General features: G+C 47.3%; 6 protein-coding genes across 17 annotated transcripts; 4 read left to right on the top strand and 2 right to left on the bottom strand.

Moving 5' to 3' along the window:
* The first annotated feature begins 128,273 nt into the window (after window positions 1-128,273).
* LOC308587772 (uncharacterized protein) lies at window positions 128,274-132,674 on the top strand. 5 transcript variants are annotated; one of them, XM_081195539.1, is made up of 2 exons: window positions 128,274-130,908; window positions 131,521-132,674. In XM_081195539.1, the coding sequence occupies exons 1-2, from the start codon at window positions 128,515-128,517 to the stop codon at window positions 132,391-132,393; spliced, it is 3,267 nt and encodes a 1,088-aa protein (XP_081051665.1). In that variant the 5' UTR covers window positions 128,274-128,514; the 3' UTR covers window positions 132,394-132,674. The 5 variants fall into 5 exon arrangements, with proteins under 5 accessions (XP_081051665.1, XP_081051664.1, XP_081051663.1 ...); XM_081195538.1 differs by having other exon boundaries at window positions 128,275-130,908; window positions 131,485-132,674; XM_081195537.1 differs by having other exon boundaries at window positions 128,275-130,908; window positions 131,416-132,674.
* A 28,799-nt stretch (window positions 132,675-161,473) lies between these two features.
* Window positions 161,474-181,235, top strand: MIS18BP1 (MIS18 binding protein 1). Of its 7 annotated transcripts, none has more exons than XM_081195495.1 (17): window positions 161,475-161,572; window positions 163,004-163,779; window positions 164,455-164,580; window positions 165,447-165,901; window positions 167,587-167,669; window positions 168,335-168,465; window positions 169,195-169,285; window positions 169,812-169,969; window positions 170,636-170,802; window positions 173,144-173,240; window positions 174,124-174,892; window positions 175,232-175,395; window positions 175,831-175,979; window positions 176,670-176,815; window positions 178,190-178,271; window positions 179,052-179,121; window positions 180,294-181,235. In XM_081195495.1, the coding sequence occupies exons 2-17, from the start codon at window positions 163,158-163,160 to the stop codon at window positions 180,383-180,385; spliced, it is 3,402 nt and encodes a 1,133-aa protein (XP_081051621.1). In that variant the 5' UTR covers window positions 161,475-161,572; window positions 163,004-163,157; the 3' UTR covers window positions 180,386-181,235. The 7 variants fall into 7 exon arrangements, 5 of the variants coding, with proteins under 5 accessions (XP_081051622.1, XP_081051621.1, XP_081051620.1 ...); XM_081195494.1 differs by having other exon boundaries at window positions 165,444-165,901; XM_081195493.1 differs by having other exon boundaries at window positions 164,455-164,601.
* Window positions 181,236-182,855: 1,620 nt separating this feature from the next.
* Window positions 182,856-242,463, bottom strand: FANCM (FA complementation group M). Its single transcript, XM_081195438.1, has 23 exons — window positions 242,016-242,463; window positions 238,241-238,413; window positions 236,943-237,020; window positions 235,603-235,761; window positions 211,723-211,851; window positions 210,059-210,191; window positions 208,495-208,599; window positions 207,288-207,386; window positions 206,554-206,738; window positions 205,245-205,451; window positions 203,613-203,850; window positions 202,451-202,608; window positions 201,778-201,930; window positions 193,588-195,553; window positions 191,422-191,504; window positions 191,259-191,327; window positions 190,495-190,596; window positions 189,541-189,697; window positions 188,832-188,935; window positions 186,676-187,125; window positions 184,483-184,804; window positions 183,410-183,701; window positions 182,856-183,062 (listed from the first exon to the last, which is right to left on the bottom strand). Exons 1-23 carry the CDS (start codon window positions 242,446-242,448, stop codon window positions 182,948-182,950), a joined length of 5,910 nt encoding a protein of 1,969 aa, XP_081051564.1. The 5' UTR covers window positions 242,449-242,463; the 3' UTR covers window positions 182,856-182,947.
* LOC308588159 (heme-binding protein 1-like) lies at window positions 221,648-233,377 on the top strand. Its single transcript, XM_081196507.1, has 5 exons — window positions 221,648-221,927; window positions 228,522-228,613; window positions 229,475-229,616; window positions 229,830-230,013; window positions 231,618-233,377. The coding sequence occupies exons 1-5, from the start codon at window positions 221,663-221,665 to the stop codon at window positions 231,787-231,789; spliced, it is 855 nt and encodes a 284-aa protein (XP_081052633.1). The 5' UTR covers window positions 221,648-221,662; the 3' UTR covers window positions 231,790-233,377.
* Window positions 242,464-247,382: 4,919 nt separating the features above from the next.
* On the top strand, window positions 247,383-260,770 carry FKBP3 (FKBP prolyl isomerase 3). Of its 2 annotated transcripts, XM_081196514.1 has the most exons (7): window positions 247,386-247,549; window positions 250,509-250,610; window positions 251,901-252,008; window positions 254,630-254,765; window positions 257,921-257,988; window positions 259,406-259,503; window positions 260,561-260,770. In XM_081196514.1, exons 1-7 carry the CDS (start codon window positions 247,448-247,450, stop codon window positions 260,613-260,615), a joined length of 669 nt encoding a protein of 222 aa, XP_081052640.1. In that variant the 5' UTR covers window positions 247,386-247,447; the 3' UTR covers window positions 260,616-260,770. The 2 variants fall into 2 exon arrangements, with proteins under 2 accessions (XP_081052641.1, XP_081052640.1); XM_081196515.1 differs by lacking the exon at window positions 257,921-257,988 and having other exon boundaries at window positions 247,383-247,549.
* A 407-nt stretch (window positions 260,771-261,177) lies between these two features.
* Window positions 261,178-285,576, bottom strand: PRPF39 (pre-mRNA processing factor 39). Its single transcript, XM_081196181.1, has 14 exons — window positions 285,438-285,576; window positions 280,896-281,263; window positions 279,724-279,849; window positions 278,945-279,063; window positions 276,651-276,818; window positions 275,625-275,790; window positions 273,802-273,909; window positions 268,810-268,974; window positions 268,361-268,487; window positions 266,481-266,749; window positions 265,260-265,444; window positions 264,849-264,923; window positions 262,120-262,240; window positions 261,178-261,888 (listed from the first exon to the last, which is right to left on the bottom strand). The coding sequence occupies exons 2-14, from the start codon at window positions 281,223-281,225 to the stop codon at window positions 261,832-261,834; spliced, it is 2,016 nt and encodes a 671-aa protein (XP_081052307.1). The 5' UTR covers window positions 281,226-281,263; window positions 285,438-285,576; the 3' UTR covers window positions 261,178-261,831.
* Between the last annotated feature and the right edge of the window lie 315 nt (window positions 285,577-285,891).

Genomic DNA, 285,891 nt, shown 5'->3' with positions numbered 1-285,891 from the left:
GGTCGCTGCCCACTGTGGAGAGGAGGGGTGCCAGGCGTGCAGTGCGGAGAGAGAGAGAGCGACTATCTGGGGGAGGGACAGTGCAGCGGCCGCCCAGCACAACGCTGAGCGCAGGAGAGAACCACACCAGACCAGACCAGGCAGCAGCAAGAAGAAGCTGGCAGCGGCGGCAGGTTAGGGGTTAGGGGGCGCAAATTACTTGCCTTGCCCCGGGTGCTGACAACCCACGCTACGCCACTGCACAGGAGACCGGTGATCGTCCAGAGCCAGCTGGGGACCTGCCTGAAGCCCCCGTCTCCCTGGAAGTATCCCAACAGGAGCAAGAAAGTCTTCACCTGCCGGAGGAAGCACAGCAAGAACGGAGGCAGTCTGGCTTCTCTAGGAAGGGAGTTCCAAAGTTGCCTGGGAGCAGCCACCACCAAGAAGGCCCTGTCTGGCATCCCCACCAAGTGTGCCTGGTGGTGGGACTGAGAGAAGAGCTTCCCTTGAAAAGCTCACAGCTGGGCAGGTTTGTATGAGGGGAAACGGCCTGCGCCTGAGCTGTTTTTTAAGAGGCATCACAAATTCTCACCCACCAGTGATGTATTCATGGGCAGAAAAGTAATTGAGCGAGGAAAAAATTGGGATAGCCAAGTCTGCATGCATGATACATACAGGGTGTAAAACCTGTCTGATAGCTCTCTAAAATGACGTGCGATATTTCTTTCATCCTGGGTGTTGTTGGGCCCTTCCCAGCAGTAAAGGCATGCAACAGTTTTTAAGAGTGTGTTTATGCTACATAAACTCCCACTGAACGACATTTCTCAAGCTGTCAGCCTTAGCGATAAGTCAGAGATGGATAACGGCATGACAAGAACACAGTGTCTTTGGCAGCTGAGAATCCCCTTCTCCCCGCACCCCTCCTCGCAGGACGCTCCTCCATTCCTCCTTTCCAAAGAATCTTCAGCTCATCATCTCTCGCTGTTATTTCGCTGCTCAGGAACAGAACGAAGTGCCCGTTCCTCTCCCCCAACACACAGAAGCATCTCATGAGTTAGATGTGTGACAGAAAGGTGTCACCACCTCCTCCTTCGAATGTCAGGTTTTGGAAGAGATTTCTAATCCGAAGGCAACTGCGAGGATTTTTCAGCAGCTAAGAAGCCACCCAGGAACTCTATAACAGATTAGCAAGTTGCTTTTATCCTGCAAATAGGAGGAAAGGCAAAGGGAACTGAGATGGCAATTCCACGTCAATGGGTAGAACTGGCACTGCTACAAGTGCCACAAAATACCCATTCCACGTTTGTAAGAACTCTGGAACTCCCTGCCTGTAGACTTGAAGTCAGCACCTTCACTGCCCCAGCTTAAAACATTTTTGTTTAGACAGGCCTGTCCAGACATGTAGAATGTTGCTGTATGTTTTAGTTTACAGTGGTACCTTGGTTCTCAAATGCCTTGGTACTCAAACAACTTAGAACCCAAACACTGCAAAGTAAGTGTTCTGGTTTGCAAACCTTTTTCGGAAGCCAAATGTGCTCTGTTTTGAGTGCCACACTTCTGTTTTGAGTGTTATGCTGAGGTCTGCCTGTTTTTCTATTTATTTTGCGTTTTTGTGGCTCTTTTTTTGTGACTGTGTGGAACCCAGTTCAACTACTGATTGATTGATTGATTGATTGATTGATTGATTGATTGATTGTGTGACTGCAGTACATTGTTTACTGCTTTCCTTTTATGGACCAATGGTCTCGTTAGATAGTAAAATTCATGTCAAGTTGCTGTTTTAGGGGTTGTTTTTAAAAGTCTGGAATGGATTAATCCTTTTTGCATTACTTTCTACGGAAAGCACTCCTTGGTTTTGGAAGGCTTTGGTTTTGGAACGGACTTCCAGAACGGATTAAGTTTGAGAACCAAAGTACCACTGCATTGCTGATTTTATCTTTTGATAGTTGCTTTTGCTGCTTTTACCAATAATTATATTGCTTTATTCTCTTTGCAAACTGCTTTGAGAGGCCTTTTTTTTACAATCAAGCAGTACATATATATATTATGAAATAAATGAATAAATAAATTTAGCAGAGTCAGAGCTGCGCACAATAGATGGCTGTTCCAGTTGGCTGCTTATTTCGTGCCGCAAGAAGGAGAGAGAACAGTGCCTATTGCTTGTCTATCTGTCAATCTGTGTTGGCGTTGTGCTGTTTCACTCATTCATAAATCACAGGGAGCCGTGGCATAACAAAGTTCATTGATGACATCTACTTATTTAGGATGGCCAAATCGCACGGAAGCTGCAAGGGTCTCTGAAGCGCTCCTTCCAAAATGGGTGAAGAAGCAACGTAAGCGCAATAAGATGGAACAAAACTTTTCTCCCTTCCCATATTCACTTAAATAACTCTCACTTCCATACATCACTAATGGGAAAGCCATAGCTTGAACTATACAGACCTTTGTTGGCAAGGCGATGTCTCGAACAAAGACAACAGGCATTTGTCCTAGTTGTATGCAATTTTATAGAAAGCAGTGTTCCCCGATGTAATGCATTTATTTCTATTTCATTCCCACCAATCTATGCATATTAATGCTCTACTTTATCCCAGCTGGCTTCAGGCCCATTGGCAGACAGTCTTTGTGTTGCAAATATGTCTTCAGACATGACATGAAGTCTGGCAACCTCAGCCCTGATGTGTGGGAATCCCTTGCAGACGACCACAGTGCCTGGAGGCAGACAGTCACGTTGGGCACCCACAGCAGTGACCAGAGGAGGAATGACCGCTGGGAGGAGCGCAGGGAAGAAATGCCCTGGTGCATCTATCTGCAGCAGCACAACAGGACTCCTCCTTCTGCCCCGCCTGCAACAAAACATGTCTCTCCCCTATCAGTCTCTACAGCCACAGCAGGCACCGCAACTCTACAGCAGTTGGACCTCATCTCTGAAGGCTCACTCCTCCACTGTCTCCCGAGGCGGGCAGATGCCAGCCAACCCTAGGATATGCATTTCTGTACAGATCACTGCCCTGGAGAACGGCATTGCAAAACCATGGCTGTGCTTCCGTGTGCTCATTATGGTGAAATGTGCAAATTAGGCAGGTTTGGCTTTTCATGCGAACGGAATCACATTTCTCCCTATCCCTAGATCTTCTTCATGCTCAAGGCTACCCATTTATATGTTTCAGTTACAGATGGGTAGCCGTGTTGGTCTGCCATAGTCCAAATAAAAAAAATAAAAAAAAATTTAAGGTGCTACAGGAAGGAATTTTTTCCATTTATATGTGTGTGTGTTTGTTTAATTCCTTTGCTACCCACAGCAGCTGCTGGAAGCCACAGCTGGAGTGAAGGCATGTGGTGGACGAGGAAGATATTCATTCATTCATTCATTCATTCATTCATTCATTCCAGGAGTTTATATCCTGCCTTGTAATCCCCACCCCACAATCATCTGAAAATCAAAATGAAGGAGTAATGAAACCCCCAAAGAAAGCATGTCCTTAAAGCAATTAAACATCGCTCAGTAAAACAAATAAAATGGCAGGAAATGCAGAAATGAAACAAATGGGACATTTCACAAAATACCGTATTTTTTGCTCTATAAGGCGCACTTTTCCCCTCCTAAAAAGTAAGGGGAAATGTGTGTGCGTCTTATGGAGCCAATGCAGGCTGCACAGCTTTCGCTGAAGCCAGGAGAGCAAGAGGAAAAGCAGATACATCATACCTACAACACAGAAAGGGCGATCTACAGCAGGAATCTGAGTGCTTTGTTTACCTCCTGTCTGCCAGGTTACCTGTTGAATGGTCACTTGTTTGGATTGCCTGGGGAGCCTGGCCAGTCTTTTGTAATGATAAATACTTAGTTCTTGAGCCAAGTCACGGGCTGACACCCTAGTCATATCTTAAATGTGCCCTTAAGGCAGGATTTGTGAAGGAAAAGACAATGGGGAGGCTTTTCTATTTTCCATTGACCTTGCAGAGAAAACATTTGGTCAGTTTGCAAACCAAAAATGGATTCATGTCGGTCTTCCTGTGCTGATCTATGTACGTGCTTGGTTGGTACACTTATGAACATTTAACATATATCTAAGACCTCAAAATTCCTATCACACTTTTCATGTCATCGTGGAAAACAACATCGTGGACCATTTTGGGCAGATCCTAGTTATGCCTTGAGACATTCACTTGACCCTGCTAAGCAGAAGATGAAGTCAAATGAAGTTCAGAAGAGCTCAGCAGATCCCTCAAATAACAAATGCCAGCAGTTTTTCCTCTCTCTCTTTCTGACAGATTCGCTCATTTTGTCAGCTGTAAAATCCACAATGAGACACCCGACTTCTGATGCTTTTTCTCAGTGTGGTATATCGTGAGTGATGGAACTGTCACCAGGCAGTGATGGGCTTGATCCGAGGGCATTCTCCTGTCACAGAAAGCCACCAAAGAGATATAGCCTGACAGCCACCTTCTCAGGTAGGTCCTTGAACTTCTCTCGCTATCCCTAAACTTTCCTGTTCCCTGGGAAATGGAGTTATGGCATCTTCAAATCATAGTATTATCAGTCCCCACCCCCACCCCACCTCCTTGGTGGACTCAGAGCAAACACAAGACATTTGGGTAAGTTGTGGGAGCCAGAACCAAGCTGTGATTTGGTATATTTTAATTGACCACTTCTAAATCCCATCAAAAAACTAAGATCATGGCCACTGGTCCCATCGCCTCCTGGCAAATGGAAGGGGAAGAAATGGAGGCAATGAAAGATTTTACTTTCTTGGGCTCTATGATCACTGCAGATGGTGACAGCAGCCACAAAATTAAAAGATGCCTGCTTCTTGGGAGAAAAACAATGACAAACCTAGACAGCATCTTAAAAAGCAGAGACATCACCTTGCCAACAAAGGTCCATATAGTTAAAGCTATGGTTTTCCCAGTAGTGATGTATGGAAGTGAGAGCTGGACCATCAAGAAGGCTGATCGCCAAAGAATTGATGCTTTTGAATTCTGGTGCTGGAGGAGACTCTTGAGAGTCCCATGGACTGCAAGAAGATCCAACCTCTCCATTCTGAGGGAAATCAGCCCTGAGTGCTCACTGGAAGGACAGATCGTGAAGCTGAGGCTCCAAGACTTTGGTCACCTCAAGAGAAGAGAAGACTCCCTGGAAAAGACCCTGATGTTGGGAAAGATGGAGGGCACAAGGAGAAGGGGATGACAGAGGACGAGATGGTGGGACAGTGTTCTCGAAGCTACCAGCATGAGTTTGACCAAACTGCGGGAGGCAGTGGAAGACAGGAGTGCCTGGCGTGCTCTGGTCCAGGGGGTCACGAAGAGGCGGACATGACTAAACGACTATACAACAACTCTGGCAGATTATTTCCTGGGGTAAAATCCCCCAAAATGCTCAACAACTTTGGGGTAAAATTGTAAAATCCTAAAAATAAGCTCTACAGCTTTGGTCGGTCCTCACGCATGTTCACTTCATCAAATCTGGCCCTCTTTGAAAAAAGGTTTGAAAAAAGTTTGGACACCCCTGCCCTAAACATTTTTTAGGGGGGGGAATGCATTAACAATCCTAGAATCCCAACTAAAGTTCTGCAGTTCAACTCTGGGCTGGGCAAAGAAGCCCTTTGTTTGGGCGAGGGGCAACTCCTCCTGCAGCCACAAAGGTTATGTCCAATTATCCAGCCATATTTCCAAGCGGATGTTAAACAGAATGTGAACGGCACCCCATCAATAAGTCCGGGCCGTTTATTTATTGGCTTGCTCCTGCTTATCAAAACGGGATCGTTAATATTCCTGAGCGGTAACCGAGAGAGGCTGCCAAGCTCGTGGTCCCTGCCGTGCGCCCGGCCACACATTCATCTTCCCGACTCCCCATTGATTTTCTTAAATGGTGGGGGCCTGCGGAAAATTACTGAGCTCTTTAAACAGCTGGCTGGCTTGAAAAGCGCATCCTTTTGGGACTCATCTTCTCCCCCCCCTTCTCCTTGAACCTTTGCAACCTGCTGATAAACAGTAGAGCCTCTACTTACGTCCCGCTCTACTTAAGCCCATTCCAAGTCGCAACCGCAGCAAAGTCGGAAGTAAACACCAGGTTTGCCGTGATTTGCGCACGCGCAGAAGCAGCTGCCGCCATCTGCAGATGCGCAGAAGAGGGCTGCTGCCGAATGCGCCTGCACATAACAGCGCTTCTACAAGTGACCTGTTTCGCCATAAGGACAGGCCTCCGGAACAGATTGTGGTCATGAGTAGAGGTTCCACTGTACCCATAGATTTGAAAATAAGGGACCAGCAGCCTCGAAAATAAGGGATCAGCAGCCAAAATAAGGGATTTTCAGAACACAGGTATGTTCAACTTCTGAGCCCCTCCGAGCCAAAGGCAGAAAGCCCAGCCAGCAGCCAAACGAAGCCTCAAGCGGTGGTTCCCACAGCACAGCAACCCGGCAAAGGGGATGCAGCAAGGAAAACCACCGTCACCTCTCCGCTGGGAAGCGCTGAGCAAAGGCGAGTCCCCAGGCAATGCGGCCGATTTGATTGGCACAAAGCATGCAAGCTCCACCCTCATTCTTAGACACCTTATTGGGTGAGCAACGCAGCCAAGCAACACAGTTGGAGCCTCCCTCCTCCCTGGCCGGCAGGGAGGGAGGGAGGGAGGGAGAGGAACTGCTTCCTTTGAAACCCGGGAAATTTAAGGGACATCATCAATAAGGGACAGCAGCAGGACACAGCGCTGGGATAACGGACTTTCCCGCCAAATAAGGGACCGTTGACAGCTATGCACTGTACCTGGCAAAGCAACCTGAGCGCATCTTTCCTTCCTCCCCCCAGTTGGTGCACTCGCACTCGGCTCCTTCTTGTGGGCTTCTTTCCTTTCAGGCATCTGATTGGCCCCTGAGAGAAGAATGTGCTGGGTTAGATCGACTTTCTGTTGACCCGATTCCTTGTGGGCTCATATCTGCCATATCTCAGTTAACTGTGCACAATCATTTGGTTGATGCAAATTATGGTAATGCTTTTTTAAAAAATGAAAAAATTCTAGACTAATGAAGTTCAGAGGCTATTTTAAATGTTGAACCTACTTATCTTTCACTTCTGACATTTTGCATGTTTTGGAGGAGGAAATAATCACACGGCAAGACTTAGAGTGCTGCCAAAGCAATTAATACATTTTTGCTGTCTTTCTCGACTAAACTCTATCATTAGCCTATTCCAAGACGGGTCATCAATTGAAAAACAAGAAATGAGGAGAAGAAAACATATTTAAGCATCTTTTATCAACTTTGTCTCCCCCTGCAAACTGGGGAATAAAACAATTTCTGTTCATTTCAAAACAGATTAGTGGAATGAAAGCTCTCCAAGTTAATAGTCTGGAGGGGGGGGATTTTTCCTTTGCCTTATTCCTATTTTTAATTATTTTGCTTTTATTGTCTAAATTGGATTGCAAGCCTCTTTGGTTAGGGTCTGTTTTGTTTTGTGTTCTGTACACAGTTCTATTAGCTTCTTACTAACAAAAAACAACAACAAACCATTGCTAGATATGTAGAGACACACAAAAGCCATGTGCAGAGTACAAGTCTTAATTACTGAGACCACCCATGCTCTCCATGGCTGCAGCTTTCACTCTATGGGGAGAATTGGGGATGGTCCAGGAGCTGAAATGGGGTGGGGTCATTCGGGTCGATCTCCTCCCAAAAAGCCCATTAACATCAGACAATCTCTCTGCCCCAGTTGCCAGTGGGGTTGCTATGCCGGTGCAACTGCTCCCCCAAATCATGTAAGTAAAAATACTTAACTAAAGCTCAGTTCTGCCCCCCCCCCATGAAAATCCTGGCTACACACCCATGCTTTGGACCACATCAGCAAGGCCAAAAGGGGGGGGGTCTTGTCAGCAGGGCAGCCCAGCACCTTCAGACACCTTGCCCAGGCTTGCACCCCAGAGAGGTCACTTTGGTGCCATTGTTATAAGAATTTAAGGTCTCAAATATATAAATTAAATGTTCATAAATTTACAAGGCAAACACATATGTAAGTATATAAGCCACATGTCTGAAATAGTGGGAGAACAATCCTGAAGCCATTTTGACTCTCCCAAATGGACCTCAAATATTTCTCTGCAAGGAGGAAGGAAATGGGAAAAGCTTTCTAATTGTCTTTGGACAGTAGGGGCATACCCCTCCCTGCAAATACAGTGTGGCAAGTATGGGTTAAGCTGAGCACACTCTCAATATGCCTAAGAGATTCAGGAACTAAGTATTTACCATCTCCAAGGAATGGCCAGGCCACCCAGAAAAGGCAATCAGATAATAAGGCATTATCAGGTATCCCGGCAGATAGGAGAGAAGCAACGCACTCAAATTTCTGCTGGGGACCACCTCTTTCTGTGATGTATGTATGGTGTTTTGTGGGGTGGTCTTGGGCTACAGGGTGGCAATTTCAAAAGTCTATATAAGGCCTTGCACACCAATGTTCTGGGTTCTTCCTCCTCTCCTGCGTGTGAGGGGAGCACCCTGTTGCAACAGATCAATAAAGATCAGGCTTACGAGCTGCTTTGCTTCTCAATATTCTCTGGTTGGCCTCTGTTATTTTCTCCTACCAATAGGGAACCTACATAAAGACTCCATAAGGGCTCTTGTGTCCCCCATAAGGGAATAAGGGCAGATTTTGTTTACATCACACCTAATTCAGGGGTTTGGCTTCACCCGCAGATACGCACTCCAGTATCTCTAGACAGATGCCAGGAACTACCAAAAAAAACCCCAGAGTCACAAGGAAGAAGGAGCGAACTTGTTTTCTGCTGCTCCAGAAGGAAGGACCCCAACCAATGGATTCAAATTCCAAAAAAGGGGATTCTGACATGGCTGCAGTGCATCTATCTGAGAAGAAGACTCTATCTTAAGTAGAGCAGCCTTGAAGAGTCAGCTTGAGTGATGGAGAACATGGAGGATGTAAGGCCACTTCTGCAAATTACAAAACAGATGGATTGGTCCAGCAAAGCTTTTTTTAGAGAGAAAAAAATCCCTTGCTTTGCATTGCGAGAATGGACTTCATCCTCCGAAGCATTTTAATGTTGCCCAGAGGCTCAAAGGAACTGATCATTCTATGCAAGCAGGCACAAAGGTTTCCGACCAGCTCATCACATAGCCCAGAAATGTGCCCCTGTTTCAGCTGACACAATTGCAGCCCCTATGACGAATGGCGTACGCTGTTCTGAAAATTCAGACGCAGCTCCGGAAGTCCTGGTATTAAAAAGTTGGCGGCTCCCCCCCCCCCGGGGCACCTCCAGGCCCTCTGTGAAATCTTCCCACCTTCTATTCCGCAAATGTCTTCATTTGCATAAAATTGCCTAGAAACAATTAAAGTTAATTAAGATCATTTATCACTCAAACGTAAAGCTGCCTTATCAGCAGGTATCAGTCTGCTAAGCAAACAAAGGATTAGTTGTAAGAAAATAGCCAGATCCCCGGTCCCATGTTAGACACGAGAGTGGCACGAAATCATTTCTTTATGAAGCCTTCTCTTTGGGCTGGGCATTGTGTTTTGCAGAGTAATTAATGGCAATTAGCAAATCGTGTTTCTATAGCGGCTTAATTGGTGACACCGCACTCACTATAGGTGCGATACGGTTTACTTCTTGGGTAGCCTTCCCGCATATAAATCGCGAGCGGAAACTTTGTGGGTCCTATCAGAACAACAACTTCAGAAACTATGCTTGCACCTTTGCATATATATGTAGACAAGCCTCCTCCGACTTGGCGCCCTCCAACAGATTCGAACTACAACTCCCAAGTCAAATGGCCATTACCGGCTTGGTCTGATAATGGGAGCTGTAGAGCGTTCAAATCCTCTGGAGGGCACCAGGTTGGGGAAGATGGAGGGACAGTTTATGGCAAGTGTCCTGCTGGTGCAAGAATTTGCTTGCCTGCTTGTTTGTTTATCGCCCCCCCCCCCTCTTCACCTCAAGTTCCGGGGCAGGTTAGAAAATTAAAACCAGTTTAAAACATACAATCACAAAATAAGGTGGGTCCTAAAAAGATACGCCTCAAGGGAAGAAGTGTGTCTTCAACATTCACCAGAAGCTGTACAATGAAGGAGCCAGATGTATCTCCATGGAGAGCGTGTTCCACAGCTTAGGGGTCACCACCGAAAAGACCCTGCGCTAGGCCATTACCCTCTGCTGGCCTTTGAGGGCAGAGGAGCTAGCTGTTAGCAATTTCACTCCTCCACTGCTCCAGATGAGATTGTTGTAAATCACATGCCTGTCTGGGAGAAGTCCAGGAAAGGAAAAATGTCTTATCCTTGGGTAGGCAAACTAAGGTCCGGGGGCTGGATCTGGCCCAATCACCTTCTAAATCTGGCCCACGGACAGTCTTGGAATCAGCGTGTTTTTACATGAGTAGAATGTGTCCTTTTATTTAAAATGCATCTCTGGGTTATTTGTGGGGCATAGGAATTCGTTCATTCCCCCCGCCCAAAAAAAATAATAGTCTGGCCCCCCAACAAGGTCTGAGGGACAGTGGACCGGCCCCCTGCTGAAAACGTTTGCTGGCCCCTGGTCTTATCTTTTCCGCTGCTGGTACTATTACACTGTACGCTTTTATTTATTTCTGTTTGTTCTCTTGGAGCTGGAGAGAACGGACGCCATTATGCCTTTGTCTGTACATAGTGTGTAAATAAATAGTAGATTAGATCTACGATGTCTCACTCTTCTTGCTGTGTTTTACCAGAAGATTAGTGTGCATATACCAGCTGGTATAGGGACGCGGGTGGCGCTGTGGGTTAAACCACAGAGCCTAGGACTTGCCGATCAGAAGGTCGGTGGTTCGAATCCCCGCGACGGGGTGAGCTCCCGTTGCTCGGTCCCTGCTCCTGCCCACCTAGCAGTTTGAAAGCACGTCAAAGTGCAAGTAGATAAATAGGTACCACTCTGGCGGGAAGGTAAACAGTGTTTCCGTGCGCTGCTCTGGTTCGCCAGAAGTGGCTTAGGCATGCTGGCCACACGACCCAGAAGCTGTAAGCCGGCTCGCTTGGCCAATAAAGCGAGATGAGCGCTGCAACCCCAGAGTCGTCCGCGACTGGACCTAATGGTCAGGCATCCCTTTACCTTTACCAGCTGGTATATGTCTCTGAGAAGAGGGGAAATACCTTTTCCAGGGCTGCACATACTAGAGGATGCTTGGAGATTCGGGGGCTTGCAGGCACCCCCTGGGCCTTTTCCCAACCCTACCAAGAGAGGCTCCTCTGCTCGGCGCCTGAAAGGTTCTGTAGGGAAGGATGAGGCCTTTCAGTCATTTGGCGCCTAAGTCATTTAAGGCTTTGACCACCTTCATAAAATAATTGTGAAGTTGGATGGGACCTGAGGGTCATCTAGTCCAACCCCCCACAATGCAGGAATTTCTAGAAAGCATCCATGGCTGATGGCTAGCCAAGCTCTGCTTAGAAACCTCCAAGGAAGGCGAGTCCACCACTTTCCACAAATGCCGCTTACCATCAGAAAGTTATTCTTGGTGTAAGCAATCTTCTCTGACATTGCGTGGGTCTGCGTGGCCTGCGGCCCCTGTTCATTTCGGGAATGGCGCCAAACTGGGATTTTCCTTGCAGATTTGCAGTTCTACCCATGGTGGAATCGAACCAGGTTTAAGCTCTTTGATGTGCTAATCATGAGCTCTTAGCAAGCAGCAACATCTGGGCTTTGAAGTTGAAAGTTAAACTCCTGCTAAATCAGGCTCCTGCTGCCGAAGCTAAGCTGGTAAATAGTTTAACTCTTTGAGGCACAGTAACGAAGGTTACTCCCTGATTATTTAACTTATATGCAGAATTCATCACGCGAAAGGCTGGGCTGGATGAATCCCTAGCCGGAATTAAGATCGCCGGAAGAAATATTGACAACCTCAGATATGCAGACGACACAACCTTGACGGCAGAAAGAGAGGAGGAATTAAAGAACCTTTTATTGAGGGTGAAAGAGGAGAGCGCAAAATATGGTCTGAAGCTCAACATCAAAAAAACGAAGATCATGGCCACTGGTCCCATCACCTCCTGGCAAATAGAAGGGGAAGAAATGGAGGCAGTGAGAGATTTTATTTTCTTGGGCTCCATGATCACTGCAGATGGTGACAGCAGCCACGAAATTAAAAGACACCTGCTTCTTGGGAGAAAAGCAATGACAAACCTAGACAGCATCTTAAAAAGGAGAGACATCACCTTGCCAACAAAGGTCCCTATAGTTAAAGCTATGGTTTTCCCAGTAGTGATGTATGGAAGTGAGAGCTAGACCATAAAGAAGGCTGATCGCCGAAGAATGGATGCTTTCGAATTCTGGTGCTGGAGGAGACTCTTGAGAGTCCCATGGACTGCAAGAAGATCAAACCTATCCATTCTGAAGGAAATCAGCCCTGTGTGCTCACTGGAAGGACAGGTCCTGAAGCTGAGGCTCCAAGACTTTGGCCACCTCATGAGAAGAGAAGACTCCATGGAAATGACCCTGATGTTGGGAAAGAGAAGGGGACGACAGAGGACGAGATGGTGGGACAGTGTTCTCGAAGCTACCAGCATGAGTTTGACCAAACTGCGGGAGGCAGTGGAAGACAGGAGTGCCTGGTGTGCTCTGGTCCATGGGGTCACGAAGAGTCGGACATGACTAAACGACTAAACAACAACAACAACAAACTAAGGTATGCTTTGTATGTTTTAGAAACTATGGAGAATTTCATGAAGAGGAAGCTGTCTCTTATAAGGTCTGGAAACGAAGCCTTATGATGGAGGATATGGGGCATTTGTGTAGACACCACCCTATTGCACAAAGGTAACATCTGGATTTGGGGCTCCACCTGACCTCGCCTCTGGCTCCACCCACAGCTGGCTAGTGGCCCCTGGAAGGTTACCCAGATGAGAATGTGGCCCTCAAGGGAGAAATGTCCCCCACCTTGCCATAAAAAGAAGGCTCTGGATCAAACCTCTCCTGGGGGTGGGCTGGAAAGGCCTAACAACATGACCTACCCATGCAGATCCAATGAATGAGCAGTTCACACGTACTGTAGCTGCTATGCTAAAAGTCCATCTCCCAAGCTACCTTCACCAACAGGTAGGCTGTCCAAGAAACAGCTGATCATCATCATAATTTATTATTTATACCCCGCCCATCTGGCTGGGCTTCCCCAGGCACTCTGCGCGGCTTCCAACAGAATATTAAAATACAATAGTCCATTAAACATTAAAAGCTTCCCTGAACAGGGCTGCCTTCAGATGTCTTCTAAAAGTCTGGTAGTTGTTGTGCTCTTTGACATCTGGTGGGAGTGCGTTCCACAGGGTGGGTGTCACTACCGAGAAGGCCCTCTGCAACTTGACTTCTCACAGTGAGGGAACCGCCAGAAGGCACTCGGAGCTGGACCTCAGGGTCTGGGCAGAACGATGGGGGTGGAGATGCTCCTTCAGATATACTGGACCGAGGCCATTTAGGGCTTTAAAGGTCAGCACCAACACTTTGAATTGTGCTCGAAAATGTACTGGGAGCCAATGTAGGTCTTTCAAAACTGGTGTTATATGGTCTCAGCAGCCACTCCTAGTCACCAGTCTAGCTGCCACATTCTGGATTAGTTGCAGTTTCCGGGTCACTTTCACAGATAGCCCCACATAAAGTGCATTGTAGTAGTTCATGCGAGAGATAACTAGAGCATGCACCACTCTGGCAAGACAGTCTGCAGGCAGGGAGGGTCTCATCCTGCATCCCAGATGGAGCTGGTAGACAGCTGCCCTGGACACAGAATTGACCTGCGCCTCCATGGACAGCTGTGAGTCCAAAATGACTCCCAGGCTGCACACCTGGTCCTTCAGGGGCACAGTTGCCCCATTCAGGACCAGGGAGTCCTCCACACCTGTGCCTCCTCTCCCCCCAAAACAGTACTTCTGTCTTGCCAGGATTCAACCTCAATCTGTTAGCCGCCATTCATCCTCCAACAGCCTCCAGGCACTCATACAGGACCTTCACCGACTTCAGAGAGTCCTTCTTCACAGGTTGGAGGCAGCAATGCTTCTGTATACCAGAGGGGCGAGTGCTGCTCTAGTGTTCGAATCCTGCTTGCAGGTTTGCCAGCCTCTTCTCATATCCTTAAGGGTTTCTCAAATCATCTGGTTGGCCGCTATGGGAACAGGATTCTGGGCTAGGTGAGCCACCGGTTGAATCCAGCAGACTCTTCTTCTGTTCTTATTTCCTGGTATTTCCAGGATCGTTCAAATGGCAGCGCTGATGATCCTCAAGGAAAGCAAAGAAAAAGAGTGGGGGGAGAGAGAGAGGGAGAGAGAGGAGTTTAATTTTGCATTTGTGTGATTAGTTACATATTAACATTCATAAAGGCATTAGCCCATCAGGGTAAACTGACTTAATGCTGTGCGAGGACCGCTAAAAGGCAGGGAGGAACAGTAATTTTAAAAATTAATTTAAAACAATTTCAGAGAGTGCCCTGGGAAAACAAAAAATCATTAAGTGGGCGAGATTAATATTCACAGCAGCTGCTAGACAATCACACATTGCCATGCCCCCCCCCTGCTTTGAGAGAGCCCGCCTGGCACGTGGCTGCCCAGAGATGGGAGGGCAATGGGGCAGCCGGCTCTGAGTTCACCGGGCTCCTGCCAGCCATGACCACGAGACCCTTTAGCATCTCCGAGTTCCCCTTGGCCTTCTTCCAGTTTTCAAACACGGCCCGTGAAGATTCAAGAAGCTTTGCATCCATGAAATCATCTCCTTTGCACCTGTGGGAGGGTTGTGGGGGAGAGTGTCCCTCTTCTTCCCGATTTCTTCCATCCATCAAAGATAATTGTGGCAAGAGCAAATGGGCGCCCCATGGTTTCTTCTTCCCACGGAAAGAATTGCATTGGCTCCATCAGCAGAAGTATGGCAGAAGAGAAGTCAAAGCAATGCTCTGTTCTGTCTTGGTCAGACCTCACCTGGAGTTCCGTGTCCAGTATCAACCAGCTGGAAGGTGTACAGAGGAGGGCAACCAAGAGGATCAAAGGTCTGGAAGCGACACGAGAGCCATTTTCAAATGTCTGAGCAGTTGTCCCATGGAAGATGGAGCAAGCTTGTTTTCTGCTGCTCCAGTGAGGGGTGTGATGGCCGGGACTCAGGCTCAGACTTGGAGCCAGAGGAGTCTCAGTCCGCACTGGATCCTTTGCCTCAGGCATCATCTGAACCAAGTCTGGGGCCTGATCCTGAAGAGTCCCAGTCTGCACAGGTTCTCCTGCAACAAGCACCAGCTGGGCTGAGTCAGGGGCCTGATCCTGCCCTGGCTCCAGATGCAGGGATGACCTCGTTGCCTTCAGCTGGGCCATCACTTACAGCTGCTCCACTACCAGTTTGGTCAGGAGAGGCTGAGATGGCCCCTGGGTCTAGTAACCCACCGACGTCTCCTGAGCTGCAGAGACTGAGGTCTGAGAGAAGGAGAGACCTGAGTACTCGCAGGAGGAGTGCTCGCCTTCGGGCAAAACAGGGAGGTGAGTCACCGGGGGCTCAGGACAGGCCGTTACCCCATCAGAGATAAAAGGCTGCTGGAACCCACCCCAGGTTGTGGGAGCAACATTGCTGTGTGCTAGATCCTGCCTGAGACCCTATACCTGTCCTTGCCTGGTTTTCTGCCTCGTGTCCTGCCTTGACCCTGTCGGACTGACTCCCAGCAGAACCTTCGGATTCTGGACTGGTCCTGGACCGCATTTCATGGGTTACCCCTGGGCCCAGCACAAGGAGGACCCAAATCAATGGATTCAATTTACAAGAAATGAGATTCCAACTCATCATCAGGACAGTGGAAGGTGGAGGACTCTCCTTCGTTGGAGGTTTTTAGCAGAGGTTGGAAGGCCATCTATCATGGATGCTTCACTTGAGATTCCTGCTTTGCAGGAGGGTGGACTAGATGAACCTTGAGGTTGCTTTCATCTTGACAATCCTACGATTCTGTGGTTCTATAAATGCAATAATGATGATGATGATGATTTCTATTTGTATAGTTGGTAAGTCATCTAACATATGCAGCACAGGCCCCCCTAACCAAACTAAGGTTGCTTCCAAGCACTTGCTATTTTGCACATGGGATTCAAATACCTAGCAGAAAACTGAAGTTATGCCCTGGTATGGAAAAAAACTGCACCTTTTTTCTTTATGTGGTACCCAAGAGCCCGAATAGAGTCCTTATGTAGGTTCTCTATCGGTAGGAGAAAATAACAGAGGCCAACCAGAGAATATTGAGAAGCAAAGCAGCTAGGAAGCCTGATCTTTATTAACCGTTGCAACAGGGTCCTCACTCACCACACGCAGGAGGAAGGGGGAACCCAGAACATTGGTATGCAAGCCCTTATATAGACTTTTGAAATTGCCTCCGCTGTAGCTCAAGACCACCTCATAGAAAGAGGTGTTCCCCACAGAAATACGTCACAAGGGGCAGTCTACAGTAAAAGAAACCTGTCTGCCAGGAAACCTGTTAATGGCTTTACCTGGGCAGCCTGGCCATTCTTTTGAGATGATAAATACTTAGTTCCTGAATCCAGGTCACAGGCTCACCCTATTCATACACCAATGTGCCCTAAAGACAGGATTTGTGAGCAAAGAGACAACAGGGAGGTTTTCCCATTTCCTTCCTCCTTGCAGAGAATATCCGAGGTCACTGGAAGAGTCAAAATGGCTTCAGGATTGCTCTCCTGTACTATTTCAGACACGTGGTTTATATACTTATGTATGTGTTTGCCTTGTAAATTTATGAGCATATGATTTAGATATATGAGATGTTAGAATTCCTGGGAATCACAGGTCAGGAGAGCACAGCTGTGGCACTCAGATCCTGCCTGTGGGCTTCACATGAATGCAGCTGGTTGCCCACTGTGAGAAGAGGGTGATAGACAAGATGGACCTCCAGTAACCTGATCCAGCAGCTCTTCTCATGTTCTTATGGATTCTTTTCTCTTTTTGCAGGAAGGAAAGTGATGGGGAGATGTTCTGGAGAGTGTCGGATAACAGTTGCTCAAGACTATGTTATATTATCTCCCCACAAACAAATCAGAATGAATGCTCAATAGAGCAACTAATGTCCTTTAACCCTCTCCCCAGCAACTACCACCACCTCCCCCCAAAATGTTTGCAAACAAATCAGGATCAATAAACACAACCCAGAAGTGATCAAGGACTAAACTAGTTGTTGGCGTTTAGTCATGTCCGACTCTTCGTGACTCCATGGACCAGAGCACACCAGACACTTCTATCTTCAGGACTAAACTAGCCATCGGCAATAAGGAAACATCACCAACTCTAATTCTTTGCTATCTCCTCCCCACCCAAGAAAAACAAAAAAGGGAAAAAATCTGCCTCCTCCTTCAGATTGTAGTGAAATGCAAATACAAATTAAAATGGTGGCTCCTCCCTTTCTATTTATGGGAAATCATCACAGTTTTGTTTGTTTGTTTGTTTGTTTGTTTGTTTGTTTGTTTCAAAAAGAGGGGGTTGCCACCTCCTTTGCTGTTGTTTCAAGGTTGACAATGATTTAGACTTGGTGGGGGTTTTTTACAACCGGCGCCTAATCCAGGGTATAAATCATTTTGAAGGACGCTTATTCCTGCCTGTCATTTTGCAGGAGGATGCTATTAAAATGACACTCAGTACAATGCGCAATTCAAAAACAAATTTGCGGCTGACGATTTTGACATGCGTTGCTTTTTCATCAGCTGCCGATAGAGTCAGAGGCTGGGGGGGGGGGAGGAAGGGAGAAAGGAAGGAACAGCAGCAAGTTTGTCTGGCGAAATGATAATTGCTTTCTCCTTCATTTAACAGCACATCAGGGGGGTGGGGTGGGGTTCTGCTTTAATAACCACGCTCGTTTCCAATTCCTTTCCGTCTCCAGTGCCATGTTCTGGAGATGGAGATCTCGGGAGCCACCCCATAGAGTGTCCAAGAGATGGGTTTTAAATCCTGCCCCCTGGACATCAAGACATGACGTGTTTCATCAGAACCAGCCTATCGCCAACATCCCATCTCAGACCCAGGAGCATCCTTCTCTCACCCTGGTGCCAGTCCCCTGTCTTTGGACTCCAATTCCCATCAACCCCAGCCAGCATGGTCACCAGTCAAGGAATGATGGGAGTTGTAGTCCAGCAATACCTAGAAGCCAAATATTCTCCAGCCTTGTTCTAGGCAGGCATAGAATATGAACTCTCCAATCTAATCCAGCTACAAAACTCAGGGCTGCCACTGAGTATTATGATCATTAATATATATATTTTCTGTTTATGTCATTTCTATTGGTTTTGCAAATACAAATGATCATTAATATTTTTTCCCATTTCAGTTCTATAATGCTTTAATTTTTTATGAAAAAAAACTCAGCCCACATTAAAATATCAAATGAAACAATCCAAAATAAAACATTACCATATATATATATATATATATATATATATATATATATATATATATATATATATCTCAAATATAAGATTGTTGGGAAAGATTGAGGGCACAAGGAGAAGGGGATGACAGAGGACGAGACGGTTGGACAGTGTTCGCAAAGCTACAAACATGAGTCTGACCAAACTGCGGGAGACAGTGGAAGACAGAAGTGCCTGGCGTGCTCTGGTCCAGGGGGTCACAAAGAGTCGGACACGACTAAACGACTAAACAACAACATCAAATATAAAGTATACATTCAAAGCCTCATAACTAACAAGAAACAAAAGGTTTGTCTTAAAGATTTCAAAATAAGACATAGCAAAGAAGGTTAAGTGTAGAATATGCATTTAAAACATCAAAGTGTTTTAAAATAAATAATGCATTTAAAACTTTAAATGTTTTAAAATAAAACATGACTAAAGGAAATCCACTATGAAACACACATTTAGTACAGCATAATTAGCGAAATAATAAAATATTACCTTAAACATAGAATATCCCTGGCTGTTAACATCATGGCATATCTCTAGCAGAAAGGGAAATTGATGCCCCCCAAGGTTCCATCAGCCTCAGCCAGTGGTCAATGGTCAGGGATGCTGGACTTACCCAGAGTCCATTATGTGCCTTAGGAAGAAGTCCTTCCTATTCTCCGTCCTGAATCCTCTACCATTCAGCTTCATTGGGTCACAGTTCAGGTCTTTCCAAAACCTTTGAAAATTTAGGGAACCACCTGATTCTTTCTTCAAATTCAGTGGTTTAGAGTAGACCACAGTGCCACCCGCATCCCTATACAGTCATACCTCATGTTACATTTGCTTCATGTTATGTTTTTTCAGGTTGCGTTCCGCGGTGACCCGGAAGTACTAGAAAGGGTTACTTCCGGGTTTCACCGCTCATGCATTTGCACAAGCACAAAATCGCACGGCGTACCTGCGCAGATACGGCGCTTCAGGTTGTGGACTTTTCATGTTGCGAACGGGCCTCCGGAGCGGATCCCGTTTGCAACCAGAGGTACCACTGTATATATATTTTTAGCTATAAGGAGAAGCAGGGAGCTCTGCTAGGTTTTGGAATGCGCACACAGGAAATAACAATAATAAAATGATGCTATTTAAGGCTGTACTGTAAGAGCATTTCTGTTTCCTGCCTCCATCGCAGCACTGCTGATGAGTTCTTTATGCATTCCATTTACCAAACATAATTATTTCAAGAGCTGATAGCGAGGTTATCCATCAAGCCATTAATGCTGCACTGTTCCCTAATGAATACTCAGAACTGGCAAGCTTCACTCCTGACGTGGCACCGAGTAACAATTTCCCACATTCCAAATCCTGATTTCCACTTCCGAAAGGCCTAGTGGTGGCAATGGCAAGTACGTAGGTTTCCCTGAGAGTTTTGGCCATTGTGCCTTGGCACGCTCTTTCCAGAGTGGGGGCCCCAGGCAGGCTTATGGCATTGTGTTTTGAGGGGGGCAGAAACGCTGAACTTTCAGAACTTAAGTCAGAACGTGCAGCACAATCTATCAGCTTCCAAACCATTCCAGAAGCATTATATATGTTGTTTAGTCGTTTTGTCGTGTCTGACTCTTCGTGACCCCCTGGACCAGAGCATGCCAGGCACTCCTGTCTTCCACTGCCTCCCGCAGTTTGGTCAAACTCATGCTGGTAGCTTCAAGAACACAGTCCAACCATCTCGTCCTCTGTTATCCTCTTCTCCTTGTGCCCTCCATCTTTCCCAGCATCAGGGTCTTTTCCAAGGAGTCTTCTCTTCTCATGAGGTGGCCAAAGTCTTGGAGCCTCAGCTTCACGATCTGTCCTTCCAGTGAGCACTCAGATGCTGATGAGGTTTGTCATTGCTTTTCTCCCAAGGAGCAGGAGTCTTTTAATTTCGTGACTGCTGTCACCATCTGCAGTGCTCATGGAGCCCAAGAAAGTAAAATCTCTCACTGCCTCCATTTCTTCCCCTTCTATTTGCCAGGAGGTGATGGGACCAGTGGCCATAATCTTCGGGGGTTTTTTGATGTTGAGCTTCAGACCATATTTTGCGCTCTCCTCTTTCACCCTCATTAATGGTGACAATGGCAAGCACATAGGTTTCCCTGAGTTTTGACACGCTCTTTCCAGAGTGGTGGCCCCAGGCAGGCTTATTGCGTTGCATTTTGAGGGGGGAAGAAACGCTGAGCTTTCAGAACTTCATTTGGAATGTGCAGCACATTCGGAACGTGCAGCTTCCAAACCTTTCCAGAAGCATTATATATGACGTGCACAGGCATGGTGTAACTATCAATAAAAATACATCTTCTTTGAAAAAATATGTATCAATATGTGTCACAGTGCATCAACTCTGAAGAAAAATGCTGTCCAGGCAAGTCACCGCAGTAGCCTATTTTATTTAGCAAAATGCGAGTGTAAATGTTAAGCCCAGATCTGCTCTGCTAAAGGAGGAAAATGGCTTGGAGGTACAAATGCAAGGAAAGGCTTGTGTTGTGTCATTATTTTCAGGAAGGAGGAAATGGCTGGGTTTGCCAAAAGCATGGAGTGATGTTGTTGCATTTGGTAACAGTCTAGCAGCTTCCTTCTGAAAGGCCCCCGCAGACCTTGCACACACACAAACCCATGATTGTGACACACAGTCTGTTTCCACACCGGTGCAGGCGGGGGACTGATTGGAGAGCCAGCCATCATCAGAGCGACAAAGGGGGGCTGTGCTGTGATGGTGCCCTCCCCTTTGCAAGCTCCCACTCTCCCCTGGCTGAGGCAGGCGGCAGGGGTTCATCTGCCATTGCCTGAAAACACCAGATGGCATCAATTTGATCACTTAAGTGTTTTGTTTGCACGAAAGCGTTGCTGGAGTCTCCTGCGAGTCAATGGTCAGGAGCGCTGCGTTGAATCCATTGACGGCAGCCAAGTTGCTTTTTGCAACACACCAAATAGGCTACTGGGAGAAGCTCTTGTACGAGGCAAGAGCTGTCGCTATAGAGCACCAGGGGCCTCAGCTGAGAGACCGACCTTGGAAGGCAATGGCCATTGTTTGGCAAACCATTTTACCAGTTTGGGGAAATTTGTAGAATCGTAGAATTGCAGAGCTGGAAGGTGCGCCCTAAAGTTCATCTAGTCCAACCCCTTGTGGTTCAGGAACCACAGCTAAAAAACCACAGACTCATCACAGAATGGTAGAACTGGAAGGGAACCCCATGGGTCATCTAGTCCAACCCCCTGAGATGCAGGAATCACAGCTGAAAAACCCCCGAGGGATGACCACCAGATCTCTGTTTAGAAAGAGAGTCCACTACTTGGCCCAGAAATGAACTGGCAAACTGTGCAGCTGTTTTAAAATGGGGTTATAATAATTATATAATAATAATAATTTATTATTTATACCCCGCCCATCTGGCTAGGTTTCCCCAGCCACTCTGGGCGGCTTCCAACAGAATATTAAAATACAATAACCTATTAAACATTAAAAACTTCCCTAAACAGGGCTGCCTTCAGATGTCTTCTAAAAGTCTGGTAGTTGTTCTCTTTGACATCTGGTAGGAGGGCGTTCCACAGGGCGGGTGCCACTACCGAGAAGGCCCTCTGCCTGGTTCCCTGTAACCTCACTTCTCGCAATGAGGGAACTGCCAGAAGACCCTCAGCACTGGACCTCAGTGTCTGGACAGAACGATGGGGGTGGAGATGCTCCTTCAGGTCCACTGGGCCGTTTAGGGCTTTCAAGGTCAGCACCAACACTTTGAATTGTGCTCAGAAATGTACTGGGAGCCAATGTAGGTCTTTCAAGACCGGTGTTATATGGTCTTGGCGGCTGTCCCCAGTCTAGCTGCCGCATTCTGGATTAGTTGCAGTTTCCAGGTCACCTTCAAAGGTAGCCACACATAGAGCGCATGGCAGTAGTCCAAGCGGGAGATAACCAGAGCATGCACCACTCTGGCAAGACAGTCCACGGGCAGGTAGGGTCTCAGCCTGCGTACCAGATGGAGCTGGTAAACAGCTGCCCTGGACACAGAACTGACCTGTGCCTCAATGGACAGCTGTGAGTCCAGAACAACTCCCAGGCTGCGCACCTGGTCCTTCCGGGGCACAGTTACCCCATTCAGGACCAGGGAGTCCAGGGAGTTATCTGTTATTTGAGATATAATGGGACCCCTGGCCAGGAATCCAGCTGCTGCATTTTGGGCCAGCTGATGTTCTGAGTCATGTGCTCATCTCCTAAACTCTGGCCCCTTCACATCCATGGGGATGTGGGTGAAAATAACATCCCCAAATTAGAACCGTCTTCAGCTGAAGACTTGCAAATATTTGAAAAACAAATTGGAACTCAGATGCATTTCAGAGAGGTCTCCTTATCTGCCCCAGTCTCGCTGCCTTGCTCCCTCTCTTTGTAACTTAATGGGGGAATGTTGCAAATCTTCCAAATTTGCTACAGGGCAGAAGTCAAGCGCCACCTGCCTCCTGATTTTTGTTAAGCTGTGGGGTTTGCAAGGGGGCGGCAGTCCTCCCCTTCCTTAAGACATTAAAAGGTTGATAGATTTTTTGACATAATTGGTCTTATTCCTATCTGTGCTACTTTTATGAATAATATTAATTTTCCGGCACTTGCAAGCAGATGGTAGCAAGGAAATTAAGATTAAGGGGGGGGGGGACTTGAGAAAATGAGCATCTACAATTCTCCAGGTGCCGCTGCAATATAAAATATACGTTTCAAGTTACACAGGGTGTGTTTTTTAAAAAATAAGAACATACCTTTCAATAAAAACAAATAGGAATTGGAAGGGGAGATGTGGGGAAGTTTCACTGGGCTGGCAGAGAAATAATTATGGCATTGTAGTACAAAATTCAATCAAGGAGGGCAGCGTATTTGCATTATTAACTTCAGATGAAATCCAAGGTAATTCAATTTATTTTTAACTCCTTCAATTAAGTCGTATGAACACCATTCTTTCTGCAAACAAGCACTGGTGCTTATGAGGCATGAGGACTGATGATGATCTGTCATTTGGCCCTGATTCAAAACGGAAACCTGGAATAAATGCGCACATTAGGGATTCTGCTGTTTCCTTGCTTCTTCGGAGCAAACACAAAAGTGTGTGTGCGTGTGTGTGTGTGTGTGTGTGTGTGTGTGTGTGTAGGTGTAGCTATCATAAATTGTATGCTGGAAGATTCAGGATGGATAAATGGATGTCCTGCTTCATGTCCTTCGTTAAAAGAGGATTGGACAAATTCGTGGAGGAGGAAAGGGCAAGGGCTCCTAACCAGGATTTCTCTGCTCTGCTTTCGCAGTTAGAGGTTAGCGATACTCCTGAACAACGGTTGTCGGAAACCACAGGAAGGTAAAGGGCTATTGCGCTCAAATGATGATTGTGGGCTTTATTTCCAGTCTCCTAAAACAAAAGGGTTCAACAGAAGGTGCCTTTGTTGTTGTTGTTTAGTCATTTAGTCGTGTCTGCCTCTTCGTGACCCCCTGGACCAGAGCACACCAGGCACTCCTGTCTTCCACTGCCTCCCGCAGTTTGGTCAAACTCATGCTGGTAACTTCGAGAACACTGTCCCACCATCTCATCCTCCGTTGTCCCCTTCTCCTTGTGCCCTCCATCTTTCCCAACACCAGAGTCTTTTCCAGGGAGTCTTCTCTTCTCATGAGGAGGCCAAAGTCTTGGAGCCTCAGCTTCAGGATCTGTCCTTCCAGTGAGCACTCAGGGCTGATTTCCTTCAGAATGGAGAGGTTGGATCTTCTTGCAGTCCATGGGACTCTCCAGAGTCTCCTCCAGCAGTATAATTCAAAAGCATCCATTCTTTGGTGATCAGCCTTCTTTAAGGTCCAGCTCTCACTTCCATACATCACTACTGGGAAAACCATAGCTTGAACTATAGGGACCTTTGTTGGCAAGGTGATGTCTCTACTAAGGTGCCTTAGTTTTCATTAGCCCATAATAATAGAAAAGGCCCACGCAAGATGATGGCCATGGCAATGGCCCATTTGGTCCACCATCCTATTATGACAGTGACCAATTAAAAAACCTCCAGAGAAGGAAAGTCCACCGCCTTCCAAGGTCATCCGTCCAGCAGTTACTCTCAGAAGGTTCTTCCTAACCTTTAGTCGGAATCTTCTTTCTTGTCATGTGAACCCACTGGACATAAAGAAGAACCTGCTGAGTCGGACGAATGGCCCATCTAGTCCAGCATCTTCTTCCCAAAGTGGCCAACCCAGCACATTTTTGGGGAAACCAAAGAGGAGGATCTGAACCCAAGAGCAACTCTCTCCTCCTGTGGTTTCCAGCAACTGGTATTCAGAAGCATGGCTGCCTCTGATTGTGGAAGCAGAGCAGAGCCATCATATCTAGAAGCCATTGATAGCCCTCTCCTTCATAAATTCACTTAGTTCTCTTTTAAAGCCATCTGGGTTTGTGGCCATCACTGCCTTCTCTAGGAGGGAGTTCCTTAGAGCCACTTCCGCCCTTCGGAGGAGGTGCAGTTGCGGGCTTCACGGCCCCAGCCCCCACGCAATTGGTGGGAATCCCTCGCTGCGTCACCCCCTGGCCAGCCAATCGGCTGGCTCTGGGGGCGTGGCCTGCCCTATTTAAACCAGGACACGGCTGGGGATCTCCCTCTTTTGCCGCCTTCCAGCTGTTCCTGCTTTTCCCACCCTCCCGCCCTTTAAGGTTTTTGTTCCTTGACCTTGCTATGGACCTCGGCTGGTCGCCATGTTAGTATCTTCGCTCACAGTCAGAGGTACCTGGCCTCCCCCGAGGCAATTGAGCGAGATACTGTGTTTACCATCCGTCTGCGACCCCCGGCAGGCTAGGTAAACAAACCCGGCGATTCTTCTCATTAGTCGTGAGAAAGAACACACCCTCTGCTTCTCTGCTTCTCTCTCTCCCTCCCTGCATTCTCCCAGGGAGGGGAAATGAGACAGACAGGAGTCCTATTTACATGTTTTATTCCTGTCACTCAGCAGTACATAGAAATGTGACTGCACCCTTCAGACTCCATCAGAAGAGACACGACTCCTCCCCTGTACTTCCAGTACAGGTCACATGACACTCTGAGCTAACATCCGGTGCTCAGTACAGAGAATAGGCTCCACCTTTTCTCCAACAGTACATCTGCAAAACATAACATCCTGTTTTGCATTCCAGCCATCTGGAGCTGGCTTTTGCCTTGGTGATTTTTCCTGACATCCTCCCCCAAAAGCATCAATAGGCAAAACATGATCCAGAGAAGAAAACAAACAGTTGTTATACATATAACAGTCCCCTGTTGTTTCAGTTCCACCCTTGGAACTCCCCACCACTGGTTTCACCAGTGTACCTCTCTGGTTGTCTGGCTTCCAAGGAATGAGTGCTTCTGCATTACCTTGGCTTGCTACTCTCCGTTGTGTCTTTGTCTCTGACTTAGACACTGCTTCAATCTGCTTTGAGTTGTTAACAATAGCAACACATGCAACAGCTAAGTTAGCAAACTCTTTTGAGTACCTCTTTGGTGGTACACCCTTTGTAACTCTCTCAGACCTGCGTATGAGGTTCTGATCCTCTGTGCTCACTGGTTCAACCTCTGAACTTTGTTGAGAACCAGTAGCAATGGCAAACTGTGGTTCTTCCTTCACCTGTGAAGGTCTATCCATTGTGTGAGATTTCCTCTCAATGACTGTTACAACTGAACTCTCTGAGCTATCACTGTCATCATCAGTACCACTGTAATCTGTGACATCAGAAAAATCATCATCATCATCATCTGAATTGCCACCGGTGGGAAAAGTTTGTTCTACAACCTGCTCTTGCTCGGGAGTACTCTCTAGAAACTTTGTGAGAATCACCTGACCAGATTCAGACAAAATTACTCTGTAGAGACCCTTTTCATAACCCACAAAAATGCCTTTGGCATTCTTTACTCCACCTGGAGCTTCTGTTCTCACATGAGACCCGAAAACCTTGAAATAGGCAACAGAAGGTTTTCTATTGAACAGCTTCTCAAAAGGAGAACATCCCAACTCTGTTGAGACCTTTCTCAACCACACATGAACATAGGACGCTAGCGATTCGGCCCAATATTCATGTGGCAAATGTGAACTCAGCAATTGCGTATGCATCCCCTTTTGCAATTCTTTGTTCACTCTCACACAGACCCCCTGTTCCACGCTTCGGTCGAAACAGCAACTTTGTGGTCTATCCCTTTTCCATCCAGGAACTTCTGAAACTTCTGTAACAGAAAAATTTGCTTCTCATCTGTGAAAAGACAATCAATGTTAGCATCATGCATATTTTTAACCTTGTCACAAAACTCCTGAAACTTTTCTAAAGCTTCTTGCGGTTTCTCCATCATAAAAACCCAAGAATAATTAGTGAAACAATCCACACACAAAAAGTAATATTTTGCACCGCCCCTAGATGGTTCTAGAGGACCAATCACATCAGCATACACCCACTGAAATGCTCTGTCGACCTTCTTAGTCACCTTCCTGGTGCTCGTGTTGGTCACACCTGCAAGAGAGATTCCGTTAGAATCAGAAGAGTCACATTTCATGTAATCACTTTGATCAAAAGTCATCAAATACAGTCCATCTTTCTCTCTGGCAGTAAGAAACAGTTCTCCATCTTTGTAGATCTTGCAGCTTTTAGCATCATAGGACAGTTTCAGTCCTTTCTTTGCAATCTGCGACACACTCAGCAGATTAAATCTCAGTTCTGGAACCAGGTAAACATCGCTTATAGTCAAGTTCAGACTTTCAAGATACACAGTCCCAATTCCGATTGCTTCCAACTCTTGACCGTTGGCCTGTTTCACAGTGAAGCTTTGCTTCTTCAACGTCGAAAACAGTTGTCTGTGCGGGCATAAATGTTTTGTACATCCAGTGTCGATTACGAATGCGTTCCCAACATCTGGCGTGGTTCCTTTCGCCATCATAGCCTTTGCAGGTTTCACCTGACACTTGGTGCGGCTTTTGCCTGACGCCTCAGGCTTCGTAGAGCTGCTCTTTGCTCCTCTTGACTGGCGCGGCTTCCTACAGTTTCGCTGTAGATGCCCAGACTGTCCACAATTGTAGCATCGGACAGCACTCAATGCTACTCCATGCTCTCCAGTAGCACTATCAGTGGGGAGATTTGAACTCTGTTCTTCCCTCCCCCTGTCCTTCACTTCCAGTGCAGCAAGTCTGTCATGTTCATTCAGGACCACAGCACACACTCTTTCCGCGATTAGCTGCGCCGCCGTAGGGAACCAAGCTGACTGGCAACAACCTTGTAGGTGCGATTAAGGCTGTTTATCATCATGAAGCAAAACACTTCCTCCTGAAGACGGAAATTGTGTTCCACCATCTGTTGACGCAGAAACTTCATCTCTGTCAGGTGCGCTTGAACATCACCATCAGGCGCAAGTCTCAGATTGGTTAGCTTCTCAAAATACAGCAACACTGAAGAACCAGCATCTCTCTGATGTGTTGTACGCAGCGTGTCCCAAACCTCTTTCGCATGTTCTAAACTCTGAACATGCACCAGCTGCTCATCTGAGACACACAGAATTATAGCAGTCCTGGCCCTCACGTTCCGTGATTCCCAACCTCTGGTTGGTGCTGCAGGGATGGGGTTTTCAATTACATCAAAAAGCCTCTGATTCTGCAGCAGGGCCTTCATCTTTACAGACCAAGATGAATAATTGTCATTGGTTAAGGGAGGTGGGCAAGGCAGAGCTCCCCCCCTTTCTTGGCATCCATCTTGAAGCCAAGCCTCCAGCTCACACTGTCAAACAAGCTGTAAAATCCAACAGTTGTTTTTTTTCTTTCTCAGGCAGGCAAACTGCAAGTTGTTTACGCTCTTTGCAGCTGGCAGCTAAACTCTGGCTGCTATGGAAAGTCCCTCCAAGAGCACGTAAACGTGTAGCCAAAACACTCTGTGGCTTTGTTTCGCTTTTGCCAGCCTCACAGTCCATCTGCGTAGCCAGTAACTTTCCAGGATCGTTACTTTGCAACAGTGCATAGAGGACTTCTTATCTTAACCACAGGAATTTGTGGAATGCAGGCTTCAGCCTCTGAGCTGCAGGCCTTTCCTTCCGGAGCTTTTGTTTTTCCAAAACGCAGCTCCCGTGAACCAGGGAATTAATCAACCTGCGTTCACACTTCTAGCCCGAAATGCAGCATACCTTGATCTCCGTTGCTTGGAAAACACTTTCCTCTGGGTCTGTTCAGCCTCTGGCTTCTCTCAGACGCTTGCCTTCTCCCTTGGAGCAGAGGAGGACATTCCACCAGCCTCTCATGCAGATGTCCGATGAATCGTAACCATCCGAAGGCTGCCATATGTTAGTATCTTCGCTCACAGTCAGAGGTACCTGGCCTCCCCCGAGGCAATTGAGCGAGATACTGTGTTTACCATCCGTCTGCGACCCCTGGCAGGCTAGGTAAACAAACCCGGCGATTCTTCTCATTAGTCGTGAGAAAGAACACACCCTCTGCTTCTCTGCTTCTCTCTCCCCCTCCCTGCATTCTCCCAGGGAGGGAAAATGAGACAGACAGGAGTCCTATTTACATGTTTTATTCCTGTCACTCAGCAGTACATAGAAATGTGACTGCACCCTTCAGACTCCATCAGAAGAGACACGACTCCTCCCCTGTACTTCCAGTACAGGTCACATGACACTCTGAGCTAACATCCGGTGCTCAGTACAAAGAATAGGCTCCACCTTTTCTCCAACAGTACATCTGCAAAAGATAACATCCTGTTTTGCATTCCAGCCATCTGGAGCTGGCTTTTGCCTTGGTGCTTTTTCCTGACACACCATTGAGAGCCAGTGTGGTGTAGTGGTTAAGAGTGGTAGTCTCGTAATCTGGGGAACCGGGTTCGCGTCTCTGCTCCTCCACATGCAGCTGCTGGGTGACCTTGGGCCAGTCACACTTCTCTGAAGTCTCTCAGCCCCACTCACCTCACAGAGTGTTTGTTGTGGGGGAGGAAGGGGAAGGAGAATGTTAGCCGCTTTGAGACTCCTTAAAGGGAGTGAAAGGCGGGATATCAAATCCAAACTCTTCTTCTTCTTCTTCTGGTAGGAATTTTTCCACTTGGCAAATTGGCATCAGCCACTTGGTTTCCACCTACCTCGTAGCAAATCGTCACAACTTTCTGTGTATTGGCGGTTAGGCATTGGTATTGTTCTGTAGATGGAAGAGGAGAGGAAGCGCCTTCACCTGCCCCACATATTGAAGGGTGGTCCAATAAAGGATTCTGGGGGCGTGTCCCTGTCCGAAGCCTGGGGAGGTGAGGGCCTAAGTCACGCCCCCTATCGGTGCATCAGCAGGACTCCCCCTACTGGTGGTTAACCTTTCCCGGACGGGCTGAGGCCGGATATAGTCGGTTAGGACCAATGCCTAAGCCAATACCGCCCATCACCTGTAACCAATAAAGTTGTGGCCTTATTTAGCCCATTAACCTTAATAATTGTGTCATGTGTCTTTATTTCCACGGGGGGGGGGGGGACTTGCCAGGCAACTTAACTGTGCACTGTGTGAAGAAGGACTTTCTTTTACCTGTTCTGAATCTCCCAACAGAATCTTCCATAGCTAGCTTTCTGGCATGTTTTGCTGCCAAAGTTTTCTTTCCCCCTGCTGTTTTACTGGGCCGGCTCTCTGGGTTCGCACTTTTCTCTTGATTGCCATGCTCCATTCTTGGTTCTGTCTCTCCCGGTTTTATGTTATCCTTTAGGTTTCCAAAAAGGTTGCTAGTCTCCTAGAGACACTTTGTGCAGCAAGCGTCTGATAAACCCAATCAATCACCGTCACCACCTTTGCAGAGGCAGAGTATACAAAAAGGCAGGCTGTGCGCACAGAGCGTGGGGCCTGGGCGTTCATGTGCCTCCATTCACACATGTGTGAGAGGTGACATGCATCTCAGGGACCCAAGTAATTTCTGGAGGTTGTGAGGGGGAGTGGAACCCTGAAGCCTGGCAAGGTTTAGCAGCTTGCCTCCGCGACGTTCAACCTCAAGAGACAAGAATGGACCAAGGTAAGAATTGCACCCTTCATGGATCACTGCCTTGTCGTGGTGAAGGGGCTTGAATAACTCAGAGAAGCTATGAGCTATGCCATGCAGGGGCACCCAAGATGGACAGGTCTTAGTGGAGAGTTTTGACCAAACATGATCCACCTGGAGGAGGAACCGGCAAGCACTCCAGTATCCCTGCCAAGAAAACTCCATGGACAAAGACAACAGGCATATAGCAAATATACTAAACAACAACAAATATACACAGAGTTTAGACTAAATGTGATCCACCTGGAGAAGGAACTGGCAAACCACTCCAGTATTCTGCCAAGAAAACTCCATGGACATAAAAAAGGAGATGCTTTGAGAAGAAAGTGAGTTTCTCCAAGGCATCCTCTGGTTCATGGGGTCACGGAGAGTTGAACACGACTAAGACGACTAAACAACAACAACAACAACAACAAGAATTGTACAGATCTTGATGCTTTCAACCCCAAGGCTGCCATGTGATGTGACCAAGTATAATAATAATTCCAACAGATTCCACACAAAAAACGTCTATGTCCCTGTGGAGATGGCAGTACCGAATCAGTGGCACATGCCCTTCTGGCTTGCCCTCTTTATAAAGACTTGAGGAATGAGACTTGAGGAATTATTGTCCATTCTGGGTCACCCAACCACTGCCACAGTGTCCTTTCTCTTGGCAGATCAAGATGAGCAGGCGACAGCAAAGGTGGCAAGGTTTTTAGCTGGGGCAATCAGAATAAGGTCCACTATTTGACTGCTGATTCAGGACCCTAAAGTGTGTTTTATATAATCAACTTTTTCTTTCTGTTCTTTGTATATCACATTGTTCTTTCGTTGCTATGGCTGATGGCTGATGCAAATAAAATTTCATTCATTCATTCATGGTCAAGGTAAGAATTGTGCAGATCTTCCTGCTTTCAGCGCCAAGGCTGCCATGTGATGTGACTTATAATCATCATCATCATCATCTATTATTTATATCCTGCCCATCTGGCTGAGTTTCCCCAGCCACTCTGGGTGTCTCCCAACAGAACATTAAAAACACAATAAAGCATCAAACATTAAAAATTTCCCTAAACAGGGCTGCCTTCAGATGTCTTCTAAAATTCATATAGTTGCTTAGAATCATAGAATCATAGAATCATAGAATCATAGAATCATAGAGTTGGAAGAGACCACAAGGGCCATCGAGTCCAACCCCCTGCCAAGCAGGAAACACCATCAGAGCACTCCTGGCATATGGTTGTCAAGCCTCTGCTTAAAGACCTCCAAAGGAGGAGACTCCACCACACTCCTTGGCAGCAAATTCCACTGTCGAACAGCTCTTACTGTCAGGAAGTTCTTCCTAATGTTTAGGTGGAATCTTCTTTCTTGTAGTTTGGATCCATTGCTCCGTGTCCGCTTCTCTGGAGCAGCAGAAAACAACCTTTCTCCCTCCTCTATGTGACATCCTTTTATATATTTGAACATGGCTATCATATCACCCATTAACCTCCTCTTCTCCAGGCTAAACATGCCCAGCTCCCTTAGCCGTTCCTCATAAGGCATCGTTTCCAGGCCTTTGACCATTTTGGTTGCCCTCCTCTGGACACATTCCAGTTTGTCAGTGTCCTTCTTGAACGGTGGTGCCCAGAACTGGACACAGTACTCCAGGTGAGGTCTGACCAGAGCAGAATACAGTGGCACTATTACTTCCCTTGATCTAGATGCTATACTCCTATTGATGAGGCCCAGAATTGCATTGGCTTTTTTAGCTGCCGCGTCACACTGTTGGCTCATGTCAAGTTTGTGGTCAACCAAGACTCCTAGATCCTTTTCACATGTACTGCTCTCAAGCCAGGTGTCACCCATCTTGTATTTGTGCCTCTCATTTTTTTTGCCCAAGTGCAATACTTTACATTTCTCCCTGTTAAAATTCATCTTGTTTATTTTGGCCCAGTTTTCTAATCTGTCAAGGTCGTTTTGAAGTGTGATCCTGTCCTCTGGGGTGTTAGCCACCCCTCCCAGTTTGGTGTCATCTGCAAATTTGATCAGGATGCCCTTGAGTCCATCATCCAAGTCGTTGATAAAGATGTTGAATAAGACCGGGCCCAAGACAGAACCCTGTGGCACCCCACTAGTCACTCTTCTCCAGGATGAAGAGGAACCATTGATGAGCACCCTTTGGGTTCGGTCAGTCAGCCAGTTACAAATCCACTGAGTGGTAGCATAGTCAAGACCGCATTTTACCAGCTTCTTTACAAGAATATCATGGGGCACCTTGTCAAATGCCTTACTGAAATCAAGGTAGGCTATATCCACTGAGTTCCCTTCATCTACCAGGCTTGTAATTCTGTCAAAAAACGAGATCAGGTTAGTCTGACATGACTTATTTTTCAGAAATCCATGCTGACTATTGGTGATCACAGCATTCCTTTCTAGGTGCTCACAGACTGTTTGCTTAATGATCTGCTCCAGAATCTTCCCTGCTATTGATGTCAGACTGACTGGGCGGTAATTATTTGGGTCCTCTCTTTTCCCCTTTTTGAAAATAGGGACAACATTTGCCCTCCTCCAGTCTGCCGGGACTTCGCCTGTTCTCCAGGAATTCTCAAAGATGACTGCCAGTGGTTCTGAGATCACATCTGCCAGTTCTTTTAATACTCTTGGATGCAGTTCATCTGGCCCTGGAGACTTGAATACATCTAAACTAGCCAAGTATTCTTGTACTATCTCCTTAGTTATTCTGGGCTGTGTTTCCTCTGCTGAATCATTTGCTCCAAATTCTTCAGGTTGGGCATTGTTTTCTTTATCGGAGAAGACTGAGGCAAAGAAGGCATTGAGGAGTTCAGCCCTTTCTGTGTCCCGTTTCCTTGACATCTGATGGGAGGGCGTTCCACAGGGCAGGCGCCACCACTGAGAAGGCCCTCTGCCTGGTTCCCTGTAACCTCGCAGGGAGGGAACCGCCAGAAGGCCCTCGGAGCTGGACCTCAGTGTCTTGGCTGAATGATGGTGGTGGAAATGCTCCTTCAGGTCTACTGGGCCGAGGCCATTTAGGGCTTTCAAGGTCAGCACCAACCCTTTGAATTGTGCTCGGAAATGTGCCCATATTAGAAAGCCAAATCCCCAAAGAATTGAAAAGTCTCACTTGTTCAATTGTTTGTCCATTTAGGAACCATTTATGCTTCACGGGCCATAAATGCATCAAGGTTAGAACCTTGAAATATGCCTTATACAGAGTCAGACCGTTGCTCCATCTGGGTCAGTACTGAACCTGGGACCTTTGGCATGCAAGGAAGACCCTCTGCTGCTGAGTTGTGCCCCTTACTCTGCGGCCAGCCAAGGAGCAATGAAAAGGGCCTGACCCAGTCCATAAAGGCAGGGGGCGTATTTGCCACCCTCTCTCATCTGTGCATCTTTTACACTCCTTGTCCCTCAGCGGCAGGAGAAAGCATCACTCCAAGACCTATTTTAAGCCGGCATCTGCGGAGGGAAGGGCTCTTGATGCGCAATAACCGTTTGTTAGGCTGTTTGCTGCTCCCTTTGTGGGCTTGGGGGAAATCTCCTCTGCTCATTGCCATCTACAGCCTCCCACTAATTGCCCACCGAAGAGCCTTTTTGGAAAATCAAACTGGGCACGTCTGGAGAACGCAGTTCTCTCTGCTTTCCCTTTAGCTGCATTAAGGAAGACTGATGTGGGCCTAGCGGGTCTCCAGCAGCCCCATTAAACCATTACCGCTCTCTGTAACTCTGCAATATTGGCTCGGCGAGCGCAGAGGAGGTTGCTTAACTGGGACAAAATGGGAATTCTTACATCGTTGCCAACGCTGGGTAGTTAGCAGGGAGATGTATTGTTGGCTTACCGGTTCTTCTCTCTCTCTCTCTCTCTCTCTCTCTCACACACACACACACACACACACACATTCTCTCTCTTGCCATTTTGTTCATTTTTACATATTTTTAATACTACCAAACTCACCAACCTCGTCATCTCCTCTGCTCCTTCAGCCGAGCTATGAATTAACAGAACGTAAGCATAAAGGTAAAGGGTAAAGGGACCCCTGACCATTAGGTCCAGTCGTGGCCGACTCTGGGGTTGCAGCACTCATCTCGCTTTCCTGGCCGAGGGAGCCGGCGTACAGCTTCCAGGTCATGTGGCCAGCATGACTAAGCCACTTCTGGCGAACCAGAGCAGCACATGGAAACACCGTTTACCTTCCCACCGGAGTGGTACCTATTTATCTACTTGCACTTGATGTGCTTTCGAACTGCTAGGTTGGCAGGAGCTGGGACCGAGCAACGGGAGCTCACCTCGTGGCGGGGATTTGAACCGCCAACCTTCTGATCGGCAAGTCCTAGGCACTGTGGTTTAACCCACAGCGCAAAGGAAGCACCTACTGAGGATTCCAATCTTCATTTTAAAATTACAGTCTGCATTTCGATATAATTTTTTTATTATTTTCAAAACTAAGAGAAATATTTTATTAAAAAACTTAAGGGTCAGAAGCAGAACTTTTGCATATTGTTTTCAAGTGTACAAAATGCTTCGCACGCAGAGTGTGTAGGAATCGTTACAACAACCCTGTAAGGTCGTTCGCTATGATTATCGCCGTATGACAGGTGGGGGCTGAGGCTGAGCCAAGCATGGCTTGTTGTACGGCTTCCGAGTGAGTTGATGGCAAGAGTCATAAAATCACAGAAAGGTGCGGTTGGAGGGGGACCTGAGGGTCATCTAGTCCAACCCCCAGCAATGCAGGAAATGCAGCTCAGAAATCCCTAGCAGGTGGTCCATCTGACCTCTGTTTAAAAACCTCAGATTATATCTTCCAGATCCGTACCTCAGTCTCTTAGCAGGGGCAAACTTGGGCAATGTAGCGCCTTGAGCAAGGACAACATTTTGTTTAAAAAAAACACACCATTATTTTCAAAATAATTCATTTTGGTACAGTTGCTTTTTATGGATCTTCTCAGTAGGTAGTCGTATAAATGTTGTTGTTGTTGTTGTTGTTGTGCACCCCCTCAGCTCAGAACCCTGTGCGGAAGAACTCCCACCACCACCTTAAATCTGGCACTGCTCTTAGCCCTGAATCTGTACCAACCCCCAAAACAAACAACGGAGTTTATTAAAACATAGTAGTCTATGCCTCTAAAAAGCAGAGACATCACCTTGCCAACAAAGGTCCGTATAGTTAAAGCTATGGTTTTCCCAGTAGTGATGTATGAAAGTGAGAGCTGGACCCTAAAGAAGGCTGATCACCGAAGAATGGATGCTGTCAGGGAACTGACATCAGAGCGAAAGGAGAAGGAGAGGCTCCCTGATTCTGCAGGAGAAGGTACCAGCACCAGGGGGAGACGCAGCTTGGTAGAGGGGGAAGGAAATCGGCGTAACACCAAGGATCCAGGAGGGCAAATGGGGGAAGCGGGGGAAGAGCTCCGGGATTCTTCCCTGGACATCAGTGAGGAGAGCACTGGTCCTCCACTACCCACGCCCTCCCTGCGCAGAAGACTCCCGCGCAGTGAGAGGCAGAGACGACTGGGAGTCAAACAGCTTTTATGCTGGAAAAGGTTTAAGAAACACCCACAGACAGATTCTGCTAGCGACTGAGGCAGCCACGCTGAGATGGGCTGTGCAGTCAGGACAGTTTAACCCAGGCAATTAAGCTCCCTAACGGGGACAGTTTACGCACGAGTAACTCAAACCCATTACAGATGCTTTTGAATTCTGGTGCTGGAGGAGACTCTTGAGAGTCCCATGGACTGCAAGAAGATCCAACCTCTCCATTCTGAAGGAAATCAGCCCTGAGTGCTCACTGGAAGGACAGATCCTGAAGCTGAGGCTCCAAGACTTTGGCCACCTCATGAGAAGAGAAGACTCCCTGGAAAAGACCCTGATGTTGGGAAAGATGGAGGGCCCAAGGAGAAGGGGACGACAGAGGACGTGATGGTGGGACAGTGTTCTCGAAGCTACCAGCATGAGTTTGACCAAACTGCGGGAGGCAGTAGAAGACAGGAGGGCCTGGCATGCTCTGGTCCAGGGGGTCACGAAGAGTTGGACACGACTAAACGACTAAACAACAACAAAGTAATAATGATGATGATGAATCCAATACAGTAGTCTATTTCACTGAGGAGTCAAAGGCCTTCTTAAAGATCCAAAGCTTGCTTTAAAGGCCACCCAGAGTGGCTGAGGTGACCTGGTTGGATGGGTGGGGTATAAGTAATAAACCATCATCATCAGAATGCTGCAGGGAGGCTCCTCACAGGGTCCCTGCCATGGGAGCCTATTCACCCAGTGCTTTACTAGTTGCACTGGCTCCCGGTCGAGTATCAGGTCAGGTTCAAGGTGCTGTTCTTGACCTTTAAAGCCCTTTGTGACTTAGGGCCCTCGTATTTACAGGACCGCCTCTCCTGGTCTGCCCCGCAGAGGACCTTAAGGTCCATGAATAACCATAGTTTAGAAGTCCCGGGCCCTACGGAAGTCAGACTATCCTCCACCAGGGCCAGGGCCTTCTCAGTGATGGCTCCGACCTGGTGGAGTGCTCAGTCCTATGAGACCAGGGCCCTGCAGGATTTAACCTCCTTCTGTCGGTCCTGTAAGACAGAGCTATTCCACCTGGCCTTTAATTTGAATTCAGCCTGATCTTTTATTCCCCTTCCTTCCCTCCCCTTCCCCCTTTATGACGATTACCCGCTCTGAGACCCCACAGCTAATTCTCCCCTGGCCTCCTCGCTGGGGATTATCTAATGCTTATTTCCCCTAAACTGATTTCTGAATTTTAGAATTTTATTGTTATTCATGTTTTTATACTGTACAGTGGTACCCCGCAAGACGAATGCCTCGCAAGACGGAAAACCCGCAAGACGAAAGGGTTTTCTGTTTTGGAGGCGCTTCGCAAGATGAAAGCCCATAGGGAAATCTCCGGGGACCTGTTTTAAATGCTGGTGGTGGGGAGCAAAGCCTTTCCCCCCCCTCCGGCCTTCAGAAGAGGTCCAGGAAGGCCGGCGGGGGCCAAAAGGCTTTGCTCCCCACCGCCAGCATTTTAAAAGCAGTCCGGCATAGCAGGGAAGCGCTTCCCGCTATCGCGGATGGCTTTTGAAGGCAGGCGGGGGGAGCAAAGACTTTCGCCCCCCGCCGGCCTTCAGAAGAGGTCCTGGACCTCTTCTGAAGGCCGGCGGGGGGCGAAAGTCTTTGCTCCCCCCTGCCTGCCTTCCCGGGAGAGCGGACCTCTTCTGAAGGCCGGCGGGGGGCGAAAGTCTTTGCTCCCCCCTGCCTGCCTTCCCGGGAGAGCGTCTGACCAAGGTGTGGTCTGACCAAGGCAGAAGAGAGTGGAACTATTCCTTCTCTTGGTCTGGACACTAGACTTCTGACTCATGTTGAATCAGCTAAATGGTTTCAAGTTCCAATAGAGGGGATTCCAACTAAACATACGGAAAAAAAACTTTCTGACTGGAAGAGCTGTTCAGCAGCGGAATGGACTCTCACGGACGGTGGTGGACTCTCCTTCCTTGGAGATTTTAAGGCAGAAATTGGATAGCCATCCATTGGGAATCCTTGAATGGAGATTCCTGCATTACAGGGAGTTGGGCTAAATGACCGTTGGGCTCCCTCCCAGCTGTATGGTTTTTGTGGTACACAAAGACCCCTTGATGCTGGATGGATCTGTGGCGTAGGGACGGGGCCCAGGGTCCTCCTGTGTGGGGCGGCAGCTGCATTTCTCTGGGGCTGACTGAACAGTCTGGATTCTCACTTGTCACAAAGGAGGGAGCAATTTGTGGCAGTGATCCCCTTCTGGAATCAGCCAGGTGAGCGGATTTGGGGCTGCCTGGCTCAGAAATGTTTAATTCACAAAACGCCTCTTGGCAAGAGTGCACTAAGCCCCGGAGTAAGTGATTTAAGAGTGGAACGGATCTCTTTGTTTGCCCGAGTCCCTCTTTGCTGCACATTCACCTCAGCCTGATCTGAATTTAATGTGTGCCACATAATAAATCGGACTTCCAATTCTAAGCATGTAGAATATTGGAATATAAGCAGCCGCGGGGATATGCAATGCCTGGGTGTGCAGAATTTGTGTGAGAAAAGTATCTGTTATTAAGGAGCGGAATATGGCCTGGATCAGGCATTGAGCCTCTAATCACAGAGAGCCAGATAGAATCAGGACCAGGGACAGCTCCTGGGAAAGCAGAGGTCCAGGAGACTTGTAGAATTGTAGGGTTGGAAGGGACGTCAAGGACCACCTAGTCAAACCCCCAGGCAGAAACATTTCAGGGTGTGTGTGGTCTGGCTAAGGGCTGGATCCTGAGGGAAGTCCTAAGGGCCAGATAAAGGAGTCCCTCTTTAATAATAAATAAAAATAATGTTTTATTTATATCCCGCCCTTCCCGGTTCAAAAACCGGGCTCAGGGCGGCTAACAACAAATTTAAAACACTTAATTGTAAAAGCAGAATAAAATACAGTGGTGCCTCGCAAGACGAAATTAATTCGTTCCGCAAGTCTCTTCGTCTTGCGAGTTTTTCATCTTGCGATGCACGGTTTCCCATAGGAATGCATTGAAAATCAATTAATGCGTTCCTAGGGAAACCGCCTTCAGACCAGGTCCGGGGACAGTCTGTCCCTGACCTCTTCTGAAGGCTGGGGGGGGATAAGGGCTTTTCTTCCCACCCCCAGCATTTTAAAAAACCCCGGGACAGCGGAGGACTTCTCCGCTGTCCGGGGCGATCTTAAAATGCTGGCGGGCGGCATGCATATTTCTGGGTTAGCGGAGTCTGTTACCTGAAGCATATGTAACCGGAAGTGTATGTAACCCGAGGTACCACTGTACACAGAAACATGAGGCCAATGAATATTCCTAGCATCACTCGTGAAGCACATTTTGCCCAGGATAATGTGTGCTAAAGATGGTGGCTCTGGGTGTTCCACATCTTGGAATCTGTTGCTCATTGCACCAAATTTTCAACAATTTCCTCCTTCAATTAAACGGCACATTTCAAAAAGTTGTTTTTCCAGGCAATCAAGGCACTGGGCTGGCAAAATAAAAACGCCATTCATGGGAGCCTCGGGGCGAGAAGGGAGGTCTCTGCTGAATTGCCAGGACACCCTTCTCTCTTCAAGGGAGAATTATGTTCACACTTTGGCTCACAGGTGTTTCCTGAACACCTGACAATTTGCACCCCGTGCCTGGCGACAGGAGGTGAGAGAGGGAGAGCCAGGCTCCATAGGTTCGTTCTCACTTGTCACAAATGACACTCAGAAGCTTTTGTAAATGCTAAAATGACAGGAAGGATTCGAAACCTGCGGGACCAGAGATTTACAGAAGATTGGAAGAAATCTACAAACTATTTGAAGAGCAACTGTAATCAACAAATTACGTGAGTAGGACTGCAAGAAGGAGAAATATAAGAAATATTGCAAAGAAGAGAAAGAAGAGAGACGTTAGTTATGATATTTAAATGTAATAGTGAAAGTAAGAAATGTAAATTAAGTGAAAAGATTGGGAAATTTTCAGATGTGATTGATGGACGTCAAAAAAATTGTATAAGATATAAAAGTATGTTTAATAATTGTTGGAAATGATGTGTTAAAAAACTAATTGTAAATGTTTTGGGGAAAGAGCACCCTTGAACATGAAAAAAAAGAAGCTTTTGTAAATGCAGTTTGATATCCCAATGCAAATCATTTCATGGTGTTCCCCCTCTCTTCCTCTCCCCCCTTTTTAATCACACCTACAAGTAGCTATGCTTCACTAAGCCAAAGCATAAACAGCAACTCCAGGGTTTGGTTTTTATATATATATATCAGAAAGCAAATTAATTTAAACTCGTATTCATCCATGTTTACCCCACTGACCCAAGGGGTGACTCCTGTTACAAAATGCTCAAGGTGGTGCAGGGAAGAGGAACGGTAGCTTTCTCTCTCAGCCTCAGTTCCCCCAATTGTGCAATAGGAATTGCGGTAATAACCTAATCCGCAGGGTGGCTGTGAGGATTCCTGTGTTGCGGGGTGAGAGGTGGAGGAAAGACCTGGAGGGACCCATCCAATTTCGGGGGTCAGCAAACTTTTTCAGCAGTCCACTGTCCCTCAGACCTTGTGGGGGGCCAGGCTATATTTTGGGGGGGCAGGAATTGAACGAATTCCTACGCCCCACAAATAACCCAGAGATGCATTTTAAATAATAGCACACATTCTACTCATGGAAAAGCATGCTGATTCCCGGACCGTCTGTGGGCCAGACTTGGAAGGTGATTGGACTGGATCCAGCCCCCCGGCGTTAGTTTGCCTACCCAAACTGGCTAATTCTTTGAGGGTGCTGATGAGGACACTTAAGTAGCCAGCTAAGGTCACTGTTGGGATGCGGGTGGTGCTGTGGTCTAAACCACAGAGCCTAGGACTTGCTGATTAGAAGGTCGGCGGTTCGAATCCCCGCGACGGGGTGAGCTCCCGTTGCTCGGTCCCTGCTCCTGCCAACCTAGCAGTTCAAAAGCACCTCAAAGTGCAAGTAGATCAATAGGTACCACTCCAGCAGGAAGGTAAAGGGTGTTTCTGTGCGCTGCTCTGGTTGGCCAGAAGCAGCTTAGTCATGCTGGCCACATGACCCGGAAGCTGTACGCCGGCTCCCCCGGCCAATAAAGCGAGATGAGCGCCGCAACCCCAGAGTCGGTCACGACTGGACCTAATGGTCAGGGGTCCCTTTACCTTTACCTTAAGGTCACTGTCTTGTCTGACCAGCTCAGCAATAGAATATTCTATTAGATTATAATGCTCATTGGGTACAGGACCCCAAGAATTGGTGGAGATTGAGGACAGCATCCAGACAGAAACCCCCTAACCTACAACATTATTATGATTATTATTATTCTACTATTGTTATTCCCATTTAGAATACATCATCAAATGCAATCATTACTGTCTCTTGGGCAATTCCAAGCTGAAGGGGAGACTCCTGTCCCCCTCTGCATTCCATTATTTTTCTCACCAAGACGTACCTACATGCAGGTAGACCCGGACACCCACTTTGCTGCACGCAGAGCCCAAGGAGTGGATTGGACCCCGAGAACATGAAGAGCACTCCAGAAGAACCAGATCAAAGCCCAGGACGAAGCACAGCATGTCCAGCCTATGATGATAAACATGCAATAACTGGAAATCTGTGTTGCAAGGGCTGGACACCCATGAGTCTGTGAGATAACTCTGCATTGCAAAATTCAGAGAACCATTGATTTAGCAGGATGGCTGTGCTTAGGTCCGTGTGCTGCTTAGAATCATAGAATCATAGAATCCTAGAGTTGGAAGAGACCACAAGGGCCATCGAGTCCAACCCCCTGCCAAGCAGGAAACACCATCAGAGCACTCCTGACATATGGTTGTCAAGCCTCTGCTTAAAGACCTCCAAAGTAGGAGACTCCACCACACTCCTTGGCAGCAAATTCCACTGTCGAACAGCTCTTACTGTCAGGAAGTTCTTCCTAATGTTTAGGTGGAATCTTCTTTCTTGTAGTTTGGATCCATTGCTCCGTGTCCGCTTCTCTGGAGCAGCAGAAAACAACTTTTCTCCCTCCTCTATATGACATCCTTTTATATATTTGAACATGGCTATCATATCACCCCTTAGGAAGGCGTGAGTCACTCAGGTTCACTTGCATTGAATTTCTACCCCATCCCTAAGTGGGGCTTATTCCCAGGGAAGCGGATTTAGGATTGCACCCTTCCTGCCGGAACTGAGGCTACAGCAGAACTGCTTCAAGGCTGCCTAATCTCTCACGCCTGGCAGGGCAAGTAGCATGCAAAGGACCAGGGGCTTAACTTGTCCCCCCCCCTCCACTCCTTACTAGCAAACGTTGCTTATTTATACGGAATGATCTCACCTTAAATCATCCCTCGCTTGAAACAGAAGCTGGCGTTTTGTTACACAGTGATAAAATAGCAGAGCTTTATCTCAAAATGCAGCCGACACAAATACCCTGATAAGAGCAAAGAACTTGTTTACTTCCAGTGGATTTCTTCTACTGGAAACAGGAATAAAGGCCCTTTCAGTACCATATATATATATATATATTTACACACACACCTATGATTCTATATTTATCACCTCAAGAGAAAACTGTCCAAATAAGAAGGCACAGGCTTTATTTAAACCCTTTACTATATACACAAGGAATGTATACACTATATACACAGGAGACTCTTGAGAGTCCCATGGACTGCAAGAAGATCCAACCGATCCATTCAGAAGGAAATTAGCCCTGAGTGCTCACTGGAAGGACAGATCCTGAAGCTGAGGCTCCAAGACTGGCCACCTCAGGAGAAGACTCCCTGGAAAAGACCCTGATGTTGGGAAAGATGGAGGGCCCAAGGAGAAGGGGACGACAGAGGACGAGATGGTGGGACAGTGTTCTCGAAGCTACGAACATGAGTCTGACCAAACTGCGGGAGGCAGTGGAAGACAGGAGTGCCTGGCCTGCTCTGGTCCAGGGGGTCACACAGAGTCAGACACGACTAAACAACATATATAACGCTTCTGGAAAGGTTTGGAAGCTGCACATTCTGACTGACATTCTGAAAGCTCAACGTTTCTGTCCCCCTCAAAACACAGTGCAATAAGCCTGCCTGGGGCCACCACTCTGGAAAGACACTGGCACAAGGGGCCAAAACTCTCAGGGAAACCTACGTACTTGCCATTGCCACCATTAGGCCTTTCGGAAGTGGAAATCAGGATTTGGAATGCGGGAAATTGTTACTCGGTGCCACGTCAGGAGTGAAGCTTGCCAGTTCTGAGTATTCATTAGGGAACAGTGCAGCATTAATGGCTTGATGGATAACCTCGCTATCAGCTCTTGAAATAATTATGTTTGGTAAATGGAATGCATAAAGAACTCATCTAAACAACAACAAATATACTTTGTTGTTGTTTAGTCATTTAGTCGTGTCCGACTCTTCGTGACTCCCTGGACCAGAGCACGCCAGGCCCTCCTGTCTTCCACTGCCTCCCGCAGTTTGGTCAAACTCATGCTGGTAACTTCAAGGACACTATCCAACCACCTCGTCCTCTGTCGTCCCCTTCTCCTTCATGGATCACTGCCTTGCTGTGGTGAAGGTGCTTGAATAACTCAGAGAAGCTATGAGCTATGGCGTGCAGGGCCACCCAAGATGAACAGGTCATAGTGGAGAGTTTTGACCAAACATGATCCACCTGGAGGAGGAACCGGCAAGCCACTCCAGTATCCCTGCCAAGAAAACTCCATGGACAAAGACAACAGGCATATAGCAAATATACTAAACAACAACAAATATACACAAGGATGCAAAATTACAGCACACTGGACACAAAGACTTTTTCCTTTGGATTTTTAAAGTAAATGTTCGTACTTATTGACTTGGGTGAGGGATAAGCCCTCTCTTTCAGAAAAAAATGCCTTCCCACTACAGCAACTGTAGCTGCATGCAGAAGTTCAGTTTAAAATATTCACAGACAAACTTCAGATTCCAGCTGAAGCAAGCAAAAATTCAAATTGAGGATGGATGGAACTCCAGATTCAAAATCAAGTCTTTTGTTCTGTGGCAGAGTACCTGGTTTGCATGTAAAAGGCCCCCGGTCCTTTCTGGACATCTCTAGGCAGAGCTGGAAGAGATGCTTGTCTCAAATCCTGGACAGCTGCTACCAGTCAGTGTAGACAATACTGAGCTATATGGACCATCGATCCAGCTCAGTATATGAGAGCTTCCTGTCTTCCGTGTCAGATTTTGAGGTGAGGGATTAAACGTTGAGTTTTACCAATTCAGAAGCAACAAACTACTTAACAGAACTAAAATTCTCAGTTGCAAAAACTCATCAGTGGTGGTTTCTTAGGAAGGAAGAAGTGCCCAGCTCCATGGTTCGGCAAGGACAGATTAAGAAGGTGTATCCTTGCATAAGAAAAGCCACCTGAACCAGATGGAGATTCCACCCATTGCTCTTTATTCTTTTGTTCTGTATTTAATTTTTGTCCCACCCTTCCTCCCAAAGAAGCCCAGGATGGCAAACACCAAAGTGGTAATACAAGACAACAAAAATCTCATCCAGCAGCCTGATTCCCATCGGTGGTTTCAATATGTCTTCAGCAGGCCAGGAGGACAATGGCCACCGACAGCCTCCTCAACCTGTGGTAGCAGCTGAGGAAAGCACTGCTGTTGCACTCAGGTCTGTTACTGACTCACATTTGAGTGCATGAAAGGGTTAACCAGAGCCCTGAGTTCAAGTCGCCAGTGGGTGTGGCTTAGCAGCAGTCTTTGCTTCCCACCTCTCCCCCCCCCCCCCGCATGTGGACAAGGCTCCCAGCTGCAAGAAAAACCAACTGAACTGAATCTCTGCAAAATGAGATTTCACAGCCTTCACCTTTGCTAACCCAAAGACTGCATGATTATTTTGTAAGAAAACCAAGTTATTCCTTTTTAAGTCTTTTGGAACCTTTTTCTTTTTCCTCATTTTTCAGCCAACAGATGGAAACGTATTTGCTGTAACAGATAGGTAGCCGTGTTGGTCTGCCATAGTCAAAATAAAAAAATTCCTTCCAGTAGCACCTTAAAGACCAACTAAGTTAGTTCTTGGTATGAGCTTTCGTGTGCATGCACACTTCTTCAGATACAGATACAGTATTTGCTGTAACTTCTGGAAACTTAATAAAAGCTTTACTTATTTGCAAACCTAAGTGTCTGTGATTTATTCTAGCCTAGGTATTTGTGCATGTGTCTCCCTGTCCAGTTTCTTCATGCCATGCATAATTTTATGCATCACTATCATGTATCTGCCCATCTCACTATTTTTACTGAACTACAAGTCCCTGAATGTTGTAACTCTTCCTCATAGAGGAGTTGCTCCAGCCCATTGATAATACTGAATGCCCTTTCCTGCACCATTTTTTAAGCTCTACATTTTGTTAAGGTGAAGGGTGACCAGAACTGTACACAATATTCCATATTAGCTTGCCCCCAAATTTATATAAAGCAATTTCTCAAGCTCGCAATTCTAATTCCTGTCCTACAGATCCATTTTTTGTTATTGTACATGCAAACCCCACCTTGTGCTTTTTATGAGGTTGTTTTTTCCACTTTGTCAGCCATTAATTTCACCTTTAAATGGTTCTTGACTGTTTTGTGGTCAGGTCGCACTCTTGCATACGTGACACCGGCCTCATTGATTACAGACCTGACAAAATTTCCACCCCACATCATAGCTGTCAAGTGTCCCTTATTTGAAGGGACAGTCCCTTATTCCAGCGCCATGTCCCGCTGCTGTCCCTTATTGATGGATGTCCCTTAAATGATGTCCCTTAAATTTCAAAGGAAGCAGCTCCTCTCCCTCCCTCCCTGCCTGCCGGCCAGGGAGGAGGGAGGCTCCAACTGTGTTGCTTGGCTGTGTTGCTCACCCAATAAGAAGTCTAAGAACGACTGGGGGGTGGAGCTTGCATGCCTTGTGTGTGGCTAGTTAATGCAAGCTGAGGGGTTTTTTGAATGCTGGACGCCATTTTGTTGCACGTGCTGTTGCAAACTTTGCAGTGCAAAGCCAGGCCGGGGAGCCATCTTAAGTTGAGGTTGCATAGGCCTTGTGGTGCATGTGATTCAGATTCTATTCAGTTGAACCTCTGGTTACAAAGTTGGTTGGACAGTGTTCTCGAAGCTACCAGCATGAGTTTGACCAGACTGCAGGAGGACAGGAAGACTGGAGTGCCTGGAACAGGTGAGGCTGCAGGTCCCTTATTTTGGCTGCTGGTCCCTTATTTTCAAGGCTGCTGGTCCCTTATTTTCAAATCTGTAAGTTGACAGCTATGCCCCACATAGGAAAGGGGGTTTACTGAGAGCTGAGAGGCCTTTGGGGGCCCAGCAGAAAGGGGCTTCTCTGGCTAAAGGCTGGAGGATGAACAAATGTACTGCTTCATTTTACACTTGCCCTAGTTTTTAAAATGCCGTTCTTGACAAATCTCTTCATCACTTAGGAACTGTGCAGCAAAGAAAATGTCCTGGTTTCCTCCAACTTTATTTTGCTTGCCGTTCATCTACCTAAATCCTTGCCAGCTTCAACAGAGTTATGGAAGGCTAATTGAAGCTTTGAGAATGTGAATGTTTTCCACCTGATTAGACAGAAGGAGCAATTAGGGAAGTGCTTGAATGTGCTGTTTTCTTCGGGTTCCCTCCTTGTAAAGATGCGGAGATGAAACTCTGGGGAACAGAGTCAGGCATTTGAAGGAACTTCCATCTCTTAACAGCCTATTTGAATTTCTGCTTCATGGGCTATTTTCCTCCAAAAGTGATTACAGAGGAAGGAAAAATTAAAGGGCAAAGTTCCCCTCTGATTTCAAATGACAAAAGAACAACACGGAGATGGGAGGTCGGCTATTTTAGAAACAAAAAGGAGGAGGAGACAGAGACGCAGGAGGGGAGCAGAATCGCTCCTTAAAACTGCACCGTTCACCATAAACCTCAAAGAAAGGTGTGGGTCACCCCTCCCCCCAATTCCACAGGAAATGGGACAAGAAAAGGAGTGCCAAGAAAAGCATCTTCTGGATTAGGCCTGTGACCCATTTTGTCCAGCATCCTGTTCTCACAGTCGCCAGCCAGAAGCCCTAAGGATCTTCTCGCCTCCTGTGGTTTCTAGCAAGTGGTATTCAGGAGTAGCATTGCTGCCTCCAACTACAGAAGCAGAGCAGAGCTATCATGACTAGTAGCCACTAGAGAGCCTGTGTGGTGTAGTGGTTAGGAGCAGTGGACTCGTAATCTGGTGATCCGGGTTCGCTTCCCTGCTCCTCCACCTGCAGCTGCTGGGTGACCTTGGGCCAGTCACACTTCTCTGAAGTCTCTCAGCCCCACTCACCTCACAGAATGTTTGTTGTGGGGAAGGAAGGGAAAGGAGAATGTTAGCTGCTTTGAGACTCCTTAAAGGGAGTGAAAGGCGGGATATCAAATCCAAACTCTTCTTCTTCTCTTCTACTGATAGTCTTCTCCTCCATGAATTTGCGTGGCAAGACCCTCAAGCCGACCCCCCATTAGAGTCATTCACACAGACACAGATATTTTGTTTAAGGTTTTTGGGCAAAAATTTGGCCGCAACTTTATTGATTACAGGAATGAGAGCGGTATTGGCTTAGGCATTGGCAAGACTATATCTGACTCCTGCCTCCTTTGCAGGAAGTCTGTAAGGGTCAACCACCCAAAGGGAAATTGCTTCAGGGGAACCTGCCTGCATCTCCCCTGGTGTTCCCAGAGGCCTGGCATGGCCCTCACCCTCAAGCGGACTTTGGACAGGATCCAGGCCCCGGATTCCTTTAATGGAATACCCTTGAAACTGGAGGGGCAGGCGATGGCTGACCTCCCCTCCCCCATAAGCCAATGCCTAACCACCTTACAAAGTTGGGACGATTGCTAAGAGGTAGGCAAAAACCAAGTGGCCCGTGCCAATTTGCCAAATGGAAAAATTCCCACCCCATCCCCGACTCAAGACAGGCAACCAACCAAAGTCCAAAGCAAGGCCAAAGGATCTAAGTTAAGGGGAGGGAGGGTGGGTATTCGGCAGAGTGAAGCAGCAGCCTGGCACACATCACACTGCCGCTTTTATACTTTCCCCCACTACCACCCTTTGACATGATTGGGCAATAGCCCTGGGTGATTGTGGTGCCACCCTGGCGTGAGGGCGATAGCTCCACCCACGCCAGGGTGGGGGGAACCAGATTGAGAGCCTGCCCACAACCAGGACCATCTATTGAGATGATCCCATTTGCCCAATTGTCTTCTGAAACCCTCTAGGTTGCTGGCCACCCCATCTCCTGTGGGTGCAAGTGCCATAGCATATGCGCTACTTAGTTCTGGTCCATTTGATCTGCATAGTTTCTTGCACAACCTCATCATTAAAAGCCGACGTTATTCATCCCTTAAATGTGTAGGTGGCACAAATTTCTCTTTTGGTACTCCAGCTAGTTTCTATGCTAAACAGCTTGTTAGCTTTATCATACCCAGGGCCGGATTTAGGTTTTATGCGGCCCTCAGCTACTGAAGGGAATGGGGTCCTTTATATGTCCAGCTGTCAACAACAAATTGCCGCTGTGTTTTTTGTGTTGAATATATGCTATATGCTCAACTAGAGCCAGGGCCTTCTCGGCTGCAGCTCCAACCTGGTGGAATGCTCTGACACAAGAGACCAGGGCCCTGCGGGACTTGACATCTTTCCGCAGGGCCTGCAAGACAGAGTTGTTCCGCCAGGCCTTTAGTCAGGGCGCAGCCTGACCCCCTCCTCTGGCAACCTGCACAGAATTTTGTTTAATCGGTTGCCACCAATGTGATTTTAACTAATTTTTATAATGAAATTTTTTTAGAATGTGTCATTATTTGATTGTTTATTTGATTGTTGTTAGCCGCCCTGAGCCCGGCTCAGCTGGGGAGGGCGGGATATAAATAAAATTTATTATTATTATTATTATTATTATTATTATTTATGGACCTCATAGGTATCTCAAGCCATTTGCACATAACAAAATATGTATTTTATCAAAGGAATTGTTGAACTGAAATACAATTACGAAGAAGTGTATTAATAGTGAAATGCCATTAAGAAGAAATAATTATTAAGCTTGGTTTTGGAACGCTTTGGTTTTGGAACAGGTTTCCGGAACGGACTAAGTTTGAGAACCAAGGTGTATATAGAAAGGAGCAAACCAGTGATATTTTAGGGAGCAGGCTAACGGGCGGGGCCCATGACTTACATCATAGCAGCCTACACAACACAACACACTATGGCTGTAGGTAGGTTTTATTTTATTTGTTTTTTATCTTATATTTTGGAAATGTACATCCAGGGTTTTTTCCCCCTTTAATTTTTTTGGGGGCCCCCAAGAGAGTGGGGTCCTAAGCTAGAGCTTGTTTCGCTTATACGTAAATCCGGCCGTGGTCATACCCCTCCAGACGTATCCAGGCCGTATCTGCAGACTTGCTCTCAAACTGTTTTGTGAATGACAACCTCTCCCTGCTTCCAGTTGTTCTCCCCCCCTCCTCTGGCTTCAACACCCCCTGCTTTTGGTTCTCCAGCTGAGCAGAAATAGCTCCTAAGGCAGACTGAGGAGCCGCTGCCACAACGATTCTCCTTTGAGGAAATGCGAGTGGAGAAAGAGGCCCTGCGAGGTGCCTTGGCAGTCTTACGGAAGCAGGTACCTTATGAAGCCTCGCTGAAAATCAAATCAACAAAATCATCTCACTCTCACTCCTGACACCCATTCAATTAAATTCCACTTTTTTTTAATGTGGAAAGATTCAGTCCCTTCAACAAATTTGCATTTTTAATTTTTGAGTAATGAACAATGTTCTAAACAAATCCTGAATTAAGAACTGCCCCCACCCCACCCCCCCGAATTGGGCACTTTGGAATCAAGTTATTGCAGGAGCATATTTTGTTATCGATATTTAAGTGTTTTTAATTGTTCTCCCCTCCCCCAGCACCACTCTCAGTTGATCAGCACTGCGCATGCAAGAGTAATAAAGGGGTCACTTTGCAAGCCGAGAGATGCAGGTCTCTGGCTGCCTCCAGCAGTCACCTCTTGCCTTTGAACCCCATCTAATCTGGCATCCTATTCTCACAATGGCCAACCAGAAGCCCCCATGGAAAGGTCACAAGCAGCCCATGTGCACAACCGCACCCTCCCCTCCTGTTGGGATTCTTCTGCTACCTGCAGCTTCACATGAAGTCAATTAAGAGTTGGCCAAAGGCCAAGATGACTGAGCAGAAAGGAGTAATTCTGCCTGGAGATATGAGACCTTGGATACAGCTCTACCATTGGTTGAGGTCTCACACAGGCATGATGCCTTATGACCTTACTGACTGGATAGTTTGTTGGTCAGTGTGGTGTTCTGAGAGTCATTTGGAGTCTGTTAAGAGAGAGCTAGTTAAGATCCATTTTCTGTTCTTGTATATAGTGATTTGTAGAGTCTGCTGAATTCTGGTGCTGGAGGAGACTCTTGAGAGTCCCATGGACTGCAAGAAGATCAAACCTCTCCATTCTGAAGGAAATCAGCCCTGAGTGCTCACTGGAAGGACAGATCCTGAAGCTGAGTTAGGATCCAATACTTTAGCCACCTCATGAGAAGAGAAGACTCCCTGGAAAAGACAACAGAGGACGAGATGGTTGGACACTGTTCTCGAAGCTGCAAACATGAGTCTGACCAAACTGCGGGAGGCAGTGGAAGACAGGAGGGCCTGGCGTGCTCTGGTCCAGGGGGTCACGAAGAGTCGGATACGACTAAACGACTAAACAACAACAACATTGTAGAGCTGGAAGGGACCCTGAGGATCATCTAGTCCAACCCCCTGCAGCGCAGGGAGACGCAGCTGTCCCATTATGGGCATCAAACATGCAACCCTGACATTATCAGCACCATTGAGGCTTTGGTCCTCATGGAAAGGGGATCCCAGCGAAATAGGTCGGATGCCTTTTCACAGCCCTTTGTCACACAGCTGGAGCAGATCTTTCAGGAAAGAAAATTTCCTGGGCTAGAATGACAACCCCAAAAGGTAAACTGCAGGGGGGCTTTTGAAGCAATCGCCTGAACAAGCTGAAAGCAAGGTGGTATGACAGCTCTCGAGGGCTCTTGTCGCTGGCAAACTCTGCCTGGGTCTTTTGGATTAAGTCTTAACTTCATCAAGGTGCGTCTTCCCTGCCAGCTATCGAAGATGTTCAAGTGCTCTCCAGGAAGATGGAGAGAGTGAATGTGACTAATAGTTAATCACAAAACCATGAGGTGCAGAGACCTTAATTAGTGATAGGGATGAATGGATCCATATTTTCATTGATCCCTACCTTGTTAGTCTGACTTCTAACCCTTGTCAAATATGTGTGTGTGAGTGAGTGTAGTCCCACCCTGTTCTTCTAATTTTAAATTGATTTTAATATTGCATTTTTACGTTTTTTCAACCTGCTCTGGGGCCTTACGGTGAATCCCCAGCCAATAAAAATTCAGCAGAGACCTTCTGTTTTAAACTTTAAAATGAAAACTTTTCTATTCTGCCCGGCCTATGCAGGCTATTAAGAATACATATTTCCACAATGGTTAATTTATGTCTGGTTTGCAGGAGCTGGGACAGAGCAATGGGAGCTCACCCCGCCGGAGGGATTTGAACCGCCGACCTTCTGATTGGCAAGCCCAAGAGGCTCAATGGTTTAGACCACACCACCACGTTTAGTCCTGCTAAACATGACCCGGAAAGCTGTCTGTGGACAAACGCCGGCTCCCTCAGCTTGAAAGCGTGATGAGCGCCACAACCCCATAGTCGTCTTTGACTGGACTTAACCGTCCAGGGGTCCTTTACCTTTACCTTTACCTTTTTAATTTATGTCTGCTTTTAACTATATGGATTTACTGTATAATTGTAGGAAAACCACTTTGGTATTTTTTATGGAATAGCAGTCCATAAATATTTCTATGAGTAAAACAGATAAATAAAAACCATCTGCGTCACATGTCCATTTATCAGTCCATTCCATCCCATTTCCATATTAAACTGCATTAAAAAAACAACTCTATGAAAATTTGTACAGTCATACAGGTTTTTTTGTTTTAAGGTCTTATTTTGTTCTTAAGGGGAGGGGTCAGGGCTGCCAGGGAGTGGGTCCCAGCCAACAAAATGGCTGGGGCATGTTCCACAGGGGGGGATGCACTGGGACAACCGATCTCAGTGATCACAGGTAGGAGGAGGAGTTACGCTAAGACCAGACCATGTCATTACAGAGGAGGCAGGTTTAGTCGTTGTCTGAGGACTATCTCTGCCTCCGGGTCTGGTCCTGACCAGACGGATACTAGAATCAGCAAGGGATACCCACATGACCTGAAGGTGCTGCTGTGCAATGCCAGGTCAATGATTCATAAGACCACTGCCATCCATGACTTGATCATGGATGGAGGATTTGACCTGGCATGTGTAACAGAGACTTGGTTGGATGAAGCAGATGGGCCTGTCCTTGCCGCTGCTTGTCCACCAGGTTTCTCTTACGCACAGCAACCCAGGTCATGTGGGCGGGGAGGGGGGGTTGCAGTGATTTTTAGGAAGTCATTAGTTTGCACCAGGCGTCCTATTGGGAAGACCCAGTTCTCTGAGTGCATGTTCTGGAAGTTGGGCAATGGGGCAGTACAGGATTCCTTTTGGTGTACCGACCTCCCCGCTGCACCAAGGATTCCCTGCCCGAGCTGCTTCAGGTCGTGGCGGATGTTCTCCTGGAGACACCTAGTTTGTGTTGGGATACTGCCAGGGAGACAAAGTCCATTATGGCCCCCAAGCCGGCTGCCGGATGATCCATCGATCTCCCGTAGATACAGTATCAGCAATTAGCGACACGAGTTTCCAGAAATAGCTTGCCACATTCCAGAGCTCGTGCACACTCTATCAGCAGATAATGCACAGCAAAAGTCGCACTCAGGAGAGCATTATTTACAAGTTTTATTCAGCGTTGATCAGAACAAAAAAAAAAAAACATGACTGCCTGCTTCAGTGTCTCCAGACACACAGAGAGCGAAAACAAAAGACACAACAGAAACATCCTGTGAAACAGGAAATACGCAGACTCTGACTCACAAAGCCTGCTCCCTTTTAAGGTGGAACGGAAATATCCTAACAGCTTGGTCGTCCTAGGGGATTTTAATATCCATGCCGACACGACCTTACAAGGGGCCGCTCGGGACTTCGTGGAAAGCATGGCCTCCATGGGGCTGTCCCTGTATAAGTTTGGCCCAACTCATAGCTGCGGACATGCCTTGGACCTGGTGTTTACCTCTATGGATGTTGGTGACCTGACACTAAGTAAAAGCGAAACGAAAGAAGTGCCATGGTCAGACCACTTCCTGGTGCAACTTGACTTCTCCGCGACCCTTCCCCTCTGCAGGGAGGTGGGACCGATTCGGATGGTCCGCCCCCGCCACTTAATTGATCCAAATGGTTTCCAGAGAGTGGTAGGGGATGCTTTATCCCATGTTGATGGCCTTTCAGCTGATTCCCTGGTGGCCTGCTGGAATGTGGAGTTAACCAGGGCTATTGACTGTTTGGCTCTGAAGCGCCCTCTCCGATTGCATGGAGCCCGGACAGCCCCATGGTTTTCCACGGATCTGAGGGCAATGAAACAATCGTTGAGACGGCTAGAGCGCCGGTGGCGGATGACCCATTCTGAAGCTGACCGGACGCAGGTTAGAGCTCAATGTCGAGCCTACCAAGTGGCGGTAGCGACGGCGAAGAAGACTTTCTTCACCGCCTCTATTGCATCTGCAGAAAACAGCAGCAGGAGACTTTTTCAGGTGGTCCACAATTTAGCGGAACCACATGATCTCCTGCAATGATTTTGCAAAGTTTTTTGCAGATAAAGTCGCTCAGATTCGGGAAGAGGTAGACGCCACCGTGGGAGCAGGGCCAGGGCGGGAGAGTGCTAGAGTCCTGTCTAGTCAAATTGCGTGGGATCAATTCCAATCTGTTACCTCCGAGGATGTGGACAGGCTGCTTGGACGAGTGAAACCAACCACCTTGATCCTTGCCCATCCTGGCTTATAAAAGCTGGCCGGGAAGGGCTGGGCAATGGGCTTCGTGGGGTGGTGAATGCTTCCCTCTGTGAGGGAGCCTTCCCAGACCCGCTGAAAGAGGCGGTTAGTAAACCGCTTCTTAAAAAACCATCTTTAGATGCGGCCACGATGGCCAATTATCGCCCAGTCTCAAATCTTCCATTCTTGGGCAAGGTGATTGAGCGAGTGGTTGCTGAACAACTCCAGGCACGCCTGGAAGAAGCGGACCATTTGGATCCCTTCCAGTCGGGATTCAGGCCTCATCATGGGACTGAAACTGCCTTGGTCGCACTGGTTGATGATTAGGTATCCCTAATCAGGGAGCTCTGATTGGCTCCTGAAGTTGGCCTGAGTAAACGTGTGCAACTAAGTGCGCATAAATTAAACAGCAGCAGCTGAAGCACATAAAATACAAGTCACTTTGATGGAAGGAAATTGGGAGACGGGGCTTTGAGCAGTGATGAGGTTACTCCAATTGGACTTAAATCTTCATTACAAATCTCTCATAAAGGGAAAGGGGAAGAGCTCTTTCTTTCTTTCTTTCTTTCTTTCTTTCTTTCTTTCTTTCTTTCTTTCTTTCTTTCTTTCTTTGCCTCTCTCCCTCCTCCCCCTCCCCACCAGTAAATCTCAGGTGCCTCATCTCAGCTCCCGATTAAACGGTGCCTCCAACTCTCTCACAGAACTTCCCAGTCGATCTTGAACTTTGGGTGCTTAGCAGAGCACATCGCACATTATTAACGTGGCAAATTGAAATTACCCTTTTCCCTTTTGCCCTTTCATTAAGCAGCTGTCCGGACGAAAACCTTCAGAGTCTGATCAGGAGCAAGATGGGCGAAAGCATCTGACGTGGCTCTCCCTCCCCTCTCCCACATTCTTTCTTAATATTCAGCTGTGAAGTAAGTGAGAACGGGATGGGGTGATGGTCCCAGGAGACACCTTCTGAACCTCCAGGCTGAAGGAACACCAGGCAATGGGCCATCTAGTTCAGCAGCCTCTTCAGCATCCTCTTCAGCATCCAAGATGGGGGACACCTGGCTTGAGAGCAGTACATATGAAAAGGATCTAGGAGTCTTGGTTGACCACAAACTTGACATGAGCCAACAGTGTGACGCAGCAGCTAAAAAAGCCAATGCAATTCTGGGCTGCATCAATAGGAGTATAGCATCTAGATCAAGGGAAGTAATAGTGCCAATGTATTCTGCTCTGGTCAGACCTCACCTGGAGTACTGTGTCCAGTTCTGGGCACCACAGTTCAAGAAGGACACTGACAAACTGGAACGTGTCCAGAGGAGGGCAACCAAAATGGTCAAAGGCCTGGAAACGATGCCTTATGAGGAATGGCTAAGGGAGCTGGGCATGTTTAGCCTGGAGAAGAGGAGGTTCAGGGGTGATATGATAGCCATGTTCAAATATATAAAAGGATGACACATAGAGGAGGGAGAAAGGTTGTTTTCTGCTGCTCCAGAGAAGCGGACACGGAGCAATGGATCCAAACTACAAGAAAGAAGATTCCACCTAAACATTAGGAAGAACTTCCTGACAGTAAGAGCTGTTTGACAGTGGAATTTGCTGCCAAGGAGTGTGGTGGAGTCTCCTACTTTGGAGGTCTTTAAGCAGAGGCTTGACAACCATATGTCAGGAGTGCTCTGATGGTGTTTCCTGCTTGGCAGGGGGTTGGACTCGATGGCCCTTGGGGTCTCTTCCAACTCTAGGATTCTAGGATTCTCAAAGTGGCCACCCAGATGCCTGGCTGAAACCACAAGCAGGATCTGAGCACAACCTTCCCCTCCTGTGGTTTCCAGCAACTGGGATTCAGAAGCATGGCTGCCTGCGATTGTGGAAGCATTGGCAGCCCTCTCCTTCCTGAATTTGTTTAATCACAGGAAGGGTTGTACCAAAATTTATTTCATTCTTGCCAAGCACCAGTGCCACCAAAAAAATTCACTATTCATATACTTCTTCTTAATTGTATTTCAGTTCAACAAGCTCTAGCTTAGGGCCCCACTCTCTCAGGGGGCCCCAAAAAAATTAAAGGAAAAAAAACCTGGATGTACATTTCCAAAATATAAGATAAAAAACAAATGAAATAAAACCTACATCAAGCAACAGTGTTTTGTGTTGTGTAGGCTCCTATGATGCTAGCCTGCTCCCTCAAATATCACTGGTTTGCTCATTTCTATATACACCTTGGTTCCCAAACTTAATCCGTTCCGGAGTTCTGTTCCAAAACCAAAGCATTCCAAAACCAAGCTTAATAATTATTTCACTATTAATATAAAGGTAAAGGTAAAGAGCCCCCTCACCATTAGGTCCAGTCGTGGCTGACTCTGGAGTTGCGGCGCTCATCTCGTTTTATTGACCGAGGGAGTCTGTGTACAGCTTCCAGGTCATGTGGTCAGCATAACTAAGCTGCTTCTGGCGAACCAGAGCAGCGCATGGAAACGCCATTTACCTTCCCGCCAGAGCAGTAACTATTTATCTACTTGCACTTTGATGTGCTTTCGAACTGCTAGGTGGGCAGGAGCAGGGACCAAGCAATGGGAGCTCACCCCATCGCGGGGATTCGAACCGCCGACCTGATCAGCAAGTCCTAGGCTCTGTGGTTTAACCCACAGCGCCACCCACATCCCTCTTCTTAATTGCATTTCAGTTCAACAATTCCTTTGATAAAATACATATTTTGTTATGTGCAAATGGCTTGAGATACCTATGAGGTCCATAAATGACCATATAGCATATATTCAACACAAAATAACAGTGACAATTTGTTGTTGACAAAGGACAGCTGGACATAGAAAGGGCCCCATTACCTTCAGGAGCTGAGGGCTTCATCAAATCTAAATCCGGCCCTGCCAAGCACACAGTTGCAAATGGTCCTTACATATTTAAGGAGAGGCAGAGTGGCCAGCTAGTGGCATGTTAGTCTACAAGAGCAACAAAATGTGTTGGTTAATAAATTAAATACATTTAATAACAAAGTGCTTAGTGGCCATAAGCCTTTTCGTTCTAGCAGAATGGTCAGTCTTAAATGTAGAGCTGAGAGATATGCAACACAGAAGTCCTTCTTGCGCCAACATCTGTGAAATGACTCCTCCCCACATGTGAGCTCTTTGAAGTCAAAGGGGAAATGGTCAGGAATTGACCATCAGTAATATTTCCCGTTCCACTGTTTTGGTTTCTGGTTTTTTATGGTTCCATCAGCAATTCGCCTGTGAAAGATGTCTTTTCTGACAGCTCTTGCTCAGAAGATGATGGATTCCACGAATTATCATCAAGTGGTTTTGTTGGCTGATGATGGGAGACACGACACTTCCACAACCTCCGAGCATCTTGTCGGAGAGGAACAGGCGGTGTGCTGGGACTGCGGTTGTGGATGCCGGGAACAGCTGATCTGTTTCCCCATCAGAGGCAAGGTAGAAAAAGCCCTGCTGCTGTTTCAAAGCTTCCATCTGTTGTCCTGGAGGCAGTGTCCAATTTGACCTTTTCAAACTTCTCCACTGCCTGAGCCAAAACTTTGCTGGAGGTCATCTCAGAAACATACTGGGCTTTCTGCGCACCGAACATCTGCCTTGCGGTGCAGGGAAAGAGGAGTTGTCAGAACCGAAGGAAGCTGTTCCAAATGTCATTTTTCATGCAAGTTGTGGGTGTAATTAATCACATTCCCATTTTAAACTGTTTGAGCTATAAAACTCTGAGAGCAGGACCTGGGCTACCGTGCATTTCTGGCAGACACAGAAACCTCCTGTTTCTAGGAAGTAATTTTACGACGCTTATCAGATACAAAGGTCCAGCTGAAGGTAACAGCTGCTTGCTATATCAATTGCACTTTGAAGTTTGAAGTACTCTAATGGACTGTGAGGTGGGCACTGAGATTGGGACCTGTACACCGACGCCAGGAAGGGGTTGCCAGGGAGCCAGAAGCATCAGTTGTGTTCTGCAACTACATCTGAAGAGCCGTGGGTGTGATGCAGCAGCAAAAAGGGCTAATGCTATTCTAAGCTGCATGAACAGAAGTCTAGTGCCCAGATCAAAAGTCCCGCTCTGTTCTGACCACACCAGGAATACTGTGTCCAGTTCTGGGCACCACAGTTTAAAAGCAATTGCGACAACCTATAATGTGTGCAGAGGAAGATGACCAGGATGATAAAATCTCTGAAAGCCAAGCCTTAAGAGGAATAGCTGAGGAAATTGTTTATCCTGGAGAAATGAAGACGAGAGTGTTAGAATTCCTGCTCCATGACTGCAGTCATGGGGTTTTTGTCTATTACATGACGGTGTATGTTTTCACTCCACAGAGTGGGAAGTGACGGAGACAGGATGTTTGTGTTCTGTGTTCCATGAAGTGGGACTATTGTCCTTTGTTCTTTTTCTCTTTGTTGTCTGATGCTAGAGAGAGAGGGAGCCATGTTGCAGTGATCCGTGTGTGTTTATATGTAAATAAAGTAGATTAGCCAAAATGCTGAGTTGCTGGGGTCTGTTACGCAAGCTGCGCAAACTCTGTGGATCCCTAAGTGTGCCAGTGTCTGTTGGCATCAGTCGCTGTGATGTTCAGGCAGAAGAAAGCTTTTGAAGCTCCTGAACGAAAGACCAGGAGGGAGAGAACATGCCAGTCGGGCATGTGTCTCTGCCAGGGTCCTACTCGAGTGTAGACTGAACTCCTGACAGACAGATTATCTGAGAACCATCTTCAAATATTGGAAGAGCTGTCACATGGAAGATGGAGCAAGCTTGCTTTCTCCTGTAGGACCCAAACCAATGACTTCAAGTTACAAGAAAGGAGATTATGACTAAACATCAGGAATAACTTTCTAGCAGTAAGAGTCATTAGGCAACATTGGAGCGGACTCCTCCAGGAGGCTGTAGAATCTCCTTCATCGGAGGCTAATAACAAAGGTTGCATAGCCATCTGAGATGCCTGAATTTCAGGGGGCTGGACTAGATGACCTGTGAGGTCCCCTTCCAACTCTACAATTCTACGATTCTATGAGCCATGGACCCAAAGAAACCTCAATGGCCAACACTGAACCTGGACCACTAAAGGTGCAGCCTCTCTACTGCTAATTGTGAAGGAACTTCGCACCGTAAAGGCACCAACAAATTTCTCAGAAAATGTCTGAAGCAAAACCAGAAATCCCAGTCCCCAGGCTGTGCAACAAACAGATCCAAAGCAGTGAGACAGATGTATTTCCTTTCATAAAATCCTAAAATGTTCTACCCCATGCAAAGATTTTTTCCCCCACATGTACTATTTGCAATTAAGCTTGTCTTTTTGTTTTGGAGCAAGAACTATTTATATTCAAGAAATAGGTCCCCCCCCCCCCCTCTTTAAATAGACAAGATTTATTCTTCTCCTGGAATCTTTGTGGGAGCTCCTATGGAATCATGGGGGTAAATCTTCTCATTTCTTAGATTTATGGGACTGCAAATATTTTCTGCCGTAATTGTGCAAACCTTTTTGGATCCAGACTGGAAACCAAGTTATTTCACGAGGAGCTTTTCTTGAAACATTGCACATGCACAACCCATAATGCATTATGTGGAAACCAGTGTTAAATGAGGAGAATTAATCACCAGGGAAATAAATCGGAGGCAGTAACCTTTCTTCCTCTTCTTCTTTTTTTTTGGGGGGGGGGTGAAAGTAGGAGAAGGATCTTAGAAAACGCGCCAAAGCACACAGAGAAATACGAAGACTCCCCCCCCCCCCAGCCTTAAATGCAACCCATTATCTCTCAAGCACAGCTCACATTCCTCTGTGGGGGACAAAAGGATTTGATTTATACCAGGCAAACACCGTCCAATATAGTAGTTTCTGCTCAAACCCCAGCAAGAAGATGCTGTAGAACATAGATTGGAAATGGACACAGAAAACACAGCGCCAGGAGATGAATATTTCTTGGCTGCGTTTTTTTAAAAAAAGAAACCTTTTTTAAAAAAAAGAAGGCAGAAGCTGAAAGAGATCATTTCCGGGGTGCGCACTATCCTGCGCTATCTCTGCAGCTTTCTCATGGCACCTGGAAGCATAGATTTGATCCAAGGTGGGAAGAGTGCACCCAGTTATTCTCTCCGCCGTCTTTACAACCCTGGACAGCATTGTTTTCCCCCTGACCGTGCAACTCCCAAACCACACACAGAGACCATAAGTTAATACACTCTCAACAGTACAATGGTAAAATGCCCTCGACAGGTCCTTTGAGAGATTGTTTTTCCAGAGGATTCTCAGAAAATATAACCTCTGCTGTACTCTCTTCCTCAGGTCTTTGCTGTTTTCTCCCCAGGTTAGGTCATCTCTCAACTCCGTTCCCAGAAATCGAAACACCGAGACCTGTTCCACGCACTTCCCCTCAATAATAAGTGGCTGAATAGTCAATTTACATTTCCTAAAGTCCACAATAACCTGTTTTGTTTTCTTTAAGTTAAGGAGTACAAGAAAGGAGATTCCAGCTAAACATTAGGAAGAACTTTGTGAGTAAGTCCTGTTTGACGGTGGAATGGTCTCCCTCAGAAGGTGGTGGACTTTTTGATTTTGGAGGTTTTGAAGCAGCGATTGGATGGCCATCTGTCAGGGATTGATATTTCTGCATTGCAGGGGGTTGGCTAAATGGCCATTGGGTCCCCTTCCTATTCTTATGTTCTTACAGAAACAGATAACTGTGAACAGACCCTTCTGTTTCCCCCCTGTCAAAAGCTAATAAAACGTTAATAACAACAGCCCAGCTATGTCTTGCCAAAGGCCCAAATAGTTCAGCTCCTGATGCCAACCTTGCGGGAAGAACATCTCTCCTCTGCACAAGGAGGTTTCTGGACTGATCCAGAGCCCAAGTATTCTGGAGACTGCCAAATATCTCCCCAATGCAGACTGGTCTCCCTGCTTTTCAACCAGTTTGCATGGAGCAAGGAAAGGATTGAGAAGTAGGGCATAGTTTTATCATAAACATGTTCATGAAACTCACACACTACTTGACTGTAAAAAAACAAACCTCAAAGCGGTTTAAAAAGGTAAAGGGAACCCTGAAAGTTAGGTCCAGTCGTGAACGACTCTGGGGTTGTGGCGCTCATCTCGCTTTACTGGCCAAGGGAGCCGGCATACAGCTTCCGGGTCATGTGGCCAGCAGGACTAAGCCGCTTCTGGCACCGAAATCAGAGCAACGCACGGAAACGCCGTTTACCTTCCCTCCGGAGCAGTACCTATTTATCTACTTGCACTTTGACGTGCTTTCAAACTGCTAGGTTGGCAGGAGCAGGGACAGAGCAACGGGAGCTCACCCTGCCGTGGGGATTTGAATCGCCGACCTTCTGATTGGCAAGCCCTAGGCTCAGTGATTTAACCCACAGCGCCACCTGCGTCCCTTCAAAGCAGTTTACAAAAAGATAAAACAAGGAAACGGGGGGAAATTCACAGCCGTGCTTTAAAACATACAAAAGTTAAAACACTTTTCCTCTTACTCTTGCAGTTTTCAAAGCCTAATCCCCCTGCCCTCCGGTTTGCTGAGGGATTTTTTAGCTGTGATTCTTCCATCAATCAATCAAACTTTACAGGCATACAGAAAAGACAGGAATATATGAATCAAAATATAAAATTGGCATCTATTCACAGCTATGATCCTTACATTGAAGGGGGTTGGTCTAAATGGCCTTTGGGGTCCCTTCCAACTCTACAATTCCATGATTCCATACAGGAGGAGAGAGAGGAAGAGAAAATCCATTGTGGACAGACCGCTCCAGGGTGCCGATTTCTTTGTTTCCGGGACAGACGGACTGCCATCTTCCAGTCATTGAGGGTGGCCTTCCAAGAAGCCATGAACATGTTGCCGTGATCTCCATTGCACATGGAGTCTTATCCGTTTGTGGCTTTGTCGCGATTACTACTGGAAACTTGCAGGAAGCCAGCCCAGATGCTGGAGTTGGGAGGTGAGGGGCCCCCCGGGGATGGCACAGGAGGCCAGATGACATCGCTGGCATGTGTTGAGTTATCACTAAGAGACGCAACTTGCTTGTCACGCCTTGCTTCGGCCTCCTCTGGCAGGCAGGAGCACACAATCCATCAGCAGAAGGCCGCCGGCTGCCTGAATGCTAACAGCTTTCCTGGGGGAACGATGACCCCGCCTCTTCTGTCGCTGGCATATGCCGCTGGGCTGGAAGCCATCCCTTCACTCATATTATCTGTCACCCCGGTGCTCTCGCTGCTTCAGAAGCCGGCAGTGCATTTGCCTGCCCAAGCAGATGTCTGCTTTCCCCAACGCTGACACCGGACAGGGGCACGATGCCCAGGCCTCCTCCCCAGAGCCTGAAATGATTTTCTGAGACTTTGCCAAGGCTTGTGACCACCCAGAAAGGCAGCCCTTGGAAGCACAGAGTCTGTTCGCAGCTCTTCAGGGAGTGGTTTTTTAAATATGCTCGGAGTCGAGAGTGGATTTCATGCTCTTTATTCAGCTCATAGTGGTGAGGAGGAATGGAAGTTCCCCCAGAATATCCGCTTTATATACATTATTTACACAATGGGCCTCATGTGATTGGCTAATTTCGGGATTCTCCTGTAGGCCAATCAGGTTGCGGATTCACTTCCACCTGGAGCTGGATTGGGTGGCTCCTGTGGACCAATCAGACTGCTGCATTCTGGATCTTATTGTTCTAGGACCAATCAGACTGCTGCATTCTGGATCCAATTGTTCTAGGACCAATCAGACTGCTGCATTCTGGATCCTATTGTTCTAGGACCAATCAGACTGCTGCATTCTGGATCCTATTGTTCTAGGGCCAATCAGACTGCTGCATTCTGGATCCTATTGTTCTAGGACCAATCAGACTGCTGCATTCTGAATACTATTGTTCTAGGGCCAATCAGACTGCTGCATTCTGAATCCTATTGTTCTAGGACCAATCAGACTGCTGCGTTTTGGATCCTATTGTTCTAGGACCAATCAGACTGCTGCATTCTGAATACTATTGTTCTAGGGCCAATCAGACTGCGGCATTCTGAATCCTATTGTTCTAGGACCAATCAGACTGCTGCGTTTTGGATCCTATTGTTCTAGGACCAATCAGACTGCTGCGTTTTGGATCCTATTCAACTCAGTACATAACACCTTTGCTGCTTTTGCTTCCCTCTCCCTCACAGTTTTCTAGCCAGGTGGAGAATGAGGACAAGGAAGTAAGAAGAACGTAAGAAGAGCCTTGCTGGATCAGGCCAGAGACCCATCAAGTCTCATGAGGCCAGAGACCCAACAGGATCCTGTTCCCAACAAGCAGGATCTGAGCATGTGCAGAGGAGAGTGACCCAGAGTCTGGAAACTAAGCCATATGAGGAACAGTTGAAGGAGCTGGGGTGCTTAGCTTGGAAAAGGAGGAGACTGAGAGGAGATAGGATAACCATCTTCAAGTATCTCAAGGGCTGTCATGTGGAACAGGAAACAAGCTTGTTTTCCCCTCCTCTGGAAGGTAGGACTCGAGCGAAGGGCTTCAAGTTACAAGAAAGGAGATTCTGACTCAACATCAGGAAGAACTTTCTGGCAGTAAGAGCTGTTCAACAGTGGAACAGACTCCCTCAGGAGATGGCGGACTCTCCTTCCTTAGAGATTTTTAAGAAGAGTTTGGATGGCTGTCGGTCAGAGATCCTCTAGTTGCTATTCCTTCATTAGAGCTGCCAGGGAAAGATTCCCCCTCTGCGGACAGCCATGGAGATCAAGTCTCAGTCACTGTTGGGTCAGACTTGGCCTGTTGCAACTTCCTTTGTTGCACGGGAATTTCTGTAGCGAAAGAAGCAAGTTGCTGTGTTCAGCAGAGGATTTGGGTACATGCAAGGCTCAGCGCCTGTGATTGTGGAGGCCTCAGAGACCCTGATGATGATGATGATGATGATGATGATGATGATGATGATGATGAAATAAATAAATAAATAAATAAATAAATATACCCCACCCATCTATTAAAATACAATAGTCTATTAAACAGTAAAAGCTTCCCTAAACAGGCCTGCCTTCAGATGTCTTCTAAAAGTCTGGTGGTTGTTTTTATCTTTGACATCTGGTGGGAGGGCGTTCCACAGGGCGGGTGCCACTACCGAGAAGGCCCTCTGCCTGGTTCCCTGTAACTTGGCTTCTCGCAATGAGGGAACCGCCAGAAGGCCCTCGGAGATGGATCTCAGTGTCTGAGCAGAATGATGGAGGTGGAGACGCTCCTTCAGGTATACTGAAGGTATACTGATGTGGAGAGGAAGCTGTTGTTTGGAGATTAAGGTTTACAAGCACATGGACAACTCAAGGCGAGAACGTTACAGAAAACGACATGTCTGTCTTACAGCCCAGAAATACCGTTGCTCTTTTTATTAGACGACCGCGACACGGTTCGCCCTCTCCCCTTGCATCAACAGCAACAAGATGAAGTTCCTGCTTTTTACGTCTGGCGTTTCCATCCTGCCTCCTCTATAGAAAGGACAAAGCCGAAACCATAATAATAATAATAAGCAGCAGCTTCTTAAAGAACAAAGGAATGGAAGAAGATAAAGAACTTCAAAGCAAACGCCATTACATGCTATCTAGAGAGAAACAAGACATTACCAAGACGGATCAGGGCTTCCCAGCTCCAAATCCACTCAGATTTGCGGGGGGGGGGGAGAGGCACAGTTATGTCGCTAGCGCCGCACCCAGCAATTTCCCGCTTGATGCCAGCACAAGACCAGGAGAGAGAAAAGGCAAGGGCTTTAGCCGTTCGTCCCGCGTTGCTTGGTATTTTCAGATCTTGGCATGGGCTTGAAGGGAGGGGAGAAAGAGGAGATTTATTGTCAATGCATAAAAGGGAAAGTTTCATCTCACTCAGAGGCAACTTTTTCAAAATGCTCGCTGTGCGTCTGTGTGAGATTTCAAAGGAAAGTTAGAATCTTAGGCCTGTAAACACGACCTCCTGCTTCCTGCTTGGGCAAGTGAGGAAAGAGACAGCACATTCCCGCAGTGCAGGAGGTTGGAGTCGATGGCCTTTGGGGGTCCCTTCCAACTCTGCCGTTCTAGGATTCTGTGATTCAGACAAGGTGACCTGCTTGTTGAGCTCCAGCACCAGGGGACTCTGAACATGTGAGCCAAGCCAAACTCTGTAGGGAAACGCGAGCACAAAGGACATTGTGAGGTGAAGAAGACACAGGGTGGTTGGGTGGTCCGTGGGCGGTCCTGTATTGCTGTGCCCAGTTCTGGGCACCTCTATGTGGGGATGTTCAGGGATGCAGGAGAGGATATATTGTTTGTTTATAGCCTTTCCAACTTGTGTTAACAAGTTCACAATTTAGCAGAGTAACATTCCCCCTTTTTATACTTGCACAACAGATGCGTTTGCTCAGGCTCGCTAAAGCCTCTATAATAACTGTTCTGGTATTTTCCCCTTATTCCCTCATAAAATATGATACGACACAGTCTTCTATAAAAGTATAAAAAAGTTTACTCACTCACATTCTGTTCACAATCGGATCCCAGAAGGCAGACTTAGCTTAGAAAAGTAACATACACCTGGAAACTATCTCATAAGGAGACAGTCCCTCTGTCCTCTCTTGGCTGGAAGCATCTTTGGCTAAGCAGATGTTGCTTCTTCAATGCATGTAGTCGAAGAGAGAGAGATGGCTGCCCTGCCCTGTGCTTTTGTTGTTACCTGCACAGGTGAGGCCACGCCCACCTCTAGTCACATGTAGAGGAAGTCTGTCCCAGCCCAGAAGGAAACAGGAAGTTGACCTGCTGGCTGGACAAACATTCCTCCCCATGTGTAAACATGTCTACTCTAGGAATGTTGTACTTGACTGCTCTTGTGCTTCACATCCCACACTCTGTTTAAGGTGAAGGTTGATAAGCTGGAAGGTGTGCAGAGGACGGCGACCAGAGTGATGAAAGGTCTGGAAACCAAGCCTGATGAGGAACGGTTGAAGTAGTTGGGGATGTTTAGCCTGGATAAGAGGAGACTGATGGGAGCTCTGATAGCCAGATTCTGATTAAACTTTAGACTGCCAGGGTGGGGAAAGGTCCCTTACGCAGCAAAGGACACACACATGTTTGCAGAATTCAATCTATGTTCACAACTAGTATGTCCATTGTTATATTTTGACCCTTGCTGGAAGAATCACCGGAACAGCAGAAGCATTAGGGTTGTTATGAGTTCGGGGGGTCAGAAAACTGTTCTTTACCTGTCCCCTTCACCCCTAAGGTCCCAGGACAGGTTGCAGCAATTTAAAATGCAATACTTTAAACAGATTAAAGTCAGGTGAAATGGGCTGAGTCCTACAACTATGCATCTCGGGGCAAAACTGTATCCCATATCTTTCAGTAAGATGCCCAACAGGCCTGAGGGACTCATTGCCACAGGAAAACAAAAGGAGCCTGCTTCAACATGCTTAGCCAAGACTATGCATTCAGCCAAATTGAAGCAGTACGGTTTGTGAAATGATTGACCTGTGAAACACTCAGGGGAATCTCACCAGCCTTCTCCTGCCTGTCAGCACATCTGCACATGAAATTCTTTGTTTTATTTCATATATTAAGGCCAGGTTTGGGGAAGGCAAGAGCGAGCCACAGATGAAAGAGAAAAATTAAACTATTAATGAAACATTCATCAAAAGGCTGGTTGCGGTGCTGCAGGAGGAGCACTTGTGCGCTCATAACACAGGCTTTCCGTCCTGAACCAGAGGCTTTTCAGAGATTCTTTCGAACGGAGCTTGGCAGCGTCTCAGCACCACGCAGGTATGAGGCCCACAATTTGCTTTTTTGCGTGTGACTATCAAGAAAGTGGCTGATTTGGGGCTTTAAGTCATCATGAAGTTTTAAGTTCCTTTTAAGCTCAAATGGGATTTGAGGGCATGAAATATACTCGAGTTGAGAGTGGATTTCATGCTCTTTATTCAGCTCATAGTGGTGAGGAGGAATGGAAGTTCCCCCAGAATGCAGTGGCGTAGCGTGGCTTGTCAGCACCCGGGGCAAGGCAAGTAATTTGCGCCCCCTAACCCGTGGATTTGCGCCCCCTAACCCTAACCCCCGGCCCCCCCTGCACCCCCCACGCTACACCACTGTTTCCTGGCAGTTTTATTCTCTTGGCAAACCGCTTTTGTAGCTGTCAAGCGGTTTATAAATTTTAGGATTTTTTTTTTTTAAAGGGCATTTTCAGAAAAAGCTGCTCGTGGCTCTCAGCTGTTCCCTCTCAGCTGCTCGCTCCTAGTTTGTGGGAGGGTGGATTTAAGGCGTGACGGGGGGGGGCGTGCGAAAAAGGGCAACCTCTCCCCACTCCGCCGCTTTGCTCCACCCTGGCAGGCAGGCTGGCAGGCTGGCTACACGCGACGCGCTCGGAGAGGGCCTCCGGATCGTCCCCCGGGCTGGGCAAGGGCTCGTTCTCACGCAGCGGCTGTTGCGCAGCCTCGCCGCCGCCGCCGCCCTTGCTCCTTCGCGTGCGGGGAAAGGCCGCCGGCAGCCCTGGGAGCGCCTCCCTCCGCGCCTTCACACGCAGCTGTGCCAGCCCAGCAGGCGGCTCCCATCCTCCCCGAGCCCCGGCCGGGCTAGCGGGGGTTGTGAGCCACCTGCAGGGAGCCGGGGGTCCTAGCAGGCTCCCTCGGAAGGTGGAGCGGGGCCCTCCTTCGCTGGAGGTTGGATGGCCAGCTGCGAGGAATTCTTAGCAGGCTCGCTCCACCTCCTCCTCCTCCCGACTTTGCTGCTGCTGCTGCTGCTGCTCGGCTTTTTTCCTCTACCGACGGCACGCTGTGCCTTGGAGAGGTTCCCGCTTCCTTGAGGGGGGCCGGCCAAACGCGCCCCCCAAAATGTTGCGCCCGGTGCGGCTGGCACCCCTGGCACCCCCCACGCTACGCCACTGCCAGAATGTCTGCTTTATATCCATTATTTACACAATGGGCCCCACGTGATTGGCTGATTCCGGGATTCTCCTGTAGGCCAATCAGGTTGCGGATTCACTTCCACCTGGAGCTGGATTGGGTGGCTCCTGTGGACCAATCAGACTGCTGCATTTTGGATCCTATTGTTCTGGGACCAATCAGACGGCTGTATTTTGGATCCTATTCCACTCAGTACATAACAGTGCAGCAGTGTGCTTCTTCCATGCATACCAACACTTTGTTTCAAGCTCTTTTTTAAAACAGCTGAACCTACAAATGGATAAGAACGTAAAGTGAGCCTACCGGATCTTCTCCAGCATCCTGTTGCATGGCAAGTTCCTGCCCCCCCCCCCACAGAAATAAAGACGCGAGACACCAGAATTTGAGGTCAATGGGTCAAATTAGGCCACAATTTTATTGATTTCAGGAATGAGAGGTATTGGCTTAGGCATTGGTCCTATCGACTAGCCGGCTCCAGCCCGACTGCATGAAGACCGACAAGGGTTAACACTATAAGGGGGAGCCCTGCTGAGGCACATCAACTAGGAGCTCCCCCGGGTCACAGCTCAGGGGCGTGCCTTAGGCCCACGCCTCCATAGGCTTCGGACCGGGCCACGCCCCCCCCCCCCCCCGGAATCCTTTATTGGGCCACCCTTAGCTTTGGGGGGAGGTGATGGCGTTTCCTCCCCCCCACACACACATCCTCTTAACCCCTCCTTACCAATGCCTAACCGGCATTGCCAAGGAGTTGTGACGAGTTGCTACGAGGTAGGCGAAAAACCGATTGGCTGAAATTGCCAATTGGGAAAAATTCCCACCAGGCCCCTTGCGGCCACCGACCGGAGTCCGTAGCAAAGTCAGGAGCCTGCCTAAGGGGAGGAAGGGTGGGGAAAATGGGATGGCTGGCGCGGCGAAGAGAGGGCGAGCCCCTATGGCATCCTATGACCCCTCCAGAGCTAGTAGGAGGTTGAGCCACTGGCAGAGGAAGAAGAGTGGGGGAGAGCGCACCGCCCCCAGCAACGCGATCCCGGTGGGGTGCCCTTGTGGCTGCGCACCCCCCACGCTGGGCGCCACGCCCCTGCCGGCAGCATTCCACACCCCCAGGGCGCACGCCAGCCCCACCCTGCCTGCTCTCTGCCCCCCCCCCCGTGCCACCACTGGGTTGAGCACAGCCATGCCCTAAATCTTCAGGAAGAAGCATCTTTCAGGTGAGCTGGAAGAAGAAGAGGAGGAGGAGTTTGGATTTGATATCCCACTTTATCACTACCCGAAGGAGTCTCAAAGTGGCTAACATTCTCCTTTCCCTTCCTCCCCCACAACAAACACTCTGTGAGGTGTGTGGGGCTGAGAGACTTCAGAGAAGTGTGACTAGCCCAAGGTCACCCAGCAGCTGCAGATGGAGGAGCAGAGACGTGAACCCGGTTCCCCAGATTACGAGTCCACCCCTCTTAACCACTACACCACACTGGCTCTCCTCTCGCACTGGAAGAAGTTGCTGTACCCATTGCCTCAACTTTAGACTGCCATGACATGACCAGGATTTCAACGACGGAAGTGACGTCTGCTTTGCAGGGAATTTCCGGGAGGCGGCAGTTTGTCTTGGATCTTCAGCAAGTTAAAAAGCTGAACAACTTTGGAGTGTCCTGGTTTTTACTCTTTGACATACGGCAACCCTAGACCTGGCTCTGCATGGCTCCCTTTCATCACTATGGAGCTTGTGCAGGAACCTTTCTCTGGCTGTGGGTTGTGTCTGCCTCACCCCCCCCCCCCCGTTCTTCCTCCCAAGGTATATCACCAAGGAACACAATTCTGCCACAGGTTGGATCTTAGCAAATGAAAGGCTGTAATTTTTCAAGATTGGAATTAATTGTTGTGGCGAAATGAGTATCTTTAACAGCTTGAAGTACTAATTTTCTGATCAAAAATGTCTCCCGCTGAAAACTCTTTCCCCCTCACCCAGATTTACATTTGACTATTTTCTCGTATTTATCACCGAATTGTCCTTACTTACATAAGAACTTAAGAAGGCAACATCTGAAGGCAACCCTGTTTAGGGAACTTTTCGCTGTTTGATGTTTTATCGTGTTTTTATTATTATGTGGGGAGCTGCCCAGAGTGGCTGGGGAAGCCGGGTATAAATGCTTTCAAAGTGGCCAACCGGATGAATTCAGAGTCTGGTCAACAAGTTTCTGAGCTGATGAGGACATTCAACCAGGGCTTCTCCAAATATTATTTTCCAGTTAATTTTGAAGGCACATACACACTAATCGGTTGCCATGAGTCCTAGACAGACAGTGAGGTGGTCTGGCAACCAGCCCAGGCCAGCTGGTTTGAATGAGCCTCAGGTGGACCAGCTGAGCTCCAGGGGTGGAAAGCAGAATCACCACAGAAGCTGGGTGGGTGTTGTTTGTGCCTCTGATTTATTAGCAGCAGGGAATTCAAAGGAGAAAAGAGGAGGACTTCACAACAGGAGGGAGGGAGGCAACTTCAAAGCAGCGGTGATAGAAAAGGAGGAAGACTCAAAAATGGGAAAGCAGGTGGTCTGCAGAAGGAGGGAGGAACAGAAAACCCTCCCGTCCGATGAGTAAGCGGTGACAGGTGCATGAAATACTTTGTGGATTAAAAAGGCACCATATTTTTCCATCTATAAGACGCCCCCATGCATAAGACGCCCCTATTTTGGGGGACTCCGGTTTAAGAAAATGGTGGGAGATCTATCCGTGTATCAGACGCCCCCAAATTTTGGACATTAATTTTTAGGGGGGGGAATAGTCTTATACACGGTAAAATACGGTATTTCTCCTGGTTCACAACACTACAACTCGTCTGAGGAAGCTGAACGTTGCAAGATTCAGAACACCTAAACTGTCAAGTACGGAAGTTCCCCTCTCCCTTCTGGTGGCTCACCGATAAGAATTCACAAGCGCTTGGTAGATTTATAGTCCTTTTATTACAGCATTAATCAGGCCAATCAGGTTGCAGATTCCCTTCCACCTGGAGCTGGATTGGGTGGCTCCTGTGGACCAATCAGACTGCTGCATTCTGGATCCTATTGTTCTAGGACCAATCAGACTGCTGCATTCTGGATCCTATTCAACTCAGTACATAACAGTTTGGTTTCCAGGAAGCATTTCTGTCCCTTTAAAAGCTGGAAAGGAGAAGAAGCAAACCCACCCACCCCCATCTCCTGATGTGGCGGCTGTTATTGTTTTACTCCCCTAGGAGAGAGCTCACACCGTTAAGAGGCCGCAAGATGAGACAGGCTCCACGTTTGATTGAAATGGCAAAGCAATTTCAGGTCCAGATTTTAACAGCTTATCATGTGTTGGGAAGGCTGCTAATGAAACAGGGGCTGTGATGTGGCCCGTGTTTTGCCAAGTGCGTCTGCAGCTCTGCAAGCCCACAGGGCACCCTCACTGGCAGCTCTGGCTTCCACAGGCAGGAAGCATTGGGGGCACATAAGGTAAAGGTAAAGGTAAAGGACCCCTGGACGGTTAAGTCCAGTCAAAGGTAACTATAGGGATGCGGCGTTCATCTCGCTTTCAGGCCGAGGGAGCCGGTGTTTGTCCACAGACAGCTTTCCAGGTCATGTGGCCAGCAGGACTAAACCGCTTCTGGTGCAATGGGACACTGTGACGAAAACCAGAGCGCATGTGTCAGAGCTGCTTGAAGATCCTAGCTCACAGAGGATCACGCTAGCCAGCGATCATTAAGTAAAAGTCTTTATTGAATTGCAGTTTCCATTCTCACGCTGCTGTGCGCAACTCTACGTCTAGTAGCTAGATCGGCGAAGCTCCGTCTGAGTCTCCGCCCCTTGTGCACCAACTTAATATCCTAGCCCTGCTCCACCTTTTCCGCCTGACTGTCCTCCTCTGGGTCCCTCTACCCCCCGGGGTTTCTTCCTTCCTGGATTCTTCTGACGCTGACCCGGACCCTCCTGCCTCCTTGCGCCGGGCTTTAGGACCTGGTTCCCTTTCCGGGCTGCTTACTGCGCCGCCTTCCTCTGCATTTGAACTTGGCGCGCGCGCCCAACCTTCCACTTTCCTCTTAACCGTTTCTTCGCTCCCCGATGGAGGTGTGGCCACTCCTGACTCATGCCCTCCCTCCTGTGGTGAGCTGCCAGCGCTTGCCCCCTGGCTCCCTTCTTCTTCCCTGCTCCCTGGCGGTGACGCTGGTCCCGATTTCCAACTGCTCTCCCCTGAGTCCCCTCTGGCTCTATCTTCCTGGGGTGCCCCCCTAGACTCCCCCCTTGCCCTGGCCACTGGTGCTCCTTTCTGTGAATCCTCTGATTCACTGGAAAGACTAGGAGATCTCGGGTCGTCGTCATCACTCATCTTTTCTTCTGCCTCCTCCCCTTCGCTCTCTGTTTCCTCCCTTGGCCTTGCCTCTGCTCCTAAACCCCTGACAGCATGGAAATGCCGTTTCTCTTCCCACCGCAGTGGTACCTATTTATCTACTTGCCCTGGTGTGCTTTTGAACGGCTAGGTTGGCAGGAGCTGGGACAGAGCAATGGGAGCTCACTCTGTTGCGGGGATTTGAACCGCCGATCTTCCGATTGGCAAGCCCAAGAGGCTCAGTGGTTTAGACCACAGTGCCACGGCTTGTGCTGCAGGCATACAGTGTGGGAGTCGGTGTTGTGCCCGTTGGTAGAACAGCTGCTTGGCATGCAGAAAGTGCCAGCTCAATCCCTGTTTGGCAATTCAGGAAGGGCTGTGAGAGACTCCCACTCTGAGACCCTCCAGCAAAAAAGGACCTGAGCTTAGCAGCGCTCTGATTGCAGACCCTCCCAGTGTCCCTATTTTCCAGGGACAGCCCCAGATTTACATAAGCCATTCCAGTTTCTGATTTGATCCCGGAATGTCCTGTTTTTCCTTAGGACGTCCCTATTGCCATCAGAGAAATGTTGGAGGGTATGGAGTTATCTGACACCCCCAAGCCCCGTCTGAGTGCACCCCTGTCCAGGGAAGGTTTTTTATTATTATTATTATTATTATTATTATTATTATTATTATTATTATTATATATGTTGGAAGCTGCCCAGAGTGGCTGGTGCAACCCAGTCAGATCAGATGGGCAGGGTATAAATAGCAAAATTATCATGATGGAATAGGATGTCTGTATTTTCATCGGAGAAATGTTGGAGGGTATGTCATATTGATTGATTGATTGATTGATTGATTGATTGAGTTTACTTATATGCTGCTTTTCCAAGCAAGCTTCTGCCCGGAGCGGTTTCCAGCAGACATTCAGAACATCAAAACAGAGAACAATGGAAAGGCAAACATACAAAACACAGAGCATGTCAGCAAATTCAAAAGAACAAAACCCAAGAATTCAGCAAACACAGAATAAATTCAATACTACCAAAAAAACATAAGAAATAAATCTAGGCTTATGTATATAAACACCAAGCAAAAACGTGGACCAATATGAAAGCTTTTGGTGCTGGTCTTGTTGAAGTCCAAAAAGCCTGGCTTAAACGCAGTCCAGAGGGGACGATGGCATACAACTTCTGCCCACCTGTGATTCACAGCACCCCGCATTCAGAGGCACCCCGGCTCTGGACAGTGGAGACAGAACAGAGCCCTTGTGGCAGCCTTTCCCTCCATGGCTCCAGGCAGGAGGCAAGAGGTCTCTGTGCACCAGCTTCTGGGGGGTCCTGAGCAGGAGGGCAGCTGGCCTCCGAGAGAAATGGAAGGAAGAAACTCCAGCGCATGGAGATATCTGATTCAGGTGCAAAACAACGCAAATGGAATTCAGATCGTTCCTTTCAGATCCATCATGCGACAAGGGAGTTTATGGCTAGGTGAGTTTCTTGGGGGTGTCTCCTCCCTCCCAGCCTCCTTCTTCTCATGTCCCCCAGCCCAGTGTGGGGTGGAGATGCCTTGCCTGAGGGTTCAAATGCATAATTCACACCCCCTGCCCACCCACCCAACTCACATCTAATAGATTTTCGGAAGTTATTAGCAAAGAAAACACACACATGTCGATCTCAGGAAGCTAGACTAATTACAGTATGAATTTTTTACTTCTTAATTCTTTGCCATTATTATTTACCCACCAGGTCCTGAAATATAATAAATTTCCCTTTACCTCCTCTAATAGATTTCTGTATTATCATATATATTAAATTTTCACTTACTTCATTCCCCCCTTCTTTTAAACATGATTGCTTTCCCCACGCTGACTGTACGTACTTCATTAAAAACATGTAATCTGGTAGTTGATGTCAAGCCATTGTTGGCTTAATTTTGATGGGGATTATAAGAAAGGGCTTGTTCTTCATCCTTTATTAGTGAACTCCCTGCGTCTGGGCTAACCTTTCAAGCGGCAGCTGGATTAGGAACGAGAGGAATCTTCTGGGCAGCTAATGGAAATGTTAGGGCAGAGACAGAAGGGGCTGATTTGCAAAGGCTTATTTCCAGAAGCACACATGTGGTGCTCATCCTGTTTCTCAAATGTGCAGGAACATGCAAACACACACTAGACGCTGCACATGTTGTTTAGGTCCAGACTTAGGTCAAGGCAGCAAGGATAGACCCCCTATAGCTAGACTCATTCAGTGACACACAGATCCTGGCCAACATTGGTGCCAAAATCCAGCATCGCCTGAGCTCTGCCAGTGCAGCTTTCTCCCATTGAAGTGCAGAGTGTTTGAGGGAAACCAAAATGTTTGTTTACAAAGCTATTGTCCTTACCAACCTTACTGTATGCTTGTGAAACATGGACCACTTATAAACTCCATCTCCAACACCTCGAAAGATTCCATCAACGGTGTCTCCAAAAAAATTTACGCATCACCTGGGAAGACAGGCAAACTAATATCAGTGTACTGGAAGAAGCAAAGATCACCCGTGTCGAAGCAATGATTCTTCAACATCAACTTCATTGGACTGGTCATGTTGTGCGGATGCCTGATGATCGTCTTCCAAAGCAACTCTATTCCAAACTAAAAAATGGAAAACGTAATGCTGGTGGTCAACAAAAGAGGCTCAGACTGGAAGAGGTTCAAAGACTCTCTCAAGGCAAATCTAAAAAAAAATGTAGTATAAACACCGACAACTGGGAAACACTGGCCTGTGAGCGCTCCAATTGGAGAACAGCCTTTACCAAAGATGTCATGGGCTTTGAAGACACCCAAACTCAGGACGCAAGGGAGAAACATGCTAAGAGGAAGGCACGCTTGGCAAATCCACACCGTGATCAACTCCCATCTGGAAACCAATGTCCCCACTGTGGAAGGACGTGTGGATCCAGAATTGGCCTCCACAGTCACTTACAGATTCATTGTTAAAACCGTGTTTATGGAAGACAATCTTACTTGGCTATGAGGGATAGAAGAAGAAGAAGAAGAAGAAGAAGAAGAAGAAGAAGAAGAAGAAGAAGAAGAAGAAGAAGAAGAAGAAGAAGAAGATGATCCTGGTGCAATTGCACTGGTTGCCCAATTCAAAGTCCTGGTTTTCCCCTGGGGTGGATCTACCATGGTAATCTCCTGCCCTCCATAGCTGTCAACGTTTCCCTTTTTTAAAGGGAAATTCCCTTAGTCCGAATAGGATTCCTCACAAGAAAAGGGAAAAGTTGACAGCTATGCCTCCCCTCCCCAGCTGAGCCTCCTGCCTGGTTGATGGTTTCCATTGATGGGCTCATGACTTGCTTCCAGCACCTTTTGTCATCCCTAGCAACACCTGTCTCAGGTGAGGCCCTGGCCTGCCTTTTTCCACCGGCCTGGCCTCTTCCCTTCAATACTCCAAATATTATCTAAATTCTACCATTTATTCATTTCTAACATCCACTACCTCTAGCAGTTCTAGGTGCCCTTGACTCCGCAAACTCTGTCACTCAAATTCTGTAACAGTTTGAAGCATGCCAAGCCCCCTATGATGCGCCAGACCTGATGGACAGGAACAGGGCAAGGCCGCCTTGGGTAGGAAGAAAGGGAATCGGATCGGAGGAAAAGGAGTCTTGGTTTTTTAAATAAAATACTTTGCGCGTCCGTGGCTAATCTCGCTCCTTTCTAAAATGTATTTACTGGGGTGTGTGTGTGTGTGTGTGTGTGTTTCTTTTTGCAAATCCATCAAATAATAAAATAAAATTGAGATTAAAGGGGTTTTCTGAGGACGCTGGAGGGCGTCTGTGCTGTGTCCCATTGGGCGGCACTCACCCTTCCTCTGATAGGAAATGCTCTTCAAGGAGATGGACAAAAATGGGGTGGGGGTCAAGGAGGGTCAGTTGCAGGGAGGGAGTATTATCCCTATTTTCATCTGAGGAATGTTGGAGGGTATGTCTTTGGGCAGCAGAGGTTTCCCAGGAGCACTTCACCACCAGAGCAGCTCCTCCCAGGATTTCCCCCGCAGATCCTTGTAAAGAAAATACAAAACAAGCTAGCTAACTAACTAATGCTCCTTTCCAGTTTGTGAGCGTGCAATCATCTAATTATTCCAAGTAATCACATTACAGTTTCTAGCATCCTCCACGGATTGTCCCAGAGCAGCTGGGCCAAATTAACAGCCCCCCTGGGCTGGCTGGCTGCAATCAGATTGGTTCCTATTAGCTATTTAGGAAGCAAGTCCAGATTGGAACGAGATGGATTACATCCAGGTTTATATATAAAACACACACATAAACACACATACATACACTAGGAGGTCAACTGGGCTTTATAGTGCCTTCCTTGCAGACTTACAGGTTAGTGAAAGGTTGATTCACACATGCATCAGGACTAGCCGCCTGAGAAACAGTTTTTATCCAAATGCGATTTTGGTTTTAAATGCAGTGTAAGGTAGTCTCTCTATTGTATTTAATTATGAGGTATCAGAGCTCTTTTGGGGTTACCCAGGCTGGGATAGCTGGCTTGTTAGTTTTTAAATGTCTGGTGTATATTTTTTTCAATTTCATTGTTCCGTATGGGACAATGACAATAAAGATTATTGTATCGTATCATATCCAACACTTTAGTGCAATCCCAGCTGGTATGTTATATTTGGGAACGAGTCATTTGCAGATCCATCCTAACTTCCATTTCACCTTTATTTATTTCTTGCATTTATGGCCCACCTTTTTTTCCTCCTCCAAACAGCTCAGGCGGTTCTCCCCCTCCTCATTTAATCCCCACAACAACCCGTGAGGTAGGTTAGGTGGAGAGGGAGCATCTGGCCCCAGCTCACACCCCATGAGCTCCGTGGCAAGGGGGGGATTCAAACCCTTGTCTCTCCCAGGTCCTCATCTTGCCACTCTAAGCACCACGCCACACCGGCCTACAAACACAAACCTCCAACACAAATGTTGTTTTTATTATTATTTAAAAATTTTATTGAATGTTTACACATAACAAATTATTCCAACGAATCATCTTCATTCTATTTCCCCCCATTTTTCCCTCCCCCTACGACTTCCCTCAGTTCCTCTCTCTGATTTTTTAACACATATTATTCTCTGCATGTCATAAATATGTAAAGATCCTCCAAATAGCTATCTATTATTTTAACAACAATAAATTTGTGTATGTTTATTCAAAACCTGCCAAGGAATCAAATTCATTTGGGGGTTTATTTAAAGTAGTTTGTAAAAGGTTCTCATTCTTCTTTAAAGTCGCAGTTGTCCTTGTCACGCAATTTGTATGTCAATTTTGCCAGTTCTGCATAATCCATCAATTTCCCTTGCCACTGATGAACACAAATGTTGTTTTTCCCCAAGTTGAGTCCACTACCCCACCCAGCAGCAAGTGCCCAAACACTGGATAACCAGGAGATATGCCTGCATGTGTGAAAGATCTCAAGCACAAGAAAGTTTATATTGCAAATGTCAGGGTGTGTGCAGAGTCCCCACTCAGTACACCGGCAGAATGTGCCAATGGAACAGAAAAGCACCAGATGTTTGGGGAAAGGTCACTCCACAGCTTAGCAGTTACATACAGTTGTGGTATAAAGTCTTTTCAGCAGCATGAGGTTTCCTTGCAGAGTTCCAACCCAGGCTAGGCCAGAGCTTTCCAAACTGTGTGTCACGACACATTCGTTTGCTCCCCGCGCTCCTCCTGGGGCCGGAAAGGGGCTAGTTTAACCTCTGGTTTGCTAGTAAAACTTGTGGGAATGTTCAGGGAGGCAGGAGAGGATATATTGTTTATTAATATCCTTCCTAACTTGCACTTGCAAGTTCTATAACTTAGCAGAGTTTTAAACACACCGTGGATAGCTGGTTGCAAGCTTGTTTAAGCTTCTCAATATAGATTCCTGGTAAGATCCCTTATTTCCCTCTTAAAAGAATGAACACACGATAATCTTATTTAAAGCCATAAAAGAAGTTTACTTACATCTTCATCAGTTCACAGTTGGATCCCTGAAGGCAGACTTAGTTACAGAGTACATACATGTGGTCTATCCCATAGTCTCTTTGTCCTCTGAAAGCCAACAGAGCATCTCTGGCTAAAAAGCTGCTCCAACAAAAAGAGAGGAAGTCAGAAAGGGGGGAGAGGGTGCTGTGTGCCTTCTCCTTTTGTTACCTGGACAGGTAAGGTCACGCCCACCTCTGGTCACATGCAAGAGGAAGGATGCTCCAGGCCAGGAGGAAACAGGAAGTTTTCGACTGGCTGGAACAAACATCCTCTTTGCATGTCCACTCTAGGCAAACAAGCAATGTTGTACTTGACTGCTACTTATGTATCACATCCCACAAAACTGAATTACTGTGTCACAAAATGATGCATCTCTAACAAGTGCATCACGAACGGGAAAAGTTTGGAAAGCTCCAGACTAGGCTCTGGCCAAGGGGACAAGAGCAAAGTCGCTTCAGGCACAAGGGTATTTCTGCTTGAGATTGTGCGGAGTCACTCTCATGTGCTTGCTGACTCACACTGAACTAGTTGCAGGTGCAGGAAAAGCACACCTAAAATTAACCAGCACACCTAAGTCAACCCTTCCTTGTCATTTCTCTCTCTCTCTCTCTCTCTCTCTCTTTATAAATCATTTTATTAATGTTCCAATAAGATCATCCAATTAACAAATCCATCAAATCATAATCCAATTAAAAATAATAAAATAAAATAAAAAACAGCCAAATTACAATCCAAATTATTAATTATTAATTTTTCCAGGCTTCCCATAGTCTGGACCTCTGAAGTATATCTCCAATATTTTCATTTTTGCCTTCTTCTTCTTGTTCTCGTATTTTCCACATTCCAATCTTAACACTTTAAAGTTCCCCGTCCCTGGCTGTGCGATTCTCAATCATGTTAGAAATCATATATCCCTTCATCCATCGGGTACAGCTTTATTTGTGTATATATATATGTTTTCAGCACACCGAAGTCAACCCTTCCTTGTCGTTTTGCTCTGCATGCATAAATTGTTATACGTTAACAGTAAAGTATCATGATCTTCGAATGAAAGGCAGTATATAATAATAATAATAATAATCCCAATTTTGCTCTGAATTTTTTTAAGCTTGGAAGCCACAAAGAGCCACCATTTAGCCAGAGGGTGGTTAGCTCTGCCCCCTCCCCTCCCTCTGTTTCCAACCACATGCTTATTTCGCCAGAGCACCTCTGTCTCTGACCACGGTTTTTCAATGCAACTCTCTGACCAGGTGGCATCTTCCGTTTCTGATGCTTTGCTGGAACTCGGAGCTTTTAGGACAGGTTGTTTGTTCTGCAGAAGGAAGGGAAGCGTGAAAAATCTGAGCCATTTGACTTGGCAGGAGCAGCGCCAGCCCTTCTGCTCTCGGAGGCACCCTCAGCAAACCCTGGGAGGAGATGGCACCTTTGTGGGCAAACTTGGAGCAGAACATCTTGACTTCCTACCAAATGCAACAGGAGCCGCTGAGCAGGACCAGAAACCCCACCTGAACGAGGTGGCCTGGACCTTCTTGAAATATTCATTGGCTAAAAAGCTGCTTTGCAACAGCATCTCATTAGCTCAGCGCAGAGAAGAGGCCAAAAGAGGTAAATGCATTTTGAAGGAAGAAACCAGGTCAGCCGAAAGCGACAAGGGAGAAGGCGCCTGCTTTCTGCACTTCTCCAATGGCAGAGGACATTTTGGAGACACCAGTATTGCTCTGCAACGCAGAACGATTTATAGAATCAGAATTGTAGAGTTGGAAGGGACCTTGAGGGTCATGTAGTCCAGCCTCCTGCAATGCAGGAATCTCAACTCAAGCATCCCTGACAGGTGGCCACCCAACCTCTGCTTAAAAACCTCCAAGGAAGGACAGTCCACCACTTCTAGTGGGAGACCGTTCCACTGTCCAACAGCTCTTTCCACCAGAAAGTTCTTCCTACGGTTGAGCTGGAATCTCCTTGCTTCGAAAGGTCTCTGCCTTCACAGAGTCAGGGGTCCAGGGTGATGGTGATCCCAGTTTTACAAATTGTGGAAGAACGAATGCTTCTTGGAACGCATTTGAAATTTAGAGTTTGCCATTAATCTTGGGATGGTGTGGTTTAAATTGCTGGTGTCTGGCTTCATTGGGGTCTGATGGGGTGGAAGGCAGGGAGATTGACAGTAGGTGGCGCCAGAGCCAAGGCAGGCAGAGCCAAGGCTGTCTAAGTTTGTCCCCATCCTCCTCCCTGCTGATCCATTTGCTGCTGTTTTATGCAATGCTGCACAGAAGGGTAGGAATGTTCAGGGAGGCAGGAGAGGGTATATTGTTTGATTATAGCCTTTCCAACTTGTGTTAACAAGTTCACAATTTAGCAGAGTAACATTCCCCTTTTTAAACTCACAGCGGATGCATTTGCTCAGGCTCGCTAAAGCCTCTGTAATAACTGTTCTGGTATTTCCCCCTTATTCCCTCATAAAAGATAAGACACAACACAGTCTTCTATAAAAGTATAAAAAGAGTTTACTCACATTCTGTTCACAATCTGATCCCAGAAGGCAGACTTAGCTTAGAAAAGTAACATACACCTGGAAACTATCTCATAAGGAGACAGTCCCTTTGGCTAAGCAGATGTTGCTTCTTCGATGCATGTGGTGAAAGAGAGAGAGATGACTGCCCTGCCCTGTGCTTTTGTGGTTACCTGCACAGGTGAGGCCACGCCCACCTCTAGTCACATGCAGAGGAAGTCTGTCCCAGCCCAGAAGGAAACAGGAAGTTGACCTGCTGGCTGGACAAACATTCCTCCCCACATGTAAACATGTTCACTCTAGTAATGTTGCACTTGACTGCTCTTGCCGAGGCAAGGAGGGGATTTTCAGAAAGGCTCATTGTGCTCCGCATCTGTCTTTCACACAGCCGCTTTCAACCCTTTGTTACCGAAAGAGCGTTTCCTGCAGAGGTTCCCATTGCTTTTGCACTCCAGCACATTGCATGAGAAACAGAACCACAGGGAGTCCAGAATACCAGGGGAGGAGGAAGCGAGAGGCAGCTCAGAGGACTTTGTGGAGAACAGCTTATCACCAAAGGAAGAAAAGCAAACCGGAACAAGGAACCTGCAGCCCATGTTGCCTGGGCTTCCAGCTCAACCCTAAGCAAGCAAGGGAACCGTTGGAGAATTGGGTCCTCTGTCCTACGAGCGTGAGCCTTTTTAGTTTCGAGAAAAGGTGAGAAAGAGTCAGAGTTGCAGTCGCCTCACCTCAAAAAGGATATTGCAGAGTTGGAGAAGGTTCAAAAAAGGGCAGCTAGGCTGATTGAGGGGATGGAGCAATTCCCCTACTGGGGTGCAATTAGTGCCAGCACCGTCCGTTAAGAGTTTGGTTGTAATCTTCGACACCTCCCTTTCCGTGGAGACGCAGATTGCAGCTATAACAAAGGCGGCATTTTTCCATCTCCGCCAAGCTAAGCAGTTGGCCCCTTACCTCTCTCGCCCTGATCTCGCCACTGTGATCCACGCGACGGTCACCTCCAGACTGGATTATTGTAACTCGCTCTATGTGGGGCTGCCCTTGAGACTGACCCAGAAACTCCAGCGGGTGCAGAATGCCCTATACGGCCTAGGACCCTCATTCCTACGGGACCGCCTCTCCTGGTATGTCCCACAGAGGAACTTACGGTCCTCAAACAAAAACATCCTGAAGGTCCCAGGCCACAGAGAGGTTAGGCTGGTCTCAACCAGAGCCAGGGCTTTTTCGGCTGTGGCCCCGATCTGGTGGAACACTCCATCACAAGAGACTAGGGCCCTGTGGGACTGGACATCTTTCCGCAGAGCCTGGAAGACAGAGCTGTTCCACTAGGCCTTTGGCCAGGGCACAGCCTGACTCTCTCCTTTGGCAATCTTCACAGAACTCTAGCCCAATGGTTGCCATCAATTTGATTTGAATTAATTTTATAATGAAATGATTTTAGAATGTTGCATTATTTTATTGTTGTTAGCCGCCCTGAGCCCGGCTTCTGCTGGGGAGGGCGGGATATAAATAAAATTTATTTTTATTATTATTATTAAGAGAGGTTGCAGCATTTGGGACTTTTAGAGAAAAGGCGAGGAAGAAGGAACATTCTAGAAGTTGATTTAATGATGCACGACAAGGAGGAAGTGGAGAGTGGGAAGTTTTTCTCCCTCTCATAACACCGGAAATCGTGGACATCCAAGGAAGCTGGATGTCAAGAGATGCAGGACAGATAGAAGGAAAGACTTCATCATGCAGCACAGGGTTAAACTGAGGAACTCGCTGCCCCAGGAGGCAGGGACGGCCAGCAACCTGGAAGGAGTTAAAAGAGGACTGGACAAATTCAAGGAGTCAGAGGCAGCAAGGCTTCTGAATACCTTGATGGTAAACCAAGCCCTATATCCTAATCCAGGCATAGGCATACTCGGCCCTCCAGATATTTTTGGACTACATATCCCATGATCCCTAGCTAACAGGACTAGTGGTCAGGGATGATGGGAATTGTAGTCCCAAAACATCTGGAGGGGCGAGTTTGCCTATGCCTGTCCTAAAGACACCACGGTCTCCACTGATCTTCATTCCAAAGAAGCCAAAGCCTGAGAAAGCACCTGGAACCCGCAGAGTCTCTCACCACTAGGCAATCAGGGAGGCATGTGACAGGATGGTGTGGATGTGACCTAAGGGTTCATCTAGTTTTCCCTTTTCCCGGCTCATTTCCCAGGGAAACCGGCTCTTTAGTTCTAAATCGGAACAAACAGCAATCCACAGAAAACCCGATTGCTGTTTGCTCCAAATGAGCACTAAAGAGCGGTTTTCCTCATGGAAAAGCAGCAGGAGAAGAGGATGTGTGGGTAAGCCCTAAGAGGTCTGATCCTGCCTGCCAGACGCGGGGAGCAATGTTGCAATGCCATATCATCCTTTGCGCTTAAATGGGGATCCACAGCTTGATGACTCCTCAGCCCCCCAAGCTGCCTGAGGGAGCTAGATCTCTGCCCCAATCTCTGCCTTGAAGAGCTTCAAGCGGTTTGGTCTGGAGGGTCTCTCTGCTTGGAGGCAAATGGAGCAGAGCGGAGTCATCCCAACCCCCCTCGACTAGCAGGCTCCAATCTAAGGCAACGCTGTGCCCCATTGATCTGCCTTAATTGCTCCGAGGAAAGGCTCAATAAAGGCTGTCCCTCCACTTTACCTGAATTATACCAACTGCTGTAATTAGCCAGCACTGCGAGAGCTCTGCTGTTTATTTAGCCACACACTGCTCATGACTTGGGAGTGAGCGCTGGGGAAGCAACGAGCCTTATATTTCTTGGCTTGAGATAGCTTCCAGTCTAAGGGTAAGAGGAGCTGGGCTGCCATGGATAGATGCAGGCCTCTGGGCGTTGCCTGTTTTTAGTGGGAGAAGCCATTCCAACCCACACCTGTGGGACTGAGCAGCAGCCTTGAAATAGCCTTACGATCTGCTGCTGAGCTACAACAAAGAGTGGGGAGTTCGAGTTAGGCCCTCCCGTACAATCCAGAGTCCTTTGACAAGGTCAGTGGCACATCCCTCCCGAGACTCTCTCTGGCACCCGAGTAGCAAATGACCGGGACAAATACACACCACGGGGTGAGCTCCTGTTGCTCTGTCCCAGCTCCTGCCAACCTAGCAGTTCGAAAGCACACCAGCGCAAGTAGCTAAATAGGTACCGCTGCGGCGGGAAGGTAAGCGGCATTTCCATGAGCTCTGGTTTCTGTCACAGTGTCCCATTGCGCCAGAAGTGGTTTAGTCCTGTTGGCCACATGACCTGGAAAGTTGTCTATGGACAAACACCGGCTCACTCAGCCTGAAAGCAAGATGAGTGCCACAACCCCATAGTCGTCTTTGACTGGACTTAACCGCCCAGGGGTCCTTTACGTTTACCTTTATTACAGAATTCAGTAATGCACTACAGGACTTAGTTGAAAGAGTCTACAAGAGCATTTTCATTAGGAAACACACGATGTAGAGTAGATCTTAGCTGTTTCATCCTCTACCCATCTACCTTCTCTCTCATCTTTCACCCAACGAAAGTCGGTGAACTACAACTTACTCAACCCATATTTTTTTACTCTGTATACAGACCCTCCTTGTACCTTATAGAGAGTTATTTTTCACTTTAACATTCAGCTGTTAATTTCCCCTGTAACTGGTTCTTACTGGTTTTGTGGTCAGGTCACTTTTTTGCATTCACGACACTGGCCTCACTTAAATACAAAAACCCCACCTCAATATCCAGGTGTCAGAGCAAGGGACCAAGGCTGGATTCCCGCAAAGCAGAAAGGAGGTTAGAACAATCCTACTTCCGAAGGGCGCTGGGAAAATATTACTCCAAACACATACCTTTTTCTCCCAGCCTAATAGGCATATCAGACTCTTGCACGCTCCCATCAGAGGCAGTAATGAAAAAGAAAATGTCATGAGATTAATCACGGCTCCTGACAAAGAGCATAATAGGAACAGGGGCGTATTGCAGCCCTAAATCACTCTCATTACATTCTTAGCACCCGGTGCCTGTCAGGCCTTGTTAAATGGGTTCCCCGCTGGGGATCCTTTTTGCAGGATCTGAGGCTTAACGTTGCGGGACCCTCCCCTGGTGGCTTCCTCCCCTGTTCCAGTCGGAGGCCACCAAGAGTTTCAGAGCCCTGAGTCACAAAGAAAAGGCCCTTGAGTTGGGCAGCTTCAGGCAAACACACCTGGAATATGAGGAAGCAGAATGGGATGCGTGAACAACTGTGGTGAAGGGTCCCCAAGCTATTTCAAGTTAACTTTACAACCCCTTTTTCATGCAGCGCAGAGTTAAACTATAGAACTCCCTCCTGCAGGGATGGCCACCAACTCTGATGACTCCGGAAGAGGATTGGACAAACTCATGGAGGAGGAGGAGGCTATCAAAGACTGCTAGCCAGGACAGCTCAGCTCTGCCTCCACGGTTGGCAGATACCACTTTCTGGAAACCACAGGAGGGGAGAGTTGCTCTTGTGTGCAAATCCTGCTTGCTGGTTTCTCACAGGCACCTGGATGCTGGACTGAGTGGGCCATTGGCCTGATCCAACTGGGTTCTTCTGATGTTATGGTGTTCTTCATTCATGCCCTCTTCTACACCAGCTCCACCACAAACTCTGTCGTTGGCCAGAAGGGCAGCCGTAGAGAGTTGCTGGCTCTGTGCAGAGGTGACCTTGAAAACCTGCTCATTCTGGATGAGCGCAGGGGCAACCATGCAGGCTTAACATCTCTGTCAGAGGATGTAGAATCTAGCTAACATGTTTGGTAGCCTCCTAGAGCCCGATGCTGAGTTGTGAAATGTCACATAGTATGTAAGTAAAGGACCCCTGGACGGTTAAGTCCAGTCAAAGGCGACTATGGGGTTGTGGCGCTCATCTCGCCGGTGTTTGTCCACAGACAGCTTTCTGGGTCATGTGGCCAGCAGGACTAAACCACTTCTGGCCCAACTGGACACCGTGACAGAAACCAGAGCGCACGGAAATGCCGTTTACCTTCCCGTCACAGTGGTACCTATTTATCTACTTGCACTGGCGTGCTTTGAAACTGCTACGTTGGCAGGAGCTGGGATAGAGCAACGGGAGCTCCTTCTGTAGCGCGGAATTGAACCGCCGACCTTTCAATCAGCAAGCCCAAGAGGCTCAGTGGTTTAGACCACAGCGCCACCCGCATCCCTCACACAGTATGATACGCTGGTACTAAGCATGTAGTGGTTAGACTAGAGAGTTCTCATCCAAAGGGTCGGATAAGCAGAGTGTGGATGGCCACCTGTCATGGTTGCTTGAGTTGAGATTCCTGCATTGCAGGGGGTTGGACGAGATGAGACTTGTGGGTCCCTTCCAACTCTACAATTCTATGATTCTATGAAAGCTCTCCACCCTTAGTCCTAGATGTTACTTGCACAAGTGTATCCTGAGCCTTGAGCCCCATCAGTACGCACAGTGGTGAGAACCCTGGTGAGATGGGAAAGCACGGAGCACCTTGTAGAAACAACGGAGGACGGCACAGGAGTTGAATACGTGTGAGCTGTGCAGGAGCAAGCAAGCTAGCAAGATCCAAGCAGCTGCCGGCTAGCTCTGTAGAGGCTCCTTTTATTAGCAGAAGTCAACAATTGGAAACAGTAGTGAAACCACCCTCAGCTTAACCTATTTCCAGCAAGGCCCATTTCCAGCGTTAGCAATACACGTGTCAGACAGGTGTTTCCCACCCCCAAATGTTCCCCTGATACTCAAAAGTCTGCTTCATTCGTCACGTTCCAGCCAAGTGGAACCTTAAGCAAAGCTCCAGCAAAGGAGGCAAAAGGACAGAGAGTGGGCATGGCGGCTAGACATGCTGTGGCGTGTCTTATGCTGAGGTGGGGGTGTGCCCCAACGCTGCAACCGTATCCCCACACACCTTAATAGAGGAAGAGGCGTCCTTTATTGGCAAGACACTGCACCCACCATTGGCCAGCCCAGGATCTTAAGATCTGTCTGGATCTTAAGCAGAGCAGGGACTGGGAGAGATCATCGGGGGTTTGGGCTGGGTGTTCATCAGTATGCGGATGATATCCAGCTCTACCTCTCTTTCAAATCAGAACCAGTGAAGGCAGTGAAGGTCCTGTGTGAGTGCCTGGAGGCGGTTGGAGGATGGATGGCAGCTAACAGATTGAGGTTGAATCCTGACAAGACAGAAGTACTGTTTTTGGTCCTCAATAGGGTAACTGTGCCCCTGAAGGACCAGGTGCACAGCCTGGTCAATTCTATGTCCAGGGCAGCTGTTTATCAGCTCCACCTGGTATGCAGGCTGAGACCCTCCCTACCCACAGACTGTCTCGCCAGAGTGGTGCATGCTCTAGTTATCTCTTGCTTGGACTACTGCAATGCTCTCTACGTGGGGCTACCTTTGAAGGTGACCCGGAAACTGCAATTAATCCAGAATGCGGCAGCTAGACTGGTGACTGGGAGCAGCCACCGAGACCACATAACACCGGTCTTGAAATACCTACATTGGCTCCCAGTATGTTTCTGAGCACAATTCAAAGTGTTGGTGCTGACCTTTAAAGCCCTAAATGGCCTCGGCCCAGTAGACCTGAACAAGCGTCTCCACCTCCATCGTTCAGCCCGGACACTGAGGTCCAGCACTGAGGGTCTTCTGGCGGTTCCCTCACCGCGAGAAGTGAGGTTACAGGGAACTAGACAGAGGGCCTTCTCGGTAGTGGCACCCGCCCTGTGGAACGCCCTCCCAGCAGATGTCAAAGAGAAAAATAACTACCAAACTTTTAGAAGACATCTGAAGGCACCCCTGTTTAGGGAAGCTTTTAATGATTAATAGGTTATTGTATTTTAGCGTTTTGTTGGAAGCCGCCCGGAGTGGCTGGGGAAACCCAGCCAGATGGGCGGGAGATAAATAATAAATTATTATTATTGTTGTTGTTATTATTACTGTCAGGACTCTTTACCTGTGATTCCTGCATTGCAGGGGTTTGGATTAGATGACCCTTGGGACCCCTTCCAGGATCCTGATGTCCCATAATGTTGGGCATTGCGAGACATCCTGAAATGTCAAAACCAGCCCAAGCACCGTGCCAAGTGCAGGGGGGTGCAGGGGGGGAGCCATTAGCAAACCTTTCAAATCCAGATAGCCTCCCGCGAGATTAGTTTTATACATTATGCACAGAAATAACTTTGACGGCTTCGAGGATTTGTCGAGCATTTCAATTGCCCAGAGATAATTAAGAATTTGCTCAGCGAACAAAACGGCAAACCTGGAACGTGCAGGGGCTGAACAAATTATTCCCCGCCACCACCGAGAGGGAGGAAAAAATGCTGCGTTTATTAGATGCCTGGTAGAAAAATTAACATAAGATGCAGCTCTGGCTGCCTGAAAAATCCATGAAGCTGGAGCAATAATGGTAATAAAAGCAAAATAAAAAATAGGACGGACAGATTTAAAGACTCCTTTTCCTCTGTAAAGGGCCAGACTACACTCACTGCTTGAAAAACGTGGGAAACATAATCCACTCCTGAGTGAAGTTCGGCAGTTCTGGTCCTCCCTTTCTCAAAGTTATCCTTATTGGATTTGCTATGAATGATTGAATCGCCGCTGAATGCCCTAGCAAATTAGAAAGCGATTGTACGAGTCTATATGGGCAAAGTGTAGCTATCCTTCCCTTTCGCGGGTTTCAGTATAACTTTCTTGAAAGGCCACGTGGATAAAGATGAGGCTGTGAATACTGAAAAAGATTCCCCCCCCCTTTTTTTTTTTCAAAAGCGCAGCCACTGATAGCACAACGTGAATAATGGCTTCCCTGGGATTTCGGCTCCCGCACATTAGCATGCCTGACTTGCGTTAGCCCTGATCCAAACGGCCCAGCAGGGATGACTGAGAGGAATCAGGCTTTCATCCCAAGAGTAAAAAAAAAGTGGAACATCAAACACAAGCAGATTATACCCCAGTACAAAGGATCGGTTCTGAAGCGGAAAGTTAGTTTGCAAAAAAATAAAATAAAATGGAATTTCTAATGAGGAAGCAAGCACTTTGGTCAAAAGGCAATGAGATCACAGGAGTAAATGTGCAAAAAAATATATAAAAAATCTGCTTAATGCAGACCACTCTCTTAATCCCACTGGCTACCTGGGATTCTTATGGAAAGAGGAAAGGCTGAAATGTTTTGGGGATTGACACACACACACGCACACACACACACGCACCACGGACACAGTTCCAAACCTTGCATTGACCTCACATCTTCACATCTCTGGTCAACAATTTGGGTGTTCTCCTTGCAGAGATCATAATGCCATCATACAAATCTATGGTGTGACTGCATTTGGAACGCCATGCGCAGTTCTGGTTTCCTCTTCTCCAAAAGGATGTTGTGGACTTGGAAAAGGCCTTCTCGGTAGTGGCACCCTCCCTGTGGAACGCCCCTCCCCCTTCAGATGTCAAGGAGATAAAGAATTACACAACTTTTAGAAGACATCTGAAGGCAGCCTTGTATTGGGAGGTTTGATGTTTTTATTATGTTTTTAGATATGCCGTAAGCTACCCAGAGCGGCTGGGAGAACCCAGTCAGAGGGGTAGTGTACAAATCATAACATCACTGCCATCTTAGTCATTAATTAATTAATTAATTTTTATAATGAATGATTTTAGAATGTTGTTTATGTTGTACTTTTGTACTGTTTTATTGTTGTTAGCCGCCCTGAGCCCGGCTTCGGCTGGGGAGGGCGGGATATAAATAAAATTTATTATTATTATTATTATTATTATTATTATTATTATTATTATTATTATTATTGCAGCATTGAGATGTTTCATAGAATCATAGAGTTGGAAGAGACCACAAGGGCCATCGAGTCCAACCCCCTGCCAAGCAGGAAACACCATCAGAGCACTCCTGACATATGGTTGTCAAGCCTCTGCTTAAAGACCTCCAAAGAAGGAGACTCCACCACACTCCTTGGCAGCAAATTCCACTGTCAAACAGCTCTTACTGTCAGGAAGTTCTTCCTAATCATAGAATCATAGAGTTGGAAGAAACCACAAGGGCCATCGAGTCCAACCCCCTGCCAAGCAGGAAACAATGTTTAGGTGGAATCTTCTTTCTTGTAGTTTGGATCCATTGCTCCATGTCCGCTTCTCTGGAGCAGCAGAAAACAACCTTTCTCCCTCCTCTATATGTTTTGCAAACAAAGGGGGGAGTAAAAGGTGTCTTATAGCAGCTTATAAAATTATGCAATGCAAGGAGAAAGTTGATACAGGAGAGTTTTTCTCCACCTCTCATAATACTAGAAGTCGTGGACGTCCGAAGAAGCTGAATGGCAAATGAAGTCCTTCTCGCAGTGAATGGCCACCACCATAGACAGCTTTAAAAGAGGACCGGGCAAATTCATGGGGGAGGGGAAGGTTATCAATGACCACTAGGCATGATGGCTGTGCTTTGCATCCATGACTAAAGCTGAAAAAAATATTTTTTTAAAAAAAAAATATTATTATTATTTATTTGATTTTCAAATTAGAGTTTTACAATCACATATCCAACAAACAACATAAAAACAAGATTCCAGGGAATCTCCTAGACTTTCTTCCTCCCCTTTGTGGGTCCTATTGTTAAATCATTTCCTCCTGCATCTTTTATAATAATCCAGATTTCTGATTCCTCCAGTCATTTTTGCTATTTCGGCATAATCCATCAACTTGATCTGCCATTCTTCTCTGGTCGGGACTTTATCTTCTTTCCATCTCTGGGCCTTTAATTAATATCCGTACAGCCATGTGGGCTATTGCACTGTCTCCACCATTTGAGGCAGTGATGATTCTGAACACAGCAGTAGCTCGGTTCTCAAATGCTGAAAACCCAGAAGTAAGTATTCCTGTTTTTGAATGTTTTTCGGAAGCTGGATGTCCGATGTGGCTGTCAGCTCTTGTTTCTGGGGCGCCTGCACCAATCAGAAGCTGTGTCTTGGTTTTTGAACATTTTGGAAGTCAAACGGACTTCAGGAACAGATTAAGTTTGGCGATTTTGGTTTTGCTATTTATTTTGTGGTTTTGTTTCTGAGGCTTTTTCAGTTAATTTGTTTTTTGTGACTGTGTTCAGCTACTGATTGATTGTGTGATTGCAGAAATGGATAAAAGCCCCCCATCCAAACAATGACTATCATCATTGTAAGCAAGTAAGATTTTTTTTTAATCGTCCACAATACTGTCTTTTTATAGTACAGTACAGTGATTTTTGCTTTCATTTATGGATCAATGGTCTCATTAGTTAGTAAAATCCATGTTTCGGGGGTTGTTTTTAAAAGTCTGGAACAGATTACAGTGGACGCTCGGGTTGCAAACGTGATCCGTGCAGGAAGCACGTTCAAAACCCGCAGCACCGTGTCTGCACATGAGCAGGTTGCGATTCAGCGCTTCTGCGCATGCACGACCACCGAAACCCGGAAGTAACCCATTCCGGTACTTCTGGGTTTCTGCGGGTCCATAACCCAAAGAAACGCAACCTGAAGCTTCTGTAACCCGAGGTATGACTGTAATCCATTTTGTATTGCTTTCTATGGGAAAGCACGCCTTGGATAGGGAACACTTTTGGTTTTGGAACGGACTTCCGGAACGGATTAAGCTTGAGAACCAAGGGACCACTGTACCAGTTACCTATCACGGGCATCAGGTTGGCCAATGTGAGAACAGGATAGGCCACTGGCCTGATCCTGAGACCCATTTTGTGTTCTTAAACAAAGTGGGTCGCCCACATCCATCTCTCTCAATGGTGGATGGCTACCTTTTCTCTCTCTCTCTCTCTCTTTGCTATTCTTCTCCAGCTAGCAAAGATTCCCACAGCCTCATTATCTGGTGTCACTTGCCATCACACCCACCTGGTGCCCGCAAACCCCCCCCCCCCGAAGCACTTCATTAAGTGCATTAAGTGTGAGGGGGAGGCTTAAGAGGACCACCAGCCGGACTTCCCTCCCACCCCAGCCACAGCTTGGAGGGTGTCAGCCTTTTCCACAGCTGTTAATATCGCCGCCGGGCTGACCTTTGCCACTCCTGCCATTTTGCAATGTACAGATCAGCAGGCGCCGGTAAATCTTGTCAGAATTAATGCAAATGAGAGACACAACTCATTACCACCCTCCCTCGGCTTGTGGCAGTGGCGTCGCCGAGACACGATTTATCTGGAATGCGGGAGAGATCAGAAGCCAGAAGCAGGGGCAAGGAGCCTGGCAAGATGGCCTCTGTTCAGTGGGTCCTGCCCCCACAGAGACCCTGAGTTTGCATGGCTTCAGAGGGCGGAGGGACTGCAGACAGAGAGCACTGCAAGAGGGACACTTGTCTTGGACTTCGATTGATTGATTGATTGATTGATTGATTGATTGATTGATTATTGAATTTCTATACCGCCCTATACCTGGTGGTCTCAGGGCAGTTCACAGAATAAAATCAAAATATAAAACCACAAAATACATAATCAAAATAAAAAAACAACCTAATAACACACACACGCCCCCAAAAAACCCCACATTTAAAAAGGTTATAGGATTTCAATCAGATCAACCAAAGGCCTGGTTAAAAAGGAACATTTTTGCCTGGCGCCTAAAGGTGTATAGTGATGGCGCCTGGTGAACTTCCCTGTGGAGAGGATTCCACAGACGGGGAGCCACTGCAGAGAAGGCCCTGTTCTTGTGTTGCCACCCTCTGGACCTCTCGAGGAAGAGGCACGTGAAGGAGGGCCTCAGAAGATGATCTTTGGTTCTGCTCTAAGCTTGGCCACATGGATGCACAAAACTGCTCTCAGATTTTGCAGGATCAGCTCAGGGTTTGTCCAGCATGGAAAACTCAAAGAATCATAGAATTGTAAGGGACCCCCAAGGGCCATCTAGTCCAGTCCCCAGCAATGCAGGAATCACAGCATCATGATCCTTGACATTCAACCATCCAATCTGTTTAAAAACCTCCAAGGATGGAGAGTCCACCACCTCCTGAGGGAGTCCGTTCTAATGTCAAACAACTCCTACTGTCATAAAAGTTCTTCCTGCTGTCGAGTCGGAATCTTCTCTCTTGTAACTTGAAGCCCTGGGTTCGAGTCCTCCCCTCCAGAGCAAGAGAAAGCAAGCTTGCTCCATCTTCCATGTGACAGCCCTTTGGATATTGGAAGATGGCTCTCACATCAACCCTCGGTCTTCTTTTCTATGGGCTGAACACCCCAATTCCCTCAACTGTGCCTTACAAAGCTTGGTTTCCAGACCCTGGATCATCTTGGTCGCCCTCCTCTGCACACCTCCCAGCTTGTCAATATCCCTTTTAAACTGAAATGCCCAGAACTGGACACAGGACTCCAGGTGTGGTCTGACCTGTGATGGCCTGGGACTCGGACTTGGAACCAGAGGAGACTCAGTCTGCACCGGATCCTCTGCCTCAGGCATCATCTGAACCAAGTTTGGGGCCTGATCCTGAAGAGTCCCAGTCTGCACAGGTTCTCCTGCAACAAGCACCAGCTGGGCCGAGTCAGGGGCCTGAGCCTGCCCTGGCTCCAGATACGGGGATGACCTCGTTGCCTCCAGCTGGGCCATCACTTACAGCTGCTCCACTACCGGTTGGGTCAGGAGAGGCTGAGGCGGCCTCTGGGTCTAGTCACCCACCGACGTCTCCCAAGCTGCAGAGACTGAGGTCTGAGAGAAGGAGAGACCTGAGTACTCGCAGGAGGAGTGCTCGCTTTCAGGTGAAACAGGGAGGTGAGTTAGGGGGGATCAGGACCAGCCGTTACCCTGACAAAGATAAAAGGCTGTCGGACCCCACCCCAGGTTGCGGGAGCAATATTGCTGTATGCTAGATCCTGCCTGAGACCCTGTACCTGTCCTTGCCTGGTTTCCTGCCTCGTGTCCTGCCTTGACGCTGTCGGACTGACTCCTAGCAGAACCTTCGGATTCTGGACCAGTCCTGGACCACGTTTCGTGGGTTACCCCCGGGCCCAGCACAAGGAGGACCCAAATCAATGGATTCAGCTTACAAGAAATGAGATCCCAACTCAACATCAGGAAAGACTTGGCCCTGTCGTACTGACTCCCAGCGGAACCTTCAGATTCCGGTCAGGTCCTGGACTGCGTTTCACGGGTTACCCCCGGGCCCATCACATGACCAAGGCAGAAGAGAGTGGGATTATGACTTCCCTTGATCCAGACACTAGACTTCTGTTCATCCTGCCTAGAATAATGTTAAGGTTTTTTGCTGCTGCATCACACGGACACATGCTAAGCTTGAGGTCTACTAAGACCCCCTAGACTCCTGTCCTGCTGTCAAGCCATCTGTCCAGTCACCCACAGCCCAAGCATCGGGAGTTGACCATGCCTCTGCTCTTTGTTGTTGTAGATGGTCGTCAACAGAGGAAGTGCCGCCATCTTGGAAAGGATAAGTCAAGGCTGCTGCCTTCATGTTCTGCTTGTTGAAAGGAATTGCTCTTTTCCTCTCCTTCTTCTGAAGATTCCCTCCACTGGGAGAAGGGGCTCCCCAGTCCCTGGACCCCGTCCTTCACAGGAGTCAGTGTGTTGCATGAGAAGAATGGCTTATGGGAAAGCTCCTTAGTACTGGCACAGTAGTCCGAGGGAGGCAGCAAGCCAAGGTAGGAAAAGGGTGGGAAAAGTTATATCTCTGTCTCCAGAGCTGGGTGAAACACATACATTTCAGTAATGCAAATAGGAAATATAAATGCTGTAACTGGGAAGAATTTCAAATAAGAAATACTAATGCCATTTGCATAAATCCATAATGCATTTCTGGAATGCAAAACACATTAATTCAATAATTTCTCCGAGTACTAATGTAATAACTTGGCATGTGTGTGATTGTTCCTGGATTTATATGTTTTATTTCTTGTTTTCCAAGGACAGAAAAGGAAATAAATTGTCAGGGAAGGAAGTTAGTTCAACTCTCTAATACAGATGTTTCCAAACTTTTCGTGTCGGTGACACACTTTTTAGACATGCATTATTTTGCGACACAGTAATTCAGTTTTACTAGCAAACCGGGAGTTAAACTAACCCCTTTCCAGCCCCAGGAGGAGCGCAGGGAGCGTTTGTATGACACACCTACTCACTGCAGCTGACACACAAATGTGTTGCGACACACAGTTTGGAAAGCTCTGCTCTGATACAAAGTAGTTCTGGTTTCCTATCATCATCATCATCATCATCATCATCATCATCATCATCCTACCTTTTTCTCCAAGGAGCTCAAGGTGGCCAAGTGAAAATTTGCGTCCTCGTCTCCAAGGTCCCAGTCCAACATTCTGACCAGGCAGGTGACCAGTAATGCAGGTGCTGGATTTGGGTGTGCGAGGCTGTGCATATGTGTTGGAGCACCAGCAGTCTCTGCCCCAGATCTCTGAACATCACTCTGGTAATACCCTCAACTGCCTGCATATAAACTATGGAACTCACTTCCCCAGAAGGTAGTGATGGTCATCAAGTTGGGTGGCTTTAAAAGGGAATTTGGCAAATTCATGGAGGAGTAGAGGGCGATTGAAGGCTTCTAGCCAGGATGGCTTTGTTCTTCTTCCACAGTTGGAGGCAGCAATGCTGAAGAAGAAGAAGAAGAAGAAGAAGAGGAGGAGGAGGAGGAGGAGGAGGAGGAGGAGGAGGAGGAGGAAGAGGAGGAGGAGGAGGAGAATGCTATCATTTATGTGCCATCCAACAAAAAATAGTAAAAACACAAAACAACATCAAACATTAAACTTTTCCCTGAACATGACTGCCTTCAGAGTTCAAAGGGCTCTTGTGTTCATTTTCTGCTTGCAGATTTCCCACAGGCAACTGGTTGGCCACTGCGAGATCAGGATGGAGGATAAAATGGGCCATCAGGCTCTTATGTTTCCGTGTGTGCAAATAAATCTCATATCACAGAAGTCTCCAGTGACTTCATTCAAAACCTCTCCTTCCTTGGAGGTTTTTAAACAGAGGTTGCATGGCCATCTGTCAGGGATGACCATGGGGGTCCTTTCCACCTCTACAATTAATAGTGATGATGATGATGATGATGATGATTCATTATTTATACCCCGCCCAGGGGCGCCGACTTATAAAAAATATTGGGGGGGCCCATACCGGGGTCCTGCCGCTGGTTCGCTCCGGTAGCCGGGAGAACGCAGTTCGAGGTGGCGGTGTTGGGGAGAGACCCTCGCTCAGGGCACCACGAGACTTGGCGGCCGGCGGCCTATCTGGGGGGTTTTGGAGCGTATTTCGGCGGAGCGATTGGGGAGGAGAGGGCTTGTTGCCGGATTCTTCAGCTGGGCCGGAGATCCGCTGCTGGGGGGTCCCTGGGCCGAGTTGTGAGCACGGCCTGCTGAAGGGAGATCCAGCCGATTGCGCGACGGGGACGGCCGGGGCTCTCCGGCTAGGGTGCGCGGCTGGCTGGCTGGCTGGCTGGCGAGGGAGCAGGTGGGGAGGAGGCGGGGGTAGCGTAGCGTGGGTTGTCAGCACCCAGGGCAAGGCAAGTAATTTGCGCCCCCTAACCCGTGGATTTGCGGCCCCTAACCAGTGGATTTGCGCCCCCTAACCCTAACCCCCAGATGTTGCGCCCGGTGCGGCCGCCCCCCCTGCACCCCCCACGCTACGCCACTGCTGGAAAGTAGACCCAGGCACAAGATTGCAACGGAAAGCTCCTCCGTACTGGGGCTTTAAAAAATGTTTCCATTTCTGCTGGATCGTGGCCCACTCCTGTTCAAAAGATAGCTAGGATTCTCTGTCTGGCAAATATGATTTGGGGTAGTTCGGAGCTGGGCAGTTGCAGGATTTTTTTTTCCCGAGCGGGCAAAGTAAAACCTTGAAATTGAGGAGCAGTCTACGTTTTCAGTGGGAAGACCCGTACCGTTTGCCTCCTGTCTCCTGCGAGAAACTTAATAATTTTTCAGAGTAAAAGCTAGGAAATGGGGGGTTGAGGGGTATGGTTTAAGGTGAGGGGCAGCAGGATTGTAGCCCAACCCCACGATTTCTGCCCGTTCCAAGATTGTGTGCATGCATTGTTTGAAATCTATATTCCACATATTGGCTGGAGTTCTGTTAGTTTGGGGTGGGATGAATACGCATAACGCTCTGAAAGCAATCCCAGTGCCTTGCCCAGCCCCCCAGCCCTTCCCTCAGTCTCTCCCCCCACCCTCCTTCTGCCCAGCCCCCTTGGAGAGGAGAGGCGCCTCAGCGCGCGCTCTCGCTTCGCCTTCCTACATCTCGCCTAGCCTAGAAGCGGCTCCGCTGCCAGAGATTCCAGTGTCATCTCCAATTAACAGCCAACAATTAAAACAATTAAAACTCGGCTTCCTCCTCTTCTAGCTCCCCCCCCCCCTCCGCATCAGAGGACACGAAATTGCCTCGTTCTTCCTTGCCAAAGGTGGGGGGGGCGAGGAAAGAAGGAGAGGCTTCGTGCCTCCAGCTAGCACGGGAGAGTGAAATCCCCGCCGAGGCTTGCGCTCCCCTTTACGCATCCGACAGGCAGTCGTCTCGGTTTCGAATTGAGGCCAATATATCCTGAAACCTGGAAGGACTCTAGGCTCCGGCGGCGGCGCTCTGCTGGAGGGGCGCCCGAGATTATTGGGGGGGCAGAGCCCCCCCAAACGAATTTTTGAGGGGACTCGGGCCCCCTCAGGCCCCATGGAGTCGGCGCCTATGACCCCGCCCAACTGGCTGGGTTTCCCCAGCCACTCTGGGCGGCTTCCAACCAAATATTAAAAACAATACAGCGTCAAACATTAAAAACTTCCCTAAACAGGGCTGCCTTCAGTTGTCTTTTAAAAGTAAAATAGTTGTTTATTGCCCTGACATCTGATGGGAGGGCGTTCCACAGGGCGGGTGCCACCACCGAGAAGGCCCTCTGCCTGGTTCCCTGTAACCTCACTTCTCTCAGTGAGGGAACTGCCAGAAGGCCCTCGGTGCTGGACCTCAGTGTCCGGGCTGGACAATGGGGGTGGAGATTCTCTGAATCCAGCCAGGGTGTGTGCTGGGACCCATGAAGCCACTTGCAGATCAGAGATATATAACACATAGCGTATAACAATACATTTGCTGGTCTTTATGGTGTTGTGTAACTTCTTGGCGTCCTTTCAGGAAGACTATCCTACTTCTGGAGCGTGCCCCAATTTGAAATTGATTTTTTTTCAATGCAATACAGCAGGACACAAGTGTCACTGGAGAGATTAAGCAGTTCTCCTGATGGTCCCAAGTAAAGACAACCTCATCTCAGCTGGCAATCCGCAATGTCTTGGAACTCCACCTACGGTGTTCAGAAGCACCCCGGACAACGACACGGTCACCTCTGAAACAGGAAGGTCAGGCATGCTCACATATTGAGAGCTGGGATCCAAAATACTTTTGCTTCATCATAAAAGGTGAGAGTCCAGCTGGCCATCAGCAGCAAGAACCGGAAAGATGAAAGGCGCTAAAGGCACCCTGCAACCTCAGCTCTGGGTGAAGCCGGGTGAGACAAAGGCAGGGAGAAAAACACCTTGAAGTGAGATGAAAGTTCTCAGATTCCGTTAGCTATGCCTTTTAAAAAGAAAGGAAGAAAAGTGAAATGAAAGAAGAGCTGGTTTTACAAGCTTTGTCCAACTTAAGGTAGAATTGTCTTTTCAATTGGTTTTTTTAGCACTGATTCTAATGTGGAGGTGTAAGCTACAGTTCCCCACGTTCTTTAGAGGTTCTCTAGTTATCTCCCACTTGGGCTATTGCAATGCGTTCTACGTGGGGCTACCTGCGAAGGTGACCCGGAAACTACAACTGATCCAGAATGCAGCAGCCAGACTGGTGACTGGGAGCGGCTGCTGGGACCATATAACACCGGTCTTGAAATACCTACATTGACTCCCAGTACATTTCTGAGCACAATTCAAAGGGTTGGTGCTGACCTTTAAAGCCCTAAACAGCCTTGGTCCAGTATACCTGAAGGAGTGTCTCCACCCCCATCGTCCAGCCTGGACGCTGAGGTCCATCTCCGAGGGCCTTCTGGCGGTTCCCTCACTGTGAGAAGCAAAGCTACAGCGAACCAGGCAGAGGGCCTTCTCGGAAGTGGCACCCGCCCTGTGGAACTCCCTCCCACCAGATGTCAAAGAGAAAAGTAACTACCAAACTTTTAGAAGACATCTGAAGGCAGCCCTGTTTAGGGAAGCTTTTAATGTTTAATAGGTTATTGTATTTTAGTGCTTTGTTGGAAGCCGCCCAGAGTGGCTGGGGGGACCCAGCCAGATGGGCGAGGTATAAATAATAATTTTTTTATTATTATTATTATTATTATTATTATTATTATTATTATTATTATTATTAGCAATTGTGCTTCCAATGTTCTTTCAGTATATGCTGTGTAGGCAGCCATAGTTAAACTAGATGCAGCGACAGCTACTTGGATGGCTTTAAAAGGGAGCCAAGCAGATCCAAGATGGTTGTTTAGGAAAATTGTTGGCATCCGTCTGTCTCGGGAGACAATGGAGGAGTGAGCCTTCAGAGATGAGGTCCAACTGCTGTAGAGTTACAGCGCCTGCTGTGGCTGTAGAGACTGATATGGGAGAGAAATGTTTTGTTGCAGGCGGGGCAGGTAAAGGCGTCCAGTTGTGCTGCTGCAGATGCACCAGGGTGTTTCTTCTCTCTGTGCTCCTCCCAGTGGTCATTCCTCCTCTGGTCACTGCTGTGGATCATAGAATCATAGAGTTGGAAGAGACCACAAGGGCCATCGAGTCCAACCCCCTGCCAAGCAGGAAACACCATCAGAGCACTCCTGACATATGGTTGTCAAGCCTCTGCTTAAAGACCTCCAAAGTAGGAGACTCCACCACACTCCTTGGCAGCAAATTCCACTGTCAAACAGCTCTTACTGTCAGGAAGTTCTTCCTAATGTTTAGGTGGAATCTTCTTTCTTGTAGTTTGGATCCATTGCTCCGTGTCCGCTTCTCTGGAGCAGCAGAAAACAACCTTTCTCCCTCCTCTATGTGACATCCTTTTATATATTTGAACATGGCTATCATATCACCCCTTAACCTCCTCTTCTCCAGGCTAAACATGCCCAGCTCCCTTAGCCGTTCCTCATAAGGCATCGTTTCCAGGCCTTTGACCATTTTGGTTGCCCTCCTCTGGACACGTTCCAGTTTGTCAGTGTCCTTCTTGAACTGTGGTGCCCAGAACTGGACACAGTACTCCAGGTGAGGTCTGACCAGAGCAGAATACAGTGGCACTATTACTTCCCTTGATCTAGATGCTATACTCCTATTGATGAGGCCCAGAATTGCATTGGCTTTTTTAGCTGCCGCGTCACACTGTTGGCTCATGTCAAGTTTGTGGTCAACCAAGACTCCTAGATCCTTTTCACATGTACTGCTCTCAAGCCAGGTGTCACCCATCTTGTATTTGTGCCTCTCATTTTTTTTGCCCAAGTGCAATACTTTACATTTCTCCCTGTATGCATGACCTGTCTGTCTCCAGGAACTGCGGTCGTCTGCAAGGGATTCCCACACGGTGGGGTTGATCTTGCCAGCTTTCATGTCATGTTTGCAGGAAGCTGCATTACGCAGAGTTAGACCATTGTGGTCCCTCTAGCTCTTTGTTGTCTACAGTGACTGTCAATGTCTCTCCAGGATTTCGGACAGGGACTTTCTACCATCCGAAGATACTCTTCCGCTGAGCGACGGCCCTTCCTGAACTCCCCTGCTGCCTGAATTCGCCAAGAGCAAGTGTAACATGATGGCTGAAATGGAAAAGACCTCTGTTCAAATGGCTGCAGTTAGGCAGTGTAGCATAGTGGTTAGAGTGCAGGACTAGGACCCGGGAAGGACCAGGGTTCAAATCCCCACTTGACTATTAAGCTGTCGCTGGGTGTGACTTTGGGCCAGTCACTGCCTCTCTCAACCTAACCTACCTCACAGGGCTGTTGTGGAGATATAATAATAATAATAATAATAATAATAATAATAATAATAATAGTAATAATAATAGTAATAATAATAATAATTTATTTATACCCCGCCCATCTGGCTGGGCTTCCCCAGCCACTCTGGGCAGCTTCCAACCAAATATTAAAATATAGTAATTCAATCTGGAGGCAGGGGAACCATGTACACCCCCGTGATCTCCTGGGGGCAAAGGAGAGGGGCTGAAAGAGGAATAAACAAATAATAAATAATGATCTTCCCCACGGAGCCATGAGAACCTATAGTGTCCTTGGGCTCCTCACCATCTCTCAGCCAAACCTGCCCTGCCAGGATGTTGTGAGGATAAAACAGGAATTGGGGAAGAAGCCCTTGCCCTGAATTTTAAGAGAGAAACCTAAATAAATGCAGTGGTACCTCAGGTTAAGTACTTAATTCGTTCCGGAGGTCCGTTCTTAACCTGAAACTGTTCTTAACCTGAAGCACCACTTTAGCTGATGGGGCCTCCTGCTGCCGCCGCACGATTTCTGTTCTCATCCTGAAGCAAAGTTCTTAACCCGAGGTAATATTTCTGGGTTAGTGGAGTCTGTAACCTGAAGCGTTTGTAACCTGAAGCATCTGTAACTCAAGGTACCACTGTACATAGTCTCGTTTTCATTTCTGCATCCAAGGTGCTGCAGAGATTTCTCCAGCTTTGGATTTTGTGAACAGCACACCTGTGTGGGGGGGTTTTTGTTTTGGCTGCTGAGCTCACAAGAAGGAAGAGGCAACCAAGCCCCCCCCCCCCCCAGATGGGCAGCCAGCCCCCCGGGGAGCCTGATCTGTTCAAAGGAGGAACAAGTAACAATTGGTAAGAGTCAAAATAAAAAAAATCCTTCCAGTAGCACCTTTAAGACCAACTAAGTTAGTTCTTGGTATGAGCTTTTGTGTGCATGCACACTTCTTCAGATACACTGAAACAGAAGTTGCCAGATCCTTCTATATAGTGAGAAGGTGGGGAGGGGTATTACTCAGAAGGGTGGTGGGAATGGGAGATTGGCAGGTAGCTGAGATGAGCCTGTTGACGACTCTTAACGACTGTAATAGGTCTTACAGGAAAAGGCAAGGGGTGAGAAGGTGAAAAATGGCTTAGTCATGTATAATGAGATAAGAATCCAATGTCTTTGTTCAGACCAGGTCTCTCCATGGTTTTAAGTTTGGTAATGAGTTGCAATTCAGCAGCTTCTCTTTCCAGTCTATTTCTGAAATTCCTTTGTAGTAAAACAGCTACTTTGAGATCTTGTATAGAATGTCCTGGGAGATTGAAGTGTTCTCCTACTGGTTTCTCTGTTTTGTGATTCTTGATGTCAGATTTATGTCCGTTTATTCTTTGGCGTAAGGTTTGGCCTGTTTGTCCAATATAGAGAGCTGAAGGACACTGTTGGCATTTGATGGCATACACAATGTTAGACGATGAGCAATTAAATAGTCCCGAGATGGTATGTGTGATGTTGTTGGGGCCAGTAATGGTGTTGTCCGGGTATATGTGGCAGCAAAGTTGGCATCTGGGTTTATTGCAGGCTCTGGTGCCAGTGTCTGTGTTAAGTCTGGTTGTAGTATTATTGTGGGTTAGGAGTTGTTTAAGATTGGGTGGCTGTCTGTAGGCAATGAAAGGTCTTCCTCCCAGAGCTTGAGAAAGAGAACTGTCATTGTCCAGGAGAGGTTGTAGATCTCTGATGATGCGTTGTACTGTTTTAACTTGGGAGCTGTATGTGATGACTAGAGGTGTTCTGTTGTTTTCTTTTTTGGGTCTGTCTTGCAGCAAGTTCTCTCTGGGTATCAGTCTGGCAAGAGTAAGTGTGTGTGTGTGTGTGTGTGTGTGTGTGTGTGTGTGTGTGTGTTTCTAAAACTTCCAAGGAAAACAAATGGCTTTCCTCTGATGATGTGTCTTCACACGCATTCCTCAAGAAGGGTGGTCTCCAAAGGAGGGGCTGATCCTGCTCAGGGGATCTGTCATGCTTAGGCAAGTGGCTACTCGGTACCAGAAAATGCTTAGTTTCCACTCGTCCAGCGGCTGGGAGAGGGGAGCCAGGGCAGCCTAAATGACAGGGAGGCATAAACGCCTCTCCATCTGAGTGGCAATATTGCCACCTTCAGGACAAGCCTTGAGCTGCCAGTTCCAAAAATCTGCAAAGAGGTTGTGATTGTGGGACTCTGAAGAGACAGGTGAAACCACCACCACCCCCTCTCTTTCCCCACCAGCCATTTCCTGTGTGCCTGCACTCCAAACATCTCTATTTCCCTAAAGAATAATAGAGTTGGAAGGGACCTCCAAGGATCATCTAGTCCAACCCTCTGCAATTCAGCAATCTCAGCTAAGGCATCCAGGACAGATGGCCATCCAACAGCCACATAAAATCCTCCAAGGAAGGAGAGTTCACCATTTCCCGAGGGAGAATGTTCCACTGGCAAACAGCTCTTGCCATCCGAAAGTTCTTCGTAAAGTTTAGTTAGAATCTCTTTTCTTGCAATTTGAATTCAGTGGTTCGGGTCCATCTTCCATGTGGCAGCCCTTGAGATATTTGAAGATGGCTCTCCTATCTCCTCTCAGTCTCCTCTTCTCCAGGCTAAACACACCCAGCTCCTTCAACCGTTCCTCATCTGGCTTAGTTTCCAGACCCTGGATCCTCTTCTCCGCCCTCCTCTGCCCACCTTCCAGCTTGTCAACACCCTTCTAAAAAGCAGAGCGGCTTAAGTCTTGGGCAGCGGAGCTTTAAGCAAGATAGGTCACGGCAGCTTTATTAGTTCCCATCAAAGCAAAGGTAAAGGTAAAGGGACCCCTGACCATTAGGTCCAGTCGTGGCCAACTCTGGGGTTGCGGCGCTCATCTCGCTTTATGGGCCGAGGGAGCCGGCATACAGCTTCTGGGTCATGTGGCCAGCATGACTAAGCCGCTTCCGGAGAACCAGAGCAGCGCACGGAAATGCCGTTTACCTTCCCGCTGGAGCGGGACCTATTTATCTACTTGCACTTTGACGTGCTTTCGAACTGCTAGGTTGGCATGAGCAGGGACAGAGCAACAGGAGCTCACCCCATTGCGGGGATTCGAACCACCAACCTTCTGATTGGCAAGTCCTAGGCTCTGTGGTTTAACCCACAGCGCCACCCGCGTCCCCTTCAAAGGAAAGGCCTGTGTCAAACACACAGAGCCATGCAAGAGAAAAGTTTGTGGCAGAAATGCTCAGCAGGAGCCGCTGATCCTCTCTGTTTTTTGTCATTAGTGAAGGCCGGAGGAATCTGCAACGAAGTGTTGCAGCCTGATGTTTTCCTCTTCAGGTTTCCAGCTGCTCTACTCCATTCCTCCTGAATCCCTGGGCTTTCTCTTTCTCCTCCTTCCCCTACGCCACCCAGCATTTTGTGGCCACTGAGCACTTCCTCAGTCCTTATTAAGCTGATTTGGTATGGCTCTCTCGCTCTCTCGCCCTTCCTTCCTTCCTTCCTTCCTTCCTTCCTTCCTTCCTTCCTTCCTTCCTTCCTTCCTTCCTTCCTTCCTTCTCCAGTTTGTTTGGGCCCTGGGTGAGAGCCAGGAGGCTGAGAAGGGAATTGCATCAGAAGGAACTGATATTGGTTTATGTGCATTAGCATTTTTAAAAATTAATGTAAAGTTTTCATATTTAGCTGTGTATTTTTGTAAAAAAAAGTCTGTTGTTCCTTTAGTTTTCTCTACGGTGCTTAGAGTTTTTTGGGAGGCAGCAATGCTTCTGAATGCCAGTTGCTGGAGACCACAGGAGGGGAGGTGCCCTTGTGTGCGAATTCTGCTTGCGGGTTTCCCAGAAGAGGCATCTACTTGGTCACCTGTGAGAACAGGATGCTGGACTGATCCAGAAGCCTCATCTTATGTCCCTAAGGTCACTTCCAGATGACCTGCTTCTTGAGCATCAGTTCTGATTTGTTTGTGGGAAGGTCCAATGACACTGTCCCAGAGGAACTGCTATCCCAGTACACCCATTGCTTTCCTTCTTGCAAAAACTCTGATTTGGCGAGTCAGCTTGGGGGAGAAGTGGCTTTGCTGTGCCAGAGCACTGAACCCACACAAATTCCCCCTAAGCATCAACTCCTTTGTAATTCAATTTGCTGGGTGTGTGACTGAATCCCCTCTGCCGAACGCTGACAGTCTGGTAACAAGCCAAAGCCTGTGACATTATTATCTTAACTTTTGGCTTTTGTTGGAAGGCACAAACAGCAGCTGGACATTTTTAAAGGGGAGCCACAGCACAGCTCGCGAGCCATCTGCTTTGTCTTCTTCAGCATCTGCGATCCCCTGGTTGGGAACGAAACACTGATATTGCCTCCTCCCCTTTGCCCTTCATGGCTTCTTGTCCTCCTCCCTCTCCTTCAAAAGCCTCTCCTCCTCCTGATACGGCCAATATCGACAGAATCCTGGAGCCCGGCCAACAAAGTTGCTTCGCCCCCTTTTCTTCCAGCCCGTCAAGGTCAAGCCTGTCTTAGCAGAGACCTGAACTTCCCAGGCTTGATAGATGGGCCCTCCCTGCTGCCATTGGACTATCAAGGCCCACTTTGCTGGCTGGATGGTTCCCAAGGTTAGGGTGCAGTCAGCAGGAAACAATGTCGGGGAGTTTAAAAGCATGCAGTCAGTGTGGCCGCAAGTAGCTGAAGCCGGCTGCTTCTTGGGTTGGGAGTGATGGATGGCTCCTCCCAGAAGCACCTCGCTGGGAATTTGTTTCATAATGCCGAGGTTCCGAAAGGCTACGGAGCAAACCTAGCCTTAAATGCTCGGAAGCAGGAGCGCCGAGTGTATTTATGGCGCCGACACGGATAGTGCAAAATGTTCTGTGTTTCCAGAAGAGCTCAGCTGTCACAAAGGATGAAACCAGGAATATTCTCCAGTGAGCCTCTCTGCAGAGTTCATCCAGAGATGAAAGGGGAATAAAATATTCTGGAGCAGATCCAAGGGTCTCCTCCCTCGTCGTTTGGAAGATAGACGCTGGAAGCAAGAATGATTTCAGGAGTGGTGGTAGGGTAGACCCCGCTGTCGCTTAAAGATGTTGTTGTTGTATTATTTAGTCATTTAGTGGTGTCCGACTCTTCGTGACCCCCTGGACCAGAGCACGCAAGGCACTCCTGTCTTCCACTGCCTCCCACAGTTTGGTCAAACTCATGCTGGTCGCTTCGAGAACCCTGTCCAACCATCTTGTCCTCTGTCGTCCCCTTCTCCTTGTGCCCTCCATCTTTCCCAACATCAGGGTCTTTTCCAGGGAGTCTTCTCTTCTCATGAGGTGGCCAAAGTACTGGAGCTGCAGCTTCAGGATCTGTCCTTCCAGTGAGCACTCAGGGCTGATTTCCTTCAGGATGGAGAGGTTGGATCTTCTTGCAGTCCATGGGACTCTCCAGAGTCTCCTCCAGCACCATAATTCAAAAGCACCAATTCTTTGGCGATCAGCCTTCTTTATGGTCCAGCTCTCACTTCCATACATCACTACTGGGAAAACCATAGCTTGAACTATACGGACCTTTGCTTAACCAGAGGCAGAACAAGGCTTGATTTCACCCGGGTCAAAGGCCCAGTTTGGCACGCACACCCCACGCGCATTTGCCTGCACACATAGAGGCTGAGAGCCTCCAGGGCACTGCTATGGAGGCTTCACCCCGGGGCAGAAATACCCGGCTAGCTCCCCTGAAGTTATGGCCCTGGCTTAACATAAGGAGAGTCTGCTGGATCAGGCCAAAGGGGGCCCATCTGGCCCAGCACCCTCTCCTCACAGTGGCCGACCAGATACCCAAAGGAAAACCCGCAAGCAGGATTCAATCACAAGAACCTCTCTCCCCTCCTCTGGTGTTCAGAAGAAGCACTGCTTCCTCCAGCTGTGGAGACAGCGTAGAGCCATCCTGGCCAGTAGCCTTGTTTCTTTGGCTCCACTGACCCCTTGGGTCAAGCCAGCGATGCCGAGTTTTGAAGAAGTGCAAACCCCTGCAGGATCTGCTTTTCCGTTGTAGCTCCCTGGCCAGGAAAAATCTAGTCTCCAGCAGGGAAGTCCCACCCACAGCTGTGCTGGTCAGCTCTTTTAACAACCCCAAAAGAGGGAAGGTTGGAGTCCCCACTGCTGCTTTTAGGCAGATACCTCTCTGATCCATTCCACTGCCTTGGGAAGATGTTATGTACTGAGTTGAATAGGATCCAAACTGCAGCAGTCTGATTGGTCCTAGAACAATAGGATCCAAAATGCAGCAGTCTGATTGGTCCTAGAACAATAGGATTCAGAATGCAGCAGTCTGATTGGTCCTAGAACAATGCAGCAGTATGATTGGTTGGCAGGAACCACCCAATCCTGCTCCAGATAGAAGTGAATCCACAACCTGATTGGCTTACAGTAGAATTCCGGAATTAGCCAATCATGTGCAGCCCATTGTGTAAATAATGTATATAAAGCAGATACTGTGAGGGGACTTTCATTCATTCCTCCTCACCACTATGAGCTGAATAAAGAGCATGAAATCACTTTGCGACTCTGAGTATATTTCAGAAGAGGAACACACGAAGCTCCCGTATACTGAGTCCGACCACTGGTCCACCCAGAATTTCATGTCTGACATGGGAAAAGCAGGGTAGAAATCACCCTGATGGATGGATGAATGAATGAATAAACAAACAAACAAATAAATAATATACTCTTTTCTGCATAAATGATCTTGATTCTTCCTAATTCATAACAAATCATCCTTGATTCAAACAATTCATCCCCGCCCCCGCAGCCTGCAAGAGATCTCATTCTGCCAAGCAGCTTAATTTGAACTGAGAAGACAAGGATAATGAGTACATTAAGGTAACCGCTTTTGGCCGGTTAACCAGTCGGGGGTCCCCTTGCGGTGGAAGACGTAATCAGCTTTGCATTTTGGCCAGCGACTGCTAATTAGCTGCAGATCATTTAAGCATATTTCACCTCGGTGCTCTGAAACAATGGAGCAGGTAGACGTATGAGAGGGAGTTGTTTTCATTTTCTTCCCCGGGGCAGGAGAGAGAATGGGCAGATCGTGGTGGTATCCTGGAAACTGCTGGTGTATGAAAGGGTCCCACTTAGCCAAGGAGTTTGAGGAGCTGAGCAAACTGTCAGCAGCCTCCTGTCCAGACGAGGAAGTTCTGCCCAAGAACTTCGCTACCTGAAGTGGAAAGGGCTCCCTCGGAAGATGGCGGACTCTCCTTCGTTGGAGGCTTTTTAGCAGAGATTGGGTGGCCATCAGTCAGGGATCATAGAGTTGCAAGGGACCCCAAGAGTCATCTAGTCCAACCCTCTGCAATGCAAGGCTCTCAACTAAATACTACTACTAATAATTTATTATTTATACCCCGCCCATCTGGCTGGGCTTCCCCAGCCACTCTGGGCAGCTTCCAACAAAATATTAAAATACTGTAATGCATCAAACATTAAAAGCTTCCCTGAACAGGGCTGTCTTCAGATGTCTTCTAAAAGTATGGTAGTTGTTGTTCTCTTTGACATCTGGTGGGAGGGCGTTCCATAGGGCGGGCGCCACTACCGAGAAGGCCCTCTGCCTGGTTCCCTGTAACTTTGCTTCTCACAGTGAGGCAACCGCCAGAAGGCCCTCGGCGCTGGACCTCAGCATCCGGGCAGAACAATGGGGTGGAGATGCTCCTTCAGATGTAGTGGGCCAAGGCCATTTAGGGCTTTCAAGGTCAGCACCAAAACTTTGAACTGTGCTTGAAAACGTACTGGGAGCCAATGTAGGTCTTTCAAGACCGGTGTTATGCGGTCTCGGCGGCTGCTCCCAGTCACCAGTCTAGCTGCCGTATTCTGGATTAATTGCAGTTTCCAAGTTACCTTCAAAGGTAGCCCCACGGAGAGCGCATGGCAGTAGTCCAAGCGGGAGATAACCGGAGCATGCACCACTCTGGCGAGACAGTCTGCAGGCAGGGAGGGTCTCAGCCTGCGCACCAGATGGAGCTGGTAAACAGCTGCCCTGGACACAGAACTGACCTGCGCCTCCATGGACAACTGTGAGTCCAAAATGACTCCCAAGCTGTGCACCTGGTCCTTCAGGGTCACAGTTACCCCAATCAGGACCAGGGAGTCCCCCACCCCTGCCTGCCTCCACGGCAGAGGACCACCCAACCCCTGTTTTACAACTTCCAAGGAAGGAGGTCCTTCAGCTGTGATTCCTGCTTTGCAGGAGATTGGGCCGGGTGACCTTTGGGCCCCTTCTGACTCTACAACCCTACAGTTGTAGAGTTGCTCTTTATCCAGGACTAACTTCTTAACACAGATCACAAAGTGTCCACATCAAGTGCTGCTGGGCCACACGGAGGTGACACAGTTATAATAGCATTCCAGCCGCGATGATTAATGACTGGTAATAAACCGACTCTGTTAATGCCTGGTGATAAGGGTTCACGACAAGCTGCTAAGCAGATGAGAAGGAGGCCCAAGATCCTGCCCAAAGCAGAGGCCTTTGCCTCCATTGACTTGCGCATCCAATTTCACAGATGGAAGTGCCTACAATAAGCACACACTCCGTGGTCCCAGAAAACGCACCACATTTGAGGGGTAGAACCCATCAGACGTGGCGGCTGTTGCTGCTGCCTTTCAGCAGAAGATAAGCTATACCTGCACCCAGCTGAAGTAATGCAAAATGTGTGTGTGTGTCTTCAGAGCAGAGAGAAAGAGAGACAAAGTTGTTGTTCATATAAGCAATCTAGAAATAGGGGTGAGCAGTGAGGTGGCCAGGTTCTCTGATGGTACAAAATTGTCCGGGATTGTTACATTCCTATCCTTAATCTCCTTCTCCAACTGATTCAGAGCATGTTCAGAGATCCCAGAACTGACATTCCAAGCAGCAGGCCTGGAGCCAGTTTCCAAACGAGGAATCAGGATGGACGAAAACACACACACAACCCCTTCTGCATTCTGCATCTCTTTTCCTCTCTTGGCTTCTTCTTCCTGCATTTCCAATTTACTAATAAATTGCACAAACAATAGTGTAGGGAGCCTGCCATCTGGACAAACCCCAAGGATTTTCCGTGTAGGAAGACAAGTCTGATCTTGCACGGCTTGCAGGAGAGTCTCCTGAGCCCATTTCTTCCTGTGGCGCTCAACTGCTGGAGCATTTTAGCCACAGGGCGAATCCCATGATGTGGATTTGGGAACATTGCTAATGTGCCAAAACATCTGGGGCTGTTTTGTTTAGGAAAAAAGTGAACAAGGGTTTATGAAATTATTCACAATGCGGAAAAGCAGACAGAGAGATGTTTCCCCTCTTCTGTCTCTTATAAACACTAGAATTCAAGCTCATCCAATGAAACCATGGGGTCCTAGAATGGTGAGGTTGGAAGAGATCCAAGTTCTGCAGGAGATTTAGGATAGATAAAAGGAAGTACCAATGTTAAACGAAATAATTAACTTCTGGAACTCAGTGCCACAAGACCTAGTGATGACTGCTTGTATCAATGGCTTAGGAACACAGGAAGTTGCCTTCCACTATCTACAAAAGATGATCTACAGATGGTACGTCACCCTGACTAAATTGGTCAAAGTGCATAAAAGGGGGTCTAAGATAAGTTGGAAATGCGAAGAAACAGAGGGGACATTTATACATTCATGTGGCCCTGACCATGATCCTGTTCAGTTTCTGTTTCAGTTTCTGTTAATTGGTTCTCGTGGGAAACTTGCAGATTCTAGCTTCACCAATTAACTCAAGCTGGAGTCAATTTACTCTTGGCAGAAAGCCCAGGTCTGCTTGACCTAGAAACTACTCACTCTGATTGGTTAACGAGCAGCACTCAACTCTGTTATCTAGGGATTGCTAGCACAGTTTGATGTGAGGTGTGTTAGGAGTTAGAAGTGCTGTGTATGGTTAAGAGAGAGAGAGAAAGATAGGATTTATTTTGCTTTTATTTGTATGCAGAAACTCTGCTGGTTTTATTTTCTCCTTTTTAATAAATCCTGTAAATAGTTATTCTGAGTCTAGCTGACTAGTCATTACTGCCGCAACTAGCTTCCTCGCTGTGCAGGAAAACTCTGCTACGTTTGGGCTAAAGCCAGTAGGGCTATGCCTGACACTCCAAAGTTCCATGAGGTTATGGGCATTGTGCTGCCAGCCTGAGTTGCGGTGGTGTCAGCATCAACGGCGTTGGTTCCAGTAGTTCCAGAAGTTGTTGTTCTCTGGCTGGTTCCTGACTGTGGTGAGCTGGTGACGCAGCAGACACAAGGACAACAGCTGCAGCGTGTGAGTGCTGGGTGCTGTGGTTCCTGTTTTCTCTCTCGGTGGTCGTGAGTAGCTGGTTCCGGGTTCCAGGGACATCGCTCTCAAGATGGCCTCACAACCAGTTCAGATGGCTTTTGAGCGTCTGAATGACTCCAATTACTTGCTGTGGTCGGAACGCATGCAGGCAGTGCTGCAGAGGGATCGTCTCTGGCAAGTGGTGAGTAAGTTTCCTACGAAGCCTGATGATGAAGACCTCGATAAAGACCAAAGAGCAAGGGCCACAATTGTCTTGGGGCTGGAAGATTCCCAGTTGCCGTATGTGAGGGGAATCAAGACAGCTAGAGGTGTGTGGCAAGCACTTAAAGAACTCCATGTGCGTGAGACAGCGGTTTCCAAGCTGTTCATTCGCAAGGCATTGTACAAGGCAATGTTACAGCCTGGGGTTACAATGCAGGAACACCTACACAGTTTACAGTTAAAGTTTGCTGCGCTTCAGGAAAGAGACTGTGCATTAGACCAGCAGGAGAAGGTGGCTATTATTTTGAGTTCTCTCCCGGAAAGCTGGGATAATTTAGTTTTGTCTCTAGAAGGCATACAGGAACGTGATTTATCAGTCAGTTACGTTACTGGGCGTTTGATTGAAGAATGGCAGAAGAGGCAAGAAAGGTCGGTGGCTGCAGAGGCTTCTACAGGTGGGCGGTTTGGAAGGAGTTCTCATGCCGTGCCAGAGGTGAAGCAAGAGCAGCGTACCAGTGAGGAGTCAGCGTTTGCTGTTAGGCGTTGTTTCCGATGTGGGTCTTCAGCGCATCTAAAACGACAATGTCCGGAGTTGGTCAAGTCTCAGTTGCCGGTGCAGGAGCAGAGACGAGATCAGCAGCAGCAGCAGCAGCGTAAAAAGAACTTCTTCAAACGAAAACAGTCGGCTCAGCTGGTGACCGGCGAGGTCAAGATTGCTGATGAGAAACAAGCGGTCTGGGTGGTCGATTCGGGAGCGTCTCGCCACATCGTGAATTCAGATGAATTGTTTGTTTCCAAGAACTCAGCACAGCGCAGCCAGGTGGCTCTAGCAGACGGAAGTACTTCCGAAGTGATTTCGGGGGGTGCAGTTTTTGTTCCTTGTCTTCGTGAATGCCTGCAAAATGTACTTTGTGTGCCGTCATTAAGGAGCAATCTGATGTCTGTAGATTGTTTGCTAAAAGCTGGGTTTAAAGTGTATTTTGAAGGAGACAGTTGCATTATTAAGAAGGCTGGTGAGATTTTAGGCACTGCTAAGTCAGAGGGAGGCTTGTTTTGGCTTAAAGCAGGATCTCAAGTTGCAGCAGTAGTCAGTAAATCTCAGCCTGCTAACAAAGCTATACATGACAACTGTGTACACTTATTGCATAGGAAAATGGGGCATGCTTGCTGGAAAAGTGTACTAAAAATGTCTGAATTGGCTGATGGGGGTAATTTAAAGAGTTGTAACAAGTACCTTGATTGTAATGTTTGTAAAAAGGTTAAAACCCACAGAGTCTCTTACCCCAGAAGTGACAGAGTTAGTGAGTCACCGCTACAGCTGGTTCACATGGACGTAGTTGGTCCATTTGCTGTAAGCAGGGGTGGATCGCGTTTTTCACTAACAATTGTGGATGACGCCACACGTTATTCTTGGGTTTTTCCCATGAAGAATAAGGGTGACGTGTTCACTAAGTTTAAAGGCTGGGTGGCATCTGTGGAAAGATTTCTGTCCATTAAACTCAAAAGGATTCAGACAGACAGAGGTGGCGAATTTATGTCAAATGCCTTTAAAGATTGGTTACAAAAGCGTGGCATTGGGCATAGAAAAACGAACGTTTTTTCCCCAGAGGAGAATGGCGTTGCAGAGCGAAAAAACAGATCTTTACAAGATATGATGTTTGCCATGCTTGATGATGCTGATTTGCCCATGTCTTATTGGGGGGAGAGCATGCTCACCGCGTGTTATCTCCAAAATAGGCTCTTTCATCAAACAATAGGTACAACCCCGTACTTTAAATTGTTTCAGAAAAAACCTAAAATTGACCATTTGCATGTGTTTGGATCGAAAGCCTGGGTATTAATTCCGAAACAAATGAGGAAAAAGGGAGATCCTAAGACCAAACAGCTAGTGTTTGTGGGTTACCAGGAGCTGGGAAAAGGTTTCCGTTTTGCTGAAGGGACAAATGGCATTGTGATCTCCAGGAATGCCAGTTTTTGTGAACATAGTGGCTGGGAGAGACTACATGCCAATACTGAGGTTTGGTTTGAACCTTCCCAGGAGCTTCATGACTCTGAAGGTAGACACAGAGGGTCAGAGTCTGAGGGGGAGGAAAGTTCAGATAAGAGCTCTCAGGAAAGTGAAGTTAGCCAGAGACCAGTTGCTAAGCAACAAAAGAGAGGTCATAGTTCTGAGGAGGAAAGTGGGTCAGAAGAAAAATTTTCTCCCAGAAGATCTAAAAGACAAAACAAAGGAGTGCCTCCCGTGCGTTTTTCCCCAGATACTGCAAATGTGTTTAGTGTAAGTGCAGAACCCAAGAGTTTTCAGGAGGTGTTAAAGTTACCAAAAGAGGAGGCAGAGCGCTGGAAACAGGCAATGGAGGAAGAGATGTCCTCTCTGAATGAGCACAAGGTTTTTACACCAGTAGCAGCGCCTGAGGGGGCAAAGATTGTAGGCTGCAGGTGGGTGTATGAAAGACTTAGGCCCGGTTAGGACATATCTAGGGTTGGAAGTGTGCTGGGCCCAAGATGGCAGCTGCCTAATTAGTCAGCAGAACAAAGTTAAACAACTACTGACTACGTACAGGATGCAGGATTGCAAAGGGGCAGTGGTGCCTATGGATCCAGGTTTCATAAAAACACTTCACATAGATGAGAGTCCTGAATTTGAACACCCTGATGTATATCACTCTGTAATTGGAAGTTTATTGTATATAGCACAGTGGTCCAGACCTGATATTAGCTATGCAGTAGGCATATTAAGTAGATTGGTCTCAAAACCCACACTAAATGCCTGGAAAGGGGTAAAACAAGTTCTGAGATATCTCAAACAGACAATTGGCTATATGTTACAATTAAATTCTTCCGAGGACGAAATGTTGAGTTGCTACTGTGATAGTGACTGGGGAAATTTGCCAGATAGAAAATCTGTCACAGGACTAGTCATAATGGTCGGTGGAGCTTTAATCAGCTGGCGGTCACGCAAGCAAGACATTGTAAGTGTGTCATCAACGGAATCAGAGTATGCCGCATTGAGTGAATTGTGCAACGAGGTGATTTATTTCAAGCATTTGTTGGCAGATTTAAATGTAAACTGTGGAGAACCAGTACAAGTTTACATTGATAATCAAGCTTGTATAACCTTAAGTAAAACAGAGGGTTTCAAATCACGTTCAAAACATATCTCTGTAAAATACCAAAATGTACGTTGCTGTGTACAAGACAATGTAATCACCTGTACTTATGTGTCAAGTGAAGAAAATGTAGCAGATGTGTTAACTAAACCATTGGCAAAGATAAAGAACAAGCGAATGTGCAAGGGTTTAGGTTTGCTGGAAAAATGATCTCCTACATAGGTGTATTTGGTGTTAATTGTTCAGCAGAATCTGTGAGGGGGTGTTCAGTTTCTGTTTCAGTTTCTGTTAATTGGTTCTCGTGGGAAACTTGCAGATTCTAGCTTCACCAATTAACTCAAGCTGGAGTCAATTTACTCTTGGCAGAAAGCCCAGGTCTGCTTGACCTAGAAACTACTCACTCTGATTGGTTAACGAGCAGCACTCAACTCTGTTATCTAGGGATTGCTAGCACAGTTTGATGTGAGGTGTGTTAGGAGTTAGAAGTGCTGTGTATGGTTAAGAGAGAGAGAGAAAGATAGGATTTATTTTGCTTTTATTTGTATGCAGAAACTCTGCTGGTTTTATTTTCTCCTTTTTAATAAATCCTGTAAATAGTTATTCTGAGTCTAGCTGACTAGTCATTACTGCCGCAACTAGCTTCCTCGCTGTGCAGGAAAACTCTGCTACGTTTGGGCTAAAGCCAGTAGGGCTATGCCTGACACTCCAAAGTTCCATGAGATCCAGCAGGATCTTCTGTTCTTAGTCAAGGTTTAGGCAAATCCCACTGCTGGAAACAGGACATAGGACTGGACTGGCCCTTGGTGTGATCCAGTAGGACCTTCCTTGCACTTTGATGGACTTAAAAGGGAGGAAAGTTCTCATTCCCCACACCTTCTTAGAATAGCGCTGCTGTAGAAATCAGAGACTCGATTTATCCCAGCACGGCAGTCTAGCGTAGAAATTTCCTTCCTGCAAGGCCTTTCACAACCAGTCACTTTCTCGGTGCAGAATGTCACCCAGACACTTCATCTTCAAGGTTAGAGACACTTTCATGATTAATCGCTCTGTCTTCTAAGACCTTTGCCATCACTGGCTTGGTCAAGTGCTAATTAACCCAAGTCTACAGTTCTGGAAGATGCTTCTGACCTTGATAATGACTCTCCCTCACAGCCAGCTGTGTCGTGGCAGCGAGTGAATGTCTTGTGTGTCCTCTGGGTGCCAAGGGCAGTGAGCAGAAGGTCACCCGGGGTCTCTGACTGTAGGAACATGAACAGCGATAATAACTTTGGACTGAGCGCTGGTGGTTTGTGGGTAGCAGTGGATCTTCTGGTTTCTTCCTTCAGATTTTGTAGCGGCAAAACCCAACAGAAGACTCTTACTTGAGGAGCTGCAAGCCTACACTTGGTACACCATGCAGATAATGGGTGACAACATGCCCAAACCGAGTACAATGGATTTCTTATATGTCACGTGATTTTGCTTATAGCTTTGCCAGTTCCAGAACATAAAGGGGTGAAATCATTTTGTAAGATAAAATTAGCACAAAAGAGGACTCTGCTCTCTTGTGGTTTCCAACAACTGCTATTCAGAAGCATTGCTGTCCCTAACTGTGAAACCATTGTGGCTAGTAGCCATTCAGATCCATCTCTATGAATTTGCCTAATCCTCTTTTAAAGCCACCTAGGTTGGTGGCTATCACTGCTTCCGGTGGCAGAGAGTTCCATCGCTTAACTATGTGCATGGCAGGAGTCTGTGCATGCCAACGTGGACTTCACTACGAACTGGGAAACAAATGCTACTGAGGCAATAGTGCTCAGATGTTCAAAGGCACGGAAACACCTGGAGTTTAAGAATCTTTGAGTCACTGCAGGCATTAATGGAGTTATTGGAAATACTCCGAAAAGCGTGTTTCATCTCTGCATCAAAAGACAGATTCCTGATGGGCAGGTGAAGGTCTCCCTGCTCCCCCCCCCCTTGCAAAATGCTATTATCAGCATGAATGCAGCTGATGGGATGGCCTGACCGCCAGTTGGTGGGAAATTATCACAACTGTGGGAGAAGAAGAGGAACTGCCTTGGATCAATGCATCAAGTTTCCTTTGCATACCCGCAGGCTAGTCTGTCTGTGGGCAGCAGGTTACAAGGCACTGGGGTGGTGGGGGACATATAAGGACACAAGAAGCGCCTGCTGGAACAGGCCAATGGCTCATCGAGTTCAGCATCCTGGTCTCGTGGGAACCAGGGAGCAGAACATGGGCGCAAGAGCAATCTCCATTTCTGGGGTTTCAGTCTGTGGAATCCAACAAACCATGCCAGATTCTCCCTCAGTCACACTGAGCAATGGGATCCTTTCACTGCCAAGGGACAAGATGCAGGCAAAACCTTACCTGGGCAAGGACCACCCATGTTGAGCATGGGCAAATTTGCTTGTGAATCGGCCCCCGGTGAGCTCACAGTTGATCAGAGGTTTAATAATAATAATAAAATAATAATAAAATTTTATTTATATCCCGCCCTCCCCAGGCCCGGGATCTCCAAGATGGTTTTGTTTGAAGATCATAGGTTCCTCTGTGGGACATACCACGAGAGGTGGTCCTGTAGGTACGAGGGTCCTAGGCCATATAGGGCTTTAAATGTTAAAACCAGCACCTTAAACCTGATCCTGTACCCCACCGGGAGCCAGTGCAGCTGGTAAAGCACCGGGTGAATGTGATCTCGCAGCGAAGACCCCGTAAGGGGTCTCACCGCGGCATTCTGCACCCGCTGGAGTTTCTGGGTCAGTCTCAAGGGCAGCTCCACGTAGAGCGAGTTACAATAATCCAGTCTGGAGGTGACCGTCGCTTGGATCACAGTGGTTAGGTCAGGGCGAGAGAGATAAGGGGCCAACTGCTTAGCTTGGCGGAGATGAAAAAATGCCGCCTTTGTTATAGCTGTAATCTGCGCCTCCATAGAGAGGGAGGTATCGAAGATTACACCCAAACTCTTAACGGCCGGTGCTGGCACTAATTGCACCCCCGCAAGAGATGGGAGTTGCCCCCTCGATCCCATATCGTCCCGCCCCAGCCAGAGGACCTCTGTCTTCGAAGGATTTAACTTCAACCGGCTCCCACGTAACCATCCAGCCACAGCTTCCAGACATCTGGTCAGTGTGTCTGGGGCCGAGTCAGGATGGCCATCCATCAACAGATAGAGTTGGGTGTCATCAGCATCAGTTGGGTGAAGACAGAGGCAAAGCAAGTGTTGAGCAGTTCCGCCTTTTCTCTGCCACCCAGTAGTATTTCTCTGTGCTCCCCACCACTTGCTTGCTTGTCATTCTTGTTCTTCTTGTTCCTGATGTTCCAATAAATCCTTTTTTTAGCTGAATCTTGGTCTCAGGTCATGCCTGAACCCACCTACACTTCACCGGCCGAGTTAAGGAGGGCTTGCTTTGTGAAACACCCCTCCAGCCCCTACCTCTGCCGTACGGTTCTGTGTAATAACATGAATTAAGTCCTGGGAATTAGCTCCCTTTGTGTGCACTTTGAGGTGCCTCAATGGAGCCCGCATTAAAATGATAGGCATATCGTGACTTTGGCTTAATGGCTCTGGCCATTCAAATGACACAGGCGAGCCGCAGCCAGAAAGCTCTTTTCACCTCCCCGTCTTTCTTCTCCTCTGCCTAGTATTTCCCCATTTTTTCCTAAACATGATAATTTGACAAGTCCTTCACATGGCTGGGAGCCCGAGCACAATAACCTTAGCTGCATCCAGGAGAATGTGATAAGCGAGAGCCGGTCTGTGGGGGCGGATAATGCCGTTAAAATAGCTCCCGTTTAATGTTAACAACTTTGACGTACTTGTCCAATAAGGCAGGAGTAGCTGCAGGCTTCTATTTTTTTGAAGAAAAGGAGGCTCTCTGCAAAAGCATTAAAATTAAATTACCCTCTTTTAACAAAGTGCCGGTTGAAGTTTATTACCCTGATTCACTTCACCTGCGTGCGAAACGCAACCCAGGCTGTAATGTATGCTGGCAGGGGAGGGGACTTCACTATTGCACCCTTCTGACTCCCACAGCACGGGGGCTCGGCTGAAAGGGCAGCTTCCAAATGCACTGACGGATTTAGGGAAGGCCAACCCTTTCTCTCTGAACGGGAGAGAAACAACAGTGACTTTCTTGTGGGCGTCTGCTACAGACCTCCAAGCCAGACTGAGGACTTGGATGGTGCTTCCCATAGCATATTACCAAACATTCAAAAAGGAGAGATATAGCAGTCATGGGTCCTTCATGGATCACTGCCTTGTCGTGGTGAAGGGGCTTGAATAACTCAGAGAAGCTATGAGCTATGCCGTGCAGGGTCACCCAAGATGGACAGGTCATAGTGGAGAGTTTTGACCAAACGTGATCCACCTGGAGCAGGAACCGGCAAGCCACTCCAGTATCCCTGCCAAGAAAACTCCATGGATAAAGAAGATCAAACCTATCCATTCTAAGAAGATCAAACCTATCCCTTCTGAAGGAAATCTACGCTGAGTGCTCACTGGAAGGACAGATCCTGAAGCTGAGGCTCCAAGACTTTGGCCACCTCATGAGAAGACAAGACTCCCTAGAAAAGACCCTGATGTTGGGAAAGATGGAGGGCACAAGGAGAAGAAGACAACAGAGGACGAGATGGTGGGACAGTGTTCTCGAAGCTACGAGCATGAGTCTGACCAAACTGCGGGAGGCAGTGGAAGACAGGAGTGCCTGGTGTGCTCTGGTCCAGGGGGTCACGAAGAGTCGGACAACACTAAACGACTAAACGACAACAAGCAGTCATGGGAGACTTCAAGTACCCCGATATCTGTTGGAAGTCAAACTCTGCCAAGAATGTAAGGTCCGACAAATTCCTCCATTACATCGCTGGCAGGGCTGTCTTAAACATATCTGGCACCGTGGTGCAAAGCTTCCTCCGGCAGTGGTGGCGCAAGCCCCCCCCCCCCCGTTTCCCAGAGTTGTTGACCCTTTTTTAGGGAGGACGGCGCTGCCGGCGGGGCTGCAGGAGGCGGGCAGTGGATGCAGGGCAGCTCCTCCTGCAGGGAAGAAGCAGAGACTGGACGCGGCACCTCCCGGCACAGCTGGCCGCTTCGTGCCACGGTGGCCACAGCAGACGGAGCCTCCAGGCATGGTGCTGCTTCGGTGTGGCATGGCTGAGGCGGGCGAGGGCGGTGAGCTGATGCCGGGAGGTGCCACGTCCAGCCTCCACCTCTTCCCTGGCGCCCTCCAGAACTTGGCACTCTGGGGCCCCGCACCACTAGCCTCTATGGGTAAGATGCCCCTGCTCGCTGGCCCTGTCTCAGCAGGGACGAGCAGCCAGCCAGCTACCAGCAAATGTCATTGGAGGGTTTTAGAATCCTCTCTGTCTTTTGTTATGCACATGAAGCTCCCGAACTCCAGGGCCTGAAGGCTTGGAGTGCATTGCATGCCTACAGCTTGGCTTCAGCCTATGGAACATTTTTTGCCAGGCAATTTAAGCTCCCAGTTCATTATTACATTCTTATGGGTTTTTAGCTTGTGCTCCACAAAAGGCTTTGATTTTTTAAAATGTAGCGCTGCTTCCGTTTGACAAAATGATATCGACGTCAGAAGAGTCCTGCTGGCATCCTGTTCTCACTGTGACTAACCAGATTCCTAGGGGAACCTCACGAGCAGGATTCAAGCACACTGGATTAGATCTTCTTTATAGAGTATTTCCACAGCAGTAATTGTTACTACTCTGGGGAGATTTTGCTTCTCCTTTACCAGGAACTGTTCCTGGTGATTTTTGCACGGAGCAAGCTTTTTCTGTGTTGGATATTAAACAGTTACACAGTGTTACACAAAGACCTTTTCAGGTTATGACACCAGTGCTCAGTGGTTGACAATTTGCTCCTGGGCCGGGTTCAAAGTGTTAATATACAAAGCCCTTAACAACTTGGGAGCAGTCGACCTGAGAGATCACCTCACCCCATACGCGCCCATTCGACTGCTTCAATCTGCGGAACTAACATGGTTATTGATGTCACGCAATACCCGTTTTGGATTTGGAAGGAATCAATCTTCTACCTTCAAAACTCCCTCCCTTTTGACAACAGGCAGGCGCCTTCACTGTACTCTTTTGGGGCGTCTGCTAAAAACATTTTTGTTTAGGCAAGCCTACCCAAATATTTAGAAGGCTGGTGTGTTTTTTATTTATTGCTGGTTTTAATTTTTTTAATTTGTTTTTATTAAGGAGCTTATTGTTTTATTTGTTTTGTCAATCACTTTGAGGTTTTCCACAATCAAGCAACATATAGAATTTATGAAATACGGTCATACCTCGAGTTGAAGTAGCTTCAGGTTGAGCATTTTCGGGTTGCGCTCCGCAGCAACCCGGAAGTAACAGAACACATTACTTTCGGGTTTCGCCGCTTGCACATGCACAGATGCTCAAAATGATGTCACTTGCATGCGCAGAAGCAGTGAATCGCAACCCGTGCATGCGCAGATGCAGGTTGCGCTCGCTTCAGGATGAGAACAGGGTTCCGGAACGGATCCCGTTCGCATCCAGAGGTACCACTGTACACAGATATATGCGATGCTCTCTCTAGAGAAGTGCAAGTCCCACAGTTCCTTGCGACCTGCAGGCATTCCTGTGCGCAGGCAGGAGGCAGTGCAAAAGCAAGAACAGCCAGGGCCATTGAGGTCCCAGGGAGAGTAGGAGAAAACCGGTGCTGCTGATAGGATTTATGGGCCCTAGAATACATAGGGACAACAGAGATTCAGGCCTCTCATTGGCCACTCAGAAAAAGAGGGGACAATTGTCTCACCTCCTTGCTAAATGAGACAGGAAGAAGGAACTCTGGTGCCACCTAGTGACTAAACTGTATAATGACACTATCCACATAGGGCTCCTGTTCTCCAGAATGTAGCAATATGGGATTCTGGCGACAGCAGACGGGGCCTGAAGGACATTTGTCACTTGTGAATAATTGCCGTACATGCATGCTGTGCTGTGCTATGCTGTCCTGTCAGGTCTGGCTATAAATACAAATCAATCAACCAGAAACATAAGTTGCTTAAACGAAGGGAAGTAAAGGATAACAATCAATTCTCCATTCCCACAAAACGAACATAAGGACCAGGGGCTGTGAGGGAAGGCCTGTTCTACAAGTTTGTAATTCACCCAGATAAATGGAGGGCCGCTGGAATGAGTCATCACCTGGAAGGACCATAGCTCAGGCACTGAGCATCTGCTTTGCAGACAAAAGGTCACAGGTTTGATCCCCGATGGCATCTGCAGGTAGGGATGGGAATCTCACCTGCCTGTAACCCTCGAGATCGGCTGTGTAGGCAGTCCTAAACTAGGTGGACCAATGGCCTGACTCAGATTTAAGGCAGTTCCAGTGTTATCCTGTGTGTGCTGGAAATTGTCTATCTTGGAGTAGTCTAATCCACAGCTTGCGGGTTATAGGCCTCGGCAACATTCAAGAAAAAAAATCTTAAAGCTTTAAAGCTTTATTTTTTGTGTCATGTGTTTCTAATGAATGTGTATAGATCTGTTTGTGTATTAAATCTGCTTAATAATTGAATATATTAAATCTATTGTGTATTTAATTATAATTGGAGAACAGCCTTTACCAAAGGTGTCATGGGCTTTGAAGACACTCGAACTCTGGACACAAGAGGAAGGCACGCTAGGCAAATCCACACCGTGATCAACTCTCACCCGGAAACCAATGTCCCCACTGTGGAAGGACGTGTGGATCCAGAATTGGCCTCCACAGTCATTTATGGACTCATTGCTAAAACCGTGGTTATGGAAGACAATTTTACTCAGCTATGAGGGATCACCAAAGAAGACTCTACAAGGATGCTGTAGGGCAGAGCTGGAGAGCCCATCTTCTAAAGGGAGTTGCGCTCCAGCTCCTATTAGCCCCAGCTGGCATGGCTGCAGGTTCCTGCTCCCTGCTGCATTCTCTCTCTTTCTTTTTTTTTAATAAAATATTTATTAAAGGTTTTAAACAATACAACCAACTTACAATCAATGAAAAAGAAAAAACCAAAAAAAGACAAGAAAACCATACAAAGCGTACAAAGAAGCAAAAACAAAGAAAAAACAAAGCATAAAATAGACATGCAAAAAAGTTCAGTTTCTCAGATGCTATTTCCATAACCCTCTTTCTTGACTCCCTCACATCTCCCTTTTCTGTGTTCCCATTTAGAAAATCTTATTCAGCAATATTTCACCTTCTTTCAAATCTTATTTTATATTATATATTTCAACTATTATGCCTCCAATTTTTCCCCTTTTTTATCAGTTATTTGAGCTTGACATAATATTGTTCAAGTTTTAACTTTGTTCTTATAACCCAATTTTACTTATTCTTTTCAAATATGTCACTAATGCCACCTTATCTTTCTATCCTGCATCATTCTAACATTCATACAGTTTACAATACTTTTGCAAATAATCCTTAAATTTCTTCCAGTCCTCTTCCACAATCTCTTCTCCCAGGTCTCGGATTCTGCCAGTCATTTCTGCCAATTCCATGTAGTCTATCAGTTGCGTCTGCCATTCTTCCAGAGTGGGCAAATCTTCTGTCTTCCAGTACTTTGCGATGAGTATTCTTGCTGCAGTTGTTGCGTACATAAAGAAAGTTCTATCCTTCTTTAGCACCATTTGGCCGACAATGGCCAAAAGGAAAGCCTCTGGTTTCTTAAGGAAGGTATATTTAAATACCTTTTTTAGTTCATTTCCCAGAAGACCTTAACCGTTGGGCACGTCCACCAAAGGTGAAAGAATGTTCCTTCAGTCTCTTTACATTTCCAACACTTATTGTCTGGCAAATGGTATATTTTTGCAAGCTTGACTGGGGTCATGTACCACCTGTATATCATTTTCATAATATTTTCTTTCAAGGCATTACATGCCGTGAATTTCACACCGGTGGTCCATAACCGTTCCCAGTCAGCAAACATAATATTGTAACCAATGTCTTGTGCCCATTTTATCATAGCTGATTTAACCGTTTCATCCTGAGTGTTCCATTTTAACAGCAAGTTATACATTCTTGAAAGTACCTTAGTTTTTGGTTCTAACAATTCTGTTTCTAGTTTCGATTTTTCCACCTGGAAACCTGTTTTTTTATCCTTATTAAAAACCTCCCTAATCTGACCATAGTGTAACCAATCTCGCACTTTGTCCTTCAATTTCTCAAAACTCTGCAGTTTCCATGTGTCTCCATCTTTTTCTACTATCTCCCAATATTTTGGCCAATTGGCCTCCATATTGAGTCTTTTCTGAGCCTTAGCTTCCATTGGTGACACCCACCTTGGGGTCTTACTTTCTAATAGATCTTTATATCTTATCCAGACATTGAACACTGCCTTCCTGCTCCCTGCTGCATTCTCATCCCTTGTGCATGTGCAAACAGCCATGCCACTCTGAATTGCCCAAATCACCTGGCTTCCGCACGGCTTGTGGCCACTTCTTTCCCTGCGACAAACCCCTCAACTTTGCAGGCTCTGCTGGGGAGAGTTTAAGGCGTGCCAGAGTCCCGGAGCAAGAGGCACCAAAAAGACAGCCTTGTTTTAATGGAACTTTGCTCTCGCCCGGACATTTTTCATCTGCAGATCTTTTCTTTTTCTAATTAAATCTAAAAAGAAAGCAATTGCCCACTTCAGTTGTTCGGGCTCTCTGAGGGACACTTGCAATATAATAACTATCATTATGGAGTATCAGGTCAGCCTCTGACACCCTCTGTGATTTATCCACCCATTAAGAATCAGAAACAAAGGAGAAGAAACCGTTGCCTTGCCAATGCGACGACGCCTGGCTTTTTATCGCTCCCTAGAGTGGTTGGGGTCTAGATTCCCTACGCAGGCAATGCCTTCCTCTGTGGGGAGAGCTGAAGCAGCCTATGGACCTTTTTAAAAGAAAGAGAAGCAGGCAGAGGGCCTTCTCGGTGGTGGCGCCCTCCCTGTGGAACGCCCTCCCATCAGATGTCAAAGAAATAAACAACTATCTGACGTTCAGAAGACATCTGAAGGCAGCCCTGTTCAGGGAAGTTTTTCATAGAATCATAGAATCATAGAGTTGGAAGAGACCACAAGGGCCATCAAGTCCAACCCCCTGCCAAGCAGGAAACACCATCAGAGCACTCCTGACATATGGTTGTCAAGCCTCTGCTTAAAGACCTCCAAAGTAGGAGACTCCACCCCACTCCTTGGCAGCAAATTCCACTGTCGAACAGCTCTTACTGTCAGGAAGTTCTTCCTAATGTTTAGGTGGAATCTTCTTTCTTGTAGTTTGGAGCCATTGCTCCGTGTCCGCTTCTCTGGAGCAGCAGAAAACAACCTTTCTCCCTCCTGTATGTGACATCCTTTTATATATTTGAACATGGCTATCATATCACCCCTTGAACATGGCTATCATATCAGCCTCTTCTCCAGGCTAAACATGCCCAGCTCCCTTAGCCGTTCCTCATAAGGCATCGTTTCCAGGCCTTGGACCATTTTGGTTGCCCTCCTCTGGACACGTTCCAGTTTGTCAGTGTCCTTCTTGAACTGTGGTGCCCAGAACTGGACACAGTACTCCAGGTGAGGTCTGACCAGAGCAGAATACAGTGGCACTATTACTTCCCTTGATCTAGATGCTATACTCCACAGATTGCAGATTACTGCACATCCCTAAGTGAGGAAGGAGACCCTGGGCAAGTGGAAATCTCACAAAATTGGATAGGGAGGGCTATGGTGCGATGGCGTTGATGGATTACTCTAGAGGAGGATCTGACCAACAGATCAGTTCAGGAGACCATGGAGGGAATTCAGCATATTAACTCATTGAAAAAAACAGGATCACGTCTGGATTGGGATTGACGTTGTGTCTACAATGCTAAAACAACCCAGCACACAGTATGCCAGGAATGTACACTAAACTGTAGTGTGTAAGTAGCCTGATAAGATCCTCGCTCGTGTGCAGCTTCCCATTCCATTTCAGAGGACAGGGGCAGACTTTGGTCTTTAAATTTCGGTGGCCAAAATTACCATGCCAAAATTTGCCCCCCCCCCTCTTGCCTTCCATTCTGCTCATTTCCCTATGTCATAGTTGTGACACGTTACAGCCCCCCTAGGGTCAGCATCCAGCGCAGCGGGACCAGTCATGCTGCCCTAAATCCCCCTCTGCAGAGGTTTTTAATGACTGATGTTTTAAAATAATTTTTATCTTTTGTTGGAAGCTGCCCAGTGTGGCTGGGGAAAACCAGCCAGAGGGGTGGGGTATAAATATTATTATTATTATTATTATTATTATTATTATTATTATTATTATTGATTTCTGTGGCCTCTGTTGATGTCAGGCCGCCATAACTGTGACCGCCTGAGGCCTTGTGCCGGGGAGAGACAGGCGCTTTTAATACTCAGGGGGCGGCGCCTGCATTGAGGTAAGATACGTTCTGATTGGCTCTGGGGAAAGAGCAGGCTTTGATTGGCCAAAGGGGTGAAGAAAGGCAGCTAACGGTCAGGCGGGAAAGTCAGTTGCTGAGGGAAAGGCTGCCTGAGGCAAAAAACCAGGGTAAGCTGAGGGGAAAATGGGTGGCTGAGGGGGAAATAGTCAGCTCTTCATCCCTCAGCGCATTAAGGATTTTGGGGGGTGAAGGCCTTGCCAGAAGAAAGTCTCATACGTGTGTGTGTGTGTTTCATAAAATTTAGTCACCGCTTGATTGCGGGTTTTAAGAAAAACCTGTGCTGGTCCCGGGGGGGAAAGGTACTAATACTGTATCCGAAGTTCAGTCCAGAGTCACTAGCAGGGTAGACGATCACTAGATGAGACGCGAGGTCCGAAACAGGGAGCCGGGCGGGGGAGCAGGAACGCTGGTGGGTCAGGAGCAGGAAGCCGGGCGAGGAACAGGCACAGTGCAGATCTAGGTCTGGGTAAAGCAGGTACTCCACAACGACGTTGCTCCCGCAACCTGGGACCGGGCTGCCTGACCTTTATCTTCTTCTAAGGCCGGGGGCGGTCCCGGCCCCCAGGAGCCCCGCCTCTCCTGGCCTTAAGGCGAGCACTCCTCCTGGGAGAGACCAGTTCCCTTCGCGTCTCTGCCCTAAGCCTCTGCAGATCAGGAGAGGCCGAAGGGTTACTGGGCCCCGGGGGAGGCTCACCTGTAGACACTGAGTCCTCCAGCACCTCTGGGGCCAGAATGGTCTCACCTGGTGCCTGCCCCTGAGGATCTGGCCCAGGTGCAGGCTCCTCAGCATCTAGGCCTTGCCCCAGTTCAGCCGGCCCTGGAGGCGGGGACTCCTGTGCCAGCTGGGATTCCTCCCGTTCACTCTCAGACTCGGAATCCCAGGCCATCACAAAACCCCAGAGAAGTAGGGGTTAAAATTACCTCAGCTTTCTAATGTTTACTCATTTATCTGCTAAACAGATTAAAATGACCTCAACTTTCTAATAATTATTCATTTATCCGCTAAACTCTTCAAGCACAATCCTGAGGAGATTTGGGGGGTTGGAGGCAGATTGTACCCAGTAGTTGAGTGAAATTTAGCCGAGGTGAAGGATTAGGGGAGCTGGTCGATGGCTGGCATCAGTGAGTCATTGCTATTAATTTATTTACTACATTTATATGCCACCTTTTGTGCCAAGGAGCTCCAGGTGGCATCAAGGATTTCCAGGGGTACACGTTGTCACATTTATTGTGGCCCTTTGGGCCACCACCACATAAGGAAGTGTCTAGTGATGGACACTGGGGCAAGAGAAATCCTAACGTCTTGCCCATGTTAATGGGTTGGCACTCTGCAGGTGACAGACTCCTGCAGATTTATCAGGAGCTCTGTGCCCCACAGTGTAGTAATCGGCCATCTAGTGTCACGACCCCTACCCTTTGGAACTCCTCCCCTTGAATATTGGGCAGGCGCCATCTTTATTTTCTTTGGCACCCGTCCTCTTAACATAAGAATGTAAGAAGAGCCTTCTGGATCAGGCCCATGGCCCGACTGTTGGAATGTTAAAGACAGTAGGGAAGGATATGCAGTGGTACCTCTGGTTGCGAACAGGATCCATTCCAGAGCCGTGTTTCTCAACATGAGCAGAACGCAACCCGCGTCTGCATGTCTGCACATGCGCGTGTCGTGATCCGTCGCTTCTGCACATGCGCGTGACGTCATTTTGAGCGACTGCGCATGCACAGGCGGCGAAACCCAGAAGTAACCCTTTCCGGTACTTCCAGGTCGCCGCGGGATGCAACCAGAAAAGATTTAACCGGAAGCAAATGTAACAAGAGGTATGATTTTATTGAATAAGTATTATCCTTCCTTCACTCACACTAGTAAGTGATGTTGTGGTAGTGGGCCAAAGGGCCACAATAAATATGATAATGTGTACCCCTGGAATTCCTTGAGTGCGCTTCTGATAGAGAAGCTATGGTAACCTGTTGCTTTATGAAACTGAAGATTTTGCAAGTTGCAGGGCCCCCCTGCCCCCGCCACATCAAGGCAGAAATATAGCTAATATGTGAATCACAAAGATTCAGCTCAAAGCTAGAACATAAGTTGCTACATGGTGCAAATGGCTATACAGTGGAACCTCTACCTACGGACGTAATCAGTTCCAGATGTCCGTCCATAAGTCAATCTGGGTTGCTGGTAGAAGTGCCATTGTGCGCAGGCGCGTTCGGCAGCAGCACGCTTCTGCGCATGTGCAGACGGTGGCAGCCACTTCTGTGCGTGTGTAAATCATAGCAAACCCTGTATTTACTTCCGGGTTTGCTGCGGTCGCAACTTGGATCAGGCCCAAGTAGAGGCAGTCGTAAGCAGAGGTTCTACTGTACGTAGCACAGGTTCCCAACATGCATACTACCACAATGTAACAGAATATGGTGGGAATCAGCAGAAATTGCTAGTGATTATTGCGCATGTGTATTAATCATGAAATGAGGTAATGATATAGAACAACTCCAAGTGATTTAGTAATTTTAAAAATCACATATAAAAACAATTCAAACAACAATGATAAACTACTATTCCCATTTTTACAGATGAGAAAACTGACCACGATCTAAGGATCTAGAAGCTTAGGTCTTCGGGATTAAAATAAAAGAGCTTTCTCATTAAATTGCACTTGTTGTCACCTCAGGATGATGGCTCCAATGCCATTTACAAACTTTCCAAGTGTATGGTCCTATCTGAAGCCCTCTTCGGGTCCTGCTTGTTGTTAAATAAAAGGACAGATGGAGCAGAATAATAACTGATGTCATAGATATATGGAAACCAAGTTCTGAAGCTTCTAGAACAACATGGTAGTTATTAGCAACGGAAAGGAAGGAACACATTGGAGGAAGGCAGCCACACTCAGAATAAAGCACTAAGTCGCAGGGCTTTTAAATATAAGAGCCATGAATCCATCTGGGCCTCAGGATCGTTTTTGTAAAGAGCAGCCCTGAATAAAGAACAGAAGTAGGAAGGAAAAGAGCATACTACTGGAGTAGTTAACAGACACCTTGGGAAACTCCAGAAGGTCCTGCTCTGGAGACTGAACAACATAGCATAGCCATATGCAGATGGAAAAAGAATGGATGAGCTTGAGGAAACTCTTGAGAGCAGTGACGCAAATGAAGGTGGGCTAGATACTGAAGAACAGGGAGATAATGATGGAATCAAGGAGGAAATCAAGGAGGAAATTGTTGAAATTAATGAAGATGATGCACATGAAATTAATGAGGAAAAGAAACAAAGTGATGAAATCAAAGATAGTGAGGAGGAGAAACATAATGATGAAATCGAAGAGTTGACACCACACCAGGAAAGTGGAGATAATGGCCTAGCAATGGACCAAGATGTCCCAAAGACAACAAGTTCTGATAAAGGTGAGGTAGAGCGACCTGAAAGCAAAATCAGCATTATTCAGCATAAGGAACTGATAGAGGAAAACCAGCAGCCTGACTTGCCTCCTGGCAGCGCAAGCGCTAGCATGTCATCTCTCAAAAAGGAACTTGGTCATGACTCCCGTCGTGGCAGCCAGCATAGCCAGCACCTCCCGGGCCATGAATCCCGCCGAGGCAGTCAGAGTCAACCTTTAATAGGCCAGGAATCCAGGCATAGCCAGCAGCAACCAGGACATGAACCTCGCCGAGGCAGTCAACCACCTGGAGGCCAGGAATCCCAGCATAGCCAGAAGCTCCCAGGACATGAATCCCACCGCGGAAGTCAACAGCTCACAGGCCAGGAATCCCAGCATAGCCAGAAGCTCCCAGGGCATGAATCCCACCGCGGAAGTCAACAGCTCACAGGCCAGGAATCCCAGCATAGCCAGAAGCTCCCAGGGCATGAATCCCACCGCGGAAGTCAACAGCTCACAGGCCAGGAATCCTGGCATAGCCAGAAGCTCCCAGGACATGAATCTCGCCGAGGCAGTCATCAATCCATTAGCCACCAGGTCCTACAAAGCCATAGACCTTCCACAACACAACCTATAAATGAAGTTGAAGCCAAGGAGGACATGACATGGATTAGCCAAAGGACAGGAAAAGTTATGAAATGTGAAAGCCAGCAGACCAGTAGAATTTGGGAACACAAGCCACTCTCTGAAATTCTGCAACCTCTTGGTTACCCGAAAAGTGTAGAGAAAGCAGCAGGAAAACCACCTGCAGTAGCTCGTGTCAGCAGCCAAGAGTCAAAGCAGCAGCAACCGACAGAGGATGGGTCTTGGATCAGCAAAAAAACAGGGAAGTTATTGAAATGCACAGGTCAGCAGACAAGTAAAATCTGGGAGCGAAAGCCTCTGGCAGAAGTTCTTCGTCTTTCTCGCCAACCAGATGCCGATAGTGATGCTGGAGAAAAAGTGAAAACTGCCGAAGAAGTGATTGCTGCTCCCAAAGATTCAGAAGCTAAACCAGTAGCTAAACCAGTAGAAGTGGCAGAGGTTCAGGAATCCCAGCAAGGTGACCAAGAGGTGGAAGGAAAGGAATCACAGGTGGAAGGAAAGAGAAAAGCTTCTAATAAAATGTCCGTAGACAAAACACTGCAGACTGATAGCAAAATAAGCGTTTTTAGACATAAAGAACTGGTGCATAAAAATGAACAGACAGACTTTCCTCCTGACACTTTACCCAGCAGTAGAACCTCTCTCAAAAACCAGCATGAATCCTGGCATAGTAATCAACAAGCAGAAGGACAGGGATCCAGACGTGGTAGTCAACAGGTAGAAGGCAAGAAGTCACAGCAGGAGAGTCAACAACCAGAAGGGCAGGAATTGATGGATGAAAGCCAGCAACCAGATGCTCAAGGATCTCAACATGGAAGCCAACAGCTAACTGGACAGGAATCTCGGAGAGGCAGCCAACAGCCACAACAGCCAGATGAGAACAAGCCATCACAACTTGAAAAGGAGCAAGTGCAGCCAGAGGACCATCAGAAACTTCCTGAAGAGGAAACATTCTACCTGGACAGAAAAACTGGTGTAGAAGTCAGATCTGCAAGTCAACAGACCAGCGAGAGTTTGTTCATAGACTACCTAACAAAAATATATGGCCCTCGATATGGCGAAGCTCCTCTTCCAGTAGGTGATCAACCAAAGGCTAAAGAGGATCAGCCCCCAGAGAGTGATGAAATCCAGGGTGAAGCTAAGGTAGAGGAGGAAGAAAAACAAGAACCAGCCCCTGCTGGGGGTGAGGAAGCAGAAGTACAGCAGCCTCCCCAACCAGAGGCCCAAGAGCCCCAAGATACAGAGTTGCAAACAGGTGGGCAACAACCAGAGGGTCCCGGGTCCAGGAGAGAGAGCCAACAGGCAGAGGGTCCCTGGTCCCGGAGAGAGAGCCAACAGGCAGAGGGTCCAGGGTCCCGGAGAGAGAGCCAACAAGAAGAGATGACAGTGTTCCCGAAAGAGAGTCAACAGGAGGAGATGCCAGGGTCCCGCAAAGACAGCCAACAGGTGGAGATGCCAGGGTCCCGCAAAGAGAGCCAACAGGTGGAGATGCCAGTGTCTCGGAAAGGCAGCCAACAGGTGGAGATGCCAGTGTCTCGGAAAGGCAGCCAACAGGTGGAGATGCCAGTGTCTCGGAAAGACAGCCAACAGGTGGAGATGCCAGGGTCCCGGAGAGAGAGCCAACAGGCAGAGAGTCCCGGGTCCCGGAGAGAGAGCCAACAGGCAGAGGGCCCAGGGTCCAGGAGAGAGAGCCAACAGGCAGAGGGTCCAGGGTCCAGGAGAGAGAGCCAACAGGCAGAGGGTCCAGGGTCCAGGAGAGAGAGCCAACAGGCAGAGGGTCCCGGGTCCTGGAGAGAGAGCCAACAGGCAGAGGGTCCCGGGTCCTGGAGAGAGAGCCAACAGGCAGAGGGTCCAGGGTCCAGGAGAGAGAGCCAACAGGCAGAGGGTCCCGGGTCCAGGAGAGAGAGCCAACAGGCAGAGGGTCCAGGGTCCAGGAGAGAGAGCCAACAAGAAGACATGCCAGTGTTCCCAAAAGAGAGTCAACAGGAGGAGGTGCCAGGGTCCCCAAAAGATAACCAAGTTGAGGAGGTGCCAGGGTTCCCAAAAGAGAGTCAACAGGTGGAGATGCCAGGGTCCCGTAAAGACAGCCAACAGGTGGAGATGCCAGGGTCCCGCAAAGAGAGCCAGCTATTTGCACAGCATGAATCTCCACCACATACCCACCTATCTGTGGGTGAAATAACTGAACAACCAGGTCCCTCTGAAAGCCAAGGAACGCTAGGGAGCATTGTGTCATTTACCGAAGGGGAGGATGTAGCTCTGCAGACGTACAGCATAGTTTCTCTCCCAGACAGAATTTGGCTGAACAGGAAGACAGGCAAGTTTTTGGTAAGCCATGGTCAACAGACAACAGTCACTTCACTTTCAGCCCTGAATCAAACAGCATTGGAAGAGGCCGCAATTGCTTCAAAGCCATCTGGACTTTTCGCTGGCGGCGAGGGAGTGGTGGCCAAGGCCTTGGAAGTGCATCAGGACAGTGCTACAGCTGAAGCAAAGCATGAAGAAGACCAGCCGCCACCTTTAAGCCAGGAATCCCACCGTGCTAGTCAGCAGTCGAGGCACAGCCAAGGATCCCGCCGTGGCAGCCAGATTCCTTTGGAGCAAGAACCCAGTCCTGTCAACCAGCCAGCTTCTGATGACCAGAAGGAAGAGGGGGAAGTGGAGGATGCTGAGGGAGAGCTGAGCCATCGCTTGAGTGAAGCAGCCCTGGAGAGCATAGCAGCAGCCGCTGCAGATGGAGAAGACAACGTATCTCAGCGGACTTACAGTTCCATTTCTCTAGCGAAAGGATCCTTTGTCAACAAAAGAACAGGCAGGTCGCTGGTATCTCAGCAACTGCAGACTGAAGAGTCTTCATTTCATAACGCTGGAGAAGCAGTGGAAGCACCCCAGAACGGTGATCAAGTACCTGAAGAAGACCAGGTTGAAAATCCTGAACCAAGCGAACCTGAGAACCCAGGGGAATAGAAGTGCAACAGCGGGAAAGAGAAGACGGTCCTTATATGAGCAGACAGTTAGTCGATGGCTAAGGCCTAGCTTACCCTGTGAGTAATGAGCTGTTCCTGGAATTGTAGAGACACCTGTATCCCCAAGAGATATCCCCAGGAGTCACCATGTCCTGTTTTCTGAACAGAAGGCACAGTGGCTAGCAAGGGGAAGCGAAGTTCCTGGGAGCATGGTGGGCCTCTTTCGTCAGAAAAGCAAAGCCTTAGGCTGAAAGAAGCAGAATAAAAAACAAAAATGGAAAATGTGTCCCTTCCTTTGTCTTTCAACGTATGCAAAATTGTTGTCCTTCCAGTTAATTTTTCAACATACCCAGGAAGCTCTTAAGAGGCAGGGGGTTTTAGCTGAGGAAGAAATGCAACACCACCACATCATGGGCACATTTAACTCATGCAGTTTTGACCTTATGTGGTTGAACGGCGGCTGGTTGAAATCTTGCAAGTTTTCCTGGTCGGCCAGGGAGGAGGGAGGCTCCAACTGTGTTGCTTGGCTGCGTTGCTCACCCAATAAGGAGTCTAAGAACGACTGGGGGGTGGAGCTTGCATGCCTTGTACCGATCAAATCGTTGCCTGGGGACTCACCCTTGCTCAGCGCTTCCCAGCAGAGAGGTGACGGTGGTTTTCCTTGCTGCATCCCCTTTGCCGGGTTGCTGCGCTGTGGGAACCACGAAGCTTGAGGCTTCGTTTGGCTGCTGGCTGGGCTTTCTGCCTTTGGCTTGGAGGGGCTCAGAAGTTGAACATACCTGTGCTCGGAAAATCCCTTATTTTGGCTGCTGATCCCTTATTTTCAAGGCTGCTGGTCCCTTATTTTCAAATCTGTAAGTTGACAGCTATGCCTAGGACCCTCATACCTACGGGACCGCCTCTCCTGGTATGCCCCGCGGAGGACCTTAATGTCCACAAATAACAACACTTTAGAGGTCCCAAGTCACAAGATTAGTCTCAACTAGGGCCAAGGCATTTTCAATACTGGCTCCGACTTGGTGGAATGCTCTGTTGCAAGAGACCAGGGCCCTGCGGGACTTGACATCTTTCCACAGGGCCTGCAAGACAGAGCTGTTCCACCAGGCCTTTGGTTTGGAGACAGTCTCATCCTTATGTTTCCCTTCCCTTATGGTCTTGATCTATGGACTACTTTTAAAATGAGGCTGCATTTTAAATTGCATTTTAACCTGTATTTAAAATTGGTTCTCCCCCCCCCCCATTGTGTTTTTACTATGATTTTATTGGTGTTAGTCACCCTGAGCCCGGCTCTGGCCGAGGAGGGTGGGGTATAAATAAAAATTATTATTATTATTATTACAATAGGCCCTCCAAGTTTTCCTGTTTTGCAAGAACAGTCCCAGATTTATAGAAGCCATCCCGGTTTCTGATTTGATCCCGAAATGTCCCGTTTTTCCTTAGGATATCTCTATTTTCATCGGGCCAACCCAGTTATGTGGGCAGGGTATAAACAATAAATTTACTACTACTACTGCTACTACTACTACTACTACTATAGAACAGGATGTCCCTATTTTCATCAGAGAAATGTTGGAGGGTGTGTTAGAATACTGCATCCGAAATAAGCTTTGGCCCACCCTGTGCCATACATCTCCATAGGCCAAGGGATTCTCTCTTTTGAGAACCACCAAAAACACCCACAATGGAAATGGTTGGCTTTGTGCAGCAATCCATGTTCGATGACCACAGGTGACAATGACAAATCTGGAACTGAGGCCGGGCACACCGCCCTTTGGGTCCCTTCCAGCCCTATTAGTCTATTATTCTGTGAAATAGATACAGTATGCACAAGAAAAGAAATAGCTTAGTTTTGGCACTTTTAGTTCGGCTTTGTTGTTGTTGTTTAGCCGTTTAGTCATGTCCGACTCTTCGTGACCCCCTGGACCAGAGTACACCAGGCCCTCCTGTCTTCCACTGCCTCCCGCAGTTTGGTCAAACTCATGCTGGTAGCTTCGAGAACACTGTCCCACCATCTCGTCCTCTGTCGTCCCCTTCTCCTTGTGCCCTCCATCTTTCCCAACATCAGGGTCTTTTCCAGGGAGTCTTCTCTTCTCATTAGGTGGCCAAAGTACTGGAGCCTCAGCTTCAGGATCTGTCCTTCCAGTGAGCACTCAGGGCTGATTTCCTTCAGAATGGATAGGTTTGATCTTCTTGCAGTCCATGGGACTCTCAAGAGTCTCCTCCAGCACCATAATTCAAAAGCATCCATTCTTTGGCAATCAGCCTTCTTTATGGTCCAGCTCTCACTTCCGTTCGGCTTTAGAACGTGTCTACTGGGGACCAAATAATGGGCGAAATTTTCGGATGGGGGAACCGATTAACAGTAAATTATTTGGAAATCTTAGGATGGTATTCAGTTACCTCATCCTGTCAGCGCAAGGATTTCTGCTTATGTAATGGGACTTTAGCCCCTCTGCTCCCATACCCCACCTTCCCCAAATCTGCTCCAAGGGGATTATTATTGTTGTTGTTGTTATTATTACTACTTGGAAGGCACAGAGGAGACCATTCCATTGCGCAACCAGAAATCCTTCCACTGACAGAATGTCCACTCAACGCTACGTTGGATCCTGCCCTTGGCATCAGACGACCTTCTTTTGCTGACTTTGAACAGGAGAAAGATGATAAATTCTTAATGGATATTATGAGGAGCAAAGCATTAAATATAAATGGAACAAGATGGTTTTGCAAACGGACAGTGACTAATTCAGAAAAAGGTGCTAGGGAATTTGTGGCAGAGGCTGAGACTTCATAAGCAGGGTAAATGCAGCTGTTCTATAACGACTGAGAAAATAAGCCCTAGTTAAACATGTGATTGTTTATTTTTTCAGTTGACTAATAAATCTGGAACTTGATTGTGGCCTGGTAAATTATTGAGGTCTTAACTCAGGAACGAAGAGAAAAAGAGAAAATGGGGCTTTTGTTTAGAGAAAAATAGGTTAGTCCCTGAGCAAGTGTAGATCTTTTTACTTCACAGCTCCAGAAATGTTTCAAAAACATGACACGATGTGAGATTTTGGCCAGAATAATATCTGACTACACAGCCTTGAAACCTGCAGTTTACATGGTAGAGAAGATGGGGAACACACAGATCGGAAGTGGTTCAGGATTTATTTGTGAATTAACTTAAAAGAGAAATAAAACAATTTTCGTACTGAATTTTACCCCGGGGATGCATACATTTATAATTTGGGAAGCTGGTAAAGCTTACACGAAGGATTTATTAATAAGAGAAATGATCTATTGTAAGTGAAAGCAGGAGGGTGCGTGGGAGGAAATCATTTTTAAAATTAAGAATCTGGAACTGAAGGATAAGTTTAGTGGAAGGGAGGGAAATTGGAAGAAAGGCTGGAACCATCAGGAATAAATGAGCACAATTGGGGGAGGCGGAGGATCTGGCGCATATAATTCCTTCAGCATTTTCAAAATTAAGCTAGTTCTTAGATTGACCGTAGCAGTGGCGTAGGAAGGGGGGCGGAAGGGGCGGTTCGCCCTGGGTCCCACTCTGGGAGGGGTGACAAGATGGCCGTCCATGCGTGCACCGTCCGTATGGGCTGCCTCTCGCACGGTGACCGTATGGCCTGCCGCACATGCGCAGTCCATACGGGATGCCGCTCATGCGGTGTTAGTTTCTGTTTGCCACTGAGCAGCTGCTTGGAGTCACAAGACTCTGTTTACATTGCAGAGACCTTCCAGGCTGTTGGAAGTCTCACGGGAAAGGAGACGGGATGTGACGTTAGTGGTTTCCTGTTCCTTTGTTCGGTTGCTCACTGCTTTCATAGAGAGAGGATGTATTTTCTGTCTGCGTAGCTTAGAAATAAAGCATAGCAATGTAGCCCATACCTCTCGTGTCTTTCCTGTGCTGGATACTTTGCTTAATGGATGGGAACGTGCCTTGGAGCCTCATCAAAGGCTCAGGTCGTTAATTATTCGTCGGGAGGCGATTCCGAAGGCTCGGCTGGAAGATGAGGCTTTATCAGCCTGGTTGAGCAGAGATCCCAACATGCGGCAGCCTGTACAGTCGCTGTGCAAGAGGCATCCCGTATGGACTGCGCATGTGCAGCATCCCGTATGGACTGTGCATGTGCGGCATCCCGTACGGTCACCGCACATGCACAGTCCGTACAGGATGCCACTCGCAAGTGGCAGCCCGTACAGACTGCGCATGTGTGACATTCCGTATGGGCTGCGCCGCCCCAAGTGCTGGAGAGGGTTCCTCCGCCACTGGACTGTGTAATAAATAGTACGGTAAATGATAAGTACCTACCGGAATCCTGGTCACTGGCAGAAATCGTTTTGATGTTGAAAGAAAGGAAAGAACTCACTAATGTGAAATCAGACTATCCAACAACAATTCTTAACCAGGATTACAAGGCTGTGGCAGCAACAACAATTGCAAAGAGGATCAATTTAATTATTGGCTAATAGATTAAGGAGGATCAAGACTGTTTTGTGAAAGCGATTTTGTAAAATCATATAAGGAGTACAATAAAGTTAATTTGTAAGAGTAATAAGCTTAAAGGGTCTGCTATTTTTATATTTTTGCGTATGCAAAAGGCTCATAATAGGGCTGAAAGAGAACTTCCAAAGGTAAATTTGGGGTGGAAAAAAGTGGGAGCAGGATAGTACAAAACCTTAAATTTTCTAAAATGGAATATTGTCATTTAGGAAGGGGCTCTGCATCAAGGGCCCCCCTTTAATCTGCATTATTTCTTATTTCTACTCAAGTGTTTGGCCTTGGCCATTTTAAATAATCAGAAAATTAAAGAGTAAGATTCCATTCCACAGAAAGTAAGATCATGCTGTGGATCACATCGTATTTTTTGTGTTGGTCTGATCCTATAGGAGGTGAAATAATTGGACCTAAAAATGAATTTATTGGGGTGGGTGCTTAGAAGACAATGCTAAGAATACAAGTCAAATGGAAGTCTATAGCTGTGCAATATCTGGGTTTATGTGTTTAGCACCTAGATAGATCATGTGGTTTCAGACTATTTTGATTTCCCTGTTAACATGATTCAGAGACTGCAGAATAGAGAGATTTAAACATTTCTGCTCTCCAGGATTTGGGGCAGGGAGTCTTTCCCAAAGGTAAGGTAAAGGTAAAGGGACCCCTGACCATTAGGTCCAGTCGTGGCCGACTCTGGGGTTGCGGCGCTCATCTCGCTTTATTGGCCAAGGGAGACGGCGTACAGCTTCCGGGTCATGTGGCCAGCATGACTAAGCCACTTCTGGCGAACCAGAGCAGCGCACGGAACTGCCGTTTACCTTCCCGCTGGAGCGATACCTATTTATCTACTTGAACTTTGACGTGCTTTCGAACTGCTAGGTTGGCAGGAGCAGGGACCAAGCAACGGGAGCTCACCCCTTCGCGGGGATTCGAACCGCCGACCTTCTGATCGGCAAGTCCTAGGCTCTGTGGTTTAGACCACAGCACCACCCGCGCTAAACTTGAGACCTTCTGCATGCAAAACAAGTGCTCTGTCACTCACTTATGGCTCTGATAGGAACATTTCTGAACTTTACACCCACACCCCACTCCCTTCTTAATGAGTTTTGCAAACTGTAGATGCAGCTAATTACATCACAGGGCTGTCAATCATTTGAGGGCAGCTGGATTCGCTTGCTGAAAGGAAAAAAAAGCAAAAGCCCATTCTAAGGAGACAAACTCGACAGCTACTTAATCTTTATTCTGAGCCACTACAGCTGGCTTTCATTAACTGCTTTTTAAAAAAACCCAAGCACCCACGTATTAGAGTAACCAGGTAATTAATGTTTGAAAAGTATTAGTTGCAGTAATGCAGAGTGATCTATTAGGGGTGATGAGGTATTAGCTCAACCCCAGCAGTCGAAATAAATATTCCTGGACCTTTGGCTCATTGGCACATTGACAAGTGCAGTGGCTGGCGCTGAATTTGGTGGGCATATGCATCATTCTTCAGCCTTAAACTGGTTTAGAAGAAACTCAGATGACTCTGGGAACTGTAGTCCTGGAAGCATCACTGAATTGTATTTCTTCCACATTGGGCTCAAAGGAACCTCTACAACCTGTAGCACTCTGTTCCATGTTTGCTTCATGCACGCGCATCCCACACAGGTCATGATTCTCGATAGATGTTGTGTTAAATCCTGAAAGAACCTCGAAACGCCATATTTTGTAGCCTTTCAGACCTTTCCCATTGGTTGGGTGCGCATTGCTCCCGGGAGGGAGGAAGGAGCCAATAGACACCGAGGGTTGGTTCAGAGAAAGAGTTTATTTCTGCTCTCCGGATAGCAGAAAGGCACTGCGTGATCAGTCACAGCAAGCACACTTAAAGAGCAGTTACATACAGCTTATATCCCCTTCAGGTCCCCTTTCCCCCTCCCCAGGAATCCAGCCCCATGAGTTTATACACATGAGTTTACATCCTTGAGCATGAACAGAAATTCCTGTTTCTGTACTCTTATCTTGGGGTAAAAAAGTCACCCAACTATAGGAGTACTCCTGGCACCATCCCCGGGCACGGGGCCTGACAGGCCTGTCTTGCAAGGTCTGTGCGTCAGTGTGGACAGGATAGTTACAACCAATAAGATAAGACCCAGATTTGCCATCCCATCCCCACTCGGAACTGACAAGGTCATCCATTAAGCCTTCATGGACTGATAAAGGAGAAGGCTTTCTTTATACAGCTGAGTTTGTGTTATACAGCTCAAGCTGATGGATTTTAGCCAATGGATCCTTGGGGAAAGAATTAGGGAATTTTGGGGCCCGGTTCGGGTGACTGCACAGTCAGGTTTGGGTAACCTGTCCCTTCATTTTCAGATTTGTAATTCAATTACTGTGGAAGCAGCTGGTGACTTCCTGTGTGCACTGGTCTCAAATTATTGTTTGTTTTTGTTATTGGTAGTTTTATTTTTCTTTAACCACTTTGAGGGCTCTCTCTCTCTTTTAACAATCAAGCGGTGTCTCAGTTTTATGAAATAAAACAAATAAATAAGCAAGGGCTTCTTTTAAAAGTTTGTTCTCTTCTCCAGATGCCCCTCCCTTCAGAGGCCAAGCAAGGGAGAACCAGAGAAAGGGTCTTCTCGTTGGTGGCACCAGAAACCTACCTGTTCTGCCCAGAAATGTTTCCCAGCCCCAGGAATGCTTCCGCACAAGTCATTCATTGTAGAAATGCCACAGGTCTTCATGACTCGGTCATCTAAGCCTTGTTTTCCCCAGGTTCCTTCCATCGCTTCTCAGGCTGCAGAGAATCCAACTTTTTAAAATTAAAAGCATGGAACATTTGTGCAATCCCCACAAAGGCATGTAGTTGTAAGCAGTACTCTTCTGCTTTACGGTGAGCCTTGGTGCTTACTTCTGAGCAGGCATGTGAGGGAGAAATTCTGAGAAACTAGTGAGGCCAGTTTCAGGTACACGAGGGTCTGGCCCAACCACAAAACTGGTAAGAACCAGATTTAGGAGGAGCCTCATGCTCAATGCAGGGATGCGGGTGGCGCTGTGGGTTAAACCACAGAGCCTAGGACTTGCCGATCAGAAGGTCGGTGATGGAATCCCCATGACGGGGTGAGCTCCCATTGCTCCGTCCCTGCTCCTGCCAACCTAGCAGTTCGAAAGCACGTCAAAGTGCAAGTAGATAAATAGGTCCCGCTCCGGCAGGAAGGTAAACAGCGTTTCCGTGTGCTGCTCTGGTTCGCCAGAAGTAGCTTAGTCATGCTGGCCACATGACCTGGAAGCTGTACACTGGCTCCCTCGGCCAGTAAAGTGAGATGAGTGCCACAACCCCAGAGTCGGTCATGACTGGACCTAATGGTCAGGGGTCCATTTACCTTTACCTTTACATGGTCAATGCTAGAATGGAGAACAACTGACAGATAAGGCGCAACTTGGGTTGAGTGTTTTCAAGGACTGTGTTTGGGTGGCAGATGATGACCAGAGGTGGCTGCCAAAATGACGTTTTGTTTTGTTTTGTTTTGTTTTGTTGTTGCTTTTTATAGGTGGTATGCTAATAGATATGGTCTCACAGACACTTTTGTCCTGCAATGCAAAACTGATGTAAAAGTCTGACTAATTGGGAATCTGGCTTGAGTCTCCATACTTAAACCCGGAAAGGGAATTTTCTTGCTGGATTCCACCTGAAGAGTTGAAAACTGGCCGGGTGTAAACTCCCTTCTTCCTTCCTTCCTCCCCAAGCCTGCCCTCATGTGACATCCACCCCAGACCTTCTGCCCTCCTCTTGCCCCTTCCCAAATCTGCTCCTGCCCTCCTCCGTTCCTGCTGCGTCTAACTCAGCTGCGCTGCTGAGATAGGCCCCCGGCAACTGACGTGCTTCCCTGCGATCGGCATTCACATTTCAAAACTGAGCTGACGCAGCCTTTCATATCGCTGCCTGCTGAGCATAATCTGCCCAAGCAATGCAGCGAAGCTGTTGTATCAACCGGCCACGGGATAGAGATGCATCAACAATAAATGTGCTATTCTTTTCCGTATTAATTTGTCATATAGTCTTCATCCCCAAGGACTTTCGATCTGTAAACGTTCCCTGTCGCCCTGCCTGGCAGCGGAGGGATCATGGTTGCGATGGGTGACAAAACCTTTGTGTTTCTCATTTCTCAAATTCCAACTGCTTCCTTATTATCTGGTTCTTCATAAGAATGACAGGAATACAAGAGCTCGGTTGGTTAGAGCGCGGTGCAGATAACAGCAAGGTTGCAGGTTTGATCCCTGTGTGTGACAGCTGCATATTCCTGCATTGCAGGGTGGGTTGGACTAGATGATCCCTAGGGGACCCTTGCAGCTCTACCATTCTATGATTCTCCCAGCCAATATATGTAGACAATATAAGGATATGTTCAGCTGTTAAATATGGACCAGGCCTTTTTGGATACCCATAGGGAAATGTGCTTTGTGCACTATTAAGAGACCAGTGCATGTGCAACCGATCGCTGTTATTACAACTACGCAGAATAATTCTATCCCTTCCGTTGTGGAAACAGTGCTCAGAGCGGGTGGTGACTAAGGTTGGCATACATTCGCAATTTCCTGGACATATCTGCTGGAATACTGGAGTCGGAAGCAGTGTCCGGGGGAAAAATTGCTTAGAAGGTCCAGGAAATTGCTGGTCTCCCTTAAAATCCGACCCCAAACTTCATTGCTGCTAATCTGCCAAAAAAGCTTAGCAACTTTTCAGCCTGGGTTTTCCCTGTTTGAAATAATGGCAATCCTAGCGGTGACATACTAAAAACAACCCAAAAGCCGTCTTTTGCTATCTCTATTTGGTGTCCTTTGGTTTCACAGAATATGTAACGGTGGCATCTAGCAGACCAAATCAACCAGAGGGCCTTATATAGGGAGTAATCATTAAGATCAGTTTCAATAATAAATATAATTAGGCTCAGTTCTTTAGGTGCTCAGCAACAGAATCTGCATACAGCTGCTCTACGCAGTGGCTTTCCAATTACTTTCTCCCCCTGCGCACACTTCTTCTCTCTGTGTTCCATATCCATGCCTCCATGGCTCTGCTCTGCCTCTGTGGTCAGTGGCAGCCATGCTTCTGAATACCTGTTGCTGGAAGCCACAGGTGGAGACAGTGCTCTTGGGCTCAGATCCTGCTTGCAGGTTTCCCACAATGCGCATCTGGTCAGCCACTGTGAGAACAGAATGCTGGACTAGATGGCCCACTGGCCTGAGTCAGAAGACTCATCTTAGGGTGTTACGTTCAATTACTGGTACATGTGTCTCTTTGAAAACAAAACAAAACTCTCAAATGCTGCCACAATTATTCTCTGCATCCTTCTGAAGAGATGCACCTAAATCTTTATTTCTGGACCTTTTGCACATGATGGGATGTGAGAAATTGGGTCCTCCCTTAAAGAGGGCACGTACTGCAGTGAAACCTGGAAACCAACACCCTGTGTTGTGGGTGGGTATGATCAGTCAGCCACAACACCCGATTAGTAGGGCCCTAGTAGCTGGAAGGGACTCGGGTGGCACTATGGGTTAAATTACAGAGCCTAGGACTTGCCGATCAGAAGGTTGGCGGTTCGAATCCCCGCGACGGGGTGAGAGCCAGTGTGGTGTAGTGGTTAAGAGCGGTAGACTCGTAATCTGGGGAACCGGGTTCGCGTCTCCGCTCCTCCACATGCAACTGCTGGGTGACCTTGGGCCAGTCACACTTCTCTGAAGTCTCTCAGCCCCACTCACCTCACAGAGTGTTTGTTGTGGGGGAGGAAGGGAAAGGAGAATGTGAGCCGCTTTGAGACTCCTTAAAGGGAGTGAAAGGCGGGATATCAAATCCAAAACTCTTCTTCTTCTCTTCTTCTCCTATTGCTCCGTCCCTGCTCCTGCCAACCTAGCAGTTCGAAAGCACGTCAAAGTGCAAGTAGATCAATAGGTACCGCTCCGGCAGGAAGGTAAACGGTGTTTCCGTGCGCTGCTCTGGTTCGCCAGAAGCGGCTTAATCATGCTGGCCACATGACCCGGAAGCTGTACGCCAGCTCCTTCGGCCAGTAAAGCGAGATGAGCACCGCAACCCCAGAGTCGGCCATGACTGGATCTAATGGTCAGGGGTCCTTTTACCTTTACCTTAGTAGCTGGAAGCAATCTGGCCAATGGGACACAGTCCAAACGGATCAAGGGACCTATTTATGCCCAGAGCTTCCTCTTTCGGTGCGTGCATTCGGAACACTTGCCCACCTCTCCCTACTTTTAGGGCTTTGCGCTTGACCTTGCTATGCCGTCGTGTGTTGTCTGTCATTGGGACAGGGGCATGGCAGGAATTTTCCCCACTTGGCTGATTGGCTGGTGTCATTTGGGTTTCACCTGCCGCACAGCAAATTGTCACAACTTGTAAGGTTGCGGATAGGCTCTGGTTCAGGTGATAGGGATGGGGGAAAGCTCACGCCATCCCTATGTGAAGGGTATTCCGTTAAAGGAATTCAGGGACTCAATGGTATGGTCAACCCCTGAGAGGGGATTGTGCCCGTGCCTGAGTCCAGGGGGACATTTGGGTGGCAGAGATAGCCCATTCCTGGCTTTCCGTTCATCCAGGTGTTCAGCCCTGGCTGACCTATGCTGCTGCCCCGGGCATGGCAGGGAGCTAGTCGAACCAGAGCCTATGCAACCAGTCACTTGCTGTAATCCATAAAGTTGTGGCCTAAATTCTGCCAAAAGCCAAAACCAAAATTTGAGTCAAGTGTGAATTTATTTAGGGGGTCTGGACACGCAAGGGCCATAGTCCAATGACAGAACATCTGCCTTACATGAAAAGGGTTACAAGTTCAGTCCTCGGTGGCATCTCCAGACAGATGAGAACCTTCTCTTCCACATCTCATCTCTGCCTTGGCTTCTTTATTGGCCTGTAGAACTGAAGACTGCTATCGCTGAAAGGCCAGAGTGAAGCCCACCTCAGTGAAGCTTACTTCTTCACAGGGAGCATAGTTAAACTATGCAGAGGCAGATGGCCACCAACTTGGATGGCTTTAAATAAGAGTTGGACAAATTCATGGAGGAGGAGCAGGCTTTTGACGGCTGCTGGCCAAGATGCCAATGTTCTGCCTCCATGGTCAGAGGGAGAGATGCTTCTCAATTCCACAGTTGCTGCTGTGCTCGAATCCTGCTTGCTGGTTTCCCACAGGCATCCAGTCGGCCACTGTGAGAACTAGAGGACTACATGGGCCATTGGCTTGATCTAGCAAGCTCTTATGGTTTTCTTATACCTATAGTCATACCTCGGGTTACAGACGCTTTCGGTTGCTCGATTTCAGGTTGCGCACTGTGGCGAACCCAGAAGTACTGGAACGGGTTACTTCCATGTTTTGGCACTTGCGCAGAAGCGCTGAATCACGCTTTGCACATGCGCAGAAGCACCGAATCGCAACCCGCGCGTGTGCAGACACGACACTGCGGGTTGCAGACACTGCGGGTTGCAAATGTTCGTCCCGCACAGATCACGTTCACAACCCGAGCATCCACTGTACTTTAAAGTCAAGTAAAGGTAAAGGAAAAGACCCTGGTGTTGGGAAAGATGGAGGGCACAAGGAGAAGGGGACGACAGAGGAAGTAATGGTTGGATAGTGTTCTCAAAGCTACCAGCATGAATTTGACCAAACTGCGGGAGGCAGTGGAAGACAGGAGTGCCTGGCGTGCTCTGGTCCATGGGGTCACGAAGAGTCAGACATGACTAAATGACTAAACAACAACAACAACAAAGGTAAAGGCTTTTAGGTCCAGTCATGACCGACTCTGGGGTTGCGGCGCTCATCTCACTTTATTGGCCAAGGGAGCCGGCATACAGCTTCCGGGTCATGTGGCCAGCATGACTTAGCCGCTTCTGGTGAACCAGAGCAGCGCACGGAAACGCCGTTTACCTTCCCACCAGAGCAGGACCTATTTATCTACTTGCACTTTGACGTGCTTTCGAACTGCTAGGTTGGCAGGAGCAGGGACTGAGCAACGGGAGCTCACCCCGTCATGGGGATTCGAACCTCTGACCTTCTGAACGGCAAGTCCTAGGCTCTGTGGTTTAACCCACAGCTCCGCACCCAAAACCTTGATCCCCATCCATGAGAATTTCACTGAAATTTTGCCAAAGTTTCAGTTGCAGTTTCCTTTCACATTGATTGATGGAGAATTGATGCAGACTCTTCTTATGAGATGGGAGTGGGAAATGGCATCAGAGGAAGACCGAAGATTTACCCACCAGGGAAGAATGGCAGATGAAGTTGATGGACTACATGGAATTGGCGGAAATGACTGGCAGAATCCGAGACCAGGGGGAAGAGTCGGTGGAAGAAGACTGGAAAAAGTTTAAAGACTATTTACAGAAATACTGTAAAATTAATGAATGTTAGAAAAATGTTGGAATGAAGTTATATGGCTTTAGTAGAAATGTTATAAGGAATTAAGTATAAATAAATTAATAGAGCATTAAAGGGAAAAATAAGGTTAGAATGTGTTAAGACAATTATAGGATAGAAAACAGAGGAAGATGGAAAGGAATTGCTGAAACAATTAACAGAAGTGGAATACAAAAAGAGAGGTGTGAGGAGGTCGAGGAAATAAGGGAAAGAAAGATAAGATGTTGAAATTGGATTGTGTTTTAAATGGTTTTTGTTTTGTTTTGTTTTGTTTCTTTTATTTTGTATTGTATTGTATGTTTTTTCTTTTTTGGTTTTTTGTAGTGTTGTGTTTAATTTGTTGGAAATCTAATAAATATTAATTATTAATTTTTTTTTAAAAAAAGGAAATGGCTTCAGAGATCAGACACGTGTGTTGGGGCACCAGCGAAGGAACGGCCCTCTTCTCTCGTTTCTCCACCTTCCCTGCAAATGCTCCCAATCACCTTTCGGCAGCGGCGGCTGCAGCGGGAATCTTTTTGCTCCCCAAATGAAGATGGATGAAGGTCTGAGGCATTAAGCTCCTTCTCCTTAGTTAACCTCCCGCCTGAGTGGCCAGTGGCATCTCCTTGACAACTCAGCTATCAGTGTCGGTCACAACAGCTGAGCGGGACGGAGGCGAGGCATCATTTAAGGCTGACACTGTCATAAAAGCTGACCTTGAGCTGCTTTGGAAGAAAATGAATTAGCTTATGGGAGTAGCCAAGTGGAAAGCTGGAACTAGCATTTTCTAAAGATGTTCAAGGTAAAATGCCCGAGGGACAATCTTTTGTCAGTTTCTTGGGGGTTGATTAACTGTCTTAATTTAGCCGTGATTAATAGTTTTCAAATCTCGGGGGGGGGGGGCTCCAAGTTTTCTTACATGCTACGGTGAACTCCTGTTCCAAAGAAAGCCAGAAGAAGCCCACAGGTGGACAGCAGGCAGCCTCTGTTTCACAAGCAGGAATCCAGAAAATTATTGCTGTCGTTGTTTATTACGTTTATATACTGCCCTTCATCCAAAGATCAGAGGGTGGCTTACAACATAAAAACACAAAATCCATAATCCCAAGAAAAGGACGGAAAGCCAAGTTAGACCCTTTGAGTACCTGCAGAGGAGGCAGGAGTCACGGGGTCTCATCATAAGAAGATAAGAAGTGCGTTGCTGAATCAGGCCAATGGCTCATCATGGAAGTGAGAGCTGGACCATAAAGAAGGCTGATCGCTGAAGAATGGATGCTTTTGAATTCTGGTCTGGAGGAGACTCTTGAGAGTCTCATGGACTGCAAGAAGATCCAACCTATCCATTCTGAAGGAAATCAGCCCTGAGTGCTCACTGGAAGGACAGATCCTGAAGCTGAGGCTCCAAGACTTTGGCCACCTCATGAGAAGAGAAGACTCCCTGGAAAAGACCCTGATGTTGGGAAAGATGGAGGGCACAAGGAGAAGGGGATGACAGAGGACGAGATGGTTGGACAGTGTTCTTGAAGCCACCAATATAAGGGAGGCAGTGGAAAACAGGAGTGCCTGGAGTGCTCTGGTCCAGGGGGTCACGAAGAGTTGGACACGACTAAACAACTAAACAACAACAATTTCTCAATGCACACTGGTCTGAGACTAAGAAGAACGGCCAGGGCTCAGTGGCAGAGAATCTGTTATGCATGCAAAAAGTCCCATGTTCAATCCCCAGGTATAGCTGGGAGAGACCCCCTGCCTGAGACCCTGGAGAGCTCTTGCTGCCAGTCAGTGTCCAGAGTACAGAGCTAGGTGGACCAATGGCTTGACTCTGTATAAGGCAACTTCCTGTGTAAGGGGTTAAGTAGTGAATAATTGTTGAAATAAAATATAATGAAATACATAATGATAAACCAATGTGGTGGTGTCTGTGGGGGAGCAAACTACTGCGGATATTAATATTGTGAAGCTTGAAGTGGCTGGATGCATAAAAACTGCATTCCTCTTGGAATGAAAAATGAGCTTTTATGCAAAACTTTATTTGCTGCGCTTTCTTCAAAACAGAACCAAAATATCAAAGATACATCCAAATAATTCCATGCAATATCTTGTGCACGTCCAGCACAGCTTCAACATCTTGAAAATATACGATGACTGCAAACTGACCTATAAGCACAGATCTCTCTCTGCAGCAATTCTGGGCTGCATCAATAGGAGTATAGCATCTAGATCAAGGGAAGTAATAGTGCCACTGTATTCTGCTCTGGTCAGACCACACCTGGAGTACTGTGTCCAGTTCTGGGCACCACAATTCAAGAAGGACACTGACAAACTGGAACGTGTCCAGAGGAGGGCAACCAAAATGGTCAAAGGCCTGGAAACGATGCCTTATGAGGAACGGCTAAGGGAGCTGGGCATGTTTAGCCTGGAGAAGAGGAGGTTAAGGGGTGATATGATAGCCATGTTCAAATATATAAAAGGATGTCACATAGAGGAGGGAGAAAGGTTGTTTTCTGCTGCTCCAGAGAAGCGGACACGGAGCAATGGATCCAAACTACAAGAAAGAAGATTCCACCTAAACATTAGGAAGAACTTCCTGACAGTAAGAGCTGTTCGACAGTGGAATTTGCTGCCAAGGAGTGTGGTGGAGTCTCCTACTTTGGAGGTCTTTAAGCAGAGGCTTGACAACCATATGTCAGGAGTGCTCTGATGGTGTTTCCTGCTTGGCAGGGGGTTGGACTCGATGGCCCTTGTGGTCTCTTCCAACTCTATGATTCTATGATTCTATGATTCTATGATTCTCTCTCTCTCTCTCTCTCTCTCTCTCTCTCTCTCCTTACAGCCTCTATTTTTCTCCTGCTTCAGGAGAGGCTCATTTGCACATCCTTACTTCTGCAGAGCCTGGGAACAAAGACCAAAGGCAACTCCCTTTCAAAATGGAGATTTGCAACCAAGTACCTTTGCCGCCTGATCTAAGGTTAAACACTCACGTGTTGGCTAGCAGAGAAATAACAACACTTAATAATCAACCCATACAGCTGCTTAGAGAGCTTAATATAGCCACATGGAAAAATCCCCATGTGAAAACCTTCAGTAATACACATTCAGACATTCTCCATTTCAGTGTCAATTAAACAAGTACACTGAACACTAACAACCCCTAGTCACTGAATATCAGCTCAGGATTACTCTCCTTATTTCATGTGCTCAAGGTCTGCATCCCAGAGAATTTAGATCCTGGGGTGGCTATATAAGTTCTGTAAATAAATAAATAATATTCCCCCAAGCTCAGCATGTTTTTATATTTCTTTCTTTCTTTCTTTGCAATTTGCTGCCTTGGCTTCTGGGCCTCAAGTACAAAGGGAAAGGGTGCCTTTGATATACCATGTTTGCACGAGATGCTGTTTTCACTCCTCACCTTTTATTAACCGGGGCATCAACACCACAAGATTTTCATCCATCACAAAACCCGTGCTGCATAAAACACCATGACTTTTAACTGGTGTGTGTGTGCACGCACACACACACACACACCCCATTTTAACCTCCGACAGGTGATTAATGGCCCAGAATTCAGGGTTTCATGAAAGCATTTGTAGGGAGTCTGTTTGCGGCTCCTTTGTATTCTCTCAGTGTATTTAAAGGTTTGCAAAGAGAGAGAGAAAGAGAGAGGGGAATATCAAAACAGTTATCCCATTAGAAGAAAATTCACTAATGCTGAAATTAGGACCAATCAATATCCATAATGTGGTGTGCCAGCTTTTAAATTACATAGAAAACTTGAGGCAGGGTGTTTTTTTAAAAAATATATATATATAAATGAAAAAAATGAAAGGAGGAATGTTTCTGGCAGAGGGCCTGTGATCTGCATCTTATTTCAGTAGTAAGATGATGTTGTTGGATCTGTTCTGCAGGCAGAAGGCAACAGGTGCAGCCCCTGAGATCACCTATTAACAGAGTTTCAGGTAGTTGGTAACGGGGAAATGCTTCTGTCTGCCAGAGAGCTTAGAGAGCAACTGCAAGACAGACTGAACCAGCTTCCCTCAACCAGGAGCCCCCCTGACAGACGTTGGATTGTGGCTTCCATCATCCTTTGTCACTGGCCAAGTTGGCTGGGGCTGACGGGAAATGTGATGCAATCACAGCAAGAGGGTGTCAGGTTGGGGAGGCGAGAGTGGACAATCCTAGGTGGGGTGAACCAAAAGCGTGAGCTGCTATAAGCCACTAAGCTTCCATCGTGATCCTGTTGTTGTTGTTTAGTCGTTTAGTCGTGCCCAACTCTTCGTGACCCCATGGACCATGAACCCCATGGACCAGAGCATGCCAGGCCCTCCTGTCTTCCACTGCCTCCCGCAGTTTGGTCAAACTCATGCTGGTAGCTTCGAGAACACTGTCCCACCATCTCGTCCTCTGTCGTCCCCTTCTCCTTGTGCCCTCCATCTTCCCCAACATCAGGGTCTTTTCCAGGGAGTCTTCTCTTCTCATGAGGTGGCCAAAGTCTTGGAGCCTCAGCTTCAGGATCTGTCCTTCCAGTGAGCACTCAGGGCTGATTTCCTTCAGAATGGAGAGGTTGGATCTTCTTGCAGTCCATGGGACTCTCAAGAGTCTCCTCCAGCACCAGAATTCAAAAGCATCCATTCTTCAGCGATCAGCCTTCTTTATGGTCCAGCTCTCACTTCCATACATCACTACTGGGAAAACCATAGCTTTAACTATAGGGACCTTTGTTGGCAAAGTGATGTCTCTGCTTTTTAAGATGCTGTCTAGGTTGGCATTGAGAATTAAAGAGAGACAATAAAAATAAAACCAGTTAAAGCGAATCAGAAGATCAGCTGGATCCACTCTGCGTCCACAGTCAGAGTCAGCAATGTCACAGGAGGGGAGAAGGTTCCTGTGCTTTAATCCTGCTTTCCAGTTCCTCACAGACATCTATGAGAACAGGATGCTGGACTAGATGAGCAAATGGCCTGACCCACTGATTGGTTCTTAGGGCAGCAGACTTTGGGTTCCCAGGTGTGCTCGCATCCAGGTGGAGGACAGAGCCAGCCCTGCTTCAGTGCAGTTGGTTTTATGCCTACAGACCAGCAACATGTGGGGTGGGGGAGAAGGGACTTCATTAAAACAGCAGTAATGAAGCAGAAGGGCCATAAGGAAGCTTGCAATATAAGTTGCCAACATTCTGCAAATAAAAGTTATGTCTCTCCACACACTCCCTCTTTCGTATATGCAATAAAAAGGGAGCGACCCAAATATCCCAGAATCTCATTTCTGCAAGGTAAACAAGAAAGCCATAAAGAGATGAATTCGTATCAATCCAAATCACGTGGGGCAGAATCTCTCTGCAACTGCGCAGCTTTCCTAATCCTCCCCCTGCAAATTTATAAAACCTACAATTTTTTTTCCCCAGCAGAATGCCCCCCTCCCCTATTTTTATGGAGTGTGGGCTTTTCTCTTCTTGCAAACACCTTGAGGTTTGTTTGAGTGAGTAATAGCCCGGGCTAATGCAAAGAGATATACCACCAAGTCGTTATTCTTGTCATCATTAAGCTGGCAAGTTGGCAATGCAGTCTAACCTGGAGTGCCAGAAATAATGAGGGTGCCAACCGGCTCCCGATGAATAATTCACAAGGTCCGATTCCCCCAGTTCCCAACAGACCCCTTCAAGCCCACCCCCCACCCCCCCACCCCGGTAATAATGTGAAGCGAGTACAAATCCGTATTGTTCGGCTGAGAGTCTTATCTCTTTAGCTCGCTCATTTGTTTCCTGATAATCACCACTGTGCAGCCGGTTTGTATTCCAAGAGGAAACCCCCAAACAACAGTGTGCAACTCTAATCTGCACAATACTTGAAGCTGGAGAGAACAGAGGAAGAGGCTGCTGGATGAGGCCCATGCCCCATCTAGTCCACATCCTTCTCTCACAATGGCCGACCAGATGCCCGAAGGGGAAACCAGCAAGCAGGATTTGACCGCAAGAGCAACTCTCCCCTCCTATGGTTTCCCCAGGAGCCATCGAAAGCCCTTTCCTCCTCTAATCCTCTTCTAAAGCCATGCACGTTGGGGGCTGTTATGTACTGAGTTTAATAGGATCCAAAAGGCAGCAGTCTGATTGCTCCACAGGAGCCACCCAGTCCAGCTCCAGGTGGAAGGGAATCCGCAGCCTGATTGGCCTACAGGAGAATCCCGGAATCAGCCAATCACGTGGGGCCTATTGTGTAAATAATGTATATACAGTAAAGCAGACATTCTGGGGGAACTTCCATTCCTCCTCACCACTATGAGCTGAATAAAGAGCATGGAATCACTTTGCGACTCTGAGTATATTTCACTGGCGACGAAGGTGGGATCCCGCTGAGCTGACTGTCACACACAGCACCACAGCACCGCCACCTGCCGCCGTGTATCCAGGCTTCAGCTCCGGGACCCAAGGAACTCAGAATGGCAACTGACAGCAGCTTCTCGCCGTTCAACCCAGCATCCGGAGACTGGGAAGCGTACGCCTCCCATTTCACCTTCCTCCTAGTAGCCAAAGGGGTCACCAATGATGCCAAGAAGAGGGCGATATTCTTCAGCGTCTGTGGAGAGGAGACGTTTGAAATTGCCCGGGCTCTCCTTGCGCCTGAAGATGTCGCTACTGTTCCTTACAATACAATAACAGAATGGCTGAAGGGGCACTTCTCGCCACAGCCCTCGGTGGTGGCTCGTCGAAATGCCTTCTACGCAAAGCAGCAAGCCCCTGGGGAAACCATAACAGGGGCCATCCCTGCCTCCTGGGGGATGCCTTCATCAAGCCTGCAAGCTGGACATGAGCTCAACAGCATCCTGCCCACCAGAAGATCCCAGCAATGGGATTCAGGAGGAGAACGGCTGACAGCAGAGGCAGAACACAGCCTTCTCCTCCTCCATGAATTTGTCTAACTCTCTTTCAGACCATCCAAGTTGGTGGCCGTCACTCCCTCCTGTGGAACTATGTGCTGCGCCACAGTTTGGCCATGCGCAATCACCCCACCACCCTGTTTAGCACCCGAAGATGGTCACAGAGACAGTGTGGTGGTTAAGAGCTGTAGACTCGTAATCTGGGGAACCGGGTTTGCTTCCCTGCTCCTCCACATGCAGCTGCTGGGTGACCTTGGGCCAGTCACACTTCTCTGAAGTCTCTCAGCCCCACTCACCTCACAGAGTGTTGTGGGGGAGGAAGGGAAAGGAGAATGTGAGCCGCTTTGAGACTCCTGAAGGGGAGTGATAAAGCGGGATATCAAATCCAAACTCCTCCTCTTCTTCTTCTTCTTCTTCTTCTTCTTCTTCTTCTTCTTCTTCTTCTTCACTGCCGAACATGTGTGAACCTTGGGGGATATTGTTGGATCATTTCCTTTTCTTTGCTCATATTTTGTCAGTTCTTGCTTACTATTTTTTCAAAAACTATTTTTTTTTAAAGAAAGTCTTCTCCTCCCTAGGGAATCCTGGGGTCTTCTATGTCTATGAATGGAAGTGGGGGTCTGGAAGAAGCAAAGATCAGCCGTGTCGAAGCAATGATTCTTCAATATCAACTTTGTTGGACTGGTCATGTTGTGCAGATGCCCGATAATCGTCTTCCAAAGCAACTACTCTGTTCTGAACTTAAAAATGGAAAGCGTAATGCTGGTGGTCAACAAAATAGATTTAAAGACTGTCTCAAGGCAAATCTAAAAAAAAAAATGTAGTATAAAGACCAACAATTGGGAAACACTTGCCTGTGAGTGCTCCAGTTGGAGAACAGCCTTGACCAAAGGTGTCACGGGCTTTGAAGGCACTTGAACTGAGGACGCAAGGGAGAAACATGCTAAGAGGAAGGCACGCTTGGCAAATCCACACCGTGATCAATTCCCACCCGGAAACCAATGTCCCTGCTGTGGAAGGACGTGTGTATCCATAATTGGCCTCCACAGTCACTTATGGACTCACTGTTAAGACCGTGTACATGGAAGACAGTCTTACTCGGCTGCGAGGGATCGCCAAAGAAGAAGAAAGAAGAAGATGTCTATGAATGGAAGTGGGGGTCTGCAGTGTGTAATTACGGACCCTCCAAGTATCCCTATTTTCCAGGGACAGTCCTAGATTTACAGAAGCCGTCCTCGTTTCTGATCTGAACCCGGAATGTCTTGCTTTTTCTTAGGACGTCCCTATTTTATGTTGGAAGAGAAAGTAATTCTCACTTCCCTCGACAAACTCCCAGGATTCCTTGTGGGAAGCCGTGGTAGTTGAAAGGAAGATGGAAGTTTGCAGTGGAGACCTGCCCACTCTGCGCAACGTCCGCCTCTCTCCTTCCCCAGCTCACCTGCTGCCTTTGCAGCCATCTCCCTTCTCCGTGGCCATGAAGCAGTGTTATTTGCATGACTTAACATTTCCGCAGAGTCTGGCTGGGGAACAGAGGCACAGCCCAGCAAAGGCAAAATCCTGATGCGGAAGGAATTCAAGCGGACGGACGCTGCAGAACAGATGTGCCAAGGTAGCTATGGCAACCCACACCACGGTCATCTGAGTCCCCTCCCTACTTGCCAACCTCCTGTTTTTCAACGGCTGCCCTTCTCGTCACAAAAGCATCACCACCGAGATGCTAATAAGGCCCGAGGAATAATTTCACTACCGGATCTCCATCTTGTCCTCTGAAAAAGCCTTGAAATTGTATTATTCTGTTTGTTGCAGACCATTCAGAAAGCAGCAGCTCTTGCAATTGTGGCACATGAGGTGGGGCAATGCCACTGCCCTGCTGTCTTGGCTGGAGGCAGGATATTGCTGGGCAGGGGAAGCACTGGGCTGATGGCAAGCACAGATGGGCACACACTTGCACCCGTCTCCACTGCCGCCTGACGTGGGATTTTTCTTAGGCCCCTTATCGATGAGGTCAGTGCTTGACCACGAAACTGGTAAGAACAGTTTAGGTACAGCCTTTCTCAACCTGTGGGTCCCCAGATGTTGTTGAACTACAACTCCCATCACCCCTAGCTAGCAAGGCCAGAGCTCAGGGATGATGGGAGTTGTAGTCCAACAACATCTGGGGACCCACAGGTTGAGAACCACTGGTTTAGGAGGAACCTAGGTAAAGGTAAAGGACCCCTGGATGGCTAGGTCCAGTCAAAGGTGACTATGGGGTTGTGGCGCTCATCTTGCTTTCAGGCCGAGGGAGCTGGGGTTTGTCCACAGACAGCTTTCCAGGTCATGTGGCCAGCAGGACTAAACCACTACTGGCGCATGGAGGACCGTGATGAGTGCCAGAGCGCAGGGAAATGCCGTTTACCTTCCTGCCACAGCGGTACCTAGTTATCTACTTGCACTGGCGTGCTTTCGAACTGCTAGGTTGGCAGGAGCTGGGAGAGAGCAACGGGAGCTCACCCCATTGGGCAGATTTGAACCGCCGACCTTCCGATCGGCAAGCCCAAGAGGCTCAGTGGTTTAGGCCACAGCGCCACCCGCGTCCCTAGGAGGAACCTAATGGCTAAATGCCAGAATATAAAACAACTCTTGATAAGGTGCAAGGCGGGTTCTAATACACACAGTAAAAAAAATAGGTTGAGCGCTTTCAAGGACGTGGCTGAATGACAAGTGGTGGGGGTGCTGGGGAAGCAGAAGGCGACTGGGTAGAGAATAAACAGCTAATCTGCTTTATATTTACTCTGTAGCGTAAATATAACGGAACTCACTTCACAGCTGGAGGCAGCCATGCTTTTGAATCTCAGTTGCTGGAAAACACAGGAGGGGAGACTTGCTCTTCTGCTCAATCCTGCCTGCTGGCTTCTCATGGTCACCTGGTTATCAGAGCAAGGTGGTAGACATTGGCCTGATCCAGCAAGCTGTTCTTATGTGTCTTGCATTGCAAACAATGGGGACAAACAGCATTAGGCCAAAGACAAACCAAATGCGATGCTGAGAGCTACCTGTTTCTTTTCAAGTCCCTCCAAACTGAGCCGAACGCTCGAATGAAATTTGCACTTTCCACCAGAAATAAAAAATTTTATTCGCTGTCTTTTTACCTGCCACATTCCTCTGCTGTTATCGGAACGAGAGGACTGTTGTTGCTTCTACCCCTGGACATCACAAGTATTGAAATTAGTTATAAAAATAACCACCATTCCAGAACGTGGGAGTCGTGGGCGACGGTGCTGAGACGTATTTGTAGTTCTGAGAGATGAATGAGCAGAGGAGGCCAATAGGAAAGGAGAAGATCCCCACCTAGTGGAACAAGGAGGCTCCTTCCTGCCTCCGCTGAGCCAGCCAGCTTGCAGCTAAGAAAATGCATTTTGCAGCCCCTGACATTTTGCAATTTCTCTTTGCAGAGCCCTTTTCTGCACTGCAACTATTTGCATGGAACTGTTGCCCTCCAGCAGATTAAAGTTATTCAGAGCTTAGTATATTAACACAAGAGCCTTGCACCTGGTCCAGGAGCAGATGGGCAGCCAGTATAGATGGTTTAACTGGAATGTCAAGTTCTGTCAACCGTTTGCTCCCATCAGCAGTGTAAATGCCTCCTTCTGCACCACCTGGAGCTTCTGGGGCAACCCAAGACCACATACCTTCCAACATTTCTCCGATGAAAATAGGGGTGGCCTATTCCATCATCATCATCATTTTACCCCGCCCATCTGACTGGGTTGCCCCAGCCACTCTGGGAAGCTTCCAACCTACGGTATATAAAAATATAATAAAACATTAAACCTTAAGGAACTTCCCTCTACAGGGCTGCCTTCAGATGTTTTCTAAAGGTTGTATTTCCTAGGCCTGGGGGTCCCATAACAGCTTTCCAATGAAAAGAGGGACATGCTACCATACCCTCCAACAGTTCTCTGATGAAAAGAGGGACGTCCTAAGGAGAAGCGGGACATTCCAGGATCAAATCAGAAACCGAGATAGCTTCAGGACTGTCTTCAGAAAATAGGGACACTTGGAGGGTCTGAGATGAGCTCGACGTACAGCACACTTCAGTGATCCAGTTTTGAGGTCACCAATGCACAGTGGTGTAGAGTGGGGGGTGATGGCCCCAGGCACAGAATTGAAATTGAAATACTTTATGGTCACTTGTACAACTTGTATACAGTGAGGTTACACCAGCACCCGCCCCCCACTCAGCTCTCTTAGTCTTCATTCCCCTCGTTTACTGACGCACACCCACCAAACCCCAAAGTCAGTTGCCCTGTTGTTCTCTTTTCACTCAGCAGCCTAACAGCCCAGGGATAGAAGCCGTTCTTTACCCTGTTGGTGCGACTAATCAGGCTTCTATATCTTCTGCCCAAGGGCAGGAGATCAAGAAAGTGCCGGCCAGGGTGTGAATCATCCCTGAGAATTTTCCTCACTCTCCTGAGGCAACGTTCTTCCGCTATTTCATCCAGCAGATTCACGGGACAGCCCATAATATCTTGTGCTGTACTCACCACCCTCTGTAGGCACTTCCTATCAGTTGATGTCAAACCAGCGTCCCACACCGTGATGCAGTAGGAATGGACACTTTCTATTGTGAACCGGTAGAAGGGTTGTACTGATTTTCCAAGTAAGGTCTTCACTGAGATAAACTCCTGGGAATTTAAAGGAAGAGACTCTCTCCACACAGCCCTCCCCGATGTACAGCGGGGCTAGTTCTCCTCTCTTCCTCCAAAAGTCCAACACCATCTCCTTTGTCTCACTGATATTAAGGTGCAAGTTGTTCCCTAGGCACCATGTAGATATTTTCTGTGGGGGCGCAACCCTGTGTCCCCAGGACAGGCTCTCTTGCCAAGGCTATGGGGCTACTGCCTTTTGGAGCTATGGGGCTATCCTTCAGGGCTGGGGTGATGCCTCCTTCTCCTTGCAGCCAGTGAAGGGACACCTGCCCCATTGGGGGAACTGCATCTGGTTGGAGCCTGGACTTTTCCACTGCCTCCCCCCATGGGGCTCGGCAGACCCTCCCAGTGTCCCTATTTTCCAGGGACAGTCCCGGATTACAGAAGCTGTCCTGGTTTCTAATTTGATCCCAGAACGTCCCACTTTTCCTAAAGATGCCCCTATTTTCATCAGAGAAATGTTGGAAGGGGTGGAGTTATGAGACCCCCGGAGCCAAGGAGATAAGTAACTGTTTAGAAGACATCTGAAGGCAGCCCTGTAGAGGGAAGTTTTTTTAAGGTTTAATGTTTTAATAATGTGTATCTGAAGAAGTGTGCATGCACACGAAAGCTCATACCAAGAACTAACTTAGTTGGTCTTTAAGGTGCTACTGGAAGGAATTTTTTTATTTTTAATAATAAGCCGTTGTTAAGAGTCGTCAACAGGTTTACCATACCCATTGAGTCAATCACCCATCTCCTACTACCCTCTGAGAAATACCCCATCCCAGGCATAGGCAACCTCAGCCGGCCAAGGTTACCTATAATAAGTAATAAAATAATAAAATTTTGTTTATATCCCGCCCTCCCCAGCCAAAGCCTGCCCCACCCCACCCTCCCACTGTATATAAGGGTCTGGTGATTTCTCTTTCAGAGTATCTGAAGAAGTGTGCATGCACACAAAAGATCGTACCTAGAACAAACTCAGTTGGTCTCTAAGGTGCTACTAGACAATTTTTTATTTTTATTTATTTATTTCAACTGCGTCAGACCAACACGGCTACCTACCTGAATCTAGAATGTTTTAACATGGTCGGCCAATTGGGCATGGTGGGCCAACTGGTGCCAAAGAAGGATAGAATTTTCTTTATGTATGCCACAACAGCAGCAAGAATACTCATCGCAAAGTACTGGAAGACACAAGATCTACCCACCCTGGAAGAATGGCAGATGAAGGTGATGGACTATATGGAACTGGCAGAAATGACTGGCAGAATCCGAGACCAGGGAGAAGAGTCGGTGGAAGAAGATTGGAAAAAGTTCAAAGATTATTTACAGAAACACTGTAAAATTAATGAATGTTAGAATGATGTTGGATAGAAACTAAGTGGTCTTTTGCTGTAATGCTATAAGGGAATATGAGAAAATGGTTATTAATAGGTAAAAAAATAATAATGTTATAATATTTAAAAATTGAAGATTAAGATGAATGAAGAAGGGAGGGATTTGCTGAATTAACAATTGGAACTGGAATACAGAAAAGGAAGGCGTGAGGAGGTCCGGGAAATAAGCAAATGAAAAATATGTGATAGAAAGATTGAACTGTTTTTTAACTGTTTTTATTTTGTTTTTTTGTTTTTTTTCTTTTTATTTTGTAATTTTTTGAAAATCTTAATAAATATCTTATAACAAAAGAATGTTTTAATATGTTTTAATATGTGTTGAAAGCCACCTAGAGTTTCTGTGGCAACCCGTTCAGATTGGCAGGGTACAAATAATAAAATTATTGTTGCTGCTATTATGGTTGTTATTATTGCAGGGTCCAGGGTGGGCTTCTTAAGGTGAGGCCACACCACTCCCTCCCCAAGGGTGATGTCACCTCTGCTTCCCTCCATGAAGGAACCCCCCTGGCCGTAGCGTAGACAGAAGTGAGGCCAATTTTGGGGGCACCCCCCAGGAGCACCCTCCCCACACGCAGGTTGGAGCAAAAAAATTATTAATTTCATGTAGATGCTCATTGGGTCTGAACTGGAGGGGACAGACCATGAGCAAGACCTTGAGGACATATTAGATAGCTCAGTGAAGATGTTGACCCAGCATGTGGCAGCCATGAAGAATAAAGCAGCAGGTGTTGTGACGCTGTTATACAAATCTATGGTGCCACTGCAGTTAGGACACTGCGTACGGTTCTGGTCACCTTACCTCAAAATGGATGTCGCAAAGCTAAAGGTTCAAAAAAGTTTGCCTGGCATCTTCATTATACCAGGCCTTTGGTTCATTTGATTGACATCCTATGCCCTTTTAAAATGTGGGGTATTTTATGGGGGGGCTATTGGGTTGTTGTTTTTTATTTTGATTATGTGTTTTGTGGTTTTATATTTTTATTTTATTCTGTAAACTGCCAGTAGACCTCTGGGTATAGGGCAGTATAGAAATTCAAATTCAAAATACATTGGTACCTTGGTTTATGAATTTAATCCATTCCGGAAGTCCCTTCTTAAACCAAAGCGTTCTTAAACCAAGGCGTGCTTTCCCATAGCAGTGGGGGACTCAATTTACAAATGGAACCCACTCAACAGAAAGTGAAACATGTTCTTATTCCAAGGCAAAGTTCACAAACCAAAACACCTGCTTCTGGGTTTGTAGCGTTCTTAATCCAAGCTGTTCATAAACTAAGCAGTTCTTAAACCAAGGTACCACTGTAAAAGGAAGTCCTTCTCCATGCACTGCAGAGTTACAGAATTGCTTGCTTCAGAAGAGGCTTGGGCTAAAATAATGTGACTACTTGGAAGTCGCGAAAATGACAGAGTCAATAAGAAATAAATCAACAAAGTTAAAAAAAAGAATGGGAATGTTTTAACAAGTATTTGATGAAACAAGGTTCCAGTATTAAGACTTGGGTGTGCTTTGAATAACTCCGCAAATAGGGAAATATCTTTTCTTCATTCCAAGATGAGGATAAATAATTAAACACAGGGTAAAAAAGGGATGCTGGTGGCGCTGTGGGTTAAACCACAGAGCCTAGGACTTGCCGATCAGAAGGTCGGCGGTTTGAATCCCCGCGACGGGGTGAGCTCCCGTTGCTCGATCCCTGCTGTGCCAGCCTAGCAGTTTGAAAGCACATCAAAGTGCAAGTAGATAAATAGGTACCCCTCTGGCGGGAAGGTAAGCAGCATTTCCATGCGGTGCTCTGGTTCGCCAGAAGCGGCTTAGTCCTGCTGGCCACATGACCTGGAAGCTGTACGCCGGCTCCCTTGGCCAATAAAGCGAGATGAGCGCCGCAACCCCAGAGTCGGCCACGACTGGACCTAATGGTCAGCGGTCCCTTTACCTTTACCTATATATATGTGTGTGTGTGTGTGTGTGTGTGTGTGTGTATAGAAGAGGCTTGGGCGAATTTATTAGGAGATAGGTATTCTTATTGTTTAAGTTGTCATTTTGATATACCATATTTTTTGCACCATAACACTCACTGTCTGTGAGTGTTATGGAGGGAATGCCTACGGGTGGCATGCCTACGGATTTTCCTCCTCTAAAAACTACGTGCGTGTTATGCTCGGGTGCGTGTTATAGAGCGAAAAATACGGTAGTTATCCCCCCCCCCCCGATTTTTGTTCTTTCTTTTTCCCCCTTCTGTTTTATGTATGTTTTTACATTGGTTATGTACGTATGTTTTTGCCAATAAAAAAAATGTAAATATATATAAATATATAGAAGAGGCTTGGGTGACTTCGGGGAGGAGGAGAGGGCTACAGTGGGTTCTGCTCTGGTCAGACCTCACCTGGAGTACTGTGTCCAGTTCTGGGCACCCCAGTTCAAGAAGGACACTGACAAACTGGAACGTGTCCAGAGGAGGGCAACCAAAATGGTCTGGCAACCAAAATGGCCTGGAAACGATGCCTTATGAGGAACGGCTAAGGGAGCTGGGCATGTTTAGCCTGGAGAAGAGGAGGTTAAGGGGTGATATGATAGCCATGTTCAAATATATAAAAGGATGTCACATAGAGGAGGGAGAAAGGTTGTTTTCTGCTGCTCCAGAGAAGCGGACACGGAGCAGTGGATCCAAACTACAAGAAAGAAGATTCCACCTAAAGATTAGGAAGAACTTCCTGACAGTAAGAGCTGTTTGACAGTGGAATTTGCTGCCAAGGAGTGTGGTGGAGTCTCCTACTTTGGAGGTCTTTAAGCAGAGGCTTGACAACCATATGTCAGGAGTGCTCTGATGGGGTTTCCTGCTTGGCAGGGGGTTGGACTCGATGGCCCTTGGGGTCTCTTCCAACTCTATGATTCTATGATTCTATGACCTGCTGGCTCTGCTCTGCCGCCCTGGCAGCGCCCCCCCCCCGCCCCGATCCACCTGTCTCTCCTTCGGCCTCCAAGGCGAGCGGGCGAGGCGCTCCTTGCAAGGCCCACGCGGCGCCTCCTCCGGGCGAGACCATCGCCCAGCAACGCGCGGGGGGGGGACCAGCGGCGCTCCCAGGCCGCCTCTCCGCCTGAACCATCCCAACGTTCCACGGGGGGGGGGGGAGAGCCAGAGAGCGAATGCCAAGGCACCCGCTTCAGCCCCGCCCAGAAAGGCAATATACGCATGCGCGCCCGGTCCCGCGCCTCCCCTCGGCGTCCGGAGCGCCAGGTTCCAACATGGCCGCCCAGGGGCTTCCGCTTCCGCCGCCTCGCGCCAGGGGAGCCAATCGGCGTCGTGGGCGCCGGATTCGAAGCTGGCGGCGGGCAACGGTCGTCGGCTGAGGGGAGACGCGGCGGGAGTCGGGGCCGCTCGGTCGGGGGGTGAGTTGGGGCCTCCAGGCGCCTCCTCAGGGGCGGGAGGGCAAAGGCGGCCTGAGGGAAGCGGCGGCGGCCCAGCTCCTCCTCAGAGTAGACCCCTCGAGTCCCGCCGAGCTCGGGGCCGAGATGGGAAGAGGGGGTCGGGGGAGGAAAGGAAGGAAGGAAGGGCCGCCCGCCTGCCTACCTCGCCGGGCTGTTGTGCGGAGCGGACGGGAGGGGGGAATGAAAGAAAACTGACAGGCCTCTTGGTCCCCCAGAAGTCAGGCGGGGTATAAATAATAACATCATTATTATTATTATTATTATTATTATTATTATTATTGTTATTATTGTTATTATTGTTATTATCATTATCATTATTACATTATTATTATTATTATTATTATTATTATTATTATTTGTTATTATTATTATTATTATCATTATTATTATTGGTTTCTTCCTTGTGGAACCAACTGCCATCCTTAGCAGTCATCAACAGTTATAATAATAAATACAGTGGTACCTCGGGTTACAGACACTTCAGGTTACAGACTCTGCTAACCCAGAAAATATTACCTCGGTTTAAGAACTTTGCTTCAGGATGAGAACAGAAATCACGCGGCGGCAGCAGGAGGCCCCATTAGCTACAGTGGTCCCTCAGGATAAGAACGGACCTCCGGAACAAATTCAGTACTTAACCCGAGGTACCACTGTAATAATAAATTTTTATTTATACCCCGCCTTTCCCGGTTTAAAAACCGGGCTCAGGGCTGCTAACAGCAAATATAAAACATTGATTGAGATGCGACTTAAAAACAGCATAAAATGCAGCATCGATATCAATCAAATTCAGAAATTCAGGGGTCATTTTGGGGAGAGGGGAAAAACAAAAACCCAGTCAGTAGACATCAATTGATCACCAGGGCCAAGTGGCCAAGTTGGTCCTACTAGGGCCAGCAAGGTTGCAGCTACCTCTGCTTCAGAGTATCTGAAGAAGTGTGTATACACACGGAAGCTCATACCTAGAAAGCTTATACGTACTTAGTTGGTCTTTAATTAGTATTTTAAAAAATGGGGGGAAGATTATTTTAAAGACTGTCTTAAGACAAAAAGACTTGATTCTCTTGGTACTGCATTCAGAAGCACTTTGATAGTGGACATACTGGGGGGGAAACAGCCTGTTATGATGGGACAGTCATTTTCATTAGGACCAAAACAAGTGTGCAATGTTCGGTGTAGCCTACAAATTTTGATACAATTTCTTTGCGCTGAATGTGAGGGACTTTAAAACAATTGCATGATATATTGAAATATAACTGACAGTTGTTGTTAGCCATTGGTTTTTCATTGTCACCAAGCTCATGTTGCCTGATAGCTATGATAGAAACAATGTTACTCTTTCTTGTGTGACCATCAATAAAAACAAAAACAACAATTATGCTTCTTTTGCAGGTAGGATGCGAAGAAAAAGTAGACACACTCAAATCCTATTTTTTACGTATTTAAAAAAGACACCTACATAAACAGGCCTTAATGAATTTACTTTTGACGCAATACCTGTTTTATTGAGATGATTGGAATCCCTTGATCTTTTAAAGGTACAGCCATGTCCCCACTTCCTTCTCCTAGAAGAAGAGAAATGTCTTTGAAAGGTGTTCTCCTAAGCAACATCCCTGGAGGTACGCCGTTAAAGGATTTGGGGAAATTTCAAGTGGATTGCGTTCCTGCTTCAGCAATGAAGAAAGCTACTTGGCCTTCAGGGGTTCCTGCCGGCCAAATCCTTGGCTTGGAAAAAGGTGGCAAAAGAGGAAACGTTTTCCAGTCCACTTTAATAGCTGGTGGTACTCATGCTAAAGAATTGCTTGACCTCAGCGAGATAAAGCCGGTTTCTGAAGGAGAACTGAATCCGCTTGCCTCTTGTCCGAAACCAGAAGCTGTGCCACCGACAGGGAATGCGGCCCTGAAACGTAAAGCTTGCGGGCAATTATCCCTGGAGTCTCCAGCAAAAGTCTTCGCAAGAATGAAGACCAGGGCAGCTCTTGCTAAACAGCAGAAGTTGTCACAAGAAAAGAAATTGTTGAACGTAGACATTACCACAGATTATATCCTCACTCCTGAAAGGCATCTTGCCCCTTTGGGAAGACAAGGCAAGAAATCCCAGGCTGAAGATGATAAGCCAAAGGAGAGGCTGGCTGAGGAGCCCCTTGGAAAGGCCAGGGAAGAACAAGGTTTGCTTTAGCATTTCTTCTTAGAAAATGCTGCTTAACAGAAGCTTCATGTTTAGATGTTTGGGGTGTAGTTGCAAACATGGCCCTTCACCTCTTACCAATGGGCTCCTAGCAAACCTCCTGTTTCCATTTTGTTGGTTACCTTTAACCTTTGGCTCCTTTCCCCCTACTGTGCTATACTTCTTGCTCATTATGTTCTTCACTCCAGTCACAGTCCTGTTGTGCATGCAATCATCTGCTGTAACACAGGCTTGAATAATTTTATCTCCCACCACCGACTCTGCAGAAAGGTCTGCCCTTGAGGAAGGGCTGTAGCTCAGTGGCAGAAAGCCTGACTTCGTTTAAGGCACCTATGGAGGCTGTGGGCAAGCAAAGACAGCTTGCCAACAGTACAACTGACTATTCTCTGTGGGTGCTGGGGGGAGTAGCATGGTCAGCTAACTCAAAATAAATAGAAGTTGTAAACCAGTGTTTTTCAGCTAGGTTCTAAGTAGCTCTGAGATCCCTCAGAAACGTATCTGAGTTTCCTCAGAGAGTAGTTTCCCACTGCTTGAGGTTATATGTTGTGCAAATTTAAATAGAGAGCCTTATGGAATGCACATTATTTCTAACACATAATCCAGAGGCTACTGATATACCTTTGTTAAAATCCTTCTCTTGTCTTTCCCATTTCAGTGCCCAGCCATATTGCAAAGAACAAAAATGTTTGTTCTGCGGTAATGAGCCCTCCAGTTTTGGAATCCCCTCACAAATTTTTCTCACGTGTAAAGCAGAAGCTGCAGCAGAAACCATTGGAAAAAGGTACTTCTCCACAGAAATCACGTCAGGCTGTATGTTTGTCCCGGGAATGCTTACTCTTTCAGTCTGCAACAGAAACATCTGGGGTACACTGAAGGAAGGAAGCACTTTGCAGTTGCATGAAAACTACTGACCAGAGTCATTCTTTGATGCCTTTAAGATTCAGTTTGTGAAGCATTACAGTGAAAGATTGCTCTAGTTATCCTCCCATCAAACTTCAAAAGGTACCATGTAGTCAGCACTCGAATATGATTTGGCAGTTGTTTAAGGTCTCTGATACTTAAAATGGCAATAATCAAAGCTTCTTAGCGTGATTGCATGACTCACTGGTGGAGCAAAAGGGTTGACAGTTATCAAAGCCAGCTGACATCACAAATAACGAAATGCCAAGTGGTTGGGGTTGTGCTTTAATTCCATCACTGCTTCCATTCACCTGTCTTGACACCTCCACAGCCCCTAATTCTGATGGAATAGAGGAGCGTTTTCTAGTTTTACGTTGGGAAGATAATGCTACCATTTTTATTGTGTACTTTTTATAAAAGGTATAAAAGTATATTGGAAGCTGCTGGAGCTCTGAATGCCAAGAGGTTGGATTTTTTAAAAGTTTAAGTAGGAAATTCCTTGAGGTGCTGGGGATTGAATCTGGAATTTGTAAAGTGTGTCCTCTACCATCGGGTTTTAACCCTTTTATGATGAGATGTTCAAGAGAAGCCTGTAAATGCCTATAGTGCGGTCCATTTGGAGAGAGACTTGTACTGATTAAAGCAAATAGCATAACGATAGCAGACAAAATTGTGGCTGTGTGAATGTGCTAATGAACACTGAAATGTCAGATAACAATTGAGTTGTTCTTGTGTTCTGTGTAGTAGATGCTTCATCTTACCAAACCAAGCAAAATGTCCCTCCTTCACCAGCAGTGAAGCAACCTTTAACTGTATCCAGTTCACCCAAAAAACTAAATAATCTTAATGAAGATTGTCTAAACACTCCTGCCAGTGAGGATGATGAATTTATTGTGGAACCGGTTGAATTGGACAATGAAACTTTTAGCATGGGAGTGAATGTTATAGACATGAGCTTTGATCTTGTTAAGCCTGGGGAAACCTTGGAAGAAATGGAACCTGGAAGACTTCCTGAAGAAGGAAGAACATCACATCAGTCCAATCAGAAACCTGCCCCAAGAGGGCAGCAGGAGTTGAAGGCTGGGCCTCAGACGCTTCCCCAACATTTGTGCGATATTATTTTTGCTACTCCAAAAGTCCAAATACCAAGGAAGCAAAAACAAGTGGGGGCAAATTCAAGCAGTGATGACACAAACGAGGAGGTAGGAGGTTGTCTCTTATTCACAATCAAAAGCATTTTTGGTGGTGGTTTCAGTTCAGGTGCTCTTAATGAGAAGGGGGAGGTCTGAATGGCTCAGTAGGCACCCTGCTTAATTTAGATTATGTGCATGGTTAATCACTGATGACAGCAAAGCTGCCAAATTGAGTGTACATGAAATGCATAATGTTTTCTATAAAACGAAACTATAGCTCTGTAGACACTTTCACATTTAAATGTTGTGAAATTGATAAACAACAAGTAGCATAATTTTATTATTATTATTATTATTTATTCAATAATACACCGCCCTATACCCGGAGGTCTCAGGGCGGTTCACAATCAAGACCACAATATATAAAATCAAACCAAAAACAATAACCCAACTCAAAAAAACCCCCCAAAGAGCCACATTCTAAAAGGGCGTTGGTGAATCTCTGGGAAATTTATTTTGAATAGATCTGTTATTCTGTGAATGACTTGTTCAGTGATGGTTTATAAATTTCTGTAATACAGGAAGCCCACAACCTACGTGTATTAAACTTGTGCACATTCAGCTTTGTGTGTGTGGCAGTAAAAAAAACTCATTAAAAGGGATGGGAAGGGGGTGGGTTTCCAGGAAAAATGACTCTGGCAGTCTCACCCTCCAATAAACCCAGTGGGTTTAGACTACATGCAATTTTGACTTTAGCAGTGGCCCCTGGGATGTAACCTCTGCGTATTTTGCACAGTAATAGATTCCCTGTTCATTTCAGTGCTACTTTTATCAAGGGAGCTCACGGGTGAAGGCTGCTGCTCCCAAGTTCATTCTAGTACCAGAAGCCAGACACTTTTGCATGCACATGAGATGTAGGGTGTTGCAGGTGCTCATGCACTCTGGCCTCTAAATGTGATGTGCTGGCCCAGACTGGGGGGTCTTGACGCTACAAAGCCAGAGGGTTATAATCAATGAAGTCATCCCATTAAGGTAATAACTTTTGCTTGTGCGGTGGAACTTTCCCTCCCTCGCCTCTTCCTGTGCCCCTCTTTTTGCTCTGGAGGGCTGGGGCAACCCCTGAACAAGGAAGACAGAAGAAGTTCCCTTGCGCAAGTGGAGGTCTTTGAGCTAACATGGGATGATGATGATGATGATGATGATGATAATAACAACAACAACAACAACAACAACAACAACAACAACAACAACAACAACAACAACAACAATAAAATGTTATTTATACCCCGCCCATCTGGCTGGGTTTCCCCAGCCACTCTGGGCGGCTTCCAACTGAATATTAAAAACAGTACAGCATCAGACATTAAAAACCTCAAAACCTCCCTAAAGTGGGCTGCCTTCAGTTGTCTTTTAAAAGTAAAATAGTTGTTTATTTCCTTCACATCTGAAGGGAGGGTGTTCCACAGGGTGGGCGCCACTACCGAGAAGGCCCTCTGCCTGGTTCCCTGTAACCTTACTTATCGCAATGAGGGAACCGCCAGAAGGCCCTCGGCGCTGAATACAGTCCTTTGCATCTGAGGCCAAGCCTTGTTGGCACTGAAATGCCAATGTCGTATTTAAATACCAGGGCATGAAGGGAGCATGTGACTAGGCCGCTACTGTTTTCCCAATGGTGTGCTTAAATTCCAGCTTTCGGTTTATCGATCTCTGTAGAAATAATTGTGGCCCTTAACGGTTTCCCTAACTTTGTAAAGGAGCAACAGATGGTCTGCCTCAGTGGATGGAGAATCAAGGTGATCAATAACAATACCGCTGTGTGCCTGGAAGGAAAACGGAGGTAAGCAACTTCAGTTCTCAGCTATGTTCAGATGTATTTTGTTTGTGTAGCGCTAGCATCTGCTTCTCGATTGCATTGGGTGGCCCCAAGGACTAGTAACAGGAAGAAGGTAGAGGGTGTGAGTGGCTGCTGCTTTTGTCTGTAATGTCACGACCAGCAGCTGAGTCCTGGCTGCAGATGGGAAGGGGGGTCCTGCTAGATGCAGTATTGGCTCTGAAGGCTCGGGGGCTGGGAGTACCTCTTTCTAGTTCTGGATGGTTTGACAACTAGGGGTCCCCTTTTGGAGAGAGGTGTCTTGGCCACCGTCCTCAAAAACGGAATAAACCATATGAGCTCAGCAACCTTGAAGCAAAGGAAAAATAATCCAGACTGAATTATTGCAGCATTGCAGACTGGCTATGGATACAAGCTGAATTCCCTTCTAAGAGAATATGGTTATATACGTATCTCTCTCCTGTTCACTAGAATTTACCAACTCTGGCTTCCCAGTCTATCTACCCTGAATTCTGCCTACAGTCTTGCATGCCAATTAGATAAAAAGCCCAGTAGCTAATGAAGGCCTTGATTCACTTTTGTGACTTGGGGTGCTTTTCATTTTCCCCTTAGGTTCTCCGTTAGCTAACCACGGAGCACTTGTTTGTTATGTCCTCTCCCTTTGGTTTCAGGGATATGAACGGCATTTACTGGCATAGCAATGCCATTGTGGAACGAATGGCACCCAACAAAGTTAGAACTTCATCTGGAAACGTCTACAAGTTAGAAGGGTGCGTTGACGCAAGCACCATGAAGAAAGAAGGTATGATAACTTGACTGAGAAAGAAGAGGACAGGCTGGGATTCATATAGGCTTCCTCAGTGGGGGGGGGGGGACTTCACCCTCTGCTCTCTCCAGGGATGCTGAGCTTTCTTCAGCATGTGGACTGGACCTCCAATCTCTGCTGCCACAGGTTCAGCTGGCCTATTTCGATGCCAAATCTGCCAGATTGCTGCAGTCTGCCAGGCTTTCAGGTCTTGGGTGACGCACAATGTGACTTTACCTTCCTCCCTTGAGGGTGGTAGGAGCTGGGCTGTTACACTCGGGGGAAGCCAGCAGAATGCCAATTCCCCTCTTGTCCCGGGCCACAGGGGGTCTCATGTGGTGTGCGTAAGCCAATTACATTGAAAGGTACACACCTCTAATGGTGCTGTACCACAAAATACTAATCGTGAGTTTCACAACAGCTTAAACTTATTCCACTCTCAAAACTTGGGTGTGTGGAAAATTAAGAATTCTTATAAATTCTAGTTTATAAGAATCTGCCCAGACCTTCATGCTCATCACATTTAACTTGTGTCCTTTGCTGACCTTTACGTGTTTCCTGCGCATGTGCATCTACAGAACTGGATGCTTTAAATTTTAAGGATTTTCTTGAGGCACTTTAGAAAATGGAACGCCATTTGTGTTTGGGTCTGCCAAATGTTTCTGACAACTGACACATAAGGTTTCCTTTTTACTCTAATACATTGTAATACCTTGCCTCAAACAGGAATGCCAGCTAAATTCATAAAGAGGTTTGAATCTGGAATTCCACAAAACTGGAAAATGTGTGTTGAGGATCTTCTTCGTTTTCTGAGGAGGTAAATGCCACTGAAAATAATATTTGTGCCATAGAAAGCTGCTTTGTTCCAAGTCAGACCCCTGGTGTCTGTAGCTCAGTGTTGTGTCTGCTGGCTGGCCGTGCCTCTCCTGGGTTTCAAGAAAGGGCCCTGCCAGGGGATGTCATTGGCACAGCAGATGCTCTGCCAATACTTATTTTGCATGAGGCTTCCGACAACCTATTCAATCCCTTTTCCTTGATCCAGTTTCTTTACAGAGTGATTCTGCTGCCAGTTGCCTAGGACTCTTCCATGGCTTTGGGGTAGGGTGGGGGTTGTGTCTTTGCTCTGTGCAAAAGGGGAACAACAAGCTCTGGGTGTTTTGTGGGCAGCCAAGTCTGCTGCTTTAAGGCCTGAGGTCAACGGCTTCAGAAAGTAGCTGCTGCAGGTTAATTGACGACGCCAGTGGTTTTTTAAATGTTTCATAGAGGTTTTGTATCCATGAAAGGTCCTTCTTAAGAGATTCCGTGAATTAATCCTTCTTTTCAACAAAACCTCTCAATGCTAGGAAAGAACAGAGAGCCTTCGCTGCAAGCATGGATAGCAATGAAAGGGAGGACCCTGTGGAGATGGAGGGCTTAGAAGACATGCCCAGAAAAGTTGGGAGAAAATCTAGAACGAAAAACACCACTTACGTGACAACACTGCAAAGTAATAACAAGCTCGGTAGGTGTTATTCTTTTGTTAGGCCTCAGATGACATTAAAAGCCCAATAGTTTTATTGATTGATGGATCAATAATAGTATTCACTTGTTTTCCTGCATGTATTATCATAGCCGGGTCCCATTCCCCCCCCCCCCCACCCAATACTTGGTTATCTAAAAACGGAGGCCTCCGCCTGTGGCTTGGATCAGGGATGGCCTTCCTTCAGTCTCTGCCTTCTTTCTTGCTGGATTGTTGTCCCAGGGCCCACCAAGGGATAGGAGACATGCAACCATTTGACTGTTCCATAGGGCATCTTTGCCTATTGACATAACTGGCTATGGAGTTGTTATTTGAAGGAGGTTGCCCCTGGTCAGGCGTGTACATTCCATGGGTCTTTGAAGGAGAGAGAAATGCCCGGGAGAGCACTTCTTAAGCCAAGCAGAACGCACAGATTGTTCAGATGGTGGTTGCTAAAAGCGCAGAAAACCCTCTTTTTATATTACCCTTTCTAAATAAGCCCAGGGTAGCTTCTTTGCTTTCCCCACGGGTGCTGACTGAGTCAGCTGCTTGACACAGAAGCTGCCTTAAGTAAACGGGGGTTGATTTGGAGCTGGATCCAGTTCTGCAGCTCCACCGACTCAAGGGAAGAAAGCTGTTGTTGAAGGGAGCCTTTTTGTGTCTTGACAGGTGTGCAGCCACAAACATCTCTGCAGAACGGCAGAACTGACAGAAGTTGCACCCGCAGCGGCCGGCAGGTTAAGCCACCTATGCAGTTCTGGTGTGGGGAACGGATGCTTGTCGATCAGGCGCTGAATGTCACTGTGACCAAGACAGGCACCAACTATTTGACTCCTGTAAGATTCCACTCTCCTCACAGTTAACCCTGTTCTGGAATGACTGGAGACTAACAGTTTTCATGCAGTAGGGTAATTCTGTGGCTTCTGGACTCTCGGCAGATGGAGAGCGATAAGATTTGGATTATTATTAATTACATTTGTGTACCACCCTTTGTGCAGGGACGTGGCTGGCGCTGTGGGTTAAACCACAGAGCCTAGGACTTGCTGATCAGAAGGTTGGCGGTTCGAATCCCCGCAATGATGGGGTGAGCTCCCATTGCTTGGTCCCTGCTCCTGCCAACCTAGCAGTTCGAAAGCACGTCAAAGTGCAAGTAGATCAATAGGTACCGCTCCAGCGGGAAGGTAAACGGTGTTTCTGTGTGCTGCTCTGGTTCGTCAGAAGCCGCTTAGTCCTGCTGGCCACATGACCCGGAAGCTGTACGCCGGCTCCCTCAGCCAATAAAGCGAGATGAGCGCTGCAACCCCAGAGTCAGTCACGACTGGACCTAATGGTCAGGGGTCCCTTTACCTTTTACCACCCTTTGTCCGAATAGTGCAGGGTGGGTCACAGCGTGAAAATACACACGAGAACACAAAATACAGTGGTACCTCGGGTTAAGAACTTAATTTGTTCCGGAGGTCTGTTCTTAACCTGAAACTGTTCTTAACCTGAGGTACCACACTTTAGCTAATGGGGCCTCCCACTGCCACCGCGTGATTTCTGTTCTCATCCTGAAGCAAAGTTCTTAACCTGAAGCACTATTTCTGGGTTAGCAGAGTCTGTAACCTGAAGCATCTGTAACCTGAAGCGTATGCAACCCGAGGTACCACTGAACATAATAAAAAGAAACCAATAAGCCCCCTCCCACAAACACATTTAAAAGACCATAGAATGGAATTTCCTAGCTTGTCTTTCTTTTATTATTATTTCATAAACTTCATACACTGCTTGTTTTTAAAAATAATAATTTTTGTTTGATTTTACAAATGTTAAAGTTATAACAATACCAAATATATATCCATGCTTAGAGATTTCTCTGAATCTCTCCAATCTTCCCACCATCCCTTCCGTGGGTCCTATTGTCAACATTTTCAACTGCATATTATTTCATCCATATTTTATATCTCTCCATATTGTCCATAATATTTGTTACATTACAAGGGTTATTAGAATCCTACTTGTGTTTTCGTCTGCTTACAGCGGTCTCCTAAATAAATTATAATTTCCCCCCAATCTTTCTTGAAGTTTTTTTCTTCTTGGTTCCTGAGCCTTCCGGTCAGTTTTGCCATCTCGGCAGAGTCCAACAGCTTAGTTTGCCATTCTTCTCTGGTAGGGACTTAGTCTTCTTCCCATCTCTGGGCTAGTAACATCTGTGCCGCAGTCATTGCATACACTGCTTGGTTTTAAAAAGTCTCAGAGTGGTTTACAAAAGATAAAACAGCAAAATCAAGAAAAAATTACAACCCTGCTTTAAAACATACAAAAGTTCAGATATTAAAACAGATTAAAATTACCTCTCTATGCTCAACTTTTCTACTACTTCTAATGCTTTTTAGTATTTTAACCTGATAGTTTATGATCCAGAAAGACTTTCACAAATAAAATGCTGGGAAGTTGACAGTGTCTGGGTTTGGTGGTGGGTGCAAGGGCCCTTTAGTGCAGGACACAAATCCACTGGGAGAGCAGATCTGCCTGATCTTGCATTCTCCCAAAGGCTTGTCAGGATTCCTCCCTGACCTCAGACAGGGTTTCAGAGATCTCTGAAGCTCAGGGTAATGGATGAGATGCTGCTTTTGGCAGCTTATTATGTTTATATAAATTGTATTGTCACATTTTGTATTGTACTTTGCAATGTGGGGCCTGGGTTATGTTTGTCTCTGTAAAGGAGATAGTTTTTGGTAGTTTATTTATAATTATTATTATTTGTATTCCACCCTATAGCCGTAGGTCTCAGGGTGGTAGTAACACCTTCTGATATTCTTATGTATGTATTTCTCTTTTGTAACATGAAGAACTATATTAAAAATGAGATAAGATCCTCTTGCTTCAAAATAAGTTTGGTAATGACCACAAACTTTGACTGGCTCCCAAGGTCAGTTTGAGATCCTACAGCTCTATGGGCACCCGCAAGGAATATATATTCGTAGTGGGATTCTGGCTGTATATGTAACATCTTGTTCAGTCTTGCACATGTGTCTTCCCCTGATTAAAACGTTTGTAATTGTGTAACTAGCTGTTCATGAAAGGCAGCCTTAATGCCTCCCTAACCTAACCCAGATAAAGCATCTGTTGCATGTGGAGTCTTTGTCTGAAGATTCGTGTCGCCCTTTGCTTATGTTCATTGCCTTGTTTCTCAAGACAGTGAGCAGTGCACGACGTCAGGGCAGGCACAACATCACATCCCACGTGGAAAACAGAGAGGATTGTGAAGAAGTACCTCCAAGCCAAGCAAAAGGTAAAAAGAGTGCACCCTGTCCTTGAATCATAGAACTGTACAGTTGGAAGGGACCCTGAGAGTATCAAACCTCTGCTTACAAACCTCCAGCTTTGTCAACATCCTTCTTAAATTGTGGCTCCCACAACTGGACACAGAATCGCAGGTGTGGCCTGAGCAAGGCAAAATAGAGCTATGACTTCCCTTGATCAGGACATTAGACGTCTGAAGATGAAGCTTAGAATAGCCTTTTTTGCTGCTGCATCACAGCATTGACTCATGCTATGCTTGGGGTCTACTAAGACCTTGAGGCACAGAAGGTCAACAGTGAGTTGCTTCAAGCCTGGCAAAATGTCGCTGGAGGATGAATTCTGCTCATGCTCAGGGCCAAATTTAGGAAGGTTTTTTGCTCAGGTCAGATTGGCTAGTGCTTGGGGTGGGAAATGTGTGTGTGTTTGTGTTTGTCTTCCTTGTAAAATCTGGATTGCCTCAAGCTGTTTGTAGGAGGCTGAGCTCTTGTGCTCTCCTGTGTGACATCTCCGCAATCTGCCTTTAATTGCAGTGTTGATATGGGTAGGCTGGACCTGAAAGCATTTTGTTTATCTCCCAACGCAGGGCATGTGCCAAGGCATTCTGCTCTTGATCTGTTCTTCGCTGATGGGAAGACAGTTGGACTGCCAGTTTTATTTACAAAATGATTTCCATCCATCCTGTTTCTGTTTCAGCTTTATCAGTGTTGCCTCCATTGCACTTCTGTCTTGCTCGTGGAGAGAAAGTCTGTTGCATGATGGGTGTCTCATTTAGCTTCACTGTGCAAGAGTTTGGATTAAGATTTGAGGACCATTTCCAAATCAGAGATTCTATGAGTCTATTGAGAATCTTTGTTTTGTTTTGCTTTCCCTAGGAAGAACAAGACCTGAAACCACCAGACAAACTGAGCCTGCCAAGAAGCAAAATGCCTGGCGCTTTATTTCTGACTCTGAAGAAAGCGACTATGAAGCCACGATCGCTGATGCTCGCAAGAAGAAGGCTGTTGTTACCCTGACGCCACTGAACTATAAAAAGATGCATGAAAAGGCCTCCAGAAAAAGCAGCCAGCCCAGGAGGAAACAAAATGTGGCAGCGCAGGGAGCGAAAGCAAATTGCTACCAAAGATGTTTAGCCGAAAGCTCCATGCCAAGCGAAGATGAATCTAGCGAAGAAATGCAGTGTATCCAGAGGAAGGTCCAGCCCACTGTCAAAAGAGGGCCATCCAACAGACAGCAAAGTGAGACGAGGAAGCATCTGCTGGAGCCAAGAGGGTCAGAGTCTCCTCCAGCCCATTCTCAAAGCAGAAAGTTGAGGGTTGCTCAGCCCTCTGGGAAGCAAAACAAGTTGGAAGAGCCAGCTTCTCCAGACTTGGCTAGCAGTGCTCAGGGGTCACTCAGAAGGATTGCAAAGTTCAGGAAGTACAGCCCTGAATCCGAGTCCGAAAGTGAAACGAGTGTTAAAGAGTTTCAAGTGAAAAGGGAAAACTTAAAGGCCCAAAGAGCCAACAGTGAAATTTCTAATACTGCCAAGTCCTTGGCTTTCCCCAGAAAGACACCTGGGAAGAAGCTGTTAGGGAAGGGTGGGGATTCTTTCCCAGATGTTAACGAAGATTGGACTGAAAAGGAATTGCAGAAACTACACAGGTAAGTGGTGGTGTTTGATAAGAATTAAGCTCCCCCACCCCCAGAGCTATGAGATGAAAGCTCCTCCCAGTTCCGGTTTCAGCTGCTCCTCCAGTGCAACAATAGTGAAGCCTGCAGATCCCTAATTTCCAAACCTTCCTGCACTCATCCTCTCGGTGCTCATCATGTGCTGTGCTCCCTTCACTCCCGCTGCCCCTCCATCCTCACCTCTCCCTGGAAATTCCTACATTTTCTCCTTTCTTGTCTGATGTCGGCTTGCAAGGCCTCCTTTAGGAATTGAAACAGGAGTCAAAGAGCAACGGTGGGCTTGAGCTTCACTGGGTCTTCTGTGTTTTGCAGGGCTTTGGCTTCTTTGCCCAAACACAAGAGCGACTTCTGGCTGCTTGTGTCGACGGCTGTGGGAACACGATCTGTTGAAGAATGCCAGCAAAGGTACATGGAAGAGCAGGAAAGCCACAAGCGGGCCCCAAAGAGGACCACCAAGCGGAGAAAGGAAGAAAGAGGTAGAGGAAGGGCCTTGTGCCTGTCTTCCGGGCTCCGGGAGCAGACGCAGAGGCCAGCAGAAGCTCCCTGCAAGAGCCAGCAATTGTCTGCTCCCCTCTCCCGCTTGCTTGTTCTTGTGGGGATGTAGGAGGGGTACCTGAAGTGGCTTAATAGGAGAAAGGACTAATGTTTGAGTCTGACCTTGAGAGAACGGAGGTGCGCTCCAAACACATCAGGAAGGGGCAGGGGTAAGGAGAAGAAAAGAGCCAGGGTGACGACAGTAGGTCAGAGTGTTTGCCTGTATATACCTGTTGAGAAAGAGAGAGTTCTATCTGTCTGTGAATTCTGCCTTTAAAGTGGTATGTAAAACCCACATTCTGGGCCAAGGGGCAGAACTTCAGCTCAGTACATCAGCCCAGCTGATGGCTCTGTTTGTGTGTCGCCTTTGTTGGCAGAGGAGGGGGCGAAGCAGCCAGTGGCCGTTGTTGCAAAAGTGGGAACGCTGAAAAGAAAGCAGCAGATGCGGGACTTCCTGGAACAGATGCCGAAGGACAACCACGACGACATCTTCGCTACAACCCCTTTTCAGAACAGGAACACCAAGGTAACTTTTGCACCTTTTATCCCAAGCAATAAAAAGTGCTCCTGGGTGCAATCTGTTATGCAGGTCCATAAATTTACTGCCCACCCCCTCATCATGTTGAAGGCTCCCTGCTCTCTTTCCATGCTCAGGAGCTGGGAAAGGGTCCATCCCTGGGCTCCTGCTGGGCTTCAGAGATGCTCCAGAGCTCAGTGTGATGTCTGGATAGACCTTGTCTCTCCAGGCCAGCTTTGATTATGACTACAAATTTTGGTTGGCTTCTGAAATCAATCCAAGTTTTGTGGAGTCCTGCAAAGGCTATAGATTCTCCCAAGGTATCTTCTGGGTATCAAAGGAAGCACACTTACATGTTCCTCTTTTCCTCGGGCCTTTTGAGCCCTTCCTCTCCTTTCCCCTCACTCCACGGTGTACCTGCTTTGTCCCCTTGGGGTTTTAGCATCAGTCTGGACTCTCTTTCCGTAGTTCTCTGGTCATCAGTCTGCCCGTGCCACTATTGCTGTCGGCATGGCTTGTGTGAGGATGTAACTCCAGCCTCCTCTCCCAGAGCTGAACTGTCAGCCACCGTCAAAACATTTGTTGTTGGTAGAGAGAACAGTAGGTGACAAATGCGGAGCTGAGTTGGGTTAGGAAGAGTCTTCCAGCGCCCGCCAGGCCTTGTCTTATGGGGGGCCGTAACAAAGATGTGATCTGTAGTTACCACAGTTTCGTACCGTCCCAGAGGAAGATGTCTTCCAGTTGAAAGACAGCCACCCCATCACACCCTCTTCGGCCATCTTTCCGTTGGTGAAGACCCCTCAGTGTGAGCACATCAGCCCTGGCATGCTGGAATCCCTGGACAGGTGTGTACTACAAGTGGCTTCTCATAAGATAAGGGCGTGAAGCTTGGAAGAGCACCCCCGCCCAACTCCAAGATTCCAGTTTCCTCAAGATTCCTAGCCAGGGGTCTAACATCCAAGCATGCATGTGCCGCTCGTATAGCAGAGTTTGACCAGATGGACCTATAAATTGGAATTGAACTGGGCGTGTGGCAGGGGGTGGGGGAAAGGCAGGCAGCAAGAGATTTCCACTGTGCTGGAAAGTGCTGTTGGCAGTGAGTGAGGGGCTTATGGGATGGTGAGCCAGGGGTTTGAAGAAGTGGCTGCTAGGCGGGAGCATAGTAAACCCACAACTTACACACGGTTTACTTACGCAATTGCAGCTTTGGGGAGGGGGAACAATAGGAAGGGCTCCCTGAGGTCTCACACAACCTTCCCACAGCCCATCAAGCAAGGCAGGGGGCTCTGAAATCTTTCTGCGCTGGGTTTTCCTGCTGCAGAAAGAGCTTTTAGGTCCTCTGCCATGCAAGGAAAGATGAGAGAGGGGCTCTTGTGAGATCTCCCAGACACCTTACACAAATTTCCAGAGCCCGGTAAGGCATTTGGCAGTTACTGGGGTCTTCCATTCTGTGATTTTGCCTTTGCCTGTGAAACCCCAGAACCTAACCCTGGCATAGTTTTAAACCCAAAGCCAGGTTTGGGATGGGGAGTGTCTTAAGGCAGCAAGAGAGCACTGCTGCCCCCATGGCCCTGCCTTCTCTTTCTAGCCAGGCTTCCTCTTAAGTAGCAAAAATGAACACTTGCTGTCCTGCAGCTGCTTCTTAGGCTTGCTTCCCCTTCTGGAAGGAGACTAGGGCAGGTTTGGGCTGCCTAAGCACTCTAGGATTCTAAAAGGCTTTTTACATTGCCTGCCTATATGCTTTGGAGCTGAAATCAGGGTGCTGGTGTTGACCTATAAAGGCTTATAAGACTTGGGACCCAAATAACTGAAGGAGCAACTCCCTTCATCAGGCTGCCCATGTCTTGAGGTGGTGGTGATGGGGCTCCTCGCTGTTCCACCACTGGGAGGTGTTTGTTAGGCAGTGATGTGGGAAAGGGCGTTCTTTGTGTTGGTGGAGTCCCGTCTTGGAGACAGCTGTCCTTCTGGAAGCACTGGTTCTTTTCTCCTTTGGGTGCTGGGTAAAAACCCATTTGCTTGTTCGGTCCTTTGCAGGGCATTGTTGAAGCAATCCGCCTTTTAAGGATTCGCACTGTATTTTGGATTTCCGCCCCCCACTACTTTCTTTTGTAAACTGATTTATGTTGCTATAGTTTCAGGGTTTATTTTGCATCCTGCCCTGAGATCTTGTGGCGAAGGGCAGATTAGAAACTCACTGGACAAATTGTTTTGTGTTGTAGGAACTACGAAAAGCGCGTGTTCCATCTGCAAAGGAACATCAAAGGCAAGGAGCGCACATGGCACAACGTGAAGAAGAAACAGGTGTGATTCCACTTGAGCAGGACACGCCAAGCTCCATTAAGAGCGAAAGGAAAAGGCAATGTTCCCCAAACTCACCAGAGCAAGCCCCTCGCCCTTGCTGTCTTATTTTATGTATCGAATACGTGGATATACCACCCGTCATCCTGATATGATGTCAACACTTCCCTTATTACAATAATGGGATAAAGAGAAGGAACTCCATGGAAGTGCTCCTTCGCCCTGTTCACTGGGCACTATTGTGGTTTTGCTTGACAGATCTGGTGAACTCCTGGTGTGGGGAGAGCTCACCACTGCCTGTTTTTAAGCTCCATCAATTTTTTGCCAATAACAAGCACAGAAAAAGAGTGAACATGTCAAAGGCTGCTCAGCTCTCTGAAAATGCCCTGCTCTGTCCTAGTGCTGGCTTTATGGTCACTTAATCCAAACCTCGTTTGGGCCCCTTGCTTGCTCTGAGCCACGGGTAGGCAAACTAAGGCCCGGGGGCTGGATCCGGCCCACTCGCCCTCTAAATCCGGCCTGCGGATGGTTTGGGAATCAGCGTGTTTTTACATGAGTAGAATGTGTCCTTTTATTTAAAATGCATCTCTGGGCTATTTGTGGGGCATAGGAATTGGTTCATTCCCCCTCCCAATATAGTCTGGCCCCCACAACGCCTGAGGGACAGTGGACCAGCCCCCTGCTGACAAAGTTTGCTGGCCCCTGCTCTGAGCACTCTGGTGTTTCTGAGCCTCTCTGTGAAGCCTCAGTCTACAGGAAGTAATGCTTCCTCTGTTTCCACAGGCTGGGACCGTGTTCACCACTCCCAATTCTCGAAGAACGACCGTCTTTGCCTTTGATGAGCATATCAAAGGTGAGCATTAACTGTTGCTTGCTCTGGACTGTTTGGGGCAGGTCTCTAGAAAGAGGAGCCTGGCGTTTGGGGGTCCCTTGGCTATCTGTGTGCTGGCACTAAGGGAGCAACCAGAGAAGCCCATGGCGGACAGGTGGGGGAAGTGGATTATGCTGCTCTGTGGATCGCAAGGCCCTTCTCCCGTTTTCATTATTAGCTGTAGGAAGGGAGTTGCACTGGCTTTGTGTGGAAAGGTTTTCCCATTTGAGAGGTACCAATAGGGAAGTGGAGAGAAGAAGGGGCTGGAAGCAGGGCCTATGAGCCTCTCGCTGAACCTGCTAGTGCCTAAATACTGTCCTGCTGCGGTCCTATTTCTGAGTGCATTGCCTTAGACCAAGCAAATTCCCAATTTTAAACAAAGAACACATTTAATAATAATAATAATTGTTATTTATATCCTGCCCTCCCCAGCCGAAGCCGGGCTCAGGACGGCTAACAACTATAAAATAATACAATAATAATTCAAATCAAATTAATGGCAACCATTGGGCAAGAGTTCTGTGAAGATTGCCAAAGGAGGGAGTCAGGCTGTGCCTTGGCCAAAGGCCTGGTGGAACAGCTCTGTCTTGCAGGCCCTGCAGAAAGATGTCAAGTCCTGCAGGGCCCTAGTCTCTTGGGATAGAGCGTTCCACCAGATCGGGGCCACGGCTGAAAAAGCCCTGGCTCTGGCTGAGGCCAGCCTAACCTCTCTGTGGCCTGGGACCTTCAGGATGTTTTTGTCTGAAGACCGTAAGGTCCTCTGTGGGAGGTGGTCCCGTAGGTACGAGGGTCCTAGGCCAAATAGGGCGTATTTAGATGCTGAAGTCTGTAACTTGCCCTTGGATACATTTATATGAATATTGCCTGCAGCAAAATTAGAGGCTCCTATTTTTGTGGATTCACAACCTTGAAAAGGCACCTTCCATGTCAGTTGATTTGGAGTAGTCTCTCCTTTCACTGCCTGCTTTCACCTTGAAACAGAATTTCGCTGGAGCCCATCCTGCCTCTAACACAGGCATAGCTAACCTTGGATCTTCCAGATGTTTTAGACTACGATCTGTCATCAGGGGCAGCTGGGGAGGGATACTATAGATTAGCCACTCCTGCTCTAATGGGATCCTTCTGGTAACTCAGGTTTTCTCCTCCTGCTCTAGACACCTTGGCTCCAGCTGGGGTGGGGCAGCTCTTCCAAGAGGATGAAGAGATGCTATCCGATGAAGAAGAGGACTCCTATTTTTCCACGTAGGCAGCCGCCTGCCTGCATCTGCAAAGGGCAGTTTGCTAACAGGTCTCAAGTCATCTTCACAAAGCCAAAAGTGTTTCTCAAGCCTTTATTTCTATGACTTACAAAAAGGCTTTAGTTTTGCATTCCATCTTTCTGGAGCTGTGTTAAGGTGCTGCTCAGGTGTTCAGAATACAAAGATGTCTCCTGCTGCTGTTTGTGGTTGCTCTGTTTTCCTGGTGGAGGGGTCTCATGCAGAGAGGCATCAGCTGCAGGGAACTATTTGGCTTTAAGAAGCAAAATAATGTTTTTAAAAGTTACTGTACAATAAACTTCCAAACGTGGCATTTAATATCAAAAGGATGCTTACGTTTCCTTCACAGAGCAAAGAATAGCGCTTATATATATTTGTACTAAACCTGTTTCCTCTGTGGCTTTTAAGTGTTTTGGAAATGTTGAGTGTACCCTTTGTACTGTCTGTGTGTATGCAGCGTGTCTGTTGCAGATCTTAATTGGCAGCTTAAAGTTTAAGAATGAAATACGCAAGCAGCCTTTGCTGGGAAGTAAAAAGACATTGTCTTCTCTAAGGGTGGGTGGGTGGAGACCCAATGGTGATGGGAAGTGTCTGCCTTTCATAAAAATCATGAGCCGCATCCTAACTCTCCAAGTTTAGCCCAATTGAGAGATGTGAAGTCATTGTGAGGAGTGAAGATTTTTGAAAGAATTGGAAAAAAAAGGGAGTGGGAAATGGCATTCTACATATGCAAAGTTGCTGTGTGTAACTTGGTTTAATGTAGAATCATGTCTGGTATATTAAAAGTACTGTTTACTCAATTGAATTATTTTTAAAATTACAAATGGAGCTGCAAGCTTTTACCATCTCATGGGTCAGTTTATTTATTTGGTGTATTTCCACAGGTGGCACTGTGGTCTAAACCACTGAGCCTCTTGGGCTTGCGGAAGGTCAGCGGTTTGAATCCCCGCAATGGAGTGAGCTCCTGCCACTTTCCCAGCTCCTGCCAACCTAGCAGTTTGAAAGCACGACAGTGCAAGTAGATAAATAGGGACCGCTGCAGCAGGAAGGTAAACAGCGTTTTCGTGCGCTCTAGTTTCCGTCACGGTGTTCCGTTGCACCAGAAGTGGTTTAGTCCTGCTGGCCACATGACCTGGAAAGCTGTCTGTGGACAAATGCTGGCTCTCTGAAAGCGAGATGAGTGCCGCAATCCCATAGTCGCCTTTGACTGGACTTAACTGTCCAGGGGTCCTTTACCTTTATTTCTGGACCAGATTCTTTCTATCTGTAGGCTTTTTAATATTCAGTTGGAAGCCACCCAGAGTGGCTGGGGAAACCCAGCCAGATGGGCGGGGTGTTAATAATAAAATATTATTATTATTATTATTATTATTATTATTATTATTAGATGGGAAGCAAACTTTTACTGTTGGTGTCAATAGTCAGCTTTCAGTGATTCCACCTCCACGCTTAGACAAGATTTCTCCTAAGCTTGCCACAAGCAAGGCCCAGGCAAATTTTTCAAAAGCGCCAAAGTATAGGATGCCACAAGATGGCAGCAAATCATCACCCGAGTTACACAAATCAGAAGGCTGAACTACGGAGAAAAGTTTTTACAACCTGTGTAAAATTTGACTATTTATGCATGCATAATCCCAACTTTTGTTCCTTTTTCTTTGAGGCAACAACTTGCATGCTCCTAATCGCCTTGTTCACAATTCCTTTTCTTATTCCACTATTCCCCTACAGGAGCCTCATGTTCAGTTAGTCCTAGAAACTTACCTGCTTTCCACCTGCCTGTCAGCACCAAACAGAATTGCTGAAGCCCCTGCCCCTTATACCGCACGCAGGGAACCTTTGAGCGCTCCAGATGGTGCTGAATTACAGCTCCCAGAATCCCTAGCTCTACCTCTGGGGCTGATGTAATTCCCCAGGTGGCAGAGGGCAAAGGTTTTCCCCACCTGCCGTATACCAGGATCGAGCAAAGAAGAGACCACTTTTTTTGCATAGGATAGATTTCCGACAAAGGCAGACACTGGACAGTCCATACACTTAGCAAATTCTTGTAACCCCTTTTTTCCAGCCCTCCCCCCAAATCCCTACAAGTGTCTAGTTTGATCAGTGATGAACGCACAGCCCTCCACATGTTGATGGACTTCAACTTCCCTCAGCCTCACCCAAGTGGATGGTCTCAGGCTCCCCACTCCCTGAGCTGGTTTAAGAAAGTTCATTTTTAGCTGTTATGTAGAAAGCACAAAGCTTTACTCTTAAAACTTTCTCCAGGGAAGGGAGAGCAAAGCCCTTCTGGCTTTGTAAGGAAGTAGGAAGAAGAACTCAAGCAACACTCTGTTCTTGAGATGGAGAAGGGTGTTTTTTTCAACAGATGCATAAACTCTACCCATTTCAGAATAAGCCCCTGTGGTAAGGCTGCATTTGCAGTTGCCTGGTTTCTCCAGAGGAAAATGGTGGCCTGAAACTCACTGAGTTCGGAAGTTTATTTACATATCTTACAAGGAGATGTAACAATAAAGTGCGTCTTTTAAAAAGGGGTGCCTGTTGTGATCTGCAGTTGGTCACGTGATCTTCTCGGGCAGCATCTGAGCGTCAAAGGCGTAGTGCGTGTAATGGTAAACCTTCTCTGCCTTCTGCTGGCTCATCCGGGTGCGGGCTGCCATCTCGCCCGGGGAACTGGAAAAGAGCAAAAGGGAAGGGAGGCTGAGCTCCATCGCAAGCCAACAGGCAGGAGAAACACTGCGCGCATTTGGGCCGCAGGACGCTTCTTCCAATGTGCCTGAAGGGAGAAGGAAGAGCCAAGGGACCGGCTGCCTGCTCAGGACAGCGCAGTGGATGGCTTTGGTTTCACGCAACACCAAGTTGCATTGAGGAATTTGCTACCAAAGAATGTGGCAGGGGCTGCTGAGATCCGAGTCCCTGAACAGATATCAGCCATCACAAGTTGAGGAGGGAGCATGCAGCCCACTCTAGTGTGGGTTTTCAGGTTTGGGAAACGGGAAGAGGCCCTGCCCAAGCCCTACCTGTTGGCTGCCTCCTTCACCGAGCCAAAGCAGTGGCACAAGGCCAGGGCCTCTGGGTAGCTGACGCAGGGAATGCTCAGGAAGAAGCGGAGGGCATCTTGCCTGTGCCCCTGCACCTCCGTGGGCACTTGGATGGCCGCGTTCTTCCGCTGCTCCAGCGAAGCCAGCTCCTTCAGCAAGTCAGCCGTCTCCTCTTGGCAGGAGCTGAAGAGCACCCGGATTCCTGCCTGGACGAAGGCCAACAGGAGGCTGTCGTAGTGCCGGCTTCTGTGGAACACTCTCCGTGCCTCTCCTGGAAGTTTACAGAACAAGAGTTTGGTGTCAGCATTTCTCCTGTGCTGCCAACCTGGGAGAGGCTTCCAGATTTCTCGCTATCAGTGGCTTTTTATTCCCTGATGCCCCAAGTGGCAAGAGATCAGCTTCAACGTGCTAAGCACAGAGATGTGGGGAAGTTGTGGCGCTCTGCGTGTTCTTGGGCTCCCTCAACCTCACCCCTGATCTTGACCTGGGGCTGTGGGGAGTCCAGCAAAGCCTGGGGGTGAGCACAGGCTCTCCATTCCGTCTCTAGCAGAAGGGCCAGTTGTGTTCTCAACTGCTGCAAGTTGTCAGCTGTTACAGCATTTCACAGCCCAGGGGGGCAGAGGAAGACCCTTAAAATCAGGACCCGTCTTTCTCTTCTCTTTCACCCAGAGAGAGAGTTGAGTGGAAACCAAGTAGGCAGATACAAGTTCCTGATCATTCCTGCACTACCGAAAAAGGTGCAGTTCCTAGTTGCCTCTTCATTCTTCAAAGTGGAATGAAGAACCTTATCGTCTTTCAGTGCATGATCAGAAGCAGCTGGGATAGATTGTATTCAGCACTTGGTGGGACAACACAGTTGACCAGCTTCCTCAAAAGGTCCCATGCGCACCATGTTACATTTCTACCTCCTAAATGGCCATCTCTGCTCACCTGTATTTGCAGTGCTGTAGCTGCTGCATTTTCTGTTTAATGCTAAACAGCACAACCAGCAGAGCTGGAAGCTGAAATGTTTAATGCCCAAGGAGAAAACCCGCCAAAGCCCGGAGACCCACCTGCTTTGACTCTCTCCTCCACGATCACACAGATCCTGTCAAACTTGCTCTTCAGCTGCTGCACTCGCTGGACCACTCTGCTCCTGTGTGCCGCGTTCAGCAGCTCCGCCTGGCATCTCCTCTCCACGGCCAGCCGGCTGCTGACCACGTAATCGCAGCTGCCCAGTGAGCAAACGTGGACCTTGACCCCATGAACAGCTTTCAGGGTGGAAATGACGTCCGGCCCAGAGGAGATCTCACGGCTGTCAACCAGAACGCAGAGAGGCAGCGGCGGGTTCTTCCGGGGACAGAGCGCCGCAAGGTGCCCCAAAGAGTTTTCTGGCTGAAAACATTGCAAGAGAAATCATCACTCATCATCCTCAAAGCAGCCAGAGCAGGAGAAAGCGAAGGCTAAGCTTTTGTTATCATCACCCTTCATAGTGCGTTACCAGTGCACCCCAGAGCCTTGCAGGGCTTCCCAGGTGACACAAGACCACAGTCCCTGCCTCCAAAGTGCTTCCAGACTCTCTTGGAAGGGGTAGGTTTAATACTACTACTACGATTATGTATTTATACCCAGCCTTTTCCCCTTAGCAGCTAAAAACAGGGAGGTGGAGAGTGGAACGTTCATTTAGGCAGAGGTTGGATGTTGACTATTTGTCAGGGATTCTTCAGCTGTGACTCCAGCATCGCAGGGGTTGGACTGGATGACGCTTGGACTCTACACTTCTATGATTCTACCATCTGAGGGCCCCTTCCAGACATCCTTTTCATCGAGCATTAATGATGATTTGTTCTCAGGAAGCTATTGGGGCAGTTACACACAATCCCGCTTTCAACACTGCTTGCGCCTGTGAAGGTTTTGGGGGGCAGTCATGCTGCTTCATTTGCAACCAGGGCACGCCTTGTTACGTCCTGCAGAAATCCTGCACCTCAAAAGTTCCAGGTTGTGTCTGGGGGGGGGGGGCTTTTGTTGCACTGCAGTGCATGAGTGTCCCTGCAGGTGGCACTGAGGAAGCATCACAGAAAAACTTCTAAAGTGAAATGATGTGTGGATGGCTCAGTATAAAGAGACCACTAAGGCACTATCAGCGCATCAATGACCTGTTTAGGGCCCTAAAATAGACCACCAGGAAAAACAACAGGGAAATATAAGTAAGGGCTGGTAGTTTGCCCGGCAGTCCAAATATTGCATAGAAAATGGCAGTATTTGACAACTGGTAAAGGTAAAGGCACCCCTGACCGTTAGGTCCAGTAGTGGACGACTCGGGTTGCAGCGCTCATCTCAATCTATAGGCCAAGGGAGCCGGCATTTGTCCGCAGACAGCTTCCGGGTCATGTGGCCAGCATGACTAAGCCGCTTCTGGCGAACCAGAGCAGCGCATGGAAATGCTGTTTACCTTTCCGCCGGAGTGGTACCTATTTATCTACTTGCACTTTTTGACGTGCTTTTGAACGGCTAGGTGGGCAAGTGGTACAGAACCTAAATCCCACTTTTGTTTAGACATGCTTCTAGCCTCATAGTAGAACAACTGCACACGCACACAGAGGAGTCACCTGCAAATTATTCCAACAGGGGACACCTTCTGGGGACAAGGAGGTGGTGCCCTCCCCACAATCTTTCATTGACCTCAAGTCCTCTGTAGTCCTCTAGGCGCAAGATGAGACGTAAATGCCATTGCAAAAATAGCTCATGCACATTTATTCAATTTACATGCAGAAGGTGATTTGTGCAACCCCCAACATCTCTGGTCTGAAGGCCGTTAGGCAAAAAGGCTATAAAAGGCCTCTGAGCATGACCAAGGGGAACCGGGGTGCTGCCAGCCAAAAGTGCGCAGAAATGAGGCTGCATTTTAATGTCGTATTTTAATCTTGTTGTTAAGTTGTATTTTAATCAATTGTTTTTATACTTGGTGTTAGCTGCCCTGAGCCCGGTCTTGGCTGAGGAGGGAGGGGTATAAATAAAATTTATTATTATTATTATTATTATTTTATTACTACATTTTCACAGTGGAGGAGGCAACCAAGGGGGTGGGTGGCACCTTTTGCGGAAGGTTCTCAAGGAAAGCCTGAAGAAGCATCCCTGGCGCTGTGGGATATCTTGCCTCCTGGCGAGAGCTTTGACCAGATCGCCTTCAGGGCTTTGGTCTGTTATTCTAACCCTGGCCACAGATAAACCAGCAAAGGAAGGAACAGCTTAAACACAGCCCATACCTTTGACGTTGCCTGGAAGTCCAGTTCTTCTGACAAGGAAGATTTCAGTCCCACGAGCCCTTGGGTCCTGCTCTCTGGGGGCGGACGGATCTCAGCCTTTGGAGCAGATGTTCTGCAGTCCAGACGGTGGTCTAAAGCCAGCGATGAGGACGCATGTGAGCCCTGGTCCGCTTTCGCGAAGGGAGGAGGTTCCCTTCTGACCCCTCCTTCATCTTCACTAGAGCTGCTGAGAATCTGGATCCGGGAGCGTTTCTTGAGCGGCGGGGGAGCAGCCTCTTTCAACTTCCTCCTGCGTCGGGTGCAATACTGCTTTCTCCCCTGCCCAAAGCTCTCCTGCAGCAGGTTGAAGTCAACACACACTTCCTCATCTTCACTGGAGCAGCTTTGGGGGTCCTCCACCTCCTCCACACAGAAACTGTCCGCCAAATAACTTTCATCCTGCTCTGGAACCTGGAAGGCAATGAAACCGCTGAGGAGAACCCACACCATGATTTGCGTATCCCCAAGGCAGGGCCACAGAACACCTTGAGCCTCACGTGGGCTGTAACTGCAGGCCTGGCCAGCTCCAGCAGATGAAATGCAGGTGACCTTTCCAGTCAAGTCTGGAGGAGTTTTCAGCACATGAGGCTGGCACAGTTTCTAATGACAAAATGACGTTGATGTGTCACTTTGTTCTCAGGTTTACAGGTATGAATGGAATATGGCAGAAATCCAGAAGGCAAATGCCTTAATTTGCATGAGCCAGTTTATTTTGGCACGTCTACCCCGCCCTTCCTATTGAAAAATACAGTAAGAACCAGAACAGATGACGTTTGTAGGGTTGCAAGAAGTTTTGTGAGGAGTATTATTGTAAAAATGGACAAGGGGGAGGATGATTTGTTAAGAGATGTAAAGGCAATATGAAGTTAAGAAATGCATAAGAAGTGGTTAAAACGGTGGATCATCAGAGGTGCTGATGGAAGTCCAAAAAGATTGTATGAGTGATAAGTTTTGTGGTACATTTTATAATTTATATGTTAAATACAGTAAGAACCTGGGACAAAGTGGCGTCGATATGCTGAGGAACCAAGCTATTTCATGTTAACACCTGAGCCAGGTTTCCCCAGGCCCCTGCACCCTGCAAAAACACTCCCCCACCCAAATTCCTGGACTGTTCACATCTCTCCCTGAGCTGCTGCCTGGACTCACATCAAAGGCTGAAGAAGTGTTAGAAAGCAGCAGTTCTGTGCCTGGAGGCTGCCTGGGCTTAGGGAGAAGGTCAATGTGTTCTAGATGCGCTTGTGCTCCCCTGAAGGATCTGTTCCTTTGGTTTGGAGGGAGGATCCAGTCTTGTCCCTGGACTCCCAAGAGTTCTCAGTGGCACAAGGGGAGTTCCCTCTCCCAGCCAATGCTGGCACATGAACTCTGGCTTCACTGAGAGAGAGGCAGGCTGGCCAAGGGCAGCCATGTTCTGGGGACCTTTGGGCAATGTGGAGCTGCCCTGGAAGCTGCAGCTAGCAGACTTTGAATAGTGGCAAGATTTGTTCACAGCAACTTGGCCCAGTCAAAGGACCTTCACTGGCGGCTACCAGTCTTTTTCCGAGCCCAATTCATGGTGGCATTACTGTCCTTTGAGGCCAAACTTGCTTGACTCCCCAGTGCCGAAAGGAAGGCCAAGGTCATTCTGCTCATGGCTATGAGGGAGGGAGGACTTCTCAAGGTCAGCATCCCAACTAGGGACCACATTCCTCAGAGAAGTCTGCCTGGCACAGACTTTTTCCCAGATCATTCAGGTGGAATCGGAATCCTGCTCTTAGGTTGTCGCCCCGCCCCCCCCCCCAATCATGCTGCCTTTTCTTTCTTGTGCCGTACAATAGCTCTGATTTGTGATATTTGTATTTTACATTGTTTTAATATTTTGATTCATGTGAACCGCATGAATTTTTATCAAAGGGTGGTATTAAACAAATCCCGACTGTTGAGGCAGCAGGTTCTGCCTTGCTAAGAAGTCAGCCCACCTTGAAACAATCCTTTCGGCCTTGTCCTTTAAGACGACACCCGTGAAAAGCGACCATTTGCTCCGATAAGGCTGTGAGAAACCAACAAGCAGCATTTGTGGATCAAGACCACCCCCAGTTTGTGCTTTGGACACAACCCTCCCTTGTCTGCCTTCCTACCTGTGAGAAAACAGCCACCGAGTCGCATCCTTTCTGCATCTTATACCTGTTGCCAACAGCTGGGCTTCGTACAGATTTCAGGTAGACTGCATGCATCTCAGATTCTAAGCAGAGAGAGAAAAGAGCAGCCGTCAGGCAGGCAGAAGAGGAACTGAAGCCGCAGTCAGCACCCGTTTGGGCAGGCTTCGCAGGCGGAAAGAGTCTCTGTAGGGTGGGGGAAAGATGTGTTGTGCAGGGAAGCTTGTTTTGCGGATCCCGTTACAATTCCCACCACACAAACAGACTCCGCGCAAATCAGGGGCCTGTTAGTGGCAGAGAAACCCTTCCCACAATGGCGCTGGGGGACAGGTTCCAACATGTGGCAATTGCTACCACACAGAAGCAGTTCAGTGGCCTCCAAGCATCCATCTCAACATGCCATTCATTCTCTATCCGTTTCCAGGCCTCGGTCCAAGCGCTGGCTATTCAAGCGCTCCTGCAGTTTGTGCCTCACCTTTCCACTTGGTTGATGATACTGCAGCATGGGCCGAAGGGTTAAGCAATGCAGTCCTGATTTACTGCTGCTAACTGATTTCCAAAACCTGACATGCTGGCTGCAATCACGGCCTTGTAGGAACGCTACTGGGAGGACTGGTGCCAGTGGGAAAGGACAATTAGAGCCAAGGAAGTGCCAGCTAATAGGAAAAGGGCAGGGTTTTCCTTCACTTACCATTGAGATCTTGCATAATCTGTGTCTCGTCATTTAAAAACTCGATGAGGGAAGAACTCTGCACATTTTCCGAGCTGATGCTCTCGTCGGATGAAACCTCCATGGCTCCTTCCTCAGAAAGTTCCGCCTCTTGGTCCAGGAAGTATTTGGCTGCGTTCTACACAAAGCAAAAGCAAGAGAGTTCCTGCCCAGCAGCATCCCATTTCGCAGACTCCAGCCATGCCAGGTGGCCATGGACTGGCCAACCCCCACCCCATAGCGGATCAGAACTGGGCTTCTTTTAGGAACTGGCCACGGGCAAGGACACGATCCCATGTTGGCAGCCAGCCCACGAAGCCCCACCACCACCAGCCATGCAGATCAAGTGATCTGAGGCCACAGCCTCACATGGAAAGAAGAAGCTCCCCATTACCGGGGGCCAAAGCCTCTAAGTGCAGAAACTGTTTGTCCATCCTCAACTACAAAACACAAGGCCAAAAGTACCTCTCCCCGAATTCCTTGGTTTGGTATTAGTTTCCTGACAGCATCTCCAAGTAGGCCTGGGAATGACTCCAGCCTAAAACCCCGGAGAGCCATTGCTGCCAGTCTGTGGACAATATTGCGCTAGATGGATCAAAGCCCGTATAAGGCAGCTTCCAGTTTTATAATGACTTCTCAGGCAGAGAGAGGCCTCTCCTCCTTACCTGAAACCAGATCCTCTTCTTTAACTGGGGATGGGAGGGGCTGAATGACACACCACGTGTGTGTCGTCCTGCTCAGCTGAGCTGCATGGCTGCTCCAAAACAGAAATTTGGCCTAACAGAGGAGACTCCGTTTCCAAGCATGTTCCCCTCACGCGCACTGCCCCGTATTTCCTTCCTGTTTAAGGTTCCAGAGGGGGAAACGAAAAGCACAGTACCCCGCGCCCCACACCCATCAGAAACAAAGAAGCATCGCTGAGTGTCATATGTGCACCTTCCTGGCAGCAGCGTCTCCCCTTTTCCGCCTCTTCACACCTGGCTTCTTGCTCCAGCTCTTCTCAGAGCAACCTGGGCTTGCGTCGCTAGACAAATCTGACTGAAACAGAGCACAGACCGTGGTCAAGAGTGGCATGAGAGCCAGATTCCTCTGGCCTTAACTGCTGCTCAATGCTACCCTGGCAGGAACTTTATGGGTCTGGCTTAACCAAAACGTGCAGCCTTTGGCTTCAAAGCTGGGATGCTATAGGCAGCCTGGTTCATGTTCCTTATGATTAATGTTGATGGTGAAATTACACTTAAGGGGGGTTAAAGAATTCTGGAGGAAGAGTGGAGGAGAGGAGGGGGTGGCCTGTTCTGCCACTTCTCGTGGAGAACCCCTGGAGGGGCAGCATTTGGGCAGGTGGCCAAGAGGACGACTCAGGGTAAGGCAGCAGCCTACTGGTTTTCTGAGTACGTTCGACTGAGAATGCTGCCCAAATATCTCTCCATCTGAAGAATAAACTTTACCACATTTTACAGGAACTGCTTTGAGCCCAGGTGTCATTGTGGGAAACATAGTACATAAATGAATTGACTGTAAAAAAAACCTACTTCTGCTAGATATCTCAAAACTAATCAGCTCCTGTCCTTTTGCAGGTTAAAGCCATTTTAGAAAAAATGGTAATAATCATTCCCTAACAGTAAAGAGGAATGTTTAAGCCAACCGGAGCAAAATGTGTTTTATGTGTTTTTCCTGCCCTGACTGGGGTATTTACTCACTGTGACGAGCGGACGTCTCCGTTTCTTGTCAGCACATACTGGCGATTCCAAGTCACAGTCATCATCAATCTTGGGAGAAGGAAGGAAGACGTCAAAACACATTTAGAAACCGCACAGAGAGTTTGGAGCTTGGTGGCCTTTAATTTTAACTGAGCTGACTCACGTTTTGAGATGTGAAAACGTTCACTTTCTTCTTATTTTTTCTGAGAAAAACAATTTCTTCTTCGCTTTCACTGCCGGCCCCAACTGCGAAGGAGTATGTAGGTGACAATAATAAGAAAGTGTGTGTGTGTGTTTTTCACCATACAATATATTTGTAAATCCGAGAGGAAAACGCTTTCTCCCTTTTTTCTTTAAATAAGGCAATTCTGGCTTGGGAGGTTGCTATTGTCTGCCTGTGACTCCCCATCCATCCAGGGTCCAGTTGGGGCAACGTAAACAGTATTTCCCAGCAGAGGAAAACAGCCGGCTGCACTGCCTTGCTGAGCTGGAAATTAAGAGTGCTACCGAGGGATAGGGATGAGGGGAAAGAGAAGGGGAAAACACTAAACCAACTTCACTTATCTGTTCTTGGACATGTTGTCAACCCACGTACAAGAGCTGTTGCTCCTCCTACAGGTAGCCAGAGAGGCACCTCTGGAACAAGGTATCTCCAGCTGACTCCATTTCTCCCCTCCCCGCCACTTTTGCCCCATTTTCTAACTCTTCCCTGCACCTATTCCTCAAGGTTGTGTTGGTTGGTTTTTAATAGGAATCCAGCAATCCCCCACATGCTTTTACACAGAATGAGGAAGGAGTAGGACTGTTGCATTTAAGCTAAGAATGTAAAAAGGTAAAAGATGGAAGCTAAGGATGTAGAAACTTAGGCTGATCCTGCAGCTGGATGAAGCCTGGGGCTCCTCTGAGCCAGCTCCCTGTTCTCACGGTGGCCAACTAGGCGCCCACGAGGGGCACCTGTGCGCACAGCCGTGCTCTCCCCTCCCATGCTTCACAGCAACTGCCATTCAGAAGCCCAGGCCTCTGGTGGGGAAACCGCCAGGGCAGGAGTAAGCAAAGGCATTGCATCCACAGAAGCAGAGCCTCCAGATGCAACGGTGCTGCTTTATTCTACCTTGGCCAAACCTCATCTGGCTTACTGTGTCCAGTTCCAAGCTCCAGTTTATTTACATTTCAATTTTTTTAATTGATTTTGTAATAAATTGCAGTATCGCTCTGGCTAAATCACATTGCATCTTATATAATACCACTCTTACTGCAAAACTGCTTACATCTGATTGGAAAAAAGCTTACTGGATGAGGAACAGAAAAAGTTGAGGTTTATTCAGACATATTATCCCAAATTAATAAAGTTATCTTCCTTTTTTAAAACAAACAAGTAAACAACTGTGGCCTTGCCTGCGCTCTTATTCAATGAACCTAAAAGTGTGCTATTTTAGCCACTAACCTCCCAGAGTTTAACCCTTTCTTTAAAGGTTGGTACAGCCACCGGTCTCCACTTCCCAAGAGAGTTCTAGCTGCTGCCTCTAACCGTTTAAAAAGGATACTGACAAAGTAAACTGCATATAAAGGAGTGTGACCTAGATGGAGGGGGACCGGGAGGCCCCTCACTAGGAGGAGAGGCTGCAGGGAAGCAGGCTTAGATTGGAGAAGAGACAATGAGGAGGCAAGAGGGGGGCCAGGATCTCCACTGGCGTTGAGGATGGGCCGAGTAGGACAGGACATAAATGAACCCATTTCAGCAGGCCTTTAGGGGCATCAGTGCCACAGCAGCGTTTTGGTCCTGTTTATTGTCACTACTGACTCTGCCATGGTTTTATCTGTTCCTGTTTTTATCTGACTGATGATCTGTAACTGAGGGAGAGGGGGTTGCTTTTAATTTATTCCACTGTACCCCACTTTAGTACCATCTTGTGTGGAGAGGAAGGCTAAAGAATATTTTAAATGCATCGCAAGAAAAATGATTTAAACATTCCCAACAGCACAAACCATTCAAGAGAGAATGTCGGACTGACTCTCTTTCCACTTGAGGTTCTTAAGCAGAGGCAAGATGGCCTCACCTACTGGGGATCCAGGGGGTGGGGGGTTTCCTGCATCAGCTGGGGGGGCAGAGGGTGGGGCCGATTCCCCATGAGGCCCTTTCCAACTCTAGGATGTTGCCTTCTGCAACCTGATGCTTAGCCTTGCCATAAACCGAGCGAGAGAACATCCCTTCATTGCTTAACAGGCAGGATCTCAGTATCCAGTTCCCATCTGCCTTCTGAAGACTATAGGCAGACTATGTCCTCTCTGCATCATGCCTTATGTTATTTTAACTTTTAAAAAATCTTACCTTCAATGGGAAGCACGTTAGGGCCATTTAGGCTTCCGTTTTCCACCTTTGCGGTTTCCCGCAGTGCAAGCCCCTCCGTGCTGAAAATGGAGTTAGCCAAGTCCCTTTTCACTGTGCTGGCATTCCCTCTCCTTGGAACGGGCGCCTGTGAGCTTTCCTGCCTATTCCCGGAGAAAGAACTCGTGAAGGTTCTTCTGGGGACGCCAGCATGGCTCACCTGCCTACCTGTCGGTGTGGAAAATGCAGCGTGCGCAGAACTTGGTGACTGGCACAGTTTCCCTCTCGCTGGTGTCAAAGGAGAGACCAAGGGAATAACATTTTCAACTGCCGCAAGACAAGAGTCCTGATTTCGTAGGTGTAAAGGTGTAGAAAACTTGGCTCCATTAAAGCATTCATTACCCCAGGTCAGTGGAGACTTCCTTGACATGCTGCTGTTTGAGAGCGCGACTTCAGCGCTAGAGGAGCTAACTGTTCCCCCATCTTTCACGATTCCCACTTGCTCTGAGCACTCATCCTCCGATTCTTGAGTCAGGAAACCCAGATCAAAGTTAACAGAGAACAACTCCTGGGAAACATTGTAGAACTCTCCAGGACGCTGGCCGCCTTCTTTGCCTGCACAGACAGGATCAACAGAGGCTTCCAAACCTCCATCTCTTGGGATCGTCAATGACTTCATGGGGTTTCCTTGGCTGACCTCATGAAGCTCCTCCCCTGAGGGCTGCCTTTCAGAAGTCCCCTCTTCCTTGCTCGGGGTACTGGCTTGACTACCCTGCAATGATAGCTCTGAAAGCTCCCCTCCTTTTGTGTCTGGATGAGGGCCACTCTCTGCAAAATCCTCTCCTACAAAGAAACGCCCAGGCACTTCAGTAGGGCTTGCATTCCTCTCAGCCAGCTTCTGGGATCCTTGATAACTTCTGCAAGCCGCCTCCTTTCCTGAATGGTTTGCTCCTGGATCATGATTTGCCACTGGTGGACTTCTCCCTTGAATGCCCATCTGCTCTTCATCGTCACACTCAAATATTTCGTCCCAATCAAAATCATTTATCTTGCTAAAGGAAGCTTCAGGAATGCAGCTTTTTTCCAAAGGGTTATCCAAGGAACACTGTTCCTGAGCATCGGTGAGTTCAGACATGGTTCGAGGTGACGTGGAAGGTGGTTTGAAAGGTGTCAGTTTTTCTCCTGAAGGACGCTTGCCTGCAAACACACCGGAAACACATTTTTGCACTGAGCTTAACTGCTGGGCTACATCCTCTGTCTCTTCTTCAGAATCAAATAATTCATTCAGAGAAGGGGGAGACTGTGACAGAAGCCTTGCTGCATTTGTTGGGATGCATTTTCCCCAAAAAGCATCCTCATCGGCACTTGCACCAGGAAGCACAAAGAAATCCGCCACTGCTGTTGCTGGTGGTGCATAAAACAAGGAAGAAAGGGGAGAATTTTCTTCTGCAAAGCAGCCGTAGCCCGAATCTGCACTGTGTCCATTCCGTGAGCCGCACACTTTTGAGATGGGCTGAAATTTTGTTTCTGCTGCATTTTCATGATCAGCAACGCTTCTCTGGGCAGTGCTTATGCTGGCAGATTCCTCCATGTTTTCCTCATCCTTATCTGACAGCTTTTTACATCCAGCACCTTCAACCAACGGCAAAGTGCTCGCTGGAAAACCATCTGCAGGGCTGAGTCCCTCTGTAGCATGACTTTCAGAGTCTACCGTCAGTGCCTGAGGCCTGTTCACAGATTTGAAGCTTGTTGCTTTAAAGAGAGATACACATTCTGCATCAAGCTCCACGGAGGAAGATGAGCGGTGTGTTGCTGCTTTTGGAGCCTCTGGCCGGGGTTTTCTAGAGAAAGGTGCCTTTTGAGCAGCTGCAGCATCACGACACCTCTTGCCCCGCTGAGCCTCCTCCGGTGCCTCAACATCTTCCCAGTGAAAATAAGGACGGGTATCCAGCTCATAGCGGCATTCTCCCTAGTTGAAAAAAAGAAGAGACACTATTTCAGATGTCTGCTTGACTCAAAGTTCATCGCACTCCTTATCCTCCCATCAACTGTGTTTACTAGACTGGCATTGCTTCAGTCTTGCAGAAGGGAAATGGACCAGGAGACCAAGATTTGCTCATGAGGGCTCAGGGAGAAAATCAAAAGAGGCTGCTGGATCAGGCCAACAGCCCACCTAGCCCAGCTTCCTGTTCTCACAATGGCTTCTCCCCAGATGCCTGTGGGAAACCAGCAAACAAGATTCAAGCACGAGAGTCCTCTCGCTTTGTGCGACCTCCAGCAACTGGCATTCAGAAGCAATACGGCCTCTGACTCCACGTTCTACATCTCTCCATCCACAGATCTGTCCCTTTATTCCTACTCACTGGTTCTCAGTCCCCAGTCCACAAGAGGACCTCTTCCATGACTGCTAAGCTTACTCAGCAGGAGTCTTTGGTGAGGTACTTTGTCAAAAGCCTTCTGAAATTCCTAAGTATGCTATGCTTGCTGATACTCTCAAAGAACTCAAATACGTTCATAATGCAAGACTTGGCGTTGCAGAAGCCATGCTGGTTCTGTTTCAGGAAGGCTTGTTCTTCTATATGTTTGGTTATTTTATCTTTTAACAATACTTTCCATCAGTTTCCCTCTACTGCTTCCAAATCCTGGACCGACTATATTCTGGAAAACAATGCCTGTGTGTATTGGTAGATAGGTAGCCGTGTTGGTCTGCCATAGTCAAAATAAAAAAATTCCTTCCAGTAGCACCTTAAAGACCAACTAAGTTAGTTCTTGGTATGAGCTTTCGTGTGCATGCACACTTCTTCAGATACACACTTCAGATGCACACTTCTTCAGATGCACACTTCTTCAGATGCACACTTCTTCAGATTCTTCAGACACTTCTTCTGTGTATCTGAAGAAGTGTGCATGCACACGAAAGCTCATACCAAGAACTAACTTAGTTGGTCTTTAAGGTGCTACTGGAAGGAATTTTTTTATTGTGTGTATTGGTGCAGCCTTCCCTAAGTTCACAGGATCATGGAGTCATTTAAATCAAAACAGAACGATGCAGCTAGTTCATTTACCTGCAAATCTGGCCTACAAAAAAAGAAATAACATTAAAAATGACCTGATACATAAGTTACATAAAGCAACTCTCCTCCAGGGGTACTCAAGTCTGGCAGCTAGGATCATAGTGTGTGTCCTCATTTCAGGCTCACAAGGTCTTACATAAATGCTCTCCTTCCCTATGGAAAAGGACACTTGACCCCGGGCAGGTTCTAAACCGCAGGTGGGAAGCAAAGACCCTCTCACACCTTCACACGTTGCTTAGTAGAGTAAAGCATCAAAAAACCATTTGAAGGAACTAACAAAACTTGAGATTTGAAACCAGCTGCTCAGCAAAATAGGTCATGGGACAAAACCGCTCCTTTCCCAATACGACTGCATTAGTGCAACGGCTTTCATTAAGAATTATAGAATCCTGCCAGATTAACAATATTCACAACTTGGAAAGGTGACAGAAAATGTGGTGTCTAACAATTAAATGGGCTCCTTGCCTGCAAAAAGACGAACAACAGTTCTCTCTGTCTCTCTCTCTCTCCCAGGGGGAGCAGGGCATCAATAAAAGGGAGAATCCATATAGCTCATTACACAAACATCCCACCCGCAGAGTCACATGGCAACTCTGGCTTTGGGAGTACAGGAGTCATAATTACAATACTGACAACTCTTGGGCTCCAGTAAAGTGACTCCTTGCAATGCCAAAGAACCCCGTGGCTGGAGCGCATGAAGAATAAGCCTCCAAAGGGAACACAAGACAATAGGAAGGAAGGAAGGAAGGAAGGAAGGAAGGAAGGAAGGAAGGAAGGGCAAAGCCAACACAGCATAATTTTGGAATGAACATCAGTTTCCCTGCTGTCATTAGGGGCAATGTGTTTTCTGTAACAAGCTGGAGAAGCGAGCAGGGAAAGCTGGCAAGCCTCTCAGATTGCTGAGTGCAGCTTTATCCTCTTAAATGCCCATATGACCCTTTAATGCTCCAAGGCAAAGTAGTGCAGGACCTGATTAGCAACAGAGTGTGTGTGCGCGCGTAGGTATTAGTGGAAGCTCTCAGCACACCAAGCTTAGCTTTTCAGATGTGGGTTGAAAAGCAAACCATGCAAACAGAATTGCGCAGAACCATCCCTCCTCCAAGCACAGCTTCCGCAACCTCCCCCACCAACCTGCGCCTTTCTTGTCAATGTTCTGTGCTAAAAACTGCTCCCTAGAAGTTCTCTCAACTCCTGGGATCTTGCCCTCACTGCCACAGTCCCAGGGGTGGCAGCAGGTGTGCCAGGAGACTCCTGTGCATGGCTCAAGTGTGCCTTGAACTGTATGACCACCTGACTGGAGCATTCCAACCTCCAATGGGCTTCTGCCTGGGGCTACAGCAATGCTTCAAGCTAACATGCTCACCTTCACCGCACTCAGGCTCCCATGGGGCCTCCAACGATCCTTGCTAACTCAGATGCCTGGCAAGACCTCTGCAGTCATCCTGCCCCTTCTCAATCTAGGGCCAAGCAACAGAGCTGAGCATTGGTCGATTCAGGACATATGAAAGGAAGAACTTTACCACGCATGGTTAAACTATGGAATTCACTCCCATGAGATGTAGCTGTGGCCACAGACTTGGATGGCTTTAAAGGGGAATTAGACAGATTCATGGTGGAGGGTGAATTCATGGCTTCTAGGCCAGGATAGCTCTGCCCTGCCTTCACAGTTGGAGGCAGCGATGCTCTCCTGAATGCCAGTTGCTGGAAGCCACAGGAGGGGAGAGAGCTCTTGCGTTGAAATTGTGCTTTTGGGTTTATCTGGGTGGCCACAGTGAGGAGAGGACCTTTTGAGGCACAAGAATTCTCCACAACTGTAACCGTGCTCCTGAGTGGAAGTTCTTCTGCGGGCTTCCGCTGTGAAAAGGAGATGCATTTTCAACACTGTTGGAAGTATTCCCAAGAGGGAAAACAGACATAAATAAACAAGATTATCCAAGCGCAGATTGAGGCTGTCTTGCATGGACAGTTCCCATCCTCCAGACATTTGATCCCAAGTGCTGAAGCTGCAGCAACAACAACAACAACAGAGCATTTGCACTGCTCCTGCACGTGTGGGACTTGACTCCCTCCTCTGGATTCTCTGCAGGCTTCCAGCCGCAGTTTCCCGCCCATGGAATCCCAGCAGCCATAAGTAGGAGTCGCACATGTGGGCAATTATAGCCTTGAGCCATTTTGTTGGCGTAGGAGTGTGAATTGAAGTAGGAGAGGAAAAACCGACAAGTGTTAAATATAACACTCTGACGTTAGTGCAGGCCAAGAACTGCATAGTTACTGCGCGTGACTCAAGCTCCTGAACCCAAAGTGAGTTTGCTGCTTAAAACCTGCCTAAGTGTGCCAACACATGGCATCACCTGTTCACTGGAAGCGCATCTGCACCCCTAGCTAAAGCAGAAGCGCCTGCAAAGGGGTCTGTCACACTTTCCTACAAAAGGGGGGTTGAAATCCACCCAGGGCACACTTTTTATTAAAGAATCCACAGAATAGACCGACAATGCAATCCTTTTAATTTCCTGTGCTCTGCATGGTAGTAAACACGGTGTTCGAAACTCCCATTTTTCTAGGCGCGTTTTGCAACAGGGAATTTCATTAGTTTCTGAGCTCTGAGTGCAGTACTGAGCCTAAGATTTCAGATTAAAACTGCAGAATGAAGGAAAGAAGGATCTTTTTCTGCCTCCCCACTTCCAGCTACTCCCTGAAGACTGGAAAAAAGACCCTCTTAAGAATATTAGGGGGGGTGGGCAGGGGAAGGACTAGACCCTGTGAAAAATGAACATAATATTTTAGCTGCAATTCATTCATTTTCAGCTTTGCATTCTTGTTATAAAAAACACACACCTAGACATTCCGTTGTTCCATCCATAACCTAGGGGTTTATGGTGCCATTTAGCTCCTAGCTTCCATATCTCAGTTTCTAACCTCAAAGTTCAACCACTCACCATTTAATTATTATTATTAATTAGTTACTTTTCTTCCAACAATAGCTCAAAGCGACTTACAACAAACAAACAAACAAAACATTAAAAACCGCATAAAACAAAACGAAATAAGAATCTAATAGACAATCATATTCTTAAAAGGCAGGATTAAAACATCTCAACCACTCAAGGAGGCCATGGATAATTTAAAATCAAAGGCTGGGCAGAAAAGAAATGTTTTTGCCTATTGCCTAAAGATATGTAATCATGGCACCAGGCGAGCCTCCCTGGAGGGAGCATTCCTCAAATGGGGACCCACCACTGCAAAGGCCTGTTCTCATGTTGCCACCCTCCAGACCTCTCACGGAAGAGGCATATGAAAAAGAGCCTCAGAGGATGATCGAAGGGTCCAGGTCAGTTCATATGGGGGGAAGCAGTCCAAGAAGCATTGGGGTGCAGAGTTGCATGAGGTTTTATAGGTCAAAATGAGTGTTTTGAACTGGGCCCAGAAGCTAACTGATAGCCAGCACAGTTGGGCCAGGATTACAGTTGTGTGCTCAGACCGCCTTGCCACGGTGAGCAGCCTGGCCACCAAATTTGGCACCAGCTAGTTTCTGAAATCTGAATTCACAATCTCTTATTGGTGTCAACATCTACGGAGGCTCCTGTTGTTGAAGCTACAGCTCCCAAAGCAAAAGCACAGCAGAAAAGCCTTGAAAGGGGTATTGTGCAAAAGCTGTGTTCATTCTAATGAGCTGCGCCCAGCAAGCACACTCTCACTGAACAGAAAGTCATCTGCTGGGCTCTTCTGGAGCAGCTGTGCGGACTCCTCCACAGGAGCAACTGGCTTCTCTCTAACAGAGGAGAGGTGGCCACCCATGGCCTGCAGGCCAGATCCAGCCTGCCAGGCCTCATCTTTATCTACAAGCAGACTGGGAGATAAGGCTCCGAGTCTGATCTTTAGGGCGATGAGGGATCTTTTATCTCCAGCCTTAGTGCTAAGCACCACAGCACTGTGATGGGAGATAAGCCCACTGCCTGCTCTCAAAGCGCTGAAGGCAGCACTGTGGAACCTGCAAACTCTAGCTAGGGGAAAATCCAATCCGTTTGGCCAAGCCTCCGTTGCCTTAGCAATGAAGCCAGGAAGGCATTAACAAAAAGCTTATTTTATGGTGCATGTGTGTGTTGATGTGAGCATCTGCATGAAACAGAGGGTTGTTTCCCCCTTTACTACAGCAGGACACAACTGTCTCCATAGCTTTTTTGTGCTTGGAATAAAAGGTACACAGAGAAAAGCCAGAAAAATTCACACCTAGAATTTTTCAAGTTAGAATCTCATGCATGTATTTGCTCAGAATTTACAGCAAACTAAAGTGTTTTTACGTTAAACTAAGTTGGTAAGATCAACAGGTCCTCAAACCTGAATGCCATGAACTCACCTAAGATGCATGAAGCATGACACTGCCCCAACCCCGTTAGCAAATCAGACCTCTGAAGCTGCATTGTATGATTTGTGTGATTCACACGCCTGTCTGTGAGGAGCGTGAGATACTTCCGGTGTGAGACTGTAAAACTGTACTTTCAATTTTACGCTATGGATTCTTCCGCTCTCGGAGCTGAGAGAGAGAAGCATGATTGCCTGTCTGTATATTCTGTAAATAAATTACTAGTTTAGAACTACCATGTCTCTAACGTCTTGCTGTGTTAAGCCAGAAGGATAGTGTGCTTCCACCAGCTGGTATAGGTCGCTGGGAGCGCCCTGGAGAAGAAAGGGATGCCTTTTCCAGAGCTACGCTCACTGGAGTGAGTCCAGAGGAATGGGGGCCGCAGGCACCCCAGGGCCTTTTCTCTTAACTCCGCTTGGGCCTACAAAGGGTCATACGCAAAGGCATCTGAAGATGCTTCCTTACTGGCAAAGGTCTTTTTGAAAGTGCTTTGCAGCCCATTAACTTCTAAATGTTCCGAATGGTAGGCTCCAGCTGAGAGGTGCTTTTTTCCAAAGCCACCTAGTGAGGTTTATGGCTGACCATAGACTGCCTCCTCCCCCGAGTCCACAATCCACTCCTACAAATGGCACTGCCTGGCCCCTCGGCCTGCTCAGCTTCCTTCAACAAAGGCACAACGCCTCTCATGCAAACTATAAAATCTGACCTGACTCTTCTAGGGAGATCATGTTTGTTCGGTGAGGCTGTGAGCTTACCAACCTCTTCGTGCCTCATCCGCTCGATCATCTCCATCATGCTAATGAAGTGGTGGCAGCGATCCGAGTGGTCCACCAGGTGGGTAGGGAAAGGGCGGTTCTGCCACAGCCTCCACTCTGTCAGAGACAGCGCATGGACCTCCTTGGCTTGCGAGTCCTGGGTTTCAAAACAGAGAGCAACACAGAGCTCATTCCAAGTACTGGCTGGCAAAATACAAAGCATCTCATGATCCAGACTGTACAAAAATAGTAATTCCAGTTCCAGGGCTTGATGCTTAAATAAAACAATTACAGTTATTGCAAGAAGACGACTCTCTCTTAAATTACTCTTTATTTTTCACTCCAGTTTGTTAGTTAAGAGACGGAGAGCACCCAAGTACTGTGCATGGACTGTGAGACACGTTGTCTTCTATTCAACGGCCAGGGTTGCTGGCAGGAGACTTTCCCAGCCCTGGAGATGTGGGGACTGAACACTGCAAAGCAGGTACTCTTGAGACTTGAGCTACAGCCATCCCCCAGCTGGTGTCTGAAGTTCACGGCAAAAGCAGCCCTTTGTTATGCTTGACAAGGGATCAGTCCGCTTTCCTCCTGGCTGAGGCGCATCCAGCAAGACAGAGCTTGGAATTCCTGCTCCAGGCCAGAGAACACCCAACAAGCGCATTCAGGCCCCAACTTACTCTCGTCTCCTCATCTTCTAATGTTTCAAAGTGACTTCGAGGCAGAACTGGGTTTCTTATTCCATCACCAGCTTTGATTTTATACAATCTATCCCACCTTTCAAATTCTTCAGCTGTAAGGCACCAAGATGCTTCGGACGGACGAGTTTGCTTTGCATCTGGAAAGTGTTTGGAGGCAGGGAGGGAGAGAAGGCCGATATTTAGAAGAAGATTCTCTCAAATAGGCACCAGACACAGAGCTTGTCAAACAGAAGATTCCTCTAAACTCCTGGAGCTCAGCACAAGATTGCCCTCCCTTCCTGGATTTGAGCCCCACATTGGGCAAAAGATTCTTGCATTGCAGGGGGTTGGACTAGATGTCCCTTGGAGTCCCTTCCAACGCTACAATCCTGTGATAGAAGCAGACCAGTTCTGAAAGCAGGGAAGCCAAGAGGGATAAGACAGACTTTAGGAAACCCACACACACACCCCATTGCATGGGGCAGGAGTGAGTTGATGTTGCAGCGTGTGGCACGAGGGAGACAATAAAACATCTGGCAAAACACATCTGCACACGGAATGCCCTCACGAAGGAGGGTGAATGAGGAATTTTGTGTTCAAACAAGTGGTATGTCTATGTTTCCTTCTAATCTAGATGCTGGACAACACACATGGGAAAGCAGCAAAAGTGCCTCTCACCTGGAACAGGTCTGGATTTAATCGCTACTGATACCCCTCCAACAACTAAGCCAGGGTGCAATAATGCTTTTCCAAAGGCCCTCACATATCCGTATATAGTTGGTGGAGCAGGGCCACTTCCACGCCCATGACCCTCCCCATCCCGTTAAGGTCCGCCTCGGGGGACGTGCCAGTGAGATCTTTGTGCAGGGCTTCCTCAGTGGGGGCCCAGAGCTCTGAACTCCCTTCTGGTTGGTTGATGCCTCATCACTACAGTAGAAGCACTCAAGGAAGCCTTGAAAACTTTTCTCTTTTGTGCTGCTTGGTGGGACAGAGCAGCTTCCTTGCATTAATCTGTTGACCCTTAAGGTGTGTATGGAATCAGCTGTATCTATTTTGCCATCCCTTTTCCTGTATGCCAGTTTGTGAGTGCATGGCCCTAAAAAGCAGCCTTTAAATAACAGTAATACCCCAAGAGGAGGAGAAAACATTCTGCACATCTTACCTGCCCCAGTGGGATAGGGAAGCCACTTTTGCAGCAGCAGAGCGTGGTCTCTCCTCCCTTTTGAGGTGGGCTTGGAGGGGCTTGGCTCACGCTCCGCAGGCGTAATTGGCATCCTGTGCATCTTCGGGTCGATGCCTTCTGGAATCATCCGTGGGCTGTGCTGGTATAAGTGGAGCCCTTTGTTTTCAGAAATAGCTTTGAGGAGGCTTCTTCTGTTTAACTGGCTTTGATTGTATGTCTGCAAAACAAAGAAGAATTTTGGTGGTTTTTTGTTTGTGTGTGGGGGGGGTTGCAATTTCCAATCCTATGCATGCTTGCCTGAAAGTACACCCCACTGCATTCAGCAGGACAGACTCCCAAGTAAGGATGGACAGACCTGCAGCTAAAGCAAGCTTGAAAACAAGTTGCTGAAAACACAGGAGGGGACGGTGATTCTCCTGAGCTCGAATGCTGCCTGTGGGTTTCCCACAATGGGCATCTGGTTGGCCGCTGTGAGAACAGGATGCTGGACTAGATGGGCCACTGGCCTGATCCTGCAGAGCTCTTCTTATCTTCTTAGGCTTGCAGACTTTTGTACACTTGGGTCAAGTGCCAATCCTTTCTGGGCCAGTAGCACTCTGGACCAGGGGTCAGCAAACATTTTCAGCAGGGGGCTGGTCCACTGTCCCTCAGACCTTGTGGGGGGCCGGACTCTTATGCCCCACAAATAACCTAGAGATGCATTTTAAACAAAAGCACACATTCTACTCATGTAAAAAAACCAGGCAGGCCCCACAAATAACCCAGAAATGCATTTTAAATAAAAGGACACATTCTACTTATGTAAAAACATGCTGATTCCTGGACCGTCCACAGGCCAGATTGAGAAGGTGATTGGGCCGGATTCAGCCCCCGGGCCTTGGTTTACCTGCCCATGCTCTGGACCAACTGCTATCATGTGATTACATGAGATCAGGTTAATTGGTAACTTCCTCGGAACCCCTCTGTGAGGCGTCCCTGGAGGCTCTCATTATTTCTGCCTGCCCACTCACCAGGAGGACATACCCTGGATCCAGTAAACCAGTGGAGACAGGAAAGAGAAAGCAAAAATAAGCAGCGTTTCTACAGCCCACAGCTGCTGGATTGTTTAACTAACCCTTGTATGTTTAAAACCAGGATTCCTAGTTCACATGCAACAGTAACCCAAGAATCATTGGCAGAAGGTCTACTCCTGCCATGGCCACCAGAAGGAAAAGAGGAGGAAAGGGGATCCTGCAAGCCCAGAGCTTTGCTTGGGGCTACTAATGCTCATCCATGGAACACTAAACCATAGTTTAATATTACAAACACACTAGTCCATGTTCTCAGATAAAGCTATGCCCTCCTTGTTGCTGGCTTTGTGGGAGATGGAGACACAGAACATCTGGGCACGAGGATCCTAAATGTTTGCCACAGCAGACCTGTCCTGCCAAGCCATGCTGCGCTGGGCCACTGGTTCATCTTACTCAAAGGACTTACTTTCAGGCACAGTAAGTCTTAGGATTTGGGCTCCCGTCTTTGGGAAATTTGGAAAAGCAATTAAAAAAAGTGGGTTATGTTGAGGAATGCAATGAGTTGGCTGCAGAATGGGCTCCTATTGGCTCTATGTCTTACTCGCTCTTCGCGTCCTTCAGAAAGGATGACCACAATCCGCCCTTGCCGCTTGCGCCCGGTTCGGCCCATTCGTTGCACAAGCCGAATTGGACTTTTCTGAGCATCGAAACAAACGATGAGGTCAACTTCTCCAATATCCAAGCCTTCTTCGCCCACACACGTGGAGACTAAAGTGTTGTAGCCACCCTCACGGAAACGTTTCACGACCTAAAGGAGGATGGAAACACATGAGCATTTGCTTTGCAGAGAACCTGTCAATCACCTCTGGCTTCCTGCGGTCACATCTTACTGGAGCTAAGAAGGCCTGAGTCTGGCTGGTGCCTAAAGGAGTGACTCCCCTAGGAATCACATATTGAGTCCCTTGAGTTCCACAACAGAGGAAAAGCAGGATATGTAAAGGTGTGTGCGGGGGGGGGAGAAGCTTGCAGGGTCCCTTCCAACTCTACAATTCTAGGATTCTATGATCAATAGCTACACCATATGTCAGGGGTCGGCAACCTAAGGCCCATGGGCCACAAGCAGCCCAGGGGGGTTGCTTAACCGGCCCACGAGCCGCCCGCTTGGCAATTCCCCGAACGCTGCGCTAAACCAGCACAGTGTGGGGACTCGCTTTTGTGGCGCCAGAAATAGCATCTGCATATGCGCAGACGCTGAAAATCACGTCTGCGCAGACGCCGGAAATCACGGGTCGTGCGCTCACGCACACTCCGGCCCACGGAGGGATCTCTGCTGTAGTGAACCGGCCCAGCCAAGGTAAACCTTGCCGACCCCTGCCATATGTCTTTGTAAGCCACTACATCATTTTTATGGGCAAGTCACTACCAAATAGTAGTGGTAGCAGCAGCTGCAGCAGCCGACACAATCCAAATGTACCTTGATACCAAACAGTAATTTTGTTTCTATAGACTTCTGCCACTTGGTTCATCCAGATTTAGGTACTGAGCATAAGAGCCTTATGGGAATCACAGTGCATCATTTGAAAGAGGCAGGATTACTCTGGGCTTGTGCAACAGTGGCAGTTCTGCAGCCGGACCGTGATCATGCGCTTGCAACTGTGAGCAGTGGGGTTGCACGCCCATTAATTCTATAAATATCAAGAGACTTAAGCACATGCTAAACGAGCAGAAGGTATGGACCATCATGAGTTCAGAGCAGCCAAGTTCTAAATGGGCACCACTGTCTTGCAAAGAGCGCTTTCTTGGCACCGGAGCTCTCCTTGCAACAACAGCTCGCTGATGACAACAAGAAAGACGTGCGCAGCATGACTTTGCCACGCTGGGCTCCCCGCCAGCCCCCGGCCCCTCCTTACCTCAAGCTGCTCCTTCTGCGTAAAGCCCTTGGTGCTCTTGCCGGTGGAGTGGCCCACAAAGGTCATGACCCTCACCTCCGGGTGGTGCTGGCTCAGCATTTCTGCAATTTCCTGCACACTGTCGCGGAAGGAGGAGAAGATCATGACTCTGGTCTCCCCAGGCTGGCCGTCAGGTGCCCTTTGACCTATTGGGTGCAGGAGAAAGAGAGGGAGACCCCCATATCAGCAAATGCACAGTCCCAGCTCCAACGCGTTACCAAGGAGATAGTGGCTTAAACTGAGAAGGCCTTCAGCAGCCTCTTTACTATATCATACACCCTGGAATTTATCTGGTTCACTGAGTGCATTATTCATGCATCTCCTTGCAGCAGAATAGGAGGCCACAATATTTCCTCCTCAAATTCAACTCTACATTTTTGAAAACAAAAGCAGGCATTATCAGTGGGTGCAGCGATGGTCAGTTGGGTAACCACATTTCGTAAGGGGCTAATGAAGTCAAATGATTATAAAGGCTAGGGAATGAGGCTTTGTTGTTGTTTTGGGAAAAGGCCATAAACTCTGGCAATCAGAATGTAAATTTACACCGAAGAAAGTCGAGGAGAAAACTCAACAGATAATTGGTAGTGACAAAAGCACAGAATACATATTTCCTAATACAAGTCAGAAACAGAAAAAGTTAGGGTGTAAATTGACACATACTATGGATTAGCATTTGAATTACATCCGAAATGTACCTCCACGCTCCTTCCAAGATCTGAAATGTTCTACTACAACATCTTCTAATTTCTTTAACTTTGGGTGACTGTAGATGAATGGCTTCCTGTTTCCATCTCCTGTAAGGCCAAAGGTTTTTGTTTTAAATCTGTAATTTCTAGGCAGCTTTATCTTTAATAGGAACCCTTTGAAACAATTACAATCAGACTGTTGTTATGACTATTACTATGGTCTAACACACTGTTAACAAACAATGAAATTGTTCAAATTAAACCATATATTTAGGGATTCATTTTTATTCAACTTTAAAAAGGTCAAAAGCAAAGAACATTTATAATAGATAAAATGAATTTGTCTAAAACTAAATCATCACAGAGGCTTCAAATTCTAGCAGAAGCAAAACACCTTTTAAAACCTGAAGGTAATTAACCATTCTCCTGCCAACTCAATGTTACTGTTTGCACAAGCAAGACAGCTTCCTTCTGAATTTAATAGTCTTTATACCTCTGTCAGTCGGGGTGTACAAGGTCTTAGAGGAGGGGCAGTAACTCTGGTGGCAGACAAATCATGCTCCTTCTGGGATAGTTTGTCTACCTTTGGTTGCCCACCCTGCACTCAGCCCTCGGTGAGTTAGGAACTTCCCTTGCCTGTGAAGACAGGCTCTGGGGGACTGAGCGGACAAGACCAAGAGGGGTCCAATAGTCAAGAAGGAAGATTCTGCACATGCTGTACAGGGAAGTGAGGGGCAGATGGGGCTCATCCACCTGGGAATGGAGCCTGTCTGCAAGAATGAAAATTCTGATCCTAAACCTCTGCTGCTTTGTGGCACATATTTGAGAGAAGAAAAGGCTAAGGAGTGAATCCTACACAAATCCAGAGTGGAGACCCTAAGCCGGCTGGATGGCACCTCCACGCCTCCTTCCAACAACTCCTGCAGCCAAGCTGGTGCCAAACATCTTGCTCTGTTTTCCTTTAGACTACGTCAGCAAAGCCAAGAGGGGGGTCTTGTTGTCTGGGCAGCCCAGGACCTCCAGACCCACTGCCCAGGCTTGCACCCCGGAGAGGTCACTTTGGTGTAGAGGTTTGACCTCACCCCAGAAGGTACACTCCACTCTCCCGGGACATAAGGATGCCAGCAACAAAGTGTCCGTTGGCAAAAATGAGCAAGGCCCAGTGTGGTGTTTTATTACTAAGAAGAAAAATGCCAGTCTAGCTTTGCTTTCTTACCATTTGCTGAAGTCACATTTGTGTCTGCAAACATGTTTTCAAGCTGGCTATACAACATCATGAAGTCTTCATTACGCCCAAGTTCATTTTTGGCACGAGTCATACCTTTCGAGAGAGGTAAACCAATTTAAAGATCTTGGGGGGGAAATGACACATGACTTATATAAGTTGGACACAGAAACTACCCTTTTAGAATTGCTTTCATGATCTGCAACAAGCGAGTCAATAAGCAATAATGCATTGTAACTGCAATGGGCTTTACACTACTTCAAAGAGTCTATTACTTTTCATGCAAGTTGCAAAAGGACCTGCAGAAGAACCTGGGTCACTGGAACTGGGCAAAAGTCAACACAGGAACTCCCCTGCCTCAGACAAGCCGGCAATTATGAGAAATTAGATGCAACCTGGTTTGACTTTGCCCAAGGACTTTCTTGGCTCCTCTCCAGCCCCGACACATCATGTGTTCCTTCCTTCCACCTTCTGGCCATACTTTATAGCTCTCTTACCTCTACTGATGACAAAATGACCCCAACCCTGTCTGTGGACAAAGGCCAGCTCCCTCGGCCTGAAAGAGGAGATGAGCGTTGCACCCCATAGTCAAATTTGACTGGACTTAACCGTCCAGGGATCCTTTACCTTTACCTATAAGTTAAATTGTATTATCCTTTGCTGCCCTGGGCTCCTTTGGGTGATGGCACAGGGTATAAATCTAATGAATAAATATTTTCCACAAAAATTGGAAACTTTCATTAATTGTTGCATGCTTGTGATGAGTCAGCTAAACCTCGACCAATTATTAGCATCCACACTCCTGCACAGATGAGCGGGGGAACTTCCTCTCTTGTCTGCCCCATCCGTACCCAAAGCCAGCTGGAAATTTGCCCGTCAGGGTGGAAGTGCTAAACCCCTTCCGACAATAAGAACTGTTATGCTCAGCTGAAATCATTATGAATGTGCATTTTAAAATCTAGGATCTTCCATGCTACTGTCAAACCAATTTATTTTTAAAGCCATTTTGATTCTGAGATGCTTATTCCACATAGCAGATATTACAGCCTTGATATCTAAGAAAGTATTATTTGTCTAAATGGAAATTCTCTCACACTGAAGAAATAAAACTTCAACAGTAAATCATTTTAGAGGACCCCAAAGGAATGCTTTTGTCATTAAGATAGAATCACAGAATTGCAGAGTTGGAAGGGATGCCAGGGGTCATCAGGTCCAACCCCCTGCAAGGCAGGAATCTTTTGTCCAATGTGGGGCTCAATCCCATGACCCCAAGGTTAAGAGTCTCATGCTCTGCCAACTGAGCTATCCCAGTAGGTGTGTGTATATATGCACATTTATTATTATGGCATATATAGAACCGCAATGACTGAAGATTTAAGAGTCTGAAAGCAACTAAGCTCTGTGTCTTTTAAATTTTTTCTAGAGGTTATGTTAAATACATAATTTCCAGTTTTCTTGGGGGGGGGGGGGAAACGAGTCTGAGCATCTCTCTAAATGCCCTCAGCTGATCTGGGAAGATAACAGAAGGTGTTCCACATGCAAAGGAATCCCTTACCTTTTGATCCATCCATAATTCCGCATAAGAAGATATATAAGGATCGCATTCCCATTTGCAGCAGTAGCTCATAACCATGATACAAACTAATGCAAAGAGCAAAATCTCCTTCTATTGCGCCTTGTTGCATTCCCTGTGGAGACATCAGTTCCAGTGAGAAAGATTTGCACCCAAAAGGACTTGTACCATCACCCTTCCTACCAAATGTAGGCAAACGATATGGTAGAGGAACAAGAGTCTCTTCCTAGCCATGCTAGTGTGCTGTGTTGCTAAGGGTGATGGGCTAGGACCTGGGAGACCAGGGTTCAAAACCCCGCTCAGCCACGAAGCTCACTGGGTTACCTTGGGCAATCACCAGCTCTCAGCATAACCTACCTCACAGGGTTGTTGTGGGGATTAAATGGAGAGAAGGGAGAACTATGTACGCCACCTTTAACTTCTTGGAGGAAAGGTGGGATCTGTATGTTGGCATCCTTCTGTCTCAAAAGGCCTCTGGGGGTGATGAAAAACTGCTGCACAAGCAGCATCAAAGTGACCTCTCTGGGGCACTCGACCAGGCACTGTGTCTGGAAGTCCTGGGCTGCTCAGACAGCAAGACCCCTTCTTGGCTCCAAAGGAAAGCAGAGCAATACCGTTGGCACCAGCTTGGCTGCAGGACTTGTCATAAGGAGGTGTACAAGGCGCCACCCAACCAGCTTAGGGACTCCACCCTGGATTGTGTAAGGTTTACTCCTGAGCCTTTTCTTCTCCCACAAGGCAGCAGAGATTTAGGACCAGAGTTTTCCTTCTCCAAAGGTGGGATATATGAATAATAACCTTTAACTGTAGGTGCCAGGGGGTGAACACAGTGTGTACTGCCACTGAGCAACTGCCCTTTGCCCTTCCATGGAGCCAAGTCCCCCAAAGACACATGCGTCACTCTTTTCAAACTGCCTCCCTGCACCAGTGGCACGGCTGAATGTCCTGCATCTGAATCACTTCTGAGAAAATCCATGGCCCAGAAAACTCTTAATCCACGTAATATGTGGATCATTTGGATCCTCAAGCCAGTTTTCAGAATTAATTATTGCACCCTGGAAACATATTCTAAAAGCGAGAGCAGGGAGTTCTAGACCTCACCGTTTTCCTCCCTCTTTCCTAGACAGACCCCTAAGAATAATTCTGAGAATGGTGCGGTATATCGCTGCAGTGCCTTATTTTACAGGGATGCATGGAAATGAATGTGGATATTCATTAGTAAGAAGTACAAACAAGCTGGCACAGGGTAGTGGCTAAGCAACTGAGCTGTGCATTCAGATTAATCATATCCTTTTTATTTTTTTATTTATTAAATTTGTATATCACCCTTCATCCAAAGGTCACAGGGCGGTTCAGAACATAAAAACCATACCCAGGCTTAAACCTTGTCTGTCTAGTCAACCCACTGGGAGGTTATTTTAGGTCAGCCACTTTCTTTCAGTCCAATAATGTGGGGATGCTGCTGGCGTGTTTGGGAAAGGTGGTTGCCTAATTTTTGAGAAAATGCACAGGAAGCCCTTCAAACACTCAAGATGTGCATTAAACGCAAAGAGAGACCCATGTGCTCAGATAGATGCTGCTTCACTGCTTTTACCTTGAACCAAACATTCTCTGATAAGAATATCATACTGCAGAGTAATATTTACCACAGTGCGTGAAGGGTTTTTCCTAAACTGATCCCGTGCTAGAATGATCTGATACTTAGTAAGTGCAGGAATTTCACGTTTAGACAAAACCTGGAGCCTAATCAGTCGGCCGGCAAATGTTTCCAGGACCTAAAAGTAAAACAAAGGACACAAAGGAAATTGGACGCATGTCACAATCACAGCCACACTGGGACCTGTACAGAAGAGGAAAGCCACACTATTTCTGCCCTATTTAAATAAAACTTGATTCATTCCTCAGAAATATATTGCTGCGTATTTATGTAAAAAGCTTACATAAATGGCATACATTAGATGAAACGTAAGACTGTAAAACATTTTCTTTGGGAGGCAATTATTATTCCAGTTAAATAAGGTTATTGATGCAATCACAATGTGATGGCTTAGGAAGAAACTCTGATTCTAAGGTGTTATGCTGAGGTGACCCTTTTAATTTTCTTGTGTTCAATCTCTTGACCTGGTTTTACGTAAAATATATTGATATGGCCAGAATTCACCCTGCGTGTAACACTGTCTGCTCAAGTTATCTTTCACAAAACAAGCTAAAACAGATTATTAAAACAAACAGCAGGAGCCAGTCACCTGGAGCTTCAGACTGGAACTAATGAGTTCAACAAACATAACCTACTTAGAAACAACACAGTGGCCATCTTCACTCCGCTATCTTTGGCAATCTCCTCAGTATTTTTACAGAAAGAATAAATGATGTAAGGAGGGAGCTGCAGCCCAAGATAGGAAGAGAGGTAGTAAGGGAACACCTAGCCACTTTAAATGAATTCAAATCTCCAGGGCCTGATGAGCTGCGTCCAAGGGTACTAAAGGAGCTTGCGGATGTAATCTCAGAGCCTCTGTCTATGATCTTTGAGAATTCTTGGAGAACAGGTGAGGTCCCTACAGACTGGAGATGGGCACATCCTGTCCCCATCTTCAAAACGGGGGGGAAAGGAAGACCCAGGTAACTACCGACCGGTGAGCTTGACACTGACACCAGGGAAGGTTCTAGAATTCAACGGTTGGCCTGTGGGCATTTAGAAAAGGAAGCTGTGATTACTAAGACCCAGCATGGGTTTCTCAAAAATAAATCATGCCAGACCAATTGATTTATTTCTTTTTTTTTAATGGAATTACAAACTTGGTGAATCAGGGAAATGCTGTACACACAGTGTATCTTGATTTCAGTTACAGATAGGTAGCCATGTTGGTCTGCCATAGTCAAAAATAAAAAAAAATTCCTTCTAGTAGCACCTTAAAGACCAACTAAGTTAGTTCTTGGTATGAGCTTTCGTGTGCATGCACTATCTGAAGAAGTGTGCATGCACACGAAAGCTCATACCAAGAACTAACTTAGTTGGTCTTTAAGGTGCTACTAGAAGGAATTTTTTTTATTTTTATCTTGATTTCAGTAAGGCTTTTGACAAAGTCCCCCATGATATTCTCGTGAGGAAGCTGGTAAAATGTGGGTTGAACGAGGTGACTGTTAGGTGGATTTGTAGCTGGTTGACTGACCAAACCCAAAGAGGACTCATGAATGGTTCCTTGTCATCTTGGGGAAAAGTGGCAAGTGGGGTGTCGAAGGGTTCTCTGTCCTGGGCTTGTTGTTGTTCAACGTCTTTATAAATGACTTGGATGAAGGAATTGAGAGGATGCTCATCAAATCTGCAGATGACACCAAACTGGGAAGGGTAGCTAATGCTACAGAAGACTGAATAAGGATTCAAAATGGCCTTAACAGATTGGAGAACTGGGCACAAGCCAACAACATGAATTTCAATAGGGACAAATGTCAGGTTCTGCACTCAGGCAGGAAGAACCAGATGCACAAATATAAGATGGGGGATACCCGGCTTACTAGCAGTACATTGACTGTAGCAAAGGGTCTCAGATTGCCATCTTGGCTAACTCCAATTCCAATTCAACTTTTTATTGCACTAGCCATAGGCCATGGCATCATTCAGAAGGAGAAAAAGAAAAAAGAAAAACAACAACAATAACCATAAAAAACAGCGGGCTCAGACATACAATAAAACCATGGTGAGGATATGATGCTGCCAGAACTATTTAAGACACATGTGGACTGGTGGCAACCCATTCTGGCTAAGTTCTACACCTACATAAATGATACAGCTCAAACGTCAGCTGGTTGGAAATTGAACATCATCGTGCCAATCTACTAGCAGTACATGTGAAAAGGATCTAGGGGTCTTGGTGGACCACAAGCTTAACATGAGTCAACCGTGTGATGCAGCAGCAATAAGAAAAAGCTAATGCTATTCTAGGTTGAATCAACAGAAGTACTGTATAGTGTCCAGACCAAGGGAAGTAATAGTACCACTCTATTCTGCCTTAGTCAGACCACATCTGGAATACTGTGTCCAATTTAAGGAGGATGTTGACAAGCTGGAAGGTGTGCAGAAGAGGCTGACCAAGATGATCAAGGTTCTGGAATCTAAGCCTTATGAGGAGCACTTGAAGGAGCTGGGAATGTTTAGTCTGGAAGAGGGGAGACTGAGAGGAGATATGATAGCCATCTTCAAATATTTTGGGCTACAACTTGAATCAGCCCCCCCCCAGAGCACCATAAAATCAGTCTAAGGACAGGATTCTGCCTGCATTTTACAAACCTTTTTTATGGAATGGAGGCTGGGAAATGGATGCAGCATGCTTGCCCAGCACTACCTTCTTCACATAATTGCACATGATTGATACAGGAGACTCGTGATTAAAAATGGGCTTTGTGCAGGACTTATTCAAGGCCAAGTTCCCTGTACTATTGAATTACTATTCTAAAAACAGCTATTCAGGTACAGTGGTTGTTCAGTTTCGGTTTCAGTTTCTGTTAATTGGTTCTCGTGGGAAACTTGCAGATTCTAGCTTCACCAATTAACTCCAGCTGGTGGCAATTTACTCTTGGCAGAAAGCCCAGGTCTGCTTGACCTAGAAACTACTCACTCTGATTGGTTAACGAGCAGCACTCAACTCTGTTATCTAGGGATTGCTAGCACAGTTTGGTGTGAGGTGTGTTAGGAGTAGAAGTGCTGTGTATGGTTTTGTGAGAGAGAGAAAGAGAGGATTTATTTTGCTTTTATTTGTATGCAGAAACTCTGCTGGTTTTATTTTTCCTTTTAATAAATCCTGTAAATAGTTATTCTGAGTCTAGCTGACTAGTCATTACTGCCGCAACTAGCTTCCTCGCTGTGCAGGAAAACTCTGCTACGTTTGGGCTAAAGCCAATAGGGCTATGCCTGACACTTCAAAGTTCCATGAGGTTATGGGCATTGTGCTGCCAGCCTGAGTTGTGGTGGTGTCAGCATCAACGGTGTTGGTTCCAGTAGTTCCAGAAGTTGTTGTTCTCTGGCTGGTTCCTGACCGTGGTGAGCTGGTGACGCAGCGGACAGAAGGACAACAGCTGCAGCGTGTGAGTGCTGGGTGCTGTGGTTCCTGTTTTCTCTCTCGGTGGTCGTGAGTAGCTGGTTCCGGGTTCCAGGGACATCGCTCTCAAGATGGCCTCACAACCAGGTCAGATGGCTTTTGAGCGTCTGAATGACTCCAATTACTTGCTGTGGTCGGAACGCATGCAGGCAGTGCTGCAGAGGGATCGTCTCTGGCAAGTGGTGAGTAAGTTTCCTACGAAGCCTGATGATGAAGACCTCGATAAAGACCAAAGAGCAAGGGCCACAATTGTCTTGGGGCTGGAAGATTCCCAGTTGCCGTATGTGAGGGGAATCAAGACAGCTAGAGGTGTGTGGCAAGCACTTAAAGAACTCCATGTGCGTGAGACAGCGGTTTCCAAGCTGTTCATTCGCAAGGCATTGTACAAGGCAATGTTACAGCCTGGGGTTACAATGCAGGAACACCTACACAGTTTACAGTTAAAGTTTACTGCGCTACAGGAAAGAGACTGTGCACTAGACCAGCAGGAGAAGGTGGCTATTATTTTGAGTTCTCTCCCGGAAAGCTGGGATAATTTAGTTTTGTCTTTAGAAGGCATGCAGGAGCGTGATTTATCAGTCAGTTACGTTACTGGGCGTTTGATTGAAGAATGGCAGAAGAGGCAAGAAAGGTCGTTGGCTGCAGAGGCTTCTACAGGTGGGCGGTTTGGAAGGAGTTCTCATGCCGTGCCAGAGGTGAAGCAAGAGCAGCGTACCGGTGAGGAGTCAGCGTTTGCTGTTAGGCGTTGTTTCCGATGTGGGTCTTCAGCGCATCTAAAACGACAATGTCCGGAGTTGGTCAAGTCTCAGTTGCCGGTGCAAGAGCAGAGACGAGATCAGCAGCAGCAGCAGCAGCGTAAAAAGAAATTCTTCAAACGAAAACAGTCGGCTCAGCTGGTGACTGGCGAGGTCAAGATTGCTGATGAGAAACAAGCGGTCTGGGTGGTCGATTCGGGAGCGTCTCGCCACATTGTAAATTCAGATGAATTGTTTGTTTCCAAGAACTCAGCACAGCGCAGCCAGGTGGCTCTAGCAGACGGAAGTACTTCCGAAGTGATTTCGGGGGGTGCAGTTTATGTTCCTTGTCTTCGTGAATGCCTGCAAAATGTACTTTGTGTGCCGTCATTAAGGAGCAATCTGATGTCTGTAGATTGTTTGCTAAAAGCTGGGTTTAAAGTGCATTTTGAAGGAGACAGTTGCATTATTAAGAAGGCTGGTGAGATTTTAGGCACTGCTAAGTCAGAGGGAGGCTTGTTTTGGCTTAAAGCAGGATCTCAAGTTGCAGCAGTAGTCAGTAAATCTCAGCCTGCTAACAAAGCTATACATGACAACTGTGTGCACTTATTGCATAGGAAAATGGGGCATGCTTGCTGGAAAAGTGTACTAAAAATGTCTGAATTGGCTGATGGGGGTAATTTAAAGAGTTGTAACAAGTACCTTGATTGTAATGTTTGTAAAAAGGTTAAAACCCACAGAGTCTCTTACCCCAGAAGTGTCAGAGTTAGTGAGTCACCGCTACAGCTGGTTCACATGGACGTAATTGGTCCATTTGCTGTAAGCAGGGGTGGATCGCGTTTTTCACTAACAATTGTGGATGACGCCACGCGTTATTCTTGGGTTTTTCCCATGAAGAATAAGGGTGACGTGTTCACTAAGTTTAAAGGCTGGGTGGCATCTGTGGAAAGATTTCTGTCCATTAAACTCAAAAGGATTCAGACAGACAGAGGTGGCGAATTTATGTCAAATGCCTTTAAAGATTGGTTACAAAAGCGTGGCATTGGGCATAGAAAAACGAACGTTTTTTCCCCAGAGGAGAATGGCGTTGCAGAGCGAAAAAACAGATCTTTACAAGATATGATGTTTGCCATGCTTGATGATGCTGATTTGCCCATGTCTTATTGGGGGGAGAGCATGCTCACCGCGTGTTATCTCCAAAATAGGCTTTTCCATCAAACAATAGGTACAACCCCGTACTTTAAATTGTTTCAGAAAAAACCTAAAATTGACCATTTGCATGTGTTTGGATCAAAAGCCTGGGTATTAATTCCAAAACAAATGAGGAAGAAGGGAGATCCTAAGACCAAACAGTTAGTGTTTGTGGGTTACCAGGAGCTGGGAAAAGGTTTCCGCTTTGCTGAAGGGACGAATGGCATTGTGATCTCCAGGAATGCCAGTTTTTGTGAACATAGTGGCTGGGAGAGACTACATGCCAATACTGAGGTTTGGTTTGAACCTTCCCAGGAGCTTCATGACTCTGAAGGTAGACACAGAGAGTCAGAGTCTGAGGGGGAGGAAAGTTCAGATAAGAGCTCTCAAGAAAGTGGAGTTAGCCAGAGACCAGTTGCTAAGCAACAGAAGAGAGGTCGTAGTTCTGAGGAGGAAAGTGGGTCAGAAGAAAAATTTTCTCCCAGAAGATCTAAAAGACAAAACAAAGGAGTGCCTCCGGTGCGTTTTTCTCCTGATACTGCAAATGTGTTTAGTGTAAGTGCAGAACCCAAGAGTTTTCAGGAAGTGTTAAAGTTACCAAAAGAGGAGGCAGAGCTCTGGAAACAGGCAATGGAGGAAGAGATGTCCTCTCTGAATGAGCACAAGGTTTTTACACCAGTAGCAGCGCCTGAGGGGGCAAAGATTGTAGGCTGCAGGTGGGTGTACAAACTTAAACCTCTGGTGACAGGAGAGTACAAATACAAAGCTCGATTAGTTGCTCAAGGATACTCTCAGAGGCCTGGAAAAGATTATGACGAGACTTTTTCCCCTACTGCCAAGGGGGACAGTGTAAGGCTGATTCTAACGCTTGGAGCAAAGAGAAAACTCCTGTTAAACCATTTTGATATTCAGACTGCATATTTACATGCATCAATATCAGAAGACCTGTATCTAGCCGAACCGCCTGGTTATGAGACAGGTTCCAATAGAGTGTTGAAATTAAACAAAGCTCTATACGGTCTCAAACAGGCTGCAAGATCTTGGAACAAATGTTTCCATGAGGCCTTAGTGTCATTTGGTTTCAAGCAGAGTACAGCTGACAATTGTGTTTATGTACGTGGTACAGGCAGTGATCAAGAGTTTTGTCTGATTTATGTAGATGATGTATTGTATGCCTGTAAAACAGATAAACAAACTAAAAGGTTTGCCAAGCAATTGTCCAGTAAGTTCAAAGTGAAAGACTTAGGCCCGGTTAGGACATATCTAGGGTTGGAAGTGTGCTGGGCCCAAGATGGCAGCTGCCTAATTAGTCAGCAGAACAAAGTTAAACAACTACTGACTACATACAGGATGCAGGATTGCAAAGGGGCAGCGGTGCCTATGGATCCAGGTTTCATAAAAACACTTCATATAGATGAGAGTCCTGAATTTGAACATCCTGATGTATATCACTCTGTAATTGGAAGTTTGTTGTATATAGCACAGTGGTCCAGACCTGATATTAGCTATGCAGTAGGCATATTAAGTAGATTGGTCTCAAAACCCACACTAAATGCCTGGAAAGGGGTAAAACAAGTTCTGAGGTATCTCAAACAGACAATTGGCTATATGTTACAATTAAATTCTTCCGAGGATGAAATGTTGAGTTGCTACTGTGATAGTGACTGGGGAAATTTGCCAGATAGAAAATCTGTCACAGGACTAGTCATAATGGTCGGTGGAGCTTTAATCAGCTGGCGGTCACGCAAGCAAGACGTTGTAAGTGTGTCATCAACGGAATCAGAGTACGCCGCATTGAGTGAATTGTGCAACGAGGTGATTTATTTCAAGCATTTGTTGGCAGATTTAAATGTAAATTGTGGAGAACCGGTACAAGTTTACATTGATAATCAAGCTTGTATAACCTTAAGTAAAACAGAGGGCTTCAAATCGCGTTCAAAACATATCTCTGTAAAATACCAAAATGTACGTTGCTGTGTACAAGACAATGTAATCACCTGTACTTATGTGTCAAGTGAAGAAAATGTAGCAGATGTGTTAACTAAACCATTGGCAAAGGTAAAGAACAAGCGAATGTGCAAGGGTTTAGGTTTGCTGGAAAAATGATCTTCTACATAGGTGTATTTGGTGTTAATTGTTCAGCAGAATCTGTGAGGGGGTGTTCAGTTTCGGTTTCAGTTTCTGTTAATTGGTTCTCGTGGGAAACTTGCAGATTCTAGCTTCACCAATTAACTCCAGCTGGTGGCAATTTACTCTTGGCAGAAAGCCCAGGTCTGCTTGACCTAGAAACTACTCACTCTGATTGGTTAACGAGCAGCACTCAACTCTGTTATCTAGGGATTGCTAGCACAGTTTGGTGTGAGGTGTGTTAGGAGTAGAAGTGCTGTGTATGGTTTTGTGAGAGAGAGAAAGAGAGGATTTATTTTGCTTTTATTTGTATGCAGAAACTCTGCTGGTTTTATTTTTCCTTTTAATAAATCCTGTAAATAGTTATTCTGAGTCTAGCTGACTAGTCATTACTGCCGCAACTAGCTTCCTCGCTGTGCAGGAAAACTCTGCTACGTTTGGGCTAAAGCCAATAGGGCTATGCCTGACACTCCAAAGTTCCATGAGTGGTACCTCAGGTTAAGAACTTAATTCGTTCTGGAGGTCCGTTCTTAACCTGAAACTGTTCTTAACCTGAAGCAGCACCACTTTGGCTAATGGGGCCTCCTGCTGCCGCCACACCACTGGTGCACGATTTCTGTTCTCATCCTGAGGTAAAGTTCGTAACCCAAGGTACTATTTCTGGGCTAGTGGAGTCTGTAACCTGAAGCGTCTGTAACCTGAGGTACCACTGTACCAGCTATGAATATATTTGTTCATTTACAACCAACCAGTTGATGGTTTTTGACTGAAAAGGTTGAGCACGCAGAACTGGGGGAATTATGAGTATGACTCCAACTTGCAGTCACGGTAACAGATGAATGATGGTGCCCTCAGGCTAAAGGATGTCCTTTCTTCCATGGCAGCCACACAAGGAAAAACAGGGCAAGTCAACACTGGTTACATCCTTTTACACCTTCAAACTGTCAAGCATCCTCCTTTTTCCCCTCCCTGGAAGCTGAGGCTGAGATGAAGTCCAGTTGCACAGTGCAGATAACTGAGTCAGCTCCCTGTGTGATCAAGTTCAGCTTGGCAGCCTCCAAATGCCAGCAGCCTCCTCCACTATGTTGATGAGTCAAGATGGCAGGATGCCATGTCAATTTCAGAGCAGCACACACATGTTGACACATTGCAAAACAGACTGAGGATCTACTTGTCTGATATGGCAACATGGAATATTTTTGTTTCTGCTCCCTCCAACTTGCCTGGCTTTCTCTTTCCAGAGTTTGTGCAGAGGGGAACAAAGAGGGAAGAGCTGCTAAGTACCACTTTCCTATAAAGCATCACACTCAGAAACCCAATATTCTGTTCGCCCTGAGACCTCTGGGTATAGGGCGGTATATAAATTACAACAACAACAACAACAACAACAACAACAACAACAACAACAACAACAACAACAACAACAACAACAACAAGCATCTCTGCTTTGGAGGGAAATGAAGGAACTGTCAGATCCACTTCCCTAGAAAAATGCCTATCTTGGCTGAGTGGGGATGTGCACCCTAATCTGCTAGGCCTAACCACTCTAATCACTACACCACTCTGCCTCAAATTATTTGCATTTGAAGGGCAACTTTGCGAAGGACCATCACCAACCATCGTCTTTAATCCTGGACAGGGACAGGGCCAGAGGCTCCAGCCAGTCAGTCCATTGCCTCCTACGACCCCACAAACAAAGGGAGGTTTTCAAAAATAACAGAGGAGCTTCCTTCTGTCAAAGGAATGCCCTCTACTCCACCTAGGGAGAAGCAAAGCAAAGCAGAAAGCAAGGCAGCCAGCAGGAAATGGGGGATAAGAAGTACTCTGAGCACACACACCCCTGCTTCCTTTCATTGCCTTTATTATTTCTTTATTTATTTATTTTTATTTCATTTCTATCTCGCTTTTTCCTCCAAGGAGCTCAAGGTGCCATACTTGGGTCTGCTGCCCGAAGCCCAGGGGCCGGGCGAGCCCTGGGCGGCTGACCCTGCTGCCTCTCTCCCTTTCACGGGACATCCACGAACAAGGGCTCGCAGTCCAAGCCCCGATCTGCCCAGAAGCAGCCGACTGCAATGCACACGGGAAGGGGGTGCTTCATTCATGGCATTTTCCTCCGAGGCGCTGCACGCACTTCTTCCCCTTCTCCATTCCATCGCCCCAAGGACCTTGCGAGGTAGGCTGGTGGTGGCGGCGGCGGCGGCAGGAGACCACCCTTTCCTTCCTGGGGGTGGGGGGCTTGCTGGGAGCCCCTTGGTCCCGGGGAAGGGAGTGCCGACCACCTGATTCCCTGGGGAGCGGGGCTGGGGGCCGCAGGCTCCTCCCGAGTCCGACGTGTGCCTGGAGGGCGTCGCCGCGGCTGCCCGGGCGGACAGGCCCCCTCCCCTCCGCTGGGCAGGGCAGCTTAAGAAAGCAAGCGCCGCCTCCGCGCCATCCAGCCGGCCATGGAGAGCGAAGCGCGCACTTGCCGCCTGAGCGGCGGCGGCGACCCGGCCCCCCCGGGCGCCATCTCGCTGGAGGAGCTGGAGCGCGCCGGGGCGGCCGGCGGGGACGAGGCGGAGGAGGCGGCGGGGGCGGGGGCGGCCGGCTGCCCGGACTCGGCGTACGGCAGCAGCCTGGAGGACAACGCCGGCGACGAGCAGGAGCAGGAGCGCCTGCTGAGCTACTGGCAGAGCGTGGGCCGCGGGCACCGCGTGGACGTGCCCAGGGGTAAGCAAGGGGCAGCGCGCTCTCGCCGGGGCGCAAAAGGCGCTCCGGCTCAGCCTCTCGCCAGAGCTTTCAGGGGCTTTCGGTCTTAAAAGGATTAGCTTGGGAAGCGGGGGGAGCTGCTCGCCGGCAAGCGCCTGCTCCGCGTCTCCAACGGCGCTCGCCATCCGAGGGAACGGGCTCCGGGGCGCAGGAGCGTTAGGAAGGGATCCCTTCCCTGGCACGCCGCCGTCTTCGCCAGCTGTTTCCCATTTACGATCAGGGGGAACTTCAGGCTGCTTTCAGCTTTGGTGGGGGGAATCTAAGCAAGGGGATGGAGCCGGTGCCCTGAGGAAAAGCGGCAGCATTTGGGGGGGGGGGGTTAGTTTGGAGAAAAGGCAAGTGAGAGAAGCCTACAAAACTAGGCAAGGAGAGCGTGGACAGAGAGGAAAGTTTTTCTCCCTCTCTCCGTACAATATAATTCGTGGGCATCCAATGAAGCTGAATGTAGGAAGATTCGGTTCCGATAAACGAGCACACAGAGTTGCAGCGTGGAACTCCCTCTCATAGGACACAGGGAGGGCCACCAACTTGGATGGAATGAAATGGGGATTAGTCAAATTCATGGGAGAGGAGAGGGCTACGCTGGCTAGTAGCAGCAGTTCTGAATGTCAGCTGGCGGAGGCCACAGGAGGGGAGAGTGGGGCTCATGTGGGGCTCAAATCCCGCTTGTGGGTTCCCCACAGGCCTCTGTTTGGCCTCTGTGAAATGCTGGATAGATGGGCCATCCGCCCAATTCAGCAGGCTCTTCTTGCGATTACAACAGGATGGGCACCTTTTGCCACCTGCTCATTCATGTTTGTCACTCAGCATGTTTCCAAGCCATGAAGTTAGTTCCTCCCACCACGGAGTTTCCAGAGAGTTCATTGGATGGAAGGGTGAGGAGAGATGGTGTGCCAAAGTGGTTTTGTGTAGGACTGTGCACTGGCCAATGTTACCCTGCAAGTCTGCAGTAGGAATTGCCTTGCTGAGTAAGAGAACCACCCAGTTTAGCCCAGTAATCTGCCTACAACGGGTGATGCCCTGCCCAGCTCTGTAGGAGGAACACCTATTTGCCCAAGCTAATATGATCTACTGTGGCTGGCAGCAGCTCTCCATGGTCTTAGGGGAAAGAAAGGTCTTCCTCATCACCTTCCCCCTGATCCTTTCAGTTGGAGAAGCCGCCTGGGATTGAACTTTCTGCGCACAAAACAGATGCTCTAAGCCCCTCCCCAGAGATGATCATTGCCCCCAGCACCTACAAATGTGATCTTTGGTGCTCCTGAAATTGGATGCTCCATCCTTGGCTATTACAATTAATATCCACTGACAGATACATCTCCCACTAATTGTTTAATCCTTTTTGAAAACCATCTAAGTACACACACCCCGGCTGACACTTATAATAATAATAATAATAATTTATTATTTATACCCCGCCCATCTGGCTGGGCCTCCCCAGCCACTCTGGGCGGCTTCCATAAAAACCAAAAATACAGTAAAATGTCACACGTTAAAAACTTCCCTGAACAGGGCTGCCTTAAGATGTCTCCTGAATGTCAGATAGTTGTTTATCGCTTTGACATCTGCTGGAAGGGCGTTCCACAGGGCGGGCGCCACTACCGAGAAGGCCCTCTGCCTGGTTCCCTGTAGCTTTGCTTCTCGCAGTGAGGGAACCGCCAGAAGGCCCTCGGCGCTGGACCTCAGCGTCCGGGCAGACTGATGGGGGTGGAGACGCTCCTTCAGGTATACTGGACCGAGGCCGTTTAGGGCTTTAAAGGTCAGCACCAACACTTTGAATTGTGCTCGGAAACGTACTGGGAGCCAATGCAGGTCTTTCAAGACCGGTGTTATATGGTCTCGGCGGCCGCTCCCAGTCACCAGTCTAGCTGCCGCATTCTGGATTAGTTGTAGTTTCCGCGTCACCTTCAAAGGTAGCCCCACGTAGAGCGCATTGCAGTAGTCCAAGCGGGAGATAACCAGAGCATGCACCACTCTGGCGAGACAGTCCGCAGGCAGATAGGGTCTCAGCCTACGTACCAGATGGAGCTGGTAAACAGCTGCCCTGGACACAGATTTGACCTGTGCCTCCATGGACAGCTGTGAGTCCAAAATGACTCCCAGGCTGCGCACCTGGTCCTTCAGGGGCACAGTTACCCCATTCAGGACCAGGGAATCCTCCACACCTGCCCGCCTCCTGTCCCCCAAAAACAGTACTTCTGTCTTGTCAGGATTCAACCTCAATCTGTTAGCCGCCATCCATCCTCCAACCGCCTCCAGGCACTCACACAGGACCTTCACCGCCTTCACTGGTTCTGATTTAAAAGAGAGGTAGAGCTGGGTGTCATCCGCATACTGATGAACACCCAGCCCAAACCTCCTGATGATCTCTCCCAGCGGCTTCATATAGATGTTAAAAAGCATGGGGGAGAGGACAGAACCCTGAGGCACCCCACAAGTGAGGGCCCAAGGGTCTGAACACTCATCCCCCACCACCACTTTCTGAACACGGCCCAGGAGGAAGGAGCGGAACCACTGTATAACAGTGCCCCCAGCTCCCAGCCCCTCAAGACGGTCCAGAAGGATGCTATGGTCGATGGTATCAAACGCCGCTGAGAGATCCAGCAGAACTAGGAAACAGCTCTCACCTTTGTCCCTAGCCCGCCGGAGATCATCAACCAGTGCGACCAAGGCAGTTTCAGTCCCATGATGAGGCCTGAATCCCGACTGGAAGGGATCCAAATGGTCCGCTTCTTCCAGGCGTGCCTGGAGTTGTTCAGCAACCACTCGCTCAATCACCTTGCCCAGGAATGGAAGATTTGAGACTGGGCGATAGTTGGCCATCGTGGCCGCATCTAAAGATGGTTTTTTAAGAAGCGGTTTAATAACCGCCTCTTTCAGCGGGTCTGGGAAGGCTCCCTCACGGAGGGAAGCATTCACCACCCCACGAAGCCCATCGCCCAGTCCTTCCCGGCTAGCTTTTATAAGCCAGGATGGGCAAGGATCCAGGAGACAGGTGGTTGGTTTCACTCGTCCAAGCAGCCTGTCCACATCCTCGGAGGTAACAGATTGAAATTGATCCCACTCAACTTGACTAGACAGAACTCTAGCACTCTCCCGCCCCGGCCCTGCTCCCACGGTGGAGTCTACTTCTTCCCGAATCCGGGCGATTTTATCTGCAAAAAACTTTGCAAAATCATTGCAGGAGAACATGTGGCCCGTACTGGGCCCCGATGTTGCAGGTGGTTCCGCTAAATTGTGAACCACCTGAAAAAGTCTCCTGCTGCTGTTTTCTGCAGATGCAATAGAGGCGGTGAAGAAATTCTTCTTCGCCGTCGCTATCGCCACTTGGTAGGCTCGACGTTGAGCTCTAACCTGTGTCCGGTCAGATTCGGAATGAGTTATCCGCCACCGGCGCTCTAGCCGTCTCAACGATTGTTTCATTGCCCTCAGATCCGTGGAAAACCACGGGGCTGTCCGGGCTCCATGCAATCGGAGAGGGCGCTTCGGAGCCAAACAGTCAATAGCCCTGGTTAACTCCACATTCCAGCGGGCCGCCAGGGAATCGGCTGAAAGGCCATCAACATGGGATAAAGCATCCCCTACCACTCTCTGGAAACCATTTGGATCCATTAAGTGGCGGGGGCGGACCATCCGAATTGGTCCCACCTCCCTGCAGAGGGGATGGGTCGCAGAGAAGTCCAGTTGCACCAGGAAGTGATCTGACCATGGCACTTCTTTCATTTCGCTTTTACTTAGTGTCAGATCACCAACATCCATAGAGGTAAACACCAGGTCCAAGGCATGTCCACGGCTATGGGTTGGGCCAGACTTATTCAGGGACAGCCCCATGGAGGCCATGCTTTCCACGAAGTCCCGAGCGGCCCCTTGTAAGGTCGTGTCGGCATGGATGTTAAAATCCCCTAGGACGACCAGGCTAGGTGTCTCCAGGAGAACATCCGCCACGACCTGAAGCAGCTCGGGCAGGGAATCCTTGGTGCAGCGGGGAGGTCGGTACACCAAAAGGAATCCTGTACTGCCCCTATTGCCCAACTTCCAGAACATGCACTCAGAAAACTGGGTCTTCCCAATAGGACGCCTGGTGCAAACTAATGACTTCCTAAAAATCACTGCAACCCCCCCTCCCCGCCCACGTGACCTGGGTTGCTGTGCGTAAGAGAAACCTGGTGGACAAGCAGCGGCAAGGACAGGCCCATCTGCTTCATCCAACCAAGTCTCTGTTACACATGCCAGGTCAAATCCTCCATCCATGATCAAGTCATGGATGGCAGTGGTCTTACGAATCATTGACCTGGCATTGCACAGCAGCACCTTCAGGTCACGTGGGTATCCCTTGCTGATTCTAGTATCCATCCGGACAGGACCAGACCCGGAGGCAGGGATAGTCCTCAGACAACGACTAAACCTGCCTCCTCTGTAATGACATGGTCTGGTCTTAGCGTAACTCCTCCTCCTACCCGTGATCACTGAGATCGGTTGTCCCAGTGCATCCCCCCCTGTGGAACATGCCCCAGCCATTTTGTGGGCTGGGGCCCACTCCCCGGCAGCCCTGAACCCTCCCCCTAAAAACAAAATAACACCTTAAACAAACAAACAAAACCAATAAAACAATACAAACAAAAAAATGTAAAAATTACAAAAACATCAAAATAAAAAAATAATAATTCCCCAAGCCCAACCAAACATCCATCCCACCCCCACCCCCCACATACAAAAAATCCAAAGAAAAAAATTTTTTTTTTTAAAAAACATTTTAAAAACACTCTGTGCCTCTCCGGCAGTAACAACTGTCCTAGTGAGGCCTGTCAGGCCCCGCCCCGGGCCAGGTGGTAAGTGGCAGGGAGGAGCAGGGCCCTCAGGCACTCACTCAGGGGACTCTTCCTGGGCAGCAGGCAGCAAGCAGCACGCAGTCCTTGTGAGGCCCCAGGCCCCGCCCCAGGCCAGATGGTAAGTGGCAAAAGCAGGGCCCACAAGCACTCACTCAGGGAGTCTTCCTGGGCAGCAGGCAGCAAGCAGCACGCAGTCCTTGTGAGGCTTCAGGCCCCGCCCCAGGCCAGATGGTAAGTGGCAAAAGCAGGGCCCACAAGCACTCACTCAGGGAGTCTTCCTGGGCAGCAGGCAGCAAGCAGCACGCAGTCCTTGTGAGGCTTCAGGCCCCGCCCCAGGCCAGATGGTAAGTGGCAAAAGCAAGGCCCACAAGCACTCACTCAGGGAGTCTTCCTGGGCAGCAGGCAGCAAGCAGCACGCAGTCCTTATGAGGCCCCAGGCCCCGCCCCAGGCCAGATGGTAAGTGGCAAAAGCAGGGCCCACAAGCACTCACTCAGGGAGTCTTCCTGGGCAGCAGGCAGCAAGCAGCACGCAGTCCTTGTGAGGCTTCAGGCCCCGCCCCAGGCCAGATGGTAAGTGGCAAAAGCAAGGCCCACAAGCACTCACTCAGGGAGTCTTCCTGGGCAGCTATTATTGGTTTGACATCACAGAACTACAGTGAGGGCTGAAGCTGGCCCAAGGTTTCAAAAATGCTCTGCAAGGAAACCCAGTATGGTGCATTAGTAGTTTTGAGAGGAGTCTGGGGTGGCGGAAGCGCATCAAATTATGGCAATGGAGCAGGATACTCTGCCCATCAGAACTTAAGATCACAGAAAGTAGCGGTGAAGAGAAACTAGAGCTATTATATACGGGGAAATAACAGACCAAAGCTCTAGCACATAATGGCAAAATCCTGCTTACCACACTGCAAGTGGACAGAAGCATCAAAGTTACTTTGGGGTGGGAGGTGTTTGCTACCTTCCACAAGGCAAAGACTGTCCAGCCACTTGGCCTCAAGAGATGAATATATTCTATCATAACTCAACACACCTATGACTTAAGTGCCGTCCTACAATGAAAGCTTTAATGGACAATCAGTAGCCCTCTGATGGGGTGTGTGTGTGTGTGTGTGTGTGTGTGTGTGTGTGTGTGTGTGTGTGTGAGTAGTCTCCCTCCAAGCCATGCCCAATTATTAAAACACCAATGAAAGGTCACAAGGTGACAACAAACTGCTTCAGTTATGGTTGTAACATAGCCCACTCTTAAGCATTCGATGGCACAGCAAAAATCAGAGCCATATGAACCAAACATGGCACCAACCACTGCTTCTCCCCAATGGAGATAGAAAAGTGGTTTGAAGTTGGCTTGGTTAGCAACACAGTTGGTTATAGTAATTAAAGGTTAGTTAATGGAGCAATCTTACAACTAAGGTCCTGTGCAGAGATGTCATCCACACCAGTCTGTAATGTCTATGTCTTGTACATATTTGCTGTGCTAATGCATTACATTGAACTAAAAGTCACATAGACCAGTCAAAAAAAGTTATGCAAATATTGCAATTAATTTTACTTTGGCATCAAAACAAAATTAGCTGGTTGTTCTTAAGTCCAATAAATATCAGTGTATCTTGGAAATAAGCCTTTTCCAAACTGTTCTATTCTTACTACCTGTGTTCTCACCCACGTAAGAATTTTCATATGTGAATCAGGCATATTTACTTCTATAAACAACAATTTAATCACGTTCTTACAGATATGGCAGAGCCAATCCAACAGCTGACCAGAAATAACCATCCTCAGGAGAGAGAAAGTGTTCCATTTGTTGTGATAGCCCGTAAAGAACAGGTATCATCTCTTCATTAAAATACACCTTCATGCATTATAGCAAGAGTGGGAAGAGAAACAGGCATGGCTTCTACTTTTGTATATCTAACAAGCAGTCAAATTTAGTGAATGGAAAGTGGTCTGAAAACTAGTTTTTAAAAGCTCTCTTTGTTCCTTCCCAATTTTAATTGTGCTTTTAAAAAAAAATGTTCCCTACCTAACATGTTCTAACTCTACTGCAGAGAGAAAAATGCACTTTTTCTTACTTTAGGTGATTAAATATAGAAATGCAACTTTAAATAATTCATATGTTTAAAATTTAAGCTAAATCCCAGCATGACAGAGGTGCTATTGGTGAGATGGGGTTCTGGAAGGGGGTTGCACCCTCCCAGAGGGACTGCATGCTCAGTTTAGGGGTGCTCACAAGTCATCATTGTCAATGGATGCACAAGTGGTCTCAAAGGCATGAAGTAATGGTCAGCTATAGCTAATATTCCCCATTGCCGCTTCCTCATGGAGAAAGGTACCCTAGCCTTAGCTGTAGTCTGGTAACCCCTGGGTTGGATGAGTTCTTCTCAGCCTAGCTGCATTCTGAAAGACCAAGAGGGCAGGTAGACTGTGTATATATGAACAAATTCTGTGTTATGAATTACCCTAACCAGCTATCACAAATATTGATTATTTCTGAACGCATTTACCCCTTTCAGAGCCAAACTCACAGTCTACAACAGTGGTGGATGTTAAATACTGGTAGAAGTAAAAGCTTTCCTGAAGGCCCACCACCTGTGTGCCTTAGTCTTCCTTTAACACTTTAACTCACCTTAGGGTGGTGGTATGTGGGTAATAAATTATAATAATAACAGCAATTTTGAAAATTTACAGCTTGGGAATCTTCTCTATGAAAAACGCCACTATGAAAAGGCGAAATGGGCTTGCGTCAAAGTGCAAGAAAAGCAGTATGAACAGAGCATATGCCTAGGATTCATGAAGATTATGAGATACATTTGTCAGCAGAATTCATCAGGTAAATAATCAACTGTCAGACACACATACTACACTATCTTTTGTTCTGACTGCACCACATTACTTATAAATGCGCCATTTGATCCTGCAAGGAGAATTCCCAAATGCAAAATTTCCCAAGGCTGCAAAATTTGATTCCGCATATGTGATTTAACTTCACAACTAGCTGACAGGTAATGTCAGGAAATTACTAATGACGATATGCTTTCCTCAGGCCTATACTTGGGGATGACTGTTCCCATTGCAACCATAGTTCGCACCAGTGAGAGCACTCCAGGCATCACAAGATTTGTGACTGTAGCATATTACCTCCCCAGTGGGCTGCAAGAACAGCCACCTGCACCCAATGATCCGGATGTTGTCATTGAAGAGTGGCCTCCAACCATTATTTATGCCAGGTAAGAATCAAAAGTTGCCTATCAAAAGTGCCAGGGTTGATTAGCTGAAAATCTCATCATCATGACACGTTCTTTTCCATGGATTCATTCCAAACACTGAACAATTCAAAACCAAAATCCTTTCATCCAAATACTCAGCATTTCATGTTTACTTTTGCTTAGAGTTCTGTCATTACAGTTATGAAGTCCAGTTCAGATTTAACGATCTTGGCTGAATAAATTCATGGTTTATTAGGCAAAGAATGTACTGAGCTGGTTTGCATGTAGTTACAGTACTTACAGTTTAAGACTACAAACACAAGCTGGAATTAGACTGAGCAAAGCCTTCATGCTCACACTGTCCTACAAACCTAACTGCAGCTTGAAATATACAAAGTGATATGGTTCCTTTGTGCTACTTAACCTTGGCTGTGAGTCCTGCAACAGCTGCTCCCTGCCTTGCTGGTCTTTTTCCACCTGGCCTGAGAGAGCAGGGCCCGGACTGACTCCAACTGCAGCAAAAGCTGAGGCTGCTGAACAGAATCTTGAGCTGGAGTGTTGTTTAGGGGTCGCTGGGGTGGGAGGCTATTGCTGTTAGAAATAAAATGATCATGAAGGTTTGCATGTCATGCCAAACCAAGGCTTTGCATGTTGTCTGAACTGGTCACATGGTGAAACTCTCCTCACTAACCACGAGCTGTAACCATGGTTTTTTCTCGCACCTGGAAAGGAACTAAGCCCCTTTTGACCTCACCTCTGGGAACTCTCACACTCTCAGTAAGCCTAGTTTGGCTTAGTGTGACAAACCAGGCAAATGTGCGATTATAGGTAACTATTTAATTTTAATTAAGCAAGGAGCAGTCTGAGACAAAACCAAGCAAGTGTTAAGACCTTGTCAGGTATCTTGGCTCCAGCTACACAGTGCCTTCTGGATATTTCTTTAAGTTGATGAAAAAGCAGGCTATGTTTGTTTAAGCACATTTGTATCCTGGTATTGGGCTTCTAAAGCAGCTTAACTATAACTACCAACACACACACCAACTAAAATCTCAGTCTAGAAATCACTCACTCAACTAATTCTTTCTCCCTCTTCTTCCCTGCAACCCCTTGCTACCCCCCCCAGCCCCACTCAAAAGCCTCTCCAGTTGGTCAAAGCTGGTTGCCCAGACCCTTTGGAGGAGCTTTTTATGGGAGGGGGCAGGAGGGGAGGGGAAGATTGGTTATGCGAGCTGCCTTCGACTCACCCTAAATTTATTTAAAATTCTATTTTCATTACTGAAATGTTTGCTATTCTGGGTTCCCATGGGAGGAAGGACACCAGACTATAAGTGTAGAATATCTGTATCAAATAGTTGTGTGGAAACAAACACAAAAATCAACAAGCACTGAGAATGATACATGGCATGCAGAATTCAGCCTCTAACAATCTCAACACTCTCCCCAGCCCACTTTTTATATGCGTGTGTGCACGCACATCTATAATATAAACAGAGAAATGGGAAGTTTCTAGCGTTTGTGACTTCAGGGATCTTGTTGATGTCATGGTCCTACTTTCAATCTACAATCAAGGGATTGCTGTAAGTCTAAAACGAATAAAATATTATTTTAAAATGGCTTGTTCACAGGGCCTTCAGAGGAGTCACCAACGAAACGTCCATTGCAAGAGAAATTAATATGCTGGCCGAACTTCTGGAGAGTCCTGAGCTGTGTTTGCAAGATACCTTCATAGTTGCAGGATACACAAATCCAGCTGCTACAAATCGACAGAACGAAATATGGTTTCTTGAAAGACCATAGCTGGCTATTTTTGAGCTACAAGACAGCCAAGCTCCGTTGACAGATCACCCATGAAACACGCAAGTGAACTCTAGTCAGCTAGCTGGAATGATCAAGAATGATATGTAGCCATTAACTTTATAAAGCCTATTTCCTAAGAAAACACGAATATCACATTCCACCAGGATAGCCTGACAGACAAACCAGCTTCCTTCCTCAGCAATTAAGAAGGTAAACTTGGAGTGTCTGTTGCCAGTTTTGAAGGGTTTTTCCTAGTTGTTGCTTCAGTTATGTATAGTCACTAAGATTTCAAGCACTTTCACCAAAATTAAGACACAGGAGATATTTTCTGTATTAAGAGAAATAAAGTGTTCTGTTCCCTTGGCGTCCCTCCCAACTCTACACTTCTGTGATTCTTCCCAGTATTTATTCTGACATGCAAGAGTGCTTCACTAACTCAATGGAAGTTAAAGTTGTAGGTAAAACTGCACAATTTCTGAACATTTTATCTGATGCTACAGCGTCGCCATTCATTTGAGAGAGGCTACAGAAGTAGCTCCACCAAAATGAACTGCATTGTCTGTAAGCAAATAATACCCTAGCAGATGCTAACAGTACTTATTCCTCATTATTACACAAGTTTATTTTTATAGATACAATGCTATTGACTATTTTCTTCTGAATATCTACTATAGGTGAACAGAAATTGCTACCTCCTTTTATCAACAGAAATAGTGTTTTATTGTACAGTGGTACGTCTGGCTGTGAACGGGATCCGTTCCGGAGGCCCGTTCGCAACCTGAAAAGAACGCAACCCGTGTCTGTGCGGGTCGTGATTCGCCACTTCTGCGCATAACGTCATTTTGCACATCTGCACATGCGCGAGCGGCGAAACCCGGAAGTAACCCTTTCTGGTACTTCCAGGTCGCAGCGGGAGGCTAACTGAAAACGCGCAACCTGAAGCAAATGTAACATGAGGTATGACTGTATACATTGTTGGTATCTTGGCTGTGAGTCCTGGAAGACTTGTTCCCTGCCCTGCAGGCCTTTTTCCACCTGCCCTGGTAGGGCGAGGCCCGGACTGACTCCAGCTACAAAAGCTGAGGCTGCTGAACAGACTCTAGAGGGTTTTGTTGGAGGTGGGGTGTTGCTGTTAATTTTTTGTATCTTTATTTTGGTTCATACAGTTTGTGTGGCAATTGTTCAGTTTGGTTGTGTACTTTTTGATGTTTTGTTTATTGTTTATGACTACTTTTGTTATGTTTTTAGCTATGTATTTTTTATATGTTGTAAGCCACCTTCAGCACAGTTTAAACTTTGCTAGCCCACAAGCAAATAAAATGATTGACTTGATATTTAATTTGAAGGATTATCAGAAGGAAATTTCACATTCTGAAAATACCATGTTTTTACTCATTTTGAAATTATCCACTTAGCCAACTAGGATACAAAATGAAATCTTTTGTAAGTCGTATTTAAAAAAAACTAATTCAAGTCTAGAAATAATAAAGCTGGAATCCTAATTGATAATTTACCTGTGAAAGATATACGTCATATATTGTTTACTGTTGGAAGTTGCCATGAATAAAAACTTTATTGCTCTGTGTTATCCCGAGTTTATTATTTATTTCATAAATTTACACACTATTTGATTGCAACCTAAAAGCAATTTTGATATATTAGTTAAGTCACCGGCATCTTTTTCTAAAAAAAGTTAGCAAAGCGTCCAGGTGAACTTTTGTTGCTCTCAGTTTCCCCACTTGTTCTGGATACCTTCCTCTATTTCAACACCACAGACAGAATTTTATAAAAATAATCAGTAAAATTACCTGTATTGGAAGAGGAACGCATTGTACAACCTGGATAACATGGAACGGAGACTTTAATTTCATATTAGATAGGAAATGGGCATAGAACTTGGCAATATAGTTGTCTGGGGTCACCTGGCCCGCCTCCCCAGTCAGGTGGGAGCATTGCAAAAGTTTCCTGCATTGCAGGGGGTTGGACTAGATGACCCTCAGGGTCCCTTCCGACTCTACAATTCTATTATTAAGGAGCTCGGGTTATGGAGCGATCCTCAGAAAATATTTTCAATAGCCCACATGCCCCAGGCTTACAGAGCAGCTGCCACTATGTGCTTGTAAACTACCAACCTGGGGATGTATCATACTGTCAGAGCTGCCCGAGGTCCCAGCTCACAAAGGACCAACGCTGGTTCGTTGTTATATACAAAAGACTTTATTGAAGTTCAGTTTTACTTTCACAGCCGCAGCGCGCAGCTCTACGTCTGAAACTCTAGACTGCTGAAGCTCCGTCTGAATCCCCTCCCCCCAGACACCAGTTTAAGACTCTAGCCTTGCTCCACCTCTTCCTTTGCTCTTTCCTCCTCTGGCTCCGCCTGTCAGCTGGGGTCTTGTCCTTCCTAGACTCTTCTGACGCTGAGTCCCCTGACTCTTCTCCTTGCCTCCGGCGGGCTTTAGGACCTGGTTCCCAATCCGGGTTTTCTGCTGTCCCACGCGCCTGTACATTCGAACTTGGCGTGCGCGCCCAGCCTGCAACCTTCCTCCTGACCGTTACACTGCTCCTGTCACTGCTTCCCCCTTCGGGGGGGCTAGCTGGACCTGACCTCCCTTCCATTCCCCCACTCTCCGATAGAGGCGTGGTCAGCCCTGACTCATCTTCTCTCCCTGCTGGAGGAGACGCTGGCCCTGACCCATGGGACTCTTCCCCCCCACTACGCTCTGGTGGGGAAGCTGGTCCTGATCTCCAGCTGCTGCTTTGGGAGTCCCCGCTGGCCCCCTGTTTCTGGTGTGTGCCCCCTGGGATCCCCCTTGCCCTGGCCATCGGCGCCTCCTTCTGGGAATCTTCTGATTTGCTGGAGAAGCTCATGGAATCTCTCGGGTCACTGTCATACTCCCCTACGCTGCCCTCAGATCCTTCCCCTTCGCTCTCCATTTCCTCTCTCCCCTATGCCTCTGTTCCTGAGCCCCTGACACATACCAATTCCATTTAGCACCCACAAGTACAAAAAACATTGAACAACTGGCCTCTACAAGTTCTCTGAAAGGAACTGCTCCGTCTGCAGCTGTTCTCCCATCTGTCACAGCACACCTGTCTTTAACCCTACACAGACACAGAGCCTCAAGGTAGACTCCGCTAAAACGCACACAGAAATCAAACAAAACCTCTGTAGAAGACAGTAAAGGCGGCCTGAAATACCTCTGCATCACACTATTACTTGCTCAATGCACTTTTATGTTTTGTGTGGCTTTTCAGCAATGATGGCTTCATTTCAAGACAGGCTCATCTGAGACTGAGACACAAAAAGCAACAATACCCCTTGCATTCTTTCACCACCTAAGAAAAACCAGGACAATGCCCATAATCCCTGCCAGCAGAAGATCCCAACCCCAGTTCACGGCTATGTAATAGACACTGGTCAGATTGGAGCTCCAAAGGCCACTTTCTCCCAGGGACAGGACCCACTTAAGGAAAACAGGATGACAGTTTCCTGAGGTTCCTTCACTGCATTCTTACAAGGAAGCCAACACTAGAATCGTCCACTCAGATGTCATTTAGTGAAAGACTAAAAACAACCATCACGATCAGGTACCAGTGACATTTTTGAAAGATTAAAGCAGCACTTGGAAAACAAATCCAAAAACAAATCCAGTTACAAAAGCGAAGCTGACCTTCTGTTTCACAGAACAAATGAAGACACCTCTTTAGAAGAATAAAAACAAGCTGCTTTCAACAAATGTTTCACCACCATTTCTGTTCTGATGTCCTGTCTGCTGCCATTCTTACCCACTCAATACGAAGTTTCTAACTCACCTTGATGTAAGCATTACGAACTTCAGCCAGCTCCTTCCCAAGTGGAACAACACATTTTTCAACCTGCCGCTGGTGAGTGTAAGGCTGGATATCGGGAGAATCTTCAGTACATAGTTCTATGTGTGAAATCAGCAGGTTGGAAATAACTTGCTGCACAGCCTGCAAGGAAATGGTAAAAAGTCACCATCTGGCTGTATTTTACTTAGCATCATGTTAGCACAGTAAAAATCGGGCATACAGTAGAGCCTCGGGTTACGTTGCCCTTGGGTAATGTAAACTTCAGGTTGCAAAAGCGGCAAACCCGGAAGTGTTTTGCACCCCCTGCACGCATGCGCAGAACGGTCTACCGCCGCGCGCATGCGTGTAACAGTGATCCTCAGGTTGCGAAAACCTCGGGATCCAGACAGACCTCCGGAACGGATCCCATTCGCAACCAGAGGTAGCACTGTAGTTTAATGTATATACTATACATTATTATAGTACTTTCTTGATCTCCTTGATCTGCCCTCGGGCAGAAGATATAGAAGCCTGATTAGTCGCACCAACAGGGTAAAGAACAGCTTCTATCCGTGGGCTTTTAGGCTGCTGAATGAAAAGATAACAACAGGGCAACTGACTTTCCGGTTTGGTGGGTGTGCATCAGTAAACAAAGGGAATGAAGACTAAGAGAGCTGAGTGGGGGGCGGGTGCTGGAGTAACCTCACTGTATACAAGTTGTACAAGTGAAAATAAAGTATTTCAATTCAATTCAATTTCTGTATATTACACTGTATCAGGGGTGTCCAACTTCCAAGAGACTGAGATCTGCTCCTACTATAAGTAAACTGGCAGTGATCTACCCATTGGAATGATCAGAGTTGAGCTTTTTTTGGAAAGAAGGACCAAAGTTGTTGAGCTGTTGCACAGGCCTGCACAATATCATGTAACATTTACATCCCTAGGTTAGATTAATAGTATTATCACAAGGACACAAGTCTAGCATCCTGTTCTCACACCCGCCAACCAGTTGTCCCAAAGGCCTTGAGCAGGACAGAAGCACTCTCCCAACTCACAATTCCCAGCAGCTGGCATTCAGAGGTGCCACTGAAGGTGCAAGTGGAACACCAGCTGACTGGGGGCTTCAGTGAGATTTATTTATTGAATTTATATACCGCCCTATACCCAGATGTCTCAGGGCAGCTCACAGAAAAGATCAACATAAAAACCACAAAATATATAATCAAAATAAAAACAACCCAATAACGCCCTCCTCCTAAAAAGAGCCACATTTTAAACGGGCATGGGATGCCAAAGCAAGCCCCTTCATCCCCAGGTCCTTGGATTAACAGGACTTGAATTACCTTTGTGTCACTGCCAGGAGTGGCACTTAGAGCCAAAATACGGAACTGCTGCGTATATTTGCATAATTCTTTCACCACCTGAAGAAAGAAATAGCTTTCATTGCCACTGTTATGCTACTGTATCTGAAAAACAAATCTCAACAAGACAGGCTCCCAAATGACATGCCAAAGCCCTCCTAGTTCACACCAAAAGCTCATCTAGAGCAGCATTTTATTTATTTTTCATTGGCTTACTTTTTCTGGCATACGGGGGTGGGGGGGTGGGAAGAACAAACAAAATCTCCTGGCTTGGATGCAACGCTAATCCGGGGTTCCTGGCTGGTTTCTTCTATATGCTAAGAGAAAGAGACCAGCAGCACAGAAAGCCACGTTGATTGCAATGCTCTGCTTGTTTACTGTGACCTGGGAAGTGGGGATTGAGATAGCTGGCTTTTGCTTCCCAGTTAAATCACAGGACCTCAGAGCCATCTAGAGGCACAAGACAGGCATCCATCTGATACGTCTGCTGCTAAACTTCTTGTAAATATTGCAATAAGAAAACCCAAAAGTACAGTGATTTTTTCTGCATAATACAGAATATGAAAGACTTCAAGTTAAAAACAACCTTTCAGGACACAAACTTCATTTCCCCACTACTCTTCCACTTGTTCAGAATGGATTACTTGGAGTCTCAAAAAAAATTCAGCCATTATTCAGTCAGGAACCAACTAGAATGGGACCTGGTTAATTTTAACAAAAATTTGTTGTTGTTTAGTCGTTTAGTCGTGTCCGACTCTTCATGACCCCCTGGACCAGATCACGCCAGGCACCCCTGTCTCCCACTGCCTCCCGCAGTTTGGTCAGACTCATGCTGGTAGCTTGGAGAACGCTGTCCCACCATCTCGCCCTCTGTCATCCCCTTCTCCTTGTGCCCTCAATCTTTCCCAACATCAGGGTCTTTTCCAGGGAGTCTTCTCTTCTCATGAGGTGGCCAAAGTTTTGGAGCCTCAGCTTCAGGATCTGTCCTTCCAGTGAGCACCCAGGGCTGATTTCCTTCAGAATGGATGCGTTTGATCTTCTCGCAGTCCATGGGACTCTCAAGAGTCTCCTCCAGCACCATAATTCAAAGGCATCAATTGTTGTTAACAAAATTAACAACTAAAATGTTTTCTTGAACCCCTTGCTTCATGTCATTTTTAATATCACTTTTAAAATAAGGATGTGACATACATAAATCCTCAGAAAGTCATAATCAAACCCCTTACCACAGATCTAAATTCATAGTTAAAAATTTATGTTTCAAGTTGCAGTCACCCTACCTGACAATAAGCATGATTTCCAAGAGCTCTGTGGGCTTCATCAATAACCAGACATTTAATTTTCACTGCAGGACACACTCCACGGGAAAGGTCATTTGCCATTATCTGAGGCGTAAGAAAGAAAACCCTCTTATTTTGCCAGATTTCTTTCCGATCAGCCACTTGAGTACCTCCTGAAACAATACAAGCAAGCATTTAGAAAGGCACCTAAAACCCCACTATGGTTTCACTGGCGATTCACAGAGAGGCCACGCTTGCTGCCAACAGATCCATTCTTACACTTTGTTTGCTGCCAACAGATCCATTCTTACACTTAAAACAAAGGGTCCAAAACAAACAAAGGAGTCCTTACATTTCTAGCCAGAGACCAGTTTTCCATGTTGGAGCATCTTGGAGTAAAAGGCAAAATATGGCACATATCACATGTGAAAGGAAGACATTGGTCCAGATGCTTATTGTGAACTGCCCTAGAACTAAATCTGGCCAAGGGAAATCCCTTCCAGCTCTATAATTCTTTGGTTGTTTTTTTAGCCGAGATTCCCTTGTCTACCTCTGCAGTGCCTGAAAACCACCAGGTCCTGCATCCACAGCAGTGAGCAGAGGAGGAATGACCGCTGGGAGGAGCGCGGAGAAGAAACGCCCTGGTGCACCTGCAGGAGCGCAACTGTACGCCTTCCTCTGCCCCAAACGTGGCTCTCCCGCATCAACCTCTAAAGCCATGACAGGTGCTGCAACTCTCCAACCGCTTGCTTTTATTCCTCCACTGTCTCCAGAGACAGACGGGTGCCACAGGAATGTTTAACTGCCTTTGGGGAAAAAAGATTGCTTTCCCCTCCCCAAGTTTTTAGCTGTTCTTAATTTTATCCATAAACTGCCTTGAGCCCGTCAGGGGAATACAGTGGTACCTCGGGTTACATACACTTCAGGTTACAGACTCCGCTAACCCAGAAATAGTGCTTCAGGCTAAGAACTTTGCTTCAGGATGAGAACAGAAATCGTGCTCCGGCGGCGCGGCGGCAGCAGAAGGCCCCATTAGCTAAAGTGGTGCTTCAGGTTAAGAACAGTTTCAGGTTAAGATCGGACCTCCAGAATGAATTAAGTACTTAACCCGAGGTACCACTGTAAATGTTTTATTATTATTAGGCTTCTAACCCCCACTGTTCATTATTACTATTATTGTTGTAAGCTAGAAAATAGCTTATCTTCTGAGTTTATTCCAATAAAACTCAGAAGCGTGAGGAGTTAAGGGTCCAACGTTGTTTATTGCAAAACAGTAGGTTACAGTCAGATCGTTCTGCAAAACTGCAACCCCACCCGGTGGTCCAGGCAAAGTATTTCATTTTTCACCAATCAAACACATCATTACCTCACTTCATGTTTAACACACACGCACAATTTCTGCTGATTAAGTTCTGATTCCCACCGTGTTCTGTTACATTGTGTTAGTGTGCATGTTGGGAACCTGTGTTGCGTGCAGCCAGTTGCACCATGTAGCAACTTATGTTTTAGCTTACAGCTGTACAGTGGTACCTCGCAAGACAAAAAACACGCAAGACGAAAGAGTTTTCCGTTTTTTGAGTCGTTCTGCAAGACAAATTTCCCTATGGGCTTGCTTCACAAGACGAGTTCTTGCGAGTTTGTTTCCTTTTTCTTAAAGCAGCTAAGCTGTTAATAGCCGCTAAGCCGTTAATAGCCGCTAAGCCGTTAATAGCCGCTAAGCCGTTAATAGCCGCTAAGCCGCTAATAGCCGTGCTTTGCAAGACGAAAAAACCACAAGACGAAGAGACTCGGGAACGGATTAATTTTGTCTTGCGAGGCACCACTGTATCTTTGTGAATCACATATTAGCTATATTTCTGCCCCAATTTTGGGGGGAGGCAACTTGCAAAATCATCGGTTTCATAAAGCAACAGGTTGCCATAACTTCTCTATTAGAAGCGAACTCAGGGATTTCCAGGGCTACACATTATCATATTTATTGTGGCCCTCTGGGCCACTGCCACGTTATTGCATGATTAAATTGGTCAGAGTTTAACTGAATTAATAATAACAGTAACAGTAATATCAACAACAACAATAACTATAGTAATTCCCGGGACCTGTGAGGAGGACCATCCTTGGGCTCCCCCACCCGCCTCTGTATTAAAGATAATAAAGCCACTTATTATTATTATTAACAGTAATAATAACAAAATAAAATAAAATAATAATAATAATAATAATAATTGTAATTCCTGGGACCCATGAGGAGGACCATCCTTGGGTCCCCCGCCTCTTTGTAATAAATTATAATAATAATAATAATAATAGTGGTAGTAATAATAATAATAATAACAGTAGTAATTCCTGGGACCTGTGAGGAGGACCATCCTTGGGCTCCACCCCCCCCCCCCCGGCCTCTTACTAATAAAAATTTATTATTTGTACCCTGCCCATCTGGCTGGGTTTCCCCAGCCACTCTGGGCGGCTTCCAACAAAACACTAAAATACAATAATCTATTAAACATTAAAAGCTTCCCTAAACAGGGCTGCCTTCAGATGTCTTCTAAAAGTCTGGTACAGTGGTGCCTCGCAAGAAGAAATTAATCCGTTCCGCGAGTCTCTTCGTCTTGCGTTTTTTCCGTCTTGCAAAGCACGGCTATTAGCGGCTTAGCGGCTATTAACGACTTAGCGGCTATTAATGGCTTAGCGGCTTTAGGAAAAAGGAAACAAACTTGCAAGAACTCGCAAGACATTTCGTCTTGCGAGGCATTCGTCTTTCGAGGTACCACTGTAGTTCTTTATCTCCTTGATATGTGAAGGGAAGGCGTTTCACAGGGTGGGCACCACCACCGAGAAGGCCCTCTGCCTGGTTCCCTGTAACCTCACTTCTCGCAGGGAGGGAGCCGCCAGAAGACCCTCGGCACTGGACCTCAGTGTCCGGCTAGAACAATGGGGGTGGAGACGCTCCTTCAGGTATACTGGACTGAGGCCGTTTAGGGCTTTAAAGGTCAGCACCAACACTTTGAATTGTGCTCGGAAACATCCTGGGAGCCAGTGTAGGTCTTTCAAGACCGGTGTTATATGGTCCCGGCGGCCGCCCCCAGTCACCAGTCTAGCTGCTGCATTCTGGATTAGTTGTAGTTTCTGGGTCACCTTCAAAGGTAGCCCCACGTGGAGTGCATTGCAGTAGTCCAAGCGGGAGATAACCAGAGCATGCACCACTCTGGCGAGACAGTCCGTGGGCAGGTAGGGTCTCATCCTGTGCACCAGATGGAGCTGATAGACAGCTGCCCTGGACACAGATTTGACCTGTGCCTCCATGGACAGCTGTGAGTCCAAAGTGACTCCCAGGCTGCGTACCTGATCCTTCAGGGGCATAGTTACCCCATTCAGGACCAGGGAATCCTCCACACCTGCCCGCCTCCTAGAATCATAGAATCATAGAGTTGGAAGAGACCACAAGGGCCATCGAGTCCAACCCCCTGCCAAGCAGGAAACACCATCAGAGCACTCCCCAAAACAGTACTTCTGTCCCCCCAAAACAGTACTTCTGTCTTGTCAGGATTCAACCTCAATCTGTTAGCCGCCATCCATCCTCCAACCGCCTCCAGACACCCATAATAATAATAATAACAGTAATAATACCAATGACAATAATAGTAATTCCCGGGCCCCATGAAGAGGACCATCCTTGGGCTCCCCCCCCCGCCCGCCTCTTTATAATAACTAACGATAGTCATTCCCGGTGTCCCCTTGAGTCGCTGCCCCCCCCCCCGTGTCCCCTCTGTCTCACCGGTGAGGGCGGCCATGTGGCGGGCGGGGATGGCCATGAGGGCGGCGCAGGCGTCCCTCTGCTGGGCGACCAGGGGCTTGGTGGGCGCCAGGAAGAGCGCCTTCCCTCCGGGGAACCAGCGGTAGAAGTTGCCCAGCACCACGGCCGCCACCAGGGTCTTGCCCAGCCCGGTGGGCAGGCACAGCAGCGTGTTCTGGAAGAGCGCCGCCCGCGCCGCCCGGGCCTGGTAGCCGCGCTCCTCCACGCCCGAGCCCGCCGGGAACAGCCACACCGAGCCCGCCGCGCCGCCCGCGAAGCCCGCCCCAGAGGACGGAGGCCCCGGGGGCGGAGGCGGCGCCTCCTCGGCTGCTGCTTCTTCGGGCGCCGCGGCCGGCGGCGTCCCCCACACCTGGAAGAGCGTCGCTTGCCGGTCGCCCCGGCCGCGGCCCCTCATGCCGCCGCCGCCTTCCCCTCACGAACAGCTCCCCTCAGGCAGCGGCGGGCGGAGCAGCCGCCATCTTGAAACGGCCGCTCGGCCGCCCTCAAAAAGCCGCGCCATCACCGCCCCGGTCGGCTGCGCGCTCTGATTGGCCAGATGGTTTCCCCAGAGGCTCACGTGGTGAAGGGGAGCCCGGGAGCGCATGCGCCGAGCGCATCGTGACGCCGTCCGTTTCCCGACCCAGTTTTTTTAATGATATTTATTGAAAAAAGAATCTTTAAAATCACAAAGAAAAGAACAAGACAAAATTACAGAAAAAAAGACAAAAACAGAAATAAAAAAATAAAACCATCATTTTCAAATTCTCCACTTTCTTTACCTTCTTTCCATGACCTCCTCCTCCTCCCATCTCTTGTATCTTGATTGATTATTGTCACAGCAAATCCTTTCCATAATTCATAATATTCTGTCAATACATTACCTTGCTCTATTTTCATCTTATCTTATATTAAACCTTAAAACTTAAAATTTAAATCTTATTTATACCAGCTTCTCATAACCATTACCTTTTTACCTAATTCTTTAAACATTCTTACAAGAGCCTAGTAATTTCATTTCAACATTTTTGCAACTTTCATAAAAACATTTCTGACGATAAAAAAAGAGAATAAAAACAATCCAATCTTCTTCCAGCGTCCCCCCCCCCCGTCCCGGGATTATCAGTCCTTTTTGTCCCAATTAGTCTGGCCGTTTCCCGACCCAGTTTGATTTCAATGAAGTTTGCCGCGTCAAAAGCCTCAAAGCCAGAATCTCCTGAGTTCCTTTTTACGCCTGTGCAGTTGCTGAAAAAATTCTTGGATATCCAGTCATTTTAATGATGGTTTAGTACTGTTTCTAATTGTTCTTACATTGCTGTATGCTGATATTTTATGAGATATCAGCGTATCAATAATTTTCTGAAGCAATCGGAGCTTCTGAACTAATGCCAGTGGCTCCATTTGGTTTCTGATAAACATATTTATTAATAGACATATTTTCCATGAAGAAATAAAAGCCTCGAAGCGGTTTGCAAGAAAGATAAAGTGATACCAGTAAGGTAATGGACAGCCGTAAGTTGAAACGTACGGGAGTTTGAAGCGGCAAGAGAGTAGGCTGAAACAAAGTAAAAATCATATGAACTTTCACTCTCTTCTTTTTAAAAAAATCTGTAATAGTTATTCTTTTTTAAAAATTGCTTTTTATTGATTTTCCAACACGACAAAAATTGCACATACCAGATAAAACACACACACAAAAACAAATTTCCAAATAAACCAAGTCTGGCAAGGCAAATCCCCCTCTTTCCTTACTATCTATCAGTAATTTATGTTTTATCCTATGCTATTTTGTTTTGTTTTTGTCTTGCCAGATAAGCAGGGACCAGCATGGTTTCAAATTGGATGGGTGACCAAGGGCTGAAATCCCAGAAGTGCATGGGGCTGGACTAGATGGCCCTTGGGTCCCTTCCATCTCCACCAGTTCTTTGATTCTATGTACTTGGCAGCCACCGAAAAGAGGACAGTGGAGGCATGGTTTTGCTTTCATCGGTGTAAGCCACTCTGCTGTATTTTTTTTATGACACAGTGGCATGCAAATATATAAAAATATATTATAGTGTAAACCATCCTGTGATCCTCAGATAAATGACGGTATATAAATTTAAATTATAAAAATACTGTAGCAGGATGTGGGTAGGTAAATAGATACTTCAAGGGGACTTTGTATCCCTGTTTCATTTAGTTTTGCTTTGACAGGTGATAACAGCAACTCCTCTGAAATTTATTGAAATGGGTAACAGTAACAGCACTCCCACCAGAGTAGTAAAAAGCATTCTAGTGCTGACCCTTCGCTGTACAGTTATTTCAGATATGCATTACATCTCTCGCAAATGCCACAAGGCTGCTAGTTTTCTCTTTTGCTGGAGAAGCTGGAGGGAGAGAAAAAGAATCCTCTTGGGTTATGTTGTGGGACCTCTGATCTTGCAAAGTTTCTTGCCAAACCAAAACAATGACAGCACCAGGCTTTCCTTTTTATTATTCAAGATATTTTACTTGGCTCCCCCTTTAGGCTTGATAATATGATCCTTTCCCTGGCACTGGAACTCCCCACTTCCTTTCCCTCCTCTTACATTCCTCCTGGAGACTCTGATGATGAGACAAAGCTGCTCTTATACAAAGAACAAAGAACTATATATATATATATATATATATATATATATATATATATATGCTTTCGTAGATTTTCACGGGTACAGGAATGCAGGTTTTGGTGTTTTCGGGTATCTTCCCGTGTAAGAGTTGGGGTGTCTAGGCGACGTTTCGACGAGGTCTCACTCGTCATCTTCAGGCTGGTGCTTTCGGCTTCTTGTTACTGGGCAGAGAGGAAGTTCCCAGTAACAAGAAGCCGAAAGCACCAGCCTGAAGATGACGAGTGAGACCTCGTCGAAACGTCGCCTAGACACCCCAACTCTTACACGGGAAGATACCCGAAAACACCAAAACCTGCATATATATATATATGCTTTCGTAGATTTTCACGGGTACAGGAATGCAGGTTTTGGTGTCTTCGGGTGTCTTCCCGTGTAAGAGTTGGGGTGTCTAGGCGACGTTTCGACGAGGTCTCACTCGTCTCACTCGTCGAGCTCTGTTCCAGTAACAAGAAGCCGAAAGCACCAGCCTGAAGATGACGAGTGAGACCTCGTCGAAACGTCGCCTAGACACCCCAACTCTTACACGGGAAGACACCCGAAGACACCAAAACCTGCATATATATATATACCGTATATAAGAAATTGTCCAGTAGCACCTTAGAGCAGTGTTTCCCAACCGGTGTTCCGCGGCACACTACTGTGCCGTGAGACATCGGCTGGTGTGCCGTGGGAGGGAGGCGGGCGAGTCGGGCGGCGAGAGGCGGCGGCGGCGAGGATCCGCGTCGAGCCGGGGGCGGCTCCGCGGTGGTGGTGCCTAGCGGCGGGGCAGCGCGCGCAAAAGGGAGGAGCGCAAGACAGCGGAGGAGGAGGAGGCCGGCATGTCCGGGCAGCAGCAGCAATAGCAGCAGCAGCAACTCCCGGCGACGGCTCCTCAAGCCCCGCCGCCGCCCCCTCCTCCGCCCGCTATCGCCGCCACCACCACAACAGCCGCCGCCGCCTCAGCTGCCGCCGTCCCTCAGTCCCTCGCTCTGCTGCCTCCTCCCACCCCGGCAAGGGGGAGGGAAAAAACTTTCACTTTTGTGCGTCCCTCCCGGCGTGACGCTGCGCGCTGACGTCACGGGGCGGGGCTTTAATGGTGGTGTGCCGCGAGATTTTTTTTCGGTAAACAGGTGTGCCGTTGCCCAAAAACGTTTGGGAAACACTGCCTTAGAGACCAACTAAGTTTGTTCTTGGTATAAGCTTCCGTGTGCATGCACACTTCTTCAGATACTTCAGAATAACTAGTTCATGCTCTTCCCACCATGCATACCAAAGGAGAGAGTATGACAGCCTGTCTGTCTGCCCTTGAAGAAAGGAGTTGTGGCAGTTGTGGACTGAGCAGGAATTTCCACGTCTGCTTTCTTGACTGCAGGACTAATTGTCCTTTAGTTATGTTGGATAGATATGAAAGATCTCCCCTGACCAAGAGAGAGGGTCATACCTTTTAAATAACTAGCTTTCCAGGTTGCTCGTGTAATAAACGTAAATCTGCCCTTATTCCCTTATGGGGGACACAAGAGCCCTTATAGAGTCCTTTGCAGGTTCTCCATCGGTCGGAGAAAATAACAGAGGCCAGCCAGAGAATATTGAGAAGCAAAGCGGCTAGTAAGGCTGATCTTTATTGAACTGTTGCAACAGGGTGCTCCCCTCACACACAGGAAAGGAGGAGGACCCAGAACAAAGGTGTGCCCGCCCTTATATAGAAATTTTAAATTGCGTGCCCTGGAGTCCAAGACCACCCCCAGAAACATCATACCTACGCACATCACAGAAAGGGCGGTCTACAGCAGAAATCTGAGTGCCTTGTTTATCTCCTGTCATTGTTTATCTGCTGTCTGGCAGGTTATCGGTTAATGCTTACTTGATTGGATACCCTGGGGATCCTGGCCAGTCTTTTGTAATGATAAATACTTAGTTCCTGAGCCAGGTCACAGGCTCACCCTATTCATACACAGACATACCCTTAAGACATGATTTGTGAAGGAAAAGACAATGGGGAGGTTTTTCCATTTTCCTTGACCTTGCAAAAAAAATCATTTGGTCAGTTTGGGAGTCAAAATGGTTCCAGGGCTGTTTTCCTGTGCTGCTTCAGACATGTGGTTTATATATTTATGTATGTGTTTGCTTGGTACATTTATGAACATTTATTATATATATAAGACCTTAGATTTTTTTATTTCACTGGTTAGCTGCACCTTTCGGTACCCAAGTGGGAAACAAAATTCTGTGATGATTTGTAAAAACTCGATAATTCAGTTAAAAACTGTTGAAATTTTTAAAAACAAATATCAGTTACTGATTGTGCATTATTAATTGTCCACATGGGCCAATTATATATATAAAATTTCCATGCCATTTAAAATATCACTTAAGCAGTTTACAAAAAACTGAAGGAGCAACGGACAACTTAAACCAAATATCATAACAATGCACAGCTACCCATAAAAACGTTACATGGATAGAAAGCTTATTCATTTTCCTTTTGACGCATCCCGTCACTCTCCCTCGCAGCCTCCTCTATCTATTATATATCTATGGACCTCTGCAGAGAGAGCCGAGCGGCACTAACAGCAGCAGCAGCTGCCGCCGTGAGCCCTACCCAGCATGCACCGGGGGGCCCCTTAAGAAGCTCCGCCATTGGCCGGCCGGTCTCCGCTCACCCCGCGCGGACTACATTTCCCAGCATGCCGAGCGGGCGAAGCGGCGGCGTGAGGCTCCCGCGGGCGCGCTGGGAAATGTAGTCCCGGCGTCGTGAGGGAGCGCTGGCTGGTGTGAGGAGGCGAGGCCATGGCGGCCCCCGCGCGGCCCTGGAGCCCCGAGGAGCTCCGCGGAGACGCCCTGCCCAAGAAGGAGATCGTCCGCTTCCTGCAGGAGCAGGCGGCGCACAAGGTGGGCGCCCGCTCGGCCTCCCTTCACACGGTCGCGGAGACACGCGTGTCGGGCGGAGGGGCCGCCGCAGCCGCTCTCTCTCTGGACTAGGGCGGGAGACACGCGAGGAGCGGGCGGGGCCGACACGCGTGCGGGGAGAACGTCTGAACGCGCGTGTCCCGCCAGCGCCTCCCGCCTCCCCTTTTCCTTCGGAGCTGAATCGCAAGGGTGGACGGGGTTCCCCGAAGGTCATCCAGCCCAACCCCCTGCAGTGGAGCCCCCTTGGCCAGCCCAGCTCCTGCCTCCCACCGCCCAGTGGCTCTTGCTCATTGTGGGGCACTCAAATAATTTGTATTAATTTTCCATTTAAACATATATATTCGCATCATTATTATGATCCACTTTCCTCCCTTGGCTCCTCAGAGCCTGTCGCCTTCCTTCCCTCCCACCTCCTGGCTTTCAAAGCTCACCTTATATCACAGCATTTTATAGGTTTTCCAATTCTAATATAACTCATTACTAAAAATTCAAATAAATATAGAAAGGTTAAAAAAAATCTCATTAGAAGTCTTCAGTCAACCCTACTAGCGTTGTTAATTGCTTGCAATGATCTTTCAAATATTGTATAAATTTACTCCAGTCTTTTTGGAATACTTGATTGTGCTGGTTTCAGATTTTTCCCGTCAGCTTTGCCAGCATTTTCGCCTGCCCCTCTTCTTTCGTCTTTGTGGGGCATTCAAAGCTCCCCTCCTTTTATAATTGTAAAATAAAGATCACCCCCAAAAAGAAATGAAGGGACCAAGTCCGCCTCCCCCCAAAGAGTTTTGGCAACCAGTTATGAGCCCCCACTTTGCAGACAGAAGGGCTGGGAAGGTTCCTGCCCGAAACCCTTGCGGGCTGCTGCTGCCGGTCAGAGTAGACATCAGTGAGCTGGTTGTGGGTCTGACTGGGCAAAGCAGCTTCCTTATGTGCATGGATCTGTCGCCTTTGCTTTCATCTGTAAGCCACCTTGAGTCACCGACAGGGGTAAAGGCAGGGCGTCAATAAATGTCGAAGGAGAAGCAACTTTGGGGTTTCGTTTAATTGCAGGACCTTCTTTTGCACCTATAGGTGTAAAGGGACCCCTGACCACTAGGTCCAGTCGTGACTGACTCTGGGGTTGCGGCGCTCATCTCGCTTTATTGGCCGAGGGAGCTTGACTGTGGCCAGCATGACTAAGCCGCTTCTGGCAAACCAGAGCAGCACACGGAAACGCCATTTACCGTATTTTTCGCTCTATAACACGCACCCGACCATAACACGCACGTAGTTTTTAGAGGAGGAAAATCTGTAGGCATGCCACCCGTAGGCATTTCCTCCATAACACGCACAGACATTTCCCCTTACTTTCTAGGAGGAAAAAAGTGAGTGTTATGGTGCAAAAAATACGGTACCTTCCTGCTGGAGTGGTACCTATTTAACCCACAGCGCCATCTGTGTCCCTTTTGTACCTATAGAACTTGCAAAAAATACAGTGGTGCCTTGCAAGACGAAAAGAATCCGTTCTGTGATTCTCTTCGTCTAGCGGTTTTTTCGTCTTGCGAAGCAAGTCCATTGAAGGATTAGCGGATTAGCGCTATTAGAGGCTTTTAGAGGCTTTTAGCGGCTTAGTGAACCTGGATAGCTCAGTTGGTTGGAGCATGGTGCTGATAATGCCAAGGTTGTAGCAGATAAGCGGCTTAGAAAAAGGGGGGGGAGGGAAAAAACCCCGTAGGAACTCGCAAGACATTTTCGTCTTGCGAAGCAAGCCCATAGGAGATTTGTTTTGCGAAGCACCTCCAAAACGGAAAACTCTTTCGTCTAGCGAGTTTTCCGTCTTGCGAGGCATACTCTTGATCCAAAGCAGTCTGGGGCTGAGGACTGCGACTGAGGTCACCCTTGCAGGGGGATCCCTCTGGGTTGGGTGACAGCTGCTGATTCCTGCAGCTGGGTGGGAGGGGGATCACAAGGGCAGCCCTGGCTCTCTTTCCTTTTTTATTATTATATTTTTTATTAATTTTCCATTTAATAACATATATTCACATCATTATTATCCACTTTACCTCTTTGACTCTTTAGAGCCTGTCGACTTTCCTCCCCCCCTCATGGATTTCTTTATTAACCTTCATATTATAGCATTTTGTACATTTTCCAGTTATAATTACACACATTGCAAAATATCTCAAAATTTATATAAATATAAAATTTCTCATTACAAGTCTTCAGACAACCCTGTTAGTGTTGTTAATTGCTTATAATACTCTTAAATATCGTACAAATTTACTCCAGTCCATTTGGAATACTTGATCAGGCTGGTTTTGGATTTTCCCCATCAGCTTTGCCAGTTCCGCAAAGTTCATCATTTTCATCTGCCACTCTTCTTTCCTTGGTACTTCTTGTTTCCATTTTTTGGCTAGAAGAATTCTTCCCGCTGTTGTTGTATACATGAACAGCACATATACTAAAATTGGAACGCCACTGGGTTGTGTTCAGGGTTTATAGTTCACCCCCAGTGTGTGGCCACAAGGTGTTACCTGTGAATGCCCACGTGAGATTTTTGAGCTTGGTTGGAAGAAGAGGCTTCAGTTGATTTCATTCATTGGATGTGGTCTGGTTCAAGCAGAATACAGTGGTACCTCTGGTTACGTACTTAATTCATTCCGGAGGTCCGTTCTTAACCTGAAACTGTTCTTAACCTGAGACACCACTTTAGCTAATGGGGCCTCCCGCTGCTGCCGCACCGCCGGAGCACAATTTCTGTTCTCATCCTGAAGCAAAGTTCTTAAGCCGAGGTAATATTTCTGGGTTAGCAGACTCTGTAACCTGAAGCGTATGTAACCCGAGGTACCACAGTATTCCACTCTGTAAAATGCACTTCCCATAATCCCAATTGCATGGCAGGAGAGCGACGTGATTCCTTTCTTTCCCAGTATTGAACTAACGCTCTTGCTTTTGCTTTTAGTTCCTGTCAGAGCACAAACTACTAGGACAGATAAAAAATGTGGCCAAGACCGCCAGTAAGGAGCAGCTGATCACGGCATATAACGAGCTCTTTGAAACCAAGGTAGGTACCCTGCCTTGTCTGAGCAGATCTTATTACTAGAATCTTTGTGACTAATGTTCATAATAATCAAATTTATTACCAGCCCTTCACTAGCTGGTTCTAGGGCAGCTTACAACAATTAACAAAATCAAAATTAAGAAACAGTTGCCTTGGGGACAGAACAAATGCTTTGCTTTTCTCCTGCACCTTGCAGGGCTAGGAGAGACCTCTGCCTTCAGTCCTGGAGAACTGCTGCCATTCAGAGTGGGCAGTATGAGGCTCCCGATATTACACAAGTGCTATTTAAAATAACAAACTTAGACAGCATCTTAAAAAGCAGAGACATCACCTTGGCAACAAAGGTCCGTATAGTTAAAGCTATGGTTTCCCCAGTAGTGATGTATGGAAGTGAGAGCTGGACCATAAAGAAGACTGATCGCCAAAGAATGGATGCTTTTGAATTATGGTGCTGGAGGAGACTCTTGAGAGTCCCATGGACTGCAAGAAGATCAAACCTCTCCATTCTGAAGGAAATCAGCCCTGAGTGCTCACTGGAAGGACAGATCCTGAAACTGAGGCTCCAAGACTTTGACCACCTCATGAGAAGAGAAGACTCCCTGGAAAAGACCCTGATGTTGGGAAAGATGGAGGGCACAAGGAGAAGGGGACGACAGAGGACGAGATGGTTGGATAGTGTTCTCGAAGCTACCAGCATGAGTTTGACCAAACTCTGGGAGGCAGTGGAAGACAGGAGGGCCTGGCGTGCTCTGGTCCAGGGGGTCACGAAGCGGCGGACATGACTAAACGACTAAACAACAGCAACAATGACACAAACCCATTTTCAGTAGCCATTGATAGTGGTGGGGAGAGGGAGATAATATGTCCTTTGCCATACAAGCTCCTTCTTAAGTTCTCTAAAAACCTGGTCATTATTTGCTGTGGATCAATATAGTTAACCAAATGACTATGAAGGCCCAGTATAGGTGGAGCTCTCCAGGAAGCTCAGCCATCAGCGTTTCCGTGCTCATTTGTGCAGTCTGCTTGTTGGCTTGGTAGTCAGTGTTTTAGGATCTTTGGTTTGTGGCATTTTCCATAAGTCTTTTCCCTGTAAATTAACGCTCAGTGCGGCCTGTGTGACTCGGCTTCCTTCCTTTATAAGGTATACGAAATGATATGGATTGTATTTCCTTTACAATGAGTATGTAAGAAGAGTCTGCTGGATCAGGCCAATGGCATCCTGTTCTCACAGTGGCCAACCAGATGCCTCTGGGACAGGAATTTCTTCACGGATGTCACACGTTTTCTTTCTAGAGATTTAAGGGTACTGAGAGTCCAGAGCATGTAGCAGAGCAAGTGAAGAATGTCAAGATTGATGAGGAGAAGCCCAAGGAGACGAAGCCTGAGGAAGCTGTGGATGAGGTAGGTGAGGAGAACAATCAGGTAGGATTTGCAGACTCTGGCTGGTGGGAAGAGGCAGCCCTTGCAGGAATGTAAGGGAGCAGGCAAAATGGGCAGGAGGAGGGGTGCACCTCTTCTGGACATAGAAGAGCCGCTTCAGAATTTCAGGATCTTACTCACCGAGAAAATGCAGAGCTGTAATCGTGGGAACTTCTCTCCAGAAAGTGCAGCTGTGTGCCTGGAAGTCCCAGTTCACGCCCTCACAAAGGGTTTGAATGTCTGGATTGGAACCAGCTGTCGGTTCCATTTGCAATTTCCTCCAGGGAACTCTCTTCCCTTGGAGAATAATAATAATAATAATAATAATAATAATAATAATAATAATAATAATAATAATAATAATAATAATATCTTTATTGTCATTGCCCCCTCTCGGGGACAACGAAATTACTTGGCTGCTCCATCCACCCAGGTAGGGCACTCCACACAAAATCAAAACAACTATAAAAACACTAATTAAAACAATACAGTATAATACAGCAAGGAAGATTAGATGACTTTCAAAGTCCGGGCTTCCCATTCAGGGCCGAGATCGCTCTGGAGAAGAAGCTGTTCTTAAGACGGCTCGTTCTTGTCTTCATCGTCCTGTATCTCCGTCCCGACGGCAGGAGCTCGAAGAGACAGTGACCAGGATGCGATGGATCTTTTACTATGTCCAGTGCCTTCCTATGGCACCTTGTGGCATAAATCTGCTCTAAGGTGGAGAGTGGGCAGCCAACAATGCTCTCTGCTGCCTTAACAACTCTGCACAACCCCATCCTGTCCCGGGTAGTACAGCTTCCGTACCACACACATAAGCCATAAGTGAGCACGCTCTCAATGGCACAGTGATAGAAGGCAAGCAGCAGTTTCTGCGGAAGATGGTTTTTCCTTAGAATTCTCAAAAAGTACAGTCTCTGCTGCGCCTTCTTCTTGTGTTGACACTCCAGGACAGATCCTCTTGTAATTCAATGCCCAAAAATCTGAACGTTGTTACCCTCTCCACACAGACCCCATCAATCAAAAGTGGCTGGACGTTGCTCTTCTGTCTCCTGAAGTCCACCACAAGCTCCTTTGTCTTCCTTGTATTTATGAGCAAGTTGTTAGCTCTGCACCACTCTGTCAGCCGCTCCACCTCATCTCTATAGTCCGTTTCACCCTCCCTTTCAGAGATGAGCCCAATCACGGTTGTGTCATCTGCAAATTTGACAACCCTATTACTAGGGTGAGCAGCGACACAATCGTACGTGTAGAGAATATAAAGGAGCGGACTGAGTACGCATCCCTGTGGTGTTCCTGTGTTAGTCTTAAGCATACTAGAGGTCAAAATAAAAAAAATCCTTCCAGTAGCACCTTAAAGACCAACTAAGTTAGTTCTTGGTATGAGCTTTCGTGTGCATGCACACTTCTTCAGATACACTGAAGATACAGTGTATCTGAAGAAGTGTGCATGCACACGAAAGCTCATACCAAGAACTAACTTAGTTGGTCTTTAAGGTGCTACTGGAAGGAATTTTTTTATTTTGACTATGGCAGACCAACACGGCTACCTATCTGCAACTGCATACTAGAGGTATAAGGGCCCAACCGAACCCTCTGGGGGCGGTCTGACAAAAAGTCCAATATCCACCCACAAAGTGATAACGGAAGCCCCAGATCTTCCAGTTTAGACATCAGACGTTGTGGTAGAATGGTATTAAATGCCGAGCTGTAATCTAAAAAAAGCAGTCTGGCATAACCCCCCCGCTGCTCCAAATGTGCAAGAACGGCATGGAGGGCAATCGCCACAGCGTCCTCTGTCGATCTTTTCGTTTTATAAGCAAATTGGAATGTGTCCAGTCCCTCTGGTAGGCAGGCAATGACATAATTTCGTACCAGCTTTTCAAAGCACTTCATGATCATAGGTGTGAGTGCTACTGGACGAAAGTCATTCAGATCTTCCGGGTTAGATTTTTTTGCTATTGGAACAATAGTAGAGGACTTTAGGCAGGATGGAACAATAGCCTGGGCTAGGGATCGATTTAAGATCCCAGTGAAAACTCCTGCTAGTTGATCTGCACAGTCTCTCAATACCCTTCCAGCTACCCCATCTGGCCCTGTGGCCTTCCTTGGGTTGATTCCCTTCAACACCTTTTATCAGATCTGTTGCAGCATTTTCTGGACAGGCGACCTTAAATCAGGCAGACTTCAGCACGTATTCTAAGAGCTCAGAATTTAAGATCCTCCCTGAACATAGCCACAGAGTCTTAAGTGACTTACTTCGCAGTCTGCCGCACATCCTCACAGAAATAAGTCCCATTGTATTTCATAGGGCTTACTCCCAGGGAACTTTGTGTAGTATTGCAGCCTTCACCCTGTTGTCCAGCATAGGTCATGCTGCACATCATTTTGTGATCTCATCTACTAGCTGTGTGGAGCATTGTGTTCAGTCATATTGAAGCTTTAATGTTAAATAGCAGAGCTAATGGTTGGCTGTCTTTCCTTTCTGCCCTCTGAAGCCATTTCTTCATTGTCTTTTCTGCAATGCTTTGGTCAACTTCTGTACCTTTTGGAACAGCGAGAGCGGGAGCATGACCCTTGTTTCTTCCCTCTTCCCATTTCAGGGCCCCCCAAAATATACAAAGTCAGTACTGAAGAAGGGGGATAAAATCAACTTTCCCAAAAAGGGCGATGTCGTTCACTGTTGGTATACAGGGAAGCTGCAAGATGGAACCGTCTTCGATAGTAACATTCAGACAAGTAAGTGTTCAGAAAAGGTGGCCTTTCTCTTCTTCACAGAGATGGGGAAGCTGGGGGCTTTAAAGACCAGAGTAGCTGTGACTGAAGGCACAGCTTCATTTTCTCTCATTTATACCCCACCTGTCTTCTGCTACGGAACCCAAGGTAGCTTCTACTTGGGGTTCCCAGTCACTAGACCCAGACATATCTAGCTTCAGCCAGGTGGTGGCCTTGTGCACCTACAGAGCATCTCCTGGGAACATGATGCAGCAGATGTGTTGCCTGTGAAGTGAACGGGTCTTGCACAAGGCCACGCCCTCTGCTTCTGGGCTGCAGTTTGCATTTTTTTTTCCTTCCCGTCTGGGGATTCCAGTTTGCATTCCCCATAGATTCTCGAGGGCATGGTGTGTTTAGCACTGGAGAATCAAATTTTGCATTCTGACAAATGGGTTGGATCTGAATGGATTTGAGTCTCTGAATGAAAAAGAGATTTCTGTGATTTCTTCCGACTCCTGCACCCCCAATCTACAGCCCACATGCTGTCACGTTCCATGTGCTTCTAGAGGGTCCCTTCACCATCAGCTCTCCCAGGAGCTGCAGTGGAGAGAAGGAAGCAGAGTCCCATTCCGTGAGCAGTGTTCCACTTACAGTATTGTAGCCGATGTGATGTATTCAGTGTGTCTGGGTTGACACATGTACGTGTTTGGATGCTGCCGGGGGTCAGGGGCAATTGGCAGGCCCCCAGCTGGCTGCAGCCACCGTCCGGCAGCCGGACGATCACCGGTCTCCATTGGAACAGCATCAATCAGCGACACGAGCCTCAAATACGTTTAGAGACCCGTGCATGCTCTATCAGCAGAGTGAATAAATCTTTGCAGCAGAAGAGGCAGACAGAGACATGTGTAAGCAGTATTTACAGGCATTTTATTCAGCATAGTTCAGGAACAAAGGAAAACATGTCTGCTTCCCTTCGTCTCCAGCAAAGCAGCGAAAAGCAAAAGCAATACAGTGGTACCTCGCAAGACGAACGCCTCGCAAGATGGAAAACCCGCTAGACGAAAGGGTTTTCCGTTTTGGAGGCGCTTCGCAAGACGAATTTCCCTATGGGCTTGCTTCACAAGACGACAGCCCATAGGGAAATATCCGGGACAGCGGGGAAGCGCAGCGCGTCTTCCCCACTGTCCTCGGACCTCCTCCGAAGCCGGGCGGTGGGGCGGGAACGCCTCCTCCCGCCGCCGCCGGGCTTCGGAACGATGCTCCGAAGCCGGGTGGTGGGGCGGGAACACCTGCCCCCGCCGCCCGGCTTCGGAACAGTGCTCCGAAGCCGGGCGGTGGGGAGGGAATACCTTCTGAAGGCGGGTGGGGGGCGAAAGTCTTTGCTCCCCCCTGCCTGCCTGTCCCGGAGGGCTTTTGAAGGCAGGCGGGGGGGAGCAAAGACTTTCGCCCCCCGCCCGCCTTCAGAAGAGGTCCAGGACCTCTTCTGAAGGCTGGCGGGGGGCAAAAGTCTTTGTCCCCCCTGCCTGCCTTCCCAGGGGCTTTTAAATCGCCCCGGACAGCGGAGAAGTCCTCCGCTGTCCCAGGGCGATTTTAAAATGCCGTCCCGGGGTTTTTTAAAATGCTGGGGGTGGGAAGAAAAGCCCTTGTCCCCCCCCCCAGCCTTCAGAAGAGGTCCGGGGACAGACTGTCCCCGGACCTGGTCTGAAGGCGGTTTCCCTAGGAACGCATTAATTGATTTTCAATGCATTCCTATGGGAAACCGTGCATCGCAAGACGAAAAACTCGCAAGACGAAGAGAATTGCGGAACGAATTAATTTTGTCTTGCGAGGCACCACTGTATATAAACGGAAGTTCCCAGCAGACTGTGCTGGGAGTAAACAGGCATGTGAAACACAACAGTCATGCCTGATCCTTTTAAGGTGGAACGGAACTATATCCTAACAGTTCGTACAAATATGAACACCCCCACACCCACCACTCATGGGCACAGTCAGAACTTCTTCCTGACGTCCTGGAGAACTGCTTCTGCCTCTCCCTTTAGAAGACAATTCAGACCTAGATGGTCCAGTGGTCCAACTCTGTATAAGGCAGGAGTTTCTTGTGGGCCCCTGTTGCCACCTCTGCATGTCTGCTTGGCCTCTGGCCTAGAAATGTACTGTCCCCAAAGACCTGGGTGTTTGGGCAGATCAGGGGTCCCCTCTTGCCCTCAACGTGGATTTGCGATGTCACACACCCAGCGCCTGTGGCTCCTCTTCCTCCTCCTCTCCACAGCAAGTGAGGCAACGTTTTCCATGTCTAAGCCTCCCACCCCCCTGCCCGGAAAAGGGTGCCTCGCTAGCTGGCTGAACTGCTTCTCCCTCAGAGGTAGTGCTGGCTTTTCTCAATGACTTTGTGGGTGCCCCGCCCCCACAGTTGTATTATTGTGGGTGCCCAAGCACCCACGGCCCCCTGGAGTTGGCTCCTATGGTGCAAATGTCTCTTTCTCAAGCACAATTTAGGGGGTCTTTGTTCAGTGCAAAATGCCCTGAAATATAGTAGACGGAAGCTGTTTCACATGTCGCTTGCCTTCCAGTGCACCTTGCGCCAGAGATGACCCTCGTGAGGTTTCACCACCAGGCTTCCCAAGGAGAGTGGGATGGAAATCACAGTGTTTCTCAGTCTTCCATGCTCCTTTTATACACTAAATATTTAGCAAACTGGGCTTTGACTGAGAAACCCCTTTCCTGACAGAGTGGTGGGAGTTTTGTAGCCATTAAGCAACTATCAAAACAGCTCCATTCCTTAGCTGGAATGGCTGCCTGCTTGTGACCAGGCTAGTCTTGCCCCCTAGTTACCTAGTGAATTTGCGTGACCTGGAATGTGGGTGACTCCTCAGGAATCCTTTCCCAAAGTAGTGCCCTCCAGATGTTTTGGACTCCCAAAACATCACTCTTGCTCAGTAGGACCACCTTTTGGTATTATTGCTGCATGTTTTAAATATTTGTTTTGTATCTAAGTTGCCTTGAGACCTTTGGGCAGAAGGCAAACTTTCTCATCACCCTTGACCACCAGCGGTACTTTCCGGCTGGGGAGTTGTAGTCCAGAACATCTGGAGCGCACCAAGTGGGGGGAGGCTGGTGTAGAGCGAGAAGCCAGCTGGGAGAGGGATAAGAGCTCCAGAATGTTGGTGTCGTTTCAGGTTCAAAGAAAAAGAAAGCTGCAAAACCACTGAGCTTCAAAGTCGGCGTTGGAAAAGTGATACGAGGCGTGAGTGTGCTGGCGGAAGGGTGGGTGGGTGGGTGCAGCTAGGATGTCTTTGGGTCTCCCACCTCCTGTGCCCATCCGTCAGGGAGGAGCTCCTATTGCCAGGCAGCTGCCAGGCTATTTGCTGGAATCCTCCCAGAAGAGAAGCTGATGCATGTTGTCTGTCAACCTTCCTCCATAGCACATCTGACAAAATTCATTTTCCTTTCCCGTGCTCAGTGGTCTTTGCATCAGAGCCCATTGAAACAGATTATGCTGCCCACCAAGATGGAGGGAGGAGGTGGGGGTGTTAAATGTTTTACCTGAGCGCAAGTTAGGATGATTGGCATTAAGATACCTAAGTGTATATGCCGTTTTAAGGATTGCCAGGATTTATTTATTTCACCATTTGGCTGTTTCTATGTGTCCTTTGTTACCTGTCCGCACTCCCTGGGCTACTTGTCATCACATCTCACAAGTGCAGTGGCCAACCAGTTGTGGCTTGCCTTACTAGCGAGACCTCCTGCAACTTGTGATGTCCCTTCCCTGACTCCCATGGTGTGTGCAGAGGGAGGAGACGTGCCCTTGGGTGATCTTCTGCAGAAAGTGCAACCTTTTGCTACAGCCTCCTGAAAAGGTCCCAGGGAATAGGAAACTGATTCCTTTATCTAAGAGGAGGGAGGAGGAGAAATGGCTTCCGTCATATCAGTCATGCTTTTGGCACAATACAGAAGCAGTATTAATGAGCCCCTAAGGAAGAGAGAGGCAGGAAAAGGGGTTGTTTCCTTCCAATTGCCGTTTTGCAGGAGGCTAAAACAGTAGGGACAGTGGTGGCTTCTTCTGCAGAAACTTGTGGGATGGACATCACTTCTTCGTATACAGCTGTGGTGCTGTGGTCTAAACCACTGAGCCTCTTGGGCTTGCTGATAGGAAGGTCGGCGGTTCGAATCCCCACGATGGGAGTGAGCTCCCTTTGCTCTGTCCCAGCTCCTGCCAACCTAGCAGTTCAAAAGCACACTGGCACAAGTAGATAAATAGGCCTGAAAGCGAGATGAGCACCGCAACCCCATAGTCGCTTTTGACTGGACTTAACCATCCAGGGGTCCTTTATCTTTTTTTACATATCCTGCATCAGTCTGTCTCTACCTTTCTGATAATCTTAAAAGCACTAGAATGCATTCATTAAACATGATTTTGCAGTAATTCATCTGAACCAGATTTTCAATAAGACAGACATCTTGTAAAACATTTAACCTAAAAAGGCTGGCTCTCTAGTCCTCCTCAAAACACAAAGGTCTTAGCCTGCTGAGTTCGTTAACTTACCCAGCAGAGGGAACTTGCTCCACTCACCCTTATTGTTTCAGCTTATCTTCTAATAGCCCAGGTCAAAAACATTCCTTCCAGCCTGTTTCTCAGGTAGATTTGTTTTGTTTTTTCCCAGTGGGACGAAGCTCTGCTGACCATGAGCAAAGGGGAGAAGGCTCACCTGGAAATCGAACCGGAATGGGCTTATGGGAAGAAAGGGCAGCCAGATGCCAAGTATCCTTGCAAAGTGTGCCGCTGAGCAGCCTACTAATCTGATGGAAAATGTGGGTGTGCAAAATTCTCTGGCTCAGAATGCCAGGTGCTGGTGAGGAATTCCCTAGGTCTAAGCATGGGGCAAGTGCAGGTAAGAACATCAGAGCCTGCTGGATCAGGCCAATGGCCCATCTAGTCCAGCAGCCTGTTACGATACGATATATCTTTATTGTCATTGTCCCATACAGAACAATGAAATTGAAAACTCTACAGAAGACATTCAAAAACCCCTAAAAACTCTGAAACCCCATTTTAAAATACAATATATAGAGATGCCCCAATGGGAAACCTGCAAGCGGGATTTGAGTACAAGAGGCTTCTCTCCTGATGTGGCCTCCAGCACTGCTGCTCCAACTGTGGAGGGAGAGCACAGCCATCATGGCTAGTAGCCCCCCACTTCCATAATTTTTGGGGAGCATGGGATGCAAATGGGCAGAGATGCCTGCGGCACGGCAGGCATCGCCAGCACGCTTTCCACAAGGGCAAAGCACAGCTCTGACACTAAGCTGGTCAACTGAATCCCGATGTGCTGCCAAATAGAATGTGGCCCCTAAACCTGGGCATGGCGGCAGTGCCAAGATGAAGAGGCAGGCCCTGAGGGAGGCGAGAGCATTGCACTTCCCCTTTCACGTGACAATGCTTGCTGCAGCCCAGCCCGTGTGGCGTGTCCTGTGGCTGGGAATTGTAACCAAAGTTCTTCTGGAACAGAGTCAAACTCGATCTAGTTTTAAGTACTTATGTGTTCTCCATTGACTGAATATTTAAAGGGATGGTGATGCCAACTCTCTCTCAGACAGATCATGTACTTGAGGAACTTGGGGGGGGGGGTGTTATATAGCAGGTCTTCATCAGCTAATTATAGGATATGTAACAACAACAAACAACTGGCAAATGCTTACTACATTTTGCTCCTCCCTCCCCTATTCCTATGAACTTTGCGTTCCGACTCTCTTCAGAACTGCCACTCTGCAAGTGTAACTTCTACCGTAGAACAAATTCCTTAACTTGCATACTTTAGAATTCCACCAAATGCAAAACTTTTCTTTGAAGTGGAACTGGTGGATATTGAATGATGGGTTGCTCCATCTTTGAAAACTGTGAAGATGCTCTCGGAAGTCCAGGAAAGGTGTTTGTGGCCTTGTTTCTCACACAGCAAGGGTGGGGGGGGGGTAAAAGCTTTTATTCCAGTTGCTGTGTACAGCATCACTTTAACTAAAGACTGGTTTATTATATACATGGCTCTGACTGTCATTGGCCATCTGTGGCTGTCGTATTTTTTTTACTTTGGCACACCTATGAAAGGTAGTGCACATTCAAATGGTGCAGTTGTCATAACATTTGAAGAGGTCCTCCTTTCACATGTTTTGAGGCGGCCCCTATAGTTAGAGGCTATTCAAGGCAGCCACTTTTTCTGCTATGGGGCAGGGAACACTTCTGAAAATCAGGTTGACGGAAGGGACAAGCGCCCAATTAGCACTGGCTGCTGATCTCCAGCTATTACTAGTGTAGACTGTAGCTCTCTCACGAGAAAAACATATTCTTGCGCTGTAGAAGCTTTCGAGCCTCTGAAGTGTTATTAGGTAGTATATTTGACAACTGTGATACTGTTCAAGACCAAAAGAAACGAGAAGTAGCTCAATTTGCACAATTTTATTAAAAAAAGGACATTTTAAACAAACCTTTCTAAACTTATACATGAAAATTCAATACAAAACCCACCCCAAACACAGCATGGTTCTAGCAACACACTTCATTTGTCACTTCTTTAAATCCAAAAGATGCCCTTCCACATTATGTAGTCCCACCCACCCATATATATATATATATATATATATATATTTAAAAATCTCTCTCTTTTTGGATGCTGCAACTGTAAACTCAAAGCCAAAACAGACCTGGATGAGGGTGTAGATTTGAAACTTATTCAGGGACAGGAGCAGGAAACTCACATAGAGCACCATTTCCCGGAGTGGCGCGAACCTGTTCTAGCCGCCTTCATATCATTGCCGAGAGCCGACTTTCGCCAGCATTCAACAGATGGAAATTGGAATTTCTTGGATTTTTTTGTAACAGGAAAGCCGAAATCCTGATAAACTATGTATACAGCAAGATACCAATTAATACAAGAATTTGTCACAAGAACCCTGTGGACATCAGTTCACCACACATGCAGAAAACACAAAAGGATTGTGTGACTGTCTGTTCACATCCCCATTTTTATATATATATATATATAAAACAAACCAAAAACACTTTCACACCCCGTTTCTGCTCAAATTGTTCTTCTGCTCAGGTGGAAGAGGTCTGATAGTATTGTCCGTAATTCCATGCATTTGGGTAGTTGTACTAGAGGAGGAAGCAAAAGGGGGAGGTGGGTTAGCAAACTTTTTGCGCCTTCCACACTTGCGCAAAACTCTGCCAAGGGCCAAGAGCTAAAGGGCTCCACCGCTGCAATATTGCAGGTGCAGAGGCCCTTGGCGTTTTTAAAGCCCGAATCCCTGTCATGGCAGAGCTTGACTTTGGCAGGGGTTGCGTGGCAAAGGGGAGCCCGAAAACTTCCCCGTATCCGCTGCTCACCTGGTACCAAGCGTTGTAGTTGTAGGCGGCCTGGTTGGCTTGCATGTCTCCGTCCGCCATCTGCCCAGATGCCAGAGCTGCCTCCTCACCCTGCGCTCGCTTCTCGTCTGGCTCTTCGCAGCTGCAAGATGCAAGAAATGCGCTGCTGTTATTCGACAGAGCAGAGGGCCCAGAGATGGAAAAGTCACCAGCTAGCTAGCAAGTCCTCGACTCGCTGGGTCTGCTTTGCCTCGAATCTTAACTGTCTGATATCCCAGCACGGTAAGGAGCTGGTGGAGAAGGGGGCTTCTGGCACCCCCAGCTCCCTTTCTGTCACCTCCCCACCCTCTAGGGAACGACAAATGGTGGCCCACTTTGTAAGGGCAGGACAACTCAGCTGTCTTGAGGGGGGGGGGGAGAACAAAACATCTCTGTTCCCCTGACCCCCACTTCAGGAAGGGGTCCAGGCCCCTCCCTTTGAGATACTGCACTTGCCTCTCTGCTCTGAAATATTTCCTTTATTTAACATAATTTATATAGCACTCGACTGTAAGTAAACCTCTAAGCTGTTTACAAAAGCATTATATCTTATTCCTCAGTTCTAAAAGGACTGCCTTTTCCAAAATAATAATAATAATAGCAGCAATAATTTATTATTTATACCCCACCCATCTGGCTGGGTCTCCCCTGCATCTAAGCCCTCCTCAACAGTCCCCACCCCAAACCTTTTGAAATTAGGCAGGAGGTGATCAGTGAGGGGGACTTTCTGGCTGCAACATGTGGAATACCCTCATACCCAGCAAGGCTCACCTGGCACCAAATCTGGTGTCTTTCCAATGCCAGGCAAATACCTTTTTATTTGCTCAGACCTTCAAGCTATTGATTATCTCCTTTTATTGTTTGGAGGTTTTTTCCTGATTCTGATGAGCTAATTATATTAATTTATGTGGGGTTTTTTCGGGGGGGGGGGGAGGAGATGTCGTTCTACTGTTGTGTGCTACCTTGCGAGTTTTCTAAACAAAGACTTGACATCCCAATAACTAAATGTCACTTGCCAGAAGCATAGAAACCCTGCTACACATTTGACAAGGAATTCAAGCCTTGGGCGCTATTCAATCCCATCAACCCGGGGAGGGGGGCCGTTAAACCTAAAGCCACCTGCTCCTCATCTATCTTCAGCACAAGAAGAAGCCAGTCGCCTGGCCACCCCTTAATAGGAAGAACAGCCTTGGAAGTTTCCTAAGTTTGAAGAACCTGAGCTGCTGCTTGAATGCTGCCTCCTTTGCTTCTAATGCTTCATGGGAAAAGAGTAAAAAGCTCTTGAGTGCTTGCATTTAAACATGAGGGGGCCTTGTTATACAGTGGTTCCGCTCCTTCCTCCTGGGCTGTGTCCAGAAAGTGGTGGTGGGGGATGAGTGTTCAGACCCCTGGGCTCTCACTTGTGGGGTGCCTCAGGGTTCTGTCCTCTCCCCCATGCTTTTCAACATCTACATGAAGCTGCTGGGAGAGATCATCAGGGGGTTTGGGCTGGGTGTTCATCAGTATGCTACGTCTCTTTCAAATCAGAACCAGTGAAGGCGGTGAAGGCCCTGTGTGAGTGTCTGGAGGCGGTTGGAGGTTGGATAGCGGCTAATGGATTGAGGTTGAATCCTGACAAGGCAGAAGTACTGTTTTGGGGGGACAGGGGGCGGGCGGTTGTGGAGGACTCCCTGGTCCTGAATGGGGTAACTGTGCCCCTGAAGGATCAGGTACGCAGCCTGGGAGTCATTTTGGACTCACAGTTGTCCATGGAGGCGCAGGTCAATTCTGTATCCAGGGCAGCTGTTTATCAGCTCCACCAGGTACGCAGGCTGAGACCCTTTCTGCTCAGAGACTGTCTGGCCAGAGTGGTGCATGCTCTGGTCATCTCCCGCTTGGACTACTGCAATGCGCTCTACGTGGGGCTACCTTTGAAGGTGACCCGGAAACTACAACTAATCCAGAATGCGGCAGCTAGACTGGTGACTGGGGGCGGCCGCCGAGACCATATAACACCGGTCTTCAAAGACCTACATTGGCTCCCAGTACGTTTCCGAGCACAATTCAAAGTGTTGGTGCTGACCTTTAAAGCCCTAAACGGCCTCGGCCCAGTATACCTGAAGGAGCGTCTCCACCCCCATCATTCTGCCCGGATGCTGAGGTCCAGCGCCGAGGGCCTTCTGGCGGTTCCCTCATTGCGAGAAGCAAAGCTACAGGGAACCAGGCAGAGGGCCTTCTTGGCAGTGGCGCCCGCCCTGTGGAACGCCCTCCCATCAGATGTCAAAGCGATAAACAACTACCTGACATTCAGAAGACATCTTAAGGCGGCCCTGTTTAGGGAAGTTTTTAATGTGTGACATTTTAGTGTATTTTTGGTCTCTGTGGAAGCCACCTAGAGTGGCTGGGGAAACCCAGCCAGATGGGCGGGGTACAAACAAACAAACAAATAAATAAATAATGAGGCACATTTTCATAAGTGGCGCATCAGATCATTCTCGACTGCCCACCTCCATGCAGAGGCAGTTTTTTCAGAAAAACTCTTTAGCACATCCGGGAATAGAGCTTCCACTCTGGCCTGTCTGTCTGTGTCTCCCCCCCACCCCCCACCCCAAGAAAGCATGGTCATATTGGGTGAACCAAAATGCATACTTTGGAGTAGGGCAGCCCAGAGAGACTTTTGCAGCTAAGCCTTAAGACTCTCACTGCTCTCTGCTAAACAAGACAGTTCATACCCATTTTCTGCTTTCCTTTTCAAAGACTCTTGCTCCTTCAGAAGGGACTGATGCTCTTCATAGGCATCCATAAGCCTGCAAAGAGGAGAGGGGAGAGAAAAAGAGGCTGCAGGTTAGGCCTTTCTGCTCGTCAGTGCAGGATGCAGAAACATTTCCATTTTGAAAGTTTGTGAACTGACTCACAGTAGTTTAAATCCTCTACTGAAGTTGGCATCAGTGAAGAGAACCCCACTTACTCCCAGGGCCAGAATTTCTGCAACCTTTAGCAGGAAGAACAGTTTTCTACAAAGAATGGTCTCTCATCAACCCTCCTGAACTTTGTCTGCAGCATACATGCCATTAATAGGCATTAAAATGGGCTCAGACGCTGTCCAGTTCCCCTAAGGCTGTTAAGCACATGTAAAACCTCACTTGTTCACATCCAGACCAAAATCTTCAAGGAATTCCACCTTTCGCTGAGAAAATATAATCCTCATTTTTATAGCCAACGTGCCACTGATCGCTTTGTCAAAACACGCAATGATGTTCTCTTCATTTTGTTTCAGGTCTCCATTGTACTCTATTTCCAGCAAGTTGAGATACAGTTTGGGGTTATCCTAGGCAAAATAAATTAAATACAGAAACATTCAGATGGCAATATTCAAGAGTAGTACACAAATTATTACAACCACAATGATGAGGTAGTTAAATATATTGAAGTTACAGGAGAGAATGTCTGAATGGTATGTCAGCGGTGGAGCCTCTCCTTGGGTGCAGGGGGAGTAAGCTGTGCATGCAAGACCTCTTCCTCTCAGAACTACCTCTTTCAAAAATGTTTTCATGCCGAGACTAATTTGCAACTACACTTCCAAAAATCAGATGGCTCAATTTAGCCATGCACAAGATCCTCTAAGTAAGCAGACGCACAGCAAACCAAGAATCCCATGAGCACCAGTCTTCTCTGCATTCTCCTCAGGGATTCATGGTATCATCAAGGTGCATCTTAGAACACCAGAATTATCCCTCCACCTCCTGGCCCAATCAAGGCACAAAAGTCTTGCAGGAGGTTAGGGAGGGGCTGGTACCTTCCTGAGGAGGAAAAACTTTTGCTTGCCTAGAGACATGCACCGGATCTCAATGCCTTGAAAAAATGAATTTTAGTGAGTGCACCTCTATGTGTTCATTATGGAATCTAACATAAATATGCATATTTGTAATGCACAGAACTTTGGAGTGCCCTCTGCTGCCGCCGCCTTAAGCCAGTACTGAGAAGGGTCTTCTGCCGTGAGGTATGGGGCTCCTTTCCCATTTTAATGTCTCTATTGATTCTTCTGGAAATGCACCTACATCTATGGCCCAGGAACTGGGGAAAGGGAGAGAGCTGCACCCCTGGCCACATTACAGCCCCAGGATCTGGCACCCCAGGCACTGCCATGCCAAGCTAGCTCTTCTCTGGAGGGAAGCCTGGAGTTTGGGGCATGGTGTGTAGGGAAGGGAGCCTGGCAACATCAGTTTAGAGGGACTGGTGTCTCCAAGTTGCAGCAAGACGCATTGCAGAGTCAAGAGTCGTCATCACTGTTGCCAGGCACGGGAGCCCCTTGGCAGAGGTGGCAAGGAAGGGGTCCAGTTAGCCCTCCTCCGAGAGCTGCCTACCCTGTCTCTGTCGATGGCGTCCAGAATCACTTTCCTGGCTTTGGGGAGGTTCTTCTGGATTTTGAAAAGGTGCCGAGCGAGCTTGACCGCGAAGAAGGAGGCTTCGTAGCTGGACTTGGCGTTCTTCACAGCTTCCTGGAGCAGGTGCTCAGCCTCCTCCATGTTCCCATGCCTCCGCTCCAAGCTCACTCTCCGCAGGCGGATCATGGCCAGGCCGGAAACGTTCTCCTCAAAGGTCTTCAGAATTCTTCGGGCTTCATTGATATTCCCTAAAAGCAAGGGGAAACGTGTGGGTGTGGAATGGCACCTGGCTGGAATCAGCCAACAGCCCCTCGGGGTCCTCCTGCACAACTCCCTGCCAGGTACCCAAAGATCAGTTTTGGCTTTACTGTAGCTGAGTTAAGTTTCAGATGGGCATGAAAGGGAGGTGGGGGCTTCAAGCACCAGACTTTGTTCAGGTCACTTGATTCCCGCCTTCCTGAGAAGTAGGAAGCAACAACCTGCTACAGTGGTACCTCGGGTTAAGTACTTAATTCGTTCTGAAGGTCCGTTCTTAACCTGAAACTGTTCTTAACCTGAAGCACCACTTTAGCTAATGGGGCCTCCCGCTGCACCTGTGCCGCCACCACATGATTTCTGTTCTTATCCTGAAGCAAAGTTCTTAATCCAGGGTACTATTTCTGAGTCTGTAACCTGAAGCGTATGCAACCCATATGTATGAATATCTCCTTCACACCAAACAGAGAAACTGGAACAAACTAAGAGAATCAATGCACAGGTGTTCATAAATCCGCCCTCAAGTTGTCCAGCAGCACACGCAGCGCCCTCCTCAGGAGTCTCCTTTGTGGTGCAGTTTCAAGGCGGGAATAGTGGAAGTCGCTTCCAAGCAGCAGGAGACATTCCTCCGCCTCTTGCCAAGCCCTCTGGCACTCTCGTGGAGAGGAGCAGGGTGTGCTCTCATATGTGCGGAGGTTGAGAGTAGACAGATAAAAACAGGAGTCTCCCTGCAAGGAGGGCTGATTACAGTCGTCATGGGTGGCAAGTGTCTGCACACACCCAGCAGATTCCATGCACAGATTCTGCAATGTCCTGGAAAAGATCCTCAACTTCAAATAGAAGACACAGACACTTAAATACACCCTGATCTACATTTTACTACCAGCTACTAGAGTCACAAACTTTGCTAAATTTTACCATCTGCATAATCTCTTCTTCTAACCAGGCTCTGCAACCAATTCAGAGAAGCAGCAACGTTAGCACAGACTGCAAAGTGAGGTTAGAGGAAAACGGCAAGTGTTCCTATTTTGCAGGCATGTAATCCCCATAGGGATACTGGAAAGAGACCCTAAGAAGTGCTGCTACTAGGAGAGGAGTCAACAGTGTTACAGCAGGGATATGACATTAAGCACCTCCTTGAATCCTCTGTACAGCACTGGTCTTTCAGTCAGGTCTGATCGCTGAGATGCCAATCACGGTCCTAAGCAGAAGACCTGAACCTTCAAGATGTGCCCTACTATCAATGTTTATAGGGCCTCATTCACTTCTCCAGAATTTGCAGTGGCTGTTTCATCCACGGATGAGCAACCTTTCCTGGGTTGCCAAATGATCAAAATACTGGGATATGGAGATGCGTATCTCCAGATGGTCTACGACCATTTACATTTACTCTTATCCTGCGGCAAGGAAAAAAGTGCATGTATCCTCATTTGCTTTTATTCTTGTTATAGTCTTCTTCATGGAGTGGCTTACAAGGAGGCATTTAAGTTTGTAGAGAAAATGACTGACTGAGCGGTGAGCCTCCAAGAGCCTGCCGTTCTGTTTGGCTGAAGGATGCCTCTGCTACCCATTCCTTCCTCTCGGAGACCCGGCTCCTCACTCACCTTGCTGTTCTTCAAAGGCTGCCCAGAGCAAGTGCACCATCGGCTTCTTTGAGAGGTGTATCGTGCAGGCCCGGCTGTAGACGTGCCTCACTCCTTCGATGCTGTGGTTCTCCATATACTTGGCATACTGCATTTGAAGACAGAGCAGAGACTGAACAATTCACAGCTTACTCTGGGCTGCTAAATACTTGAGAGAACTATAAAATTCTTGTGTTTAAACCCATTCAGCACCTTTATTGAACCATTAGACTAGTTTCTGTAAGGAGGGACGAAGAGAGGCAACGAAGTTGGCATATGCAGCTGTCAAATCTGGTTGCAAGCAGACCATCTCCTAATGCAACAGATATAGTTATACATGAACAACATTCAAACAAGAGTACAGAAGGTTAGTCACTGATCATCAATGTTTGCAAAGGCAGAGAGCTGTGCGTGGGAGACACGCCCCGTACCTTGATCCAAAACTCCTCATAGAGGGCACAGGAGATCACACAGCGCTCAAAGAGGACCACCACTCGCTCATGAGTCCCGTTTTCAATCTCAAAGTCCAAGTACTCCTTCCAGTTCTTCAGCTGAGTTTTCTCCAGAGGTTTAACGTGAAAATAAGGTCGTTTTATCTGAAATGGAGGAGAACCAAGGGAACGGAAAGTAAACCAGTTTTACAATGGCGACAAAACTTTCATCTGCCACTTAATCCCGCCAAGCACGTGAGAAACTGGAACCTGCTGCTATCTAAGCGAAGGCCTGCTCAGAATCAACACATCCATATATAAGTGAATGCGGAGGAGAGGTGTGGATCGCATTATTCCCCCTACATTTTTCCAAACCTGTGAACAAGGCCTCCATGCGCCCAGCTTGGAGACAATCACAAGTTTGAAGACCCTCCACAAGTCGTGGACAGACCTCCGGAATAATACTGTTGCTCCTTCCACACATTAATTTATACATGGATTAATGTGTGATCAGCCCTATACCCCCTGAAGTGTAGTTTCAAGAACAGCTGACCAAGCTAGCAAGTTCCCTATACAGAAAGACCTAACAAAGATCAGGCACAGAACTCTTGGGTCCAATAAGAATGCACAGCTCTCAGCCTTGCTCTGTTTCAATTCAATAAGTGGCTGCATTCCTTAAGAACACAGAAGAGTCATCATGTCTCAAAGGTGGCCAAACAGATGTCTTCATTCCAAGTAGGATGCAATGGCAAGATCCCTCTTTCCATTGCTTCTTATTGCCAAACCTGGGCCTCCTCTACGGTTCTTTTAGCGAGTATAATCTGCTCATTGTGCCTCATGGGCATCCTTTACACTTTGGCCAATTCTCATTTGCCATTTCGTTGCTCATTCACTGACTTTGGAGAAATCTTTTTGGCGCTCTTTGCAATCTGCTTTGCTTTTCAGCCTTAACTCCCCAACCCTGCACACCCTCAAGCTCTTAAGGAACCTAACTTCTTACCTCCCTGCATTGTAAGGATTGCCCACTGATTGGTACCCTTTTGCCTCCTACTCTTGAATCATCACCAATCCAAAAGGGCCTGTCTTCTTATCTCCTGGCCACCAGGAGGGGGGCTTTGCCCAAAAGTCCTCCCCAATTACCAAAATACAACCTTTGCTCAGATTTCGGCCAAAGCATTCTTCTTTTCTAAGCACCCTCTGTGTTCTAAAGGAGAACTCCTAAACCACTCCAACTTGTAAATGTTCTGTACTGCTAGGAAGTTGCTCCCTTCAGGCTGCACTTATGGACTTCCTGGAGATGTCTAGCTGGCCACCACTGGAAAAAAGAATGCTGGACTAGATGCCCCTGCCTTAGAGGAGAGCACTGCTGGGTGAGACGGCAGAAACAGGATCATGGGACTTTAAAAAAAATCAACCGCTCAGACACTAAGTTAGAAGGGTAAAGCAAGCAGAATGTGGGTATCTAGAGATCTATCCCATTTTATAATTTTTTGCTTCTTTAATGGCCACACCTAAAAAACCACTTGTCTCTGAAATCTTGAGACGCTATTAAGCCAATTAAGAGTATCCAACAGAGATCGGATCTCATCTCTCCTACACCCCACGTTCTTTGGAGCCTATGGACAAGCAAACACCCTGAACAGAAGCAGCATCAAAGGAGACAACAGAAGCAGATGTCTTGGTAAGAAGTCCCACATGTCTCATTACATTTATAAAAATGCTGCAATTTCATTAAAAATGTAAGTATCAGAGCATTACAAAACTACAAAAAACAAAAATCACAGATCACTGGCTAACTAGCAGAAATTATTTTATTCTTTAACTATCCACATTAGGTGGGGGCATAGGAAAGTTTTCAATGAACATTTCAAAATTAATACAAAAACCACTGGCTGAATCTCTGCTGGAAGAGCATCCCTCAAGACCAGGCCAATAACACTGGAGCCTTCTCCAACTTGGGGGATAATCAGCAGCGCCATTAAATATCATCTTGGTGACTGAGATAAGATATAAGGATTCAGGCAACCCCTCGGGTGCCCTGGACCGAAGTTGTTCAAGGCTTTGTAAATTAATACAAGGGCCCCGAACACGGCTTGGCAGCAGATGGGCAGCCAGTGCAGATCTTTTCACAACAGTGCCACATGTTGCCGGCTATCTGCCCTCATTAGCCCAGCAAAGCCTGCCTAACGCTGGACTGAACTCTGGCCACTTTGAGCTGCTTGCAAGGGGGAACGCAATAGGAAAACTGCCTATTCTTCATATATGGTCACAACTGTTAATTTGTATTTTGTGGCAAATTTTTACATTTGAAGCAAAAGCACAGCCTGTAAAGGAATTTGCTATTGGTGTTCCGGCTTCAAAGAGAGAGAGCTTTGGTTAGTTGTTGGCATCTGTCTGTCTTGGGACACAGTGGGTGGAATTGTATCTCACAGGGGGAAAGTGCTCTGCCCAGCAACCACCAGCCCCTGCTTCCAGAAAAGCTGGGGTACTGAAGACATCAAGCAAGCGACCTCACTTATGAATCCTTACATTTATACAGAAATCAATTAATTTCACAGGTGCTCGGCTTGCCTACAAGCAGATAATTCTGTAGTCCAAGAGGCATGAGGACTGTATGCCCCAAGATTTTAGGTATCGCTCCCAGAGAGTATAAAGGATCTATATACAAGTGGTACCTCTAGTTACGGACTCAATCCATTCTGGGGTGCCGTTTGCACCCCAAAAAGTAACTAGAGCGCCACTTCTGTGCACGGCAAAACCCAGAAGTATACACTTCTGGGTTTGCCGTGTTCGCAAGCCAAAAAGATGCAACATGAACCTAATGCAACACGAGGTATGGCTGTAATCACAAACTACTATGCTTTTGTTATAGCAGCCATTTGATGTCTTGTGTTTATTGTTGAAATGAAAATATATGAATTATGTTAACAGGAAATTTGACTTCAATGATTTTCATTGGTCTTTTTGCACTCTGATTTGCACTTTCTAGAAAAGCAGTCCACACATTTTAAATTAAATAAGCAATCAGTGAAGTGTAGCGCAGACTCCAAAAATGCACTGTGTTGAACCTCAAAATAGGGGACCCCAGTTGCAAACCCTGCTCAGCCATGAAGGTGTATACAAGTGCCATTAAAAAACTGAAACCATGAGACTGCAGAGGTGGACTACAGAGGCCATGCTGGCTGGGGCTGATACAAGCCAGAGATCAACAACATCTCCACCCCTGCCTTAGTCTAACTTGCTAGGAGAGGCTGCCTGGCCTGCCCTGAACGCCATTGGGGAAGGGTAGGATTAGTAAGCTTAACTGGACATCCAGAACCGCAATTCAAGATGCAAGAAGACTCTGTGCTGTTTTTGTGGCAATATACTAACACAGCAATCCCTCTGGATTTTTATTTTTTAAGTGTATTAAGGATGAAAAAGCTATACTATACAGGTACATCCCTCTGCCATTTGGATTCAAGAGAAAGCTTGCACTTTAGCCCATTAAATGTGTATCTAATATTCAAAATACTCCCAGTCGAATGCAAAGCTGTTAATTAAAGTCTGCTGGCCGCAGCAGAAGCTGAGTGCAATACAAAGGGATGTGGAGCCACACCCAAGTTACTCAGGAATATCTTTATGTAGAGTATGAATTTGCTTTAGGACCTGCCCAAGTTGGGTGGCCTTGACAGATTGCAACACATCCCATTTCACTCACCTCTTCCTCCAAGGTGGAGCTCCAAAAGCCGCCACCACAGACAAGCTCTAGGCAGAATGTTATGATAACCTTAACTCCGCTTGAAGTCATCTTAAGGGTAGGAAGCCCTTGGCCAAGGCAGGCGGCTGGTGCTGCCCTGGGCTCCTGGGGGCTAACCCTCCAGGCAGGGAGTCACTACCTTCTGCTGCTTTCAAGTCAGGGCCCCTGCCTAGCAATACTGATGACCTTCCACACCCAGCAGCCAAGAGGTTGTGCATTTACTCAAAACAGCACTTTGCAGTTATTTGTCATAGGAGGAGACAGTTCGTTTTCTCTTTATGCAAACTAAGCCAACTGGAGATCAGATGAGAACACTGTTATTGGCCCTTACAGTGAAGAAATAAATAATCTTGTGCCAATGTAAAGCTCCTGAACTTGGCACCTTTGATATTTCAGACGGTTTAAACTGCTAAATAAAATGACTCAAACAATACATACTACACATCACACAAATACAGCAATCCTGAGGGCAAGAAAGCAAAGAAGGCGCATGAAATTCCAAATGCAAGCAAGAGATAAGGCTGCAATCTCAAGTTTGTCGGGCATGCGCTATCTGAGGGATTAAACAACTCTTCTTTCATCACTGAGGGGGCCTGCCTACAAGCAGCAAACAGGGAAACAGGGAAAGTTCCCGTAAGGCAACCACAAAAAATGCTGATGCAATGGCACCTCTGTGTAGAATTGTCACTCTGAGTAAGTAATACCTCTGGCTCAGAGATCTGCACCAATTCAATCTGCTACAGGTTCAGGTTCAAGGTGTAACCTTTATCTTGGCAGCTTGAGATCAGTTTACTTGCAAGACCACTTTGCCTTATATATGCCCACTTGATTGCTTCCATCTGCAGAACCAGCACTGTTAACAGGTGCCATGTAATACATAAGAAGTCAATCTTTGAGTGTGGCAGCACCTACACGTAGGAAATCCCTGCTTATTGACATCAGGCAAGCACCTTCAATGTACTTTTTTCAGTGCTTGCTAAAAACATTTTTGTTTAGGCAAGCCATTATTTCACTGTACAAATGACTTAGCAAGCATAAGAAGAACTGTAGGACTGACGCCTAGCAAGTCTTGTGGATGAAGTCTGTGGAACCAGGTGGCGGCTCAAAGGTAAGTTTGTGCGCTTCAACTACAAGCTGCTTTGGACATGACCCACAAATGCCAGAAACAGCTTCTCCAGGGAAGTCCAAAGCGGCTGCTGCTGCCGCCTCCTCCTCCACGGAATTACAAAAGCATGTTATGCAAAGGAACTTACCCCTTCCTCAAAGGTCCACCTCTTGCTGACTTCATGCTCATTGTGATTGAACATTTCTTGATGAATCTCAATGATTCTGTGACGCATGTTTTCTATTTCAGTGATTAGCTAAACAAATACAGAAAGGAAAGGGTTTGACAAAATCCAGACACGCTTTTATGAGGCAGTGAGCTTCAAAATTTTCCTTCTGAAGCAAGCACACACTGTGCTCAAGAGGGGATCCAGAAAATCTGCCCGGCTGGGACTTTGAAATGTGATGTCCTTGGACTCTATTGCCAGCACAGCACCTGGGATCTGCAGAATCCAGTTCTTAAGGACAAACCTCTAGTCTGACCACAGCGAAGGAGAACAACAAGTACCTAAGTCAAGGGTAGATTTCAAGTTTTCCAAATTCAAGGTACCACATTCGTTACGTCCACCTAAAGCAACAGGAGAAGACCTCTGGTTGAGAATCTTGGGAGAGTTCTTGCCAGTCAGATTTGGCAATAGTGAGCTCGATGGATCATTGGTCTATAGGTCTGGCAGCTGCTTATATATCCTTCTTTCTTCTAAACACCCACAACAAAGGGGTAGGGAGACCCTGCACGGCACTTCTGCTGCTCGCTGTGCTTCACAGGCCCTGCCACAGATCTGTTGCCTCAAATACACGGAGTGACAGCTCTCCTTATCCCCATCTTTTGAAAGAAGGAACTCTAGCATTTCCAAATTTTGGTGAAGGGAACTGCTAACAGGATTCAGCATTTCTGCTGCCTGAGGTGCTGCTTCCTGTGACAGGTAGCCAGCCTTCCCCTTAACTTTGAAGCTGCAGCTGAGCTGGAATCGTCCCAACAGCTGCAGGGTAATCCATCCACCTCCTCAGCTGGGAGTAAGGCAGGGCTTTATCTATTTATTAAAGTATTTATGATCTGCGTTTTTCATAAAAGTATATAAAGGTTGTATACAACATAAAAAGGTTCAGTAAAATTGACAAAAGCTTCCATAAGACAACATGTCTTGTAGCTACATCATCAGGGTATTTAGGAACCCGTAACAGAACCCTCCTTGCTGAGGAAAGGCAGGAAGGAGGGATTTGGATATTGCTACCTAAAGACATTTAGAGAGAAATGAAGAAGTGACCAAGCCAGAAAAAAGGGGGGAAATGGGGAAGGGGTTTGCTGTTGACAACCAATCTGCCTCAACAGCAATGCTGGCCAAAAACTGGTAGACCCTGCCTGCAAACTACTTGTATAAATACAGTGGTACCTCGGGTTAAGTACTTAATTCGTTCCGGGGGTCCGTTCTTAACCTGAAACTGTTCTTAACCTGAAGCACCACTTTAGCTAATGGGGCTCCAGCTGCCGCCACGTCGCTGGAACACGATTTCTGTTCTCATCCCAAGGCAAAGTTCTTAACCCGAGGTATTATTTCTGGGTTAGCGGAGTCTGTAACATGTAGCGTATGTAACTTGAAGCGTATGTAACCCGAGGTACCACTGTAAATGCTAAAGGTCAGATCTTGCGTCAGTTCAGGCTCTACTCTAACCAGAATCAAGAAGAAAGGCTTCAGAAGCACATGTGCTAAAACTAGGACAGGAATATGGAGAGCTGCTATGGGTGAGAGACAAGGCAGGGAATAACTTTAAAGGCAGAAAGCAAAGGACGGCAGCTGGCAAATGCGGAAACATGACACCAGATACAGACACGCCCGGCTTCTGAATGTGCTTTCAAAGAGCTCTAGTCAGCAAAAGATCCAGGCGTTTTATGAGCAGCTGAATAAATTAGGCCTATGCAAAACTGCTGTTATTAACCCCGAGGAAAAAAACTGGGCAAGCTATGCACAGTTACCTTAGCAGGGTCAGTTATATCTTCAGTTCCAGAAGGGAGGTCATCTCCAGGGGGGGCATCCTCCCCATTATGGCTATTGGAAGAAGCGAGTTCTCTGCGCAGTTGGATAAACTGTTCAGTAGTAAGAAGGTCCCGGGGCAGGTTATTCTGGACATGCTCTTTGAACCTTCAGTCGAGAGAGAGAATGAGAATGAATTTGTGGACTGTTCTAAGATGAAACTGGACAGCTCTTTGCCACAACGAAACTGCTCTAGGAAGAACCCAGGCAGCAAGTGTTGCATTTGTTACTTTTTAATAAGCAACCAGCTGGCCTTGCTTTCCAGAAACGCCTTTTCTCATTTCATCTGGTTGCCCTTGACCGTTGCAGCTCTTCTTTATAATCACATATTACAAAAAAACAACAACCCACTAACATAAGATGTTAAGTTGCTTGTTAGGAGCTTATTCATCTTCCAAAAGGAAGCCCTGAAGCTCAGCTGCATTACCACAAATAACTCAGAAAGCCACCCCTGCTGCTCTATTTCACACTTGCAGTTAGTCAGAAATTCAGGAATTTAACCCCTGGGAAACATTTAAGAAACTGACATCCAGTTTGTGCCCATCAACCAGCTCACAGACAACACAATGACACAGTAAGCGTCTGTGCCCAAGGAGAAGATTTGTCACCCTATCAGGACTTACCAGGGCTTTCCGTAGCTGAACTGCTCTTACAGATGCCAAGCTATTTCTCTGGGACAGATAAAATTATGCTACCTAGCAGAGAATACATGCCTGGCAGAACATTTATAAGTGCTCATCATCATAATGAATGCCATGTATAAAGTGCTGAAAATTATTAGATGCTCCACTACACATGACATTTTCACAGTTACATTGCTCAGGTGTATCGTCGTCTCAATTTCCTCCTTTAGAATACAACCAGAACACACATGCAACTAACAACTTCAAGGCCTTTCAGTGCTGCAATAATAGGACATTACAGAAACCAAAAGTGTAACACTAACTCAACCTTAACAACCTCCTTACCTTTGGAAATGATGGCTGTAAAGCTGGGTGGGAATCCCAAGAATGCGGTCAAATACGGCAGTCACTGCTCTCAGGTTAGCCTGTTCATTTTCCCAGTTTATATACATTTCCCAGAGTTTGTCAGAGCGGAAATCTGTCCCTGCAGCTAAGACTGCATGTTCGTAGGTCCTGGGAGGTAAGACAATTTATGTCATCATGGAAATACTTCATTAGTCCTGAGCACAGATCCTGCTCAGGTGGCTAGAGTTTCTCCCACTCACTAAAAAATAAAACATGGCAAAATCATGCACTCATTGGCTGCTTAATATATAATGGATAGCACCCAAAATTCTCTGTCTTATGAATAATTGTGAATCACCCTGTGGTCTTCAGATGAAGGATGGTATGAAAATTAATTAAAGGGATAAATGGAAGCTGCTTTATGCCAAATCCGCCTCCTGGTCCATCTAGCCCAGCACTGTTCACAAGAATTGGCTATGGCTCTCGAGGGTTTCAGAGAGCTGTTCCCAGCCCTGCCTGGAGATGGCACTGGACACTGGACCCAGGACACTAAACCAAACCTTCCAGGCTCCGAAGGGGAGGAGGGGAAAGCGGAGGGGGAAACTGGGCTTGCTCACATTTTGCAAAACCATAGTTTATCTGAAAACAGTCATCATCAGCCTTTTAAATCTGACTGTTCTGATAGAATTTGATACTGTTCATTTTTTAGGCGATTTTGGCTCAGATGTCATTTCTGCAATATTCTATACCCCCAATTCCTGAACTGATGCAAAATATCAAAAGCACTTTCCTTCCATCAGTGACAATGTAAAAATTTTAAGATCCGAAGACAAACCAGTGTAAAATTTAACAAAAAGCTCCCTCACTCTTTCAAAACAATACCCTTTCTTCAACACCCTCAAAAAGACCGCTAGACTAAGGATGTGGTGACATGAAAGTTTATTTCAATTTGACTGAATTGTCCAGTTGACAAACTGGCTTTAACAGCAACTAGTGAAATATGTGAACACAGAACACATTTCATTAACCAAACTGGGAGAAGGTATTAAAAGCAGACTTCCACACCCTCTTGTTGAAAAGAATGAAATTTGTGATGACACAGAAAACGATCAGGGTTCTCACCGTGCAATGCCAGAAAATATTCCGTGTGAACCATTATTTTAAATTTACAAAACATGCCTATGATGCGTTTTAATCCTTGTTGGCCCCTCCCTCAATTTAAGGCAGGGATGGGGAACGCTCCTCTGCCCTGCAGACTCCATCTGGCCAGTGAGGATTCCACGCTGGATGCAGATGGAAGGGCTTCTCTTCTGCCCCGGCCAGCACAGAAACGCAGCAAATGGCAGGCATCTAGATTATTAACCCGTGTTTCTTTCGTGGAATCGCAGACTTGGAAGGGCCCCTGGGGAGGTGGGTCATCTAGTCCAACCACCTGCAATGCAGATCTACTCCAGATCAGGACTTTGGCATGGGGAACAACAAGGCTTTAATCATTTCCCCACTTGGGGTTGCAGCCCCAAAAAGGTCCCCGGGTGACGGCTTCCCTTTCATTCCAATGGGAATACCCCCCTGCTCAGGGTTCCAAACTACAGGAGTCAGGGTGGGGAGGGCTACCCCCCAGCAGCAGGGGGCAAAGGGGTGAAGCTTCCACTTCTAATGCCTGGAGTGTCCTGATGCAGGCAATTTGCATTTGCGGGGGGGGAGGGGGGAGTCTTCCCCCTCAATGCAAGCTGGAGACAATATGAATGAATGGGATGTGGCATGTGGGCAAGAAATTACTACTACTACTATTATTTTATCTATTTGTTTGTTTGTATACCACCCTTTATCCCTAGATCTTAGGGCAGTTCACACCATACAAATGCAAGATGAAAACACAAAATGCATAATCAAAACAATAACCCAAACAAAACAAACCTCTGTGTGCGCGTTAATGAGCATGGGGTGCTTCCAGGCATACTGGCATGCAGGGCACATGACCCACAGAAGAATGTGTCCCTGAAGGAAGTTTCTCCACCCCAATTGCTGTTAACTCAAAGACATTACAAGCTGAGAGCTGCAGCCTGAGCAGAGGTCTACATCCAGGTCTCCCAAGACCAGTTCAGACGAGTCAGTTTCAATTTCACACCCCAATGGTCTACTCCAGGAGCTTTGATAGCAGAAGCAGTGTGCCTGCCCTCTGTTCAACTCAGATGGAAAATGAGAAGGCTGTTTTTCACATGACTGAGCACAGCTCTACGCAAAACTCCACCCCACAGGGTATTTATATTGGATTGTTTTTGCAAACAACTTACCCCCTAATGGTCCCAACAGTTTCAGGGTCACTGGGATCCAGCGTCTCTTTGAGGAAGTTTATGTAATGGATCCAGAGATCAACACTAAGAGGTATTGCCTGGAGTCCCCTTCGATATACCTACAAAGAGAACACCAAAAGGCTATTTTTCGAATCCTTACTTAGGTGGCATAAGAGAGGCAACACTGTGTTATCCGGTGAACCTTAAGAAATACTAATGTACTGGAATTTTGTTTAAATAATCTACCATTACCATTGGGTGGAGGTTGGCTAGAACATGGCAATGCTCTGATCTCCACGTGCGGAGTCTTGATCTTCAAAGCGCAGCAGTCCCTGCATCTGACCAGGCTGTGTGGGCAGGCTTTGGGGTACAGACCATAGGGCACAGACCCTTTAGAGCACCAATGACAGCGTCTGACCAAAAATGCAATAAGATGTAGCAATGGTGACCAGCAAAACCAACCACAGTGTTCGAATTTTGCGAAATAATAATAAATGTATAACGTAAGTGACAGAAAAGCCCTGCCCTACTTGTTAAGCTGCAGTGTAATGCAGACGCTTGCACTGCAAAGCTTGACAAACTGTAGTAGAGGTTTAACGCACCTGCCAACAAAGAGAGAAGATATTAGCTCCGAGTGCCACAAGGAGGGACAAGCGCAAACAGAAAGCCCTGTACGAAGAGTGGAAGGTACTGGTAGCCAAAGAGTTACTTTCTGTGGTTTGGTCGGTGTTTGGCTCACAGGACCCAAGAGCAACAGCTGAAACCCACAGCCTACATACCTCGTCCGACTGCTTCATGTTGCTGTGCCGCTTCTCAAGGTCTGCATATTTTTTCCAATAGCCGTAGCAATATGGGTAGTGTGCAAAAAAACTGTCGAAGGCTTTTCTGGCAGCTAGTAAATGGTTCTGGGGGGGAAACACACAGCTCAGTTTCAGAGGTCTTAGACTTTGCATAGGTCATTCCACACATTATCAGGAGGAAGTTCTGTCAAAAGTGAGGCCTCCCCGAATCCAGAACAATAGCACTTCTTTTAAAAGAGCCAACCAACAGGGGCTGCTTGCCTGGACATTCTTCATCCATGCACAACAAAAGAAAAGGCTGAAGGAAAAGTAGAAGTCCTGCAAACCTTAGAAATCACAACCTCCTCTGGATTTCACAACCATCTTATAAAGAAATAAACAAGAATCTTTCTAGTATTTATCAATGAGCAGAATCCGTGGAACGACAGCACAAAGACAGGCATACACAATCACTACCCCTCAGCTCTGGAATGCTCTTCCACAACATGCTCAAAATCCTGGCCAGCAATGGAAAACCAACATTTTTATGAAAGCTTTCAACAGGTGAAAACCACCAAAATGAAAGGGATACCTCTCACAAAGTTAGCCTTTGGGATTAAAAAAAAAAAACCCCTCTCAAGAAGTACTTTAGTTAGTCTAGTGCTATCTGTATTAAAGAACCAGAACTATTCTTTTCAAAGGGCTGGACCATATGAGTTATATAGATTTGATTTGTAGAACAAAAACTTATTCAACGATCCAAAGAAATACTAAGTTTAAGAACTGCTGTCTAAGAATTTACAGCCTGCTGCAAATAGTCTTCTAATTTGTCTAATTTAGAACAGCCTAGGCATGCAGAGGGACCTTCCCAGTTGTTGTGAGAGCAACTGTCTCTATTATTTGAACTTTCTCTCCCTGCTGTGAAAACCCCCAAAACACAAGTATCTTCCAGACAATGTTGCAAGACCTTTGAACCAGCTGGTGATGACCAGTTATTTGTATCAGATGCTTTAATATATCCTGTACTTTAAATTCTTGTTTATTTCATTGCATGCTAGGAACACTTTGGGGGTTATGGCACCACTTGAAATATCAAAATCAGCGCTGACGTACTGAAGCACTGCCCATTTGAAAGAGGACAGGGGAGAGAAAAAGACAAACCACTTGCTTACCTCTTGTTCTACATACTGCAGGAGATAGACCCAGCCCGTGAAATCTTGTGGATTAGTTTCAACCACCTTCCAGAATTTTTCAAACTCGGGAGGGAATGAAGGTTCAGGGTCACCAGTCTTTGCAGCTTCATTGTCTGCCATTTCACTGTCCTGGGTAGTTTCTTCCAGAGTGTTGTCGCCGGGAGAGTTGTCAGGGGACTGCTCCATCTCCGTCACACTCATGATCTCCGTGCTGAAGTCAGCTGGTTGCTCACTCTTGGCATCAGTGTCCTTGCCCATGCTCTCGCTTTTCAAGTTACTGTTGTCTTCCTTATGATCTGAACTCTGCATAGCGACAAGACACTCCTCTTGTTCTGTTAGAAAATAACCTGTTGAAGTGGAAAATCATCGTCATCATCATCTGCTGGGGATAAGATTCCTAAAACAAGGGCAGCTGACACTATACATCCCCAGATAGAGGGGAATAAAAATGTTGAAGAACCAAGGATGAATGAATGAGACGTGCACCAAAACACCCTGAGCATCAGTGGCTGGATTGGGATACAATCCTAGATATCAGAGTTAAAACTGACTTACAGTTCTGCATCTTGGTTCCCCTAGTCAATGTATTTGTCAAGTATTGAGTGAGAAGCAAACAGTTTTCAGACTCTCTCCTCTGGCATCAGAAGAAAGGAAGCCTGAAGGCCAAAACCAAATTACTGGCTAAAGATACCGTATTTTTCGCTCTATAACACGCACCCGACCATAACACGCACGTAGTTTTTAGAGGAGGAAAATCCGGAGGCATGCCACCTGTAGGCATTCCCTCCATAACACGGACAGACATTTCTCCTTACTTTCTAGGAGGAAAAAAGTGAGTGTTATGGTGCAAAAAATATGGTAATTAATTTAAGAACTGTCCCCAATTTGTAAACAGTGGGTGATATTACTCAGTGTAGACCCACTGACATTAAGGAACATGATTAGGGTAGGTTCATTAATTTCAATGGGCGTTTTTGGAGTAAAACCTTTGGTTGAATACCACTTGCTGTACCTGCACTTCTCAGATAAATCTGAAGGTGAGGGCAGGTGGGGGAGGCAGAGAGCAGTATGAGATTGACAAGCAAGCACACACATATACACATCCAAAGATGAAGAGAACTAACCAAAATCTGAAGAAGGTGTGCACTCAATACTGATAGAAAAAACAAAGCAAACTCTAAAAAAGTTTGGTGCTCATACCTTAAATCCCAGCTCTCCTAGTTTAGTAGAAAAAAAAAAAAACCCTGGAAAATGCCACTGCAGCCCAAACCTTAGCCTACATAACTTACTAGAAAGTAAATTTATTTGAATTGTTTCATATTCTGAAGAAATACCTAAAATTACTGATAGCTATATAGAAGTCTTCTGCATTATTAAATGCTGTTAATAATAAAATACTGTTACAGTACTGTACTATCATCCAAGCTCTTGGCTAGCCTATCTTTCCTTCCAACAGCTGGGACTTTATCAGCCACATGGCCTTTCTTTTATACACACACCCATCAAAGATAAGTGGCAGCCCTCCAAATGAAGGTTAACGCTTTTGTTGGGAAACTTGTAGGCTTTCTGCTGTGCTAACTATGACAGCGGAATTGCATTTCAGTTCCCTCTCTGAATGTAATGTTCCAATTAACTGGTTGAGATACTCTGAAATAATCCTATTAATACTAACAACAAAACACAGACCACTAGCTGTAGAGGAGCCGGAAAGTCCAACTCAAGCCCCACAAGATAATAGGGACTCACAAGTTGGAAGGGACCCTGAGGGTCATCGAATCCAACCTGTGAAATGCAGGGATCTCAGCAAAAGCATCCCTGACAGATGGCCATCCAAACCTCTGCTTGAAAACCTCCAAGGAAGGAGAGTCCACCACCTTCCAAGGGAAACCATTCCACTGTCAAACAGCTCTTACTATCAGAAAATTATTCCTGGTGTTTCTGACTAGCCCTTTAGAGACTCATCTTTCCTCCCGCTCACAGTTCCTGAATTGCCTGCAAACCGAAACCCACATCCACACACCCTGGAACAGCTTGCCCCAGCTGTTACTTTCCCCATAAACCCTCCAAAGCACACAACAATCACATGCCCTACTCTGGAAGACCAGCCGAAAAGAGTGAGCTCCCGCCAACCCCTGAACACAAGTAAGTAACAACAGGCACAAATGCTTCTAGCCAGCCCATCTCCCACACTTCCTTTGCAAGGCAGCCCCGATGCTCTCAGAACTCTCACCTCAGAAAAGGGTTCCAAGAGCTCTGCACTGGAATGCCAAACAGGCAGAGAGGCCCTCCCTATTCCCTGCACAGTCAGACAACCTGCAAACATCTAAACCCCAAATCTTCAAAACCACAATGGCTTTTAAAGCAAAATGGGGCACCTACCTTGGCAAAGTGGCTTCCCCAGCGTGCAATTAGACTAGTTGCAAAAACCCCATCCCATCCCTGAGAGTCATGCGTCACCACCTCTGTGATAATTCCAAACTTTGGAAGACCAAAGGCCTTGCCCACATAATTTAATCAAGCTAGGAGAAATGAGCGTCAGGCCTTGATGTGGGTATTCTCCCGTACTGCTTTATGAGCAAGACGGTAACAATTAACAACCTGTAATCAAGGCTGATGATGATCATCAATCACAACACTTCTATAACCGAGACAGTAAAAATCAGTTCCCAGCATCTCTACATGAGAAATGTAGCTTAAGTAATTAATACTTTCAGAATAAAAGGAAAAGCAATTATATAATTACAGATTTTTTTCCAGGGGTTGGACAGTGATGAAGAAAATTAAAGTTTCAACCACAACACAAATTTGGGTGTGCTCTTAGATGTAGCCCTAAGTCTGCGTGCCCAGCTTTCTGCAGTGGCCGGGACTGCATTTGCACACTTGTGCCTGTTCTAGCACACAACTTTTGCACATTTAACCTGTGCACATTCAGCTTTATGCATTTAGCAAAATAATCGTTAAAACTGAAAAACTGGGTAGAAAGGGGGTGGGTGTCCAGGGGAAAAAAAGCTCTGGCAACCCCACCTGACATTGCACCCAACCTGATTTTAGTTTTGGCACACTTCCCAGAATGTAACCCCTTGTAAATTGCAGGCTTACTCTGTTTTTAGGACCCACCCTACTTTTGTAATTGTAATTTGTTTTTAATGTTTTTAATGTTTTATTTTAGTGTAATGGTGTGACACACCTTAGGCCCTTAGGGTGAGAGTATGTAAAATTAAAAATGTCCAATACGACTCTCAAAACAAAGAGCATAAAACGTCCACACACTTAAACCCACCTATAAAAAACAAAGAATAGCAGCAATAAGCCTCAGCCCTAAATAAACAGCACTAACTGCAGCCAATGACCAGAAAGTCTTATTGAAATAAGCAAAGCCTCACATGCCTTCCCCAAAAACAATTAAGGAGGTGAATCTCCACACACGCCCATGTGGCTTATTCCAAAGAAGGAGAAAGACTATCAAAATATCCAGCTACCAAAACATCTTGGGATTTCAGTAATCGATTAAAACTTGCAATGCGGGGCAGAACATTTTCCAGCACTTTATTTTTCTATGTTCTACAGTGGTACCTCGGGTTAAGTACTTAATTTGTTCCGGAGGTCTGTTCTTAACCTGAAGCACCACTTTAGCTAATGGGGCCTCCTGCTGCTGCTACACCACTGGAGCTCGAATTCTGTTCTCATCCTGAAGCAAAGTTCTTAACCCGAGGTACTATTTCTGGGTTAGCGGAGTCTGTAACCTGAAGCGCCTGTAACCTGAAGCGTCTGTAACCCAAGGTACCACTGTATTTTCTATTTCGTTGAGTACAACAGTAACGATGAAAACGTGCCAAGTTCAAAGGCAGAAGACTTAGCCTGCTCCAAAGTTTACTAAATAACAAGCTGGAATCAAATGATTCTCTACCTTTTCAATGCAAACTGAACTTTCCCTCCCAGAAAGCCCTTGTCGTAGATTAGGAGAGAGACACGCAGCGCTTTTCTCCCCCCCCCCGCCATGGTGGGGCTGGGACCCCCCTTCGCCTCCACCCCCCCCCCCGCCCTCAGCGCCTGGCCCAGGGGGATAAGAGGCAGGCAGGGCCCGGTGGTCAGGACCTGGGTTCGAATCCCGCCTCGGGTGGCGGGGGGGGGGGGCGACAGTCGCTGAGCCTATCCCGCCTCGCAGGGTTGATGTTGGTGTTTAAATGGGATTTTTTTTGGGGGGTGTCCGTTTCGGCCACCAGGAGGAGGAGGAGGAAGGCCGTAATGCCCCCCAGGCCTCGTTCCAGGTCCCCCGGTCTCTTCCCCGGACCCCCCATGGAAACCCCTCAGGGGGCGTCCGCCTCTCTCCCCCCCCGTCACGTGGCCCATGGGGCGGGGCTCACCTGCCTCCCCCCCCCCAATTCCTGAGGGAGCCTTGGCGCCCCTCCCCCCGCCGCGCGAGGCGGGAACGGGAAGGAAGGCAGGCAGGCGGCGCCTCCCCCCTCAGGAGACCCAGCGGGGCCTCCGCCGCCGCCGCTTCCCCCCAGAGGCCTTTCCCACCTGGCCCAGCGCGCTCTCTGCCATGGGGCCTCCGCCTCTTCTAGGCCGCCCGGCTGAGGGACTGGCTGGGAAGGCCGCACTGCGCAGGCGCCACGGGCCTCCGGCCTGGCTCCGAGCTGAGCTGCGGCCCCGTCGGCGGGAAAGGAGCGGCGCAGGCGCAAGAGGGAGGAGGCGGGGCCGCGCAGGCGCCGGAGAGGCCGAGGGGGCGGGGCTCCGGGGGCGTCGCTTTCCAGCGCGGGCGGGGCAGGGAAGAACGGGCCTCTGAGCTGGTGCAGAGTTTTTCTCCCGCCGCCGCGCTCTGCTCTCTTCCCAAGGCAGGGCGGGGCTCCCCCGAAAGAGCCCGATAAGATGCAGAGCATTTCTTATAGGTATTTATGGTTCCTGTTTATCGGGGTCGGATTTAGGTTGGATGAGGCCCTCAGCTGCTGAAGATAATGGGGGCCCTTTATAGGTC

Source organism: Podarcis bocagei (assembly GCF_964188305.1).
Source record: "Podarcis bocagei genome assembly, chromosome: 1".
Taxonomy (NCBI): domain Eukaryota; kingdom Metazoa; phylum Chordata; class Lepidosauria; order Squamata; family Lacertidae; genus Podarcis; species Podarcis bocagei.
Note: the sequence above shows the minus strand (reverse complement) of the source record. Positions and strands in the feature narration are given on the sequence as shown.

Bases quoted from the DNA above. Each gene is read 5' to 3' on its own strand.
- LOC308587772 (XM_081195535.1), top strand. From the start codon at position 128,515: ATGGATGAGCTTGAGGAAACTCTTGAGAGCAGTGACGCAAATGAAGGT. The intron at 131,017-131,484 runs GTGGAGATGCCA...GAGAGTCAACAG, and splicing joins CTCGGAAAGACAGCCAACAG to GTGGAGATGCCAGGGTCCCG.
- MIS18BP1 (XM_081195492.1), top strand. From the start codon at position 163,158: ATGTCCCCACTTCCTTCTCCTAGAAGAAGAGAAATGTCTTTGAAAGGT. The intron at 163,780-164,454 runs GTTTGCTTTAGC...TTCCCATTTCAG, and splicing joins AAAGGCCAGGGAAGAACAAG to TGCCCAGCCATATTGCAAAG. The intron at 170,803-173,143 runs GTAAGATTCCAC...TTGTTTCTCAAG, and splicing joins GCACCAACTATTTGACTCCT to ACAGTGAGCAGTGCACGACG.
- LOC308588159 (XM_081196507.1), top strand. From the start codon at position 221,663: ATGGAGAGCGAAGCGCGCACTTGCCGCCTGAGCGGCGGCGGCGACCCG. The intron at 228,614-229,474 runs GTATCATCTCTT...GAAAATTTACAG, and splicing joins TGATAGCCCGTAAAGAACAG to CTTGGGAATCTTCTCTATGA. The intron at 229,617-229,829 runs GTAAATAATCAA...TGCTTTCCTCAG, and splicing joins TTGTCAGCAGAATTCATCAG to GCCTATACTTGGGGATGACT.
- FANCM (XM_081195438.1), bottom strand. From the start codon at position 242,448: ATGAGGGGCCGCGGCCGGGGCGACCGGCAAGCGACGCTCTTCCAGGTG. The intron at 238,414-242,015 runs GTGAGACAGAGG...GTATTGTTTCAG, and splicing joins CCACATGGCCGCCCTCACCG to GAGGTACTCAAGTGGCTGAT. The intron at 206,739-207,287 runs GTACATTTCGGA...TGCACCCAATAG, and splicing joins ATCTTGGAAGGAGCGTGGAG to GTCAAAGGGCACCTGACGGC.
- FKBP3 (XM_081196514.1), top strand. From the start codon at position 247,448: ATGGCGGCCCCCGCGCGGCCCTGGAGCCCCGAGGAGCTCCGCGGAGAC. The intron at 257,989-259,405 runs GTGAGTGTGCTG...GTTTTTTCCCAG, and splicing joins TTGGAAAAGTGATACGAGGC to TGGGACGAAGCTCTGCTGAC. The intron at 259,504-260,560 runs GTATCCTTGCAA...TGCATACTTTAG, and splicing joins AAAGGGCAGCCAGATGCCAA to AATTCCACCAAATGCAAAAC.
- PRPF39 (XM_081196181.1), bottom strand. From the start codon at position 281,225: ATGCAGAGTTCAGATCATAAGGAAGACAACAGTAACTTGAAAAGCGAG. The intron at 275,791-276,650 runs GTAAGGAGGTTG...TCTCGACTGAAG, and splicing joins TACAGCCATCATTTCCAAAG to GTTCAAAGAGCATGTCCAGA. The intron at 261,889-262,119 runs GTGAGCAGCGGA...TTCCTCCTCTAG, and splicing joins ACTACAACGCTTGGTACCAG to TACAACTACCCAAATGCATG.